Source organism: Pelodiscus sinensis, chromosome 4, assembly GCF_049634645.1.
Source record: "Pelodiscus sinensis isolate JC-2024 chromosome 4, ASM4963464v1, whole genome shotgun sequence".
Classification (NCBI taxonomy): Eukaryota; Metazoa; Chordata; order Testudines; family Trionychidae; genus Pelodiscus; species Pelodiscus sinensis.
In genome coordinates this window covers 70,575,127-70,822,904 of record NC_134714.1, presented here as the reverse complement: position 1 = coordinate 70,822,904, position 247,778 = coordinate 70,575,127, and the positions used below count along the sequence as shown (strand labels likewise).

General features: G+C 45.7%; 3 protein-coding genes and 1 long non-coding RNA gene across 14 annotated transcripts; 3 read left to right on the top strand and 1 right to left on the bottom strand.

The window, feature by feature from the left end:
• Nucleotides 1–11,647: 11,647 nt before the first annotated feature.
• PLEKHD1 (pleckstrin homology and coiled-coil domain containing D1) lies at nucleotides 11,648–57,753 on the top strand. Of its 4 annotated transcripts, none has more exons than XM_006130294.4 (13): nucleotides 11,648–12,026; nucleotides 28,862–28,955; nucleotides 29,862–29,951; nucleotides 30,274–30,350; nucleotides 36,555–36,646; nucleotides 40,787–40,839; nucleotides 43,940–44,034; nucleotides 44,737–44,830; nucleotides 47,069–47,247; nucleotides 48,692–48,824; nucleotides 50,283–50,427; nucleotides 54,480–54,629; nucleotides 55,157–57,753. In XM_006130294.4, the coding sequence occupies exons 1-13, from the start codon at nucleotides 11,878–11,880 to the stop codon at nucleotides 55,315–55,317; spliced, it is 1,512 nt and encodes a 503-aa protein (XP_006130356.1). In that variant the 5' UTR covers nucleotides 11,648–11,877; the 3' UTR covers nucleotides 55,318–57,753. The 4 variants fall into 4 exon arrangements, with proteins under 4 accessions (XP_006130356.1, XP_075783453.1, XP_075783452.1 ...); XM_075927338.1 differs by lacking the exon at nucleotides 11,648–12,026 and adding an exon at nucleotides 24,778–24,921; XM_075927337.1 differs by lacking the exon at nucleotides 11,648–12,026 and adding an exon at nucleotides 24,778–24,921 and having other exon boundaries at nucleotides 40,706–40,839; nucleotides 47,072–47,247.
• CCDC177 (coiled-coil domain containing 177) lies at nucleotides 57,602–102,920 on the bottom strand. 7 transcript variants are annotated; one of them, XM_075927330.1, is made up of 5 exons: nucleotides 102,771–102,873; nucleotides 99,017–99,214; nucleotides 94,318–94,473; nucleotides 91,739–93,601; nucleotides 72,542–72,957 (listed from the first exon to the last, which is right to left on the bottom strand). In XM_075927330.1, exons 4-5 carry the CDS (start codon nucleotides 93,580–93,582, stop codon nucleotides 72,771–72,773), a joined length of 2,031 nt encoding a protein of 676 aa, XP_075783445.1. In that variant the 5' UTR covers nucleotides 93,583–93,601; nucleotides 94,318–94,473; nucleotides 99,017–99,214; nucleotides 102,771–102,873; the 3' UTR covers nucleotides 72,542–72,770. The 7 variants fall into 7 exon arrangements, with proteins under 7 accessions (XP_075783447.1, XP_075783444.1, XP_075783445.1 ...); XM_075927332.1 differs by lacking the exons at nucleotides 72,542–72,957; nucleotides 99,017–99,214 and adding an exon at nucleotides 57,602–57,665 and having other exon boundaries at nucleotides 102,771–102,920; XM_075927329.1 differs by lacking the exon at nucleotides 99,017–99,214 and having other exon boundaries at nucleotides 72,540–72,957; nucleotides 94,313–94,473; nucleotides 102,771–102,920.
• Nucleotides 102,921–102,954: 34 nt separating this feature from the next.
• Nucleotides 102,955–110,499, top strand: LOC112546964 (uncharacterized). Of its 2 annotated transcripts, XR_012903477.1 has the most exons (5): nucleotides 102,955–103,057; nucleotides 105,970–106,063; nucleotides 108,190–108,282; nucleotides 108,508–108,575; nucleotides 110,122–110,499. It is a non-coding gene; the product is annotated as an uncharacterized LOC112546964 (long non-coding RNA). The 2 variants fall into 2 exon arrangements; XR_012903476.1 differs by lacking the exon at nucleotides 110,122–110,499 and having other exon boundaries at nucleotides 108,508–108,637.
• Nucleotides 110,500–121,843: 11,344 nt separating this feature from the next.
• SUSD6 (sushi domain containing 6) lies at nucleotides 121,844–246,530 on the top strand. Its single transcript, XM_006130295.4, has 6 exons — nucleotides 121,844–122,137; nucleotides 179,015–179,175; nucleotides 232,716–232,913; nucleotides 237,753–237,891; nucleotides 239,525–239,955; nucleotides 241,847–246,530. Exons 2-6 carry the CDS (start codon nucleotides 179,055–179,057, stop codon nucleotides 241,870–241,872), a joined length of 915 nt encoding a protein of 304 aa, XP_006130357.1. The 5' UTR covers nucleotides 121,844–122,137; nucleotides 179,015–179,054; the 3' UTR covers nucleotides 241,873–246,530.
• Nucleotides 246,531–247,778: the final 1,248 nt, after the last annotated feature.

Sequence of the window (247,778 nt, the reverse complement as noted above, 5' to 3'; positions counted from 1 at the left end):
GGCTCCCTGCCTGCCCCGCCCCTGCACACTGCTCAGAGCAGCTCTCTAAACACTGTGAGCATGGGGGGAGCGAAGCTCTGCATGCTGCCCCCATCCCCAGAACAATCTTGCAGCTCCCATTAGCTGGTTTCCAGCCAATGGGAACTCTGTGTTTTCAAGACAGGCAACTCACAAAGAACCTCTTCCCCAAGTTTGTAGTGTTTAGAACAGCACATGGCCCTCCCACCCAGCTGTCCTGAGTGGCCTTCAGGGGCATGGAAGGCAGGGTGCCTGGCTGAGGAACCTGCTGGACTGCTGGCTGGGAGTCACTCGGGTAAGCATTTCCCAGCCAGAGCCTGTCTCTGGCACTCCAGCCTCCCCCTTTTGCTCCTGCCTGCTTATGCCATGTAACCCAAACCCTTTGCACTCTCTCCTGCATCCCTTCCCCATGTAGCCCAAACCCTCTGCGTCCATGTCCAATCCCCAGGTTGCAACCCCCTCCTGCTGTAGGTTATAACCCAAACCCATGCACTTCAGTTCCCTGCCTCAGGTTACAATCCCCTCCTTCACCCAAACTCCCTCTCAAATCCCACACCCCTTCCTGCACCCAATCACTTACCCCTTCTGCACCCAACTGTGATGTAGTGGGGGTGCTGTCTGCTCTGTAATCCGGTGTTCCCCTGTGCTGTGATTTGTGATTCCCACTGTCTCACCTACATGTTGGGGTGTAGTGTCAGTACCTTGCTGGTTGGTATGCTGTGGGCTGTGGATGACCCCTACTGGCAACTGTCTGTGAGCACTGCCCAGCAGGTTTGCTGCCTAGGTCACGTAGACAAAGACCCAACCGGTCAGACTGGTTGAGGGCAGTAAGGGAACTAAGGAAGTGAGTGTTTGGGGAAAAGGGCAGTCTTGGGCTGGAACCATCAAGGAAACAGACTAAGGAGGGGGCTGGAATCTAGGGGCCCAGGGACCTCGTCTCAAGGGAGCTGAGGCATCCTGGCTCAGAATCCTGTAGACACATCACGTCTATGCTGTGCTGTATCCTGGAGAAGTAATAAACCCTCTCTATTCTACTGGTTGGTGGAGTCTGTTCTTGCTGCTACACGGCTGCAGGATTGGAGGAACCCCGAATCGCCATCACACGAACTTCACTGTAGCACCTCCATTAATATAAAAAATTGTCCACCTCTGGACTAGATGATCTTTTGGTCCCTTTTAGCATTCAATTCTGTTTCAATCTCTTCCCATAATGTTTATTTTATGTTTTTTAATAGATTTCTCTAACAAAAACTAAACTGAAGTTGGTGCCTTATGATTCTGCAATACATAGTGAAGAAAATCTGCAGGGGCTGGCAGTGATAACTCTGGTTTTGAACTAGAAATGTTTCAAATGTTTTGGGCGTTGTGTGTTTCTAAGCGAGGAAGAGTGAGCTAAGGTAGCTGTCAGAGGGAAGATATCCTAATCTTATGGGCCATGTCATACCCCCAAAAGATGGGTGGAACCACAGATTGCAGGTGGAGGTCAGCATGGTGTTCAGTATACTCAAGTTCTTCATTGCAATAGGTGACCATGCAGCCTTTCACTCCCTTTTTGTTGCTTTATGTTTAAAGAAGGTAAGAAGGGTTTTTTCCTTGTCTTAGGAATCTCATTCCTTGGATTCCATGCTTGTTCTCCCTCTTTCTGGAGGTCTTTTGGAGTCTCCAGAGATGTGCACTTGGTAGTAGTGTTTTCAGTGCTAACTAAAGGGGAAGGGAAACTTTAGTTAGGATTTTTTTTCTCCTGAGTGCCTGAGAGATGCTTATTCTAAATCAGCATGAATAGAGATAAAATATTTGAAACAGGGTCCCTCTCAATCAGATTTCAATTTGTAGTTGTGATGTCATTAACCTTCTAGTTCTCATCTTCCAGGAAAAACAGGATAGGTGAGAATAAAATATATTACTATAAAATGCAGTCAAGTACATTTAGACCTCGGTATTCAATAACATAGTTTTTGTTCTGTGTTTTAAAGCTCAAATTCAAATTTGTTTTTTGAAGGTCGCGCTAAAGAGCTAACAAGTCCCTCTGGCATTTCACTGTGTTAAGTGGAAATAATATGATCCTTGCCAGTCAGTCAGCTGAGTAGGCGGATTGCTGCCTCTGCCAAGCTGCAAGGTTTCTAGGAGCCATGTGAGGAGAGGGCTAGGCTAATCCTACTGACCCTTGTTCTTCTAACCCCTCTTTATAAGTCTTTCCCTTGCTTGTTTCTCAGGATCAGGCTACAAGGATGCAGCCAACTTAATGACTGCAGTGGTTTTATTTCCCCCTCTTCTTCCCTGCACTGTATAGTTCTTGGATAAAACATGTTACCTCCTGTAACCCTTTAATATGGCCATGCTCTGGTGAGAAGTGGCCGCTGAGCAATGAGCATTGCACTGAGAACTGCTGCTGTGCACAACAGCAAACCATATTTTGAAACTAAAGGGTTCTGTTAGTGCTGGGCAGGTGCCAAACTTCAGTGGTGATGAATTAGCCCAATTGCTAACTGCAAAGGAGGTTTGTGGTTTTGTGAATAGAACTTCCAGAACAGAGGAAATGGAGGGGTCAGAATGGGGTGCATGTGAGCAGGTACCTGAGCCGAGAGCCACGTCCTCTATTTTCTGCAGCCAGGGTGTGTCTGCACTGTGGCGCTAGCTTGAAATAAGCTACACAAATTGCATACTTTATTTCGATAGTCTATTTTGAAATTTTCGAGAGACCCCCGCTATTCCGACAAGTCCCTTAATACTCGTGGAACGAGGTTTACTGGGATGTCGGAACAGCGTGCCCGTTATTTCGAGTACATTTTGAAATAATGGGCACGCTGTCAAGAGGCGGAAAACACCATTTCGGGGTACTGGAAGTATCCTGAAATAGCGCCGCAGTGTAGACGTACCTTCAGACACAGTCTTTGCCTTCTCTTGGCAGAGCATTCTTCCTAGTGGATAGTGGATCTCACCATTGGCCTCTGGTAGATAAGGTTTGATTTTGGTGAGGCCTTTGCACCTAGTTAGATATCTGAAAGCTGAAAGAGGACAGACAGACTTTGGATGGGAAGTAACTCTTTCCAGTGCATGAAAAGTAGTTTGGTTTTGTTCCTATCCAATGTATCTGTAGTACAAAACCAGCATATGAGATGGTTATCGGAAAGGTGCATGCTGATCTGGGTAGCATGGGAGTGTGGAATCAAGATTCAAATACTAGGGACTGCTGTAGATCAAAACTGATGGATGTCAGAAAAGTTAAGAGGGCGGGAGTGGGTGGGTGGGGGGGAGAAGAATTGGAGAGAATGGGGTGTCCAGGACTTGAAATAGGAAAAAGTCAAGACATCCCAATCCTGACTGGCAGCATTCTCTGTTTAAGCCATTACGTTCAAGCATTCTAAAAGTGGACCCTTTAAAGGGATACTGTAAACTCAGTAATGTTTAATGCATTTTTACTAATGTTATTACTAGACCACTAATGACTCTTTTTAAAAAAAAATTACATTTTACTACTTTATGCTTTAGGTTTAACTCTAACTCTATAATGAAAATCCATGAAGTCACTTCCGCTATTTGTAGTCCATTTATTATTTATAGACTGTCAGATTCTATGATGCAAGGTTTGGGTTGCCAACAGTGTAGGGAAATGTTTTTGCAAAGGCAATTATTTATGTGTGAATTGTTCTGGGTGGAAAACGAAAGATTTCTTTGGAACTTGAAAAAGGAGGTTTTAACACACTACTTTTCCAGTCTCCATCTAGCAAGCATACACCAAGCATACGCCTATTTTCTGTCCATATAATGGAAGACTTTATTTCTCTGTCAGCACAAGAGGGAGACAATAGAAGGGAATTAGCTTTTACACTAATGAAAGCACTTCTGTTGTTTAACTGGTCTCCTGATTTGAAATCAGTGATTGACCAAGGTTTAGTAATTTAGAAACAGAACTCAATTCTTCTGATTCCAGCTATAAATGCTAACTAATTTTCCATCCCAGTTTCACAGGTTGGCTGTCATCTGTCCTCTCAAATTCTGCAAGACTGACTTGTCAGATATTTTTAAAAATCCAAGTGGAAACTGATGATCTATTTGTCACACTGTGATGTCATGTCATTATGAAATCATATTCTGTACCAAAAACTTCATAATCTAGCAGTTGTCTTGAAAGAAACTGTTGAAGGTGGAAGCCAGTATTTTGCAAATCAGACTGAGATAATCCAACACACTGATGGATTTATTCTCACAGCACGCCTGAAGACCGGGGGTATATTTTAATTCCAATTCTATAAATGGGGAATTGAGGCATCAAGAGATTAAGTAACTTACTCTAAGTTTCACACACATACCCTTTCTAGGGTAAAGCTGGGAATTGACCAGATTTACTGAGCCCTGCATTAGTGCCTTCAGTGCAAGGCCATCTGTCTTCTGAAAGGAAAGCTGGACTGGAAATGAACAACAGGCTTGAATCAGCAGTAGATGCCTCTAATTCTCATGGTCTTCTGAATAAATGGCTGCTATGAATAGCAAGCTTGCCGTTATGATTTATTCATTGGATCCTGGAGTGTTCTGGTCTCCAAGACAGCATGAGATATGAAAGCCTCTGGAAGTTCATTGCTGGGTTCCAGGTAGCTTTTGGAACCTTATGACTTATGTATCTTTCTGTAGAAAGCTTCTGCTGGTGTTTACTGAATTTCTTACCCCTGTGCTGTTTATCCTGTACTATCAGTTTCCATTTGTACCTGTTCCTGATGCTGCTGTAATGCTGCTCAGGTGGAATGACATTAACAGCAAGAATAATATTTAATTTGGGTAAAATTAAATGCTCTTGGAAAGAAAAAATATAATGCACATGTTGGGCTTGGCAGATAAAACACTTAACCACCATGATAATCATTTTAAAGATTTGTTCTTGGGCTTTCTTATTTTTTGCACACTGTTGTTCACTATTCATCCCCAAGATGGAGTGCTCTGATTACTGGAACACCCTGCATTGAATTGTGCATGATGCAGCAGACCCTTCACACAGAGATCTAATTTCCTCAGCAGCATCCTCCCCTACTGCCACTGAAGAGGGCTCTCCACTAGCCCAGTGTTAATGCTGAAGTGGAGAGATGAAGAATGGAGAAGCTGGAGGTGAAAATGGGGCTCCGGGCTGTCTTGTCATTTCTACAGTGTCCATCTGCCCCTCTCCCAGCCTGGGGAAGTTGCTGGTAGGGGTGTAGAGTGGTGTTTCCAGGGAGTGAGGGGAAAGCCTCTCCCACAGATCCTAGGGGATCAACCAAGTTTGGATGTGGCCAAACCTGACAGCCTTTTCCTTGAGGGTGGGGGAGAAGGAAGTGGTTTGCTAATGAGCAGGACAAGATGTGACTCTTAGGAGATTTTCACTGACACTGGCTATCAGTCCCCAGCTGCTGATTTGCTGTAGGAGAGGATGGCCTAGGCCTATCTATTGACCTTTGGTACACCATGTAATTTGGTAATGTAGGGCCTCCTGTAGCATCAGAGACAAAGGGACTGTAAGACAAAACTGAACAAATGCTATGGTAAGTGAGCCGTGAATAAGAGCCCCGTCAGTCACAAGCAAGGGGTCTAGTCTCTGGTTATTTTATAAATATACACTAAAGAAATGATTGTCAAGCATTGGTGCCCCAGCCTCCTATCACTGGAACTCTAGACTCCAGTACCTTACTCGTGACATGAAGAGAGAACAGTGAGTTAATCTGCTCACATTTTAGAACCTGTCTGTCCTTACGGGCAAAACCATGTTTAACAATGTGCTCCTTAGGAAGCCTGGTCCTCTAGATACAGGGTCCTTTTTGTCACATTTGAAATGGAATGAGAAAAAGCTTTTCATGAGAATTGGGGGTTTTCCACCGAGCAATTTTTTCCTTCATATAACAGTGCAATCTGGTACTTTCCATAGGCCAAACAATATTCTTATCAGAAGTGTTTTCATGAACTCCCTTTGGGTATGTCTACACTACCCCCCTAGTTCGAACTAGGGGGGTAATGTATGCATACCGAACTTGCTAATGAAGCCCGGGATTTGAATTTCCCGGGCTTCATTAGCATAAAGCCGGCACCGCCATTTTTAAAAGCTGGCTAGTGCGAACCCCGTGCCGCGCGGCTACACGTGGCACAGACTAGATAGTTCGGATTAGGCTTCCTAATCCGAACTATCTAGTCTGTGCCACGTGTAGCCGCGCGGCACGGGGTTCGCACTAGCCGGCTTTATGCTAATGAAGCCCGGGAAATTCAAATCCCGGGCTTCATTAGCAAGTTCGGTATGCATACATTACCCCCCTAGTTCGAACTAGGGGGGTAGTGTAGACATACCCTAAGTTAGCCAATCACTTCTGTAGGGTTTATTGAGCAGAATCCAGAAAGGGGAGAACTTCAGAGGCAGGCGAATTACCCAAATTAATCTTCAATTTGGCATCAGTGTCTTAACAAGATGCTCCCAAGTAAGTCACTTCTACCATTTAACTGACATAAGGGTGAGGGGTGGGTACTTGTCACTGTCACGTTACTGAAATTTGAGGGAAGCAGCCAGATCACTGATGCACCCATAGGTGGGGGTGTTGGCCCCAAAAATGGTATAAAAGGGGGCCACGTGAGGTGTTGAATAGAAGCTTACTGTCTGCTAATCCTATGTATGCTAGTCATGTGATTGTATAATGTCCGTGTGTAGAGTTAGGAATCTGTAATCTGTGTGGATACTGAATATTTCTCTGCATATGGTTGAGCATTGGGCAGAGCCCGGCCTATGGACATGCTAATTAGCGAGGCCCTGTGGGACAATGGCACTCAATGGGCCAAGGACACACCTAAAGAATGAGGGCTGACACATAAGGGCTGCCAGCAAGGAACACAGGGATAGGCTGCTGGCCAGGTGACCTGCTGCAGCCAAGAAGAGACCATGAAGGATGTATAAAGAGGCCTTGTGGTGGACTCCATCTTTTGTACTCAGCTCAGCACTTCATCCCAGAGGCAGTGTGAGGGGGTTCACTCACCACCGCAGCACCCCCTGGTGTCTGTCCTCGAAATTAGCTCCTTTGGCTGGCGGGGTACCTTCCCTCAGGTGGTGGTTCCCCTCTTTCCTCCAGGCCATGGCGTCCTCTTCAATACACTGCCCTCCGGCAGTGCCCAGGTCAGTCTCTGAGCCCCCCTTCCAGGGGTAGTTGTTTCTCCAGCAGGCTGTTATGCAGGTCCTGCAGTCTGGGGGTTTGTTTGGCTAGAGCTCGCCTCACCAGCCCTGCTCTAGCTCCAGGGAGCCTCCTGCTCCCCCAGCTGCCCATACTCTTATATAACTCCCAGCTGGGCCCTAATCCACTAATGCAGCCTCAGCTGGGGCTAAACTCCCAGGCCCTGCTCCAGGCTGGGGTTTGCCCTTAAAGGGCCAATGTAAGGCGAACACCCTGTCACCGGCAGCAATGCAGGGATCGAAGAGCAAGGAAGAACTGTGGATCCATCCTGATCCTAGGATGTGCAACAAAGATGTTTGAGCCAGCAGCAGTAACATCTCTGCTAGAGCCTGCATCGAGAACTGGGAGATTCGATGCATGTAATGTACTATCCTTTAACAACCTTACTCTCATGCTTTTCTTTATTGTAATAATAAACCTTTAGATGTTAGATGCTAAAGGATTGGCTCAGCGTGATTTGTGGGTAAGATCCAGAGGGTAAATTGACCAGGGATCTGTGGCTGGTTTCTTGGAACCGGACAGAACTTGTTCGGGGTAGGTGGGATTGGGTTCTAAGACCCCCCCACCGGTGTATGAGGCCCGGGGCCATCTGGGGCACGGATATTTCTGGGGTGTCAGAGGGGTTTTGCTCGTGAGGCTTCAGGCAGGCTGCTGAAGCGCTCTGTGTGACTGGTTTGTGGCCTGTTTGGAGAGGTCACTGGTCTGGGGACTGTAAGGAGCCCCGAAGTTGAGCAATTCACCCTGAGCGGACGCCCTCAGCTGTGCCTAGACTCGGCCCGGTCCGTCACAGTCACTTGATTGGGTACTTGCTGTAAAACACTTTTACATTAGCAAACAATATAGTGATATGTTTATTTACTTGATTCCTGTATGTTACATGAACAGGAGCCACATTCACAGTATAAACTCAGCTAATCATCAGACTGATGCAGCTCAAGGACCATCAGAGGTGAAGTTTCTTTGGTTTGAATGGCTTCACCTGGACCCTGTGAATCAGGCTATGTGCTCTCACCAGAGGAAGATGTGTGATGGGGCTGTAGATTTGCCAGTCTGCATCTGCTGGGTCCAGAATGCACTGCCAAAGGCTTCTTATTTTTATGACTCTCTTCTGAATAACCTTCTTCTGTAAGCTCTGCAGGACAGCTATTTTTTTTCCAATCCAATGTATTAAAAATTGCTAATGGCGTGCAGAACAAGCTCCATCTAGCCATGTGTCACATGGGAGTGGATAGGTTGGCAGCATGCTGCCTTCCCCCATTTTAAAGCTCCTTCTTCACAGAGCTAAACAGTTGAAAAGCTGGACAGAAAGAAATGGGCAACTTTAGCATCAAACGGACTGGACTACTGCAACTTCCATTATTTTTAAATATATTGGTAGCACCATGTGTATGGTAAGTGTCTCTGTTTATTTCATTCAGCTGATTTAGCAGCTAATGGTTCTGTAGTGTGGAAACAGCCACAATGTCCAGCTGATATCAGGAAGATGAATCCAAACTGACACACCAGTTCTGAAACCTTTTTGACTATGTGGCAGCTCGGATCCAATCCAAAGTTTGTGGCAGATCCAAAGATCAGTAGAATGCAGGTGCCTATGTTGGCAGAGCATCTTGCAACACTGGGCAGGACAACAGCCATACCCTGTCTTCTATAGAAAGTGCCATGGAATTTCTGCTGACTACAATAAAGATTTTAGCTTTATCTTTCACCTGAAGGACAGCCCCTCCAGCAGAAAACTGGTCCCACTAATCTGCTCTTAAACGTTTTGCCAGCATAGCTTTGGCAATTATAAGTGAAAGAGAGGGGGCCGAATCCGCTCCTAACTAATTTAGCTATGCCAGCAAAAGCCATAGTATAGACACAGTTGTGCTGTGAAAGTGGTTTAAGTTTTGTCCCCACTAGCAGGGTTTCCAGTGTAGACAAGGCCTCAGATAGAAGACTACACCTATTCAATTGCAAAATTAGGGTTGTTTCTCGCACTTGAAAAAGTTTGGTTAATGTTTTCAATTTTTCATTTTCACTGTGCTGACTCTTCTTCTAGGCACAGGGAGCAGAAATGTGGAAGCGCTAAATGACACAGGACTTTCAGGTTATTTCTGGCCTACAAAGGAACAGTGCCTACTGTTGACTTGAAAAACTATGTATCTATGACCACATGATAGCCTGCTAACTTCTCTCAGGATTGCTAGGAATTAAGAAAGGAAACAAGGAGGGCAGAGCTCTGTTCCAGAGAGGTCAGACAATAAGTTGAAAATGATAAAGTTCTCAGACCTCAGCTAACAATACAAGAAAAGACAGCCATTATGAAGAGTATTGTTATGCTTGGGAGCCTTACCATATAGAACAGGGGTGGGGAACCTAAGGCCTGGGGACCGGATGTGGCCCTTGGCTTACCTGGATCCAGCGGCCCTCAAGGCTCCGTGCTCCCCCCCCCCCAGCACGGGGGAGCCTGTGGGGCTGGAACACACAAAATCTACTAGCCTGGGCCCCATTAGGCTCTATGTGAGGGGAATGTGGGGAGTGTCTTTCTCCGTCTCAGTCTGAAAACACGTCAGTGAAGGATCTTTTTCTTTTTTTCCTTCTAACTTGCGTGCGACCCCTGGCTGATTTTTCTGTGGGTCAGCAGCCCCCAACCCAAAAAAGGTTTCCCACCCCGGATATAGAATCTCATCATAATCTATGTGTACAGGGAGATCTGGTATCCAAAATCACAGTGTGATCTAGACAGATTGGACAGACAGACCACCTGTCCCCGTATCTGTCTGGGATTTAGTGTGCACTTTCAGATACCTGGATTCTAGAATCCCGAGAAGACCAAAGGCGTGTGTAGATCATGTTTTGTTTTGTTTTGTTACACTATCTGGTTAGTAATAATCATGGATACACTTTGTAGCAAAGGAAAGTGTGTGATTATTTTCAAGTGCTTTTTACTAGCAAGAAGGCAACAGTCTAATTAATGTAACACAAATGACACAATACATTGCACCAGTCAAAATGCCGAATAGTTGATGGGTTTGGTAGCTGTTGCTACTTCAGATTGTCAAATGTCATACGTAATGCAAGCAGGATTGGGACTGGGCAAAACTTGTGAGGGGACCTCTAAAGGAAATGCCAATACTGATGATTTAGTTGGTAATATTCTCCCCTCTGACACGATAGTCAACCCCGAACTAAGCCAGGCTCCTTCCTTTTCTCCCTGCTCTAGGCCTGGTAGTGGTATAAACAGGTAAAATAGGGAGAACTAGCTGGGCCCAGAGGCTTTAACCCCTGGGGGGGGAGGGGTCAGGCCCTCCTTTCTCCACTCTCTCACAGAGAGATTTAACTCTGCATAATGTATAAAGTCCTGCTGAGGCTAAATTACAGAGTCTACCAGCAGGAAGGTGATCTGAGGTCTCCTAACCCATTACATATGCAGTCAGTGCTGTTGGATGTGCTCTCAGCTGATGCTGAAACATAAAGTCAAGGCCTTGAGTGCTTGTGGTCCTTAAATGATTCCAGGAACCATTTTTTTTTTTTTTAAGAATATAGTTTTAACTCCCATGTGCTGACCTCTTTCCCAGCACGAGTTAGAAAAAGTGGCTGTATGGATCCCAGTATCCCTCTTTGTCTTGCATGCAGTGTGAGTCCAGCTGAACTCCTCCCAGGCCCACACCCTGCCATAAGTATTTGCTTCTTTTCACAATTGCAGGTGCCATCAGCGTTGCAGTTCAGCAGAGCGATGGCCTCACCAGCCACACCCAGCAGAAGCAAAGGATATCCAGGAGGCAGGGCCTGCCTGAGTTTTCGGTCAGAGACAGACCAAGAAGGCAGGATGCAGGCAGGAGGCACTTGGAACAACATTATGCTGGGGTTTCTTGTGAGTGTTGTGGAAGAATTGTCTTTTGGACAGACTTGCCGTGGGGTGGGCAATGGAGTCAGAAGAGATGAGTGGAGGGCTGACGCTCACCTGGGGGCAGCAGAAGGGGTCGTGTCTCCCACACTGCTCAGGTGCAGAAATGTGCGGAGCTGAGATGGTCGGGTTGTATAATACGTGTGTTTATTGCTGGCAATGGCCCTTTAAGGAAGAATGAGACTGGTGTCACGGACAATACCCATTCAGGCCAGAGCAAGCACATGAATCCTACCCCCTGGCTTCCAGACTGGCTCGGAAAAGCAACTTCTCCAAATGGCTGAGCAAGTCTGATTGGAGCCCACTGATTCACACCCACTCTGCTCACCTTTCCCCACAAGCCAATCAGAAGAACTCCTACGCAGGCACAAGACTTTGGGGCATGTGTCACAGAAACCAGGCTGGCAATTTTCAGACTGCCCCCTCTGACTCCCATCTGGGGGCTCCTGAGTGTTCGGTGCAATAGCCATCCTCTCGCCCTGGCTCTCCCACAGATCATTCGGCTTGCTGCGCTATTCCTGAGTACGCTCGCTCTGTATAACCAGCTGGTCTGTGGCTCTTTTCAGCCCTCTGTCTCATGGGCTGGGACGTTTGCGCTCTCGGTAACGCATCATGCAGGCACTCTCATCATCTCTGCATCGGGGGGGAGTGATTGTCTGAGCACCGAGCAGTCCTGTTATTGATTTAAACCGTAGCCTCAGTCTCTGCTGGCGTGGCTGGTGATGTCCTTCTGGGTCGTTGCATTTAATTGGATTCTCTGAGCTGCCAGGCAAAGGGGAAGAGTTGGAATAAAATCCGACGACGATGTTCACTTCAAAATCCAACTCTGTCTCCCCTTCCCCATCCATGGAACAGGCAGACTCGGATGCCTTGGATATTAGCACCAAAGTGCAGCTGTATGGAGTGCTCTGGAAGAGACCCTTTGGGAGGCAGTCTGCCAAATGGTCCAGGAGGTAAGCTGCAGGATTTGGCTGTGATGAGATGCACTCTCTGCTGGACTCCCTGGCTAGTTAGGGGGAAATGCAAAGTTCAAGAGGGGGAGGGGAGGACTAGACAAGCACTAGACCCCCTAAGAGGGTGAGCCAAGCTGGGGCAGAGAGGATAAAACAGCAGCTGTTCAAACTAGGGATGTGAATGGTTAACCAGTAAGCCTCACCCTTAATGGACACTCAATAGCCGTGGGCAGGGGGCTATTCCAGCTCTGCAGGGCCTGCTGCAGGTGGGGGGTGCTCCAATCAGGGCAGAGCAGCCCCTGGCTATGGCAGATGCTCCAGCACCCCCGCATGCCCCTCTTTAATCAGTTAACTGGTTAATCATAAAGTTTAACTAATTAATCAGGATTTTACATCCTTAGTTCAAACTGAAGGGTTGGGTGGGCCTCTGAAGGTGTTGTAGGGTGAGTGAGAAAAGACATGAAGTCAAGTTGCAAGTGGTAAGTCAAGGACTCAAAGGCAGGTGTTAGGTTAGCCATGTGAACGTCTAGGCAAAGTTCCTCCATCCTGAGAGAGCTGTATATACAGGGCATCTAGCCTGTTTCCTTCCAGTTCTGCTTGACCTTTGTGCCATACGCACATCACTTCAATACAGGAACCAGTTCAGGATGTCATATTGTGATAATTGTCTGTCAGCTGCGGAGTTGCTTGTCTACCTTGTCCTGGTGTCATGAACCTTGATTCATTAGGATTTGTAAAACTCCTTGAGATACCTGGAGGCAAGATTATTGTAGTGAGCTGGCTAGGGTGTATGTATACTGCTGCCTTCTGGAGGGAGAAATCAGAACCGCTTCACTGTGTGTCATGGCATGGTGTGTTGCATAATAAGAACTGGGAAGTTTGTAGGTAGCAATACCTTTGTTGTTGTGTTATCTGGGTAACAGTGCATACTTTGCTACTGAAGAAAATGTGGTTCTTTGTCTATTTGTTTACAGCTGATGTTATTTCAGTGTAAGATTCACTACATTTTAATTTTTTTCCAGTGATCCTCAAAGAACAAAAGGTGACTCTTTACATATATATCTTTTTATATAACACTTCATACTTTTGTCAGACCTTCCCTGTAAGGCTCTCAATACGTTACACCTGTTAATAGATTCGCCTTGAAACATCCCCAAGAGAGGCAGGAAAGTACTACTATCAGTCCACATTGTGGTCTAATGGTTCAGATCTGGGCCTATCAATCAGGAGACCTGTATTTCTTTCCTGCTACTGTCAGTGGTTTGCTGTGTGGTCTTACGCAAGTGACTTAACCTCTTTAAGTTTCAGCTTGCCCTTCTGTAAAAAGAAGATAACAATTCTTCCCCTGGAAGGGGCTTTGCCACCCCCTGTTGAGAGCACTATAAAAGGCAGAGTTATTTATTTAGCCCTATTTTACAGCTAGGGAAACTGAGGGACATAGCAGTTAGGTCACTTGCAGAAGGCCACACAAGAAAACTGTGACAGAGCCAGCAACAGGATGCAGGTCTCCTGATTCCCAATTCTGTGCTGTAACTGCAAGTCCGCCTCATTATATAGAAATGTTATCAGAAAAATAATTTGGCATTGCCAGAGAGGTGATTGATTGAATGAATCAACAGTGATATTTTTCTCCCTTTGTATGTGCTGCAAGGGTTTTTTTTGTGCAAATGGTGGCACTATTTTCTGGGAGGCGATTTGTGATGAGTAACCACAGCTCAACTCACACATATTTGTTAAATGAATTATGTTTCAAAACAAATGTGATTCAGCTACTGAAAGGAGCCAAGGATTGGTGTTTTCCAGCAAGAGAGAAGAACCAAGGGCAAGATCTCCTGCAAGGTGCTCATTTCCTCTCAATCAGAATCTCTTGCTACCAAACTGTCCAGCTCTAGCTGACATTTGAGTCATTAATAATTTAACACATTTCTATTCCTAGAAGCCCCCTCTCCCCCGCAGAGAGCTGTAAATATTTTAGTACTAGCAGGTGGCAAGAAGTAGGGGAAACAATCACTAGATAGCGATGGGATGGGAAGTCCGCTACAACTGGAACAATCAGATGCCTTGGGAGAAATGAAGCCGGAAGGGAGTTGGACTTGGAAGGAGAGGAATTGGTAGCCCAGCATCAGGAGGTTGCGTAAATGGTGAATGGGAACAAGAATGAACCTGGCATCATGAATAGAATGGGGAGGTGTCTGGGGGAGGGTCGTCTTCACTGCAGTTAGTGTGGGTGATTGTCACGTAGATCTGAGCACCCAGATTAGCTTAATCCAAGGGTAAGAGCCCCCACTGCAAAGCCCTATGTGCCTTATTGTGTCCTCAGTGGGTCTGTACGTCCCCTTGTGAGTCTGTGGGTATAGCCCATGGTTCTTTGCAGTGAGATGCTCGAGGATTTTTTCCCAGCTAGTTACAGGAGAAACTGCAGGAGAAATTGTCTCTTCTGTGCAGGGAATTGTGGGAAGGCATTGGAGGACTGTCAGCACCTGGGTGGTGTTTGCCCACATTCTCACTGGGTGGGTTTCCAGGGAATAAAAGTGAAGCCCAGACACTTAACACCCCACTCCACCCAGTCGAGTAAGATAGCCCAGTCTGAAAGGAATACCGCACCTCGGTCAGACAGTTTGCTGTGTGATCAGGGACTGGAACCTGCATCAAACTGGGCTGATGGTGCAGTGAAGACATATCCTAGCCAGGAAGGGGAGAAGCCTGGAAGCAAAGCAAATGGATGTCTGTGGCACTGAAGCAAGAGGTCACAGGGGTCTTGAAAGCAAAGGGCCTGTAAGAAAAGCAAAAATGGACGACAAAGAGGTTTCTGAGCAGGGGAAGGGAAGTGAGATGAGTCACGGGAAGAAAATGGAACATAAACTTATTGAAGCTCTTAGGTTCTGCAGCATGTTTCTCACACTTTCCCATTGTAACTGTGGTCCCTGTGGGAGCTAGCTGTGGTCGTTCAATTAGGGTGAACTGTAAACAGAATAGGGCAGACAAACCCCTAAAGCTGGTGGATAGTCCAACAGTTAGATTTACCAAGCCAACACAAAACAGCTCCTGTACTACCTCACTGGTTACACAGATGTCCAAATTACACAGTTCCCTTGAAGTACCCAGCCTCAGGCCTCCATCCAGGTACTCAGGTCAAATATGGTAACAGTTAGTGAAAATCTTATTTCATTATAGAATCCTAGAATAATAGGACTGGAAGGGACCTCGAGAGGTCATCAAGTCCAGCCCCCCGCCCTCAAGGCAGGACCAAGCTCCGTCTACACCATCCCTGACAGATGTCTATCTAACCTGTTCTTAAATATCTCCAGAGAGGGAGATTCCACCACCTCCCTTGGCAATTTATTCCAATATTTGACCACCCTGACAGGAATTTTTTCCTAATGTCCAATCTAAACCTCCCCTGCTGCACTTTAAGCCCATTACTCCTTGTCCTGTCCTCAGTAACCAAGAGGAACAAATTTTCTCCTTCCTCCTTGTGACACCCTTTTAGATATTTGAAAACCGCTATCATGTCCCCCCTTAATCTTCTTTTTTCCAAACAAAACAAGCCCAGTTCATGAAGCCAGGCTTCATAGGTCATGTTCTCTAAACCTTTAATCATTCTTGTCGCTCTTCTCTGTACCCTTTCCAATTTCTCCACATCTTTCTTGAAATGTGGCGCCCAGAACTGGACACACTACTCCAGCTGAGGCCTAACTAGTGCAGAGTAGAGTGGCAGAATGACTTCACGAGTTTTGCTTACAACACACCTGTTGATACAACCTAGAATCATATTTGCTTTTTTTGCAACAGCATCACACTGTTGACTCATATTCAACTTGTGGTCCACTAGACCCCTAGATCCCTTTCCGCCATGCTCCTTCCTAGACAGTCGCTTCCCATCTTGTATGTATGGAACTGATTGTTCCTTCCTAAGTGGAGCACTTTGCATTTCTCTTTATTAAACCTCATCCTGTTTACCTCTGACCATTTCTCTAACTTGCTAAGGTCATTTTGAATTATGTCCCTATCCTCCAAAGAAGTTGCAACCCCACCCAGTTTGGTATCATCTGCAAACTTAATAAGCGTACTCTCTATCCCAATATCTACATCATTGATGAAGATATTGAACAGTACGGGTCCCAAAACAGACCCTTGCGGAACTCCACTTGTTATCCCTTTCCAGCAGGATTTAGCACCGTTAACAACAACTCTCTGACTACGGTTATCCAGCCAATTATGCACCCATCTTATCGTGGCCCTATCTAAGTTATATTTGCCTAGTTTATCAATAAGAATATCACGCGAGACCATATCAAATGCCTTACTGAAGTCTAGGTATATGACATCCACGCTTCTCCCTTATCCACAAGGCTCGTTATCCTATCAAAGAAAGCTATCAGATTAGTTTGGCATGACTTGTTCTTCACAAACCCGTGCTGGCTATTCCCTATCACTTTATTACCTTCCAAGTGTTTGCATACGATTTCCTTAATTACCTGCTCCATTATCTTCCCTGGGACAGACGTTAAACTGACCGGTCTGTAGTTTCCTGGGTTGTTCTTATTCCCCTTTTTATAGATGGGCACAATATTTGCCCTTTTCCAGTCTTCTGGAATCTCCCCTGTCTGCCATGATTTTTCAAAAATCATAGCTAAAGGCTCAGATACCACCTCTATCAGCTCCTTGAGTATCCTGGGATGCATTTCATCAGGACCTGGTGACTTGCTGACATCTAACTTTCCTGGTCTCCCTTCTACCTTTCCTTAAGATCATGAACTCTATTATTTCGTGATCACTGTCCCCTATACTGTCTTCCACTTTCAAGTTCTCAACTAGTTCCTCCCTATTTGTTAAAACCAAATCCAGAACAGCTTCTCCTCTGGTAGCTTTTTCAACCTTCTGAAACAGAAAGTTGTCTCCAATGCAGTCCAGAAACTTATTGGATAGCCTGTACCCCGCTGTGTTAGTTTCCCAACATATGTCTGGATAGTTGAAGTCCCCCATCACCACCAAATCTTGGGCTTTGGATAGTTTTGTTAATTGTTTAAAAAAGGCCTCATCCACCTCTTCCACCTGGCTAGGTGGCCTGTAGTAGACTCCTAGCATATCACCCTCGTTTTTTACCCCTTTTAGCTTAACCCAGAGACTCTCTACACAGCTATCTCCTAAGTTCATCTCCACTTCAGTCCAAGTGTGTACATTTTTAATATACAAGGCAACCCCTCCTCCCTTTTTTCCCTGTCTGTCCTTCCTGAGCAAGCCATACCCTTCCATACCAACATTCCAATCATGCGTCCCATCCCACCAGGTTTCTGTAATACCAATGATATCATAGTTGTATTTATTGGTTAGCAATTCCAGTTCTTCCTGCTTATTACCCATACTTCTTGCATTTGTATATAGGCATCTAAGATACTGATTTGATCTTGCCTCCATGTTGTGTCCTGACCCTTCTTTCTCCTTGCCATTATAGGCCATAGTCCCCCCCATTTCCAACCCATTTCCCAGTCCCACACATTCAGCACTTACCTGTGGGCTTTGCTCACCTGTCCCTGTCGAACCTAGTTTAAAGCCCTCCTCACAAGGTTAACCTTATGTAAAAGAAAAAGTTCTTCTGATAAAGCCACATATCCAGGTCAATAGATGTTAGATCTTACCTCAAATACACTCTTATTCTTATTAACTAAACTAACCTTCATTAAAAAAGAGAAGAGATTATTGGTTAAAAGATCAAAGTACATACAGAGATGAGTTCAGTTCCTGAGGGTCAGATTCAGAGTTGTTGAGCTTTGTGGTTGCAGGTCGATCTTTCCAGATCAGCTGAGTTATTAAGTCAGTGCCCCTTATAAAGGTACCAGGATCTCCTGGGCCTCATCCTTTATGGCTTACAGCTTTCCCCATGAGCATCCAAGGAGACACGAGATGACAAAGGATCCTGTCCAAAGGGACTTTATGCATTTGCCGCGGCCTCTTGGCCTGAGAGAACAATAGGCTTTTTGATGTAACTTTTTGTCTCCCAAACATCTTGGTAATTAGCACAAGGTAATTTATCCATTAAACTGCACACTGTTTACCACAACCTTCAAAGAGACATATAGACAGCAATACTACCTCAGTCAAGTTCCATCATAAATATTAATGTTCCCTTTTGATCTTGAATCAGAGCTAGAGTAGCAGACCAGGATTGTTTGTTCACATCACAAGACTTGAGCAAATACTTGCTATTCTACTGCTCTAACAATGCAAGTTTGCACGTCCAAGTTCTACTCTAACCTAAATGTCATAGCACAACTCTCATTTAAACTTCTTCACAACAAGCCTTTAAAGTCCAACCCTGGCTCAGTCAACCTCTGAGCTGGTTAATCCTTTCTGGCTATGTGTCAGACTTAACATAAAATGTAAAGCAATTCTAGAATAGTGGTAGCAACACTCCCATTATAAGCTGATAACGTCACACCTGTCCTGTGTTTCTGCTGGCCTCCCTCCAGCAAGCCTCACAGTTTGGGTGTGCATTTGCATCTGTGCATATTGCAGATGGCAACTCTCTGCTGACCTCCCAGGGCTTTTAACATGTGGAAGGCTGGATTTCAAAATGCTGTGTCACCAGTTTGTGCCTAAAGATGCTAGCTCTTGAAGTTCTCAGTAGAATTAACATTGCTTTCTGGAGCACAGAAGGGTTTTGCTGTGAAATCAAATCTCTCACATGCTTGTGTAAATAGATCATGGTGAGGCTCAAGAAATAATCGGTCCACCCCCATGTACAGAAACACATGGCTGTTCTGTTAGTCATGGCGTGTTAGTTCTCAGGGTATGGGGCCCAGACGTTTTTCATCTTAATTTAAATAAGTAGATATTATTGGCCAAGGCTGGAGACAGGACACTTGATGCATTAGTGGTCTGTTGATAATGACAAAGCATTTGTTGTTATGAAATTCTACTATTACTATTGTGTATTACTGGCTGTGTAACTTTGTCACTCAGAGGAGTCTGTTTTGTACCCCTGCGTATCATAAGTTTTCCCGACCAAAGTGCTAGTGTAGACCTAGCCTTAGACCAGTATTTCCCAACAGGGTTCCACGGAACCCTGTGGTTCCGCAGACCATCGTCAGGGGTTCCGTGAGAAATCGTGGAATAAATAAAAAAAACATTTTTTTCTTACAATGTAAGCTGACATATATATATATATAACAGCTCTTTACAAATAAATTTTCTTGACAATAATTTAGCAGTTATTGAATTGCACTCCCCACTGTCAACCTTTTCTGGCTAAGCAAACGTTTTCATAGGTAGGGGTTCCTCGGGATATGAAAAATTATTATAGGGGTTCCTCCATGGGGAAAAGGTTGGGATTCGCTGCCTTAGACAATAGTTCTGCGTGTACACCTACCCCGGGTGAATATCTGTGGGCTCAGTGTTGTTTTCAATAGGGGCTTGGCTAGGGGGACAAGGGCTCATAGACACTGAGGTTAGACAAGAACAGACAGAGAGGCGGCCTGAAAGAGCAGCTGAAAGCATTTGACTGACCCTGGAAAAAACCTGGGGAGAGATTTTGAGGCCAGGTTGCATGCTGAAAACAGTGCTCTTAGTGCTGTGAGCAAATGGAGCTGTTTCCCCACTATGTGATTCCTTTTGAGTTCAGAGATACTGGACTTTGATGGAAGTAGATTTACAAAGACCTGACAGAGAAATACCTGACTATCGCCCATTGCTGCTCCAACCAGCACACTCGTTAGGCCCCAAACTTTGACCAGATGCTTGGGCCAAACAGTGGCAGGAGGCATTTCTACAGCACGTTACCACAGTGGCTGACTGCCTTGCACACACTTGATTCATCCTCACAACCCCCTGTGTGAGGTAGGGGAATATTCTCGCCATGTCTATATTGTGTACTAGGTGCTGAAAAAACGGAGACGCCATGTGACTTGCTCAAGAACAACCAGGAAATTATATTGTGGCGCAAGGAACATCCATATCTCCCCAGTCTCCTTTTCTGGCAGCTAGTCCTTTATGGACCACACGTTGGGACATATGTCTGATTACTATGACCCTATTATGGGGGCAGGGCTGAGGAAATTCCTATTTAGTGATTCTAATCTGGCACACAATTCACCCTTTTGCCAGTTTGGAGAGGCATGAACTATCCCCAGGTGTCTCAATGGGTTACTAACTGCAAACCCCTGAGATCAGGTTTCTACACGAATACCCATTTCCTTTCTCCCTGCCACAAACGGCCCTCATCCGCAGGAGGATTTACTATTACAGAGAAGGAACACAGAACTGGTTTTATTATTAATTTTGTATCTGTCATTAAAATCTTCCATTTGAAATGTGAATGGAGCTGCCCCAGCGCTCCCAGCCTGCTGTGCCAGACAGCTACAGCACCCCAGGACTGTGCCCAAGAAAGTGGGTCTAACTGGCTACCGAGTGCATGGGAGTGTGGGGTTGGCCACGACTGGATGCAAGCCAGCTGGAAAAAACAAGTTTTCCTAGATGAGTTCCCTTCATTAGCATTTTATGCAGCCCTCCCATCCCTCTCCATATGTACATACACCACACTGCCCTCCCCACCTCCTATCTCTGCAGCAACAGTGGAAACCTTCCTTCCTGCCCTGGGACTATCAATGCCAGAGGCTGGAGTGGAGCAAATACAGATCAATAGTAGCTACCACTGTAAGGAGGATACAGCTTCTGACTCCTGAAGACACTTCATTGACAATACCCGGCTCTATCAGACAAAGTGCTTGTGACTGAATGAGTTTAGGGACAGGGTGGTGGCATGTGGACCAAATCCTGCAGTTCAGGCTAAACTCCTGTTAAAGTGAGTGGGCACTTTGCCTGTATAAAAATTGCAAGGTTTGGCTCCGCTTGCATAAAAGAGCAAGAACAACCCTGATTCTCCACTGCTCTGACCCGCCCCCTGGAATAGTCATTTACACAAGATTGGAACACTAGCAACTCACACTCATGTTGCACAGGTGTAAATAACTGCCAAGGTGCCAGGCAGTAAGAATCAGGTCCTGCAGGGATCAGAGGATGATGGGAAGAAACAGCAGTGATCAGGGCTGCCTCAGTTTACCAGCCTTTCCCCATATACCCAAGCGATTTCATTTAGCTGCTGTTTTGGTTACTGACCCAGAGTGCCTGGGAGAGGTCTAGTACTGGAACAAGCCTGACAGTCTGAGTGTATCTGCCCTTAATGTGACATGTGTGCTGTGCTTTGTATAAGCAATAATCTGAAGTGATATTGGCAGCATCCTCTCCAGCCAGGAGGCAAGGGAGAGATTAATGCCTCGGGCCATGCAAATCCTTTCACTGGAAAATAGTACCCTTGCCAGCAGCCCCTTGAGAGAGAAGCAGCAATCTGGCTTCCCTGACTGGACACTGCGGGTGTTCTGGCCGGGAAAGTCCATGGCGGGTGATGGACTGCTGGGCTACTGCTGCTCTGACTTGTGATTCCCCCCTCTTCCCCCTGCAACTGCTTATTCCTACCAGGATCTCTCAACTAGCAGCTCAACCCTTTCCCCACCTCAGGCACTACAATACAAATGCCAGTGGTGGGAGTGGAGCCAGAGCAAAATCATAATGCACCAGACCTATCGCTGCATTGGGGGGCACATCATCAGGGGAGCAGGGCAGAAGCGTGTCCTTTTCCGCCCCATCTCCAGTATTACGTGCATGCTCCCTGCAGCCCAACCGTCCTGCTGCCACCTGCTGAGCAACCAAACCCCTGCCCAGGACTGCAGGCTTCTCAGTACCTCCAACAAGTACGTGGTCCCTCTGTTGCTTGCTGACAGTGCCTGGACAGACCCAAGAAAGAGGCAGACAAGGTCCCGGGCTGTTGCTGAGCAAGGCACTGGAGCTAATACTGCCGAGGTTGCCGTGACCTGACTTTCCAGCAACATGGCCACAGCAGGCACTGAAGGTTCAGAAAAGACACTGGCTGTGGAAATGTTTATTCACAGGGGACTGAAGGGAGGCAAGCTGAGGAAGAGGCTTTCTCACTTTGTTGCCTGTCTAAATCCTGCCTCCGGTTCTGGGGTGCAGGTGGTAGCAGGTGGGCAGCCTGCTGTGCCCATGTGGGGCTCACTGCAATAGAGGAGGCTCTGTGTGGGTGACACAGCCAGTGTGCTCTCACAACTGCAGTAGGGAGGCCTAAGCTAGCAGAGCCTGCAAGCTGCTGCCTGCTCACAGCTATTTGGTGACCTACAAGGAACGAGATTTTGGTGGGGGTTGAGGGGGTCTCAATTCAACTCTGAATGGACAAATGTGAGTGCCCTGTTTCAAGCCCACTACTAGTGGTTGGTGCCATGTTGGCCATTTCAGCAGAGGTCAAAGTCGTTGATGGGCATTGGAGCGTGAGCTCCCTCCCCTCTCTTCATTGGATGTGATCCCTCTAGCTCAGGAGTCAGGTGTGAGTTGAAGAGGTGTTGAGAAGCTGCAGCTGTTCCTGTGCTTGCTCTGTGGTTAAACAGAGACTGTCACCTTCCAGAGCTTTTATCACCTCTGGAAATCCACTGGAAAGTTCCCTACGGATGGCCATAGGGGTGCATAATAAGGGTTGACTTTTACTGAAAAGGGCCCCCAGAGCTGGCTCCCTACCCTAGAGAGAGAGAAAAACCATTCTTGATCTGGACTTCTGTTACTCACGTTTTGGCCTTCCCCAAGGTCTCCTTCTCCAGCCGGAACTCTCTGGAATATAAGCCAGACAAGGAAAGCACAACTATTCCAAGTGGCAGAAGAAAAGACAGGCGCTTCTGTCACAGAGTTCACTTGTTTTTCATGTCAACACAGGGAATAAAAAATCATACTAGTCCAGCATCTGGAACTCGCTATATTTAATCCCGGACCGGTGCCAAAAAAGCCCTGCTAAAGTAAAGCCTCAGTGACCTTTTTAAACTCTGCTGATCCTCATACTGAGCGTGTGGCCCATTATCTCTTCAAAACACTTTGCAGATATTGACCAACCTCAAGAGCCATCTGTGCTACAAAAAAGTCACTTTGTCACCAGAGATGGGGGCCTTGACTTCTTTTGCTTTCTAACCCTACAAGAGCACAACACTGCTGACCTTCACCCAATTCAAATACTTCTGATGCCTATAATTTCATCTCCATCCCTACATTTAATTGCAACATCATTTCAGCAGCCATTAGCTTGAGATTGGCTAAAGCTAGACACAAATATGGCAGCTGGAACTTCTCTTGAGAGCTGGGCATGCAGCTTCCAAATGCCATAGAACAATTGGGTCAGATTCTCTTTTTTCTTCCTCCCCTCCATTTTTTTCCTCCCTCCCCCCCAACTTCCTCCCACCTTCCCTTATTTATTCTTGGATCTGGACATCCAACACTCCATTCATCTGAAGAAGTGGACTGTGCCCATGAAAGCTCATGATACCATCTATATATTTTGTTAGTCTTTAAGGTGCTACTAGACTATTTATTGTTTTTTAAGTTTTTCATGTTACAGACTAACTCAGCTACCCCTCTGAAGCTTTTGCTTTTTCAGAGACATTGATGTGCAAGGGGGAGCTGGCTCATTGTGCCTAATTCAAACCTGGTGTAACTGCTTATTCTGTGTGTCTCACCCACTGCTGTATTTGTGTTTCTCTTCTCCCCTCCCCCTTCTGTGAGCCTTATGCTTCCCTTTTCACACTGCCTTAACCATCTCCCCCTTCACGGTCTCTGAGTCCTTACACAGTGAGCTGATAACTTTGTCCTGGAAGTCAATGTTTATAAAATGTCAAGCCTAGGCTACTGACAATGGCCTTTCTTGTATGGAGAGATCCTGACATATGTGTGTAATATGTATGAGGTACCCATCAGTAACCCAGGTTTTAAATGGTTTTTCCCCTTTATTATTATTCACATGTGTTATTTATCATTGAATTCTGTTTCATTTTTGTATCATTCCAAATCTCCATGATTGTGCCAACCTCTCAGAGGTCAGGACTTTACCAAATGTCATTAATCCCCCAGAAGCACAGCACTGTCCAAAGCTCAACTCTCAGGAGCAAAATTTAAATCAGAGGGATTATTGTGAGCACTAAGTAACCAAAAAACTAATACCAAACTACAGAGCTTGGATTTATGAATTGCACATATTTAAAAAGAAGATGTTCTTACTTATGTTGAAAATAACATATGATGTTGAAATGGAAATCCTTTTTTTTTTTTTAAGTAATGTACTTTCACCATTTACAGTTTGCTGCTTTTATTTTTCTCAGTGCAATAGACTTTTGTATTTGTGGCTAGTCAGTTTCACATTCTGATTTCCATGTGCTAGCACAGAGCTGCAGTGTGTGCGATGCAAAGCCTGCAGAAGATTGGTTTTAAAACGCTATTTTTAAAAATTTGTTGCAGGAATGGTGCAAGATCCAAATCAGGCATCAAGTCCTCACTCTGCTAGAGACTTTAGAAACATGGAAGAGCTTACAATCTGAGTTAATGATTGTGACGGGGCAGCATTGCCCCGCACCGCAAATCCCGCCGAGCAGGCGCTGCTCGGCACCCGGGAGGAGGCAGCCCGGCGCTGCGTGGCGTGTTCACATGCCGCACCGGGGCTGACAGAGCCGGCCGACGCGTCGGCGGCACGCCCAGAGTGCGGCAGCAGAAGCAGGGCTAGCGCGGGGGCGTTCCCCTGCCCGGAGAGCCCCACGCGTCAGACAACCCGCGGCGGAGCCGGCCGGCCCCGCCTCGGCCAATGACGTCATGGAGGACGTAAGCAGCGGGACGTTTAAAACGCCACCGCCATGGCAAAAGGGGGGGGGGGAAAGAGGACGGGTAGCCGGGTGGAAGCCCTGGGGGTGGCACCACGAGTCGGCACCTAAGGGCCTGGGGGAGGCCCCAATCGGCAGGCGGGACCAACCCCCTGGTTGGGGGGTAGAGCGGCGCCGGCAGCCTGTCGGCCAAAGGCGAGGTAAACCCCCCGGCGTGGGAGAGCCGAGGGCGGGGAAAGGAAGCAGCCCAGGGCAGAGCCCAGCAGGGCTGGTAGGCTGGCGCGTTACGGCAGGACGCCCTGTCAGCCGGACCAGAGCTAGGCGGTTCCGCGTCCTTAGGGCTCTGGGCTGGGGCCTGTGAGTGAGGGTGGGCCCAGGCCCCCCTGGGAAGAAGTCGAAACTGGGAGAACACCTCAACGACCTGTAGCAAGGGCGCGCGGGTGGCAGTAAGGGGGGAGGGGTGGCGGGTACCGTCGGGCGAGACTGGTACAATGATCAAGGGTAACAAGTGGATGAAACAAACAAATAGCTAGGATACTGGCATGCAGCCAAGGGGAACAAAGGACTGGAGCAAAGTGCTTCAGAATCAAAACTAGCCAGTCAGCCAGTTTGGATATTTCTGATTCCTTGCCAGGGTACCACGACAGGGCACTTCTGATTTACTGAGGTAGAATGAATCCCTGGATCCCAGCAGGTCTGGAGCTGCCTCAGCAGTAAATGCTGATATATTTTCCATTAGTGTAAATGTATTGGAAAATCCCAACTCTTGTCACCCAGAGATGAAACCTAATGGAACCACTGTGTCAGGCACTGTCACACAGAGCCATAGTCAGCTTTGGGAAAATGAGCTTTGATCTTTTTTTGAAACTGTATTAGCAAAGAGTGCTAGAGGCATGGGGATGTCTCAGCCCCTTCCCTTCTCTGGATCCCTCAGTCCCTTCCCAAGCTGTCCCTAGGGTTTAGAGCAAACCCTGGTCCCGGACATGGGTTAGCAGGTAACTCATGGGGTACGTCTGAGGACAAGGTTTCTAGAGACACCTCTAGGGTGCAGTCAAGACCCACCCAAAGTACGGTGAACCAACAGGGAAGTGCAGCAGCTAGCACATATCTAATGCAATATTAATCATTATCAGGATAAGCCTGAGAATTTTAGAAACACTGAGGGAGAGAAAACATTGAGCCCTTGTGCTGTCAGCTTGGCAACTCTGAGGATATGCCAGTGGTGTGAAAGTATGGGACACCCACTCTCAGACCTAAGTGTCCTGCCCTCGGGACCATCAATCCACTAGTTAGTCTTTATTCTGTGTAATATTTTTAACTCATGGTCTCATTGGCTGAGTTTGGTGTCATTCAGTGTGTTTGTACTCTGACAAGCTACAAAAAAGGCACCGTGGGGCACCCATATTGTCATTTCTCTCAATAATTTCTATTCCAAAATAATGCTAAGAAGAAGAAAAATAGATTTGTCTAGTTCTTAGCCCTGCATCTGTAACCTGTGTCGATTGGGCTTTCCCTGTCCTTATGCTAATTGGCTGTTTGCTCCAGCTCTTTCTGCCTCTCTCTCTCTCTCTCTAGCACAGTCTCTTCTCCCCCTCACCTTAGTTTCCTTCCACACCTTCCCCTTTCACCCTCATCTTTCCTGCCCCATTCTCTCACCCCCTGCCCTTTTTTTCCCATTTAGTTGATCCGTTCCTAACAGCTCCCCTGTCAAATTCAATCAATCAGTCCTGGCACTAACATTTGCTGCCATCACACGGATCACTGTGAATCCTGACCCTTCCCCCAGCCTGTGTCTGTCCAGCCTATTGACTGTCAGCTCTTCATGGCAGGGATAATCTATTAGGATATGTTTACACTACAAAGAAAAGTCGGAAAAAGATTTGCAAAAAAGATGAGTCATTTTCTGCTTTTCTTTTGGAAAAACCTCCTCTTTCAACACATCCCTTCTTCCTTGTGAAACGAGGTTTACAGCGATAGCAAAAGAGTGCATCCACTTTTCTGAAATTTTTTTTAGAAAAGCGGGCGCATTGCTTGGATGCAGCATAGCTTTTCCAGGATACCTCCGGTGTCCCGGAAAAGTGCCTCAGTCTAGATGTAGCCTTACTCTCTGTTTGTACGGCACCTAGCACAATGGGGTCCTATCTGGTTTGGCCCTGAGGCATCACTATCATAAACATTATTAGTGATAATAAAAATAGTGATGGGTTTGGCCTGACAATGGGGGGAAGTTTCTCTCTGACCCCTCTTTTCTTAGTGGGTGGTTTATGTCCTGACACTCAACAGGAAATAGTGCTTCTATTTTATTTATCCTGTTTAACAGAACTTGGGAATATTTTCATTATTCACATAAACATTGAATTCTTTTTTGAATTTTACTAAGCTCTTAGCCTCCAGACTTTGGGATAGTGACTTCCCAAAGTGTGATAGGTGTGTTTTGTGTTGTGTAAAAATGTATTGCCTCTTACCAATTTTAAATGTGTTCCCTTTCATTTTCAACAAGGATCCCCTAGTTCTTGTGGAAAGAAAAGCTTTCCTTCTTTGTGCCACTAAATATATTTTTAACCTCTGTCATGTCCTCACTAAAGGAATGAATCTTGTGATCTGCTCTTTGCATGGCATTCTTTCCACGTGTTTCATCTCTGTACTCCTTCGATTGCTACCATGTCCTATTTGAGCTAGGGTGACTTGAAGCGAACTCGATGTACTGGAGAGAGTACCATTGCTTTAGAGAATGGCCTTCTGATACTGACAGCATTATCTATCTGTCTGTCTGTCTGTCTGTCTGTCTAAACAAAAAATGCTACAAGAAAATAAAATACATTTTAAAAAACAATTAAAGCCCTGTAACTAACAAATCAACTAACCCACAAAATAAAACAAACACACACCCAGTTAGAGGGAATTTTCCCCCCAAAAGGAGATGAGCTAGAGATTCCATTAAGTTCACAAGGGATTTTGCTATTCTTGTGTTTTGACTGTTGCTTCATATTGATCAGAAGATTTTGTTGAGCCATCCATAGTAACACCCCTGCCCACTCACCTCAGCCGGTCTTTTCCCTAAGTAGTTATGCTTTAAATTTGAACTGTTTATATGGAAATTCAATATTCCTTACAATGAGTATTGCTTACGATATTTTTCAACATTGGCTACCATCTGCTATAATGTTTGTCCTCTCACTTAACTTTGGTAGGTCCCTTGGAAATTCCTCAAAGTTTTCTCTGATTCAACTAATCTACATCATTTTGTGTGGCAATATTTGCCACTTCACTGTTCACCCCTTTTTTGCAGGCTATTGGTAAATACACTGAAGAACACCAATCCTAAAACCAGAATCTGGTACAAACTGTTATGACCCCATCGACTTCCCTGCCCATTATGCATGTCGGTCCCATATTCTACCATGTTGAAAACCGACCATTTTCATACTGCTCTTTGTTTTTTGTTTCTTAGCCAGCTTCTGTATACGACAGTACCTTATCTCTTCACTCATGAGTTCCTAAAGTGAGGAAGGGCTTTATCAATAGCATTTTGAAGGTGTAAAAAACTTTATTCACAATTTTGAGGCAATGCTCAAAGAATTCTAATGGAGCAGGGAGGCCAGAGTTTTCCTTTACAGAAGCTATGATGTTTTGTGCCTGCATATCCTATTCATCTGAGTATTGCTAAACCTAATCAAAGAGAACAAGAAAGAGTTAATATGGGAGAATTCTATTTCTGGATGACAAAGGATGACAACTTTGCCAGAATTGCTGCTTAGTAATTCCTGGAAAACTATCTTACAGTCTTTAGTGGAGTGAGCGCAGGACTGGGCACAAGGAACCTTGACATTCCAACCCCTCTTCTGAGACTGATTCACTGGGCCAGTTTCATCACTAGCACACACTACTACAAGTCTACTGTTCTGGACAGTGGTCTGCCCACTTATGTCAAGCATAAATTTGAATCGCCGAGTCACCTTGAGCAAGTCACTTAACTTCTCTGCCTAGTTTTTTCCATCTATAGAGTGGGAATAATAAAACTTCCCAGCTGCTGTAAGGATCAATTAGGGGATGTTTGTTCAGTGCTCTGATGAAGTAAGTGCTTTAGAAAGGATAAATATTAGTAGGAGTTTATTGCTTTCTCTCTCTGTCCCCTTTCAGGTTCTTCATCATCAAGGAGAGTTTTCTGCTGTACTATTCTGAGAGTGAGAAGAAGAACTTTGAAAGCAATAAGTACTTCAATATCCACCCCAAGGTGAGCACTCCCCAGGGATTTCCTCTCTGACTCCAGCTGGCCCCTCACAAGCACATGGAGAGCTGAAGAGGCAGCTTCTCTGACTCCAGCCTTGTAGTTAGATCCTGAGGAACCACCAAGGCACTTGGGGATGTGGATTAACCTCTCCTGAAAACTGACATGAATTCAGTTTCCCCACTAGCACACCACTTGAATGGTCTCTCTGATGCTAATCAGGGGGTTTATTGCTTTACTAATCACTAACTATAAATAATTCATAGTTACATGCATGAAGCCCACAAACCACCCACCTGCAGCATAGGAAACAGGACTCAGGCTCTTTCAGCTCCCTGGGCTTTGTCACGTGAGCTGAAGCAGAACATGCATTTCTCTTAGTGGGAACCATCAGTCTCTTATTCTCTAGGCCCTCCAGTCTCTTCAGGACAGAATAATCCCATGCACTTTAGCTGGTCTAATTCCATCAGGCCCTGGGTCACAGTGACACACGGGCCATGGATATGTTATGTGCCTGGGAAACAAAGCCCCACAGGGAAAAGAGGCTAGAGGGACAACAAGTGGAGACACCACCTCGTCATTTGAGCGCACTCCAGTAGAACTCCCCATTCCCTATCACCTGCGCATCCTGGCCACCTCCCTCCCTGTGCAGGTGGACAGGATGAGACTCCCTTAGAAGTCAGTTAATGCCTCTCTTTAATCCGCTGCAGGGAGCTCCCTGGGTGATGTGAAGCTTGCCTGCTTACTAGGACTCTGCCTAGTGCTTGTGTGATGCTTCCAGCACAGAGGACGGTCTGGCAGCCAAGTCCGGGGCTAGGAATCAGGGTCCAGTTCCTGATCACTTATGATTATGCCTGGCAGTTGCTCAGTGAAGTTTTACTGACTGAGTTAAATTCTCTGGTTCATCACCAGGGTGTCATACCTCTGGGGGGCTGCATTGTGGAAGCCAAAGAAGAACCCAACATGCCTTTTGCCATGAAGATCTCCCATGAGGACTTCCATGTGCGTGAACTTTTCTCTTTTTCAGGTCAATGAACATGGTGTGGGTGCAAGGTGCTGGACTGACCGCCCTGGGTATTATTCTGCAACCCTCCCTTCCATGGGCCATTGCCTGCCCAGTGTGCCTCAGCACTCCCCATGCTGTTTCCCTGGAGCTAAAGCAGCAGAATGGGCTAACAAGAGGGAACAATTAATACCAGGAACTGCAGTGGTGGCACTTTCTGTGGTACCTGGAACCTGACTAGGGACAGGGGTAGTTTGTGCGCGATGGCGGACGTGTGCATGTGCTCACACCAGCCTCTCTCATTTGATTCTTCTTTTCCAGGGTAACGTTGTGCTGGCAGCAGAGTCCGAATTTGAGCAGGCTCAGTGGCTGGAGATGCTGCAGGAGTCTGGAAAAGTGTAAGCGCGGGGGGCGGGGGAGGGGGAGAGGGGCGTTATTTCCATTATTTAATTCTCTTTGCAGTACTGTATTGTGGGAAGGTGCTGGGCATTTGAGGAGAACCAGGCCCAACAAGAGTGACAGTGTGGAAGAGCTGAGATGCTCCTCCCTAGCTAGGCAAATCCTTTTTACCTCGGCAATTTCTGCTCCCTACCAAAACCAAAGCGTTTTGAAGTTCAGACAAAGCATCCTCCATCATACTAAAGGTCTGGTTGCTAACACACCCCTGGCTATCCTCAGGACTGGAAGTGATGAAATGCCACATGGTCTCTGCTGTCCTGCTCCTTCTCCTCAGGTGTGGAGGTCCTTTCACAGACTCAGTGCAGTTCTGCTGTGTGAGGAGAGCAAGATCCTGCTCGAGGATCATGCTTCACAGAAGCTCCCTGCACCTCAGGGAGAAGGACTTTTGGGTGAGATGGGGGCAGGATGAAGGAGACCTAGGGCTGAAATCACGACTATGCCATGCACCAGTCAAGCTTCCCTGTGGAGACGGAGCACAAGTGTCACAAGGCTACTTCAACCCTGAGGCTTCAATAGTGGCTCTAGACCTGTGACCTTGGGGTCCTTTTGCCCAGATCCCAGCACACACGCTGTGCAAGGGCAAGGAGTATTTACTTCTGCAAAAGAGTCGGCATTTCCTGAAATCAGGACGTAAAGTAAATCCCCTGATAGCATCTGTTGGCTCAGGATTTTCAGCCCCCTTCTAGAGAGCCTCTGTGCTGTAGGCATCTGCATGTTTGGTTATGCATCTTGCTGGAACCTTGGAAAGATTTAAGGCTAGTCCAGCGCTAGTCCTAGCATGATCTCACTGCTAAGCACTTAGAGGATGGAAGCCACTGGCTCTAACACCAAAGCATGTTTCCCTTAGGTCTTGCCGTGACATCAAAAGGCAGGGGCTGGAGAGAGAAGTGAGTGATGGGGACTCTCCCAAAGCATATGGGAATTTTCAGAACCTCCCCAGCCTGGCTCAGCTCAGCTGCTTAAAGGAAATAGCACTTTGCAGCCTTTCCTCAAGGACCTAGTACACTGGACGTAGTCCCTTGGGCCCCATTAGAAAAAGGCTTCTTATTCAGCTGAGTTGATCTAAGGATATTAGCATGTGCAGATGGGACTGCTCATTTCTGTGAAGAGGGAAGTGTTCAGGGGATGGTGGGGTGTGGACGACATATCATAGTCAAGTGAAAAGTGCTCAGGGCTGCATGGAATATGTGCCCAGCTCAGCCCTGGTATCCCGGCACCCCACTCTGAGCTCAGCCCTGCCTATCATCCATGAGGTCTTGGGCACGAGACAACAAGAATTTATCTTTGTGTGAGTTTTTTTGTTTTGTTTTGTTCCACAGTCCCCACTCGGCCCTATCCTAGTGCAGCTCCCCTTATGCCAGCCACAGCTGGGATGTTAGTATAAATTGATTGGCCATTGGCGTTTTTTTCTCCTGAGTTTCTATCCCTGCTAAGCGCAGGTCCATAAGACTCTGTGGCTGGTATCCCTTGAGAGTAGCACTGGACAGGGACATGGGAGAGAGATTTAAACAAGAATGCTAGTGCAGGCAAAGGGTTTGATACCTTTATGCACTGACCAGAGATGGGCTGGGTTGGGCAGGACAAGGGACAAGATACACCAGACCTAAGACAGATCTCTCGGCTCGTCTAGACAGCATTCCTCTCTCGAAAGAGGAATGCAAATAAAGCAGATCGAAAATGTAAATGAAGCGTGGATTTGCAAATGTCATGGTTCATTTGCATAATCGCATGAGAGCATTTTTTCGAAAAAGAACCTGCACTCTAGACGGGGTTCTTTTGGGAAAAAACCCTCTTTCAAAAGAATCCATACTCCTGAAAAAATGAGGAGTATGGGTTCTTTTGAAAAAGGTGTGGGTTTTTTTGTTTTTTATTTTTTTGAATGAACCCCATCTAGACTGCGGGGGTTTTTTTCTGAAAAAGTGCTCTCACGCCATATTGAGTCAGACCAAAGGTCCATCTAGCCTGGTATCTTGTCTGCCAACAGTGGCCAATACCAGATGCCACAACAGATAATCCTCACATGATTTCTGCCCTCTCCCTTCCCCCTTCCCCGTCACCCACTTCCAGAGAAACAGAGGCTGGGGACACCATTCCTACCCATCCTGGCTGAGAGCCATTGATGGACCTAAGCTCCATGAATCTATCTAGCTCTTTTTTGAACCCTGTTAAATTTCTAGCCTTCACTGCATCCTCTGGCAAGGAGTTCCACAGATTGACTGTGCGCTGAGTGAAGAAAAACTTCCTTTTGTTTGTTTTAAACCTGGGGCTCTTCTTTCTGGGAGACAGGTAGCTTTACCTTTCAGAGTGTGGGTAAGGCAGAGTGACTGTGGGAGGGGCACTAACAAAGAGAGTGCACCAAAAGCACAAGGTCTTATGTGACTTCACTTGCATCTCATGCCTAGAACCACCTAGCCCCCGACTCTGTTCCTCCAACCCTGTGTGTTTGCAGGGGTTGAGAAGGCTGCTAGCACATTTCTAGCAGTGTGGCAGGGCAACCCACTGTGCTGGATGAAAACAGGCTTGCGGCATCCATCTTACCTCCCCGTGCACCATCACTGCAGGAATGATTTGGCGCCGACCTTCACCTAATCAGTTTTTGCATGTCTGTGTGTAAAGGGGAGCAGGGTAACGTGACTTGTTAGCCAGATCAGGAGCTGAGCTGAGCGACAGCCAGAAAAAGGACAGACTGTCCAGTAAATTGAGCAGTGAAGAAAGGGAAAGCCGAAAGAACATTACAGCCTACCTTTCCATAACAATAACATAAGGGAGCATAGAGAGACAAGGGTTACAGTAAATAAGGAAGGCAAATAGGAAAGAAAGAGACAGAAGGGGAGTAACAGCCTCTCTCCTGACCCCTTTGTTTGCATTCTGTGTAGATACTGGTACCATTTCTTTACATCTGGAGCAGGTGGAGTGTGCCAGTGTACTGGGGCATAGATCACTAGAATATCAGGAAGATGGGCTAGTCTAGGTTAGTCTAGTGGCTCAGTGAAAATATACTGCTACCCCGGGGGTGTTTGAACTGCTTCACGGTCCTGAGCTTTCATCCTCTAGCTTAGCAACTAAGCCCAAACCCCTCTGATCGATTAAGGACTAGAGTTTATGGCTTCTCAAAGGGAATCCCCCCTCCATTCTGCTGTGGCTAGAAGGACAGCAGCCACGGTGCACAGCAAGTCTTGAAAGCTTCTGAATGTGGAATGGTGCAAAGAGGATAGGGGTCTTCTAGCTCCGACAGGCATTCAGAGGACTCCCCCAATCTGGAAAATGGGTCCATATACCCAGGATAGGGTGCTGTATATTCACTTTTTAGCTGCTTTTTCTGTTTTCTATTGGATTGGTTTAGAAGTGGATCTGGTCCGAAAACAGAGAAAAGTCACAAAAATGTTCATGAATAAATATCTTTTTCAGCAAAAATGTACCAACCCCCCAACTGTGAACAGAATAGCCAGGCTAGTTCTAAAGGGGCTGACCTTACAGGCTGGGATCCTGAGTTCTCATCCTACATCAGGCAAACCTTCCTAAGATCAAATGATGACAAGTGACTGAAGGAAGAGATTGTCAAAAGCACGAGAAGTGGTCAAGCTCCCAACGGCTTTTGATTTTTGGTGGGGGCTGGGTACATTTTAGACCTTTGTGCCTTTGACTGTCTCTCCACGAATAACTTAGTCCTGCTGCAATTTAGTGTGGCCCCTGCAGTTTCTGATTGGCACAGAAAACTTTTAACTGTCATTCTGAAAATGAGCGGCAGCAGATTTTCACAGAACTATTCTGGGTTTCACCAAAGGTCATTGAGCATTTGCAGGGCAGCTAAAGAATCTGCCACTGGTATAACAGTAGGATAGTCCACTGCAGCAGGCAGGCAGGCATGTACCTATCACATCAATTCAGATGAATAAATAAGAGATGAATCGATAGGTAAAGATGATAACGTTGCATGTGGTTCCAATTTAGATGATCCCCTTTCATAGCTGGGTCCGGATCATTGGCCTTTTCCTAAACCTCTTCCTTTCAACTCTTTACCCTACCACTGCAATGCCCTTTTCTAACCTTTGCCCTCTCCTCTGTCTCCTTCCCCTTCTGGGAGTCATCCATATCCCTTCAGCCTCCTCTTTTTTTAGTTTTTTCCCCTTGAACATCCAGAAGTTGCTCTCTACCTAGGTTGAAAGCCAACAGGAACTAGGCTGAAAGCCCATAGGAACTATACAAGCCTGGATCCCTTGAATGATTGGTTGCTGAATAGCACCATCCCTAAAAATAGCAAAGGAATTCCACATTTGAACTGAAATACCTCACATGGATGATTTGAAAGTAAAAGGGATTATTATACAACAGTGTGATGCAAAAGAGGCACGTGCAGAGCCTCGTACAATAGAGCCATGATTTCACATCCGGATCCCTAGCTGCTATCACAGTAATAATCATTCTAAGTATTGCTCCACACCAAATTTAAATTCTATTATACATTGTATTCCCCCTGCCAGAAATAGGCTGATGCTCACAGGGCCAACCATCATTAGGGAAAGCATGCTGGTAAGCTGTCTGCACTGTAACTGATTTACAAATAAACAGCAAATGCTGGGGGAAGGGGAAGGAAACACTTGTAATGTTGCAAACATAAGAGTGTAGTTTGCAGATTGTTTATTATACACTCTTATAATTAATAGGGAAGTTATGCATGGTACTATTTTGTTACAAAATTAATGCAGTTCAGAATCATGGCACTGTTTCTCCTATCTAGCCCAAGAAAAAATGTACAGGCAGTCCCTGGGTTACATGGATCCGACTTACATCGGATCCCTAATTACAAACGGGCTGAGGCAACCCCGCACTAGCTGCTTCCCCCCAGCAGACCAGGGAGACGCGAAGCTAGCGCCCCCCACAGCAGACCAGGGAGACACGGAGCGGCTTTTCTCAGCAGACACCTCAGCTTGAGAATAAAGGACTGAGGGAAGTGAGGTGTGGGAGAATAAAACTGAGCTCTGGAGAAATGTTTGGGTAGAGTTTCCCCTACAATATGTACCAGTTCCGACTTACATACAAATTCAACTTAAGAACAAACCTACAGTCCCTATCTTGTACGTAACCCGGGGACTGCCTGTACTAATAATGCTTAGCTCTTACCGCCCTAAGGCTCACTAGGTTAAATAGTCTCAGATGGATAGCCATGTGAGCCCTGGTCTACACTAAGGAGTTATTTCAAAGTAACTCCCCTTATTTCAAAATAACAAGTGGAGCGTCCGTTCTATTTTGAAATAACTCCTGCTTTCCATGAGGAATAATGCTTATTTTGAAATAGTTATTTTGAAACAGTGGTAGTGTAGACGCTCCACTACTGCTATTTCAAAATAACTACTCCCCAGAGTCATTCAAAATAATTACTCCCTAGTACTTCCTTGGGCTCTAAGTCGAGATCGCATGTCCATATTAAGGGAACCTGCCTTGGACTAATTTCAAGGCTTCCCTGTAGTGTGGACATGCTATTTTGAAATAGGAAGCTTCAGGGGGTAGCTGAATTAGTCTGTACAAGATAAACTTAAAAAACAACAAATGGTCTGGTAGCACTTTATAGACTAACAAAACACGTAGATGGTATCATGAGCTTTCATGAGCATAGCCCACTTCTTCAGATGACCGGAGTTTTGAGTTTAGGATGTGCAGACCCAAAATAAATAGGGGAATGGCTCTCCCCTATTTATTTTGGGTCTGCACATCCTAAACTCAAAACGCAGTGTTTTACCAATCCATCGGCATCGATTTGACAGCCCAGTTCATGCTCTACTATCCCTGAGGAGGCTGGAGCCACCGTCAGAAGCTGCACATGTTCTGGACAGGTTTGGGGGACCGCTAAGATTAACTCTACTTAAGATTGCCTGAATAACAAAGGAAGCATTGATGGGAGGGCATCTCTAATGGGTGCCTTAGGTTCACATGTGATATCTGGAAAATCTCTTTCAATTGATTGTTTGTCAGGACATTTTCCAATGCATTTTAGGAGAAGTAATATTTTATTTTTAAAATGAGATAATCCATCAAAAACATGAGATTCCATTTGAAGTTGTAGGTAAAACAGAATCCCCTCACTCATTAACTCCCAGTCCTGCTTCCTTCTCAATTCTCTTTATTTCTGTTCATTCTCTCTTTAGGACCTGGAGGAATGCTCAACTGGGAGAAGCCATGATTGAGAGCCTGGAAGCTCAGGGGCTCCAGCTGGCCAAGGAGAAGCAGGAATATTTAGGTTGGCTTGAGCAGTTTTTTGTCCTGGGAAGTCTCTAGACTCAGAAGACCCTCGGGTGGTAGAATTTTAAACAGAACCCTTGTCTCTGCTTCCTGTAACTGCTGGTGAGGTCTAATCCCATCAGCTGCAAGTCTGTGTGCCTGATTAACTAAAAAAATCCGCAATTTCTATTCAGCAATCAAGGGAGATTAAAATATAAGCAAATACTAGGGGGTTGAGTTCAGGACACTTATTTTAGGTGCTTAAAAGTGTCCAGTCAGTTGTGATCCTCTGGCACCTGATCAATGGACAATGTGACCCTTGTTTTTGAAAAATTTGAGCTTCCTGACTCTGGAAATTAGCATCAGGTAGGGTGTGTCTAGACTACATGCCTCCGTCGACGGAGGCATGTAGATTAGCCAGATCGGCAGAGGGAAATGAAGCCACGATTAAAATAATCGCGGCTTCATTTAAATTTAAATGGCTGCCCCGCTCTGCCGATCAGCTGTTTGTCGGCAGATCGGGGCAGTCTGGACGCGACGCGCCGACAAAGAAGCCTTTCTTGATCGGCACAGGTATGCCTCGTGAAACCAGGTTTACCTGTGCCGATCAAGAAAGGCTTCTTTGTCGGCGCGTCGCGTCCAGACTGCCCCGATCTGCCGACAAACAGCTGATCGGCAGAGCGGGGCAGCCATTTAAATTTAAATGAAGCCGCGATTATTTTAATCGCGGCTTCATTTCCCTCTGCCGATCTGGCTAATCTACATGCCTCCGTCGACGGAGGCATGTAGTTTAGACGTACCCGTAGCTGCATTCTGGGCACACACAGGTGCTTGTGTGCCAGTTTTAATTTCTCAGGAGTGGCATTTCTTATGATGGCTACAGTTCTGGAGTTGGATTTTTTTTCATCAGGGTTTTTATTCTCACATTGCTGAATCCCCATCTAAAGTCACCCCTGCATTAGTGGTGACATTGTGGGTGATGGTAATTCTAGCCTGGCAGATTATCGGTTTGTGGGCAGGCAAATGGCTCAGTTCACACAAGTGAGATAATTAGTGGTTTCTCTGGGTAACTCCGAGTACTTACACCTTAAGCCAAGCCACCTGGTAAAATAATAATTAATAGGAATACTGGGAGCTATTCTCTGTCAGCCAGCTCCTGCTAATAACCCTTTCATATATTTAGTTATTAAGAAAAAACTTGTTCATTAGAAGGGTTGTTTAAGGTCTGGAATAGGCTTCCAAGGGAAGTTGTGGAACCCCCATCTTTGCTGGCTTCTAAGAATAGATTGGACAAATACTTGTAAAATAAGGTCTAGGGATACTTGGTTCTGCCTCAGTACAGGGGGACTGGACCTGATGACCTCTCAAGATCCCTTCCAGCCCTACATATGTCTACAGTTTTTCTATGGCAATCTGAATATCCAGAACCATTTCTGTTTTACAGTATGTGCCAAGGAAGAGCTCAGTAAATTGCCTGGGATTTAATAGTAGTAACAATAATTAAAGCTCTAAAGCATATGCAGTTTGAAGATTGTAAAGTCGTTTGTAAAGGTTAAAGAATGAATGGAGTGAGGTGGGAAAGTAATATCATCCCCATTTTCCAAAGGGATAAACACAGACCCTAGACAGAGGATAACTTATAGTGCTGGGCAAAATGTTTTGGAAGCAAAAGTTATTTAAAATTGGCTTGTGGGCTTTAAGAATTTTTTTCATGAAAAGCTGGTGCCTATTTCAAACCTTGTTGTTAAATTTTGGGGTGATATTTTTATCAACACCTTTATAGTAATTTTTATTTTAAAAGTTATGGAAATAGTTGCTGATCATTTTCACTTACATCACAGTTCAATAACATTTTCAGTTAAAATGTTGGTGCAAAATATTCCATTTGATGTTCTGCAATGTTGACAGGGTGTTATTAATTACTATAATTTTATTTTATTTTATTTTATTTTATTTTATTTTTCAAACCACTCAGATGACTTTGCTTTGCCCACAGCCACACAGTGTTAGTGTTAGTGTTTGTTAGTGTTAGTTAGAGCTGTGAATAGAACCTAGATCGCCGGATTCCTCTTTCCCTGCTCTAATCCTTGGACTTGTTTTCCAACCTTCCATGGACTGACCTGGGAATAAACTATGGGAGGATTCTCTCAAACAAACCCTCTTTCTCCAGGACATTTCCAGACACCTGCATCAGGGTCTCCCTGCCCAGTTTACTTCTTATGGTATAATGCCATTGCCAAATTCTGTCAGGAATGGAACCATAGAGGAATATGGTAGACATGAGAGAGATTCTGCCCATAAGAATATAAGGGGGCCTTAGTGGAAAGACTCATCCCTGAATGTCCTAGGTTAGCAGATTTTTGTGGTTCATGGCCAAACATTGCTTCCATAACCCTTGATCCATAACAGGGATGTTCAGGGTGACTATTCAGTACTGTCACGCTTGGCCATTTTTATTAGACAGCGTTTGTTTTATCTTGCTTTGTTCCCATATAACTGCTGAGGTTTCTGCCTTATTATTAGCATCCTGCTCAACGATCAGTGCCCCATCAATGGTTAGGGCTTTGAGGACAGGAGAGTTTCTGGCCACTGGGAAATCAGGTCAAGACTCGAGGAGGTGCTCATACTGCCTTGTCGCCCTTCCACTGCGACCACCTGTGCTCCTGGAGTGACCATCCATCCCTCACTTTTGGTGTCCAGTCCTCCCCTCAGGCTGGGAATCCACACATATTGGTGGATTGCATCAGGAAGCCAGACCATGCAAGACCTGATCCTCCCAAGACAAGGCAGGAGTTGTAAGAAAGAGGAGAATTGGCATATTGGCAGCAGTGAGGCACATGGGGCAGGAAGCATAAGCTCTTCAGCCTGTAGCATGATGGGGGTTTTGACAGCATCTCCAGCACTCACAGGGGAATAGTGGAAGGGGTTTGGTTTATGGGACAGGATCCAGGGAACAGGAGGGGGAGCAGAAGAGGCTCTCAGAAAGAACAGAGTAATGAGATGCTTATTCATTTGTACTGTCATAGCATCTAGGAGTGCCAGGTGTAGACCTGGACTCCACTGAGTCTAACAATAATAATACCTAGCTCTTAGCTAGTGCTTTTAAACTTTTGTTTATAAAATGCTTTCCATGGGAGACCTGTCTGACAGATGGGGCGACTGAGGCACATAGCGGTGATGTGACTTGCCCCATGGCCCCCAGTAGGTCAGTGACAGACTTAGAAATTGAACCCATTCTGTGGAATCCTAGTCCAGTCTCCTATCCAGTAATGCTTAAAGGTTAATCAGAGTGTGCAGGAAGTCTAGGGACTGACCTTGCTAATAAACCGGTAGGAGTCCAAAGTCCAGTGGAGACCTTAAGAAGGAGCAGGGCTGGGATACTTCATTCACCGCAGGAATATCTCTTAGACTTCAAGCTTTGCAAGAGAATTGAAGGGACATCATAATAGTGTGACCAAGTGTCTTCACAACGTTATGCCCCAGAGATGGAAATGGGACATAGGCGCTATTGTCATCACACTGGATGGCTGGTGGCATCCCTGCTAGTAGCTGATGGTCAGCACAACACAGATAAGGGCAACCTTGGAAAGAGCAAATTTTGCTGACTAGAGAGGTGAAGTGAGCTCAAGAGTGAGCATTAAAGGAAATGAGGGCTAGGCCAGGGTGGCTGGTAGCAGAGATCATGACTCAGGGTGTGGCAAGTGTGTGGCCTGCTAGTACGGGCAAGGGACAAGGAGTCAAGACAGCTGGGTTTTGTTTTGCCTCTGTAACTGACCTGTGTGAAACTTTGGGCAAGTGACTGAACCTGCCTTTGCTTGAGTTCCTCCAGCAAAGAATTCTTCCAGTTGTGACATGGAGAGAATATTTTCCTTCCCCACATGAGGGTCCCCGCCCTGACATGTGGTAAGAGTCTTAGCAGGAAGACGTCCGAGGGAGCGCCAAGTATTAGTGTTGTTACATATTTGGCAGGAGGAGGAGAATAGAAAATCCCATTAAAGTTGCCTTGGCCTTAGGAAACTCCCAGCTCAATGTGTGCAATGAATAGGGAAGTCTGCTTTCTCCATCTCTGTGTGATCAGGGCCTCGGGAACATCAACATCCCATCGCATTATCGATTGCTTTCCTGCCTGCGTTTGGCCTGTGTTTGTGTGTGTTTGCAGATAAACTGATGGAAGAGACAGAGGAGCTGTGCCTGCAGAGGGAGCAAAAGGAGGTGAGTTCCTGTTCAAAGCCAGTCAAATCATATCCCTTCCTATCCTTAGGCAATGTGTTGATTGGGGGGGGAGGGATTAGCGACATGTGAAGCCCAAAGGCTCCTAGATGCCCCTTGGACAAGTGAAGGGATGACAGTCCTGCTCTTCTCACTGCACCCTCTCACCCGCCTTCATGTTAGCATTTAGTCACACGTAGGAAAGGTTGAAAGTTGTTGTGACGGAGAATAAAAACATTCTCTGAAGAGCCTCTGCAGTCAGGACTCTCTTTCTAGTCCTTGCCTGTCATTAGCACTGCTGCTCTACCTCAGCCTTGACCAGCGGCAGTACCTGGCCCACATTCCTGTCGTGAGCAGAGGCAGGCAGCTATGGGTGAAATTCAAAAGAGATGGGGCAGTGGATTTTCAGTTCCAATAAATAATAATTCAAATGCTGATATGAAACCCAAATTATTGGAACCTTTTCAGCCCCTGATCTCTCACTATATCACCACAAAGACGTTCAAAGATCCCTCCTACTTCACTTTGTCTTCTTGAGGGGGAGAAGGATTCAGAAAGTTTCTGCTCCCTTCTGAAGTCTAAAGAAGTGGCTGGTCCCACTTCTCCCTCTTTTCGGGCTAACTTAGGCTCCCTTCTAGCTCCTTTGGAGCAGCTGCCTAGTAAACGTGCTGTACAGCAGTGGAGAGGGAGTAATCATGAGCACAGGGCTGGATCCCTACTCTTAGAAAGCTTGCCATGGGTGCTTTAACATTCACTGATAGCAGACAGGAGCAAGGGCAGTTTTGAGGGACTTTATTCCTAAAGTAGGTAGGAAAATATAGTCTACATGGAGCGTAATTGGTCTGACATTCTCCAGGCCTGAGGGGTGTCACAGAAATGGTTTGGAAGGGTGCACTTTGTTTGAACTGTTGGATCTGCCATATGGATGTACAGTCTTTATTATTAATTTATCTTGCCAGTTTCAGTCAATGGCTCTATAACACTAATGGAGCTGCTATAAGTACTTCACCGAGTGGCTAACTTTAGTACGTTTTGTGCTGGGACAAAAGTCCTTTGCTGTTCTGTGTGAGCCAGACTCTTCTCCCATGCAAGGTATAAAACTCTGGTGGTTTAAAAAAAAAAAATTGTCATTCTGATTGGGTAGCATAGGCTTGTGGAGACTGTGAAGGTGAGCTGTGTTTTAAAATATCTTACCTAAAGCATGTGAATTATCAGCCTTTTTAAACATCACTTCTCACCAAGTGTAGACAAGGCACTGATGATTAAAAACATAATCGCTGGTTATGGAGAGCAGCTAGCACAAATTTCAAACACTACTCAGTGCCAGTATTCAGAAGCATGCTAGGGAAATGTGGTCTAGACAGATTTACTATAAAGTGGGTGCACAACTGGTTGAAAAACTGGACTGAGAAAATAGCTATCAAGGGTTTGCTATCAAACAGGGAGGGTGTGTCTACACTGGCCGCTTGAATTTGCACAAGAGCACTGACTTTGTAATGTACAAAATCAGTGCTTCTTGCACAAATACTTTCATGCTCCCACTCGGAAAAAAGCCCTCTTGCGCAAGAATACTTGCTCAAAAGGGCCAATGTAGACAGGGAAGAACTGTTTTGCGCAAAAAAGCCCCGATGGCTAAAATGGCGATCGGGGATTTCTTGCGCAAAATCGCATCTAGACTGGCCACGGATGCTTTTGCGCAAAAGCACTTTTTGCGCAAAAGCATCTGTGCCAATCTAGATGCTCTTTTGCGGAAATATTTTTAACGGAAAAACTTTTTCGTTAAAAGTATTTCCGCAAAATCATGCCAGTCTAGATGTAGCCGGAGGGTATTTCAAGTGAAGTCCTACAGGGGTCAGTGCTGTGTTCAGTGCTATTCAGTGTTTTCGTTAAAGATTTGGATAATGGAGTGGAGAATATGCTTATAGCATTTGTGGATGGCACTAAGCCAGGAGGAGTTGCAAGCACTTTGGAGGGCAGGATTAGAATTCAAAATGACCTTGACAAAGTGGAGAATTGGTCTGGATTCAACAAAAACAAAATTCAAGAATGATAAATACAAAGCACTACATACAATTGGAAAGGAAAATCAAATGCATAACTTCAAAACAGGGACTAACTGGCTAGGTGTCAGAGAATACTGCTGAAAAGGATCATTCTAGGAGCTATAGTGGAACACACATAGAATATGAACAAGGGGTTGCAGTGTGTAATATCACTCTGGGGTGTACTGTGTCATATGTAAAATCTGGGAGGTAAATGACTCACTCTTCTCAGCCCTGGTGAGGCACCAGGGGGTATACTGTGTGCAGTGTTGGGCTTACTACTCTAGGAAAGATGTGAACAAATTGGAAAAAGCCCAGAGGAAAGCAACAAAAAACGATAAAAGGGTTAGAAAATCTGGCTTAACCTGGCAATTGTAGGACCTGTGTCAGTCTCCTTGCCTCTAACAACTACATTTTTATATCCAAAGCTAAGAATGAGACACTTCCAGCTCACTTAATTATCTTCCTTAGCACCAGTCCTACAATTAACAGGTGCTACTCCTCTACCCCTCCACGTTATAAATACTGTGGCTCTGATATTTCCGCTCCAGCTCATCTGATGAAGGGAGTTTTACCCAGAAAAGCTCATGATTCTATATATTCTTGCTAGTTTCTAAGGTGCCACAAGGCTACTTGATTTGAAAGTTACAGACTAACATGGCTACTGCTCTGAGCCTATAAGGAGAGTTAAGCTCTGGAGTAGGTTATCAAGGGAATTTGTGGAATCCCTGTTACTGATGGCTTTTAGCAACAGGTTAGGCAAACACCTGTCAGGGATCATCTAGGTTTACTGGGTCCAGCCTTATTTACTGGGATGGAGTAGATAATCTCTGGAGGTCCCTTCCATCCACACATTCCTATGATTCTGCGATTTCATAATTATGCATGATCACGTTTTTCCTGTGTTGGATTCAGAGGCAACACTAGTGTCTATGTGGGATGGTGAGGCGGCCAAGTGAAAAAAGGGTAATGTGACAATAAATTGAATTGAGTTACTGCAGGGGTCACCAGTTAGCCCTCTGAGCACTACAGTGCACTTATCTCCTCATGTGACTTTGCAGGAGCTGGAGCGTCTTAACCAGGTGCTAGAGGCAGAGAAACAGCAGTTTGAAGAAGTGGTGCAGGAGCTACGGCTGGAACAAGAGCAGATCAAACGGTAATGAAGCCGGGCTGGGAAGAAAACCAGGTGGGCGCCGAGACAGCTAGCACTCTCATGGCAGGAGAGAAGCAATCTCCATTTCGCTTACCAATCCGGACCCAAACAACCTTTTTAGAGCAGTGTAAATAGGATGGGAAGGTGATCACTCCATACGCTCCAAGGGCTTGGCAATAAGCACACAACTGGGTGCGTATTGCAGATTAGGGCAATTTTTCTGCCTCTCAGGTCCAAAAGCTTCTGGCCAGTTATGGTACGGGAGCATTTGTACGCTGTTGGCACACGTGTGCCACAATACCAGACACTAGCAGTCACTGTGCCACAATTGCACTGAAGTCAATGGAGTGACGCTGTGGATGGATTTGGACCCTCAGGGCCTAGAATTTGTGATGCACATATGCCCATGTGCAGCCATTAAAGTCGACTGAAAGAGGCTCTCGCCATACCAGCCAAGGTACCCAAGCCGGCCACCCAAGCCGAGGGGAAGGAATGCGTCCTCCGCTTTTTGTAAAGGAAGAGAGTTCTGAGCATCTCCCTCCAGCTCAGTCTTAAGTTAGCTTGTGCCTGGCATTTCTGATTCTTGACAGCTCCCCTTCCAAATCAGTACTGGAGCATCCTATGGTAATGGCCACCTCTACAGCCTCCGGTAGTGAGCGTGGGGTTACAATCCCCACCACAACATGCACTATTGTTGCCTTTTAGGGAGCTGGAACTGACAGCCCAGTCCCTCAAAGGAGTGGAGGAAGAAAAGAAGGAGCTGCAAAGCCTGACAAAGTCCTTACAAAAAACACTGGAGGTGAGTGACAGATTTTCCCCTTCGTGGTAACAACCTTTGGGGGAAAGTTCTATGGAACTAACCAGGGATTAAACCAATAATGCCCTGTAGAAATTACTTTAAAAGCCTATAGAGTTCGATGGAGAATCAGATCCATCCTAGAGAACTCTGTAGCTAGGATAAATGGGTAAAATCTCCTCCATGTTGAGATCTCTTCAGGACAGGGCTGGAGTTGTCAGGGTCCAGAAGTCAGATGTAGCTCCCTGATTTTCAAATGGCTACTTCCCTGGTCTAAATTACAACAACCTGGTGGCAGCTCTAATGTAAAACTGCATATGGTCCCTGAGGAATCTTACACCAGCAGAGAACGTGGCACAGGAACTCCATTCACCCCTCTTCCCTCCACTATTCCAATCCCCATGTCAGGGTGACTCTTCTAGCTTTATACCCTCTGAGAAATCCCTTGGTGCCTGGGTGCAGTAGCACCCAGAATATGGCCTATTATTTTCCATTGAACTCTGTAGGATAGTCCAAAAACCCCAGGGAAAGGCTCTCATTCTGTATTATTGTCTGTGGGTTCTTAGAGACATGAGCATAGAACCATGCTAGTTTAATTTCTTTTTTGTTCTGTAGAACTTTCCCATAATGCAGATCCTCTCTCATGCTCTTGTTCTTCAGTTTTGTTGTTTTTTTGCTAGGTGGTTTGAGCTTCTGTTTGAGCAGTGGGCAAAAACCAGGCATTGAAATTCCTGCCTGGTTCAGGCTTTTGTCAGGGCTGTTCCCCACTCTGGCACTAAAAGTGCAGGAGGTGGGGGCCCACAAGAGACCTTAAAAATACCTTGCTTTTATAGGCTTCTGCTTACAAAAACTCCCCAGAGTCACAGATTCACTGATATTGGGAGATAGGCTGCCACCACCAAGTGTTCAACTCCTTCTTTTAAAACCCAGGAAGACTCACTTGAACTTTTTCCAGAAGAGCACCCCAAGCTCTTTTACCACAAGAGAGCTTGAAAAAGAAAAAAAGCCCTGTAGTCTCTAGTAGCTGACCTCTCAGCCCAGGCAAGCATACACACAGACCCGTCACCTTCCAGGGCACAAGAATCAAATCATCACCTTTAAAAAGGTGATTTTATTAATAAAACAAAAAGATATACTTGAAAAAGCCTACTTGCTTGCTAGTGTTACAAAGCAACTAAGAAAAGAACTGATCAAAACTCAAAGAAACAGTCTCTTCAGGCTGCAACGTAGGTACGGTGAATGGGGGAGAGAGGCACATGGATTTCACACAGAGAAGTTTAACCAAAGAGCAAAATAAAGAAAAATACCCTGATAGCAACTGAACATACATTTCTCTAGCTACTCACGATCTGTGGTGATCTGTAATTCAAGGCCCAGTCCATTCCCATGCCCAGCATTTCTGGTAGGTATGGTAATTCCATTTGATTACTTCATCTTACTTCCTCTAGCTAACTTAGAACACTCACACAAAGAGAGCAGGCAGGTCACCTCAATTCAGATTTCAGCACTGTATCCCATTGGTTCTCCTGGCACCCTGCCAACCCCCTTAGCTACCAGTAGTTTAACCCTTTAGTTACCAAGTGCTGGCTAGCACCTCTCCTTGCATCACAGCTTCAAAGGAGGGTTTGAGCATCGGGCCATGGTTCAGGTCACTCATTATGCCTATCCTAGTCTGTTCTGCCATTGTTGCAGGTCCTGGTATGACAGCATTTGAGAGTGACAGTGTCAAGGAAGGAATGGTTCTGTCCTGGCCAGTCAGTGGGTTGAGCAGGACAGAGGAAAACTACATCATGTGTCCTCCCCCTGTAGCTGATAGCACCATAGGGATTCATCAGCAGGCAAAGGGAGACCTCTCTGGTACATAGGGGAAGCAGGGGTGCAGAGAGGCCTGAAAGGAAGAGGAGGAAGAGCCGTGAGATTGTACAGTATTAGAGGTGAAAGGAGGAAGCAAAGTTCCCCTTTCCTAGAGCACCCTCTGCTGATTGACCTTGTGCCAGCATTGGCAGATTCCTATAGAGAAGTCCCAGATGATGGCCCATCTGTCTACATAAAGAGAGAAGACAAAGGAGGCGATTGCTCCCAGGATTGCAGGAGGAAAGGGGGATCCAAGGTTTAAGTAGGTGGAGGAAAAGAGCGGCAATAAAGAGCCATCTAGGAAGATGCCTAGCCACAGGAACACCAATGTCAGATCATCGATGGCCTGGCTAGTAATGATGTGCTTTGTTCCTCCTCTGTCCCAAGGAGCTCTCAGAGGAAAAGCAGAGAACTCTGGAGATGCTGGAGGAGAATGAGAGCCAGCTTCAGCCCCTGGCCAATGCTAGCAAGCAGCCAAACCCCAGCGGGGGTCTGCACAGCAACCTGCAGCAGATTGAGGAGAAGATGCACCAGCTGCTGGAGGAGAAAGTCTTGGCAGAGAGAAGGTAAGATGGGGAAAGTAGTGTAGAGTCCCAGAGGAGGAAGGACGTAGTGTTACTCCTTGCAGAGAAAATGTGGTATTGGGAGGGAGCTACCATTACTCGGCAGGAAGGTCATGGTAAAGAGGCGACTGTCAGGGGTTACGCCCCAGACGGGGTTTGCGGCCCCCTTCTCCGGGCCCGTGTTTCCCTCCGGACCCTTTTCCCTGGGCATCTACAATATCCCAAAGTCCCCGAAAGTCTCGGCCCCTCTCTCAGGGCAACAAGTCCTGGCCCTTCGATCAGGGCAAATATGGTACCTGCGGCCTAGCTCTGGCCAAAGCCTCTCTCAACCGGTGTGTTTGCCCCGGTTGCGGAAAGGGGATGGTAGGGGGACCCGGGCCCTCCTCTCCACTGGGTCCCAGCCCAGGGCCCTGTAGTCAGGGGTTCCTACTCCTGCCTGCTCGGTGGGGGATCCAGCCGATACACACCGAGCAGGGTTTGCAAGTCCTTGCCCTGGGCTGCTTCCTACCACTCTGGCTCGGGCTCCAGCTGCAGCAGGAACACTGGGGCTGCAGCCTGGGCCCTCCTACTCTCAGGCTGCCCCCTCCCTTGCCGCACTCCCTCTTCCTTTATATACTGGCTTTGCTGGGAGCATGACCAGCAGGGCTGGAAGGGTGGGGCCCTCTCAGCCAGCTGGGCCTGGGCTACTCCCAGCCCTGCAGTGCGGGGCCTGCTCGCCCCGTCACAGCGACACTAAAATACCATCCCAGACTTAGAACTGTCAACATTTTTAAAGCATTTTCTCCGTTTTCATGAACACAGGCTAATTTTCTGGTGGCCAGCAGCCTTCCACAGAGTTGTTAGATCTCCCATCCTTTCCCCTCACAGATGTGGGCTGAGGAGGAGGACAGATGGTGCCGATTGCCAGGCAGATTCAAATTCATTCTGGTCAGTGTGACCATCTGTGGCTGTGCTGTCTGGATGCCAGTGTGAAATGAGCTACTTGGCCTTTCTAACTCCCTGTGTTCATCTGGCAGACACTTGACAGTCTGAGCAGAGAGGCCAAGGGTTGAATGGGCCATGGAAGATGAATTCTTTTCTGACTCCGTGCTGCTTTCTGGTCAGGAATGAGGCACATTAGCCCAACAATAGGCCTGGATCACATGCTGCTGATGGACTTGTTCTGTGGATAGAGAACTTCACCCTCCCTCCCACACGCTGCCACTCCAGGATCATTACAGTGACCTGTTTCAAAAATGGAGAGAAAGTGCCAGGGGAACTGCCCCCAGTGAATATGTGCAACTAAAACTGAGGCCAACTGGACTTGCAAGAGCAGCTCTGGTCTTTCTGACTCATCAAAGCAGCTTCCAGCCAAGGCCTGCTTTGCTTTGCTTTGCTTTGCTTTCTGAGAGTTACCATGGCCAGGGAGGGGCCTCTTTTAATGCTTCTTTGTTGTGCTGTGTGGCAGGATGAAGGAGAATGAGGAGCGCTCCCGAGCCTTGGAGGAGGAGCGGGAATTCTACTCTTCTCAGTCGCAGGCGCTGCAGAACTCACTCTCAGAGCTGACTGCAGAGAAACAGCAGACAGAGAGAGACCTCAAGGTACTGAGCACATTGCTTGCTCAATCCACCCTGGCTTTGGAGCCAGCAGCCTCTCTCCTCCTCCCCTCTCTGCTGCAGCTGGAGACTTCTTCAGGGACCTTAAAGTATGTTGTAGTTTTTCTTTGGAGGCCTGAGATGGGAATTGGGAAAGCTTTGGGGCCTGCACTTGGTCAGATAAATGCTTTAGGAACACTGTTAACCCAACTCAGTCTCTGGAGAACCACCAAATCTCCATGATCAGCCATTCTGCTTTAGAGGCAAAAAAGCATGAGTGGATAGAGTGGAGACTTTTACCACATCTTTAGATCAACAGGTTTAGGCTCTGATGGGGCACCCAGATAAAGTCCACTGAGTAGGGTCATCCTCTGAGAGATTGGCCTGCCGCTTCAACCAAATGTTCTTATCTAGGGATTCCTGGACACTCCAGATGTTCTCAGCTGTCATAGTGCTGCATAGAGAGATAGGGTCCTCAACCAGCCAAGACCCACATGTTGTAGGTATTTACAGATCAATACCAGAGCTGAATGGGATCAGTGAGGCTTATAGGACCTCACCTGCTGACATGACTGGGCTGCAGTCTGCACCAAATTATTCCTATGAAGAGTCTTGGCTGTCCCATGTCAAACTCACATCAATAAGTGGACTTACATGTTGCACACTGAGAACCTTTTGTCTGTTAGATCACTACACACTTCCACTCAGAAAAGCAGGATACACTCCCCTGATAGAGTGTCTGATTTTAGCCAAAGGGCAAAAGAAAATGGATTTCCACCTCTCTTCTCATGTGTGGTTCAGTCTGAATGTTTTTTACCTTTGAGTCAGTAATATTTAGCTAGAAATGTCTCAAGGACAGGGTTTTTTCCCTCCATGAGATTCTGTATATTTCTTAGTGGTAGAAATGTAACCGTGTTAGTCTGGTGCAGCTGAAACAAAAAACAGGACTGTGTAGCACTTTAAAGACTAACAAGATGGTTTAATAGGTGATGAGCTTTTGTGGGCCAGACCCACTTCCTCAGATCAAAGGAAGTGGGTCTGGCCCACGAAAGCTCATCACCTATTAAACCATCTTGTTAGTCTTTAAAGTGCTACACAGTCCTGTTTTTTGTTTCATATATTTCTTGTTTTTGTTCCACTATCAATACCTGCTCAACCCACCTTTCTTATGGACCTGAAATACCTCTGATTCCAAGCAGAACCTACAGTGGTGAGGGCAGCTGTGAAATGAGAAAGTTGGTAACAGAGTGTTACCCAAACACTGCTGATTCTCAAGGAGGGGTTCAATTTGAGGAGCTAACGAACAGCTTACATGGTTTCTATCTACACTGGCTCTCCCTGTCCTTATCTCTTCATATCCAATACCACTCTCAGCTTAGAATTCCTTATAACTCCTGCATCAGCAGCAGTATTACTGCTGTGTTGAATGGTTTCTCGGAGTGGCTGATTTCCTTCTATCCTCAGGCTGAGATGAAGGTGCGTATGGATCTGGAGAAAAGACTGAGGGAGGCTGAGGAAGCGCTACAGAGCTTGGAGCAAGGCTTAAATTCTCTGGATCGCAACCAAGAGAAGGAGGAGAAAATGAAAACCGATGTCAGCAATTTGAAAAGTAAGTCATCCGTGTTCCAACCCACTCTGCTGGTGAATACACTTCAGGGAAGTGACCATGTTCACTAAGCCCTGTGTCCCCAGACATTGAAGGCTAAGCAAGGTGGTGTGCAGTGAGCTCTCAAAAAGTTTGCACTCTGACAGCACCTGCCCCGTGCACTTTGCAAGCCTGGGTAAGCCTTACACTCGTGCGAGGAAGGACAATGTTATTCTTCCTCTTCCTCGTTTTGCAGATTTAAAAACCAAGGCATAGAGAGAGAAAGTCACTTGTCCTAGGTCATACAGGAAACCTGCAGCAGATCAGGGAACAAAACTGAATGGAACTCAGCATCTCAGGCCTGTGATTCCACCACCCTACAGTCCTTCCTCTGGTCCTTTTGTGTTTGGACAGCAGCCGCCGAAGGAGCAGTCAGGTTGCTGCCATCACAGTTTGGTTGGTGCTCAGTGTGGGACTCCGTATCGAATCAGTGTCTCAGTCTGGCATTACGGGGTGTTGTGCTGATGGAAGCACAATCTTTGAGATGAGACAGAAAGCCCAGTGCCTGAGCGTGTATCACGGAAGTTCCAATCATGCTTTCAACAAGAGCTAAGGGGATTGACTCTAGGGTCCTGGATGATTCAGCATTGGGTAACTATCCCTTCCTCAGATCCCTTGAAGCTCACATTGGATGCAGTATTCTTCACTTCCTGGCCTAAAATGTAGAATAGTGTTGCTGTGAGCTGTTAAAGACCTGCCAGGCTTCACTTGTGCTGGGGGCATGAAGTAGACCTGTGTAGAGACAGTGTAAAGTCCTTTGGGATCCCGAATGTGAGATGCACCATAGGAATATAAGTGATTTTCATTCCGTCCATTTTACCTGAACCCCCAGTAGATTCTAAAGTAGCGGCAAAACAAAGGGCAAGATTTTCCACTGCATTGCTCCAGCACACGGGCTGGCTGAACTGCACTGGAGACGGAAACAGGCCCTGGCTCACTGCACAGCTGGCTCCCCCACCACCTGTCTCCCATACTCCTCCTCTTCCTCCCTTGCTGTTCATGGCAGAGACCTGTGACTTGGGTTCCCCAGACATATCCACAGTGCTGTTGGGGATGGCGGTGGGCTCTCTGCTGGGGATGCCATGTAGTTCTTTGTAAAAACTGCAGGTCTGTGGCTTCACACCCAGTTGATTTTGTGCCAGCCTGGCCTTCTGATCTGATGCCTGCTGCAGCTCCTTGGCTGATAGGGGGCACTGCAGCTGATTGATCCCTTTAGTACCTGTTCTCCTACATCCCCTGAGCAATTTGCTCATAGATGTCCATGTTGTTATGGCTGGTTGGGATCTGTGCCTGCACAGCATCTTCTCCCCATAGGCCCAAGAGATCCAATATCTCCTATCTACTCGAGGCATAAGAAGAGCCATATGGGTCAGACCAAAGGTTCATCTAGCCCAGTAGACAGTGGCCAATGCCAGGTGCCCAAGAGGGAATGAACAGAACAGGTAACTATCAAGTGAACCATCTCGTGTCGCCCATTCCCAGATTCCAACAAACAGAGACTAAGGACACCATTCTTGCCCATTCCAGCTAATAGCCATCAATGAATCTGTCCTCCATGAATTTATCTAGCCCTTTTTTGAACCATGTTAATAGTCTTGGCCTTCACAACATCCTCTGACAAGGAGTTGACTGTGTGTGGTTTTAAGAAATACATCCTTTTGTTTGTTTTAAACTTACTACCTTAATTTCATTTGGTGACCCGTAGTCATTGTGGGCACATCTACACAGCAAGGCTTAAACTCAAAATAAGCTCTGCAACTTGAGCTACACTAATTGCATAGTTAAGTCGAAATAGCTTATTTCGACTTTTGGCGCTGTCTACACAGCGGTTATTTTGAAATAGAGCACTCTTCTCCCGACTTCCCTTACTCCTCATGAAATGAGGTTTACGGAAGTCAGTAAGAAGCCTGTTATTTCAAATGTATTTTGAAATAATGGGCTTGCTGTGTAGATGCGCATTACGTTATTCTGAAATAACGCTGCTGTGTAGATATAGCCAGTGTTATATGAAAGAGTAAACTTGGCAGCAATGTGTCTAGAGTGTGGAGACAGCATAGTCAGTTGGGCAGTTGCACACAACAATGGAGAACTGTTACAGTGCTCACCAAACTGGAAAAAGAATTTAAAACATTTGCCGGGCTTCAAAAGTAAACGGGGACTGCTGGTCTCTGGAATGCTGATCAGCAAAGTCCACAAAAGTGGCCAGCATGGTCAGTGTGGGACATTGTGGGTCAGCTGCTGGAGGACAGTTAACCGTTGACATAAGTAGCTCAGGGTCTCTACTTGCACAGTGTCAAGTGGAGTACATTGCCCACGGCTCTACATAGCTCAAGTAGGCAGTATTACTCCGTTGACAGTGGGAGGCCAACTGGAGTGTAGATTCATAAACAACCAGGTCAATATAAGCTGCCTTGTGTCATCCTAACTTTGTAGTGTAGACCAGGCCTTAGTAAATGGAAAATCAGGTCCACGATCTACATTGTCAGCACAGAATTTTACCTTGTGTTGAGTTATCTGAACAGAAACCTTTACTCTGGCACAGAGAAGGTGAGTAACTTTTTGCACAGGGGCTAGAACTCCCCCCCACCCCCGCAAAAAAATTAATTTTATGCCCTAGGCTTTACTGGGTCTCCTCTTGAAAGAAGAGTGTAGGTGAATTAAGGGCTTATAAAGGTGAGGGGCCAATAGGCCATACCTCAAGCCTGCCCTGCAACCTCCTTCTCACTCCTGTTCTTTCAGACCAGAATCAAGATGTGTTAGCAAAGATATCTGGGGGTCTGTGACTCACGGGGGAGTTGTAGGGGAGACTTGAGGCATGTTTGTGTGGATAGGGAAGGAGTGCTGGGCTGGAATGGCCAAAGATGTAGCTGGCGAGGGCAGAGGAGGTGCTCTGGCATATCCGAGGAAACTGAGTCTAGGGCTGGAACGGAAGGGTATGTGGCAGGTCAGGACATGGGTGCATTGGCAGAACTGGGTGGGCGGGACTGAGGCTGGGACAGCAGTAAATGCTGTAGGTCAGGAAAGAAATACACCAGCAGAACTGCTCAGAAATGTTTGCCTAGCAGGTGTCCACATTGCCATTGTTGTTAATCCCTTCCCTTTCCACAGCTCATCAGGAGAGAGACTTACACATTCTTCTTGTTTGGAAAAATATGGGAACATTTGCAGGACTTCCTCTTTTCCACTTGGGGAACCCCATTGCTGCAGAGCGTTTGAGAAACAAGTAATGCAGCGGCACAGTCCTGCTCTCTGCTTTCACTGAGCTGTGGAATATGGCTGTGCGCACTAGTGGCCACACCTTCCATCTGACTCCATTACTTTGCTGATGTCAGGCTCTGAACCTGACATGTCTAGTAGTGCTTCAAAGTGTCACATTTCTGGAGACATGTGAAGACAGACTTTCTCCTAACTATCGAGCAAAAAAAAGCTAGCTGGCTCCTGGCTATTGACTGTGATGCTGAAATATTCTTATGCAGCTGTAAGAATAACTGAGGGGGAGTAGATGGCTGATGTGGGACTGGTGATAGACTTTTGTGGCTTCATTTCACCCATCTGAATCCAGCACGGATCAACTGAGTCTAGAAGTTGCTGCCGCCCGACAGTGCTTAGAGTGAAAGGTGGGGCGTAAGGGCAGGGGTTGCTAGTGAGTGCAGACCTGGAAAAAGTTTGCTTGAAGTGCACAGGGTCACCAAGGGACACGGTTTAAGCGGTGTTTTACCAAAGCTGATGCTACTAGGTTAGGATGGATGCCCCATTTATTTTCAAACTGCTTTATGCACTGTCCCCTGGCTATGTGGGGGGGTGGTTTGCATGAAGGGCTCCAAGACCAGATCTGAGTGGTGCTACAGAAATGCAAGGTACCAGTATCTAGTCCATCTCCATGGGCAGTGTAGGACTGTTCTGAGCAGGACAATATACCTGGTATCTAGCCTGCCTAAGCGGGACAGGCCCGCTGGGGCCTGTGTTAATATGCAAAGTGCCTCCCTCACTTGGGACCTCTTTCCCCCTCCCCCCAGAGTTCTTTGAGGAGTGCATCCGGACTGCTGAGCTGGAAGCCAAGATGCCTGTGATCATGAAGAACTCTGTGTACCTCCACAAGGCTGCCACCCGCCGAATAAAGAGCTGCCGGCTTCACCGTAGGAGGTCCAGCGCTTCATGGAATGACTGTAAGTGATGGCGGCTGTTCCCCTACTATGCCCTGGGCAGTGGGGGCAGAGGTGGGAGGTTTGGTGGTGGAGCTGAGGAACACGTTCCATAAGGGCTCGGGGCTTCTTGCCCCTGCAGCATCCCCCGCCCCGGAGCTGCAGGCAGAGGAACATCAGGCACCAATTCTCCACCTGAATTCCCTGGCTTTTTGCATCCCTGGCAATGTGGGGGAACCCATCGGTGCCATCGGCTCTCTGGGTGCACACTGGGGCAGCGCACGACTGCCGCTGAGTTGCTTTGAGTGGTTCATCCACAGGAAGCCCCTTTCTGGCTTCCCTGTGCAGACTGGCAGCAGTAAAGCAGGGGAATGTCTTGCCCTCGTTCTTACCCTCTCGGAGGAGAGCAAGCTGGATTTATCCAAGTGCTCTCCCCCGGGTAATTGGGATTTCACTACTTGGCTCTAACTGCTTTGCATTGGTCCTCTGTTTGATCAGTGGTGTCTCCAGCATGGAAATGCTCAGCTGTTTTACTGCTGTTGTTGTTTCAGTGAAACAGTCCCAGTCGTTCATCTTCTCCCAGACAGAAGATGACAACATTGAGGAGCTGAAGGAGGCAGCCAAGAGGCTGAGCCGGGACCAGCACTTTCGGGAAACCCTCTATCAAATCATGATGTCACAAAAAAAATCCACATCTGGGGATGAAAAGTGAATCCTGATCCTTCCCATCATGAAGGGGCTTCAGATCTCCAGCTCATCAGAAGTTAACCCCCTGGGGGATTTGTTCCTGTGAGGGAAAAGGATGGATGCATGCAACAACTGCCCTCCCCTCCAGGGGTGTGGCTTTTAGCTTGCATTTCTGAGCAGTGCCAGTCTCTTTCCCTGCAATCCCCCCAAGTCACCTTGCTTTACTTCAGTCATTTCCATTCGGATGTGTTCTGCCAAAGTACCCCGGGCACTGTTAACATGGATCGCACACTTTTAGCTTAGAGAATGTCTGGTCATTTCTTTACAGTCTAGCTTTGCTGCCAAATGTAGGCATTGTGCATAAACCCCTTTCTTAGCCAATGTCCAGCTAGTTGGGAGGGGGAACAGTCCAATTGATCTGTCTCACCTTCTTTCTCTGCTGCTCCAATCCTTCCCTTGGGATCTGTGCTGTGAAGGGGGATATTCCTTATCATGTTTCCTAGACACTGCAGCTATACCAATGAAGCACGTGCAATGACGTCAAGCCCCGAACAGTCTCTTGATGTAGCTACCTTTAAGCAGGTAATATGCGAGGCTGAAAGTGCCTGCCATTGCCATCCATGCCCAAGACATCAGGGGATTGGGTGAGTCAGGAGAACTCAGCAACAGAGTCTACCACTCTTAATTAACACACAGACTGAGGAGCGTTTGCTTCCTCATTGCCCAGAATAACACCGCCATTGTCAGCTCAGCCATCTACCAGGTTTCAGTTCAGAAACTGGTTTGTATTAGCATCCAAAAACCCAGCTCACTACAGCTGTCCAGGTTGTCGCAGGATGGACACCAGGCATGGTTCACTCGTGTGTTATCAATGGAGGTGCCCGGTGGATAGATCAGGGCTTTCCCTTCCCTTCCCTTTCCAGCATGGCCCACAGAATACAGTAATAATAGTACTTAGCATTTGAATATCACTTGGCCTCTGAGGACAGGACAAGAAGCAATGGGCTTAAATTGCAGCAAGGGCGGGTTAGGTTGGACATTAGGAAAAACTTCCTAATTGTCAGGGTGGTCAAACACTGGAATAAATTGCCTAGGGAGGTTGTGGAATCTCCATCACTGGTGACATTTTAGAGCAGGTTAGACAGACCCGTCAGGGATGGTCTAGATGGTGCTTGGTCCTGCCGTGAGGGCTGGGGAATGGACTCAATGACCTCCTGAGGTCCCTTTCAGTTCTAGTGTTCTATGATTCTATGTGGTAGGTATAATTAATATTCCCATTGTAAAGATTGGGGAACTGAGGCACAGAAGAGTTAAGTGATTCACCGAGGACATGTCTACACAGCAAGGCTAAAGCCTAGATAAGCTATGCAACTTGAGCTACAGCAATTGCGTAGCTTAAATTGAAATAGCTTAATTTGGCTTTTGGTGCTGTCTACACAGCAGGAAGTCCGAGAAAAAGCACTCTTCCTTTGACTTCCCTTACTCCTCGTACAATGAGGGCTAGAGGAGTCAGAGTAAGCAGCCCTCCAGCTCGACATTATTTTGATATTATGTTGAAATAACTGCTTGTACTGTAGACGTGGACTATGTTATTTTGGAATAACATCAGTTATTCCGAACTAACACTGCTGGGTAGACAGAGGCCCAGGGTCTTAGCTTTAAAGTACCTGCTCGTTTGCTCTTTCTGGAAGGCCACTTTTTCTGTCTATGAAGTGTGATGAATAGGTAGGCAGCAGTAGTGAGGCTAGAACAAGCCTTGTACTGTCTCACTTAATATGGTGCTCGTTGAGCTCGAAGCGTAGTTTTGCATGTTACACAGAACTCTCCCCACGCTGCAGGGCCAAACAATGATCACCTGTGCAATAAGCAGAAAATGTATGGAGAGGTCATGGAGTTCCTGCCTCCTTGTATGTGTTTGTGCAGGCAGTGGCAGGCATCCTTCAGCCAGGCAATGGGCTCTGCCCAGTGATTTCACTGTCCAACATCAAAGGCATAAAATAGCATCATCAGATAGGTGACCTTGTCAAAATGCCTCCTTAACAGTTTTGATCCTTTTGTGTTTTCAGCTCCTATTTGCTCTGCAAAGCCAATCATGGGGGTTGGAACTCTGGTTGCTGGGGGGGGGAGGGCTACAGCACCCCCTGACTTGTAGTGGCTTCTATTGTACACAAAGTGTCCAGTTTGGTTCAATGGCTCTCAGCACCCAACCATCTGCCTGCCAATATAAAAATTGTTTCAGCACCGCCAGAGCCAATACAGCTATGGGAGAGCAAGCTGGAGTCTATTCTTCCTTGCACCTTCCTGACCAAAACACCGTTTAATTTTCAACTGTAGACTCTTTGTCGCTTGATGATGTAAGACACATCCAGATCCCTGTGAGGAAAAAAATCAGCTTTTGATTTGTTACCATGACACCTTTGTTCTGCAGCCATTTGGCAGCAATAAATATTGAAATCCACAATATCAGTTATACAGAGCTACTACTTTCAGGATACAGCACACTGGTTACATAAGAAATAATATAGCATCGTTAAAGAGGATGTTTGTATAGTCTTTATGTGAAATTGCAGTATTGATCATCACTTCTCCCATATGAAAAATCAATCAAATCGTTGTAGCAGTCTTCAGTAATTTCTAGAGTGAAGTGAGTGTGAGTTCTAAAATGCCTATTGTGGCTGGAGTCATTATCCCTGTCTGTGGTAATTGCTGCTCCTAGAAGTGGCTCATATGTCCCTGCAGCCCCCGAGAGAGACAGGGCAGGGTGTCTCTACACGCTGTCCTTACCTGCAGATACCACTCCTGCAGCTCCCGTTGATCAGTAATGGGGAACGATGGCCAGTAGAAGCTGTGGGCTCAATGCCTGTAGATGAGAGGCAGCACATGGTGCCATGGAGCCGTTGCTGTACATGCCAGCTGCTTACAGGAATGGTGCAGGGCCAGGGCAGGAGTAAGCCTGCCTTAACTCCACTGCTTCACCACCCAGGAGCCATCTCAGTTAAATGGTGCCCAGCCAGTGTCTGCTTCCTGAACCCCTGGCCCAGCCCTGAACCTCCTCCTGCTCCAGACATGACTCCCCCTACACACAAACTCCTTCCCAGAGCTTCTGTCCTGTACCCCACCCTGGGTTAAGCCCAGAGCTTCTCCCACACTCCAAATCCCTTGGCCCAAGACCAGAGCCTGCACCCCAACCTCCTATCCCAGCCTGGTGAAAGTGCTTGAGGAAGAGGAAGGAGGATAGAATGAGCAGGATGAGACCTTGGAGAAGGGGTGGACTAGGGGCGAAGCCTCAAAGAAGGGGTGGGAAGGAAGGGAAGGGTATTTGGGTTTTGAGGTAGATCTTACATTGTACTTAAATTAAAAAAGTGATCTTGTGGTTAAAAAGGTTGGAGACCACTGCCCTAGGGAGCTTGTATAGTGGTTACTCCTGAAAGCATGCAGCCACCTGCAGGCCAAAGTCAGTATTAGTACAACAATGCACTGGGCAGCATGCTAAGGCTCTCTCTTTCTAAGTCCCACTTAATAGCTACGTCTCACAGATGCCCTTGTTATTACAGCTGAGTTTTCAGATGCTGCACAGGACCACGAGAAGGCGGGAAAATTAGAAAAAGCAGGTGCAGACACCTAAAGCAGAGCCCTTGTGCAGCAAGGTTTAGGAGCAGATTATCTGAGGAGATGAAGTGTATTTCCAATGGGACGGCAAAGCATTTCATTTCAGAAAAAGCCACCACACTCAGCTTACCCTCCATCTCCCATAGCACGTTATTTCATGGCGAGAGAACACAATGCTGTGGCTTCATGCACTACGAATGATAACTAAAAGCATGAATAAGGCAAACTCCCTGATGCCCAAAGTGCCTCTGATTGTGAATTAGTGTGTCTGTTAAGGATACCCTATCTTGCCTCACACCACACATATATACTAATAGGCAAAAGAAAGATCTTGTGCTCTGCAAGCAAACTTGAGTGTTTCTTGGTCAGGGTGTTCTGAGAGAGCTGGATTTCTCAGCTATCAAATAAGAACATAAAGATTAAAACCCCAGTGTCCAATCCCAGTTGCTTAAGAAAAGGATATGAAACTGGATTACTAAATGGTTACATGACAGGAAACAAAGAGTAGGAATGAATGCCGGTTTTCAGAATGGAGAGCAGTAAATATTTGTGTCCCCTAGGGGGTCTTTTCAAGGACCAGTTCTGTTCAACATATTCATAAAATGGAGTTAACAGGGAAGTGCAAAGTTTGTAGATGATACAAAATTCCTCAGGATAGTTAAGTCCAAAGCAGACTGAGAAGAATTACTAAGGGACCTCACAAAAGTGGGAGATTGGGCAACAAAATCACTGATGAAATTCAATGTTGACAAATGGAAAGTAATGCATATTGGAAAACATAATCCCAAATATACATATAGGCTACGTCTAGACTGGCATGATTTTCCGCAAATGCTTTTAACAGAAAAGTTTTTCCGTTAAAAGCATTTGTGGAAAAGAGCATCTAGATTGGCATAGACGCTTTTCTGCAAAGCACTTTTTGAGGGAAAGCGTCCGTGCCAATATAGATGCGGTTTTGCGCAAGAAAGCCCCGATCACCATTTTCACGATCAGGGCTTTTTTGCGCAAAACAATACCACGTTGTCTACACTGGCCCTCTTGCGCAAAAGCATGTGCGCAAGAGGGCTTTTGCCCGAATGGGAGCAGCATAGTATTTCCGCAAGAACACTGACAATCTTACATGAGATCGTCAGTGTTCTTGCGGAAATTCAAGCAGCCAGTGTAGACAGCTGGCAAGTTTTTCCGCAAAAGCAGCTGCTTTTGCCGAAAAACTTGCCAGTCTAGACGCAGCCATAGAATGATGGGATCTAAATACGTTATCACTCAAAAAAAAGAGATCTTGGAGTCATTGTGGACAGCTTTCTGAAAACATCCACTCAATGCGCAGTGGTAATCAAACAAGTTAACAGAATTCTGAGAATCATTAGGAGAGGGATAGCTAATAAGACAGAACATATCATATTGTCTCTATATTAATCCATGGTACACCCACATTTTTAATACTGCACCTCATCTCAAAAAAGATCTATTGGAATTGGAAAAGGGCAACAAAAATGATTAGTTTCCATAGACAAAATTAATAAAACCAGGAATTTTCAGCTTCGAAAAGAAATGGCTAATAGGCGATATGATAGCGGTCTATAAAATCATGACTGATGTGGAGAAAATAAATAAGGAAGTGTTATTTACTCCTCATTACACAATAATTAGGGGGGGTCAGCAAATGAGATTAATAGGCAGCAGGTTTAAAACAAACAAAAGGAAGTACTTCTTCACACAACACTGTGTGAAGTCAACCCGTGGAACTCCTTGACCGAGGATGGAGTGAAAGCCAAGACTATAACAGGGTTCAAAAAAGAACTAGATATGCTCCTGGAGGATAGGCCCATCAATGGCTATTTGCCAGGATAGGAAGGGATGCAAACCCACACTCTAATGTGTCTCTAGACTGTTGCCAGAAGCTGGGAATGGGCCTCAGGGGAGGGATCACTGGATAATTATCTGTTCTGCTCACTGCCTCTGGGGCACCTGGCATTGGCCACTATTGGACAACTGGACACTAGGCTAGTGAGACCATCATTCTGACTCAGTTCGAACATTCTTATGAAACTGCTCCCGTTTCTCTCCTGCAGCTTCTATTGCTGAACAATAAGAGGGAGAGTGCCTCTACACAGCACCCTTGCCTCAAAATAAGCTGCACAATTTGCACTATGCAAATTGCACAGCTTGTTTCAATTTAATTTAGAAATAAACCGCTATTCCAAAATGTCCCTTAACCCTCGTGGAACAAGGGTTACAAGGACGCCAGAATAGCGCGCCCATTATTTCAAAAGCTATTTTGAAATAACGGGCATGCTCAAAAGACTCGGAATAACTATTTTGGGAGACTTCCGGTATCCTGAAATAACACCGCAGTCTAGCCATAGCTGGAGAAAAATGCCTCCCAACCCCGGCTAATTGAAGCCGGGAAGCATGGAAATGTGATGTGCTGTAAAATGGCTGCTGTGAGTCCCCCAGGTCTGGTTCTGTTTCAGTGGTAACTGATGGGTGCTAGAAAGGGAGGGAGAGAACATGTGGGTCTTGGTATATGGACTGTGGGTCAGAATCCTCATCCCCTGCAACTCCAGTGAAAGGGCTGCTCAGCAATTCTGAAAATCAGAGCGGAAGCTGAGAAAGTGCTATTAGATCCCTCTGGATGGGATCTACTGCAGCCACAGTGCTATGCTAGTCTATGCATGTGCTGTGATGCACTTTATGAAGGTGTGAGGGGTGACTCCCATTCTCTCCTCTTCCCACTTTTAACCTCCCTACACACTTGAGACTTGTAACCTGTGATCAACTGTGTCAGTGGAGAGAGTCACTGATAAAAACAGACCAAACTTGAGTGTAATAAAGAGGAGCATTGGAAAGATCTGTCCCATTCAACTTTTTCCTAAAGGGAGCAGTGCATTTGCATTTCCTTCTACACTCTGCTCTAGAGCAAGTGGGTTGCATGATACCCCTGTCCAGCTCTTGACTGCAGTGCTGAGGGACAATGTAACCCAGTCAGCTGTGGAACCTCAAGGGAACTGTCTCTGGCTATTGCTCTAGCACCCAGACCAGGACAGGGACTCATTGTTAGGCCTCAGGGGTAGTGATGGTCTATGGATCTTCCCATGGATTGGCTATGGAGAATGTACAGTCACCAGACAGCAGAAAAAAGAAATTGGAGGGGGGAGGGAACCTACAGAGAGGAGGAATGATGTCAGACTTTAGAGGAGAGGAGAGGCGGCAGAGTTGAGGCGTTGAGAAAGGGGAAAGGGCAAGGATAATGTACACAAGAGATGGGGGCTTTGAAGAGAAGAGGCAAGAAAGGGAATAAGTGCAACTTCATGGAAAAGAGGGTGAGGTCCAAGGAAGGAAGGGGGAGAGGAAAATGGGGCTTTTTAGATGCTCTGCAAAGGAGCAAAGTGGCCTTATGACATTTTTTAATGTTCATATTTCAGAGAGAAGGCCCAAAAGTGTGGCTTGGCTGTTGGTTTTTGTTTGTTTTTCAAGCTAGGAATGCTGAGCCTGCCTTTGCTGGAATTCTGTGGATGAAGGGAGAGCTGGCAGAACCATTCACTTGTAAGGAGCAAGGCAGCACCAGCTACAGTAAAACTGTGAGAAGGAAAATGATTTTCATTCAAGCCATTTAAAACTCTGGATTTCACATTTGTTAACATCCATTTAACACAGACAACTGGGAAATAGGCTGTCTGTTAAGAACCACAGTCCGCACCCTGTTCAATGAGGGCTGTTCAGAAAACATTTAGTGCATATCTGAGTCATCCTGACAACCCTCAAAGGCCTGGTCTATATAGTTTTTGTGCCAGTGTAACTATGTCAATTAGAGGGTTTGATTTTATTTAATTTATTTATTTATTACTTAAGAACTGCCATAGTTCAGACCAAGGGTCCTTCTAGCCCAATATCTTGTCTTCCAACAGTGGCCAATGCCACATGCCCCAGAGGAAATTAACAGAACAAAGACTCATCAAGTGATCCATCCCGTGTCACCCATTCTCCGCCCTGACGCACAGAGGCGAGGGACACCATTCCTACCATTCTGGCTAATAGCCATTGATGGACATATTCTCCATGAATGTATCTAGTTCTTATTTGAATCCTGTTAAAGTCTTGGCCTTTGTAACATCCTCTGGGAGGGAGTTCCATAGGTTACCAACATAGTTAGACTGGGACAACCCCTAGCGTGGATATAGTTACAGTCAGTCCCCGACTTACGCGGATCCGACTTACGTCGGATCCGCACTTACGAACGGGGCTTTCTCGCCCCGGAGGTCGAGGTAGCGGATTGCTACCTGCGAGCTCCGGGGCGAGAAAGCCCCGTTCGTAAGATGCTCCGGTGCCCCTGGTCTGCTGGAGACGTCTCCAGCAGACCAGGGGCACCGGGCGGGTTCCCGCGCTTCTGAGGCTTTGCCAGAGCAAAGCCTCAGAAGCGCGGGAACCCGCCGCTGCTGCCGCTTCAGTCCCGGTGCCTGTGGTCTGCTGGGGACCGTCCCCAGCAGACCACAGGCACCAGGACTGAAGCCGCAGCCGCGGGGGGGTCCCGCGCCTCTGAGGCTTTGCCAGAGCAAAGCTTCAGAGGCGTGGCACCCCGCTGCGGCTCTGCTCCCCGTGTCCCTGGTCTGCTGGGGGGGGGGGCGCGGCTAGTGTGCCCCCCCCCCCAGCAGACCAGGCTTTTGTTTTGGACCCTGGAGCAGAGCAGCTGGGGCGCTGCCGATTGGTCCTGCAGCGCCGCTCTGGGCACTACTGGACCAACCCGGCAGCACCCCAGCTGCTTTGCCCCAGGTCCTGATTCAGCCACTGCTGGTCAGTTTCAGCAGTGGCTGAATCAGGACGCCTGGAGCAGAGCAGCTGGGGTGCTGCTGAGTTGGTCCAGTAGCGCCGAGGAGCGGTGCTACTGGAGCAACCCAGCAGCACCCCAGCTGCTCTGCCCCAGGCGTCCCCAAGTCAGCCGCTGCTGAAACTGACCAGCGCTGACTACAGGAAGCCCGAGGCAGAGTTGATTCTGTATGTAAGTCAGAACTGGTGGTCAGTTTCAGCAGCGGCTGAATCTGGACGCCAGTTCCGACTTACATACAGATTCAACTTAAGAACAAACCTACAGTCCCTATCTTGTACGTAACCCGGGGACTGCCTGTATACTGGTATAAAAGCGCCTTATCCCAGTATAGCTTTAGGCCACTGCAGACTTCCGCTAGCACAACTATGTCCGTCAGGGCTGTGAAGAGGTATTGATCCATGACAAATATAGTGGTGTCAGCAGAAGACTCTAGTGTAGATGCAGTTACACCTACAAAATTGCATTGTACTGTTTACTTTTAGTTGTAGAGGTGTTTTGCTATATTGCTACAAGCACAACGTTGTTAGTTTAGCTATTTCTGGCCACTGTAGGAGTACTTTTCTGGTATTGTCTACGGGTATTTCTATACTAGTTAAAATAAATGTTCCTAATATAGACATAATTGTATTCCTCTTCCCATATAGGAATTGCTCCACTGGTTTAAAATTCTTTCTAATGGTTTCCACACTCATGGGATGTTCTGTTTTAACTATACTAGTTTTTTTAAAGTCATACTCCTTGTTTGTGTAGACAAAACCTAAGCAATAAAGGCAAGGCTTCACAATTCCCAGCATGTCTAGTCTTGCAGCTGATTAGGACAGCTGCTGCAAAATTAAAATTATCCATTTGTGAGAGTATCAGACATTAAAGTTCTGATTTTTTAAACAGCTGCTTGAAAGCCCATGATTATTTTCTTACTCATCCACATTTCAGGGTAAAAAGTAGAGGGGAGTTTTTATTTCTAGTTGGGGTGTGGGTGGGTAATGAAAGGATTTGCCAATATTGCTCTAAGAAATAGCTGGTCCCTCCCCCCTCCTCTCCCATGAATGGTGAAGATGAGTCAATGACAAATTGTTCCAGCTGTATCCATGCGCAGTGCGTGTGTAGGCCCCATATATACACCCACACATGGGTGTGACAAAGCAATTCAGTCTTCAATTCACAATACTACTGAAGGTCTAATCCCCTACAGGTCTGCTCCAGTACCTCTGTTCAGATGGAGAGCATCCCATCTCATTCCAATCCTAAATTGCCCTTTCCCCCATAGCTTTTCCAGTGCATGACCTCCAGCATTCTACCTCATGGGTGTGTCCTCACATTGTTCTGTCACACACATGACCTACAGTACCACTTGATGTTCATCGGTTGACAATGGCAGAGGATGTGCTAAGCCAGCCATATTCAGATTCTGTTTGTTAATTTTTGTGATTTTTATCAATTTGCTTTGCTTTGGGGAATTCTCTTTGGCAGTTTAATTATACTGCTTGAAGTAGAGGACTGATAATCATAGTAATAGCATACATCATTTGGAATCCATATCAACCACTCCTAGTGCTGTATTTTTCTATGTTATTTTTGGAATTGCTCTAACAAATCTCAGCTCTTCCTCAGCGGAAGCTGTTTTGCAACTGATTTAGCATAATGCCCTGAATATGCAAGCACATGGGAATCCCTGGGGAAACCACTTACATCAAAGGACTAGTCATGATTGACTTTACTTAGCTGTGTTGCTCTTCTTCATGTTTACTGGCTCACATCCATGCTCTGTAGCTCACTCTTCTAGCTTGTCTCGTTTGCTCCTGTGTATTGATCCCTGCATGTGATTCTCTCAGTTGCTATTCCTATTCTTATCTCCTAGCCACAAGCAAAAGCCTAACAGTAGAAATCAAACTGAAAGAAAGGTCATTGGAGCTTTGGGCTTCACACACAGGAAATTCTCTGCTGTACCAGGGCATCTACACAGGACTGTCTACAAAAGGCACAAGGTTCTTCCTGCCCTGCTGCCTGCACATAGCTGTGCCTCTCTCTAGGGACAGTGGATTATTATAGCTGATGGGGCTACATCCCACCAATCATACTCCACCTCTGAACTACATTTAGATTCTTAGCTAAACTAACTTTGAGGAATATCCCTACATGGAGGTCCCCATAGCCTTATCCCTGTGCTGTAATTCCATTCCTGCTCCCACTATGGCCCTGCCAAAGCTTGAGCTGGTGGTCACATGAGCCACCCACACCAGAGCCATCTATTGGACTATAGGAAAGGATTGTCACTGCTTTTCATCAGATTGACTACACTACAGCCTCCTTCATCCCTTTCTCACCACTTTCTGTCTTCAGGCAGACTAGGGTCTGTCCAGGATCCCCTTCAATCTCCATGTACCTCAGCAACAGTCTCCCTACCACCACCCAAAGGCAGAAGGTTCTCTTGCTCTTTCTTTTTTAGCCTCAGTAGGTGGGGTCCATGCAGATACCTACCCTAAGGTATTAATGTGGAGATCCTCCTTCCCTATTAGAGTACTATACAGGATGGTAGTCAGAACTGGAGCTCTACTGTATCTTGTTAATTCAGCTCTGCTTTTATGGAGTTTGTTTGCTGGCACACAAACAGAATAGACAGTACTTTAAGAAGTCACACCTATCCATCTAAGGACATGGGAAAATATCTGATATTGTATTGTTTTTTTAAAAATGTGTACTCATGCAGTTAGTCTAACTGTATTATTGTACGTGCACACAAGGGGCAGACTTAAGATTGCACATTCTATTTTTTATTTCTTGGCATTTGGATGCTTAGCTATCAAATATTTAATGCTCTCTAGCTTTTTAAGAGAAACGTTTTTCAAAGAAGGAAGATATTTCACAATGTGGAAATATTTGGCTGGCAAGAAATCATTCTGCTTTCTGTGTACTGAACCTTCAAGTATAGGGGAGGCAATACTGTCAGTACCAATCCAAGCATTTAAAAATCACAAGTCAGGCCCCAAAAATCCTGAAATGAATATAAAAGTCATGAGATTTTTAAAAAATGCATTTGGGGTTCTTTTTATTTGTCTTCAACCCTGCAGCTAGAAAACTGAGATTTCACTTTTAATCACATGACATTTTGTGTTTCAGATTCTGTCTTTCAGAGATTAAATAGCTTCTTCTGCTATAAGCAGAAGGAAAGTTCCCTTGCCTCTCTCTGGCTTGAATAAGGAGCAGTCCTACCCTAATTCCCCCTCCTTGTTAGTGTGGTGAAAGTGTCCCCTACTTTTTTAGCCACTTTAACCTTTGCTGTCTATAGAGATTCTTATACAGTATACAACACTGTTCAGATATAGACTGTGACAAGGCAAGCCATCATCTCTTCCTCCAGCTTGCTAGAGACTTTACATTAGTTCTTTCTCTGCTTGTTGTAATGTTTTCTTTAGGCTGAAATAAACATCACCTTGGCATGATTTGCTTTGTTTTGGTGTGTATGCGAAAACATGCTAGACATAAGAGGAAAGGTCAATTCCTAGGTGTGAGCCCGTTGCCTGTTGGTAAAAGCTAATCAGCTTTTATTTTGTTAGATGTAAAGGAGCTGAGGCAAAAATCTATAGAAAGCTGCTCATGCATTTTTAATGGTACAGATTGAACATCTCTAAACTGGGACTCTCTCTGTTCCGGCAGGACCATGGATGTTCCAGGACCAAAGAGTCCTGGTGGAGGGCTGGCAGCTGGGATTCCTACAGGCTGGCAACAAGGCTATGAAGGCAGTGGGGCCAGGGACTGGGGGAAGAGCCATTTGGGAGGCCAGCTGCTCAGCCAGGCCTGGGGGAGCCGGTAGTAGGAAGGCCAGAAATGACTTTCTCTGGTCCAGCAAAATCCCTCATCTGGAACTAGTCAGGTCTCGAAAATGCCGGACAAGAGCGATCCAAACTGTACCAGATTCCTGAATGTACTTAGCAAATAAAGCCTGCTGAATTTTGAACATTCTGTGCATGGAATTAGCAGCATTATCTACCCAATACAGTTCACAATTAACTGTTGAACCTTCATGAGAGCTTTTACAGCTCGTAACACACACATCATGTGACTTCATGCTTTGGGCTCAAAACTACAAGATGCTGCACATCTCCTGGAGCTGACGCTCTCAACACCTTCACAAGTTGCTCAGCACTTTGAAGAACTGGGATTTTATGAACTCAGTGAGAAAATTCAGTGTAAAATGTGTCGGGGATGCAATTTTCAAACCTTCATAATTTGGTTGAACCAACCTGCCATTTTCATCTGAACACTCAAAAGGACTTTTCTTCTCTGATTATTTCTCTGTCAAATGGTCCAGCTTGGTGAGAGCTCCTTTGGGTGGCCAGAGCCCACCCTGACACTGCTTTTTGTATAGCTGGGAGAAAACTCTAGGACAGGCCTGGATTTGTAGGATACATGCTCGCTCTGCTCAGGGCAGTGTTGGTACTAGTGGTCAGTGTGTCATGGAGCCTGACCTTTTCCCCATCCACTCACAGAGCTGGGCCCTGCATATTGGGATTATGCGCACTGGCAGCCAGCATGAAGGAATTGCAAACATCTGTTTTGCAGTGGTTACCCAGGTGCCACAAGGCTTTTCTGCGCATGCTCAAAGTTCTATAGCCCACAGAACTGGGGGAGGGAGGGACACATGGACCAATCACTTTCAAGCAGGAGTGCTGTGCCCAATCATTACAGCAGATGATGGAGTGGTCACAACACCCCCAAAATTTCACCCAGCTGTCTCTTTGTCCAGATTGAGGGGTGGCTGAGCCAACTAGCACTGTGACCTGATGCACAGAGAAACTGTTCCTGTACAGCAGGCTTCAGGGGAGACATCAAGAACTCAACTACTGGTGGCACCAGTTCATATGTGTGGCATAGTAAGAGAAAGAGGAAACATCGTAGCTGAGGGAGACTTGGCATCCCTCTCTGTGCATGGTGGAAGGGAATAGCATGAACTACAATATGGTCCCTGCTAGGGAGGGTGAGGGGAGGATCAGAATTTACTTCTCCACCCTGCTCAAGAAATATCTGAGTTGGTCCCCCTGCTATTTTGTGGATAAATACAACTTGAATCTCCAGGGCTGTCAAGCCAACATCTTTTGCCAGCAATAATTTCACATAAATAAGACAAGTAGAAAGACCTGGTGCTGGGATTTCCACTTTCAGTAACTGATTTCTTTTTTGTATACACATAGAGTTAAAAAATATCCCCTTCCTATGAAGAACACTGGGAAATTTTTGCCTCACACATGCATCAAGGGTGTTTTAACATCTTGGAGTGTCATTTGGAACAAAATACAAGATAATTGGTTCTCTTTAGAGTGAGTGTGAAGGGGTTGGAGACAAAGTGTGAATGGAGGAGGGGGAACTGTTGGGTTTCTATGGCAACAATGCTGAGGGGAACAGGAAGGAAGATTTCATGTTTTTCAGATGCTGAGTAGGCTGGGACTGTTTTGCAAAGATTTTGTTTTTGTCCTATTAAGGCTGTCGTGCAGAATCTACCAAAGTAAAACCAATGGCTTGTTCAGAAGGCAGAAAAGACATTATTTGGTGCATTCTGGTCCATTAACACAGACGGGCAGTAATGGGGAGGATCTATAGGACAATATGCTGCTTTTTACTATGGGCCCCAAATGTTTGCAAGCTGCAAATGAAGTGCACTTCTAATAAGCTGTGGGCCCCCAAGAGAGCAATATACTGAATCCTAAGGAGAAATGGGTCAGCTTTTGCCATGCCTATAGCCCTGGTCCATCCCCGTTCCTCACAACACACACTAAATATAGTGGCAGAGCTAATTTCATGTCCCTGCCTTTCCAGAATCAAGCATTTGATTCATTTCTATATGAAGCAGCACTAGATACTCAGCTGCGGGGTCCAGAAGGAGACAATAAGAAGGAAGCAGGGAGTGACTCAGCAAAGGAAGGAATGCTGTAGCTGAAGATGATTCAGATTCTGCTTTCATCTGAATCTATCAAATCTTTACTTTGATTTTTAAATAGAGTTTAAGGCCAGAAGCTACCACTAGATCACCTAGTCTGATCTCCTGCATAACACGGGCCATTAAATTTCACCCATGTATCGCTGCATTGAAACCCATACTTTTATACTGATGTATAGCTTGGTTCTTTAAAACCAATGGGATTGTGTGGATGGAACTGAGAGCAGGATTTGACTCTACTTTGGGGTGGCAGGAATGGTGCTCTGGTGGATTCTGCCCAGAGGATATGGAGGCTGAGAGTACTGCCTCTGCTGCCTTCTTCCCCTTTCACCCTGACCTTGTGAGGCCATGGCTCAGCTGGTCTGCAGGGAATGGGAACTATAACTTGGGAGAAGGTGGGCTAGGGGCTACACTCTCAGGAATTGTGAAATTGTCTCCTAGCCTCAGTGGAAGTCTTTTTGTAATTTAATGCTGACTGGACTGGCATGATCCTAGCCAGGTTCTGAGACAGTAGAACAAGGAGTGAATGAGGCATGTGACCCGGCCCTGGAAATAATTATGGGCTGATCTGTTTCTAGAGTGGTTACTTGCCACAGAACCTGGGATCAGGCCAGGGGAGTGGATAGGAACTGAGGTGAAGGGAGCAGCTACCCCAGTGAGAGAGCAAATGCTAACCCCACTTTCCAGCCTGGAGCTGGTTTTCCCCTCCCAATTCCATGTCTCAGTAGCTTCCCTCACTCTCCCCAGGGACAGTAGCAACCCTACTCCCTCTCTTAACTCTGACACCCTAACATCTCTTTTCTGCTCTGCTGCCCCGGCTCCTCCTGCTCCCCAGGCAGAATGCCTGCCCTGACACCCTTTCCTATTCCCAATACCCTGACCCTCTTCTGCTCCCAGTTGAGGAGTGGTTTGGTGGGCACAGGTTTGAGGAGTACACAGTGCAGAGTGGGATGTGTTGTATACAGAAGGAAAATGGGTCTTGACTGGCATACAGACTTGGTATCTTGGTAGAGTGCTTACTACATGTGGGCTACTTCTACACTGCAGGCTTCTTGCACAAGAACTGTTTTGTGCAAGAGTTGTGCAAAAATTCTTGCGCAAGAGCGCATCCACACTGCCATGTGCTTTTGTGGAAGAGATGTGCTTTTGCACAAGGGCACCCATGGCAGTGCAGATGCTCTCTTGCACAAGAAAACTCTGATGGCCATTTTAGCCATAGGGGTTTCTTGCACAAAAAAACCCTGTTGCTCATCCACACTGCCTTCTTGTGGAAGAGCTTTTGTGCAAGAGGGCTTATTCCTCATGGGGAGAGGAATAACTCTTGCACAAGAAGCCCTGTTTTCCGACGCTTTACTGTAAATTTATTTGCATAAGAACACGACTGTTCTTGCGCAAAAAGCCTGCAGTGTAGACGTAGCCCCTGGAGTTTAATCTGCAACAGGAACCCTCCCAGTAGGGGTTAAGAGCTGGCATTCAACCAAAGAACCCAGCGGTTTATCATTAGTAATTCATGAAGAATGTAGTGAGAAATGCTCTATGTAGACAGGTTAGAAGACACCATCCTGCCTCAAAGAGCTTACAAATTAAGCAAACAACACATTGACAGACACAAGATGCTGGAAAGTAATAAAAGCAAGCTATTCACTGCAGGTGTCCAAAACAGGTACCAGAAATGTTGTGGCTCTGCCCTTACTGAAAGTTTTAACACTGTTGGCCCTATGCATGGAGACAAGAAGGAAATGAACCATCTGTTTTCTGATTTGCATAAGTAGTGCATGGGCCACGCTCCTGATTTTCAGTGGCACTGTTGTTTTCACTTTGTAACTGGCTTGTTCAGCTCTAGGCTGTTATGGGCTATTTATTCAGAGAGAGCATATTCCTGTCCAGATTTGTCTGCTTAACACATTGAGGTCTGAAGGAGGGTGAAGCCCATCAGGTAGATGCCAACAAAAGAGATTTTGCTTTAAGATAGTCATAGACTTACTATATTGGGGAGTCAGTTCTTGTGGCAGGGATGCTGTCCTGAAAGAAATTAGCAGGAACTACCCTTAGGAGGAGCTAGAAAAGACCAGTTTTGTCCAGGGGCAAGTAGCCAAAATAGGCCAGACCTGCCTAATGAGATGGGGCCATGCTGGCCCCAATCTTGGCTGATCAGAGGTGGGATTCTCAGACTGGACAAAATTGCATCTCGCTCAGACCAGACCACTGCAGAGGAGAGACGAGCCATGTAGCCAAATCCCACTCCTGTCAGAGTGAATTACCCAGGGTTAGAGTGGGAACGCTGTCCAATTTCGAGGTGCGAAGCTCAGGTGTTACTGATTTATTTTGTTGCTGTACATATCCAAACAGGTGTGCCAAGGTAAGGAGGACAGTGAACAGTTTAGTGCCAGTGTTTTCACGTCGCTTCTGGAGCATGTGAGTGTTGTTTGGCTGTGAGTCTATAGCAATGGATTTCTGAGTGGCTTTCGAATAAAGGTCATTGTGTTTGCCTAAGGAGGGACTGACCAACTCAGACAAGTAGGAGAAATGGAGGAAAGGAAGTACAATAGAAACCTGGATGCCCACTCTCAAGGGGACAGGAATAAATGAGCAATTCCAGACCACAGGAGTTCATCCCCATGGAGGGCAATTCCAGCATGGCCTCAGGTCCTCCCCACAGAAACACATGGGAACCCAACCAGTTGAAGCACCATGCCAGTCAGGCAACTGTTTTGCATGAGGACAGCCAGGCCATGTCAGACAGAACTGTTCCTGTATGCTGTTACAGACAGCTCTGAAAAGCCAAATCCACAGCCCGCAAAAGAGGATCGAGGAGACTGGTGGTTCCAGTATAAGTTAATGGAATCAGAATTCAAGATTTAGTATACTTGGGCTGTAGTCAGACAGTGATCAGAGAACACCTGGCCAGGTGCAAGGGAAAACCTTTGACTGCAATATTCCTTCAGCATATCTAGGGGTATTTGTATCCCTACATCAAAAGGGAAGTCCAGCTAACCATGCAGAATCATACAAATGACTCATGGCCCTGAATTTAGCCTACCCTGTAATTGGGAGAGACTCAAAATTCTTCCAGGAACTGATGGGATTAAGAGGAGGAGGAGGAGACAGCTCCCTACAGAGAGGAAACACACAGCCCCAAGAGCTGGTTGGGTTTGGTGGCAATGATTATGACCCTAGGGAAAGGAACATCAATATCATCAGGTAATGGTCCCAACAGTAGTAACAACAACCTCAGGGAAGGAGTTTCCAAGTCCTCTGGCACAGCCACCATCTTGTCCTTCATGCACAGGAAGTCCCTTCTGGCAGGAAAAAAAACATGACACAACCATTACTGGCTATTTTAACATTCCACATAGAGCTGAACATTGAAGGAACTGCTCTTGTTACCTGCCCCTGACTGTAACCCTCAAGTATTTCTAGCAAATTACTTTTTATACCAAGTCTCCCTGCTTAGCTCAGCTCGGATCCACCCCTCAACACCAGGCATCAATTAACCACTTAGATACTTCAAACAAAGCACCAAGGGTCAGAGCCTTGTGTCTTTAGCTAAGAGGCTAGGGCCAAAGCCCAATCATGCAGCCTGTACGCAGAAAACAAACACTATCAAACAATCAACAGAAGATCAACATCTTCAGGTGAGTGGTCTGAGACTCACCTTTTTGAGGGATTTGTCAAGTTTTTACTTTGGTGAAAATATCTGAGGAGTTTAGGCTATGCAATTGCTGTGTGCACTGCAGAGGCCATGGCTGCAGGCACAGCAACTGTGCAAGGGATGTTGAATAGAAGAGTCATAAAGAATCTAGACAGGCTGAAAAGAAGACAGTCCTTGAACTTGAGCCCTGCTATTGTCCAGATTCACTTCAAGGAGGAGATAATTAGGACAAAAAATTTCTAAAGAACAATATTGAAATGTATTAAGTGCTTCTTATTTTCCCGAAAGGCAGAAAGAAAGGCTGTTGGGAAAAGGAGGGGAGTCAGGAGAGGAGTAGCCAAGCGGAAAACCTGAAGCTTTCAATTTTCTACTGTAGGGAGCTGTGGCTCTTTGTCCTCCTTGTAAAAAATCAGAGATCAGATACAGGCAGTCCCTGGGTTACGTACAAGATAGGGACTGTAGGTTTGTTCTTAAGTTGAATCTGTATGTAAGTCGGAACTGGCGTCCAGATTCAGACACTGCTGAAACTGACCGCCAGTTCTGACTTACATACAGAATCAACTTAAGAACCCCAGGCGTCCCCAAGTCAGCTGCTGCTGAAACTGATCAGCAGCTGATTCCAGGAAGCCCGGGGCAGAGCAACTCTGCCTGGGGCTTCCTGTAGTCAGCGCTGGTCAGTTTCAGCAGAAGCTGACTTGGGGACGCCTGGGGCAGAGCAGCTGGGGTGCTACTGGACCAACCCAGCAGCACCCCATCTGCTCTGCCCCAGACGTCCTGATTCAGCCACTGCTGAAACTGACCAGCAGCGGCTGAATCAGGACCTGGGGCAGAGCAGCTGGGGTGCTGCCGGGTTGGTCCAGTAGTGCCCACGGGCGCTGCAGGACCAATCGGCAGCGCCCCAGCTGCTCTGCCCCAGAGTCCAAAACAAAAGCCTGGTCTGCTGGGGGGGGGAGCACACTAGCTGCGCCCCCCCCCCCCCAGCACACCAGGGACACGGGGAGCAGAGCCGCAGCGGCAGTGGGGTGCCGCGCCTCTGAGGCTTTGCTCTGGCAAAGCCTCAGAGGCGAGGGACCCCGCCACGGCTGCGGCTTCAGTCTGGGTGCCTGTGGTCTGCTGGGGACGGTCCCCAGCAGACCACAGGCACCCGGACTGAAGCCGCAGCCGCGGGGGGGTCCCGCGCCTCTGAGGCTTTGCCAGAGCAAAGCCTCAGAGGCGCGGGGAACCGCTGCTGCTGCCGCTTCAGTCAAAGCGGCAGCAGAGGCGCGGGACCCCCCGCGGCTGCGGCTTCAGTCCGGGTGCCTGTGGTCTGCTGGGGACCGTCCCCAGCAGACCACAGGCACCGGGTCTCAAGGGGCAGCAGCAGCGGTTCCCGCGCTTCTGAGGCTTTGCTCTGGCAAAGCCTCAGAAGCGCGGGAACCCGCCCGGTGCCCCTGGTCTGCTGGAGACGGTCTCCAGCAGACCACGGGCACCGGAGCAGCTTACGAACGGGGCTTTCTCGCCCCGACTTCCGGGGCGAGAAAGCTCCGTTCGTAAGTGCGGATCCGACATAAGTCGGATCCACGTAAGTCGGGGACTGCCTGTAGAACTTTTGTTTGCAACAACCATGCCAATGCCATTCTGAGATCCGTACAGCCTGTTCAAGATGCCCAGCAATGTTCCCTCTAATTTTTTGTGTAAATACCTAAATCTTATTCCTATTGCTTAAAAGAGCTAAGGGGCAGATGCCTTAGACCTATGCTGTTTATAGAGCCCTGCTGTTTCAGGATCCCTTCTCCTCCCCACCCTACCACACACCAACAACATACTAACCAGAGAACCAGCCCCAATTCCCCATTTGCAATTCTATCTTCAGTGGACTATGTGACTTGAATTCCACAACTGTCTTTTCAGGCAACCTGCTTAGAAAGCTAGTCTTCCAAATCTTCTTGCTGGAATCCTGAGTCCATGTTTGAGCCTGGGGATGTGAGTGGCTTCAACTGAGGCCACTGGGAATGCACATTTGTGGGGTAAAGAGGCAACTGTTGCAATGAGGAAGCATCTAGTGGTGTTTCTGTAATCTACATGCTTACTGGGTGTGGTTCACTGTGCCATGTAGTAGCACTTAAGAGAAAGAATGAGTTTGCTCTACAGCAATATTTCTTAAACTGTGTTCTGTAGTACATCGGTATGCCACAAGGCAGTTGGAGGTGTGCCTCAGAGAACAACAGAGTTCAAAATGGCTGCCTTTTGGGGGGGGCTCAATAACTTCCCCCCGATTTTTTTCCCCCCTCAACCAAAAATCCTTGGTGTTCCTCATTAAAAAAAATTACTGTTTGTTGTTCCTCGTCTTAAAAAGTTTAAGAAACACTGCTCTACAGCCTTAGCTGCAAGCTAGCTGGCTTTACAGCTCAAGCCATAGAGCAGGGGTGGGCAAAAGGGCTTCTGCGGGCAAGATCTGGCCTGCCAAGCAGGTGGATCCAGCCTGTGGTGGCCCTGCTGCTCCTCCATCCCCAGCCCAATTAGAGCCTGGGGGCAGGGGAGCGCCTGAAGCCTTCTCCACTCTGCCCCCCGCCGTGCGAGCAGCGCACGGTGGGGACAGAGCGGCGAAGGCTTTGCGCACTCCCCCACCTCCAGACCTTAATTGGCCTGGGGGCAGGGGAGCATGTGGCACTTTAAAGTGTTATGGGCTCCTCACAGGGAAAGGGGGAGAGCGGAGGAGGCTTCATGCGCTTCCCCCACCCCCAGGCCAATCAGGGAGGAGGCTTCGCACAACTGTTGTATCTCCATCTCTGTTTGAGGTATTAATTGTAGCAGCAGTATAAAGAGGCAGGAAGGGAATCTAGTGATAGCACCTGTGATGTAGTGGGGGGCTGTCTGCTTTGTAACCCAGTGTCCCCACCTGTCTGTGCTGTGATTCCCACTGATTCACCTCACATGTGCATTGGCTCAGACACCTAGTCAGCCTGAGCAGTTAACAAGGCTCTTCCCAGCGTGGGAGACAAAGGAAGGGAGGCAGAGATGAACACCTGGCTGGGAGTCGGGGCCTGGGAGCTGGGCAGTCTGAGTGTGGGGAAGCATGGAGGAAGCAGACAAAAAACCAGTACAGGGAGTTCGGGGGGCTGTGAATCCCTTCCCCCCCCCCCCCCCCCCCCCCGGGAACTAGGGCTGTCGGCCTATCCTATGCCTACATTGAGTCTACATTGTGCTGTATCTTGGAGAAGCATTAAACCCATGTTTACTCTACTGGCTGGTGGAGAGTCACATCTGGCTGCGGACAGGGGTGCAGGGTCAGGGGGCTCCCCGACGTGCTGTCACAGCACCTCTGTACCCAAGACTGATTTGACTTTGCATTTAAAGCAGGGATTAAACCTCAGTTCATCTCCAAAATTATAGCACTTAGGAGCACTGTATGAATGCAAGATGAATTTACAAGTAGTTCTGTCAATGAGGTTCACTGGGAATAGTTTTTAAAGTGCCCTGTGAATTTAGAATTACAGAAACATTTGTAGTTGGTGTGAGGTGTTTGTTATGAGCATGATACATTGACTGTTGGTTTCTGCATGACGGGTTTGATGTACATTTAGGGTAAGGCTACACTGTGTGTCGGGAGGTGGGGTTTGGAAGAGGTATGCAAATAGTGCTCGCATTCGCATACCTTCTTCTTTTTTTTTTCCCGGGAGAGGCTTTTCCACCATTTGGCCCCATCTACACAGGCCAAATGTCAGAAAAAAACCCTCTTTTGAAAGCCCCCTTCTTCCTCGTAAAACAAGACTTACAAGGGCTTTCAAAAGAGGGTTTTTTTCTGACATTTGACCCCGTATAGATGGGGCCAAATGGTGGAAAAGCCTCTTCCAGGAAAAAAAACAGAAGAAGGTATGCAAATGAAAGCGCTATTTGCATACCTCTTCCGAAACACCCCCCCCCCCCCACACACACACAGTGCAGCCGTACCCTTAGGCTACGTCTACACTGGCCCCTTTTTCGAAAGGGGCATGCTAATTTTAAACTTCGGAATAGGGAAATCCGCGGGGGATTTAAATATCCCCCGCGGGATTTAAATAAAGATGTCCGCCGCTTTTTTCCGGCTTGGGGGAAAAGCCGGAAAAAAGCGTCTAGACTGGCCCGATCCTCCGGAATAAAGCCCTATTCCGGAGGATCTCTTATTCCTACTTTGAAGTATAGGGCTTTATTCCAGAGGATCGGGCCAGTCTAGATGCTTTTTTCCGGCTTTTCCCCCAAGCCGGAAAAAAGCGGCGGACATCTTTATTTAAATCCCCCGCGGATTTCCCTATTCCGAAGTTTAAAATTAGCATGCCCCTTTCAAAAAAGGGGCCAGTGTAGACGTAGCCTTAGTGTGGATTTGCTAGTTTTTTAAAGTTTGGTTGGTCATGGTGGGTATAACTGAACAACTGTTACACAGTTCAGGGCCAGGGCCCTTATTGTGCATTGTGCTTCTAGCGACAGTGATAAGCCTATAGATTGTTGGTTGACATTGAGAGTTTAGCTTTTCAAGAATGTTCCAAACACTGGCTGAGTTATTTGCTGAGAGATAAATCTGACCTCGAGGTCGAGGGATAAGCACTTTCTAAGTAATTAAGCCTCTGCCACTGCACTGGATAATGTAACATATTTTATCCCTCCAGTGTCTGTTTTCGGGGGGTTGCAAAAACCAAAGTCTCGTGATAGCTTTGTTACTCTGGAGGCTGCAGAGGCAATATTAACCCTTTGGAAGTGGTTACTATATGTGCTTATCCTCCTAAGCTCATTGGTTGCAGTCTGCAGTATCTAGGGCATTTTTTTTTGAGTGGATGTAGCCATATGGTGCAAAAATAATCAGTCCTTAGAAGGCTTAGGAACATCAGGAATCAAACAGTCCCTTTGTGCATTGATCCTCAGTGCTAGCTGGTATATGTAAAATGTGTTATGATTATCGTTCCTCTCTTTTATGTATGTACTAGAAGATTTGCCCAGCCCAGGGCAGGGAGGGCTATGCAGTTCTCCCACCAGTGTTCCCCAGGCTGAAGGCACGGGGAAGGAGGGGCCACATAGGTCTCCCCATCCAAAGCACTCCCTGTAGGCAAGGGGAAGGAAGGGCTGTGCCTCCTGTGGCAGTGTGCTCCACATTCATAGGTTCAAGCAAACCCCTTGTGCTCTCACTGTACTGAACCCCTTAAAGACCTGCAAAATGACACCTGCAACTTCATAACATGATACAACTTCTGCACTTCTATAGAATCTTCTAACCAATGGTCTTGGTGCATTTACCACACATCAGCTTCACAAAGCTTCTGAGAGCTAGAGAAGTATTACTACCAACCCCACTTTCTAGCAGGAGAAACTGGGTCACACCAATGTTAAATGACTTGCTCTTGGTAACAAAGGAATATATCAGAGCTGTAAAACAAAACCTCAGACACCCCACTTTAACCACTAGGCCATCATCCCTCCTGCAGGTGGGGGGGTTTTCACATCCAACAAGTCTCTGATGGAGGTAATACAAATATAACTTGTCATTGTCCAACTATTCACTTGTACACACATACACACACACACTAGGAATGTTTAATATCAGTTAATTAAATGTCGAGTAACCTCGTGAATTCTTATTGGTTAGTTGACTATTCTATAGCCCCAAGGGTGGGGCCGGCAGCTAGTGCGCTCTGGCCTCCCTCCCGAGACACTCCCCGCCACTCCATGCTGCTGCCTCTGTATTAAAGGCAGCAGTGCAGGGTGCCAGGCAGGAGCTGGTCTGCAAGGAGAGCCAGTTTAAAACCAGCTCCCCTCGCAGACTGTCTGCCGGTTGCCCTGCGCTGCTGCCTTTGATAAAGAGGCAGCAGCGCAGAGTGGCAGTAGCCCCTGTCTGGGGGTGAGGGGCGGTTCAGCTCCTGGACCCGGCCCGAGACAGAATTGAGCTGGGCTGCCTACCTGCCCAGCTCCTAACACACTTTAAATGCAGAGACACAGCAGGGGTAGGTCCTGGACCCATCGCAAGCCAGGTCTGAGCTGGGCTGCTGGCCATCCTGCTAACAAAATGTAGTGGCAATGGGAGGAGGGAGGAAAATGCATGTAGTCTATAGCATTAATGTATAAGCTTTTCCTTATCAGTTAATAGGTTAATCAACTACACTATTACATCCCTAGCACTCATACCTACCTGGATGTGTGTAACCAGTGCTGGACCGAGCCATACTTGCACCCCGGGCAGCGGGCGTGCAGCGCATGTACGGCCCCTCCCCTGGGCATGTGGCGCCTGATTGACATGGTAAGGGGCGCCGCACCCCTAGGCATGTGGCACATGCCCGGCCCCGCCCCCGGGCGCCAACCTAAGGGGGCACCTGATTGAAGTGGTAAGGGGAGCCGTGCACCTGGGCGCGCAGAGTATGCACAGCCCCGCCCCCGGGCGCGCGGCGGCCCTTACCACTTCAATCGGGTGCCCCCATAGGTTGGCACCCCGGGCAGCTGCCCCACTAGCCCCCCCCTTAATCCGGCCTTGTGTGTAACAAAGAAAGAAAGATTAGTGCAAGATTAGTGGATGGTCTGATATGCTGGTCCTAAAGACTCCTTTCTGAATTCCTTTGCCACTTCAAGATATTATAGATGATCATTCTTCTCAGAGACTTCTCTGCATAGATATGTATGCTCGAAGCTTTTGAGCCTGATCCTTCACCTTCTTTCTGTAATTCAGTGGCTCTTATTCTGGTGGCTCATTACAAGAGGTGGGCCCAACACAGCTCCAGACTGAACCTTGCAAATTCAAATCCAATGCTTGCAGCTCTCTTATGGGCCAGGATACCAACATTCCTGAACTTTGGGGCAATTGTGGTCCAAATTTGTATAGGTTGGGCCCACTTTCTTCACAGCCACCAGCAGTTCTCTTAGGATGCAGGTGACCTTTATCCTTTTCTATTCAAATGCCAGAAGCTCCTCATAAACCATAGGATCAGTTCCCACGGAGTACCCTTTGAAATGACAATAGAGCTGGTATAAACATGGCACGAATATGGCACTGAGACTGCACTGTTTAGTGAGGTGAACCAAAAACTGGATGTGTGGAGGTATGTAATGAGGGAAGGGGAAGCCAATCAAGGAAAAGTTGAAATTGATTTTAAAAATAAAATCCTAAACTAACAAGGCAAGCCTAGCAACAGCAGGATGCGCTGCACTCCCGAGGGCCTGGTAGTGAGGTGGAAGTCCTTTAATCAACAGAGCTGGGTGGTTCCAATGGCATTCTGTTAACTCTTACCTCATCCAAACAAAGCCCCAAGGGAACAATCACATACTGTAATAATTAAATAGAATTCGAATCTAATTACTGTCAAATGCAGAAGGGGCATGGAGTTCACTGCAATATTCAACACTGCCCTCCTTCTTTTAAATCCACCAGAGTTTTGTTCCAGGTAGCTAACCCAATGACTTTGTTTCCTTGTATTCCCACTTCCTGCTTCCATCACAACTCTTCAGTGTTAGGTATGTCTAGACTGCAAGGCTATTTCAGGATACCTCTGGTATCCCGAAATAGCGACCCCACGTCCAAGGAACTCATCTGCTATTTTGAAATAATTTTCAAAATAATGGACACACTATTTTGGCATCCTTGTAAACCTTGTTCCACAAGGAATAAGGGATGTCTCGAAATAGTGTTTTATTTTGAAATTTGGCATTGTGTAGATGCACCAATTTCAAATTAGCCTATTTTGAAATAAAATTGAAATAAGATATGCAATTTGTGTAGTGCAAATTGCGTATCTTATTTTGATTTTTAGAGTGCAGTGTAGATGTACCCTTAGGCTGTCTCTACATTGGCTCCCTTTTCCGGAAAAGGGATGCTAATGAGACCAGTCGGAATTGCAAATGCCGCGGGGGATTTAAATATCCCCCGCGGCATTTGCATGAACATGGCTGCCGCTTTTTTCCGGCTCGGGGTTTTGCCGGAGAAAAGCGCCAGTCTAGATGGGATCTTTTGGAAAATAAAGTCTTTTCCGGAAGATCCCTTATTCCTCTTAAAATCAGGAATAAGGGATCTTCCGGAAAAGGCTTTATTTTCCGAAAAATCCCGTCTAGACTGGCGCTTTTCTCCGGCAAAACCCCGAGCCGGAAAAAAGCGGCAGCCGTGTTCATGCAAATGCCGCGGGGGATATTTAAATCCCCCGCGGCATTTGCAATTCCGACTGGTCTCATTAGCATCCCTTTTCCGGAAAAGGGTGCCAATGTAGACACAGCCCCCGTGTGAGAGCTGCCTTCTCAGCAGCTGTCTCAAATAGCTTCTCTGCAGCTCTCCATTCCTTCTATCTGTTCACAAATCCCATCACAAAACATCTCTCCTCCACCACCCCACTTTGTAATTTCTCCCTTGGCTCTTCGTTTATTAATTCTGTGACATGTTGTGGGATATAAATTATATGAAAGACACTGTGGAGAGAGCTCATTCAGATCCTGCTTATAACACCGTGTGAAAGGAGCTGCTGCTTATTGGACAGGGATAGCTCAGGTAAAACATGCAACTTCCAGCCACTGTAATTTCAAGCCTATTCAAATCTCCCACTTCATGGCTTCTCATGCTTCTCTCAGATACTCAGCAATCCTTTTTCTTTTACTTGGAATGCATTTCATCACTTTGCACTTTCTGCCTCCGACTCCCTAGTGAAAAAAGGGCTGAGTCAAAACCATGCCCTGTATGTTCAACAGAGTGTTTTCCCAACAGAGCTCCACTGCACGCAGCATGCCACGCATCCTACACCTGGGACGTCACAACACTGTTGTCATGGAGAGGATTTAGAAAAGCAGTGATGGATCACGGGGTACTTTACACAGCAGGGACTGAGCAGCTTTCCAGGAACTCTATCAATCAGAATGACCTGAAAAGAAGCTGAGGGGCTTGTAGATACCATGAGACAATGTAGATGTGATTTGTGATCCCTTTCGGATCTGACAGATTTTGCCTTGTATCTATCTCCTTTGCAAGGCAATGTCCATACAGACAGCAGCTTACAGATTGGATGATATCCTGCACAAATTATCTGCATTATAAGTGCCTCTAGCATAGAGTGGATTTTTTTAATATTATGAGACTGAGGGCACTGCAAGAAATCTGTAATACAGTACATTATCCCTTAAAGAGAGGAGCTTGCAAATTCTATCATATTTGTAGGAAGGTTCTGTGTTACGACAGTGTCCCTGAACATGGACAGCTGTAGATTCTAGGAGGTTCTAGTGGAATCACAGCAAATCGGTATTATATTGCGGTACTAAGCAAAGACATAAAATATTAGCCTGAATTAATGCAGGTCAGAGAAGGACCTGAACAGTAAACTTTTAACTGGAGGCAGAGCATGAGCTCCCCTGAACTGACTCAATTCTACTGGCTGCTGTGAACAGGCTGTTTCCCCATGTTCACTCTGCACTACTGGTAAGTCTAGTACTTCTGGTTGTACTAGATCCCCAGTTCTTGGGCTCTGGGAGCACAAAGACTGAGACTGTGGCTGGCCCCTATCAAGACACAAAATAAGTGGAGGCTTTTGACAGTCCCCTTCTCAGGGCCAAGGTGTTGTAAACAAGTTCCAAATTGTGGGCTCACATTGTTTAGCACCACAAGGCAGATCTTTGTATGGGAATTCTTGCAGGATGGCTTCTGGGGCTATAGAGTGGAAGACACACATGGGAAGTTCAGTTAACATGGGTAATAAAACTAACAGCTTGCTACCCATTAAAAGCAAAGCCAAATGACAGCATTGTTCCTCCACTCTGCAGAACCTTACTGCTAATTAAGGTGCTAACTTGGAACATGGATGCCCACCAGATCTTTCACAGTAGCACTGCATTGTAAGAGCAGGGGATAGATGAGGATAAACTAGGTAGATATGGACCAGCTGATTGGGGCTCAGCTGCACCCTTTGTTGAGTTTGGCCATCTCCCCAGGTGCAGGGAACAATTCCTGGGGACATGCAGTGGAATTTTGTGACAGAGAAGCAGGTCTGCAGGATATAAAGAGCAGCCTGAGAACAGGGAGATCTGAAGGAGCAGAGAGACTCTCCTTAGTTCCTATGCAAAGCACCTGGGTAAGATTAAAGGATGTGGTTTATGTGGTAAACTGGTTTAAGATGGAGAAACAAATCTCACCCCTACCTCAAGGGATTTGAATCCCAAGGCTGCTGGGACAATCCGTTGGCCTTCGTGTTACCACGGCAAATGGCCGGTTCAGGTTGGGAATAAGGATTTTAAGATCCTTTTTTCCACTTTTTTTTCCCCACACAAAATTGTTGATTGGCAGTGGTGTGATATTGCTTGGAAATGGCTGGGTTTTTAATTGTGAATGTTCAAGAATTCACATTTTGCAGCTGCACGCACTCTGAATAGGCATTTTTAGCGTGAAACTTGCAAATCATAGTGGGCCCATCTTTCAGTATGCACAAAAGGCAACCATCCAACCCTGGCTACTCAGAATAATGCACCCACAATTTCTTTTGAGGGGTAGGGGGAAAGGAGAGTGTCTTGAAGCCAAAACCAGCTGTCAAATTCAAACCCTGGCCGCCTCTCAGAAACAAATCCTATACAAATTTTTGAAAAATCATGAGGCTGACATGGTGTTGATTAAGGCTATGGAGAAACCAATCCTCTATCCCTTCCCCTCCAAAAAGCCTACAACATTCCCATTTCTACTAGCATCTGACATAGTCCAATCTCTTATCCCGTATGGATTGTCTCTCTGCTGTGTAAGTCCACCCTCCCAGCTCAGCTGTATTGCAACTAGGGATGTAAATGGCTAACAGGTTGAGTGAGGCTTACCAGTTCCGGTTAACCAGTAGGGGCTGGAGCAGTTCCCTACCTGCCCCAGGATGGGAGCTCCAGCCCCTGCCTCAGCTTACATGCTGGCTCTCTGCTCCTGGGGAGTCGGCTGCAGAACCTGCAGCAAAGCCTCCTCCCCAGGAACAGGGCTGGCAGCCCTTGCTGTCACAGCACCCAGGGAAGCTTTGCTGTGGGCTCTGCAGTACAAAGCTTATTCAAGTTTTATACTGCAGAGCCTGCAGCACACGTAACCACTAGGATTTCTCGTGGTTCCGTGGCTAAGTTTTTAAATTAATTTTTACATCCCTAACTGTAGCTGTTCAGGCAGAAATGTCTACCTTCCGCAAACCGCTCGGAAAGCAGTGTGCAGCATGTAATACTGGCAAACTCACAGCTGTGCCTAAACAGAAAAGTAGATATGTGACCATCCTACCCTCCTCCATGGATACAGTGCAGAGGGTTGAGCAGGATGCCCCCTGGGGCTCCAGGAAATTCTATCGGACAAGAGAACGAAATCAATTATTCACAGCAATAATCACAAATATGTCAGAGGTTTGACTGTGTGAGTCACATTCATCCCTGGTATAATTCCACTGTTGTTGTTACTTCCAGGATGAATTGGGCCCTGCACATTTAACAATTTACTCCCTTCCCCCAAAACCAGTGTTACTACATCCATGAAAGTGGTGGTCTAATCACTCAGACAAGGGATGTGTGCAACTGGTCCTTCCCTTCTCCCTCCAAGCATTGCCAATGGCCTTCTATCCTGATCTGCTGCACCACTTCAGTCCATAGCCCATGCAGCATCCACACATTGCTAACTCATCTCATTCCTGACATGCAGTGGCCCTGCTCTTCAAGACCAGGGCTTCCCACAGGGCTTTGCCCATGCAACTACATCTTATGATTCTCCATATAACAGAAAAATCTTATACACCCCACAAGTGTTGCAGGACTTTGGCACACACAGGAGAGGGAAGGATGGGAGCTTCACTCTAAATCTTTGATTCTCCAAGCCAGTGCCACCTGGAAAGCAAAGTTCAGAAAAGATACTGTCATGAGACACCAGGTCCCCCACTTAACAATTCGGAAAGGTGTCAGTTAAAGCACTGGACTGGGGGCCAGGAGCTCCAGAGTGATAATCCCAGCTGTACCACTGACTTCTAATAAGGCCTTAGACAAATATAGTAATTTAATTCTCTGCCTCAATTTCCCCATCTGTAAAATGAGAACAATACATACATACATACCTCCCAGAAGGGTTGTGAGAGTTGCTCTAGGAAAGTCTGTAAAGTGCTATAAGAAAATATTATGCATAGTTCTGATATTATAACCTACTACAGTGACATTTACTACTGAAGGGAGACAGGAAGCATATGCAAAATTACATGGCAAATAGTTAGGATCCTTTTAGGCTCAAAGCCAGCATAAACATAATCATGTTGCACAGAAGAGCTGCTAATGTCTAAAAGGGTATCAGTTTACACAGGAATGGATTCAGGATACAAATGTGTATCCAAACCTGGATTTTTAATACCTCAGAGTTTAGGGGCATTTGGCATTTTAGGTTATCCTGTTATAAATGTTGAGAAATATCCTCACCTGGGCAAAAATCTCACTGACATCAACGGGAGTTATGCTGGAATAAGAGCTCAGTGGCTTGAACCAAAGAGGTCTAACTGTGAATTTCAAACATCTGAATTTGTTTGGAACATGCCCATAGGTTAGGTATGTCTGGGTCTGGGGTGCTGGTTGAGGCCTAATTTGATACAATTTTAAATAGGCCTGAGCGAACTAGTTCAAAGTAAAGTATAAACTTGCATATGCACACACTCACACATACCCTCTTTGGACTGATTCGCTGCCCACTTTCATCAGTTTTACATTGGTATCCATTTATTCCTGGACCTTAACCCAAACTCCAAGCAAACCTTGAACCTTTTTGGAAGGGTAAAATAGTCCTGTCAAATTTTTTCCTGGTGCTAATTTTTTTTCTGATGTGCTACCTTCACACTTGCAGGTTCTGGCTGGGACCAGAAGGGCAGGAGTAGCTCTATGGTTATTTTCTTGACATTTCCACTCTGATCAAAAGCAGGATGTGCTGCAAATGTCAAGAGCAAGCCTGTTCAGTCATGATTTGCAGCCTGCCTTTTCAGACTCCAGAAACTGGGCTACGCACCCAGTCCTTTGGGTATTCTCTGTACTAGCCCTGCTGGAGATTCTCTGTCGATGATTGCATGGCATGTTAGGCCATATCCTGCTTTAACTGAAATCAGTGGAAGCTTGGCTATTTATTTCTGTGGGAGCGGGTTTTGACCTTAAGTTCTTCCTTTTTTGTTGTCTAAAACATTTGGAAAAATTGGCTGCAAAATATAAGCAGTAACTTTACTGCCTAAATGTTTTGGGAACTTTCCAATACTGAGGACCCTTTTCTCTCTTCTCCCGTGTTCTCCCTTAGCACTCCTCCCCTTCAAAACCTCATGCCAGCGTAACCTGCTTGCAATCAAAAGAGATGGGGAGCTGCTGCCTGCCTCAGGAATTGCAGAATTATTCTAACTTTTTCATGATGACTCAACATGCTATAAGTGGCTTGCGCAACTTGCAAGGGGTTCAAGCATCCTGCAGCCAATTTTGATAGCCTACAAACAGAGCAGGCTGTAAGGCATGATATTTGCATGGAGGTAATGATGTTGCACTAAAGCATCATCAGGTTGTATTGTAACATGCCTGAGCAATATTGCAATATAACTACCACAGAAGTGATTTTCAAAGAAAAGCCCTTTGTGCTTATGAAAATCTCCCCCCTCTCCCAACTGTGACACAGCTGAGTTTGTTTCCAGCAGACTAGCTCCTAAAGTCCTCAGTTCAGCAAGTCGCTTAAGCATGTGCTTAAACTTACATGCTTTGTTGAGTTGCGGCCAAAGTTGGCAACAGTTTTCAGTCCTCTTCAGAACTTATCTGTGTGGCTCCTGGGTGGGTAAGCTCTATCAGCAATGTGGCTTGCTGCTAGTGCCCCATCAAGGGAGCACTGCCTGCCACCGCCACAGTATTTCCAGTCCGCGCAGACTTCTGAAACCAGTGACTGAGACATGCAGGTGAATCAGCCATACTAGAGAGAACTAGCCACGGGGGCCACAAAGTTGCATATTCTATATGGGGAAAAAATTGTCATGGTTATTAGCTCTAAACCCTGTAATGACATGATTCCTCACCCCCAGTTAGTCACAAGTATCCTCTCTGAAACTGCAAAGATGGACAGTTTATTCTTTTACTTTCTTCTTTCCATCCTTCTCTCTCTTTAAATCAAGGCTATTAAACACAGTATCACAAAATACTAAGTTACTTTCTGACAACCAAAACAAGCAAGAAAATTCATAGAAAGTGGAAACTATCAAAATCAAATCTCCATTGCTGCAGGGTTCAGGGAAGATGGTCTTTTCCTATGTACAGCACTGCATAATCAACTATACTCCTTATGAGGTTGGGGTGAGAGGAAATGTCATTTATCTTAAGCAGTAAGCGCAGGCAGCAGACAGAACTTGATGGGCTAATGGTCAGATCCAGGATAGAAACTCTGCCCTTAAATTTCCCAAAACAGACTAGGCCTCGTAGCACATAAGGGGGCAAATTTCTTCTCTTGAATCTACCGCATTCTTCCTTCATTTTAGCACGGAATGAAAGTGGAGATATGTATTGTTGACAATAGAGCCAACCCGTAGATTGAAAGAGAATTTTGGCCAGAATGAATTTATCTCATATTCATGCTGTGAAAAAAGCACACAAATATAAGAAACTTCATATTATTAAAAGGTCTTTTTCTAGCATGTCGATAGATATGCAATAATGTGACTAAATTTATTCTTCCAGGTCTACGAGCTTGATCATGTTATTTTAATCAGGTAATGTTCCCATTTATGTCAATGGGAGTTCTACCTGATTACACTTTCAGCTACTATTCTGTAAATATTCACTTTACTGTCACATTCAACATCACTTACTTCCCTCATTATGTCTGTTAACATGATCAGTGGATTTTAAAACTGACAAGCCCTCCATTCCCACCCCCTAGTGAGCTGAACAGGGGATAAAGGAGTTTCTACCCCTCAGTCATTGTTTCAGCACTTCTGCAGTCTCAAAAAGAACAACATTGCATTAGACTCGTGTCACATTTGGAAGGCTTTCTCCTCAGCCAAGAGAGCTAGAAACGGGGAAATCCTGGCACCACTGTAATAAATAGAAATTTTGTCATTGACATCAATGGGCCAGGATTTCACCTTTACTCTTTATTGAAATGAAAGTTTAGTTTGTGCCCAATACGTGTATGTCACTCAGTTTGTATCAGCACATTGAGTGGGCTGGATCTGGTTTATATGTATGAAACCTCTGCTTAGATTTTGCAGCTACTACACTATTGGCGGAGAACTTAAATGTAAGTTGAACCTCTCGAGTCTGGAACTCTCAGGGCCTGACCAGTTCCAAACAAAATAATTTTTTGGACCACAGGAGATCAATATTGTGTCTAGCAGCATTGCAAACACTTCCACTGCTTACTGGGCTGCTGGAGGACATTTAGGGGTAAATTAGAGCTAAATAACAGCACAGAACACTGAGAACTAGGAGTGGTAGCTATAAACAAACTTTATGGGACTGTGGGAAACTTGGTCAGACCCACGAAAAGTGGACATCTGGCTCACTAAAATCATTCTGGATGACGTATGTTTCTAGACAAGAGAGTTCTTGATTAGAGAGGTTCAACATGTACAAAAAATAGGACACCTTGCTTAGCTTTATACTCTACCACAGGAGAAATTTGTCTTGTTTTAATCTTCAAACAGACTAATGTACCAAACGGTGTGCCTGAGAGGAAAGAAACCTTTCTGAGCATGGCAATCTAGCAGTGTCCTCTCTAAGTTTTTGACTATTCTTGCCATTTGGTATAAGCTGGTGCTTTCCACAGGTAAAAGAAATTCCTGGCAAGTGTGTTTGATATTACTTAATTACCAAAATAAAGACATTAAATAAATATACATAAATAAATATTAGTAATACTTTGCACTTCTTTAGCACCTTTCATCTTAATATCTCAAAGTGATTTACAAAGTTTGGTGGCATTATCCCATTTTACAGATGGGTAAACTGAGGTATAGCAAGTTACAAGCCTGATTTTGCTTCCTTTTAAATCAGTGAGCATTTTGCCATTCACTTCCATGGCAACAAGATCAGGATCTAAGGATACATCGACACAACGGGGGGAAAAAACCCAAAATCATAGCAGTGAGTCTCAGAACTCAAGTCAACACTCTACAGAGTTACAAATAGCAGTGTAGACCTCAGGATTGTCCTCTGAAACCCAATGGGAGCAGGACCCTGGGCTTCAGCCAAAGCCTGAATGTCCATACTTGTATTTTTTAGCCCTGTAGTGAAAGATCTGCAAGCCCAAGTCAGCTGGGCTGGGGTAGCCTCAAATTTTTTGTTGCAGTGTAGACATACCACAAGCAACTTGCCCAGTGGTACATGTTTTTTTTTTTCCAGGTTTGCCACTGACTTGCTGTGTATCTCCTGGTTCCTAATCCCCTTTTGTTTATACTAGCCAATACTATCTGTCTTCCCAATGACCCAGCAGGAACAAATAACATAAGATTCAGTGTAAATCACCCACCTTCTTTACTTCCAACACTGGTTGATTTTTATACTATTTCCATGGTTACATACCCTGGAAATAGTGGTCTAACATTACCATTGCCATAACATTCTCTTTAGAATCTTTTGAAATCTTCTGCCATCTCAAGGAAAACTTTGAAGAGCATTCTGTTTAGAAATGAATCTAGAAAATGCAACATATATATTGTCTCTCGTGTCTTTTGTATTTTGTATTATTAGAGCCATTTATACAAACACAGAAGCTTTGCCACTCCTGCTGCTCTTTCATCTGACGGGATTGTGTTCTGTTTGTGACATCATCACAATTTCCACATCCTGAGATGCTGTCACAGACAGTGGACTATGCCTCCCAAGCTGCAGAACAAGCTGCTTGTGCACCATGAACTTGTAAGAAACATGGCAAAACTTTTTTGGTTTTGAGCAGCTATGTTTTCAGAGCAATACCTAAGGAGAAAATAAATGCAGAAAATCTGAGCAGAATGATCTCTCTATATAGAATGTTTTCCATGAGGTGTGAGCAGGCTTTTCACAGCCTCAGTTCCCTAACAGCAGTAGGGCTCATTCCACTGTACATGAAATCTAGTTAGAGTTGTGAAAATGCCACATTCCTGTACCGAATGAATGCACAGCAAAACATAATTTGTCCCAGAATGTGCATTTTTTTGTTTTACGTGCCATAAAGAACAGAATAATCATTAGCACCCATGGACAAATACATGTTGTAATGTATAGTAAGACAATTAGAGCTAGGTGAACTATTTGCTGCAAATAATTTACTTGACAAATTTAATCCCCTTTTCTTTTCACACGATTGTAAACAGGCAGATTTTCAGAAGTTTGTCCATTATTTAGTGAATGGTTTGTGCAAACATATTTCAGACTATGGATTGCTCATGAACCTTTCACTATCGCTATTGATACTAGTTATTCATAATTTGCTATTAAAGCTGTGGGTGATTGGTCATCTAAGTCACATGGTATTGTTTTCTGTTCCCTGATTGATAACTCCATAACACATATACAGAGCTTTCAAGAAGGCCACACGATCACTTCTGGTGCAAATTTCCCCGGGAATGCATATTTGCAGTATTTGTCATCATTTCCCTTTCTGCAAACATTTTTGCAAACAAAAATGATTTCGTGTGATTATCTGTGAAAACGAATACAAGGGGTTGTGAATAGGATTATCAAAAGGAACTTTGGGGATTTATTTGAGTAAATGTTTGTTAATAGCTTTTTGCAGTATCTGCCCAGCCTCTTGCATGGCATTAAAAATTCTTATTATAGGCACCTCTCTTTCCACATTTTACATCAGTAGTGGATAAAGTGCAATCCATGTGTCAAATGCACCCCATGAAGTTCTATAATGGGGTCATCCTCATCTTTAGTATGGAAGCATGACATGAGATGACAGTTCTCAGCTTGACCCAAACTGAAAGTTACTCAAAAATGAAGTATTACATGCTGAGATATGTAGTCCCTACTGATTTAACTTGTCATAATAAAGATGAGTGACTGCAATGTGCTCCATTTTAGGCAAATTTGACACGTTCCACAGGTTTCTGATAAGTTGCCATTACAACCCTAATTTGAGTAAATTTGTGTGCTTTTGCTTTAATCCTTGACCACATCTTTGTGTGAGATGGGGTAACTTCTCTTCTGGCAGAGATAACAAAGGTCAGTCTTGTAAAACAATCTCCAAAACAAAAGCATTTTTAAAAGGTATGTAAAATAGCTGCCATGGGGTTTGTGCTGTGCTCCCCAAAAAATAATAAATCAGGTTTAAAAACTAAAATTTTAGAATATGAAAGCTTTCTAATGTGTTCTTTTGGGTACCAGATGATGTATTTCTCTCTTATCCACAGGGAAAAAAAAAAAAAAAGACCTTTCACTTTTTATCCAAGCTGGCATGCAATTCTGCCTCAAAGACCATCTTGTCAAAGGTGCGCATGTTCGTTTCCTCCCGCACCTTTTCCCGGACATGGAAGGATGCCCGGGCGACTGACCTGGCATTTTCTAAGACAGTCTTCTTCTCCTTGAAGATCTGCTCGCTCCTCTCCAGCTTCTTCTCAATAGACAGAAGGATCTCCCGGCGTCGGAAGTCCTCATACTGCTCCACCTTCTGCTTGTTCACCTTCTGCATTTTCTCTTTCTCCAGCCGGCTGAGGACCACCTTGCGTGCTTTCTGTTGGACCACCTCCTCAGCCACCTGGGCAGCATGCTGGAGTTTCCTCTCTGTCGCTTTGGCCAGAGCCTCCAAGTGCTCCTTCTGCTCCCTCTCCTTCCTCTCTGCTGCCAGCTTGGCCCTTTGAATTTGCATTTCCTCCCGCTTAGCCTTCTCTCTTAGCTCTTGGTTCCTCTTCTCCATTAGCTGCTCATAGTTCTCCTGGGCTTTGTGCAGGTTAACCTCCAGGGAGGTCTTTAGCATCTCTTTCTCCTCTGCCTCTTGCCTGGCCAGTTCCTTGAGCAGAGTCTCATGCTTCAATTTCTCAGCTTGGTTGAGCAACTTCTTTTCCTTCTGCAACTGCACCTCCTTCTTCAGCTTCTTCTGTGCAGCTGAGGACAGCTTATCCTGCAAAAGCTGTTCTTCTCGTTCCAGGAACTCTTTCTTGTCTTCTTCCTTTACCTTCAAGTTGTGCTCTTGATGGAGCTTCTTCTGCTTGTCTTCCAGAATGGCCCGCTCCAGCTTATCCCTTTTCATTCTGTCTTGCTTCTCTGCCTGCTCCTTCCACCTCTCTTCATACATCAGGCACTGCCTCTGCTTTATCATGGCTGTCTCCTTCAGCCCTTTAGTTAGCTTCCCACGGCGCTTCTCAACCTTGGACTCCCACATTTTCTGGCACTGCAGCAGAGCCCTCTGCTTCTCTCTCTCTTCCTGCTCCTTCAGCTGCTCGGCCCGTCGCCGCTGGCTGTCCCACTGGAGGTGGGCAGCATACCTCTGCTCACTCAGGATGTTCTCCTCCTGGTGCTTGGCTATCATCAGGGCAGCTATTTTTCTGTCCCTCTGGGGCACCTCCTTGAGGCCTTTCTTCTTCTTCACCTCCTTGACGATCTTCTCCACTTTCTTCGTGGTCTGTGGGGAGTGGCTCAGATCCCCCAGGCTGAAGCTTCGGCCCACCAGGGAATTCATGGCAGCCACTGTCCTAGTCTGAGGGTTCCCTTTGGGCCATCTGTCCCTCAAGCTTTCTCCACTGTAGGATGAGGATGTGCCTGATTCAGAGGAGGTTTTGGCAGAGAATCCCTCTCTCCGTTTTTGCAGGGAGTCCAAAGAGTGGCTCTTGGTCTTGGTCCCGCCAGTAGGAGCCCCTGGCCCTGGGGTTAGGTCACAGCTCCCATTGGTGGTTTTGAAGGAGAGTCTGGCAGCAGGGGAGGAAGGGAGGCTGCTTATCATCAAGGGAGTGAAAATCCTTCTCTTCTCCGCTCGGATAATCCTTTCTCTTTCCTCCCGGCACTGCCGCAGCTTCCTCTGCCGGTCCATCTCGTAGACCTCGTACAGGCCCGCTGCCACCCGCATGGACCTTCCCGGGGCTTCCCTCACCAGCTCGCTCAGGGCCCTGGGCAGCAGCTCCACCGGCTTGACCGCGCAGCGGGCGCAGGCTTCCAGCGAGCGGGGGCTGGTGAGCACGTAGCGGCTGCCCTCGGCCTCCGGGCAGTCGAAGTTGAACAGGTCCAAGTGCAGCAGCGGGGACTGCTCGCGGCGCCTCCCCGGCTCTCCCGCGGGCGTTGGCGGCGGCGGCCGCGGGGCCCCTTCGCCCGCTGCCGGGGCTGCGGCCAGCGGCGCCCCATCTCCCGCTGCGCCGCCGGGGTCCGTGCATTTCTCCTCGCCCGGCTCCGCCGCCGGATCCACCATGCCGGGCCCGCCGGAGCCTCTGCAATGAAAAGGGGGATACGTCGTACAATAGCCTCGCCCGCCGATTAATCTGCGCGGGATTAGGCGGGCTCGGCTCCCGCACGCACGCAGCCCTGCTGCAGCCCCGGGCAGAGCCCACCCGCGCGCGCTCCTCGGCCCCGGGGGGCGCAGGGCGGGAGTTCGTGCCCCCTTCCCGCGGCCACGCTCCGGCTGGAAGTTGCAAAGTCATAACCAGCGGCGCGTGCAAGGTCTTTGCAGTGCTGCCCAGGTAGCATTTGGGGGCGGGCATCCTGCAGCGGGCGGGTCTGTCTGTGCGGGAGCCCAGGGGCTGCTTTCGCGTGTTTCCCGCCCGGACATGAGCCGTGGGGGGCAGCCAAGCTGAAGTCCAAGCCTCACCCTAACGGAGGGGGCGGCGGGCACAGGCAGCGTTCGCAGCAACCCGGCTTTCGCGTGCTCAGTGCAGCATTGGGGGGCTCTTCTTTCTGGAGCCGGCTGCCGCGCGGAGACCCCGACCCTGCCGAGCCAGCAAGGTGCAGAGCCCCTGCGTCTTTCCCCGCAGCATCCCTCCCCGGGCTCGGCAGCCTGAGATTCCAGGCTAACGCCCCTGGCTCCCCCCGCCCTAAAACCCCCAAACCAACGCGCATCTGCAGACAAGATGCTACGGCTGGACCGTCCTTCCCGAGCCCTTCGGGATGGAGTGAATGGGGGCGGGGGAGGATCATTCACTTACTGCACCTTGCTTTGGCTCTGCCGGCGGCAGCGAGGGCTTTTGTCCCCTTGCCGCCGCCTCGGGAGCTGTACCAATCTGTTCCGGGCTGCCTCAGGTTACTGGTGGCAACAGCAGCAGCTGCCCCTCCATGGCTCCCAGCAAACCCTGCGCAGACACTTCACCTAAACACAGGAGGAGGGGGGCAGCTCAGGAGACACAGAGTGACACCCCTGACCTCTTCTCTGCAGCCCCCGAAATCTTGCAATTTATCTCATTCCCCCTCCCCCCCCCCCTCCAGCGTCCCTTGGTAGAGGCTGGGATTTGGCGAGAGCCAGGGTTGGCTGAGGAAGAGGGCACCCACCAACCCAAACTGCGTCTCCTTTCATGACCGGTGGGCGGAGGGGAATCAGTAAGAAGGGAGTATGAATAAATGATGAGCCGTGCTCCAGTAGCGCTGGGGTGGGTCATCGCATCTGGCAGTTCGGAGGGGGGGCTGAGGTGGAGGGGACAGATTTCATGAGCAAATCCATTATCTTCCCAGGGTTCCCCTCCCTCCTTTTTAACTCTTCGCAGTGCGCTGAAGTAAAAGAGCCAGGGGAATGAGTGGAGAGAGTAATTGTGGTGTGAAGCAACAGCTGCTATCCTGCCAATTCCAGAGAGAGAGAGAGAGAGTGTACACCTATGAATGTATGTTAGTTTTTTAATTGTACTTTTGTAGTGCATACAGGTCCCAGTGGAGGCTTGAGCCCCAGTGTGCCAGGCTCTGTATATATACTTAATAAGAGACCATCCACACCCAGGGGAGATTATAGACTATACAGACACGGCAGAAGAAAATGTGGAGGAAAGGAAAGATTAACAACACCATTTTGCAGCTGGAGAATTGAGACACCAAGATTAAGTGATTTGCCTGAGATCTCAAAGGAAATCTGTGGCAAAACTGGGAATTAAACGAACATCTCCTGAGTCCCAGTCCAGTGCCTTGACTACAAGATGGTACTTTTCCTATTAAGAATGCCATCTACTGTTATTTTTATTCCATTTTTACTTGCTGGGATGAGGATGGAGGGAAAATAGCTCACTATGCAAATATATTGTAATAAATCTGCAGCCTCCTTGGATTTAATGATTATCACTATTCAGCTTGCCCTGGTCATTCCACACTTCACTGTCACCTCTGAGAGAAAGAGCTTCCTGCTCTACTGCACAGCTGAATTTAAAGGAAATCTCTACTAGCTGTCAGCCATATACTGTCTCAGACACATACTAAGCAGTTCTGATTCCACCCAATAAAAGACAGTAGTAAATGCATTAGCTAGTTCATTACATTAATGCTGTTAATCAACTTGCCATTTAATTGATATATTTACAGTTTAGAGTTACTTGAATAAGAACATGTGACCAGTCAAATGACTTCTAGGACAGCACCAATTTTAGGGTAAAGTATAGTTCAAGGGTCAAATATGGCCGAAAAAGGCTTCAAATTCAGTCCAAGACTTCCCTCTCCTTGTAAGAGCACGGTAATAAGGACTAGTGTGACCAACTGCAGCTTGCTATTGCTGGATCGCTCAGATAATGAACACATTTGACTTGTTTGTTTAGGGATTTCTAGCAGTGTTATATTGAGTAGCTAAATGACCAACTCTACCAGCAAACAATTCTGATTTATCCAATCTAATGGATTTATCATCATAATATCTAGGTGACAATTTTAAAGATCAACAACCAGCCTCATGCATCAACTGTGAATCTTTAGGACATGACAGTGTGTTCAATGCCTCACTTAGTGAGGATTTGGCCGCAGGTGCTGCCATAATGCAAATAACCAATAAAATAATAGTAGAAGTAGGTGCATTGTTGCTGCCTAACTGGGATTATATTTTCTGTCTTGTGGTAAACATTAGAGTTGTATGTATTTGTGTTTTGATATAAACATCATGCACATCTGTATGCAAATTTATACGTGGCCCTTTGAAAGTTGCTATTTCAGCTTTTGTTATTGCCTGGTTTGGACCTTGTTCCTTCTGATTTACTTATGGACATTCTTTACACAAGAAATACTAACAGCAGCCTTCTATGTCTTTGAGATAGCAATATGCACAGTCTGCTCACAGGGCCATATTAATGTCTGTCCCGAGGACTAATGCAGACCAGAGGCTGAATGTTGAAAGGTACTCTGGAGGGATTGAAGAGGCACATTTCTGTCATTGATCCTTTGTTTACAGAATCATAGGGCCTCTTTCTCTTTTGCCCTAAAACTTGCATAGCATGTACACAATAATCCAAATTAAAGTAAAATGCTACCAGTCTACTTTGGTAGCATTTTACAGCACCTTTGCACTGGTGTAAACCACAACTCAAGGTGCAAGGAAATGCAGAATCAGGCTCAGAGAAGCTAGCAATAGAAAAAAGATCATAGGATTATAGAACACTGGAATTAGAAGGGCCTTTGAGCAGCCATGAAGTCCAGGTCCCTACATTCACGGCAGGGCCAAGCACCATCTAGATCAGTGGTCTCCAACTCTTTTACACCCAAGATCACTTTTTAAATGACAGAACAAGCCAAGATCTACCACCCCATCCTTCCCCCAAGACCCCACCCCTTCCTTGAAGCCCCGCCCCACCCTCTCTATTCTCCTCCTTTCCATCACTTGCTATCCCCAACCCTTATACTGCTGCTTTTTTCCCCCAATTCTTCTGTAGGAAGAGGTTTTTCCAACATTTAGCCTGTCTAGACCGGACTAAATGTCAGAAAAAACCCTTCTTTTGGAAGCCCCCTTATTCCTTGTGGAACAAGGTATACAGGGGTTACCGAAAGAGCATGTTTGCTCTTCCACTAAAAAAAGCAGAAGAACAAACACATCCCTGGATGCAGAAGAGTTTTTCTGGGATATCTCTGGAATCCTGAAAAACTCCTGCAATCTAGCCTTACCCTCACTGGGTTGAGACAGGATGTGTAGGCTCTGGGGTGGGAAGGAGGGATTTGGGTGTGGGAAGGGGTGAGAGGTGCAAGTTCTGGGAGGAAATCTGGATGCAGGAGGAGATAGAGATGAAAACACTGGCTCGGGGAGGGGGTTCCAGGCCGGGCAGTGTTGAGGTCAGATGGAGGGTTGGGGTACTGAGCAAGTCACAGGCTTGTGGATGTGAGGGTGCAGAAATTGGGGTTGGAGTATGTGAATGGCTCAGGGCAGGGGGTTCCAGTGTATGATAGGCTCAGATCTAGGGTCAGGAATGTTATGATGCTGTGGCCAGATGGGGGCTTGGCCCCAATTGAGGGTGTGTTGGCCAGGCTTCATTTTTAAATAAAATACTATGTCAAACACACAAAGTTTCTGCATTGTCTTTATTCATGAGAAGAGCAGGGAACCTGTTTTGAGTCAGGGGTCACTGACCCACAGAAAAGTCAGTTGGGGCCACACAAGTGAGATGTGCAAAAAAAAAACCACCTGTAAAAACCCCCCAAGCCTCACTAATGTGGCCCCAACTGTGCTGGTGGGAGCAGGGGACATGGTACTGGGGAAGGGTAATAGTGGGTGGTGGGGCAGTGGACAGCGTGCCAGTGGGGGCAGGGTTCTGCCGCAGGGGCAAGGGAGAGGGAACAGGATGCTGGGAGGGCAGGGTGCCAGTGGGGGCAGAGAGTCCTCTGCAGATGCCTCCTCCTAGGACTCTCCCTTCCCCCTCCTACTCCGTTGTACGCCTCCTCTGGGGCTGGCGTGTACCTCCCGCAGAGCAGAGAAGCCCCCATCGCGTGCCGCCTCCAGGCCTGACTCCCCCCCTACTCCTGTGGAGCAGGGAAGCCCACACAGGCGCCCCCTCCAGGGCTGACCCCCCCACTTCCGTGGAGGAAGAAGTCCTGTCGCACACCTCCTCCAGGGCCGCTGTGAGCCTCCCTCAGAGCAGGGAAGCCCCCATCGCATGCCCCCTCCAGGCCCAACTCCCCACTCCTGCAGAGAAGGGAAGAAGCGTGTGTGCTTCTGGGGACTCCCCCGGTAAGTTCCTGGCACATCACAGACCTGGGGAAAAGAATCAACCAGCGCATTTCTGGAACCCCCGGAAATGATGTGCAGCTGCAGGACTTCTGTCCACCCTGCGGGAAGCTGCTACTACCTCCATTGTCGCTGGAGGTAGGTAATGGGACTTTTTGAGGGTGGGAGAAAATGGGGGGCCCGGAACGCCTCGTGATCGACTGGTGAAGGCATCGTGATCGACCAGTCAATTGCAATCGACGGGTTGGTGACCACAGATCTAAATCATCCCTGACAAACATTTGTCTAACCTGCTCTTAAAAATCTGTAGTGATGGAGATTCCACAACCTTCCTAGGCAGTTTATTCCAGTGTTTAACCAGTCTGACAGGAAGTTTCTCCTAATGTCCCACCTAAACCTCCCTTGCTGCAATTTAAGCCCATTCCTCCTTGTCCTATCATCAGAGGCCAAGGAGAATAATTTTTTTCACTCCTTCTTATAAGACCCTATAAAGTACTGGGAAACTGTTACTATGTCCCCTCTCAGTCTTCTCTTTTCCATACTAAACACACCCAATTCTTTCAATCTTCCTTCATAGTTCATATTTTCTAGACCTTGATTCATTTTTACTCTTCTCTGGCTCTTCTCCAGTTTCTCCACACCTTTCCTGAAATGTGGTGCCCAGAATTGGTCACAGTACTCTAGTGGAGGCCTATTCAGAACAGAGTAGAGCAGAAGAATGACTTCAAGTCTTGCTTACAGTACTCCTGTTGATGCATCCCAGAAAGATATTTGTCTTCTTTTTTTTTCTCAACAGTGTCACAAGGTTGAATTATATTTAGCTTGTGGTCACAGGTGATGGGTTAAGGTAGAGGTGGTGGAGGCAAGCTGTTCTCCCTCCTATCATTCCTTAGAACCATGAACTTATCAGATGTATTAACGCAGCTAGTCTGTTTTCCTGCCAACACAGAGATAGTCTTTATTGTACATTTTGTGATTATTTTGTCCAGTCTAGTTTAGGGATGTTAAATTTAGATTAATCAACTAATCAAATAGTTGATGCAATTTGCATTGACTATTCAATTAGTCGATAAGGGCGCCTCTGCCTTTAGAAATGTAGCAAGAGCCTGCCAACTCTTGCTACATTTCGAAGGTGGATGCACTGTAGGGTGCCTGGGGCCAGCAGGGGACTCTAGCAGGGCCCTGTTGGACCCGTGCTCCCTGCGCACTTTGCTTTTGAAAAGCAGGGAGTACTGGACCAGTGGGGGACTGTTAGAGTTCTCCATTGCCCCATGCTCCCCATGGCACTTCTGCCTTTGAAATATAGCAAGAGCCCCACTGAGCCCCTGGCCCTGCCTCAGAGACCGTGCTGGGGGGAAACCGGCTTTTAAGCCCGCTCTCCCCAGCACCAGCCCCTGCTCTCCCCTTGCTACCTCTCGCTGATAGAGACAGCAAGGTAGAGGAAGCAACTAGTCAAGTCATCGATAAGCATATGCTTATCAGATAGTCAACTAGTTGCTTACATCCCTAGTCTAGCTCTAAATTTACCCATGCTTGGGGCGTCCCCTATTTTCCCTAGGAAACCATTCCCCAGAGTTCACAGGATTTTTTTCCATTATATTCAACTTAAATTTACCCTTTCTTTTGTGGGCAGTCCTCTTAAATAAGTGCCACATTCCTTTTTATTATGTTCAAGTCAGTCCTCCCCTCTTTGGTGTTTACTCCTTTCAATTATTTGTAACTTGTTTTCATGTTCCTTCTTGGCTGGCCCTTAGCCATGTTAACCATGTCATGCTCATAAATCAATTCCTCGAGCATCACCATCATTTATCAGCGCTTTATCTGATCTCTCTCCAGTTTGTCAATATCTTTCTGATAATTAGATACCCAGAACTGAACGTGGTATTTCATGTGCTGTCATGCCCGTGCTATATTAAGAAGAACTGTTATCTCCCTACTCTGTGGCACGGTTCCTTTCAATGTACAGCTCACGATTGCATTGGCCTTTTTCTCTCTGACATCACACTGCAACTCCGATCTAATTTTCTCTGACTCCTAAAGTTTCTTTCAACACTACTGTCTCTCAAATCTCTCTCTTCCAGTGCATGTTTGGTTTGTGGTTATTTCCCCATTAATGTAGATACCTTGCATTTTCCAAGCCAAATCATATCTCAATATCACCTGCATTTTCTGCTCTCCCTAGGTCTCTTTGTACTGACCAGGGGTTCACAACGCCTCCATCTTCATCCCAGACTGTTCCTGTCCCCTTTATGGATATATGGTGGAGAAGCCTTCTTGCCTCCTTATGCAGTATCTAGCATGATTGCAGTCCCTGCAGACTTCTGAGTTCAGTCTTTTGTTTACCCCTCTCCTCCTCCCCCCACACCCCCAGGACTAGCCACCTCATGGGGGAAGCCAGTAAGCAGAGTAATTCCCTGTGCCTTTCTATGCCAGCCTGGGTCCTTGTAAGGGGTAGTAGAGTGTGCACAATCCAGCATAATCCCTCTTAGAGCTTTCCATGGGATGACACAGCTGCATCAAGATGGTCTATCAAACACGCATAGGTTCCCAAACTGGTATTCCTGTGATACCCTCCACTCTACAACTTCTTACTGTTCAATCGGTTGCTGCATCTCCTAATCTTTTGTTTACTGTTCTGCTGTCAATTTTCAGTGCACCTCAGTGGGTTTGTAGCTGCTTTGAGCTAATGTTGAGACTGAGATTAGGTCAGACACCATATACAATGCCTTTTCAGCCACAGAGAAGTGAAACTCAGCACACCACATGTGAACATTGGGCATAGCCCAACTACAGAAAGGACAGGGACGAGCTGCCAAGTTTCAGTTAGGGGGAATTTGGCTATTGTGTCTCCTTTTAATTTACTCCTTTGGTTTGCCCTTCATTTTTGTTTATTTCCATTTTGCATTCTGTCTCCAGTCCTGGCCATCTCTAGCATCCTCATTCAATGCTAGCAGTCTTGTGGCCACTCACTGACAGTATACACATCTCCCTCAGAAAGATATGCACAGAGCTGGTTAGTCCACTTTCCCTCCTCCCCCTTCCGCTTTGTCTGTTTCTTAATCCCCATGTCAGTTTTTCCTGTTCAGAAAGAGTTCATGCTATTGTGTCTGCCAGCCATGCCTGACTTCAAAGAGAAATTGACCAGCTATGGGAATTGCTCTCTATTCCTTTCCCCTCACAGCAGAGTGATTTCACAGAGCAGACCTAAGTTGCATGTGGGTAGGCCTAGAAGGGGCTCACTCTTTCAAATCTATCTGTCCAGCTCACCAGCTGTCCTTGTGTGTATACCAATCTTCAGGCAAAGCACTGACACTCATGAAACTTATGTCATAGGTGCTGGAACTAGAGATTCTGGGGAATAGCTGCATCCCCTGGCTTGAAGTGGCTTCCATTACATAGATAGGGTTAACAGTTTGGCTCAATGGCCTTGAGCACCTTCATTATGGAGATTGTTCCAGCCCCTCTGGCTGCCATGTTACTGGAAAATGTTGTTTTAAACAAAGGACCATTCCTCCTTAGTGCTGCTTGCAGTCTAACATGGCAGTAGTATATTACTGCATGAGAACCTGAATGCGAAACGAACAAAAGGCAATGATGACAACCTGTCTGGTTGTACCATTCAAAGTAAGTGAAATGCAAAATGTAACCAAGCAGAATAAATAGTGAGGTGGAGATTAAAGTGTTACGATTATTTTAGTTTTCACTAATTGAAAGTGAAGAAAGCAAGAGAGGAGGATTTTGATTGTTTCTTTCTGTATGATTTAACCTAATGTACCACTGATTTTTTTTCCCCATTAAAGGAACACTAAGAAACTATGAGGCTTTTGAAATTTCAAGAGGATACTTCCTTTCTGCCTTCTTCTGCAGCATATTTGTGAAGAACAGTACTAAAATGGCATTTCAAGGAGTCCCAGCCAGCAAGCCAGAATCCTTAGCCAGAGCCTTCAAATACTAACCTGCTCCTGGATAAGCAACACATGAGGTAGTATGTTAACACCGTAGTATAACTTCGCATTCATAAAAATAAAATAAACCACCTTCCTCCTGACACCCACATTTTCCATGGATGTAATCTAATGCTCCAGCCTAACTCAGAATTCCCCTTCATTTCTGAATTCTAATTGCTCTGTCCTACTTCATGCAGCTCCTCATGTGCATGGGGGAAGAAGGCAGATACATATCTCTGCTCATATTGGAGTGAGGTGTAGTGGGCAGGGAGAGGCAGCTGGTGACAGTGTGTGGCCTGCTTCTTCACAGCTTTATACTCACTTCCCTCTGTGTGCAGTGAGTGTAAAAATGCGTGTAAACACGACTATCAAAATGGCTGCATTTTGCATAGCTGCAGATTACTGCATGATGTGAAAGGCAATGAAGAATCAGGACCATGGTGCTTACCTCAGGGATTCATGGGAATTTGAAGAAAAAAAAAGTAAAACCACATTTCCATGATATAAATGATCCCCAGCAGGTATACTCACATCACACACACTCACCTCACACTGACACCAAAGGTCCGACCATACTGCTTAAACAGCTTGCTACTGGAGATGAGGTTAAAATATTTTCCTGTGAGTCTTCCTTTTTCTGTCCTGTCTAGCATGCCTAGGGACTAGAGAAGAATTGTGATGATTGGTTGAGTTACCCCTGCTGTCACAATGACACTATTTAGCAATGACTGACCTACTGGCTTGGCCTTGACTACAGGCATAATAACAATTACATACAACAACTATTCTTAATACCTTTGCTTACGCACAATATGTGTCTTCAAATGTAATCTGTAAGTAGTAATGATAGCAATACTTATTTTAATTCTGATAACACTCAGAGACCCTGAGTTTCAAATGATTTTTAACTATATCTAAAGCTTGAAGGGTGAGCATCAAAGCCATCTGCTAGCCTGGAGAAAAGAAAAAAAGAAATGAGTCTCAGAAAAATATTAAATAGCCCATTTTACATTATTTTAACTATAATTAGTGGCTTTACTTGTTAATTCCCAGAAAATTCATTCGATGTCCAGTGCAAGGATACACTTTGTTATTCATTTAAACAGACAGAATCCCTATTTTAAGTATAAAAGTCAACTAATCCTACATCATGGAGGTGCTACAAGTGCAGTGTAATGTAGAGTTAGTTTCCCTTTCATGCCACCATTTTCCCACAACTCTTTATGAACAGCGAAGCAATTCTACCTAAGCAATGAAAAGCTATGGCTACAGGAGATGCCAAATAGATGTGATATCTGATTTACACAGGCATCTGGGAATACTGCCAAATTGAAGATTACTGAAGGGAATTCTTCCTAATTCTGATAATACTTGGACTAAAACTCTATGCCAGATGTTGTCTCAGAAATCATAAAAGCTGCTGGATAGGGGTTTTTTAATAAGCTGCCCTTGCACTTAGCATGTGCTGAGTTCTTATTGAAAAACAGAAGACTGACTAATTCCTGGAGGCTCATGAAGTCACTACATGTAGCAGCTCAGTGCCAAAGGATTCAGCATTACATACATAGAAAAGACTAGGGATTTAATAGTGTAGTCAATTAATTGATTAACCGATAAGCAAAAGCATGATAGGTTAATGCTATAGACTACAGGCAGTCCCCGAGTTACGCGGATCCGACTTATGTCGGATCCGCAGTTACGAACGGGGCACTTCCTCTCCCTGGTCTCCAGCAGACCAGGGAGAGGAAGGAAAGCGGCGGAACGCGCGGCCAGCTGACAGCCCAGACGCATCTGGGCTGTCAGCTGGCCGCGTGCTCCGCTCTGCTCCCCCCACCCCCTGGTCTGCAGACCAGGGGGAGGGGGAGCAGAGCGGAGCAGAGCAGAGCGGCAGAACGCGCAGCCAGCTGACAGCCCAGACGCGTCTGGGCTGTCAGCTGGACGCGCGGTCTGCCGCTCTGCTCTGCTCCGCTCTGCTCCCCCTCCCCCTGGTCTGCAGACCGGGGGGGGGGAGGGGAGGAAGCAGAGTGGAGCACGCAGCCAGCTGACAGCCCAGACGCGTCTGGGCTGTCAGCTGGCCACGCGTTCCGCCGCTCTGCTCTGCTCTGCTCTGCTCTGCTCTGCTCCCCCTCCCCCTGGTCTGCAGACCTGGGGGACGGGGAGCAGAGCAGAGCAAAGCCGCGGAGCCCGAGGGCAGCAGGATAGCCACGGTGCGTCTGGGCTGTCCCGCTGCCCCCGTGCTCCGCGGCTTTGCTCCGGACGCCTGTGGTACAGCAGCTGGGGTGCTGCCGGTTGGTCCCGTAGCGCCGCTCTGGGCGCCACTGGACCAACCCAGCAGCACCCCAGCTGCTCTGCCCCAGGTGTCCCCAAGTCAGCAGCTGCTGAAAATGACCAGTGGCTGACTACAGGAAGCCCCTGCCCCGGGCTTCCTGGAATCAGCCGCTGATCAGATTCAGCAGCAGCTGACTTGGGGGTGCCTGGGGTTCTTAAGTTGAATCTGTATGTAAGTCAGAACTGGCATCCAGATTCAGCCACTGTTGAAACTGATCAGTTTCAGCAGCGGCTGAATCTGGACGCCAGTTCAGACTTACATACAGATTCAACTTAAGAACAAACCTACAGTCCCTATCTTGTACGTAACCCAGGGACTGCCTGTACACACATTTCCCCATCCCCTGCCAGTAAATTTTTTAGCAGGCTGGCCAGCAGCCCAGCTCAGTCCTGGCTCGTGCTGGGTCTGGGACTTACCCCGGCTGCGTCTCTGCATTTGAAGTGTATTAGAAGCCAGGTGGGCAGGCAGCCTGGCTCATTTCCAGCTTGTCCTTGGTCCAGGAGCTCAGCCCCACTCCCCGGACAGGGGCTGCTGCGACCTTGCACTGCTGCCTCTATATCAGAGACAGCAGTGCAGTGCAACAGGCAGCCAATCTGCAAGGGGAGCTGGTTTTTAAACTGGCTCCCCTCATAGACCAGCTCCCTCCTGGCACCCTGGTGAAGCAGCAGTGCAGCGTGGCAGGGAGCTCCTTGGGAGTGGGGCTGGCGTGCACTGGCTGCTGGCCCAGCTCCCCGGGGACTGTAGAATAGCTGATTAACCTATAAGAATTCATGAGGTTACTTGACTATACAATTAACCGATATTTAACATATCTAGAACACAATAGGTACCAAAAAGTTAACTGATGTAACCTAAAGAAAAACTGCTGTGTAATATAAAAAAAGATTCTAATAGCTACATTTCATTACAAAGTAGAGTAAATCAATACATATATGAGTTCCTTTAGTATCATTTTAAAATTTAATCACATAGGAAGCTGCAAGTTTGTCACTCTGTTGATGTAAAGTAGGCCAGAGGGAATAGAGCATAAGAGGAAGGGTAGTTCAGTGGTTAGGGTGCTAGCCTGGGTCTTGAGGGACTCAGGGTTAATTCCCAGCCCTTTGACAGCTTTTCTGTCACTGTGTAACCCTTGATGAGTCAGTTATGCCAAGATTTAGGTGCCTTGTTCTCATTGACTTCAGTGGGAGTTGGGTGCTTGAATACTTTGAGGGTAGACTATGAGCCTTGATGGCTTTGTGCCTCAGTTCCCCATTGCTAAAATGGGGCCTATCCCTGTAATGAGGAAAACTTTAAAGATTGTGAAATGCTCAGATACAATGGTGGTGGGGCCCATATAAGTACAGTAGATAAATTTGAATGCAGGAAACTCTGCATGGTTGGAAGGTAACATCTGCTATTTATTTCTATGTATTTAAGGAGAAAGAGTCCTTGCCTTCTAAGCTCTTTGAGAGCTGCCCTCGTAGACATAGGAGCCGCATATCCTGTACACCTTCAATCTAATGCCCATGTTGTGAGTATCAGAAAAATAGCAAGTTCCATAGCATAATGATCCAGCACTGTTCATAGTTATGTAGATCAGGGAGACTGACCAGGATTTCTAAGAACAGTTTTGTAGAATTCTATTTTAAGATATGTGCTTACATACAACACAGTTCAGCAACCCTGATTTGCTTACACAAATAATCACATTGGATTTGGGGGCCTTGACATTCTGTTCTGTGGCAGCCCCTCCCTACCAGCTCTACTCTCTGTTAAGACACCAAAGTGTCTTAACTTGGCCAGCTGAAAACTGGAGCACTAAAATTAGGGGATGCTTTTGAAAATGCAGGTGCAGGTAACTTGCTAGGGGTAATACTATCTGACTGAGGTTAGAACCCAGCTATCCTGACCCAAAGGTTCATGTTTTCACCACTAAAATACTATCCTATACTGACAAATGAACCAGACAGGACCACGGATAAAATGGTACTATCATCTACACTGGCGAACCCCATCTGGAGCAAGTTCTTTTTTCAGAACTTCTTAACTCCATTGACTGTTCAGATCAGCGTGGATGAGATCAGAGTTTGTCTACTGTGTGTAACTGGGTGGGTAGCTGTTTTATTGTTAGAAATTAAGTCACTAGATTTTTTTTTTAATTTTGCAATTCCAGGATTCAGGCCTTGATCCTGCATGGTGGCAATGAGCATTCCTAAAGCTGCTCAGTACCTTGCATAATCAAGCACTTTTTGAGCACATGGCAGGTGAACAAACTCTTTGAGGGCCTCAGGGTCACAGTTCCTCAATGGCCTGGTTTTCCTTATAAATCAGGCAATGCTTCTTTGCAAAGTGGGACCTAGGACCCAGAAGAATAGTTTTTAGTAGGAATGAAAGGGATAGGAAGCTGGAGCAGCTGGACCCAATTACTGGGAGGCAAAGGGGGCAAGGTGTGTAGAGAGCTGTTGGGACTCTGCAGCAGGGATGGGGAACCTAGGGGCAGGGGCCAGGGGCTAGGGGCTGGATGCAGCCCCTGGCTTGCCTGGATCAGGACCTCAGGGCTCCCTTCCTCCTCCCCACACTGGGGAACCTGCACTGCTGCTGCTTCTTCCTCTCCCTCCTTGATTTCCCCTCCCCCCTGTCTCCCTGCAGGGCTGGAGCTCACAAAATATAGTAGGTTGGGCTGTCCAGGCTCTGACGTGCAAGGGGAATGGAGTGTGTCTTTCTGCTTCTCCATCAAGGCCTATGTCAGTGAAGGTTTGGGGTTGTCTTTTTTTCTTTTGCTTCTCACTTGTGTGCAGCCCCTGACTGATTTTTCTGTGGCTCAGTGCCTCCCCCTTACCCTCCCCCACCAAAAAAGGTTCCCCACAGCAGCTCTAGAGAGAAATAACTCTTCACAGCTTGTGTGGGTTTCTCACTGTAGGCATTTTATCTGGTGCATTTATTTTCTGTTGTTGTCTTGTCCTTTGAGTAAGCAGCCCAAAAGGCTAAGGGTCTTTTTTGTGAAGTGCTGCCTGGGTATTGGCTTTCTGAGGTTAAACTGACCTTTTCTCAGAAGAGGGCTTTTTCCCAAGCAGGGTTCTTTCTGGGGCTCTGCATTAGGGCCTTATTTTAGAACAAGGGTACCTGCTTGATGGCTAGGTGCTATGAGGTTTTTGGGGGGTGGGTGCCCATACCTAACTAAGAGTTTCGTGTTCTCCCTTTCCTATGGATGACAGAGGCAGGGAGGGCCTCATGGCTAGCCTGGAGTTTCCAAGTAATTATCTAGAGGCAAAATATCTTTGTAAAAGGTGGGTAACCCTTCCACATTTTCTTTTCTTCCTCTTGAAACAGCATTAACTCCTGCTTAGCTTTCTGACTGGAATGCAAGTGTTCAGCAAGGAACAATTCCACAGATAGCTGGTGCCTCTCTGGTCATCAGTCTTGCCCCTACACCCTCATGGAACCCTGATCCTGTAGCATTTTGGGGGGAGGGCAGCTTCTATTGGGCCCCAGCCATGGTGGGAGAGAAGAGGGATGGTGGAAAATGGAGGAGCCATCCCTTCCTGCTCCTTGAGAGAGGTTCATTTTCCTCTGCTCGCAGAAACAGAGGGAAGGAGCTAGCCCTACATTTAGTCTCTTGATTACATACTGGGTCAAATTCTCCTCCTTTCCACCCAGGTGCACATACCACTCTCCACACCATCCTTTCTGGACACTGAGATGACAATGGAGTTGCACCTGGGTCACCGAAAGGGGAATTTGGTCCTCTGAGTAAGTTATGCAGTTTCACATGTGATATCTTTAGTTCCTACTTGATTGTGGTATATAACACTTGCTAAAATGCTGCCTATAACTGGGGGCTCATGTGGCTGTATTAACCTCATGACGTGCAGCACCATTAAGTATCATAGTCTTAGACTGTACTTTATAAATACAGGCTCTGAAGAAACTTGCTGCTATTAGAGCCCATGGTAGTTTTGTCATTGATTTCAACAGGAGGAAGGCCTGCAGATAAGTCCATGTTTCCTGCTCTGAACAGCGTACAGACTAGGTGAAGGTCTAAGGTGAAGCATAACTCAGGATGTTGCATTACAAGGCTCACATCCTGTATTACTGGAGTAAAAATCAAATTGCTATAACAATGGAAAAAAGAATTAAGATCCACATTGCTCCCAAGTACAGAGCCGGTCCAAGCTATGGGCTGACCGAGCTACCACCCAGGGCACCCCACTGTAGGGGGCACCGCACGGGGCTGCTGGACCGGGCGGGGGTGAGGCTGCACATGCACTGCGCTCCCAGGTCCCAGGGCACACAAGTGGCTTGGGCCAGCCCAGACCAGGTAGATGCGGCTTCTGTAGCTGATAGGAGACTGCAAGATTGTTCTGAGCTCCTTCGGATTATTCCTGCAGGGAATTTTGCCTATTCAAAACAAATGGCATTTAATCCCCCACCTGCTAATCCCATGAGTTTCAGTACTGTCCACAGGGTCCCGTGGTTCCCTTTGTACTTATGATAGCACAGTTCTTGCAGTGGCTGCCCTACAGCCACAGCAGGTGACTTCATATCATGGAAGAGGAAACGGACTATTAATGTAGGTAATGTGTCACTATTAATCTGGGAAGTGATTGCTCATGGATGTGGTGGATGATGCACGCAGCCTTGCACTTCTTCCTACCTGAGACCCTAGGGGTTGCTGCAGCCCTTGGCTTGAAGTAGTAACAGTAACTCAAATACATGGTTTCCACCTTCAGCACCCTCACTACAAAAACTGTTCCAGCACCCCTCCTTGCCCGTACCTTCCCTCCCTTAGCAGAGCCCCACCTCTTCAGCAGCAGGGCTGACAGACTCGCTGGGGCCCTGGGCAAAGTTGGGAGGGGCCTGGCTTGGTACTCCAGGAAAAGGCAGGGCTGGGGCAGCCAGCCCTCAGTGCTCCTGGAGTGCACCATGCAACACTCCAGCTGCCATGTAAAGGCTCAGGCCACCACCATTCCTGTGGTAGCAGTGGCAGCCTGGGGCCCTGCGCCCTTTTGAATCTCTGGGCAGTTGCCCTTTAGCCCCCAATCCCTGTCAGTGGGCCTGCTCTATAGAGAGACTATGAGGAGGTGAAGGGAGAAGAGGAGAATGTGGCTGCTGCTGCTGCAGAGGAAAGACTGTCCCCTGTGGCATTCCCTGGGTAGGACACCACAGGAAATTTAGCCTCTTTGCTTGTGTAACTATCTGGATGTTCTGGGCCTCACAAATTACCATTTAGGAAATGGTGCCAATTTTTCCTGAGTTACTTTATGTCAGGGCCCTTGGGGGGATGAGCCTTCATATTTACACCTTCCCTGAATAACCTTTAACGATGTATGAAACAAAATACAGGACAGTGTAGCACTTTAAAGACTAAGATGGTTTATTAGATGATGAGCTATCGTGGGCCAGATCCACTTTCTCAGATCAAATAGTGGAAGAAAATAGTCACAACCATCTTATTAGTCTTTAAAGTGCTACATAGTCCTGTATTTTGTTTCAGCTACACCAGAATAACACGGCTACATTTCTATCACTATTTAACGATGTATGGTTTCCGAGTAAATATGTAACAGCTCCCCATGTGCAAATTAATAGCTCAGAGTGCAACAGCAAGAATGCAGGGTGACAAGAACATGCTGGGAGAACTGGAAAGATTAGAGTGAAATGAAGAGAATGCGTAAGTACAGAAAGGTAGATGACCCAAGAAGCTAACTGAAAAAAGAAGAATTTGTTCAAGCAACAGGAAGAGAGGTCCCAGTTTGATTCAATGGCTCCCTGCACCCCTGCTATAAAAATTGTTCCAGCACCCTGAACCACAAAGCTCCTACTCCTAACATAGAAGGATGAGAACCAGAGCTTGCAGTTACAGGCTATCTTTTTATCTCGTGCACATTGAAAATATACACATTTGGGTTTTACACGCACTGTTAGGCCCATGTACCAGTTCTCATGTAAATAAAGCAGAAGAGCTTTGAAAATGCAACCCATTGGTGTGCCCACATAGTTTAGAATGAAAGGATTTTTATCTTATTGCCACCAGAGGGCACTCATTGATCAGCTAACGTTCAAATTTTCTTCCACTATTTGATCTGAGGAAGTGGGTCTGGCCCACGAAAGCTCATCACCTAATAAACCATCTTGTTTGTCTTTAAAGTGCTACATAGTCCTGTATTTGTTCTAACGTTCAAATGGCATCATTGATTTTACTGCATTCTCCAGCACTGATTTCTGTCTTGGTCCTGGGGTTTTGGAAGTGGGGAAGCAGGGCTCAGTGTCACGTTGCCTGCCTGAAACTGAGATGGAGATACTACAGTTGTGCTAAGTAAAGGAGCCATTCAGCCCCTGCTCCCACCCTTAGAAGAGAGATTCTTGTCCTTAGAGACTCTTGTCCAGGGCTGGGCAATAATTTTTGCCCGGGGGCCACTTCAAAAAATTTTGAAGTAGCCCCAGGCCACCCCAGAAGGGTTGGGGCTATCCCACCCCAGACCATGATTGGTCTGGGGGCAGCGGAGCGCCTTTGCCCCCCCCCTTTCCCACTAGGCACCCATGCCCTGGAAGAGGCTTGGCACGCTCCCTCACCCCAAGGCCAATCAGGACCTGGAGGCGGGGGAGCACGGGAAGCTTCCTCCGGCCCTGCGAGAAGCATGTGGCTCTTTTGAAGTGCCCCTGGCTCCTTGCAGGGCGAAGGAAGCTTCACGGAGCTCCCCTGCCTCCAGGCCCACTGCTCACAGGGTGGGGGCAGAGCGGAGAAGGATTTGGGTGCTTCTCCAGGCCCTAATTGGCCTGGGGGCAGAGGAGCAGCAGGGCCACCAGGTTGGCGGGCCGGATCCAGACTGCTGAGGCCCTTTTCTTGTCCATCGTTTTCCACCCTGGCCAGATTAGTTCTGAAGCTGCTGTCCTTGGGCAAGTAAAACTCCCATTGACTTCAGTGCTCACTGATCCTGGCCCAGCAAATGGAGGAGCCAAAGATTTGCCGCTCAGGGTGAGGGGATGGCAGGAGCTGGACTTGATGCTTTTGCCGCACGCCAGGGAATGAATATACTGTAGGGCTCAGTGAAAGTGAGCTTTGCTATTCCTAGCCCCTAATGAACATTTCCTTCCATAAAAAACTTATAAAACAACAAGGTAGCACTTTATAGACTAACAAAACATGTAAATGGTATCATGAGCTTTCGTGGGCACAGCCCACTTCTTCAAATGACTGGAGTGCTGGAAGTCCAGAACCAAGAATAAATAAGGGAAGGAGGTGGGGAGGAAAAAAATTGGATGGGGGAGAAAAGAGGACATTGGGTAGATAAGTTTCAGAGGGGTAGCCGAGCCAGTCTGTAACAGGAAAAGCTTAAAAAACAACAAATAGTCTATTAGCACCTCAAAGACTAAATAATTAAAAGAGGCTGATAAGAACCGTTAGTTTGCACTGTGAAACTTTATTTCCTTCCATAACACCCTCCATAACTCAGTCAGTGCAACTGGCAGACTCTACTTAGGAAAGGCCCAGGACCGATGTGACTGTACGTACTTCAGGCCAAGCTTGAGGTGCAGTAGTGCTCATGATACCATCTACATGTTTTGTTCGTCTATAAAGTGCTACCAGACCATTTGTTGTTTTTTTCTGTAACAGACTAACTCAGCTACCCCCTGAAGCTCCGTAGCAGAGCTGGGTAGGAGGTGAGTCAAATAGCAGAGCTGGAGAGACTCCAATCAGGAGTGAGGTAGCTAGCTCCTCAGTAATGCTGACTGAATTGTGTGGATGAAATTTGCAAAGCGCCTGGCTGTACCATGGTTGGCCCTAGGATGAAACCCTCACACCTACATGATCAGGGCTTGCCAAACCGCGGCGATCCCCACTCGCCAGCCGTGCGGTTTGGCACACTGCGCATGCGCAGACTGCACTGCACATGCGCTGACGGTGCTGCGCAGCTGTGCCGGCTTGTAATCTACTCGCCATGGGCGAGTAGATTACATTAATTGTTGAGCCCTGTACATGATGATGTGTGAAAGAAAGAGCATGTGAATGGAAAACATCATTGCTCTTGGTGTTGACTCTAATATGGCAGCTGTCACCAAATGCAGCAGTCTCTAAGCCCTGTCTTGGTAGCTTGACATCCCTTTGAATAAGAGGGTCCCAAGCTCATAAATGGGTCAAAAGGAAAACAGTTCCTGGCATAGCACCAAATGACAGACCTCACCACGTGAGAGATGACTCCAGCTCTAGGAGTAGGCTTCTCAGGGCACACCGCAAATAGCAGCGAAACATTACTTCCATGCATACTGGGCCTTCAGACAAGAGCATGATCAGATGCTCATACAAATCTCTGCCAAGAGATGAAAGAGTATATTGATAAAGTGGGACTGGCATAGTATGGTATCACTCGTATAGAGTAAAAACAAAGCACTGGATTATGAATTAATTTCTGAATCTGGTTCAGATGCAAAAATAATGTTCTTTGATCTTGTAGGACATGCAACTGGTGGTATCGTCCTGAAATATTTCAGTCATATAACAGCATGCACTGGAATTTTGCTAGAACTGATTAGAGAGCAACTATTTAATTTCAGAGCAACTTTCCAGGCTTTGAAATTTATTTTCATTCTGCATTGGAAGGAAACCAACATCTCTTGACTGTTTTTGCAAAAATTGAATGCTGTCTGTTTTTGTTGGACTGAAACCTGAGATTTTCAGCTTTTTGATTTGAGAAGAGATATGTGGGAGCTGAGGTTTCTTCCTCCCGCCCCGCCCCCCGTTCCCTATCGCTCTGAATCAGGCAAAGAAATGAAGTGACGGTACGTTTCCTGCTTTGCAGATCAGAACCCTAACCGCCAAGCTATAGTATGTTTCTTCAGCCACTTCCTTTAAGTTCAGAACTGGGGTATGGAGAGGGAAGCGAAAGCAGTGTGGTTCTATTACACTGTAATATAGAGCTCTAGTGTAATATCACTTTAAATAGTTGGTGACCCCTTTAGTAGCGCTCACTGTGTTTCATGTTTCCGAAGCCCATAGAAAGTGGTCAGAGTGGTAGTGTGCATGTAGCTGGGCCTTGCATGTTTGTCTCTATTAACTGAACATGGTAATTTGGGGCCCAACTGTGCCTGTGTCTTCTCAATATTGTTGTTCTTGTGAAAAAATAAAAAGATACTACAGACACAGAGAATCTGGAACAGTTAAGATCTTGGTTTTGTTTCTCAAAGCCAAAAAATGAGCTTAAATTCTGCATCCTCCTGCCTTAATGTGCTATTGACCTCATGCGTATCTGGAAACCACCAGGAATTGCACTGAAACTGGTTTGGCACCCTGAGATGACCTTTCTTGGGAAGGAAATCTAACTATTGAATAAAGTAGCCAGTTAATGATACGATATAGATGTGCTGAAAAATAGCAGGAGCTATATTGTATTGTTAATTAGAGCTATCTTAGAGGGAGTCTGGATAACTTTTTATAATGAGGTTTCAGAGAGGGTAGCCATGTCAGTCTGTTTTCAACAAAAACAACAAGTAGTCAGTTGGCACTTTTAAGATTAAGGCTATGTTTAGACTATGTTCTCTTTTGAAAATAGAATATTCAAAGTCGGCAGGAATTTGTGTATCTTCTTCCAATCTCACTTTCGAAAGCAGATCTTTCGAAAGTGAAAGTAGTCTGGATGTGTTTTTTTCGGAAAAAAACGCTCGTTCTTTAAAAATGAGATTTATGTGTTTTTTCAAAAAAGGGTTTTTTCCCCCCAAAAAACACATCCAGACTACTTTCACTTTTGAAAGCTCTGCTTTCACTTTCAAAAGTGAGATCAGAAGAAGATATGCAAATTCCTCTTTCAAAAATAGAACGTAGTTTAGACGTACCCTAAGAAATGTATTAGGGCACAAGATTTGTAAGATATAGCTCACTTCCTCATATGCTTGAAGAGAAAAGAAAAAAGGAAGGGATACGGAGATGGGCATCTGATATCAGTGCTAATTAAATCAGAGTGCATGAAGGGGAAATTACCTTATTGTAATGTGAGGGCCATTCAGTTGACCATGCTAACTAAAATGAGAATGTGGGCAATGAAATATCATGCATCACAGTATATAAACTGATTGCCACAGAGGGCAGGAAGGTATTTTCAAGCCCCATCCACATGTTATGTACAATTGGGCAATAGCATTAGGAGGAAATCTTTTTTTACACTGAAGGAACTAGTCAGTGCAGGAGGCAGGGTATTTTGCTAGACAGATCAGTGGTATGGAAATGGTATGGTATAATCTGGAATGGAAAATCCTAATAAAATATTTGTTAATGTCTGCCCAGTGTTTTGAACATGTAAAATTATATACAGGCAGTCCCCGGGTTACATGGATCCGACTTACATCGGATCCCTACTTACAAACGGGGTGAGGCAACCCCGCACTAGCTGCTTTCCCCCCAGCAGACCAGGGAGACACGAAGCTAGCGCCCTCCCCCTCCCCCCAGCAGACCAGGGAGACGCGGAGCGGCTTTTCTCAGCAGACACCTCAGCTTGAGAATAAAGGACTGAGGGAAGTGAGGTGTGGGAGAATAAAACTGAGCTCTGGAGAAATGTTTGGCTAGAGTTTCCCCTACAATATGTACCAGTTCCGACTTACATACAAATTCAACTTAAGAACAAACTTACAGTCCCTATCTTGTACGTAACCCGGGGACTGCCTGTAAATGCCAAGTGTTGTTCCACTGCAAAAAGGTGCAGTTAAATTTCAATGTCCAAGGCCTAGGCCCTTAAAGAATAACTGCAGAGGTTACTGTCTGAGATAACTACAGTGCAATTCCCTTAATTAGAATATGAGTGTTAAATACAAAATGTGAAATTAAAAATACCTGAAAATATTTCAGACATTTCAGTTGATTAAAATTGGGCACCTTTTTTGCCAGGACCCACACACAAAACATGCAGCCTCATAGTGTACCACAAAATTTGGGGCACCAAATTGCCCCAAATGCTATGGTGCTCTAGGCAGCCGCACACTATGGATAGGCTCCAGCCACCCCCAGTCCCATCCCCCAGCTGCTTGCCCCCAGCTCAGCACTGGTTTGGCTGTGCCCTGCCCCATCTTCTGGTTGCCCCCTTCCACCTCCTGGCTCAGCACAGGTCTGGCCATACCCAGCTGCCACTCAGCAGGTGAGTAGACAGTGAACTGCCCTTGCAGGCTGGAGGACTCAGCTGCAGCAGTAGAAGAGAAGCAGTGCTCCTTCCTTACAAATGCGTCTTCTCTCCAGCCAGCTGCCCAGCCACCTGCTGCTACTCTGGAGTCCTCCGGCCCAGGTCTCCCTCCTAGCCATGCTCCAGATTGCCAACTCTCTGAGACTGCAAGTCACTGAAGTTAATGGTATCCAGTCCAGGAGAGTTGTCAATCCTTTTTCCCCCGCAGCTTCAGACCCCCGGTGCTGCGTAGGCCACCAGCACTGGTAGGGACAGCCCTGTTTCCTGCAGGGGCTGCCTTTTTTCCAAGTATTATCACAGAAAATGAATCTCTGAAGTCAGGAAGATCAAAGCTGCAGCCAGAGACACAGGAAACAAGTAGATTTTTCACAGCTCTTTTTTCTGGTGTCTCAGGTTTTCTCTGATTTATTTTCTCTCTCTCTTTGATTCAGTGGAGATGTTCTCATTTAACAAAGAAAAGGTGATAGTGGAAGGGGGGAGAGAGTCAGAATCAAAATAAAATACAAAATTTGCTGCAGAGCAGCTGTAAAAATCACTTTGTGGCTCCCGCTTTGCCCTGCCTGTCTTGGTGCACGATTTCCATTTAGATGTTGTGGGTGTTTCCTGCTTTATTTTAAAGTGTCAGTAATGCTCTCTGTGTAAACCAGTGTTTGTCATAAGCCGTAGTCATGTTTTGCATTGGATCAAGTGATTGTAATTGGCTAAAAAAATAGTTTTCAGTCTGTCTTTATGTTGTGATCACTGTACTGCTGCAGTCAAGAGCTAAGGTTCAGTCAATTGATAATGATTTGTTGGGAAATAATCTGACCTGTCCTTGCCCTCCCATACCGGATACATCTGGAAATATTTTATTTTTCATATAGGGAAAAGAACCTTCTTGATTCATCATAGCCAATAACAAAATATGAACAAATAGCTTGGCAGGTTGGGGTAGTGATTGGGTGCAACAAGTAAGCAAATCTCAATTGGAGAAAGAAAGATGAAATCCTTCTTGGTACTGATGGCTAAGGAAGGGGATCGTATATTGGTGTCTGTGGAGAGGCAAGAGGCCAACGTACAGAAAAAGCAGGAGCTGTAGCTTAATATCTGGAACCTTGCCCCCGGGATGCTTCCTTACGTATGCTTCCTACTGCCTCAAATGTTGACTTGTCTCTGAAAATGTACAGGTGGTGGTATGGGGGAGAAGCAGGGGGTCTGGTTGAGCAGAGTGAACTTCTGACTGGAGATCCCCAGACAGGCCTGTAGAGTAGAGGGGCCTGCATGTCCAGTGAAAGGTAGTGTTGAGAGAGGTGAGGGTGGTACGGTGAGGGTGATGTAGTGGGACCTGTCAGCTGGTGGCTTGAGGAAGCTGATGAGATATTGACCCAGCTGGTGGCATTGCCAAAGATGACAGTTGTCCGGTACAATTGGTGCATTCAGCTCCATGTCTTGTGTTCACACTGGCATGCAGTGCACTGAGCCTGCACCCGAGTGGGCTACTCTGGTGGTTTCCTGTATAAAATACTGCCTCCCCAACAAACTGTTGAGGCCAGATCTACACTGTGGGTGCTATAGTGATACAGATGTGTTTCTGTTGTGTAGATGCTTCCCACCGCAATAGAAGGGGTTTTTCTGTTGCTGTAAGAACTCCACCTCTCTAAGGGGTGGTCTCTTAGTGGGTGACAGAAGCATTCTTCCATCAGCTTTGCTGCATCTACACCTTGCTGCAGCTCTGTGGAGTGTGGATTTTTCACAGCTTTGAAAGACATAGCTATGATGATCTAAATTTTAAATGTAGAACAAGCCTAACAGTGTGGACACGGGTATGTCTACATAGCATTTTGGAGTGAGTGGGAACAATCCTCTGAGGCTGGCTCAATAGATTGGGGGTAACAGGACTCTCACGCATGGTCTAAGAGTGTGTGCTATGAAGCCGCATCTCAGCCCAGAGCTTGGAGACTGAAGCATGGGAAAGGGGGGTTGACCCAGGCTGAGAGATTCCCCTGGGTCACTCCAAAATGTTGTGTACATGCATCCAAAGTGTTTTTCAGTTGGTTGACATAATTTCCTCCATTATAACTAATGGACAAGGCCTGAAAACCCAGAAAAGCTTCTGAAGTGCCCAGAGCCTCTATCACAGCCCTGCCTCCCAGCTGGGACTCCCCACCTGGTAGCACTCTGGGCACTTCCAAAGCCTTGTGAGGGCGGGGGGAGTGGCTGGGACTCCCAGCCACTCCCCCCACCCCGGCTAGGCTTCTGAAGCACCCAGAGTGGCGATCGCAGCCCCGCCTCCCAGCTGGGACTCCCATGCACATGTCCGGTATTCTCTGATTTTTTTACCAGACAAAGAGTGCAAATACCGGACTGTCCGGTAGAATACCGGACACATGGCAACCCTATATTGCCGGCCCCATCTCTTTTCTCTACTCCAGGTGCCTCCTAGTAGGACTTGAGGGGAACTCTAGGTGTTGGTGCCTTTCCCAGGCATTGCCCACTCAGCCACTCTCAGCTCAACTCTCACCATGGCAGAAATGGAGGGGGGAGGGCAGGTGACCTCATGTCGCCTCTGGGTGCCAGTGTAAATTAGCATAACTCTACTGAAGTTGATTTAGCTCAGCTAATGTATATCAGTTGAGCCTCTGGCTCTCTATTTTATTATTTTTTAAATTAGGCTGAAATTCTGCAGTATTGGACATGAAGCCCCAGTGTCATGACATACCAGAAATAATCAGACTGGCCTGTTCCTGACTAAGGTGCTGTTTGGAACAAACAGGTGAAAGACACTGGTGCTAGGATGGGGGCGGGGAATCTCTTATTTGAGCTACTGTAGTAGCCTGATGCTTGATTGATTGACTATTTGCTCTACAGGCAGCAGAAAGTCATGGGAAGATTGCCTGACTTGGTTTTTCATCCACAGGATATAAACAGCTGGTATCTGTGCTCATGGAAATCTTCCACTTTTCAAAAAAAGAAATTGAGGGTGGCAGCAGACAGCATGCTGCAGTGAGGTGCTTGTGTCGCTTCTTAAAGCGTTGTTTATTTGTGGGTGCTAACTTTTTGGATTAAGAACCAAAACAACTTTTAAGTAGGGAAAAATATGATCTGTTGCTGCCATCTGAGTCACTCAGCCAATTTCTAACCTGCTGGTACCTCTTGCTTAACTACATTGTTTGTTTGAGGCTGTTTACTGCTGCCACTTTCACTAACTGATGCTTACAATTCACCACCTTTTGCTTCTTTTCACTTTCCCTCTTTGCAAATTACTTATCCAGTGTCATTGTGTTCTCCATCTCTACACCATCTGTTATTCCTTTCTCTTCTCTGCCATTCCTTATTTCTGTCTTCTCTTCTGTTACCTTCTGAGCTCTCATCACAGTTTTACCATCTGCATCTATAACCCAGAGTTATGTTGTGACAGACAAACCAAATGAAAACAAAACTAGCAATGTTTATACAACTTAAAACCAAGTTATTAGAAGAAAAACAAACAATAACATAAACCAACCAGTTCCCCTCCTCCAATCACCCAGACTTAAAAAAACAAATGATGGGAACACAAAGATGTGTACAGGACAAGTGAGCTACACTAGTGCAGATTGTTTGAGCCGGATACAAAATTTGTATCTGCAGCCACATGTATCCACAAAAATGAGCCATGGATATCCACATTGATATCTGCAGATATAAAGTGGGTATCTGCAGATTTGCAGGACTCTTCACATTGTTCTAGTGACATTTGTATCACCTTAGAACCAAGGAACTCTACTCATAGACCAGAACCACATTTTGCTGAGTCCTGTACAAACAGGAAAAAAAAGATAGTCCCTGTTCTAAAGCAATTAGAATCTAAGGCCTGGTCTGCACTAAAATTTAGATCAAACTAGTTATGTTGCTCTGGGATGTGAAATTTAGACACCATTGAGAGACAATTAGATTGACCTAAGCCCGGGTTTAGAACCTTGCTATGTTGATAGAATTCTTATAGCTTATTATCTTAATATGTGGGCACCAAAGGTGGAAAAGACTGGTAGGTGTCTAAATGGGGATGAAAAAACCTTGGCGCAGCTCCCCTTTCCTGCTTTCAACTGCCATGGAAGTGACTTTTTTTAATGTAATTCTGTAATGTAGATCCCTTCAACTCGGGGAATGTATGTTTAACTTGGGGTTATATACACTACTCCTTCCTATTTGGGAAAAGGATGAAAGAAACCAAAATGATGAACCAAGGGGGGGATCTCTTAGGCCTGGAATCAAATTGCTGTTATGGTTTTTTTTTTTTTTTTTAACTAAAAAGAATGTTTCAGCTCTCCTGGTTGCAAAGAAAAGCATAAGTACACAAACTGAGTATACTATAAAGGCTTAATCCAAAACAATTTTTTAAAAACAATCTCAGATTTTTAAACCACTTATAAGAATTTTTTTTAAAAAAGAAGCTTAACTTCTGATGTTTGAATGTGTGGTGTTGACATTGCTGTGGGACATCTGCTCTTTTTTTCCTTAAGCCTAACCCTGTATTGAATTGTCTAGATTTAAAGCATGGTTCAAGAAGGTCTCATGGTTAAAGCACAGACGACAGAGGGATTCTACCATAATGATTCTGGGTTTTGGTTAGGATTTTGAAACAAAACTCTGAAGTTTTTTGAAGCTGAAACACTTGTTAAAGCTTCCTGTGGCTCTCTTTGGTTTCAAAGGACAAAACGGAGCCAATGGGGCTCCATGGCTGCGGTGCCGCTAAATAAATAGGGGCGGCCAGTTATTGTGTTTCTGAGAGTGATTCCATGGAACACTTTCAGAAATACTCGTCTATATCAGGGGTGGTCAACTCACAGCTCGTGAGCTGCATGCGGCTCTTTAAGGGGGGAAAGTGTGGCTGGCAAAGTCGCCCTTGCACTCCTAGAAATGGTCCCTGGCTCCTTGTGTTCACCGGGACAGGGGAGCCGTCACCAAGATGGCAGCAGCTGATGGGAGGCTGATGTGGCCAAAAAGCCTTGTCTTTTAAAGGGGCAGCCCCCCCCCCTTTTTTTGGCTGATCAAAAATTGCTCAAAAAATATTTCTGGTGGCTCTTCGTATTTTTTCCGCCTCTGTTTCGGCTCTCTTCAATTAATGGGATGGCCACCCCAATCTACATGGTGCTGAGGGCTGACTTCTCCCCTGCCCGCCCTGTCCCTTCCCCTGAGCCCACACCCCTTCCTGGAGTGTGGAGCCAGCTCCTCCCACCTTGGCCACGGGCCTAGTAAGTCTGTTGGCCCTCCTTCCAAAGAAATGCAACCCCTACCAAAGGGGGGAAAAAAGCATCCCGCATTTTCGCATAGATTTGATGCTTTACAGTGGCAGTGTAAGGCTGAATTCCTAGGGGGTATATCAAGGGTGGGGAACCAAAAGCCTGGGAGCTGGATGATGCCTTCGGCTTGCTTGGATCTGGCCCCCAAGGCTCAAGGCACTGGCACATCAGTGAGAATTTGTTTGGTTTTGCTTCTCATTTAAAAAGGTTCCCCAGCCCTCGGCTATATCTAGGCTCTAACTCAAGTTTTAGCCCAGATCCTAATTCTGTCCACACACAATCCAGTCTCGCTTGGGCCACCAAGTGCTCAGTCTTGGGGCCTCATGCAGCCTGTGAGGGTGATGGGGAAGAGCACAAGTCCCTGTGTGACTTGGCTCCACACCTTGCAGCATGGGGGCAGCTCCAGCCGTGGAGCAGTCAGATGGGCTGCGTAGGGCAGCGGGGATACGTTGCCCGGCTGCGAAGCTCAGGCACAGCCAGTGTGAGCCTGGCTGTAGCGTGCGGCTTGTGGGGGCCAGGCACTGCACAGGCCCGAGTCCCACCCAGCTGGCTTTGCAGCCCCACGCTCTGGGGACAGCGCCCTGCTCCCACCCTCCTCGGGGCAGCAGGGCCTGCCTGGGGCGCCCTGGGCGGGGGGCTAAGTCAAGGCTGGACAATGGCAGCTGTCACCCTTCTGAGCCTGGGGAGACCCCCCCCCTTGGCCGGGCCCTGGGGTGCCCCCGTCACTGCAGGGTGCGGGGGGGGGGGAGGACTCCCACGTGTCCGCCCCATGCGCTGTTGGGCCAGCCCCCGCCGGCCGGCTGACCCTTTCAAGGCCGGGCCTGCCCCTTTAAGGTTCAGCCCCTCCCCTCCCGGCCGGCGCTCGAGGTGAGCTAGCGCGAGAGCGCAGGCGGAGCCGAGCGGGCGCTGCCGGCGCGGGGAGGGCGGGGGCAGCAGGAGCCTGACGCTCTCGGCGGCTCGCGAGACGCTGGTGCGGACGGGACGTTCTGCGGCTACTTCGTCTGCGGCCGCGAATGTTCCATTCCCCGAACCCTGCGACAGGCTCCGCTCCCCGCCCCCGCGCCAGGGACCAAGGGCTCGCGGGCCTTGCCGCCGCCCAGCCTGCCAGCGCCGCCGAGGTGGGGGGGAGGCAGCGAGGGGAGCCGGCTGCCCGCGCCCGCTGACCTGCCACGGAGCTGCTGGGTGAGTTGCCGCCGGGGGCTCGCTGCCAGCCCCGGGCAGACACGTGCGGGGAGCTGGGGCGCGGGGCTCGCCGGGAAGCACTTTGTTAGAGACCGGGAGCCTCCCTGGGCGCCGGGACCTGTCCCTAGCCACTCGGGACCGCCCCGCAGCCCCTGCTGGGATGTGCCAGCTTCAGCTGTCATTGTACCGCGAGGGCTGTGGTCTGGAGGGGTGCCCGAGAAGCTGCGGCTTAAATGTGCCAAGGGGTGTAACTAGGATTTGGGCCAGGTGTGGGGGGTAGGTGACAGCAGGTTCTCTTCCTGAGTTCCTTGCGATGTGCGTGGCTATTACTGAGGATCATACTTGTTCCTTCGGCTATAGGGTAGGCTCCCAAGGAAAACGGGGAAATCCCATTGCTTGAGTCTTTTAAAACTAGCCTGGACAAAGCGTCTGACAGACCAATCCTACAGTGTCCCCTAGGAATAGACGAGATGACCTCATAGATCCCCTCTGTCTCTCTGACGTCTGTGATGGGGGGGAAAAAAAAGCTCCTCTTATTTGTTACAGTGGAAAATGGTAGAGTGAGGCAGAAAAAGCTCTCCTGACAAAACAAACTTTGTCGGTGCTGTTAGTGTTTAGTTCCTTTGTCGTCTTGCTTGGGTGATATTTCAGAAATGGTGGATTTCCTTTGAAAAGTTGAAACTCTCATCTCACTGTTGTCTCCTTGAAAATGGTTACTTTTATTTTTAAAAAATGGCTTTTTATCCTTTTTGACTTAATGGTCTTGCTACTTTCTGAAAACAAAACCAAATGCTTCTTTGGTACTAAAAATTAATTTTAGTTCTGTTTTGTCAGTTTCTCTGAGAGGCTAGATTTTAAATAATGTATTTGCTCAATAGAAAAGAGTCGGAGCAGCTAATGAAAAGAACATGTGAGCATAAAAGTTCATTACTCGAATAAAAAGGCCTGCATCTCTCTGCTGCAATTAACAACTCTTCCATGAAACTTGAGGTTGGAATTTTTTGTTACTCATGGAATGTAGATAACATGTTCATATTGATTTCTAACAAGTCAGTCTTCTAGTTGCTACTCTACACATTGGCTATGTCTACACTGGCACCTTTTTCTGGAAATGCTTAAAACGGAATACTATTCCGTTTTCAGTTTTTCAGGAAAAGGAGCGTCTACATTGACAGGCTGCTTTTCCAGAAAAGCCCTTTTTCCGGAAAAGCGTCTGTGGCCAATGTAGACGCGTTTTTCCGGAAAAGAGCCCCAAGCGTCATTTTCATGATCGGGGCTTTTTTTCGGAAAAGATTACTGGGCTGTCTACACTGGCCCTTTTCCGGAACAGTGTTCCGGAATAAGGACTTATGCCCGAGCGGGAGCAGAATAGTTTTTCCGGAATAGCGGCTGATTTTGTACAGTAGATCGTCGTTGCTTTTCCGGAAAAGCAAGCAGGCCAGTGTAGACAGCTCGCAGCTTATTCCGGAAAAGCGGCTGCTTTTCCAGAATAAGTGGCCCAGTGTAGACACAGCCATTCTGTAATTTACCATATACAACAGAAACCACTATTGCATTTTCCTGCAAAGAAGAACTTTACTACTGTTTGGTCTGACGACCCTGAAATTTTTATAGACATAATTTGGAGAGGAAGTCTGCAACTAGTGAGTAATAGAAGAAAATGATTAATGCATTTGATGGCTTTTTTTGACTTGTTCCATTATGTAATATTTTAAAAATGAACATAGCAGTTTAGGTTAAACAGTTCTTATATTTGCTATACTATATAAATAATTAATAATTTTCTTACTAGTCTTTTACAGTCTCTCTAAAGTTATTCTGTTCAGCCTTTCAGGCTCTCTTTTAGTGCAGAGGAGACCTTTTGAATACCTTATCTTGGGCTATAAGAGATTGGTTCATGTATATATCAATTTTAAATATTACTGTAAATTGGTATTCACTGTTTTGTCTTCTGTTGACATTATTGATGCAGATGCACTGAGATCTGCTGATGGGAAGTGCTATAGAGAGGCTGAGTTATTTATTCAGTTAGATAATTTTTCTGGGCAAACAGATTGGACAACTTCCACCTCCTTATGTGAAATTTGTGTTAAATTAGAGTGGATGCCCATTGCATTTCTCTAATGTTTATTTGTGTTGTAATAGTGCCTTAATAACAAACACATCACTATAAGTTTTTAGTTGGTTGTAAATATCCTTTAAAGAATTTGTAGCTTAAGGATTGCAAGGCTATGTTTGTGTATAAGACCCAGTAGGTGGGGGAGAGCTGTTTTAAAAAAAAAAAAAAAAAAAAAAAAGTGAAGCTGGTTCATCTATTTTCAGTATTCAGTATGAGAGAAACAGAGAAAAGTAAATAATGTAAGTAAACAATGAGATAAGAACTGAATCATCAATTGAAATATTTTAAAATATTTTTAATGACTATGTTCCTTTATATAGGACTCAGTACACATACATAGGTTTGAATGAGTTTATTCCTACGGAGGCTTAATTGTGAGTGGGTAGGTTTGGGCTTATTATAATGTAGCTTTTATTTAGTGCTGTCATAGGATGGAAGGCATCAGAAATGTAGGATGACAATGTTCTGAAGTGTTTAGAACTGCAAAGAATGGAGAAATGGAGAGAACTTAACACTTCTCTCATCATACTTCCTGGTAGCTTTTTGTGCGTCGTCTTATAAATGCTGTTGTGTAATGGTGCGTCGCCTGGCATCAGTGTCTTGTTTCAGTTTTTTTTGAGAGATGCAGTTTGTTCAGGAGAGTTATAGTAAGAATAGCAGGAAAAAGTTTTTTATTACCACTTAAGAGTTTTAACATTTAAATTTCTGGCTTAGTTCCAAGGCATCTTTACTCCCAGTTGTTAAGTTCTTTTCTCAGGCTGTGCTAAAGACATCAGACACCAGCTTGCTGCTTGTTTCCTGTTTAGTAAGAAAACCTTTCAATACTTGCTTCCTTTTTCCAGTGCGAAAGCAGAAGTGAAATGGTCAGTCTTACTGAACTTGGGAATTGCCCAGTCAGTGTACAGAAAGGGGAGGGTTTCTCCCCTCAGTTTGCGTCTGTAACTGGCACTTGTTATGTGTCCATCAAGAGGAGATAAAACCACTAAGCAGAGGATGATTTGCATGTTAAACTTTAGTTCTCTCAAGTTCAGAAGCATGGGCAGTGGGTAAAGGCCCAGCTGGGGAAGGCAAGCCGAAGTTCTGCCCAAAGCCCCACCCCTTTCCCGGAAACGATGCTCCTTCAACAGCTCCCGCCCCTCCCAGCTCTCGCCCCTTCAACAGCTCCCAGCCAGTCCCTGCCAAATTGCTGCTGAGGGCCGCGCTGCGGCCAGGTGAAGCCCCAGCCTTCCCTGGCGGCCTGGTAGCCAGGTGGCCGGGCAGTGTAGGCAGTTTGGAGAAGGCAATGCCTCCCTTGCCTACACTACCCGCTGCCCATGTTCAGAAGCCTATAATACAAGCATAAATGTGGTTTTGTGTTAGCAGTTGATGGCTATCCTTCATATGGCTAGTTTAGAAACAGATTTCTGCCCTTTTTCTTTCTCTCCCTCACCCACTGGTTCTTCCACTTATATCTGTGCAGAATTAAACATTCTTTGTGGCATCATAATTTATGGATATACAAAAAAGATTAGACACACAGCAACTTAATCACACTTTGATTTTTTTTTAAACCTGATATTACAGTTCACATCAAAGATGACTAACTGAAATAATTGCATTGTACAGCACTCTATTAAGCTGTTTTCCTTATTGTATTTGCCGGTTACACTGCAGTATAGGAAAGAACAACACTTTTTAAAAATTAGAAAATACCATTTTTAAATCTCCAGAAAATTGGCAGTGGGATTTTTTGGGGGAGGAGGTATACTGGAAATCAATTACAAAATGAGCTAAATTGTATAATACAGGGCATCCCCACAAGTCACCCGGATATATATCCATTCTGCACTAAAGTCATTGGTCGATGTTTGTAGGAACTGGTGCGTTTTAAGTCCTCCCATTCCATGCTCTTAAATTGTGCAAGACCCTGCCCCCAGTTTGTGCAAATGGAATTCCCCTCTTTAAGTTTTCTCTCTACATTCCAAAAAATTTGGACTTATCTTGGACTTACAGCGAGGATGGCCTGTAATGCTTCCAACTGAAAAAAAAACCCTGATTTATGACAAGTTAAATGAGGACTTTTATTTAAAAAGCCATTATCAAAATTAACCATCTTAAAAATATTTTTATATGAACACTTTTTTAATGAATTCAGTGTTGGTGAAAGGTACTGAGTCAGGGACAGAAGTCTTCTGACCACAGAACAGTTACAGCACAAAGTTCCACGGCCACCCCCATCTTCCTTGCATGTTTGTCCTTGTGACTCAGCTCTTGCCTGGATGGATCCTGTTGTGTTACGGGGGAGGGATAGCTCAGTGGTTTGAGCATTGGCCTGCTAAACTCAGGGTTGTGAGTTCAATCCTTGCAGAGGCCATTTGGGGCAAAAATTTGTCAGAGATGGTACTTGGTCCTGCTGTGAAGGCAGATAACTGGACTCAATGACCTTTCAAGGTCCCTTCCAGTTCTAGGAGATAGGCAATCGCCATTAATTTAAATTTATCTCTAGGGAAAGTCTCCATAAGCCATTCAGTTCTTTGTCTCTCTGCTGAGACTGACACAGATGTTGTTTAATGGCAGTTGTGGCATGTGGTGGTGGCGGCTCAGAACCCAGCCAAGACTGAGGCCTTTTTTCATGCAGGCCATTGAATAGCAAGATAATAGTAACTATTTTGGTCACTAACTGCTTGTCTTTGATTCAGCAGGGTGACCTGGAAATAAAAGGCTCTGACTCCCATGAGCAATCCAGTCCCAATGTTTAATCCTGGGGTGAGGAACCTTTTTTTGGGTGTGTGTGTGGGGGGGGGGGAAGGCGCCACAGACCCACAAAAAATCAGAGGCTGCGCACAAGTGAGAAGCAACTCGCTGCACCCCCCAAAAATAAACATAAAACCCCTCACTTTCCCCTCATACAGCAGAGCCTGGGGGGCACAGGGTAATAGATTTTATGGACCCTCTACGCTTTGAGGTGGGGCCAAAAATGAGTTCAGTGTGTGGGAGGGAGCTGTAGGGAAGCAGGTTTAGAGTGTGAGATTTGGACAGGAGGGAGGTTGCAGGATCATGCTGGTTGGGAGGTAGGGTACTAGGGTTTCCTCTAAGCTAGTGTTTCCCAATCTTATTTTGCCACAGAATCTTTTTTTTTTTTTTTTTTTTTTTTTTTAAAGGCTGGGGACAAAATAGTCAACACCCCCCTTTCCCCCCCCCCCAAAAGGTGGAAAAACTGTCAAGCAAAAAAAACCCCCACCGGCTGGGGAAAACTGGTTGACCTAAGACTGTGGTGGCCAGCGGCCCCTTGAAAATGGCGGCTCCCTCACCTGCCCCTAAGACCGGCTCGGGGTGGAGGGGAGTGGAGGGGGGGAGTGATTGGGTTCTTGTGGAACCCTTACTTTCACTTGGTGGAACCCTGGGGTTCAGCAGAGCACTATTTGGGAAACACTGCTCTAAGCTGTGCTACAGCACAGCTTCACAGGTGTTGCACAGGTCAGAGACTCAGGGCTTCATGTGTGGAACTGACTGACAGGGTAGGGCTGATGAATCACCTCTGAAGCTGTGCTGTGACCACTTAGAGGGAATACTGAGTGGAGGTGTGCAGGAAGTGACGGCCTCAGGTCTGAAGCGCCACCTCTCCAATGCTCCAGGGGAGCCCTGAGCCTCAGGGGCCAGATTCAGGCAAGTTGGGGGCCGGATTTGGCTCCATGCCGTACAAGTTCCTCACCCTGGTTTAACTGTTTTCCACAACAATGAGAGAATCTTTTCAACTCTCCAAAAAGTAGATCCTGTGCTATTAATAACTTGTTTTTCAGCTGAGCCATCCACCACCAGGAAACCCAGGGTTCTCTATGTGTTTGCAGTTGTTCGTATTGTACCATTCCTCCGTAATGTTTGTCTAGTCATCACTGTGGCTCTTGTGAGAAGGCAAGTGTAGGTTGCTGGCCTATTCCTTCAATCCAAAAAGGACTGACTCCACTTCCACAGTCTGCATCAGGCCTTTTTCCACAGGGTTGTGGCTTAATATTTTTCAGATACAACTGGAACAACACATCAGCTGTCTATTCCCGCATAACACAGGGTCTGCTGCAGGGGCCTTTCTATTCTCTGCAGGTATCTATAGGCCATTTAGAGTTAGGGCCAATGCATTTCTTGTAGCTCTTTTCCCCCTGCAGAAGAGCCTACTGCAGGAACTGTCCTATCCCCTCTATCTCTTGTAACTGGCTTACTTGCTGGCTTTTAAATATGTTTCTAGCTGATAAGTCTCAGCTGAGGAAGTAATTGATCCCTCACTGGTGAAGTTGGGCCCAAGTCCCCATAAATGACCAGGTACACTGTGATAGCAAGGCATGGACATTTTATTTACTTAAAAATCTGCATTTAAAGAAAAGCACATATGTCTCAATATGGGTGGAGGGTTAGGAGAGGGGGGATGATACAAGCATAATTAAGTGAAGGAAAATGATCTATATGGATGTTCCCATATCTAGCCTAATAACTCACCAGATCATGTTGATTGAGTTTTAGTGCATTTCCACTAAGATCTTTCACATCTTTCAAATCCATTTAAAAATTCATGGTTATTATCAAGGGTGGCTGTTTTAAATGTCAAGTTTTCCCCTTTAAATTATGTGGGGTTAAAGTCTAGTCTGTGTTGTATTCAAATCTGAAGTAATTCTGGATATAGATGGAATTATTTTGTATTTATATTGACTGGCAGCTGTACTAGAACTTGTGATGGGTGGTTTCTGTTTCAACAAAAACAAGAAGGAATCCGGTGGCTCCTTAAAAACTAACCATTTTATTTTTGGTAAGTATGTAAGGTGTCACAGGATTCCTTGTTGTGTTTGATAGGTAGGTAGCTCTTAAATATGGCAAGTGCTTTTTGTTAATTTCTCATTTTATCTGTTTTCAGAGCTTGTAGTATTGGGTTCTGATTTCTGTAGCAATTTCATAAGTAGAAGTTCCTTTGATTTCGGTGGGAGACTTGTGTGCAGAGCTGCTGCAGCATTGTTCTTAAGCTTTGTGAAGTTTACTCCTGTAGAAAGTAGACTTGCCAGTGCAGCAAGAAGTGGAGCCTGCTAACTTGGTTGCTGTTGGTCGCAATACGCGTGAGAGTAAAAACAGGAAGCCGTTGGTGTTCATCTGCCTTTGTGCTGCCGTCCTCAAACAGGATATTTTCACAGAACACACATAGTGCTGTAGTTTCAAAATTAACCTACACTGAAAGTAACAAAAATAGTTTGGTAATAACACTTTAAACATGCGTTTTACCTCTCTGCTCTGTGCCAACCCATTTGTCTTGATGTCCCACATTGTCTAAGAAATGTGTGTTTCTCTTAAGGAGCGCTTGATGGAAGTGAAGACCCAGCCAGCTTAGCTGTATTCAATAGGATTTGTTGTGGCAATACAGCAGTATTAACAAAGGGGCTCTCTGAAAATGTATTGTCAGAAGTTAGATGTGAAGTGACTCCTGTCTCTTAATCCTTCCCAATTTCCTCCTTGCCTGCACCTTTCACTTCACAGGTCTGAAAGGTGGGCAGGCTCTGGAAGCAGAGCACCCACTGAGAACTTTCTTGGCTGTAAAAAGAATCAGTGCTTTTCATGCCATGTTGCTTTCCCAAGGAGGATTTCTATCCTGGAAACCAGCCCACCCAGCAGAAAATCCGCTTTCCTAATGCAAGTGTGCATAATACTATTACATTCCGCTTACTTGGCTGTCGCCTCTCTGACCATAAACTTGTACAAACAACACAGCTGATGGGGCACAGTGAAATGACATTTGCCTCTGGAAGCCCTCCTACATGAGAGGACATCCACTGCAGTCTCCTCTCTTTAGTCTGAGTTCCCTATAAAGCTCTTTGCAACCAATGATAGTGTAAAATAACTTGGTAGGAAAAGTTCACTTTTTAAAGTGACAGCTGAATTTGTTAAACTTAAATGTGCCATGCACCATTTTAAGCCATTTCCCAGCAAACGAAGTAGAGGCTAACTGGTATTAACTCCCCATGTTAAGATTTTTATAAAATCATAATGCGTTTGAGCATCTAAACATTGTCACAGAATCACAAAAACAAAAGGAAAAGCGTATTTTTAATTGACAAAACTGCATGAAATCTGTGCAGGAGGATGAGGAAATAAAATTGAACATAAATAGGAAGTGAAAGTCACCAGATGTGTTCTTTGTGCCACTTCTGTTGTGGCTTAGGTAACTAGATGGTGAAAACTGAACTAGAATGGTCTTTGTTCTGCAGTACTTTAAGGCTGGGTGTATACTGGAAAGGTTTGGTGACTATGGTGTGAATGGTTAACCCCTAACTGTGGCAGGCCTGGGAAGGAGGGTTGAGCTCGGGGCCCCCAGAATGTACAGCTTGCGCTTATGTAGCAAGTGTGCGTGAAAACAATTTGTAGTAATTCTACGCTTGTCCTTAGGCTGCCATATCCCTGCTGACGGTTAGCAGGCAAAGCTGGGCTCCGTTTCTGCGTGCAAGCTGGGGGGATGGGGGCGCGTCCCACTCCTAATGCAGCCCAGCTTTGGGCACCTTGATTCTGGCAGCATAGTCTGAGGAATGGTTTGGGAGAGTGTCGCACCACAGCCATGGGGAAATGGCATCCCTGTTATAGAATCTCCATGAGAGCGCTTCAGGAGGTAGCTGAGTGTGGTTTTTTTTCCTATAACAGACTAATGGTCTGGTAGCACTTTATAGACTAACAAGACATGTAGATGGTATCCTGAGCTTTTGTGGGCACAGCCCACAAAGCTTCGACATCATCTCCCAACAAGAGTCTATTGATATCTCTGTGTACATCGATGTTCTTCTTGGACATAATGCAGACCCAGGCAGAGCTTAGCCAGCTCAAAGAAATACAGCCGCTATTCACACCTGTTCCCCTCCCCTCTTCCCCCCCATCACTTCCTCACTGCAGTACACAGCAAATTACCTCTCTGCATTGCCCACTCCCTTCCCTGGCTGCACTAGAGCTACTTAACGCTCCACATGAGCACTGCCCACACTCTGCCCTCTCCCCCTCTGCCCCCCATGCTCCATGTCCAGCTTCTGAGTCCTCATAAACATCAGGGCTTGAGAACTGTTCCTCGCTGATGGATTGAGCCCACCTTCTCGTCTCCTTCCATCTCCATCAATGACTTTGGTTTCCAGGCTAATTCCTGTTTCTGACTCTATGCTATGGATAGTATCCGCACTCTCCTTAGGTGTGAAAGTGAGGTTCCCCACCCAGGATTGCATTCAGTTCTTTATAAAAGTGGCATGTCTTGGGTTCCGCATCAGACCAGTTGTTTTCCTCCTTCACCTTCTGGTATACCTGCTGGAATTCTTTAATCTTCGTTCTACAGCGCGGGGGGGGTGTCCCTCTCATACACCTTCTCGCACAGGGCTCAAGAAATGTGACCATACATGTTCCTGTTCCTTCAGGTTACTCGCAGCTGTGATTACACTGATTCTTCATCCCACAAACTGATAAGATCCGAAAGTTCTATATTGCTCCAGGCAGGAGAGCATCTTGAAAGATAGGGAAATAGGAGTGGCTGAGAAGATACCATGAGGACCACTACACAATGAGAGAGACACCAAGAAATGGATTTTCAAGTCTCCAGGGTTTGCAGGTGCATGGGGGTTCACCTGTTTGTGCGGCTGCCGAGCAGCAGAATTCAAAGCACTGGCCAAAATGGCTAATTGGATATTGTGGAAAACATTCTGTAGTTCAGTAAACTCAGTGCAAAACTTACTGTAATACATTGCTGCATGATTGTCAACAGTAAAGAGAGAAGGAGAAACAAAAGTCCCCTGTGAAGGTGGAAGTTTTCTGTCGCTGAAGCTAGGCTCTTTTTGTGACTTTTGTTGCATTGCAATGTGAATGCTCTCTGGATTTTGTTGCCAAAAAGGGGTTTTGATGACAAAACTTGCCAGCGTAGACAAGCCTTAAGTAACAGAGGCATCAGGGTATGACTGCATTGCAGCTGGAAGATGCATATCCCATCTTGCGTGGTTGGACTTGTGCAAGTCCATCTGGAGCTAGCATGCAAAAAATAGCTTTATAGGGCTTGTGGCACTGACAGTGGTTTGGGTTGGCCACTTGAAATTTGACCCAGGGGTTTAGGCAGGCTTGGATTTGGGTAAGTAGCTTGAACCATTGCCAATTCTACCACAGCCATGGTGCAATTTTAGTGCACAAATTTGAGCTGAATCAACTGAGTCTATCAGTGTTGGGAACTCAACCTCCCAGCTACGGTGTAGGCCTAGCTTTTATTGTTTGATTGTATACAATTGTCCTGTGTATCAGGACTGCCCAGAGAGGTCCTGTTCTAAATAAAGTTTCTCTTTCAACAAGATAATTTGTGCTTTGTGGTGTGCTTTTTAGAGGGTTTTAAATAGTATGTTTCAACCTGGCTTGCCATGAAAGCTGTTTATCTACACATTTAAAATATTGCATACAAACTAAGAGTCTGAGCTTTGAGGTTTTTTTCAAAGTGTAGGGAATTTTTTTTTCTGGTTAGTGACTTGCATCTTAAAAGCCTTTGAAAAATAGGTATTAATTTAGAGCAAGCACTAATGCAATTATAGTGAAGGCTGTCAAATTCCATTACTGTAGAGCCCATTTAAAGAAAATACATGTTTTTTTTTTACAGAATGATTGTTGCAGATCACATTAGACAAGCACACCAGTACCCTGAAGCTTGCTTAAATGGAAACATTGGACAAAGAAATATGTGTTAGATGTGTCTGTCAAGTAACACAGAATGTAAAAAGCAAAAGAAAATGGATGTGCTATGAAAGGTGCTTAATTGGCTAATTAGCAATCCCTGCTGCTTTAAGGTATATTGTCTTTTTCCAAAGAAGAGAAACTGACTCAAAATTTAAAACACATAATCTTACCACACTATTTTATCATTTCAAGAGCAGCTCTTTGATATTCAAAAATACTCTTCTTTCTGCAAAGTAGATGGGAATTTTTTCTTTAAAAGCAGAGAACACAAAAATGCCCAGGCACTGCTCTGACTGTGGATAAGTACCACACTGTTCTATCTGCCAATGTACAGACCAGCTATGATCAGTCTGCCACATATAGGATCTTTTCACAAAAGGTATAAAACCAAATCAACCTCCGAGCAGCTGTTCTATTGGGGGTGAGAACGAGAGTGCACAGTGAAAACGGCAAGTCCTTTTGGGAAACTCTAGCACTGCTGCTTCAAACTATTGCCAGAACAGTACTGTAGAAAATCTGCATGCTTCTCTGTTGCCAAAAGTTAATTCTTGTGTAAGAGTACAAGGCTACAGTGTAGATTACTTCATGGGCTTTGCCCTAGTTTCACTTCAGCAGAGCCTATTAAAAATTTGCACAAGCCTTTTAAGTGAACCCTGAAGGATTTTTTTTAACAGATTAGGGGAAGGGGCTACTTCCTTTGTACTTGCTCTTGAAAGGAGACCCTGGTGGCCTTAATCTTAGTCGAATAAAGTCTGGTGTTCTTTGGTTTTGCTAGAGGGTCTTGTGTGCTTCAAAATGTACCAAAGACACGGGTTAAATGTGTAGTAACAAAAATAAGGGGGTTTAAACAGCTTGAGTAAAAATTCTTTCCTTCTCCATTGTTTACTTTTGTCTCAAGATATAACTGTTTCACTAGTTTCCCATTTGCCCTCAGATCTTTCAAGGAGGAGAAGACATATGTTTTGAATGCCAAGTTGTTGTGTTTTTTTTTTGGGGGGGGGGGAAGGTTGTGCTCTTCGGGCCTTTATCAATCTTAAAGAAATGAAAAAGGCACAAGCCTAACTGTTTTTTTTTTTTCCTCTCACAAGTTGCTGTTAAATATCTGTTCCTCTTATTCCTTTTTAAAGACTTAGATATTTTGGTTTCTGAAGTGTTCGAGGTTTTTTCTTTTTAAAGCAATTGAAATTAATGGAGGTAGAGCCCAGGAGTTTTGGGTTATGTTTTCAAGAGTAGGCCTTCAGTGCTCTTGAAAGTGTGTGTGTGTGTGGTTCTTTTTTTTTCCCCAATAGCTATTTTGGCAACAGACTGCAGTGATACGTTCCAAACCATTAGCCTGTAATCTTCCATTTTAATACTTATGATCTAAATATATCTGAAATATTCCACGTAACTGTGGATTTACTTTTTACCCCTCCAGAAGACTTGATGAGGGGATTGGAATACAAGGGCTGAGTTCTGTGACATAAGTCTTCATCTAAAATGTACCTCCATAGTGGATGTCTTCCACATACTTCAACAATTTCTTCTACTCATTCAGCATTAGATTACATTTTATGCACTGGGCACTTTTTGGTATTCACAGCATGTACTTACCCGCCTCTTGTATCTTCCTGATGTGTCAGTCTGCTTATTGCCTCTGAATCATCACTTTCATCCCACTTATTAATGTCTTCATCTTCTCTGGTGTTTCTAAAATTTCCTCTGGGGTTGGCAAGTCCTTTGTTCATTACCTTATCTGCCACCCAACTATTTTCAGGGCACACTGATTGTACTTTCTGAAAGAACAGTCTGTTGTACATGCTCTACCTAAATGACTCTCGACCTTTCCATACTACTTTCAAGAGTCTGATTTGTCTTGCATACCCCCGAGTTTCACCTCACTTAAGAACTACTTGCTTACAAAATCAGACATAAAAATACAAAAGTGTCACAGCACACTGCTGAAAAATGTCATCTTTTTATTTTTACCATATTATAAAATAACTGGAATACAAATACTGTACAGGTTGAACCTCTTAAGGCTAGGGATGTTAAGAGGCGGGTAGTTGATTAATCATGTAGTCTAGTGGTTCCCAATCTTTTTTATACGGCGGACTGGCAAACCCATTCACAAGTTTTTGGCAGACTGGTAACATTTTATTTGCATATTAATTATGCTAATAATGAATACCCAAATGTTACCAGTCTGCCAAAAACCCCGATCCCCAGGGCTACCACAAATAGTCGGCTTCAGCTCTGGCAGTTGCCATGTGGCGGGCAGCTGCTGCAACTGAAGTTGGCTGTTCAGCCCAGGCCCCAGAACCTCTGCGGAGTACACCCCAACCCCGTGAGCCCCCCAGTGCCATCCCTAACTCCTAGAGCCACCCACTATTCCCCAGCACCAGCCACTGACTCCAGAATCTCCTGCACCCAACTCCCCGAGTGCCAGCCTCCATCCCAAACACCTCACTGTCAGCCCCCTAGAGACTCATCACTAGACACCTCCCCCAGTGCCAGCCTCCTGTTTCCAGAGCCCTGCTGCACCCAACCCCCCAGTGCTAGCCCCCAGTTCCCAACATTAGGACTATCCCCAAAGCCCCCCAGTGCCAATCCTGTCCCCAGAGCCCCCTATTACTAGACCCACCCTTAGAGCCCCCCACCTCTTAGAGCTCCCCATCCCCAGAGCCCATCAGCACTAGTCCCACCCCCAATGCTTGCCCTGTCCTTCACACCTAGCCCTGCACTGCCTCCCAACTGCCAGCTGAATGCTGCTGCCTGGGTCACAACTGCTCTAAGGCTACTAAGTCGGGCTCCACACGGCCCTCCCACCATGCAGCAAACTGCTCTTCTGCATCCAGGAGGAGACCCTGCCCCATCCTAGTGCTCGTTGGCTGAGAGGTGGGGCAGGGCATGCCTCTCCCAACAGCCATGGCAGGATGGGAGGTGCTGGGTGGTGTGCCCCAGAGCCGCTGTGGCCTGGCAGCCAGCGGTTTGCGGCCCAGTACTGGTCCCCAGACGGGTGGTTGGGAACCTCTGGTGTAGTCAATACAATTTGTATCAACTACATAATTAGTCGATAAGCGAAGGTGCTCTGTCCCAGCTTGTGCTGGTTCAGGAGCTACCCCTACTACAGCACTGCAGTTTAAATGTAGTGAGAGTCAGGTGTGCAGGCAGCAGCATGGGGGCGGGGCGACAGGCAGCACCACAGAGATGGTGCTGGGGGGGAACTGGTTTTTAAGCCAGTTCCCCCAGCACTGGCTCATGTTTTCCCCTGGCCGGGGGAGGAGGGGAAGCAAGTAGTCGAGCACTCAGCTCAACTACCTGATAAGCTTAGGCTACTCGCTTACATCCCTACTCTAGGCTGGCACCCTCAGGGCCTGACTGGTGCCAAACCAGAGAATTTGCTGAATCATGGGAGGTAAACATTGTCTAGCAGCATTACCAACAGTTCCACTGCTCACTGGACTCTTAGGAGACATTTAGGGGTAAGTTAGAGCTACATAACAGCACAGAACACTGAGAGCCAGGACTGGTGACTGTGAAACCTTATGGGACCTTGGGAAGCTTGGATTCACCCGTGATAAGTGGGCATCTGGCTAACTAAAATCACGTCAGACCACGGATGTTGTTGGACTAGAGAGTCAGTCTAGAGAGGTTCAACCGCTACTTATATTTCAGTGTATAGTGTACTGAGCAATCTCAACAAGTCATTGTATGAAATTTTAATTTGTACTGCTGTTGCTAGTGCCTTTTTTAGCCTAGTTTTACAACAGGCGACACACCCAAATGAATTGATTTACTCCTTGGAAGACCTTTGCAGCATGCCTGCCCAAGCACGTGTACCCCTGGTTGAAAACAATACTTTGCTCGAACTTGCGCTTTTAGATCAGTGTTTCTCAACCAGTGGTATGAGTACCTTCAGGGAGAAGTCTGGGGGGGTACATCACAACTGAAATTTGGAGAAAACTGAATTTTTGTTAAGTTTTACGGCACTTTATTATTTTTCTACTTTTTACACCCCAAAATTTCATTGCCCGCTTGGCTACAATTAAGTTTTTTAAACAAATGTGTTGCAATGGTAGGGAAAAAATGTCAGAAAACTAGGTATTGGGGGTACTTTATAAAAAAAAAAAAAAAAGGTTGAGAGAGACTATTATAGATCTCTTGGATTCTCCATTATCTCTTCTGGTGAGATTTTTCAAAAGCACCTGTGACTTGAACACAGATCCATGGACTGTCAATGAGACTTGGGCTTTTAGGTCATATTGATGCTTTTTAAATTGTATAAAAATTTCAAAATATTTTGAAGGCAGCTATAATTAGACAAATATTAAGTGTAGAATTCACTGTAGTGACATTTCGTGCTGTGTTGGAACACGTAACTGAAAAATGTAGGTATGTGAGTAGATGAAACGCAAACAAAAGTAACTTCTTGTTCATCTCCCTCCCCCCTGCTGTTTGCTATGGTGAGAGTGACTAGCCAAATGTAGAATTCTGCACTTTTAATACCTGTTGATGCAGGGGTAGAGAACTTTTTTTGGGGCTGGAGCAGTTGACCCACAGGAAAAAATCAGTCAGGGGCCATACACCCCTTCCCCCCCCCCCAAAAAAAAACCCACCCCCAAAACACATCTCATTGATGTGGCTCTGGACTAAGGAGAAAGACCCTTTCCACATTGCCTTTGCACACGACAGCCTAAAACAGGGGTGGGGAATCTTTTTTTGGTTGGGGGCCACTGACGCACAGCAAAATCAGTCATGGGCTGCACACAAGTGAAAAGCAAAAAAAAAAAAGTCAACCCTCTCTGATACAGCCCCCCAACTCAGGAGGAAGACACCCCTCACATTCCCCTTAGCACTCCAGATCCTAGGGGGGCCCAACCTAGTAGATTTTGTGTGCTCCAGCCTTGCGGTGGGGCAGCAGGGAAGCTGGAATGTCAGCTTGGGCTCCCTAATGCTGGGGACACTCGGGGCCTTGTGGGCCGGACCCAGGCAGCCAGGGGCTGCATCTGGCCTCCGGGCTTGAGGTTCCCCACTCCTGGCTTAGAGCCTAAGGGAGCCCTGGCTAGTAGATTTTGAGGGCTTCCCCAAGGCTCTGGGATGGGGCCAGAAATGAAGGATTCAGTGTGTGAGGGGGGGCTGCCGAGAAGCAGGCTTGCGGTGTGGGTCTGAGTGGGAGGGGAGCCCTGAACCTTGTAGACTAGATCCAGGCAAGCTGCCTTAGGTTCCCCACCAATGCTTTAATGGGTCAGCATTCTTTCTGTGGTAAAAATTTTGAAGTAAATGGTAATTTTCAAAATATTAAATGACATAACCCCCGTAATGTCTATTACTTAGAACAGTAATTTTAAGTGTTCTTCATGCAACGTGGTGGTGAGACCCCTGCCCTTTAAAATATCACAATAAGGTAACTAGTCCTATGTGCTGTGGAAGCTTTTATTGTAATTCTTGGCTTTACACTACAGGATGTATGTGCACAAACACGATAGGACCTGTTGATGTTATAAAATGCTGCAATCGTTTTTTTTCTCTTCCCCGACACCAAGAGGAAATGTATAGCAGTCAACAGTGGAACCTGAAGCCTAGACATATGAGAAATTTAATTAGAATGTAATTTAAAGTCAACTAATCCACCCCTTACTTGTGAACACCTTCATTTTCAGTTTTACCAAACTATTCCAGTGTCACAATTATTTTTTTCTGTTTTTCACCCTACCTTTGTATCCTGCAAATATATAAAAAATAACTTGTTTTATTATGAAAATACAATACATTGCATGAGACACACACGCACAGACTAATTATTGTATGTAATAAATGTATTCACAGCTGCCTGTTGAAGTAGGCTGTGCATTCAGGCAGTCATTCAAGCTCTATAGTGCGCACACACACCTGAATTACCCATGAATCTCATGCCCATCACCTACAAACTTCTGGCTATCTAGCAGATAATGGTTTAAAGATCTGGCCTGCTAACATGGAAAGAAAATTAAAATCTGTACAAAATGCTTCCGAACACAAGGAAATATTTGAAAGTTGAAAATGGATCAAGTGGAGTGTATGCGCTGCAGATTAGGGATGTTAAGATTCATTTATTTTTATAAAATAACGTCTGAATTTTTTATACCTATGTGGGGGGCAGGGAGGAGCCAGTGTTCACTGGGAACCAGAGCCAGGGTGCTGCCTTTGTGGGAGGAAATAGGGGGTGGGGGTTGGTGGCTCCATGGGAGCTGGCATGTGCAGGGAGCTGACTTAAAGGGTAGAAGCAGTAGTATTGGGGTGTGGGAGTCAGCTTTTAAGCTGGCTCCATCAGCTTCCACACACACGCTGTTGCCTCTGTATCAGAGGCAGAAGCATGGAGGAGGAGGGCAGGTAGCTCTGTGGGACCCAGTGCTTGTCTCCGCCTTCCTCCTCTTGTGCTGCTGTGTCTGTGGGAGGCAGCTGGGGGTGGGGCGAAGGGGAAAGTAGTCAGCTCTGTGGGACCCAGTGCTCACAGGGAGCTAGCTTTTAATCCAGCTCCCCATGTACACAAGCTTGCACCTCAGTTTCTCTCCCCCTGCCCCTGATACAGAGGCAGCAGGAACAGGGCTGCATATAATCGTGAGGGTGAACCGATGAGCATAGGTTCATCGTATACACAGAGGCAGGTTCACATCCCTACTGCAAATGATGTGGCCCAATTATTACATGTAAATATGTATAGGCTAATAATTCTAAGTGTGTAATAATAAACTTTCCTCCTGTCTTTTTATCCACCAAAATACACCCTAGTATTTACTCAGAAAAATTAATATTTTTGCGCTGGTTTTCACCTGTTTCATTATAAAATTAGGCAGATGTCTAGTAAGAATGTGGAAGTGTAACATGCAGTCTCCCCCTCACTTCTGCACTGCTTCCTCTGACAATGTGGGAAGTTGGACTGTAGTGACGGCTAGACACTTAGCTGAATTGTCAAAACTAGTATGTATATATCTTGGAATGTGAGTAAAAAGTAGAGATGTTAATGGTTAACTGGTTGGGAGACTGCTACAGCCTGCCTTCCCACCCCCCTCGGTTAGTCAGTTAATTGGTTCAACTTAATGTTTAACCAGTTAACTAATTAAATGGGATTTTACATTCATAGTAAAAAGGCCAAGGGTTTGAGCAAGTTCTGCAAACTGACCTATTTTTCCCTAGAGATGGTTCCTTCCAGTGAGGATTGAAGCAAGTATGTGAGGAAGCCTGCATTGCTTGCTGTTCCTGTTTTGCCACAGTACTGTCTGTAAGACTGTCAATCTGATGCCTAATTAGCACTAAATTTACTGAGCCTTCCATGTGTTTGTGCATTCAGTAGGAAGTCCTATTGGTTTCAGAGGACTTTCTCTAGATTTACATCTGTGACTGAGATCAGAACATGATCCTCAGTTTTCAGTTTATGGAGAGCAGGTGCTTTGATACCTAAATAGAAGATGTGCTCATATAAAATCTTTCCAATGTGTTAGAAATTTGCAACTGTTCTAACTTCAAGAGGAATCTGATATTGATAAAATTATTTTGAAGGTGATCTGTAGTGCCAGAGAAAGGTGAGGTTGACAGCTTTGGAGACTGAGGTTCTCTGTGGGTATGTCTACACTTGCACCCTAGTTCGAACTAGGGATGCAAATGTAGGCATTCGAAATAGTCAATGAAGCGGGGATTTACATATCCTGCGCTTCATTAGCATGATCTCGCTGGCACATTACTCCAAATGCCAGCTTTTTCGAAAGTGAAAGTGAGTGCCAGGACGCGATAGTTTGAACCAAACCCATTGGTTAGAACTAATGTTACTCCTCAAAAAATGAGTAACGTTAGTTTGAACCAAGGGGTTTGATTCGAACTAATGCGTCCTGGCACGTACTTTCACTTTCGAAAGAGCTGGCATTCGGAGTAACGTGCCGGTGAGATCATGCTAATGAAGCACAGGATATTTAAATCCCCGCTTCATTGACTATTTCGAATGCCTACATTTGCATCCCTAGTTCGAACTAGGGTAGCAAGTGTAGACATATGTAGTGTGTGGGCACCACAAATACAAGCTTTGTTCAATGCAATGCTTATTTTATAATTACTTTGGCATTTGTTGCACTTTCCTATGGAGCATCTAGCGATGGTTGGAGAACACTGGACTAGATGGACTTTTAGTTTGATCTTGTATTGTAATTCATCTGCACTCACGTGGGTTCACGTGCTCCATCAGTGTACTTCCCCTTGAGCTGGAAAGATAGCCTTCAGGATTAAGAGGGTAGTTCAGTTTTCATGGTGCTTTGTTTGTATGGTAGCATCTGCCCCATGCTAACTGCTGTACACAAAAAGTGGCAGAAAAGATTTCCCACTAATAAGCCAGTAACATGATGGTTAAGAGTGGAGAAAAGGGTGGCTAGATGCAGCGGGGCAGGTGGAGTGGAGCGCAGCCCCAGCTGGGAGCAGAACCCACACCCAGGTAGGGAGCCTTGACTTCCCCTTGTTGGGTAAATTCTGTGGTTTGGGACCACTCAGGGTGCCGGACAAGGCAGGTTCAACTTCTTGTTCATGTCTACACCTGACACGGCCATGGACGTAAAGCTGAACAGCTGAGAAGCAAAAGAACTTTTAGTTGTGGAATTTGGGCAGGGGTTCTAGGCTGGCTCTTCTGGATGTGAAATGGCATTAGAAATCTTGTTGATAATCCTAATATAAAAATACTAGTGGGCTGCCCCCTGTGCTTGCTATGCTTGCCCAATATCCCCTTCTCCCCCCCCCCCCCCCCCCCGGCAGCTTTCGCAGCCAGAGAGCATGATGCTGTCATTCTGTCGCCCAGCAGGAAAAACTTTTTTATACGTAGAACTAATTTTGTAGCTATGAAAGGTAGGCCTAATTGAGGACTTTGCTCTTGGATGCCTGAAAGAATCAGCCAGTCAAGAATTAAGCATACCAAGTGGTTTTATTTGCTTTAGATTCTGTTAGAAGGGAATGAGAGTCTCAAAGTGGTCACAAAAGTGTATTGTATGTGGGTGGGGTGGCTTTTTTTGTATAGAGAAACTGAGCTATAACTAGACATAGAACTTTTCAGTTTAAAGATCAATCCAAAACAAAGGCCACAACAGGAATGCAGTATTGCTTCTCAGCTTTAAAACTCATAATTCAGAGTTGCTTGTAACTCTAGGAATACATTAAGGACGAGAGAGACCTCACTTTTCTTACTTAATTAAAAATTCTGTTAATCCAGTGAAGACCTCTGGAATGAACCATGTAATTGTTAAGGGTTTTTCAGGCTGTACAGGTACAGATTTTGCTATAGCAGATTAAAAAGTCAGTCTGCTTTACCTAAGATACAAGTGTGCAATGATGGTTTCCCTGAAATACAAGCTATGGGGTAAAAGGATATCTTGTTAGGTATGGTTTTTGAATTGTATACAAGACAATCCAAAGATGTGATCTAACTTCAAATCCAAGGATGAAAGCTCAGTGTGGACATCCATTCTCCCAAAATGAGAGAACAAGCCACATCCGCTCAAAGTTTATGCAGAACAGGGTTTCCTTTCATATGGCACAGAATTGGACATTTTGCAGGAGTGTGTAAATACTTTATGCTTGTATAATATTTGCCTTCTAAGGATTTCAAATAATTTTATGGGCACTCATATTACTTAAAGCAATAGGGCTCAGTCCCCGAGCCCCAATTTGACTCAAGTTTGGATCCGTTAGTTCTGCCGGATCTTGGAACCAATCACTGAGTGAGTGCAATTTCAGTGTAGGCAGAATGAGGGTTAGGCAGTTTCAAGCATAGGCTGATATTGCAGTGGAAACATACTGATAAAGGTCTCCCATCTAACTTTAGGCCTGTCTCAATCCTGTTTTGGGTTGAGGTCTGACAGCATTCAGTGCATGTCATTCTGGATGGAAGGGAAAAGTGTAAATTGTGGCCCAGGGAATGTGTGAAGGGCATTTAAGAGTTCAGCAAGATCATGTTGCTTGGTTGCCCCAGGTCCCATGCTGTGAAGTGCAGGCTTCCTATTTATTTCCCTGTAGCACCCTCCTCAGAGGGGAGTCATGAGCTCCCGGACCCAATACAAGCTGGGAGCAAGCCAGGCTTGCTCAGGGTCCAACAGCCACTGTCCGCAGGGGTCCCATTGGAGAGCTGGGACCCCCGTAGACAAGGGCTGCTCTGGCAGCAGCCTCTGTTCATAAGCTGGTCTGTGGGCTGCAGAGCAGTTGTGTCCCCTGTCTCTCCCCCCCCCCGTGCTGCTGGGCAGGTGGCACCAAGGAGACAGTGCTGGGGGAACCATCTTTTAAACTGGCTCTTGCTACTTCCCCCTTGCCTCTGATACAGAGTGGGTGGGGAGGGGAATGCAAGTAATCAAGTTGTTGACTTGACTACTCAACTACTTGCATACATCGATACTTCTGACACTATCACGTGTAGTAAACAATCTCTGTGTGTGAAAGATCTGAATTTCTTGAAAGCTTTACTTTTCAGAGCACTGGTAATTTTTGTTTGTGTCATGGGAGCTCCTGTATGGGGCTAACGATGTGCGCATGTGAACCTAGAATGGAAGTAGGCCAAAAGACTTCAAGTTGGGAGCTGTGGACCAATTTTCAGTTTCCATTGCGAGACTGCTGCCTCCACTCTGTTTCTGGTGGGGTGGCCTATTTATCTTTCTCTGCATTTCTGTCTGGGTCAGCATAGGTCTCCTCTAACTGATGCGTTGGTTGGAAATGGTAAGTGAAGCAGCAAAAAAATTCTGAAAACAAAACTTGTTTTTCATTTTTTTATAGGCAACATACCACATAAATGTGGCTTGTCACGAAAAGCTGGTTTCTTTAAAGCGTAAATGTAAAACGAGAACATTGACACCCACCTTCCTCAATAAATTCTTTTTGTGATTGATGAAGTTCTGATATCAGTTTTTTTGCATATTTGGGTCCCTCACTCCAAACGGTGTTGGGTTGTGATTGCCCCTAATCCTATGCAGTTGCTTTCTGTCTTTGGTGGGGCAGCCCTTCTCACTTCTTGCTGTACACATAGAAGCAGGAACAATCTTGGCAGCATCACAAGACCAAGTGTCTGGGCAGCACATAGGAAGGTGATCCAAATTAAAGCTGCACTTGGTACCCAGAAGTCCTTGTTTGTACCGCCTGTAAGCAAATGTCTGGCATTGCTGAAATAGTTCGTTGTTTACTCTTTTTGTATGTGGGTAAGGGGGTGGTTTGTTCCTTGTAGTTTGAAGCATTTGGGCTTCTTGCCCGATCTTTCTTCAAGTATAAAATTAATACAGGGCTGGAAGTGAATGTCCTGTGTACAAATCTGTCTTGAACGAATACAAGTTTTGTTAAATAGAGTAAACTTTAACAGGAAGAAAGAATGTTTTGGATTTTTGACTGCAGCTTTTTAAACGGGCTTTTATATTGAGGTGTGTGAGGGGCGTTAGGGAGATATAACACTCACAGCAGTCTCGTTGGCCAGTCCTCTTAATCACAACATCTGAAGTGACAGATTATTCCAAACAGGAATTCCCTCCCTCAGTTTGTACTGCTGTGAAATCCTACTAATCCTTGTCGCCATCACCCTACAGCCACGGAAAATCAAATTCATGGCTTAGAGCAAGTAGGAATGTAAGCTGTGAGGAAATAAAGAATGGACAAATACGGCAGGAAATTCAGGAAGGGTTGTTATGAAAGATGAATGGATTTTCATGTTAATTTTGATTGATTTATTTTTTTAGAAGCCTTCATAAGCATGAGGAGACTATCACTAACTGTTGGAGACTCTCTTCCCTGAGCAAATTGGATTCACTGATAAACACTCATAAAGAGAGAATAGTAGATGTTTTAACACCAGCAGGGATCATCCAGGAAGCCCTTCTGCATAACAGAGACCATAGAACTTGAATGCCTGAATCAAATGCAAACTTCACCAAAAGGGTGCATAGATGTTTCAGCATTTGATAGAAAACTTTGATTCTGCCCTTTTTGCTTCCTTTTAAATGATCAAGTTTGAATTCATTTCTAGATTTGCTGCACTGGTTCTGATTCTGTGTTGCTGTTTCAGGAATTGCAGACTGACTGGAGAGGGCTGCAACCATCCAGTTTGACACACTTTTTTTTAGGCACTGAACAGTTCTGCTGTAATTTGCTAGTAGCAAAAGTAGTCTTTCAGTGCAGCAGCATTAACGTTGCTGTGGGTAAAACAAACCTTGTGTTACTGCTAAGAAACATTTCTAAATGAGTATTCTAATCCATTTTACTCTTTCATCAATTCATGAAAAGAGCCCCTAGCTTTACTGCTGGCAACATCCGTTCTTAATCAAGCCAAATACTAATTCTGAGGTGGTGTTGCTGGGATCAGAGAAAAGGGGATTGACATTTCCTTTTATCTTTACAGAAGTGACCTCTTTTGCTTCTAAATTTGAATTGTCATTCTCAGCATGTACCATATGGCATTCCTGGTGAAACTAGCAGATGTTTCTCTAACTCTGTATGTATTTATTTATTTATTTTGCTTTGTTGAATGGGTCTTCTTTGTTTCCCTCCATGTCCTGTCTGCAGAGGGCTGTTGTGCAAAGGGGCTGTTTGCAGCAACAGCTCTGGTATTGTAAGTTATTGGCATGAATTTTTAAATGTATATTAAAATTCTTGTCCTATTGGATGAAGGCGCTGCTTGGGGTGTGGATCTGAAGTATCCTTTTGAGAGAGTGCAGTAACTGGATCATAGACTCTGGGTCCAGGCTCCCAATCAAAGATGCTCTTCTTTGAGTGACTGTTGGCCTTGGCAAACTTCGTTTTTTAACATACATCAAGTCTTCCATCCTCCCCCTGATTTCTGAGTGTGGTGAATTTAATTCATTTTCACAAATCTGCATCATTTTATATTCTGGAAGAATGTTATGAGGGGGTGGAAATGTTTGTGCACATAAGCAATTCTCTTTTGTATTCACTCGGCCAGTCAAATAGTTCATTCTGGTAAGAACCTATAAGATTTTGTTTTATAAAGTAGAACAGATATGTGGTGATAGACTGCATAAGAGCCCAGTGTAACCGCACCCCCCCCCCCTTCCTCCCTGGGCTGTTTGGGAGCAGGCCATGCTCACTTGTGTTCCTTAGTGCCAGATGTTTTTAACATAAAAGAAGATCGAGTACCCCAGTGGTGGTGATGTGTAGTTGGGGATTCCTTATGTAACTCCCTGCTCCTAAAGGAATATACAATGGTGGTGCCTCCACCTGGGTGGCCCTGTACACACTTAATGCTGTGCCTTGGGAGCCTCCAGGAATAAAATTATTCCAGTAATAATCCAGATCTAATTCCAAAACAACAATTATAAATAGTATACATCTGATTGATTAAATTAGAATTAACAAACCCTAACTTAAAGAAACAGGGTTTAACAGTCTATTAGTGAATAAAATCAATTAACAAAGTACACAGAACTAAAGGAAGCTTGTCTAACTGGCATTTACACTGCCACCCTTTAGCCCACCCCAGAATATGCACTCCTCTGGATCTCGCTTGCTTCCGTGGGCGTGCTTGAAAGTCTGCAGCTGAAGTAGACGTGTGTGTGTGTGTGTGTGTGTGTGTGTGTGTGTGTGTGTGTGTGTGTGTGTGTGTGTGTGTGTGTGAGAGAGAGAGAGAGAGTGTGAGTGAGTGGGGGGGGGGGGGGGAGGCAGGTGCAAAATCCCTCTGCCATAGGAGCAGGCCCCACCAAATGCCAGCAGCTCTGGTTCACTGGGCAGATCACACCGGATCTCATTGGACCCAGAGTCAGTTTTTCTTCTGTACTCCATCCCAGGCAGCACTTTCCCAAACAGCCACAGTTACACACAGTACCTTCTATGCAGGTTTATGCAGGCCCTTCACAGGCACAAGCCAAAGTCTCTCCCCTCCAGGGACAATCACCAACAGCCCCTAAAGCAGCCTGCTAGATCCATGTCCCAGCAAGCTCTCAGTAATGGGCTCTAGCTTTCAGCCGCAACTCCTGGGCTGGAAAAGGCTCCACACCAGCAATCTGCCTTCTCACCCCAAAATAGAGCCTACTGACCCTTTTTCTGCTTGCCTTTTTCCCTCCTTTTTCCGAAGGGCTTGTGGGAGTTGTAGTCTCTAGAGACTACATTGCAGCACAAAGGATCCTCCCAATAAAAGTCAGAGGCTCCTATAGCAAGGGGACTATACCAGGTACATGCTGTGGCATCACCTAGCAGTTTGGCATGCAGGAAATAAATGACTGCAACCATAAAAACGTGTGTGGTTGTTTTTTTTGTTTTTTGTTTTTTAATCTATACAGTATGTAGCGAAATTTAGGAGATGCTCACTGTCAGGAAGGACTCAGCCCTTCAGCTTTCTTAAGTACATAAACTTGAATTTCTTGCAGATTTTAGGAAACCCAGCGGTTAAGGGTATGTTGGGTTTTTTTAAGCAAGTGCTAGGGCTACATGTGTACAACCCTACCATGTGCAGATCAGAGATTTATGAGCATGCACCACACCAATAGCTTGTGCATAGTACCTGTTGTAGAAGTAGGTTGCATATACGCAGCTGGTAAACATAGGTCTAAGAATTTGTTGGCTAATCACAGACACTGGGGAACCCATGGCCTTTCCTGTAAATGTGAGATTTTTGGATAGTATCTTTGGTCAAAATCTTCCTCTCTTTCTCTGCTACATTGTTGATTGCTGCCTTCTACCCCAGGGTGGCTGCATTTCAGTGATTATGTGGAGTGCAGGAGGGAAATGTTACTATTGTACCACTTCGTATACCCATTAACTTCAGTGGGATTGCTCTGGTTTTAATAGGGTCATTTTAAAGTGCAAAGAATTCATGTGCAATAGACTGGTTTGATTATTGACTTTAATAATGTCAAACACAAATATTGCTCATTATACAAATACGTTACCAGAGCAAGGCAGCAGATGACCCTGAGGCCCTGACCCTGAGGAACAGGACAAGCATAACTATTTAAAAACAAAGGCAAGAATGTTGACTCATAATTTGCCTGGTACATACCATTGTGAGGTGATGCTTCCAAACCAGATATGCATCTAGACTGACAAATTATTTTATTTTGACAATTCACGGGAGAAGCTTCCTGTTTTTAATCCAGCATTCATTGTTAGTGTTGTGGAAGCTGCAGGTTTCATTCTTTTTGTTAACTTTTCTTCCAAACACTCTAAATGTATTTTCAAAATACCAGCTAGTGTGATCATAGAACAATATGAGGTTGGCGGCCTGCAGCTGTAATGGAGAAGCACAGCCTGCAGAGTGTGTATGTCTTGCATCTCTTCTTTTATCTAAATGATTTGAATGCCAGTTCTGGCTAGAACCAATCAAAGTCCAGTCCAAAAATATTAAATCAATAATGGCCTAATATTCTTAAGTAAGTCTAACCAATGATTCCCAGCCTGTGGTCTGTGAACCCCGGGTGGTCTGCAGTGGCACAGTAGGGGGTCTTCAGAAAGTTAGGAGGTGAGTGGTGGTACGTCCTTCAGCCCGTACCACTTCCTGAGCGGGCTGAGCAACGTGGCTTGGGAAGCAGCATGGGCTGAGGGACGTGCAGGCTGCAGGCACAGCTATATTGTTTGGGGGCCTGTACAATTTTAATGGATTGAAAAGGGATCTATATGCTGGAAAAGGTTGGGAGCCACTGGAAGGATGTGGAAAGGAACACTGACAGTACTGTTATGGTATTTATACTTTTTTTAGACTGTAGGAATCCCATCTTAAAATTGGTGTTCAGAATTCAGTCCTGAAACACTCCATCTTCTTACCTGCCCCAAAGTGTGGTGGTCTTTTATTGTGTCTAGAAAAAGAAGCTGCTGGTCTAATGACGTTTAATGTGATGTGCTTGGAATGGGATGAATGTGCCAGGGATTCTACCATATTTGTTTCTCATCTCTACATCCTCGACTTCCTCTATCTAGATGCCCCAGCCAACTTGGTTAGCCAATGATGTGTTCTAGCGTGCTCTTCTCTGACCCTGCCCATTGAAAAACATGTGCTGAGTATAAAAAGCTTGAAAATCATGTCCAGTAGAGTGCAGCAGCACCAGCCAAGATTTCACCTGTGCAAAAGGTGTTTTCTGTTGGTTGTTCCTGTCACTTGAGTTCTTTGTATGTGTGGTGGCATTGGGGGTAGGGGAAGAGTGATCAATCAAAACTCCCTCAAATGAGTAAACTTAAGTCAATCAATAATCTTTGGAAATGTAAGCATATAGCCACGCTGGGTCTGCATGGTGCCTACTTTTTCCTTCTCCTGCTGCAGCAGGGACTTTCCATGTGACTAGGTGTGTTTGCTTGGGAAAACTCCATAAAATACCATACAAAGAGTGTAGCCTCCATACAGAGGAACCAAATCAGTCTCCTTAAATTGTTAGCATAAAAATAAGTAGATTTTGTGTAAGTAGCCTAATACAGTAGATATAAATTGCTAGTTTTGTAATTGCGCAGTGTCTTGAAAATTGCAGAAGGCCCATAACCTGCAAGTCTTGTATGAGCCTTTGGGCAATTATTCAGCCCTAAGAAGGCTTGGAAACCTTGTTGATGAGCTGAGCTCAGCTTAGGAAGTGGATTTTCCAGAAGGATTTGGGGGAGATGAAGGGTTCTTTGTCATGTGCAAGAAGTGAAGCAGTACATTCAAAGAATGGGGTATTTAAGATAAGGTGAATGGAGTGGAGTTGACGGAATGTAAAAGGAAGTGAAAGCAGAAATGTATGTGCAGGCTCCACCTCTGAGTATTGAAGGTGAGGACAATGTGCTGAAAATTGAAGCAGAAGAAAAGCAAGTGAAGGGATTTACAGAGGAAAACTATAGAGGAAGATCTGTGTGGGTGTCAATAAATCTGTATAAAAATGGGATTAATGAGAGTGATTCTCATTTCATCAATGAAAAGCTGAGTCAAATATTTACTGAACATTAACCTCAAACTCTACTTTCTTTAACCTGTTTCTAAGCAGTCTCATGCTGTAACTTTTGCCTCTGTACCAAATACTTCGTGCTTTGGTGCAGAAGGAGCATGTGTCCAGTGCTGCTTTTCATTTCTCTGAATCCATATATTTAAAGTGATGTCACAATATAGCTATATTTTTTTAATAATTACACATTTTATTGCATGTTAGAACTATTTGGTATCTTCCTTGTCTTGAACTGCAAGAACCTTCTGAAGTAGAATCAGAGGAAGTGATTGCAAATCAGATTATACCTCTGAAATCAGGATTGTTCGCTTAGGTTTTATTTTCCTAAGCGTGTGCTAGTCTGCAATAAGAGTTCATCTTTTGGGACAAATCCAGTGCTTTCCACATTCAGTTTTCCCATTACACAGGCTTGCCTACCAAATTAGAAAAATTGGTCATAGAAGTATTGATGAGAATATTATGAAACTTGTGCCAGGGATGGAAAATGTGATAAATCTCATTTCTTCTGAGGTGCTTTCATTGGGATGGAGAAGGCTAAAGGCAACAGCAGAGGCTTCTAGTTTTTCTTACACAGCCTGAAAGATTCCATAGCTAAGAGGCCATTTCGTAGGCCTGACACATCATAGAAATTACGTAGACTTTATTTTATAGCTTTGTTTAAAGTAGTTATATAGATTTTTGTTTCATAAACTCTGTTTTATAGCAGCTGCTAGGTATTTAAATATATTTTGTACTGAATAGTACAAGTTAGTAAAAAATAGTTTATAGAATACATTTTTTTTTAACTTTGTAAGAAAACTTTCCTGGTCCTTTGTAAGAGAAATTGTTTTCTCTGAAATGAATGGTCCTTTGTGAAAAGTAATGATTGTGTGAAGACAAGAAACAGAGAACAGCACCAGATGATCAGAATAGCTAGCAAGGGGGTATGAACTCAGGCATCGGTCAAATTCAGGATGGCAGAAGAGGAGCAGAATTGATGACCATAAAGCAAAGTCATACACCTGTGAATGAGGTAAACCAGCTGCAGTCATTCCTAGAATCTGATGGAGCATGACAATGGAAGCAGCTTTGAGGTAACCACCGATTAACTATTAGATTACTCCAGTCTATGGCTTGACTTTGACTTTGCTGAAGGTGGGACATACAACTATAAAAGTGAGGCATATAGCAATGAAGCTTTGGGTTCAGTCATGTAATCAGTCTTGTAATTCCTCTTGATTGATAGAACCCGGCTGTGTTACCTGCACAAATTTCTCTAACCCTTCCACACTGGAGGCACACACCTTTACCCAGTTCCTAGGCTCACGGTGCAACCCTGTTAATTTACACACCCACCCTTCCCCAATTCCTAGGGCTCAGGGTGCATCTTCCTGCGGTTTTTGCAGGATCTTTTGCCTCTGAAAGAGCCTCACACAGTAATATCCTTATCCTCTATTTACTGACAATTCTCAAACAAGCAGAATAGACCTGCTAAGCACACAGTGTCATGCTCACCAATCCTGATAAAGGCAGGCAGACTTCCCCTTTTGGACAGGCACGGTCAGTCTCTCTGGATCTTAGCTGCTGCACGTTACGGTTGTGCAGGAGACTCCTGGCAGCTCTTATCTTAGGCTGGGTTTTGGAGGTGAGTTGTTCTTCTTGGGGTTCCTTGTCTCCCTTTGGTCTTCTTCTAGCCTTTTGCTTCCTTCTTTCTGCTTCGGTTACTTCCAATCATCTTCTTTCTGATCTTTCTTGGATCCCAGTTTATATAATGAAACCTGAGTCTTGCTTAGCTATACTGTAACCAATTATTTTAGTATAATTTTACTAACCAATCATAACAAAATTACCTAACCAATTATACCCCACCACCTTAATTGATTTACATCTAGCAAAATTAATTATACAACAGACAGAAACAGTTACAAACCACACAGAGATCACACAGACAAACAATAGGAAATTGTAATGACAGTGATCATAGAATGAGGATTCCACAATATTCTGTATTGCTAAGCAGTTTCTTGTTAGACAGAATGGTGTTACTTAAGTTTTCTTTACCCATCTTGAGATCTGTTTCTTTATCTGGTGACAGTGGGGAGGCTATCAAGTCAAAGTCCCCTTCTCACAGCCTGGTGTAACACTTTTTAATACAAAATAGATGGACTGTGAAAGTGTGACTCCAGGCCTTACATTTAATGGCTTCTGCTCTTCAGTCTGGCTGTAGAAGGTGGCTTTGGTTCAGGCCTAGCACAGGCCTTCCAGCATGGCTACAGAAAAGCCATATTGTTACAGTTGTTCCGTCATGTTCAATCTGACGGACCACTAGATTGACTCGGGCTCTACATGCTGGTAACTATCAGGGATGTAAGCAACTAATTGACTAGTCGACTATCCAGTGAGCAAAAGAGGCAGCAGAGGGGGCCTGGGAAGAGCCGGCTTAAGTCAGGATGGGACAGGGGCACGGCGGCCGTACTTCCTCTTTGAAATGTACAAGAGTCCCCACTGGGGTTCTTGTACATTTCAAAGCAGAAGCGCCTGCGTGGAGCCTGGGGTCAGCGGGGACTCCCTGCTGGCCCTAGACTCTGTGTCGTTTCAAACTTTGTACATTTCAAAGGCAGAATGAGTGCTAGTCCTTATCGACTAATCAAACAGTCAATGGGATTTCCATCAACTATCAATATTTACCATCCCTAGTAACTATAAAATCATCTGCAGTGTGTGTGTGTGTGTGTGTGTGTGTGAATGCATGTGCTGATTTCTGTGCTGTATTTGCAGTAAACGTGGTGTATTGCCTTTTCCCCCCGAAAAAGATCCAGTGTGCTGCTTATAAGATAACAATCTGTCCTCTTTTTTTTTTTCTGTCTTTAATAGCCAGCTTGTTCAGTGTAATGCAGACAAATAAATCCTTCTTGAAAGGAGTGAGGTCTTGGTTCCTCCAAGTTAATATACTTCAGAGGCCATGTGTAAGAAAATAGGGATAATTAACTAGTGACGACACCTACCTTTTATTGCCAATACAGTCAGTCCCCGAGTTACGAACGTGTTAGACCAAACACTTGGCCGTAACTCGGAATGGTTGTAACTCAGAATCCATTGAATTACATTGCGACCGCGCTGTTTGTAAGTGTGGATCGCGTTCGTGACTCTGAGCCCATATTTATGACCGCTTTGGTCGTAAGTGCAGATGGTTGTGAGTTGAGGTGGCTGTAAATTGGGCTGTATTACACTTCTAATAAACCTTTTAAAATTCAACACTTATGAAATGGTAGATTTACACAAAAGCCTGTTTGTTTGTGGGGGAGAATGGAAAGTCTGGACATTGCTACATATGGATTTTTTCCAAGATGTAATGTTACTAGTTTAAAGACAAACATGAAACTACTTCAGAAATGGCTTCCCTTAGAAGTCTAGGGGAACCTCATTGGCCAGATGAACATAATCTCTGTTTGAGTAATTTATCAGCATGTAGTTGCTATACACTTTTGAAACCACATCTAAACTATATCAACAGCTCTTTTGTTGTACTAGATGATACCACAGATCTTATCAGACCAAATAACATTGTTTATCAAAATTTAGAAAAGCACCTTTCCAAAATATTCCTTTACCTAGATCTAGTGTGTTAATCTGCTTCTTCTATGTGATCCATTGTAGCCCCCAGATCCTTTTTCAGCAGTATTATCACCTAGCCAATTATTCCACATTTTGTAGTTTTGCATTTGCTTTTTTCCTTCTAAAGTGTAGTGTTTTGCATTTATCTTTATTGAATTTCACTTTGTTGAATTCAGGCCAGTTCTCCAATTGGTTACGGTCATTTTGAAGTGTAATCCTTTCTTCTGAAGTGCTTTCAACCCCTCCCAGCATGGTGTCGTCTGTAATTTTCATAAGCATATTTTCTATTCCTTTATCTAATCAATGATGAAAATATTGTGTGCTAATTGACTCCTTCAGGATCCCACCAGATACATCAGCTTGGTGCAACAACAAATCATTGATAGCTATTCTTTGAGTGTGGTCTTGCAACTAATTGTGCACCCACTTCAAGATAATTTCCTTTAGCCTTTCTTTCTCCCCCTCCCCCTTGCAAAAGAGAGAGCAAGACTATGATGATGTTGTGATAATGCCCTAGATTTTTCTCTCCATTCCAACTGCAAACTCCAACACTGGAACAGTATTAGCATGCCCTAATTCTTAGCCATCTTAGTCCTTTGCTGACTCGTAGTATATCTGTAGGATACAATATCTTTTTTTTTCTCATACAGTATCTCATACAAACCTTTTGTTCAGCTCCATTCATTCTTTAATCCAATCTGTTCATTTTTGGTGGAGTCCTGAATAATGAATTTGTGTTTTCTTTGCTGAGACTACCCTGCATTTTGTCATTTGTAGTATCTGAGCTCCCATGTAAGTTGGCTTCAACCAGCTATGGCTAGGAGCTGGGGCAGGGGGAGTTGCATGTGTGGGGGCTATTGTGCTGTAGAGTGAGTGACTTGTCCCACAGAGCCATGCATCTGGCAAGTTGATTGAGTGGTAAGGTACATAGAAAGTTTCCAGATTTGGGCACTCTGTGCAGCTTAAAGCTGATTCTGCAGTCTCTTCTTACGGCAGGTTCAGTAATTTATCAACATGTAATTGCTATGTGCTTTTGAAACCACATCTTAACTATATCAACAGCATGCTCTTGTGTATTAGCTGACTCGGGTGCAGAGCATTTTGAATAGTTTATTAGGTTGTTTTTAATATCCTCTATGCTTTCAGCTTGCCCTTCAAACTCAAGTGTCTGATTCAAAAGCATGACTCTTTCAATGCTATTTCTCTTGAATTTGTGTCTCAGTAGTAAGTGATTGAGGAGGTATCGGGGAAAGGCTGTAGAAGCGTATTACCAAAGGCCATGGTTTTGCTATGAAAGAAATAGTTATTGATCAAAGGTGGAGACTTTGTTAAGTATGTGTGTAAAAAGACTATCTCTAGCACAGCTACATAGGCTTTTCTTCCTCCCCTTTAGTTACTGGGGCTGTTTGTTGTGCAATATTGCTCTAACTAAGGGGTCAAACCAAGTCTCCTGCATTGCTGAGAGTAAAATACAGAATACATGTCTTTTTTTTCTCTTGAACAGTGGACTTAAGTGGGAAGGACACAAGGAAGATATGTTGTTATCTGGAGAACATTTTGGTTCAAGTATGCACATTAAAGAGTAACATCTGTTTGCCAAGAATAAGCATTCTTATCAGGTTGGTGGGTATCAAGATGTTTTGGCTGTATGGTAAATAAAATCCTATCCAGCTTGAAAGGCACTCCAAGCTCGCATGATAACAGATGTTAAGTCCCTTGCCCTTGTTAAACTTTTTGTCATTAGTGTGGTGTGTTTTGAGTAGGCGCTTTCCAACTGCTGCCTACATTGCTTGAGAGTAAAGCTACAGATGGTAGCTGTTCTTCCATATTTTGTGTGTGTTTTAGATGACTTTTAAGAGGATGAGGGTAACTAGCCAGCAGTACTTTCAATAAAGACTCATAGGGTGTGGTTTCCTGAAGCTCTGCAGTAAAGTTGCCTTCAAATAGCAGGGATAGGAGGCCAAACTAGCTTTGTGTGTGAAACAAGCCTGTGTGCTGCTTTTTCTCTCTAGCAAATGCCAGTTTTTGCTTTGTGACCGTTCCATTTCTCCTGAGCATGGGACTAAATATTATTTCATGTCACTGCTCTACTATGGCATTAGTCTGCTTTTTTGCTTTCTCTTCCTCCCCACCTCTAGTATCTGTTATGCTGGATGTAGTTTAGGACTTGAGACCAAGGGGCTAGCCTTGCAAATGTGTTTGACTATTCTAGGCCAGTTGTTGTTTTTTCAGTACCTATATGAACTAGAAATCCTTCCGTTCATTATAATTCATTTTTAATTGCCTGAATTTGGAGAAATAACTATTGAGAATGTTGGAGGATTGAAGAGATTTAAAGAAATGGATTTGTCTTCCAGTAAATCACCTAGTCTATAGATGCATTAAGTTAGCTCTTTTGGTGAAATAGGTTTTTTTGTCTTTAATTTGTGAATTTAATATCTAACTGCAGGTTTATTTTTAAAGAGGAGAAAATTCATTCTATGTGCTGTAATAATGGAATTGGATAAGTGCCTTTTAAAGAACGGTGGGTTTTTTGCATAAGTCTCGAGTCATATAGCACTTCAGCAAACATTAACTGCCCATCTGGAATGGAACCTGTTTGTCAGAGTGAATTTTACAGTGCCTTATGACAGACTAAACAAAACCAACAAAACTCCACAGACCATTAGCAGCAGGCTCCACAAGAAAACAGACTGGACCATCTAGAATTATCTTGGTCAAAATTTGGTTAATGATGCTGTTTCATGTGTCTTGTTGGGGTGTGCAAATATTCATAGCTCCTCAGTGTAACTAGGTGGGATAAGCCTCGCCTGTAGCCTGCCTTTAATACAGGCAGTCCCCGGGTTACGTACAAGATAGGGACTATAGGTTTGTTCTTAAGTTGAATTTGTATATGAGTCGGAACTGGCTCCAGATTCAGCCGCTGCTGCTGAAACTGACCAGGGGCTGACTACAGGAAGCTGGAGGCAGAATTGCTCTGCCCCCAGCTTCCTGGAATCAGCCACTGATGAGTTTCAACAGCGGCTGAATCTCGAGCCTGGGACAGAACAGCTGGGCTGCCAGGTAGGTACCCGGCAGCACCCCAGCTGCGCAGACCAGGGACACGGGGAGCAAAGCCGTGGCGGGGTGCCGCGCCTCTGAGGCTTTGCTCTGGCAAAGCTTCAGAGGCGCGGCACCCCGCCATGGCTTTGCTCCCCATGTCCCTGGTCTGCTGGAGACAGTCCCCAGCAGACCAGGAACACCCGGAGCAAAGCCAGGGAGACGGAGGGGTCCCGCGCCTCTGAGGCTTTGCTCCCGGTGCCTCTGGTCTGCTGGGGACCGTCTCCAGCAGACCAGGGGCACCGGGAGCAAAGCCGCAGCGGCGGCGGAGTCCCGTGCCTCCCTGGCTTTGCTCCAGGTGTCCTTGGTCTGCTGGAGATGGTCCCCAGCAGACCAGGGACACGGGGAGCAGCTTTTCTCGCCCCGGAGGTCGAGGTGGCGGGACAGCTGCGCTCTGGGCGGTCCCGCTGCCTGTGAGCTCCGGGGCGAGAGAGCCCCGTTCGTAAGTGCGGATCCGACATAAGTCGGATCCGCGTAACGCGGGGACTGCCTGTACTTGAGTCAGCAGTAATGGTCACAATAATTTGTAACTCCATACTTGGTCTGTCCTACACACGCTGTTGCTTGGCATATAGTTTAGCCAGCTAGAGATGGGGATGCAAGATTTATTTAAAAAAAAATGAGCTAGCCTGCTGCATATAAGCAGTGATCTGATTTCAGTAGCGTTTGTGCAATTAATGATTGCACTGTGAGGAAAGAATCTTGTCTCTAAGGGCATGATTACATTGCAGCTGGGAGCAAATCTCCCAGACCCAGTAGACTAGAGGTAGGCAACCTTTTCAAACCAGAGAAATTCATCAAAATTCAGAACAAGTGGTAAACACAGAGCTATATAAGAATGCCCATTTGCATGACTGAAAATATGCAACTTAATATTATTGATAATTGACATGATTAATGATAGCACAGATGAAACATTGTACTCACAGACTTCATTTAATGGGACTTCTGCAGCTGCATCTATTCACACAGTTCTTTGACGTTTACATTGCAACTGGTCAAATCCAGCTTTATGCCCCCATTCAGGCTGTTTTCTGTCAGTCTTATGGCAGGGGGTTGGTGATATGGGGGTGCAGGAGCAGGGATGTAAGGGACTAGTCAACTATCCAATAAGCCAAAGTTTAACTTCAGTGATAGGAAAGATAATAGAGCAAGTAATTAAGGAATTCATCTGCAAATATCTGGAAGAAAATGAGGTGATAGGTAACAACCAGTGTGGATTTGTAAAGAAGAAATTGTCAAACCAGTCTGATAGCTTTCTTTGATAGGATAACAAGCCTTGTGGATAAGGGAGAAGTGGTGGACTTGGTATACCTAGACTTTAGTAAAGCATTTGATAGAGTCTCTCATAATCTTATCAATAAATCAGGCAAATACAACTTAGATGAGGCTACTATGAGGTAGGTGCATAACTGGCTGGATGACTGTACTCAGAGCAGTTATTAAAGGTTCACGATCATGCTGGAAGGGCATAACAAGGGGGGTACCGCTGGGGTCTGTTTTGGGACCATGTCTGTTCAATGTTTTCATCAATGATTTAGATATTGGCATAGAGAGTACGCTTATTAAGTTTGCAGATGATACCAAGCTGGGAAGGGTTGCAACTGCTTTGGAGGATAGAGTCGTAGTTCAAAAAGATCTGGACAAATTGGAGAAATGGTCTGAGGTAAATAGGATGAAGCTTAATAAGGACAAATGCGAAGTACTCCACTTAGAAAGCAACAATCAGTTTCACACACACAGAATGGGAAGTGACTGTCTAGGAAGGAGTACTGCAGAAAGGGATCTAGGGGTTATAGTGGACCACAAGCTAAATGAGTCAACAGTGTGACACTGTTACAGAAAAAGCAAACATGGTTCTGGGATGCATTAATGGGAGTGTTGTGAGCAAGACACGAGAAGTCATTCTTCCACTCTACTCTGCGCTAATTAGGCCTCAATTGGAGTATTCTCTAGTTCTGGGCACTATATTTTAAGAAAGATGAGGAGAAATTGGAGAAGGTCCAGAGAAGAGCAATAAGAGTGATTAAAAGTCTAGAGAACGTGAGCTATGAGGAAAGACTGAAAGAACTGGGCTGTTTAGTTTGGAAAGGAGAAGACTGAAAGGGGATATGATGAGGGTTTTCAAGTGTCTAAAAGTGTCACAAAGAGGAGGGAGACAAATTGTTCTCCTTGGCCCCTGAGAACAGAAAGAAGCAATAGCTTAAACTGCAGCAAGGGAGGTTTAAGTTGGACATTAGGAAAAACTTCCTAACTGTCAGGGTGGTTAAACACTGGAAAAAGTTGCCTGGAGAGGTTGTGGACTCTCCATCTCTGGAGATACTTAGATGTCAGTCTAACCTGCTCTTACCACGGATGGTCTAGACCAGTGGTCCCCAACACGGTGCCCGCGGGCGCCATCGCACCCGCGGGGGCATTTGTGTGCGCCCAGCAAGTGCTCAGGGCTGGCCAGGTCCCGGGCACGTGGCGCATGCATGGCGCTGGAGCCAGCCCCGGGCACACGGTAAGCGCCGGCCCCGGGAGTGCTGCGAATTGGCCATCCGCGCTCTGGGCGCGCGGTGCATGGGGGGAGCACCGGGCACGTGGCGCTTGGGGGAGGGGCACGCCGGCCCCTGGGCACGCGGCGCTTCGGGGGAGGCGCCGGCCCCTGGGCACGCAAGTGTCTCCGCCCTCTGGTGCCCGGCAGGCGTACGGCCACGCTCCCTGGTTCCTGGTAGCCTCTAATGGTTGGGGACCACTGGTCTAGACAGTGCTTGGTCCTGCCGTGACTGCAGGGGACTGGACTTGATGACCTCTCAAGGTCCCTTCCAGTTCTATGATTCTAAGGTTGGGGTATGTGGAGGTGCAGGAGTGTTGTGGCAAGAGGCTGCATGAGCGGATGTGGGGGGGGGGCAACGGAAGTCTGGCCAGGGGGCTGGGCATGAGGGAGTGGGGGAGGGGCTGGGCATGGGGGGGGGCACTTGTTTTTGTGCCGCACGACAACGGCAAGCAACGTGTAATGCACCTCCCTCTGCTCCCGTTCACCAGCAGGAAGCCTCTCGGAAGGGTTGGATGGGGAGGCTGCAGGAAGTGTTTTGAGGGAACAAATTAGCACTACGCAGGGAGCCATCTTTGGTTCCTGGTTTCCCCCATGCCAGAGGGGGAGGAAGGAAAATGCTGTAGACAGACTCTAAAATGCTAACGATAACTGTTTAGACATTGGGGCTCTGGGCAAGCCAGTTGAGGCCAATCCCACTTGATCTTGTACACCTAAGCTTGGGTATCTGATCAGAGTCTGCAACAGAGCTGCAGGATCCACACCTTTTTTTAAGCACTCCAATTCAAATGCCACCAACCATGAGTCTGGAAGGCTTGTTTCAGCTGCAGTGTAGGCATACACTCCTAAGTAGAAACAAAAAACAGGACTGTGTAGCACTTTAAAGACTAACAAGATGGTTTAATAGGTGAGCTTTCATGGGCCAGACCCACTTCCTCAGATCAAATAGTGGAAGAAAATTGTCACAACCATATATACCAAAGGATACAATTTTAAAAAATGAACACATATGAAAAGGACAAATCAAATTTCAGAACAGAAGAGGGATGGGGGGGAAGGGAGGGAGGTAAATGTCTGTGAGCTAATGATGTTAGAGGTGATAATTGGGGAAGCTATCTTTGTAATGGGTAAGATAATTAGCGTCTTTATTCAAATTTGCACGTAGCGTGTCGAATTTAAGCATGAATGACAGTTCAGAGGATTCTCTTTGAAGTGCAGTCTTAAAAGGTCTTTGAAGCAGGATGCAGGTAATTAAGTTGTTGAGACAATGTCCTTTCTGGTTGAAGTGGCAAGAAACTGTTTTTTCTTTGTGATCCTGTCTAATATCTGTTTTGTGGGCATTGATCCTTTGGCGAAGTGTCTGAGATGTTTGTCCAATGTACATAGCGGACGGACACTTTCGGCACATGATTACATAAATTATATTTCTGGATGTGCAGAATGTGTTCTTGATCTTATAACACACTTGGTTGGGTCCAATAATGGTATCAGCAGAGTGAATATGTGGACAAAGCTGGCAACGGGGTTTGTTGCAAGGGAAGGTACCAGGGTTGGTATTAGTGTGGTATGTCCTGTGGTTGTTGGTAAGAATCATCTTGAGGTTAGGTGGTTGTCTATAAGAGACTATGGGTCTGTCTCCCAGAGCCTCTCAGAGTTTAGTATCCTGTTCCAGTATAGGCTGTAGTTTATTGATAATGTGTTGGACAGGTTTAAGTTGGGGGCTGTAGGTGATGAGAAGTGGTGTTCTGTTGTTGTTTTTCTTGGGTCTGTCTTGAAGTAGTTGGTTTCTAGGTTTTCGTCTGGCTCTTTCAATTTGCTTTTTTATTTCTCTGGGTGTGTAGTTGAGGTTTATAAATGCTTGGTAGAGATCCTGAAGCTTCTGGTCTCTGTCAGTGGGATTAGAGCAGATGCGGTTGTATCGAAGGGCTTGGCTATAAATGATGGAGCGTATGGTTTGTTCTGGATGGGAGCTGGAAGCATGTAAGTAACTGTATGAGTCAATGGGTTTTCTGTAGAGTGGTGTCTAATTTTCCATTGCTGATTTGTACTGTGGTGTCCAGGAAATGGACTACATTTCTACCACTCCCAAGTAGGGGATTGCTTTAGGATATCTGCCTAAGGACTTGTCTGCATTTGCAAGATTGTTGCTAGAAAACCCTTTTTGATGATACAACCTGGAGAGCTTTCTCAGTGTGACTGAAAATCACCACAAACACTCAGTTTAAGGGACAAAAACCTTCAGCCTCTGCCTGAGGCTTAAGCAGGGAGCAAAGCATTATGCGCAAATTCCTTGCTTCAGTTCTTTTTGCCTCTTAATGAAAGTTGCAGGCTTTGTTCGCTTACTCCCAACTGTCAAATTTACCTGGTGACAGCCAGCTCCCTAGGTTACTCTGTGAGCTGGGGGAGAAGAGATTCTTGAGATACATTATAGATACAAATAACCAAGCTGCTAACATGGAGTATGAGAGCTATTGTGGTGCCACACAGTTCACAATGGTTTTTGCATTAGTGGAAAACACCCAAACCAAGTGAGGCCACTTTCCTCTCATTGTCAGTATTTCTCAGGTTCTATATTTCTGGCAAGTAACCTGGATGCTTGATAGTCAGCCTCCTAGGGAATGGGAGAATTGGTCTTGCTGAAGAAATGTGTACTGCCATAGAATATTACCACTTAAAGGAATGTTATCACATTCTGTTGCTATGGCACATAGCACTATAGAAACAGGGGGAATACCAGATGGATTGGGATGGACTTGCCCAAGTATGGTATGTGGAAGAGTTAAATGGCAAATGTACTGTACTCTGTAGGGATATAAGGGAGTAGTTGACTACCTGATAAGCAAATGCTTATTGGGTGATTGAGGCGACTACTCGCTTCCTTGTGTCAGAGGCAGCAAGGGGGGGGGGGGAACAGAAGCTGGTGCTGGGGGAGCTGCCTTAAAAGTTGGTTCCTGCCTGCACTGCAAAGATGCAGTGAAGAAACAGTGGTCTGAGACCGCACGAATCCGCAGCGCTTAGTCCAGGCTGGGAAGCTATCCCCCCTGTGGCTCTGCAGTTTAAATGTAGTAGGAGGTGGGCTGTTGTGCATTTAAAATACAAAGCCATAGTGGGGGTAGAGTGTGCTTCCCCCCCCATTGACTAATTGAGCAGTGGTTAGAAATTCCATTGACTACTCAATTAGCTGATTAACACAAATGACTCTGAAACAAGTGAAATGGTGTGCATACTAGGGATGAGAATGGTTAACCAGTAAGCATCACCCATACTAGGTGATGCTTCCAGGTTATGGTTGATTAGTGGGCTGGAGCAGCTCCTACCTACAGTGGGTCCACAGCAGCCCTTGTCCACCCTGTTCAGTGGATTTAACTGATTAACTGGGATTTGACATCCCTTATGCTAACACGAGCAGCATGTTCCACTGAAAAATGTGCCTTATTGGACCAGCTTTTTAATGTATAGGTTACAGGAAACCCCACCTTTTGCTGCTCTTAGCAGTATACAGGAAGTTTGGCCTATGCTATTCTCGTATACATTGTCTTGGTGCTTCTGCATTAAAAGGGAAATCTAATCTCATGTAATATTTCTGTGGAGGCTCAGGACAGCCAGAGTCAACCTGCTTAAGCAATCCCTTGAGAAAGCAAAATAGAAGTAGGAGCAGCTTCCGTAGCCCCTGCTCTCTGAACTCTCCTCTCTCCCTGATCATCTGAAAAACCTTTGGGACTGAAAAATTCAGAGGTTTTGGACTGCATGTGGAGTAACCTTTTGTGACTATAAAAAGGTGTGAAGCATACTTCTTGAATAAGTGACCTAGGTATAGCTCTTGATGAATGCATGTCTGAAAGAAATCATTTGGAAATGCTGCTGTTTCCTATAGTGTTATTGCTACTTATCCTCTTTGATGTCACCTGCTACATCCTTGCTATGTAATAATATTTTGGGGCACAGAGGAACAAACGAGTGATTTTGTGTCCATCTCTTCTTTGGCGAGGTCTGTTTCCTCTCAGTTTGTTCTGGGTTTGTCTCCTTTTCCTGTCCTGTTTGGAAAGTAGGGTCGTGAGAATTTGACCCAATTTACAGGCTCATCAGTTAACCTTCATGGTCACATGCAAGGCCCACCCCTGCGCTGTTGCCTCTGATGCAGTGGGGAGAGAAGAGGCAGGCAGTTCCATGGGAGCTGGTGCTCACAGGGAGCCGTCTTAAAAGCCAACTACCCCATGCCACCAGTTGGCACTGCCCAGGCTGCTGCAGCTACAATACTGTTTTTAACATGCTAGCTCAATGAAAGCTGGTGGCAACTGCCTCTGCAAGCTCAGAATCCCCCTCCTAATGCCTACACATAGCCACAGTTGCAGGTCTTTTTAGAGCAGAGTTTCAGGTTACTGTTTGCTACTTCACAGTGGGGCCTCTTAATTAATCCTGGACTTGAATTCTTCTAAGTCATTGTTTCTTGTCTTTCTGGAGGAGCAGTACTAGTTTTAACAAAGTGAGACCTGCCCTGGTTCATTCAGGGCCTGCTGGTCTCCCATTCAGCTCTCTTCTCCAACCTGCAGCAGTGGGTTGCCTGCCTTTAGACTAGATTTAGACTAGAGCAATGCGGGCCTCAGTCAGTATGCATGTGCTAATCCTCAATGGATTTGGGGGCACAAGAAGGCCAAGTGACCAAAGCCTGAAGTACCAGTACAGATATGCAAATCAGCAGGTAGGAACCTCTGGATTAACAGATGTTACCAACCAATGCACTTTTGGTGCCTGGAGCACCTTTTAAAATGCTTGCCTCCATGGTCAGTGTGTGGTTTTCTTTTTTAAATTACAGTATGTAATTCACATAAAGCCCAACAGCATTTTCATCTGGCTCCAAAAGAGTTGAAGATTGTCTCCCTTATGACTCTGTTTACACTGCAATTGTGGTGCGCACATGTTTTATGTTTGTTTTCTCCCCACCCTCTCCCATTAGGTATATGCCACCTTTTTGTTCAGTGTCTAAGGTTCATTCTGAAACTCTTCTTCCCACTAGCTTGACAATTAATCTTCCAGCAGAATAGTGTCTATGCAAGGATTTTCATTTTAAACTTTTACATAGCACCATAGCACAATTCTTCAAGTGGAAGGCGAGATTCAGTATAAAACTGCTGAGCTCGCTATTCAGATGCAAAATGAGGACATTGATTAAGGACTTTTGCCTATTGAACTCTTGTGATGCTTTTGTTTCTCTCTGGTGTGTTCTCTCTCTCCCCCCCCCCCCCTTTCTCCCCCCCCTTTTCCAATTTGAGTGGTGAAAACATGAGCCCATATGCTTTTGGTCACTGCTCTATGGCATGCAAAACCAACTTGGAATAATTAAAAATAGGTTTCTCTCTCTGGTTGCTTTTGGTTTCTGGACTTTCACTGTGTGCATGTATATGTGAACCTCTGTGGCCCGTGATTCTCTGGTCCAGCAACATCCGAGGTCCACTAGAGAGCTCCAGCCACAGAGGTTGCCAGCGACTGGGCGCTCAGATGGCAGGCAGCCTGCGAGGTCTGGGGGCAGCAGGGAGCCCAGCCAGCAGCCAAAGCAGTGCCAGGTGGAGAGCCCCACCAACCAAGAGTAGAGCCACCCTCAGCTGGAGTGGGGTGGCAGCCAGGAGTGGAGCCTCTCCAGCAATTGGGGGCAGCGCACTGGGTGGGTCAGTGACCGGGAAGGGAGCCCGAAACAATTCCCCTGGTCCGGCAAACTTGCTTCCTTGGGATCACTCTGGTCCTGAGAGTGCTGGACCAGGAAGGTCCAATCTGTAGAAATAATTCTTATTGATAAATGTGTCCTATCCTACCAAGGTTCTTGAAGTCTTGTGTTATCCAGTTCTGAATCAGTGCAAAGAAAAGGCTGGATGATGGGGGACAGAATATAAGAAATATGGAGCCATTAGTGGTGGTCATGAAAGTGTGGGGGAATGACAGATGGAAGTGGGATGGGGAAAGAGAAAGCAAGGAAGTTCCAAGCCTGATCAAAAGTAAGTTGGTTGTCTGTCTGATCTGAGACTAAATGGTGGCTTCTATGGTACCACCTGAGATCAGTGGAGACCCCTGAGCTGCATGTTCTTAATTTCTATGTGCCTAAAGCCTGAGAGTTCAATGGAAGACACTTTTTCTTTTGGAGCTTACTCCCTGCCTATCTAACAGAGGCACACTTGCCTCAGCTGAGTTGAGCAGAATGTTATTGATTGCAAGTATTAAGGTTGGTGGGAGGTTCTGGGTTTTTTATTACCGTAGTTGCAAATGCCTTGAATGACAAGGCAGAGTCTAGTTTTCCCTTTTAAATGCTACATGAGCAAAACCGCATACTGGCTATGTTCAGCAAAGCAAAATGTGCTAGGTACTGCTACTATCACTTTGACTGTAGCTTTTATAGAGATTTGTGCATTCCAATAAACTGAAATACTTTGAGACATGATTTCTATATGTACTAGCAGCAGCAAAGGAAGGACAGCACCAGGTAGTTTGTTACAAACAAGCTTTTATTAAACACTGTTTGTAGGTTTTTGTATCTATTTAAAAAATTTCAGTGAAAGTTTTCTTGGAAAAAATGCCACTCAATGTTAAAATTCTAAATCAAGCTGCATGATGTCATGCTTGAGAACCAGAAAGTGAAACTCTTCCCCCCCCCCCCCCCTTTGCAATTCATTTAACTTGGTCAATAAAACTAGATGTTTGAAAACTGCTTGTGCTGACAATTGAAGGTAATGAATGGATTCCTGTGCAAACTAGGACTATTAAATATTGGTTAACTGAATAGTCCAGTAACCACAAGAATTCTTAATGGTTAGTCAACTATTCTGTAGTCCCCAGGGACAGGGCTGGCAGCCAGTGTACTCCTGTCTCGCTCCTGAGGAGCCCCTTGCCTCTTCTGATAGAGACATAAGTGCAGAGTGGCAGCAGCCCCTGTGTAGGGTGAGTCTGAGCTCCTGAACCCAGTGCAAGCCAGAACTGAGATCGGCTGCCTACCCGCCTGGCTCCTAATACACTTTAAATGCAGAGCTGCAGCAGATGTAGGTCCTGGACTCGTTTCAAGCCAGGACTGAGCTAGATTGCTGGCCAGCTGCTAAAAAATTTACTGGCAAGGTGGGAGGAGGAATGCATGTAGTCTATAGCATTAACCTATAGCTTTTGCTTGTCGGTTAATTGATTATACTATTACATCCCTAGTGCAAATATTTCCCCTTTAATTGGATTTGAAATGCCTGATATTTGAATATACTGTAAGAACATTCCCTAAAAACTGTCGTCTCATAATAAATTCCATGCTCCTTGGGATGGGAGGGGGGAGGGCAATTCCCATCCTTTAAAAATGAAATTGTAGATGTTTTCATGTTTGGAAATCGGAACAGCCATCCTTTAAATTCACTTTGGACTTAAAAGATGTTGCTGTCACTTGTATCTTTACTGTATCTGTAAAGGAGTGCCCTCCTCTTTTCTGGGTATGACTGATGGCAAGCTAGTTGTATGGGAAGACTTCCCAGTCAGGCATCCTTTTCTAACTATAATGCTGCAATACTGTGAAAGTCTGTTCCAGCCAGATGAATAGCACGTGGATGCTTTTAGCCATGAAAGTTGAAACAGAAGTACAAAGTTTAGAGGGTGTGGAGGAGTGTATTTAACAGTTCATCTTATAAAGCCAGCCTTCATTGCGCACAGACCTTGTGGTTTTGTTTCCTGAAACTGAAATCAGCACAGCTGTATAAACTGGAAGAGCAGTCTGGGTAGGTGTGTAGGCAAATCATCGTGCCAATCCAGCATTGCTTCAGAATCCCTTTCCTGTTAGCAGTAAGTACCTTCTCACGCTTATATTGGCCTTCAAGAGGTTCTTTATCTCTTCTCATTGGCTTTCCCTTCCCTGAAGCCGTCTGTCAGATTGTGATCTTTTTGTTTTTTGTTGTTTTTTAGATATTATTTTTGGACAGTGCTTTGGAACATTTTGTGCATATGGCCCTCTGCAAATGTACTGTTGGATTGATTAAGCTGGATATATGAAACCTGGCTCTCTGTGATACAGGGTGGTAGTGGTGAAAACACTAAAACAGTTTCCAAAGGGAATTTTCTTCAAAATAAAGCATATTATAAAATCAAGTGGAAAGGACTGCAAGAATATTCTGTATTGCTTCTCCAATCCCTAAACTAAGCTCTCTCTCCTCCCCCTTCCCCCCCCCCCCCCGCCCGCTCTCCCATGATTTCATACTTTCACTTACATTGCTACTCAATATGTTCAAGAAGGTGATTCTTGGAAGCTTTTCTTAATTCCCAAAATTTGCTGATCATTGGTGGGTATAATGAGCCTTTAGTGTAATGTTCTTGTAATTGTTTGTAATTTTGCGGTGATTAGAGGTGTCTTAATGAATCAGGTCCTTTTTATCTCAGTACTGATTGCTCATAACAGTCTCAGACACTTCGCCAAAGAATCAATGCCCACAAAACAGACATTAGACAGGATCACAAAGAAAAAACAGTTTCTTGCCATTTCAACCAGAAAGGAGATAGAAATGTAGCCGTGTTAGTCTGGGGTAGTTGAAGCAAAATGCAGGACAATGTAGCACTTTAAAGACTAACAAGATGGTTTATTAGATGATGAGCTTTCGTGGGCCAGACCCACTATTTGATCTGAGGAAGTGGGTCTGGCCCACGAAAGCTCATCATCTAATAAACCATCTTGTTAGTCTTTAAAGTGCTACATTGTCCTGCATTTTGCTTCAACCAGAAAGGACACTGTCTTAATGACCTAATCACATGCATCCTACTTCAGAAGACTTTCAAATCTGCACTTGAAAGGGAATCCTCTGAACTGGCATTCATGCTAAAATTCGACACTCTTCGCAGGGGGCTGAACAAAGACCCCAACTACCTTACCCATTACCAAGATAGCTTCCCCAATTATCACCTCTAATACCATTAACTCAGACATTCACCTTCTCTTCCCTCCCCCCCCCCCCCCCCCCCCCGGCATCCTCCTTCTGTTCTGAAATGTGATTTGTCCTTTTCGTATGTGTTCACTTTTTTTAATTGTATCCTTTGGTATATATGGTTGTGACTATTTTCTTCCACTATTTGATCTGAGGAAGTGGATCTGGCCCACGAAAGCTCATCATCTAATAAACCATCTTGTTAGTCTTTAAAGTGCTACATAGTCCTGTATTTTGTTTCAGCTACACCAGACTAACACGGCTATATTTCTATCATTTCCCCTTACCACTGATCCTTGTAGGACCACTTGTCACAGGATTCTGTTGGCTGTAACGTGTCACTTATTTTCTGTAGTATAGATAAAGCTTTTCCTTTCTAGTGCAATGATTTACAAATGTTTGTCACTATTTCAGTAATAGCATTGAGTGATTAGGGAGGCTCTGGGTATGTTGACAGCCACTGTGGTTCCAATCATGTGTAGATGCTTCCAACATTGCTGGAAGCATTTTCCTTTGATGTAGGAGAGGTGATAATGAGGTGGATGGAAAAATCCTGTTCTAGCTCTGACTACTCTAGGGTTAGGTCACATACTTGTGGTGCTCAGGGTGTGAAATTTTTCAGTCCTGAGCAAAATAACTAGGAAAAACTTAAATCTAGTGGGCTGTGCCCATGAAAGCTCATAATACCATCTATGTATTTTGTTACGTCTATAAAGGGGTACCAAACTCTTTGTTTTTAAAGTTTTTCCTGTTTCAGTCTAACTTGGCTATCCCTCTGAAGCTTTTGAACATAACTAGGTTTACTTATGTTTGAGGCTTGTGTCTCAGTAGGGACTGCTTTCTGAACTGAAGTAACATTGTAGTTGGGGTTAGTATGTCTCATGGAGCAGCCTGGGATTTAGAGCAGTGGTCACTAACCAGTAGACTGAGATCTACCGGTAGATCTTGGAGCCTCTGACAGGGGACCCTGATTGGTTTGGCCAGGAAGCTCACAAGTGCTGGCACTTCAGTTGCCCCTCTGCCCACTGTCATGCTGTTCTTGTCCTCTTGCCTTGGAGCTGTCCCTTGGAAGCCTCCTGCTTGCTGTGCAGCATGTGGGAGGGAGAAGGGGGAGGTGCTGATGTCAGGGTTCCCTCCCCCCAATCTCATACCCCATCTCCACCCGGGGATGGAGGGAGCTCGGCAATGCAAATTTGTCATTCTCTCTCATACTGTGTGTTTCTGTCATTCTTACAAACATACACTGTTCTTCCCTCTCATCTCCTGACCCAAAATGTACAGGGGGGGTTGTTACTACTTTTACTGCTTGCAAAGTGTGTTAGTTTTAGTTTTTGACTGGTCTGTGCATTTCATAACCTTCATTTCTCTTACGCCTAAATTTAATTGAGTATTTAAAATACTTAACCTGTCATGTCTGCAGTAATTCTCCTTAGGGTTAGTTGTGCTCCTGGAGGTGGCTGGAATGTCCCTGTGGCCCCCTGAGAAGGTCAGAGCAGGGGTTCTCCACATGCTGTCCTTGCCAGCAGACACTACTCCTGCAGCTCCCAATGATCAATGATGGAGAACTGTGGCCAGTGGAGGCTGTGGGGTCTGTGCCTGTGGATGAGGGACAGCACTTGAAGCCATTGCTGTACATGCCAGCTGCTTTTGAGAGTGGGATGGGGCTGCGTTGGCTCTGCTGCTCCACCCCTGGGCCAGCTGTCCAGCTGCTCCCAGGGTGGCAGGACTTGAACCCACCACTCAGGGCAGTTATCTGGGGAGCACAATCTCCTAGTCCACTCTAAAGACCACCACACCCCACCCCACCCCACCTCCCTATCTTCAGAGGGTCCCTTGTCCTGTGTCTGGTCACTCCCAGAGTGGGCGGAGGGTGTGGCTTGAAGGTAGGGTGGTGGAGTGGGATCTCCAGTGAACTTGGGGATGGTCATTAGTCTTTGGAGCACAGAGTGGTGGGCTTGATCCCGCCCCCTCCCACCCACTCAGGCAATGGCTGGGCTGCCAACACAGTCTGCCTGAGGGATGGACCTGGCTCCTGTATTAGGAAAGCAGGATAAGGGACCTACTGAAGGTAAGATGGTGGGGCAAGTTCTGGAGTGGCTTAGGAAATAGGGCATTGGCCTGGGAAACACATTGTGGCAGGTTGAAGCCTTGTCCCCCCCTAGGCAGCCCTAGCTCCCCTACCTCCCCTACCCACTCTGGGAGCAACCAGCCAGAGGACAAGGGACCACCTAAAGGCAGGGAGGTGGAGTGGGTTCCTCAGTGGACTAGGACAGTGGTGGCGCGTGGCGCATGCGCGGTGCTGTTCCAGGCATGCTGCATTTGTGCAGCACTGGCCCAGAGTGCACACAGCAGGGGGAGCGCCGACCCTAGGCGTGCAGCTCTGGGGGGCGCCAGCCCCGGGCACGCAGCAAATTGGCGGCCGCCCAGGCACGTGGCGCATGGGGAGCGCGCGGAGAATTGGTCACCGAAGCGCCAGCCCTGGGCATGCGGAGAATTGGTCGCCCCGGGCACGTGGCAAATTGGTCACCCTGGCCCTGGGCACACAGCTATGGGGGGTGCCGGTCCCGGGCGTGCGGCAGATCATAGAATCATAGGACTGGAAGGGATCTCAAGAGGTCATCGAGTCCAGCCCCCCGCCCTCAAGGCAGGACCAAGCTCCGTCTACACCATCCCTGACAGATGTCTATCTAACCTGTTCTTAAATATCTCCAGAGAGGGAGATTCCACCACCTCCCTTGGCAATTTATTCCAATATTTGACCACCCTGACAGTTAGGAACTTTTTCCTAATGTCCAATCTAAACCTCCCCTGCTGCACTTTAAGCCCATTACTCCTTGTCCTGTCCTCAGAAACCAAGAGGAACAAATTTTCTCCTTCCTCCTTGTGACACCCTTTTAGATATTTGAAAACCGCCATCATGTCCCCCCTTAATCTTCTTTTTTCCAAACTAAACAAGCCCAGTTCATGAAGCCTGGCTTCATAGGTCATGTTCTCTAAACCTTTAATCATTCTTGTCGCTCTTCTCTGTACCCTTTCCAATTTCTCCACATCTTTCTTGAAATGTGGCACCCAGAACTGGACACACTACTCCATCTGAGGCCTAACTAGTGCAGAGTAGTGCGGCAGAATGACTTCACGAGTTTTGCTTACAACACACCTGTTGATACAACCTAGAATCATATTTGCTTTTTTTGCAACAGCATCACACTGTGGACTCATATTCAACTTGTGGTCCACTATGACCCCTAGATCTCTTTCCGCCATGCTCCTTCCTAGACAGTCGCTTCCCATCTTGTATGTATGGAACTGATTGTTCCTTCCTAAGTGGAGCACTTTGCATTTCTCTTTATTAAACCTCATCCTGTTTACCTCTGACCATTTCTCTAACTTGCTAAGGTCATTTTGAATTATGTCCCTATCCTCCAAAGAAGTTGCAACCCCACCCAGTTTGGTATCATCTGCAAACTTAATAAGCGTACTCTCTATCCCAATATCTACATCATTGATGAAGATATTGAACAGTACGGGTCCCAAAACAGACCCTTGCGGAACTCCACTTGTTATCCCTTTCCAGCAGGACTTAGCACCGTTAACAACAACTCTCTGACTACGGTTATCCAGCCAATTATGCACCCACTTTATCGTGGCCCTATCTAAGTTATATTTGCCTAGTTTATCAAGAAGAATATCATGCGAAACCGTATCAAATGCCTTACTGAAGTCTAGGTAGGTATATGACATCCATGCTTCTCCCTTATCCACAAGGCTCGTTATCCTATCAAAGAAAGCTATCAGATTAGTTTGGCATGACTTGTTCTTCACAAACCCATGCTGGCTATTCCCTATCACTTTATTACCTTCCAAGTGTTTGCATATGATTTCCTTAATTACCTGCTCCATTATCTTCCCTGGGACAGATGTTAAACTGACCGGTCTGTAGTTTCCTGGGTTGTTCTTATTCCCCTTTTTATAGATTGGCACAATTTGCCCTTTTCCAGTCTTCCGGAATCTCCCTTGTCTGCCATGATTTTTCAAAAATCATAGCTAAAGGCTCAGATACCACCTCTATCAGCTCCTTGAGTATCCTGGGATGCATTTCATCAGGACCTGGTGACTTGCTGACATCTAACTTTCCTAAGTGATTAACTTGTTCTTTGTGTATCCTATCTTCTAAACTTACCCTCTCTTTGCTTGTATTCACTACGTTAGGCACACCTCCAGACTTCTCGGTGAAGACCGAAACAAAGAAGTCCATTGAGCATCTCTGCCATTTCCAAGTTTCCTGTTACTGCTTCTCCCTCCTCACTAAGCAGTGGGCCTACCCTGTCCTTGGTCTTCCTCTTGCTTTTAATGGGCAGCCCTGTCCCCGGCCGCACGGTGCATAGGGTTGCTGGCCCCAGGCATGCAACTCATGGGGGACTCGCAGGCGAACGCCCCCACCCCCGTGCGCCCGGCAGCACCAAATGATTGGGGACCACTGGACTAGGAGATACAGCACTTGCCTGAGGAGGACAGGGTTGTGGGTTGTAGTTGCCACTCAGCAGCCCAAACCCTGCCCATGCTGGGAGCAATGAGACAGCCAACACAGGATACAGAACCCACCAAAGGTAAGGGAGGTGGGGGTGGGTTCAGCTCTGGAGTGGCCCAGGGGCCAGCACATTCACCTCGGGAGCACAGGGTGATGGGTTCAAGTCCTGGGAGTAGCTGGACAGCCAATGCAGGCTTCCCCAGAGATGGACCAGGCTCCTGCATTAGGAAGGCAGGATAAGGGACTCCTCAAGGGTGGGGGGGGACAGACTCTGGAGTGGCCTTGGGCAGTGTCCCTCAATCTCTGGAGGCACCCAAGAGAAGTCTGGGGGTACATCAACATAATTGAAATTTGGAGAAAACTGAATGTTTAAGTTTTACAGAGTTTGTAGTATTTTTGTGCTTTTTACACCCAAATATTTAATCACCCACCCAGCTACAATTAAGTTGTTTAAACAAATGTGTTGCAATGGTTTAAAAAAAAGTGTGTGTGTGAAAACTGTATGTACTGGGGGTACTTATAATTTTTTTTAAAGGAATTTTATACAAAAAAATTGAGAAACACTGGCCATGGGGATAGAGCATTTGCCACACACCCAAGACTAGAGCCTGCACCCCTACCCCAGCCTAGTGAAAGTGAATGAGATTTGGGGAGGAAGGGCAACAGAGCAAGCAGGGTGAGGCCTTAGAGAAGGGGTGGAGCAGGGGCAGGGCCCCAGGGAAGAGGGGGAAGGAAGTCAAGCAAGGGTATTTGGGTCTGAGGTGGATCTTACATTGCACTTAAATTGAAAACGTGATCTTGTGGTTAAAAAGGTTGGAGACCCCTGATCTAGAGAGTCCATTTTCTGTTACGAGCCAGTGAAAAATGAGATTACTGTATTTTAAAGCTGTTTTAAGGTAACTATTGGTTTTATTCTTGCTGTGGTTAATTGAACAGTTCTAAAGCAATTCAGTTATCTAAACTTTTAAAACTAGAATTGAGTTTAAAAGCTTTCAGTTGCATTAAATTGGTGCCAGCTTTTTTTTAGTTTTTGTGGTTAAATTCTCAAGCAGCTTTGAAACAAGCTTCCTCCCTCCCACCCCTCAGCACTCTGAAAACATTTCTCATGGGAGTTGCTTTTTTCCTTTAAGTCTATCTGCCTCATGAAGATGCTGAAATAACTCAAATTTGCTGTTAAATTCTTATTTTGGTCGCTATTTTTTAAAAATAGCTTGGTTCTTGTTCTTTTTAAACCACCACATCTAGTTATACTCTTCTGTGCCACATTTCAGTTTGCTCTAGGTGTGACCTGCTACATGGCCAGATGAAAAAAAGCCAGAGACACTTCTTGTCCTTAAGAAATGTTGTGCACACTCAGAATTCATATGTCAGAAACATGCTCTCCACTATGTACTTCAAGATATGATTACATTATAAATAGTCCTTTTGGGGAGGGAGGGATGGTCTAACTGGTTAAGTTAGAGAATTCTGATATGCATGAGGATGTTGGATAAAATGAACATGTGGGTCTCATATGTGGAATTGAAAAGTGGGCATTCCAGACATACCAAGTGCTTCTCCAAACAAACATTAAAATAGAATTAAGATTTAAGATTCAGTTCATTTCCAGTGTTCCAGAAACTGTGACATAATCAGGGATATAGTCTGACAATCCAATCAATCAGGAAGTCTCAAACTCCTCGTGGTACGCCAAGGACATGAAGAAAGAACTATTTACATCTGCTTCTGGTCCTTTTCTCATGACCTATGATCATATGGCAATTCAAAGAGCATTTCTGCAAGAGACCCAAGAGCACTGCCTTTGTGAAGGGGTGAGACTAGCAAATGATTCACAAAGCTGGGAAAAAGTATAAGGGAAATGACTGTTTAGGAGGTGAAGGATGGTGGTAGCTTCCAGAGCTTTGGAGGAGAAAGGCATAGGCCCAGAATGAATCAGCAATTATTTCAAAAAAGCTTTTGCCACAAGTAGATTATGTATGCCACTGGAAAGAGCTTAATATGTTTTTAAGAGCAGGAAATATATTTTACACAGTTTGAGTGGAGTTTAATCCCTGCACTAGGGGACTACTACTACTACTATACTTTGAGAGCAGCCGACTCATTCCCATTTAAGTTAATTTGCAAGTGTATGCATGTAAACACAGCTGAGAATTTAGTGCTGGCCAATGAGATGCTGCTGCTTGAAACTGAAATTTTAGGCTCCAGCATATTCAGCCATGCACTGCAAAAGATCATATGATGGTTGGTGTGGAGCTATACCAGGAAGTGGCTGAAATTTTTATTCTTCTATGTGCATAGCATTCCTTGAAAGGGTGTGTAGATGGTGATTTCATAATTCTGGAAGACAGACTCCTGTTTGTCCTTTTTCTGTAACTGTTTCTCTTTAAAATAGGCATATTAAGAAGTCTATGTAAAGAATAGTATTGTACACTTCAAATTTAAATGGCATATTAAAGAGGCACAGCCCACAGCTGTACACGTTACAGATTTAAAGTTTTTGTAAAATAACAGGCTAATTGTGAGCAGCAATAGCATTTAGAGTTGTTCAGTGGCTCAACAACCTTGAAATGTTTATTGGATGTTCAGGGTGTTGGCTTGTTTAGAGCCATTGTTTCATTTCCTGCTTATTTATTTTTTCTTACAACTCTCTCTCCGCCCATCAATTAAAATGTTACCAACATATTCATACAGTAAACATCTCAATAACCAGGTTAGCAATTGTGATGCTTCCCAAAGGTACCCAAGGTCGAGACATCTCACTACCTCCTGCCCTTAGAACAGGAGTTGGGAATCTTTTTCCTATTGGGGGGCCACTGAAATTTCCTGTTTCTCTGCTCCCAGTGAGACAAACCTGATTGTTAATAATGTCAGTCTGTGCGTTGTTGCGGAAGCTGTGTATATAGAAATCCAGATTGTAATTCTGACGGTCAGAATTACAATCTGGATTTCTATATACAAACCTGATTGTTAATATTCCCCTCAGGTCACCACGTCACACAGAACTTTGAATGGCACTAGAAATGTTTGGAAACAGCTAGGTAATGTAAAATCAAATCATAACATGCATATTAGAGCCCAGTTTTAGTTAAGACATTTTCCTGTTTAACGAAATTTGGTTTACCTAAAGTCTTTCTCCCAGTTCTTAACATCTAGGTTGACCAGGACCCTCTGTTCATAAATCAAGTAGGCTGGCAGCTTGTCCCTTCCATGAAGAATGCACTGTTTCTTTGCCTCCAGTTAAAGTTCCAGCATTCTGGTGTTTGTTCATAAACAGCCCACCCCCTGCTGCTTGTGTTTTCATGTGGCATATCTCCCTGTAGCATTCACAAGCTTTTGATGAGCATTTTGCTCCGTTTGTAAATTTTGCTCCCTTTGTGAAGCACACAATACTCACTTCACAAATAATTAGAGAAACATTCCTTCCTAAAAAACTTACTTATCATCTGTTAGAGACCAGCCTTTCAGCAGAGACCTTACTGCTGCCCTTTGGCAAACTAGTATACAGGCAGTCCCCGAGTTACGCGGATCCGACTCCGCAGTTACGAACGAGGTTTGCTCCGCGTCTCCCTGGTCTGCTGGTCTTCATGGAGCACGCGGGCAGCGTGACAGCCCAGACGCGCCGCTGCTGTCCCGCTGCCGGCGTCCTCAGAGGCTTTGCTCCGCGTCTCCCTGGTCTGCTGGTCTCCAGCAGACCAGGGAGATGCGGAGCAAAGCCATGGAGGACCCGGGCGGCAGGACCGCGGTGCATCTCGGTCCGCCGCCCGCGTCTCCCTGGTCTGCTGGGGGAGGGGGAGGCACGCAGCTAGTACGCCTGTGGTGGAGCAGCTGGGGCGCTGCCGGTTGGTCCCGCAGCGCCGCTCTGGGTGCTACTGGACCAACCCGGCAGCACCCCAGCTGCTCTGCCCCAGGCGTCCCCAAGTCAGCTGCTGCTGAAACTGACCAGCGCTGACTACAGGAAGCCGGAGGCAGAGTTGCTCTGCCCCGGGCTTCCTGTAGTCAGCTGCTGGTCAGTTTCAGCAGCGGCTGAATCTGGACGCCAGTTCCGACTTACATACAGATTCAACTTAAGAACAAACCTACAGTCCCTATATTGTACGTAACCCGGGGACTGCCTGTACAGGTACCAGATCCATGGTATTCCAGAAACCCTTATGCAGCTACCCCTGCCAAGTAAGCCTCAAGAGATTCCTAGGCCACATAGATACTTTCTCAAATTTTCATGAGACTTCTCATCAAAAAGAGACAAGGATAAACCATAGTGCCTGACCCTCGGGCAAAGGAGAAATGCAGCATTTTGCTGTGTAGAAGCTGGTCATCAGCTTACCAACAGGAAGTAACCAAACCCCCCCTCCCCCCCCCAAACCCAGGATTTTACTCCTTTGTGTCCATTCTTTAGGGCTTTCCGATAAGGAAGGTACATGCCCTTGAGGCAGGGGTTATGGTTTCTTAAAAACATTTTGGAAACATCTGTATAGCTCATGCCAGTAAAGAGTCGTTGAGTTGGAAAAAATTGCAGCACCTCATTTTAATGTAAGCAGAAAGGATACTTGGCTGAACATGCATGCTGGGGTCTGTTGATTAGCCCAAAACAACGGCTCATGAAAGAATAAAATTGACTGCAGGGCCATGGAAGGAAGTTCGCGTTCTTTAGTATAAATTTAAAACCCTGTGCAGTAGAGAAACACATTTGTTTGTCTGGTTTCTGTTCGTGTTTAGTGTGCGTCAGCTTTCTGTTAGAGTAAAAAATTTTCAATCTAAATGTGGTTGTCTCTTCAGTTTAAAAAAAATTAAGCGGTAACAATCCTTGCACTATGAAAAGAATGATTTGAGTGAACGAAGCCTCAAGTGCTCATCCTGGGAATGTCATAAACCCATTCTTATGCTGCAAATGTGACAGCGTGGCTACACCCCCACAAATTTATTTTTATGGTTCCTAGGGTACAAACAGTCTCAAGCTAGCAGCCTGCCCTACAGAGATCTCCAAGCCCCCTTGTTAATGTGGTGTAAATGCGGTCTTAAACCCATGCTTGAGCCATCTGACTGAAAGCTCAACTAATGTTCCTCCAGATTTCTCAACTGAGCTCCCTAGTTTATAATTTCCGTTTTATTTAACTTCTGGAGAATGTCGTCTGTGTCACAATTTAAAAATTGTAGACAGGATAAAATAAACTTCAGTTTCTGGCAGTGTTTATTGGCTCTGTTACGAACTTTAGCATAGATCTTAGACACAGCCAAATTTATTTATTGCCACATATGCATAACATCTCATTTTAAAAATCTAATACGTTATTTTCTTTCTTTCCTCAACCTGAAAATATTTTAAAAAGGGATTTTTCCTTTAATGAAGGCTAGTCAGTCTGAAAACTCCAGAATCTGATGCAGAGCCGTTTTTGCATCAGCAGAAATACCCCTCTAACAATGAGAACATCCACTGAATTAAAAAACTCATAGTAGAAAGGTTATTTTCTCAAATTTAAAAATTCCTCTGAGTTGAGACCAGGCATGGAAAAAGTCTTATCCCTGAAAGAGAATAAAGATTTAAGCATATGGAAGAATAGCCAGGTATCCAGCCACCTTGACTGGCGCATTCGCTTACCTGGCCAAAAACAAATATATATCTTTTAGTTAAATGATAACAAGGAATTATAATTCTGAGTTTCCCTTAAAGGGATTTTTAGAGATGATTGGAGTGGTGTCTTAACTCTAAATGTATGTAAATCTTGTGATCTGGCCGCATGCCTCTATAGAGTTTCCCTTCAAATAAATGGGGCTTTGACTTGTGCTTCCTTGGTTCCCTGCTGATCTCTTTTTGCTGTCAGGGTAGTTCTTGTTGATCTGGTTTGTTTGGAGTGTGGCAAAAGGTGACAAACTGTTAGTAAAATCACAGGTATGATGATGTCACATCCTTGAATTTAATTGGCTACACTCTGTAATCCACAGGTGTGATGTTTTGGCCTCAGTGTCTTTGACATTCCTCCTTAAAGTAATCGTGTGTGTGTGTGTGTGTGTGTGTGTGTGTGTGTGTGTGTGTGTGTGTGCGCGCGCGCGCTGCTACTTGTGGGCTAGCTGTCTCTGCAGGTAGCTAAAGAAGAATTTGATTTTATTCTAACTATCTAGGAGTCTGTTTCTTTGAGACATTTTTAAAATCAGCAGCTCTCTAGCAAAACTGGTTCCCTTAAATCTGTTTTAAGCAGCCTCTCCAGAGGCTGCATTCTATGCAGTTGTCTTAAAAGAAAGATAGAAAATGTAAGCGCTGGTTCTGTTGCCTTCATCTAATGTGTGGATTTGAGCCAAAAAAAAGCTTTGGCTTAGATGCACTAGCCTTTTGACACTTCCCATGCAAATCTCTCTGGGATCTCCACCTCCACTAAAATATTGACAGTCACATGGGGTTATTTTTAAACATTAAAACAAGCAGCAACTTTTCCTTGTTTCTCTTTGATTCCTTTCACCTCTAATTCTGTAGAGATTTTTCTTCCTCGCTTAAATTTTTTTCTGTTCTTGTTTTGTAGGTTTGCTCCCAGACGACCAGAACTATTTTGAGTGGATAAGATGAGCCATGGAATGGTAGCACCAAAGAGCAATACAGCATCACCACTTGCCTTGACTGGTTATGGATTATTTCTTCAATTCATTATCTTCAGTATTTTCATCGTGGAGGGACTGGCCTCAGGTAAGAAATCTTTACAGTACTTGCTTACTGTGTACACAAAATACACAAGTGGCAATTTTTCTTCTATGTAGTGTTAGACAAAACACAAAAGACCACTTTCTAGTATATATATATATATATATATATGAGATATTATAGGCTTCATTTCCATTGTGTTTGTGATAGCACCTTTGCTGCTGCCATAAGTGATCATATAGCACTGATTAACACTGTAGCAACTACTTCAACTGCTTACATGGAAAAAATACTATGGGGAAGGGCCTTAATGTATTTTTAGTGCTGCAAATGTGAGTATTTTAAAAACTTGGAAACAAACTAGCGCCCACAGCAGATGACCAACAAATGCTCTGCAGAAAGTGGTTTGCCATCTGTTGATTTCATGTTGGTTTTGTTTGGTAATTTCTGATTCGTCACTTGACCTTCTGTTAACCACTTTCTGGCTTTTTTTCCCTTTTATATCTTCTCGCTACAGTAGACTTCTGATAATCCAGCACCTTTGGGACCTAGGTAGTGGTGGTGCCGGATTATCGGATATGCCAGAGTGTCGGGAGGTACTCTGGTGGGGGGCTATGACGGGTCTGCCGGAACCCGCACTGCATCCGGAGGGTGGGCGGGGAACGGCAGAGTGAGGGGCGAACCCTCTGCCATTTTGCAGGAAGGCGGGAGAAGCCCCACGCCACTGCCGCCTAGAGTTTCCGGGAGGAGAGGGGAGTGGGCTCCCCAGCCCCCAGACTGCAGTAGTTATCGCTGGGGGTTGAGAAGCAGGGCTGCGGGACCAACCCAGCAGCACCTCAGCTGCTCTGCTCTGCAGCTTCCCCAAGTCTGCTGCTCGTCAGTTTCAGCAGCGGCGGACTTGGGGAAACGACGGGGCAGAGCAGCTAGGGTGCTGCCTGGTCGGTCCCGCAGTGCCGCCCCACACCCCCCAGCTCGGCGATAACATAAAGTTTCATTCTGAGTAATGAATAGATTCTTATCGAATAAATGGATATACAGTAAAACTCCAATTTTCTGGCATCCAGTGGTCCGGCACTCTGGATAGTCCTGCTGGCTGGAGCACTTCCGGGTTCCAGTTGGTGCCGGACTGTCGGGAGTGCCAGACCATTGGATGCTAGACAGTTGGAGTTTTACTGTACTTCTTGATGCACTTCTGACAGAAGTGTGGTGAGAAGTGCAAACATGAACAAAACTGGCTGATGGGGAGAGTGCCTAATAAAGGGTAGTATTTGTATAGGAAATGCACAAATAAGATATACTATATATTGCAGGGGTGGGGAACCTAAGGACTGGGGGAAAGATGTGGCCCTTGGCTTACCTGGATCTGGCCTCCCAGACTTAGGCTCCCCCCAGCATTGGATCCTGCACTGTCCCCCTATCTTCCTCCTGCGGGGCTGGAGCATACAAAATTGACTAGTCTGGAGCCCTCCTAGGCTCTGGTGTATGAGGGGAATGTGGGGAGTGTTTCTCCTTTGTAGTCAGAACCATGTCAGTGAGGGTTTTGGGGGGGTGTTGTTTTTTAGGGGGGAGCGTGGCACTTGTGTGTGGCCCCCAAGTGATTTTTATGTGAGTTATAGGCTCCCAACCCAAAAAAGTGTTCCACACCCCTGACCTGTTGATTTTAGGTATATATTTATGCAGTGTGTTGAAAGCTAATAACCTCCCCCCCCTCCCGGCCTCTCTCTCTTACTAGCCTTCTTGAGATGATTTTTTTTATATGTATACATGTATTTTTTCATGGTGACCACTAGAATGAAAAATATTGAGAAGAAAGGAGAGGAAGGCATTCTTCTCCCTGCACAGTGATCTAAATAAGACTTATTATAAACAAGAAAATGTTAACTTCTAGTAATTGCTGCTATGTATGGCAGTAGCTTGCTCCTGGAGACGAAATATACTTTCCAAATAAATCTTAACCCTATTTATTATTTTTATTAGAGTAGCATCCAGTGTGTGCTAGAAGCCAGACAGCCCCTGCTCTGAAAAGGTTACAGTGGTAAAGACTAAAAACATGGGTTTGTAAGTGGGGAAAGGGATGCAGCATACAAGCAAAGTAGTCAGTCAGTGGCTTCTGGTAGTCGTCTTAGTTCCTGTTTTTAAAAAGAGTGACTGTTTAGCTTCTTGGTTTGGGGGAAAGACATTGTGAAATAAAGGTTGGTACAAGGAGGGATTGAAAGTCAAAAGGAAAGGAGAAGAGGGGAGCAAGGAGGGTGAATGAGGTCTTGAATTCAGTAGCTGGGGATAGGAGGATAAAAGAATTGAAAGAAGTTAATTAGAAAAATATGAAGGGTTAGAATCTCAATTCTGAGGCAGGGACCATCTCTTCCTCTGTCTCTACAGTGACTAGCCTCTAGGGCAGTGTTTCTCAAAATATGTTGCACGGAACACTGGTGTTCCATGAACAACTCGCAGGTATGCCGTGACCTCTTCTTTGTTTTTGTCTTTTTTGTCTGACTTTTTCTTGGGGGAAAAAAAAAAAATGCATAGGTGTCCGCATAAAAAAAAGGTTATTGTTTAGTCTCAAAGTTTCTGTGTTCTGTGGTCTCAAAGTTTAAGAAACACTGCTCTAGGGGAAGCGTCTAGGTACTAGAGTACTAGAAATGCTAATAAGTGGGGGATTGGTTCACCCTGTTTGCTTTATGTTGTATGTGATTCCTACTGTCCTCTGCTGATCTGTAGTAACTCACTGGCTAGGTCTACATTATACCCCTCTGTCGACAGAGGGATGTAAATAAAGCACATTGAAAGGGCAAATGAAGCGGGGATATTTAAATCCCCGCTTCAATGTGCTTTATTTACATCCCTCTGCCAACAGGGGTGTAGTGTATAGCTAGCCTCTGTGTGTGCCTTAGTTTCCTGTGCACTGAACCCGTGCCCTGCTGGGCATGGGAGTTTTGGGTGTGACTCACTGTGGGGGAGGCTGCTCCATCTTACACAACAATAGCTCAGGCTCTCTTGTACCCTGAGCCTAGATTGGGGGAGCAACCAGGTGACATCCAGTGCCACCTTTTGCCTGGAAAGTTGGACAGAGGAGGAGGAAGGGCTGCCTGAAGCACTGGGACCTGTTGCTCCACGTGTGAGTGAGTCTCAGCTAGCTTAGTATTCAGGGAGGGGGCCTTGGCTCTGGGTCCCTAGGCTATCCCCAAGATGCATTGTACTAACTGCTTCTGGTTCCTGTGTTGACAAGTCTGTTCTATGCTGTGTCCCTGTGAACCAATAAACCTTCTATTCTGCCTGCTGCCTCATAGTCCTGTCTGGCTGCGGATGGGGTTGCAGGGTGATGGGAGTGACAAGGATGCCCAGTTGCTTCTGCAGGTGGGCTTCGATAGTAAAGTACATTGATGCTGGGAGTTAGTGGTAAATGAGGCGCCCTTGTTGGTGCACCTGGCCCTTTCTGGTAAGGAGGGAGCTGGTGAGATCCAGAGAGAGACAGACAAGAATGGGTGACCACTATCTAAGTTACAGTCTGCAGTTGGAGTTAGAAAAGGACCTTTTAAAATCATAGTCCATCTCTTTCCAGCTCCTACCCCTCGTAATAACCTATCATAGACTGTGTCAAGTACCCTTTGTGATCTGGGACCAAACTGCCACCATCCCTGAAACTCCAACTACATATTGAAACATCTGCAAGTGAGACTAATCTTTATGCAAATGACTACCTCTGTACAGGGCTGTTGAAAGAGAAAAGCCAACCATGACACTAGTAAGCTTTTACAGTGTTTTATTTTTCAGAGATATTGAGTTGGGTTTTGCACAGAATAGCGCTAGAAAACATTCAACTGCCATGTCTGAAAAGCCTAGAGTTGTTCTCAATTGTTTCTCTTCCCCAGGGCTCTGGTTTAGTCTTCAGCAATTACCTTCAGTGCAATTTGGATTAATTTTTGCCTAGATACGAAATAGGGAGAAAACAAACAGTGAGAAGAGCTTTTTGATCAAGATAAGTTTGTATTTCTTATGGGAGGGAAAGAACCTCCAGTTTGGGGAGGGAGTCTTTCCAAGTACAGATGCTTTGTTGCAGTAGCTCTTGGTTGAGATCTTGGTGTTGGATTGACAATAGTTGCTAGGAGGAGACTGTGGCACATAACCAAGGGGGTGCTCCTGCAGCAGCTTGTCAATTGTCAGTAACACCAGTGAGTCTGCCAGAGAATTGAGATCCAGAGGTATAAATGGTGTATACAGGCAGATGATCTAAAAAATCATCTCTTCCTCATCCTGCTTCATATAAACTCCTTTTGGTTCACTTAAATCGGGGGGGGGGGGGGAGGCAAAGGGCCCTTCGTAGGCTGGTCTGCCAAGCTGGTGGATCCAACCTGCAGCTGCCCTGCTGTTTCCCCAGGCCAATCAGGGCGAGGGGATGGGAGAGCATGCAAGGTCTCCTCGCTCCTGCAAGAGTGTGTGGTGGCTAGAGAGATACATCGGCTCTTTTACGACAGCCAGATTTTATTGCTAGCTGCCACATGCCTTTGGCGGGGGTAAAGGGGAGTGCAAAGTCTCTTGTGTCCTTTCCCTGACTGATTGGTTCACAGTGGCAAGAGAGAGACACTGGCTGTTTTAGAACAGCTGACACTTCTCTCTAGGGGGCAGGGGAGAGAGGGGGAAGACTTCTCACATTCCCCCATCCCAGGCCAGTCAGAAGGGGGTGAAGCACAAAGAATTTCTCAAAGAAGCCTCCTGGCTTCGCCCCTTCTGCCTGAGGCCCCTCCCCTTCTGGGGTGACCTGGGGCTACTTCAGAAATTTCTGAAGTGGCCCCCTTTTTTAAAATTATTGCCCACCTCTGACTTAAATGCTCTGGAGGGATGTGGGGGTGTGTCATGGTAGATGCTCTTGCTTTGTAAAGACTCCTATAATGATGCTGTGAATGCAGAGCCACAGCTATGTGTCACAGCTGACATACAGTACAAGAATCACCTTGGTAAAGCAATAGGTTCCCTTCTGGCTAGAGAGATTAAAGATAAAGGCTGAGGCAGAAGTATTCAATGTAACGTATATAGGACTGTGTAATGTGTATAATGTAGAGCTTTGCTTTCTGTGAGCTATAGCAGTGTTTCTCAACCTTTTTTTTTTTTTTTTTATAAAGTACCCCCTTTAAAAAAAAAAAAAAAAAGTACCCTCAGTGCCTACAGTTTTCAGACACACAATTTTTTTCCTATCTTTGCAACACATTTGTTTAAACAATGTAATAGTCTCTGTGCAGGCAATGGAATTTTTGGATGTAATAAGTACAAAAATAATAAAGCACTGTAAAACTTTAAAAAAAATCAGTTTTCTCCAAATTTCAGATGTCTGGGGGGTACATCAACACGTCTCTTGAGTACCCCCAAGGGTACTCGTACCACTGGTTAAGAAACACTGAACTATAGCATATATTACTTCAGCAGCTTATAGGCTCTATAGTCCTGTCTAGACAAGCACTCCATTTTCCCTGTCATGTAGGTGGATGCAGAGCACAGAGTCATTTCCAGTTAGCTGGTATCTGGTCTCTTCTTCACATGTTAAATAGATTTTATTCATGCTGGATTTTGAGAGAAACCCTTGTACTCTGTCTCAAGCAGTCTCTCCTAGTATCCCTGAAGTGCTTCAAGGAGAAGGTGCTAAATTGCTTGGTTGAACATGTTGCAGTTTTTGGGGAAAGCACCTTTGAACTTTGAAGGCTTTCATTCAAGTGAAATTCAGCTCCAGCCATTCCCTTACCATATAAAACAGTACAGTGGGGTGCTGACTGAATCTGGAGAGGCCCCCTCAGTCAGTCTATCTGAAGAGGAGGATGAGGAGGGGGGCTTCTGTTCTTCAGAAATACCGGTTCTATTTCACAGTGGGGATGTGAACATGTAGGTGGTTTAACAGTTGCACACAATTTGCACAGGGTGAGGAGGGTAAAGCAGGAGCCAGCTTCCCAAGAGCATCAGCCTCCCCCCATAAACTGTAAAGATGCAACTGTTCTGGAGCAGCTCTCTGCCTGCTGTGGGCAGGGGGCTGTTCCAGCCTGGCAGGGGGCCCATTGTGAATAGGGGCAGTTCTGGCTGGGCTCAAATAGCTCTTGCCTGCCCCTGCAGTGGGGAGAAGGGGAGCAGGGGCATTCCAGCCCAGTGGCAGGTGGGTGGAACCTCCCCACCCCCTTTAAACAGTTAACTAGTTAAACAATATGTTTAACTAGTTACCCAATTAAATGGGATTTTACATCCCTACTCTGAAGAATACTCCTTGGGTTTAACCGTCTCCTTTTCTCCCTCTTTCTGTATCTGCTGTCACACTAGTCATTTCTCAAAGTCTTAATGGGAGAAGATGGTAGAAGTTGGAGACAGAAATAGCATACTGCAAACGGGGCCAGAAATGCTCCAGTTGAATATCTGTCTTACCTGATTCCGTTTCCTTGTAGAGTGCATCTGGAGTGTGGCTAAGCTAGGGAGCTTTCTGGGGATGGAAAGTGTAAGTGTGTGTGTGCATGTTTAAGAACAATTATTTCTCTCTTCACCAGGAGAAGAAATTCCTCTTTTAAACATAGAGTCTCTCTGCCCTTTTTTAAGTTTCTTTCCATAAATATTTGTTTGTGGCTCCTTAGAATTGTTCCTGAATTCCCAAGTGTCTTCTGTTTGTATCTCAAGGGCAGAAATGGCTTGTTTGGTGGATCTATTTTTAGAAAGGCAACAATGGGCTGCAATGAAATGTTTAAGGTTGGGCGTTGCTCTCAAAGCTTTCTATCACACATGATCAGAACTACAAAGGCAAGACTGTCAATATGCAACCAGAGGTCTTGGTGGGTCACTCACTGTTAATGAGGAAAAAACTAGTAGTCCTGTAGCACCTTAGAGACTAACCAAAAATATATATATATAGTGTATGAGCTTTCATGGGCATAACCCACTTCCTCAGGTTAGTGAGATCTTTCAGTCTTCTGGCAATTAATGAAGTTCTGCTCTCCAGGGCAGTGTGTCATTTTTTTTTTTTAAGTCGCACTCCCATTTCTGTGAATATAATCTGCCTGTGCTTCCATGGCATCTGTGCTCAGGTGGTTGGGGCTCAGAGGAAGGGTGGAGTTGGGGTCAGAGCGAGGCTAGGTGCTACCCCCTCCCTGCCCTACAGGAGGAGCTGGCATACCCACCCCCATCCACTGAATGTTCTTCCATGCCTACCCTACAGGAGTGCACCTCACAGTGTGGGGACCACTGCTCTAGGGCAATTGGGACTACTGGTTTATGTATTAAGCAAATATCCATAACCATAAAGCAAGGATCTTAATGCTAAAGCTTAAAAAGCACATCAAGGCAAATTTGGAGAGCCCAAACTCCTTTTCATTTCAGTTAAAACCCTTAATGTTGGCTAGTCAGTTGTGAAATACACCATGGATAAAAAGCTACTTGTTTTCAAGATCAAATGTATGATTGCACATTCCAGCTCAAATATCTAAGAACTGAGGAGGTGCCATTCCTGTTCGGTGCTTCTGATGTTTGCTGTAATGCAGGGCTGCTCTAATGCAGGGCTACTTAACTTTGGAAGCCCCAGGGGCCACAATGATACTCACAGCACATGCCGAGGGCCGCAATGTAAGTGTGGTTGCGTATACATGCAAATATATATATGCACATAGCTTCTTTCACACTGACAGGCATGAATACTAAGATTAAGGCAAGAGTACACAACACACAGGCCCCATTTAAGTCCGTTCTTCCGATATTAATAAAATGCAATGTTTACCCGACCTCCACCCATATGACAGCACTTTTAATGAGCAGTGCCAGTCTAGGAATTTAACTATTAAAACACATATTAACAGAAGACCATTATGTTGACTAATTTTTGTTTTGGGTCCAATCCACGGGCCACATGTTGAGCCCTGCATAAATTCAAACTGCACCACGGTGCCACAAACAAATGGGCCGTAGACTGCATGTTGACTAGCCTTGCTCTAAGGCTTATTAAAGTTAGCCATGCAGAGGCTTGTGGATACAGGTGAGTGAAGTTTGCATCCCATAAGCCAGTGGTGCGCAACGTTTTTGCACTCGCAACCCTTGGGAAAATTTTGGTTGAGCAAAAAAAAAAAAAAGCCTTTAAATGCCGGTCCACTTGCCTGCTGTTTCCCCCCCGCCACGTGTACGTCAGGCGCCTGAGCCAGGAAAAGAAAATACTGGCTGGCCCGAATCACAGCTCTGCGACCCTCTTTCCCTCCCCGCCCCTTGGAAGATAGCTATGACCCCCAAGGGGGTCACGACCCCATGGGTTGCACACCACTGCCATAAACAGCTAGTTCGCTATTCCCACTCTGTCTTGTGAGAACACATCCATTGCACAGAGGGATTCTGCCTGCTTTGTATTCATTCCAGAGGAATAGCAAGCAGAGGATTGCTTTGCCTCTGTAAATATGCTAGATGAAAACGAAGTTCGTGCAGTTGAGTGAATTATTTTGTGGTCGTGATAGCTCAGGCTAGACAGACAAGATCAATGTGGGTGTAGGATTGAAGAGCATTTGTGCAGTTCCAACTTGCTTGTTTCATTTCAGGGCAAGAAAGTGACTCACCAGTCCTGCTACAACAGTGCCAATGAAAGAGTGATTGGACTGACATTGCTGTTAACTTGGAAAGAGAAGGAAAATTGGCAATGGGAAAAGCAGCAGCAGAAGTGGTGGTGGTGGGGTGGGGGAGCGTGGGGCATTGAGCAAAGGAGAGCGCACACAGTGGAAATATAAGGCAGAAGTTTAGAGTGTATAAAATGATTAGACAACCTTTCGCATGTCACACATCTGGATAATCTGCTGGCGGGCCCAAAGACATTTTGTTTGTCATGACCGTTCTGCCATTGGGAGCTGCATGAAGTGGCATAGGCTGCAGGGATGTGCTGGCTGCAGCTTCTGCAGCTCATATTGGCCAGGAATGGCAAACTCTGGCCACTGAGAATTGCAGGGGTCCATGCCTGCCATTGGTCAATGTAAACAAAATGTCTCATGGCCCACCAGCTGATTACCATAATGGGATGTGTGCTGAAGTTTGCCGACCCCTCAGATATAACAATAGATCCACTGATGCCAGTTTTTATGCTGACTTGGTTTATGTGGGAACTGGTCCATCTGGAACTAGAACTAGACCACTCAAACATACTTTTGATGATGAATCGACCAAGACTGTAACACAATTTCTGTAAAATCAATTGAACTGAACCAGTCACAAAATTTACCTGGTCTTAAAAATCAAATTGGAAGGCTTAATAAAACCATAATAGCAGTCCTTTATTAGGTTTCCCTGTGTCCTCTATGGGTTTGGCTAATGTATGTGAACTAATTTGTAATTCTTGCCCCATTTTGATGAGAAATGGGGAGTGGCTTTGCCAAGATATGTGACAGATTTTCTGTACAACCTTGAACAAGTCACTAACTCAGTATCTCATCTGTAAAATGACAGATGCTCCTTTTGCTTAATATGGGAAGTGAAACCAATGTACTTGGTTTGTGAAGCACTTGGAGATCCTCAGATGAAAACTGCTGTAGTAGTGTAGTATAAAATATTAACGTGAGTGACTCAGAACAGAGGAAAAATTATTGGTCTCCTCTTTTTCCCTTTTCCCCCCCTTTATGTACCCAGAATGCTCAGGCTGCTGCAACAAACTTCTGGTGGGACATTCTTCAAATTGGACAGGCAGCAGCCTGAACCTTCCTTAACATCAGTAAACAAGGTTGTCACTTGCTCCTCGCTTTGCCTGTTCAGGGAGAAGGAGGCCACAGTGATATCTCCCTGAGACTGACAGGCTGTACTTCCCAAGAGTATGTTGTATTAAGTGTGTGTGCAGCCGCTCCCCGAGTTGAGAACGGTCGAGTTACGACCGTTCGCTCTTGCGACCAAAGCTCCCATGGAGCAGTCGTGAAGGCAGTCCCTGACTTACGAACGCAACCTGCGCTTACGAACAGCGCGGTCACGTGTAACTCAATGGGGTCCGAGTTTCAAACGGATCGAGTTACATGTATGTAAATAAAACCCTAAAACCTTCAATAGGAAAACAAGAAATTCTACAAGTTGTGAAACTTGAACTGTATACACACCTAGTCTGTGGCAAGACCAATGTCAATAAGGAAACCTAATTTTAGATCAAGGAGAACTGGAGGAGGAGGATAAAATAGATAAGAAACCATAACTAAAAATTAGCCTTTAGACTAGAGCTAATTGTCCAGTTCTGACTCACTCCTGGGGAATCTACCATTGTCTTCTCAGTTGGAGTTTTGAGGCTTTGGCTTTTACCGTATAATATCTATTGTCTTGTTTAAAAATGAAAATTCTAAATTTAGATCAAACAATTAGGAATATTAGTGACAGGGTGTTTTTGTGCTGTGAATCAACCTCCCCCTCTGTCACAGGAGGGGGTGATCTTTACGGATTGTCGGAATGCAGCCACTTTTGGCTGAAGAAGGGAAAGCAGTGCAGTGAGGCTGTACAGAAGAAGGGGGTACATCGGGGTGGGCCATTCATACCAGACTTTCATTAAAACTTGAGTCACTCTATCTGAAATTTCTCTTGATTCTTCAAATGTAGGGTCCAAAAAGGTGACCTTATTGCCCACACCATGCCATGGTCTTCAGGGAAAAGGAGCGGGAGGGAAGGGAACGTGGGATGGGTGCCTCAGATTCTTGAGTCTGACTTAATAAGACACTGACAGAAGTATCTGGTATTGCTTGGATCTTTAGCAAAGATGTCCCTCACCACCTTGGCTAATAGACAAGACCTTGTGTTTAGGTGTTCCTAAGCCTCTGATTTTCAGACTGTGGGACAAGATGACAGGGAAATGGATAATTCCATTAAATTGCCTTGTTCTGTTCACTCCTTCTGAAGCATCCACCCCTGTCGGAAGGTGGGATACTAGCCTAGACGGACCAGTATGGCCATCCTTTGTGTGAGGAAAGGAGGGAAAGTGTGTTGGCGGCAGAAGTAAGGGAAGGCGAATAGAGAAGGTTTTGTCGCAGAGATAACTATGTTGCCAGCATTTCAGGAAGCTTTCATTTGTGCTCCTGTTTTTTCCAAATATGGGAGCTGCCAACAGGAAGTGCTTCAATGTTACATACTTGCGAGACTCACTTCTTTGCAGTTGAAGTGTTCATGGGAGCAAAAGACAAGGTTGCTTTTTGTTTGTAAGACAAAAACGCTCTGGAGGGAGTAGAAGCTAGGGAACGAAGCAGTACAGTAACCAAGTAGCCTTCTTAAATATTGCATGCACTGTCTTTCCTACACTCAGCAGGCTTCTTATTTCAGTGGGGGGGGGGGGGGGAGAATCTTTACTCCCTATTTGAGAACAGACTCGAGGACAGATCTCTGCAGCGTAGCTGCTGCTGCTTTGTGGCTGATCCTGGTTTTGTTCTTCCTTTAAAGGAAAAAGGGATCATCAGCCTGTTTATGCCCCAAAATTCTTTTTTTTTTTTCTTTAAAGAAGGTAAATGCCATCACTAGAGGACATGTTTGTGTCATCACAGCCCAAAGATAGGGCTGGGAATGTTGTGCTACTGGCACATATATGAGAGCCAGTCATTGGAAAACCATGAGTTGCTGCTGTGTCGGTTTGAAGCTGCATTTGCAGGATCCTGTGAAAAAAGGTTTGCATGAAGGCTATTCATTTTTCATTAGCACCAGTCTGTCTCCTCTCTGTCCTCCTCATGCCCCCTTTACTTCCTGTGCAAATGAAACAAACAAAGATTATAATACACAGTGGCAGTACTGAATCCATTATTTGGACAAATTTGCATTTTTCTCTTAAGCTTTCAGTCCCCTGGGAAAGGTGTCACATTACTTTAGCTACAGGTAAAATTTGTCAGTTACATGAATGCAGACTATTCAGAAAAGGGTCAAAAATAGGATCAAGAATAGAGCTGCCTGCCACAGTGGCTATAGAGATTAGCAGCTGTCATGTGGGCGAAGTGGTAAGAGTGGAGATATTTGGAGTTGCAGGGAAGAAAGAATGGAATGAAGTTGGAGGAGGGAAACTGGAAAGACAAGATGCTAGGATATGCAGAAGGAGAGGCAGGAATTATGTGGAGGGGGAATGTAAAAAGTTAAATCTAACATGGGGAACTGCAGATAGGACCCAGTGGCTTGACAAACTAATCAGTGGCTCAAAGGGTAGGTGTTGTGTGAAGTGAAATAAAGAGCGTGTTCAGGTATCCAAGCTGAGGGGTAGAGTCAGGACCACACCACCAGTCATGTGCAGCATACGCAGCTGCATAGTGCACCATCCATCCATTTGGGGGCACTCGGCTGTGTATGCCGAGGGCCCCTGCCAGCTGTGGGTGGTGCTGGACCCAGCAGCCCCAATCTCCTGGACCCAAACTCCCTGCTCAGCTTCCCAGCTGCCACTCTGGCTGAGTGTTCTGCTACTTGGTCTCTCTCAGCCTCCTTGCCCTGGTCCTGTCCTGTAAAGCTCCTGTCCTCGCAGCACTGAGCTTAGCTTCCCCTGCAGAGCACACCTTCCCCCTCCCCCCAGCAGTGGGGGATAGAGGGTTCACATGCTTAGGCTGCACAGTGCACCAAAAAATCATAAGACCAGTCCTGGGTAGTGTGGGAGGGTTAGGAATAACCTACTCTTGGAAGAACTTTAACACTAAGTTCTTTAATGGATACTGAAGCAAAATACAGGACTATGTAGCACTTTAAAGACTAACAAGATGGTTTATTAGATGATGAGCTTTCGTGGGCCAGACCCACTTCCTCAGATCAAATAGTGGAAGAAAATAGTCACAATCATATATACCAAAGGATACAATTAAAAAAAATGAACACATTTGAAAAGGACAAATCACATTTCAGAACAGAGGGGGGATGCGGGGGGGGGGGGGGGGGGAGGAAGGAAGGAAGGAAAGTAAGTGTCTGTGAATTAAATAGATTTCCACTATTTGATCTGAGGAAGTGGGTCTGGCCCACGAAAGCTCATCACCTAATAAACCATATTGTTAGTCTTTAAAGTGCTACATAGTCCTGTATTTTGCTTCAGCTACACCAGACTAACACGGCTACATTTCTATTACTATTCTTTAATGGATAGGTATGGTTGCCTTAATATGGGGCTGGAGGGGGATGCAGGATTACTGTTGGAGCTAGGGATGTGAACAACTAGTTAACTAGTCACTCTCCCCCTTTCTGCATCTATCAGAAAGAGGCAGCAAAGTGGGGGGGGGGGGGGAGAAGGCACTTTAAAGCAGCAGTGATGCGTGGCATTGGGGGCCAGACCTTGGGCTCCATGTGGTGCTGCCTCTTTGAAAAGAACTCTCTGCTTGTTGTCTCTGCTACAGCCCAGTTATCAACACCTCGTTCTTAGAGTATTGTAGGGTTTTTAAAAGTTGATTTGAGGCCTCAGAGGGTTCATAGCATGTTTGTGGAATTAAGGGAGACTTTTTTTTTTTTTGTATTAGAATTTTTGAAAACGACTTTGTTTTTGTTTTTGTTTTTTTTTGGCTCCCTTTTTCATTTGGCCACTGTTGGGGAGTTTTTCAAACTAAATAAGGAAATAAAATTAAATGCCCAATGGTCCAGTGGGAAATTAGTTTAGACAAATGAAATGTGTCAACGTGGTAGTCCGAAAACTCCAGCAACCACAGTAACCTTGTCAAAACTAAGGCTTTAGCTAACACTAAATTTTCCCACACTAGACACAATGGCCTCCATTCCTTCCTACCCCCTCCCCCCCCTTCAAAAGTGAAGACAGCCCAGGGTGCTGCTGTTCATGGCTCTTTTGGCACTGGATGGGTGTTGAATAGTATCCTAACAGATAAAGCCCAAGATGAAATACTAGTCGCTGTCTGTTACAGACCACCTAATCCCCAGTAGGGAACAGGATGACCAGCTCCATACACACCTGTCTACCACATGTAGGGAAAAATCTGCCAGATTGTGGGGGCTGGAGGGGACATCAGTTTGAGCGAGGTGTTGGAAGTTCCATGCTGCTGAAAAGGAAACATCCTTGGGATTTCTAATGTTATAGATGAAAATTCCCTAAGGGTACGTCTAGACTACATGCCTCTGGCAACAGAGGCATGTAGATTAGACTACCCAGCATAGGAAAATGAAGCAGCGATTTAAATCGCCGCTTCATTTAAATTTACATGGCTGCCGCGCTGAGCCAATCAGCTGTTTGTCGGCTCAGCGCGGTAGTCTGGACGTGCGAGGGTCGACATCAAAGGCGTTGTCGACCTCCTAGGTATACCTCATCCCAGGCCACCCAGGAGGCATACCTGGGGGGGGGGTCGACAAATGCCTTTGATGTCGACCCCCGCGCGTCCAGACTACCGCGCTGAGCCGACAAACAGCTGATCGGCTCAGCGCGGCAGCCATGTAAATTTAAATGAAGCGGCGATTATTTAAATCGCCGCTTCATTTTCCTATGCCGGGTAGTCTAATCTACATGCCTCTGTCGCCAGAGGCATGTAGTCTAGACGTACCCTAAGTCAGTGTAGCCTACCCAGGGAAATTCTTTTAGACATTGTTCTGAGACATAACAGAACTAAAAATTAATATTAACTCAAGCACAAAAGGTCACGACTGGATCATATTTACAATGTTCAAGCAGGATGAAGTCTGTACCAGTAATATGGACTTGGTGTTTGGATGAGGCTAGTTTCACAAAGCTGGCAATGGGGTATGAATAAAGGGTCAGTTTTCAAAATGGAGCGAGGTAAACGGCAGATTCCCTCCAAGCATCTGTGCTGGGACATATGAACTGTGAATAGCACTCCCCCTTCCATATCAATAATGGACTTTTGGAAGTGGCAAAGTTTGCGCACTTATACAGAATTATTCAAGATAGTGAAGTCCAAAGCTGACTACAAAGAGTTTGAGGGAAATCTCACAAAACTGGATGCTAGGGCAACAAAATGGCAGATGAAATTGCACATTCATAAGTGCAAAGGCAAACACAGTGGGGGGGTGAGGAGGGGAATCTGTTATGGATACATAATGTTGGGTTCTAAATTAGCTATTACCAGCCAAGAAGGAGATTTTGAAATCACTGGATAGTTCTTTGACAACTTGAGCTCAATATGCAGCAGTAGTCAAAAAGGCTAAGAAAATGTTAGGAACTAATTCAAAATGGGTAGAAAATAAGACAGAAAATATAATGCCACTACATAAATTCATGGTGGACCTACACTTTGAAACTATCTAGTTCTAGTCACCCCATCTCTAAAAAGATACAATGGACCTGGAAAAGCTTTTCAGAGAAGGACAACAAAGTTAAACAAGCATCATGAACAGCTTCCACATTAGGTGAGATTAAAAAAGATTAGGGCTCATTCCTCTTAGAAAAGAGCTAAAGGGGGCAGTATGATAGATCAATGTCTGTAAAATCATGAATAGTCTGGAAAATGGAATAGAAGTGTTTACTCTTTCCACAATACAAAAGGTCTCAGGGGTCACCCAGTTAAATAGGCAGAAGGTTTACTAAAACACCATATTTTTTTGCACAGTTTAACCTGTGGAACTGATTGCCCTATGATGTTGTGTTGGGCAAAAGTATTACTTGAAAGAACTAGATAAGTTCCTGGCAGAGGATCCATCCGTGGCAGCTGTTCCGTACACTTGGTATGTTTTGGTAGTGGCCATGGTGAGAGACCGGGTATTGGGCTGGATGGGGCACTGCTCTGACTCATTATAGCAGTTCTTATGCTCTTCATCATGAGCCAAATCAGCTGCAAGGAAGAATGGAGCCAGGAAAATATGAATGATACATTATTTCCAATTAAGAATACCTGACTAGTGTCTGCAAAGCTACAATTGAGGAAGAAAACTGTGCTGATTATGAAACCAAACTGGTTTAGAGGGGAAGTGGAGGCAGGTGTAATACAAATATAAAATTTTTAAAAAATAGGAAAAGGGGAAGTTGCTAGTAATGAATATAAATCCAAAAGTTAGGAATTTTATAAAAATAACAGGGAAAGCAAAGGGGAGAAGAAATCAGTGGTCAGCAGAGATCAGGCCAATGAGGAGCCATTTTAAAAAATATATTAACAGCAAGAATTCTGACAATGGTATTAGTCTGTTAGTAGATGGAAATGCTAGAATCATCCATAATCAGAAAAAGCAGAAGTGTTCAATGATTAAATCCATTCCGTATTTGGGGGAGAGGGGGACGGACATGACATCATCTTATCACATGGTGACATAGGTTGTACTTCCCTTAACCAGGACACTTTGGTCCAGCAACATCCAGACCACGGATGTTCCTGGACAACAGAGCCCAGGTATGGGGAGGTCAGGTTGTGGGGCAGGAGCAGCAGAGGGGGCCGCCAATTCATGGCGTGGAGGAGCAGCAGGGAGTTCTGGCGCCTATGGCTGGATAGTAGCAAGGGGCAGGCGGCAGCAGCAGCCACGAAGCTCTGGCTGCGGAGCTCGGGGGCTGGCGGTGGCAGCCATGGAGCTCCAGCCTGGGGAGCCATGGCTGGGCAGGCAGCCGCGGGGCCAGGTTGGTGGCCCATGCTGCCCTCAGCTGAGGCATGTTGGGAAGGATCTTCCCTAGTCTGGCAAATCCCCTTGTTCGGGACCAGTCAGGTCCCAAGGGTACCATACAAGGGAGGTACAACCTGAAGCACTGTTTTCCATCCCACTAATATCTCAGGAGGATGTTAAACAGAAGCTACTTGAGTTAAATTAGTTTTAAATCATAAGGTCCAGATAACTTGCATCCAAAGTATTGAAGGAACTGACCGTAGACTCAAGAGTTTGCTGAACCATGAATGTTGATTTTCCGTAAGTCTTGGAACACTGGGGAAGACTAGAAGAAAACTAATGCTGTGCCAGTTTTAAAAAAGGAAATGGGATGACTGGGGTAATTATAGTTCTGTCAGCCTGAGATCTATTGCAGGCAAGATAATGGAGCAGCTGATACAAGACCTGATTAATGAAGAATTAAAGGAGGGTAATGTAATTAATGCAAATCAACATAGTTTTATGGAAAATAGATCCTGTCAAGTTAACTTGATGTCTTTTTGTGATGATTATAAGTTTGGTTGATAAAAGTAATAGTGTTGATGAAATAGACTTAGACTCCTGTAAAGCATTTAACTTGACACCACACAACATTTTGGTTTAAAATAAAAAAAAAAACTAGAACAATATGTAATTAACATTACACTCATTAAATGGATTAAAGGCGTGCAAACTGATAGGTCTCAGTATGGAACCGTAAACACTGAAATCATTATCAAGTGGGTATGTTTCCAGCTCCACAGGATGGTAGTTGGCACTATACTGTTAAACATTGTGTGTGAGCTGGAAGAAAACCCAAAATCATCAGTGGCAAAGGTTGGAGGTGACTCCCAAATTGGGGAAGAGTAGTAAGTAATGAAGAGGATGGGTCGCTGATTCAGAGTGAACTGGGTACAATTAAACATGCATTTTAATGAGGAATCCTGAGGCACCTTAAAGACTAATATTTATTTGGGCATAAGCTTTTGTGGGCAAAAATCCACTTGGTCAGATGCATTCTAATGCAGCTAAATGTAAATGTGTACACCTGGGAATAACTAATATAGGCCATACTTACAAAATGAAGGATTCCATCCTACAGTGATTTTTGGAAAAGATTTGGGGATTGACAGATAATCAGCTGAATATGTGCTCCGAACGTCTAAAATAGCTTATGCAATTCTGAGAGGCATAAAGGGAATCTCAGGTAGGAGCAGAGAGGTTATTTTACCTCTCTATTTGGCACTGGTGTTACTGTTGCTGGAATCCTGTGTGGAATCCTGGAATCTGGAGCCCACAATTCAAGGAGGAAGTTGAGGCTGAAGATCTTGTACATTTCAAAGGAGGAATGCGGAACTCTGCATACAGCCCATGGCCAGTGGGAAGTCCCATTGACTCTGGGCTGCACGCAGGTGCCAGCTTTGAAATGTACAAGAGTCCCCAGCATTTCAGAGCAGCAGCGCAGCATGGAGCCCAGAGTCAGTGGAGGACTCAATCTCCCGCTGAACCCAGGCTCCATGATGCGCTGCTGCTGCGAAATGCAGTGTGGAGCCAGGGTTCTGTGGAAGTGCTGCACTGGAGCCTGGGATCAGCTGGGGAGTGCTCATCTGACCCTGGGCTCCATGCGTGCAGCACCACACAGCTGAGCCAGGGATCAGCTGCGTGGCACTACCCCTTTGAACGCCGCCTCGGCATTTCAAAGAGGCAGTGCCGCACATCTGATCCCCGACTCAGCTGTGTGGTTCTGCTTTCAACAGAATCCCCTTTTCCCCCCTTTGCTTCCTCTCATAGTGGCAGCAAAGGAGGGGAATCAACTAGTTGATTACCCGATAAGCAGGGCTCGACAAATAATGCTGTCTACTCGCTCATGGTGAGTAGATTGCAACCCGGAAGAGGCGAGTTCAGGCGATTGGCGTATGCACAGTTCGGCAAGCCCTGCCGATAAGTAAATGCTTATTGGATAGTCAGTCGACTAGTCTTTAACATATCTACTTGTGACCATGGAATAAATCCCTTGGTGAGGTTTGAAGGACTGTCTTCTGGGCAGAGCCCTTGTTGTAGTCTGGGGATGATCTTTGTAAGCTTGTTAGCATGTACATAGCAATCAATTTAGCAAGGCTTTACTAGACCCGTTAAATTAAATGCTGGAAGATCAATCACTGCAGTGTCGGTCTTCCTACAAATATAGATGTGGCCTGAGAGAACTATTTTAACACTTACCTTGGGCTACCTGTCACTCCTGATTGACAGCATTTATTGTCACAGAAAGGTCCAGGAGGAGGAATGTGGATATTTGCCCTCCATCTGCCAACGCCAGGAGAGTATCCGTCATTGACACCAAAGTAGTTTTCATCCATTGAACTTTAATTGGCTGCTCTCAAATGTTGGAGTTCTGTTCCTAACTCTTTAAAAAGCATAGTTCTGATGGCAGGTACCTGGAGAGTAAAGCTCTGTTTAAAAAAGGGAGGGGGGGAGTATAGAATAGGAAGCAGCAGTTCAGAGATTCCTGCTAGTATCTCATTTTACTAAATTGTACCCAATGTCGCTTGCATTTTCTAGGGGCCAGGCGCCTCCCTCTGTATGGGATGGTAATACAGAGTGGCCTCCTCTCTCATTATGTGCAGATACTGCCTTGTTGAATGGGTAGGAATTAAAGGACTGCTCAGGCAGCAAGAAGTGCTGCCGTGATCAAGCTTTTGTCTAATGTTAAATGTCCCCTTTTTATGAGTCCTCTGTTTACAGCTGCTGCTCTAGTAAGAAGATATTTTCGCTATCTGATAGTTACGGCCAATCTGTGACAATAAAATGGAAAACACAATGAGGACAGGCAGGACTATTCATGAACTGGATATAATAGCTTGACCTGGATGGCACTCTTCCAGTTAATGTGTCTTCCCCCCCCCCCCCCCCCCCCGTTAAATGTGTAAAACCTTAGCCAGTTTACACTTCAAGCTGAACTGAACCATGGTGTGTGTGGTTTCACTTGTTTTATTCAGAGAGATTTTGAAAAATAACTGTGAATGATAAGCAGCTGGAAACATATTACAGAAAATCTTTAAATGTATTTGGTACAGTGATAGTTGTTACAAAGTAGTTATTTGCCATCAGCTGCCTCACCTAATCCCTAGAAGAGCTTCAACCTGCAGCAGCTAGTAACAATTGGTAGATATTACATAGGGATATGGCAATTGCCATATTACATTAGACCTGCGATCTGTACACTCCAGTTGTCCTGTTTCTATCATTGGCAAGCACCAGCTGCTTTACAAAAAGGTGGAAGAAACTCCATACTGTAGGTAATAAGGAAATATCTCCCGTCCAGAATTCTTGATTTTTATCCTTGTTGTTCTTTGTCGGATTCTTTTATGCTGACTTCTCCAAGGGCTTGCCACAGCTCTGTAACTGTGTTCTGCTTCCACATTAGCAAGAGACCATGGGGAAGCTTTTTTTGTGTTTGTTTTTGTCTTCTGAAACATTTCCCCCCCCCCCCCCCCCCACTCCCATTCTGAGCCTGGCTGTTTTGAAAGAACAATATCTGTGCCTACCACTGCCTTTCCCTAGCTGCTCACCAGACATGTATTCATCACCTTGGAAAAAGCTTCTCCCCCCTCCCCCAATTTATCGGAAGAGTTGGATAGCAGCTGCTGATCCTGTTGAGCGTGATGCCAGAGAAATGGCTGGGGGGGAGGGGAGGAGAGTCACAAAAGGCCCTGCCTGCTTAAATCATCTGTGTAGGGGCACAGCTGGAGCTTCTGTCTCCTTGTTCCTTGCCATTTGTCCTCTAGTGCGATGGTTGTAATGATATTAGCATTTCAAAAGGGGGATTACCGCAGCCGCCAAGTTCAAAGAGGGAGGTATTTTGACTGCTAATAGAAGAGCTGATTCATGGCTATCAATTAGGGATATTAAGTAGTATGTAATTAATCGAGTAGTCGATGGAATTTCCATCAACTACTGGATTAGTCGATGGGGGAGTGGGGTAGGGGAGATGTTCACTACCCCCGCTGCGGCTTTGCAGCTTAAATTTAGTAGTAACTAGGTATGCAGGCAGACTGGTTCCTATTACATTTAAATCATTTAAACTGCAGAGCTGTAGGGGGCGTTAGCTACTGGGGGCAGCAGGGGCCGGTACTGAGCAGACTCTGGGGCTGCTGCACCGCTGCTTTTTAATAGTAGTCAGAGACGCTAGGCTCTTACTACATTTAAAAGGCAGAGCTGCAGCAGGGGACCCAGCACAAGCTGGGATGCAGTGAGAGCTACCTGGCGGTTCTTACTACATTTAAAAGGTAGAGCCGCAGCAGTCGAGGACCCAGCTTGTGCTAGGTCCCACACTGCACCTCTGCTCTCCCCTGTGGAGAGGTTGCTGTGGGGAATCAAAGCTGGCTACTCCCCCTTGCTGCCTGTGATACAGAGGCAGCAAGGGTATGGAAGCGAGTAGTACTAGGCTTATCAGGTAGTCGACTGCTCGACTAGTTGCTTACCTCCCTATTATCAATAGTGCTAATTTACGTACCTAGCACATCTAGAGCACAGGTAGAGGAGGCCACATTATGGTGAAAACAGATTCTTTTGTTGAGGGAGAAAATAATGTTTTTATTTATAAGACTAAGTGTAAACAGTTGAACAAAGTAAAGACAATGTGGCAAGAATCATGGTGTAACAAAAAGTGGAGCTGATATGTAATAAAGGTTTGATGTAGGAGCTGCTATGGAAGCATCTTAGAACATAGATATATAATCTAATTACGGAGAGAGACTGTGTAACTTTTACTGGGGTAGTGCAATCTGTAATCTATTCCATACTGCTTGTTGAATTGAGTGTGTGAGGAGGACACAAAGGGAAGCAATACACTGGTTGTCCACATAGGCAACTGCTGCCTACAGGGAAAGGAGTGCGGGGTAGGCCACCCACAGGAACAAGGAGGGAACACCTTGTTTAGCAATTAAACTTTTCGTGGGGGCACAGCAAGGCAGTGCACCTCTTAAGTGCAGCCTGGAGTCACCTGTGGCTGTCAGATAACATACAGGAGAATGAACAAAATACAGGACTAACAAGATGGTTTATTAGATGATGAGCTTTCGTGGGCCAGACCCACTGCCTCAGATCAAATAGTGGAAGAAAATAGTCACAGCCATATATACCAAAGGATACAATTTTTAAAAAAAAGTGAACACATATGAAAAGGACAAATCACATTTCAGAACAGAGGGGGGATGTAGGGGAGGGGGGGTTGAAAGGAAGGTGAATGCCTGTGAGTTAATAGAGGTGGGGAAGGGTAGATGTCTGTGAGTTAATAGTGTTAGAGGTGATAATTAGGGAAGCTATCTTTGTAATGGGTAAGATGGCTGGAGTCTTTGTTCAGGCCTCCGCGGAGAGTGTCGAATTTTAGCATGAATGCCAGTTACTGAACTGGCATTCATGCTAAAATTCGACACTCTCCGCGGAGGCCTGAACAAAGACTCCAGCTATCTTACCCATTACAAAGATAGCTTCCCTAATTATCACCTCTAACACTATTAACTCAGACATCTACCCTTCCCCGCCTCTAATATCATTAACTCACAGGCATTCACCTTCCTTTCACCCCCCCCCCCCCCCCCCCACATCTCCCCACTGTTCTGAAATGTGATTTGTCCTTTTCATATGTGTTGACTTTTTTTTAATTGTATCCTTTGGTATATATGGCTGTGACTATTTTCTTCCACTATTTGATCTGAGGAAGTGGGTCTGGCCCACGAAAGCTCATCTAATAAACCATCTTGTTAGTCTTTAAAGTGCTACATAGTCCTGTATTTTGTTTTAGCTACACCAGACTAACACTGCTACATTTCTATCACTATACAGGAGAATGCTGTCTCCAAAAGTTTGCAGAACTTGTTTCACTGGATCTTAAAGCCTAGAGATCAAAGAGAAACTAACAAGTTAAAAATCTTTTGGGGATATAGGAGAAGAGGGGGCAGACTGGTCAACAGCTGTCTAGGATGACAGGCTGAGTCAGGCTCCCTGGAGGAGTCTGGGGGAACTGAGCCTTCCCAAATCCAGGGAACAGCCTTAGGGAAGAATGAGATGCATATAAATCTGTGTTTATTGCTGTTTTCTCTGAAATACTTTTGTTCTATACCACTTTGTTCTATACCACTTTAAGGAGGATGCTTTATAACCGTATTAAACACTCACTATCTCAGAGGGGATACAAATGCGCAGACCTACTAATGGACACACGCACACAGGACTGCAACTCAGTGCTCAGTTTCAGAATGGGAAAACTGAGTGATTCAATCCCAAAGGGAGATAGACGATGACCTGAAATTTAGAGGGTCAAAAGTGTGATTTGTCCAGTAACGGAGACACCTGGTGAAATGCTAAGGCAGAAGTGTTCTCGAAGATATCTGCTACCTGTAAAAGAGAATTCACCAGAGAGCGGAGTTGCAGGAAGAGTGGCATTGCTAAAAAGATGTGTAGTAGAACTTCCATAACTCTGAAATGTTTAGTCTGAACAAGATATTATGGACTCCAGCCGTGTGTTTGTGTTGGGGCTGCAGCCACTGGGTGGGGAGGATTTGGGGACTTCTGATGCCAGGAAACACTGGGCTTAAGATTTGGAAGGGGGAGAAGACTGGTGCTCGCTCCACTCCTGATTTCAGTGTGAAGCTTGAGGGTTCAGCCCCATAGCTCCATACCCAGTTTCTGCCTCGTGGGGGGGCTCTGGGGTGCCTCATAGCCCCTCTCCTGGTTTCAGCTAGAGGGTGAAGAGGAAATGATGGAGCTACTGGGGGAGTGCTAGGGCTGAAACTTGTGCGGTCCTTGTAGTTAGTGTGTGTGACACACCCCCACCCACCCACCCCCTTGGCCTGGAGCCATTACCCCTCTCACCTTGTGGCTGCAGCTCTAAACCCCCACCCCATCCCAGAAGCCCTGAGCCCTAGGGTAAAGCCTCCAGGCAGTAAAGTATTTACTTTTTGTTGTGCATAAGCATGGGTGTGTGTCTGCACTGCTGCTTGATTTCTTCCAGTACAAAGGTCTGGTTGACCAGTAAGTCCAAAATTCTGGTGTTTGTGACTGTGAGTTTCTACTGTATGTGCTTACTCAGAAGATATTATGGGGCTATATCTACTAATCGTGTGAAGCATTTAATTTTCTGTAAGTGTTCTCATTTATTTTATAGTCATGTTTATGGATTGTAAAATATTGTGACAGGACAGGGTTGGCATCAGCTTCATACTCACAAATTGAACTGGATTGAAGACTGGATTTTACATGCTATAGTTAGTGGAAAACTCAGCTGCCTTCGGTTGCTTGTTTTTTGCTCCCAGCTTTCTACAGAGCTGTGATTGATGAGGAACTCTGGATGCAAAATCTGCATGTCACTCTGCTCTCATTGTTTGCCCTTTCTTGATTTTGTTTTTGTCTCTTATGCAGCAAGTGCCAGCTGAGACTCCTATGGTAATTTGGCTGCTGTCTCGCCAAGTAGCTAAGGCTGAAATAGTCTGTTTGCTACTGTGCCCAAATTAGGTTTCTGGAAAGCAAACACACAATTCACTGGAGTTCTGTTTTTCCTACCTGTTTTTGGTGGCAAAGGTGAAACATGAGGAAATATTAAACTCTACTAGTGGGGAAGAATGTTGGGGGAAATGCTAAAACCGTAAACAAGGTGCAATGGATTTCATTTGTGGGAAGTGAAAAATGCAAGAAACAAGAAGCAGTCATTGTGGCTCCTGAGAGTTTTGCTCAAAGTTGAGTTTAAAAAAAAAATCTTGTTTGGTTGTCTCCTTTTCTACATCCAGGACACTGATATGCATTTAATATTTGTAGGGGCAGGAGAAAGGTAGCATGAAGTAGAATGAATTTCCTATATCTTCATACAGCTAAAACTCTCATGCAGGCAGTTGTCATCTCACATCTCAATTACTGCAGCATTCTTTCCTCTGGCCTTGCCAAATACAGTCTTTGTTCCACTTGTATCCATTCAGAATGCTGCTGTGAAGATGGTTTGTCCCTGTCACTTTGACCACAGTAACCTCTCTCCTTGCATTTCTGCATAGGCTGCTACTCCCGTGTGGCATCAAACATAAGCTACTTGTCTTCACAGTCAATTCCCCCTTCTGCATAGCACCTCTTGTTCATTATCCATGTCCACTCTTACTTCTGATTGCCCCCTGATGCCAACCCTCAGGGCCTACTTGTTAAATTTTAAAACAGGTCATTGTACTTTCCCCCTGCTATCTCTCAGGCTTGGGAGAAACTCCCTGTAAACATCTGCAAAATCAATACACTGTCCTACTTAAAAGCCCTCCTTAAAATTCTCCTTTGTATGGCTACAAAACACTTACCAGTTAAGTGGCAGTCTCAACAGCCAGCAGCCTATCATGCTAATTGTTTTTTGTGCTACCTTGTCAATCCATATCCATCTGTTATCTCTTTTTACACTTAAGCTAAGCCTATACTTGGGAAGTTTGGCAACAAAAGTGCTGTCAACATGCAAAAGTCACCAAAAGAGAAAAATGGTCAGACTGGTTTTTCTGCCTCCCATTGTCAACATTTCATGACCACTTTGCTAGCACCTTGCCAACAGAGCAAAGCAATGTGGGTAAGCATCCCACAGTACAGTGTTGTAGGAAGGCAGAGCTGATCTCTGCGCTTCTTGGGCTCTGGGAGCTCTCCGTGCTGAGAAATGTCAAAACCACATAGCAGTCTTTCCAGCTCTCCCATTGTAGCAGCAGTCTGCCTGCTGCAGTGTTCCTAGCAGGGCAGAATAATTGTCAGATACTTCCCAGAGCTTTGAAAGGGGCAGGGGTGCATAACTGCAGTGCAGCAGAGATCCTAGAACACTGAGCAGTGCCATCAGGGCAGGCATTGTGGGATACTGGCTTGTGCTGAGACACCCACGGGACCAGCTGCTGCTGCTCTGTCGTTTTTAGAATGCAGAGTGGCAGTGGGTGTGCGGGGGCGGGAGGGGGACTTGTGCCACAAACCCTTGCTAGTAGACTGTCTTTATACTCACTTGAAGCTTTATTGTAGCAAGGATTAATATGTCCCATTCCTCCTCCTGTGTGTGTTGGTTTGGTTCCTTAGAATACAGCACTATGGAAAATGCCTTTCCTGCTTTCTTTATCTAGACTGTAAACCTGTTGAGGTGTAATAGCATGCTGGGATAATAGCCATAGTTCAAGGGTCCCCAGAGTGCATGTCCACAGCCCATGCAGTGTTGACAGGTCATGTGGTGTTAATAGCACCTCCTCATTTTAGGCTGCTGGATAGCTTTAAAAGTGCCTAAAAATAAACTGCTTTCACTTTCCCAAAGGAAGCGGTTCTTAAAGTAGCCACTGGTTTATGATGGCAAAAAGGGGAGCCCAAACTCTGTATGATCCACGAGACTCTTTCTTAAGGTACCTGGGAACTGAAGTCTTTTGATACCTCTGAAAATAAGGCCCATTATGTTTGGGACTGGGGGAGAGAGAAGGAGGAAGTGTAATATTCAGAGCACTGATCAAGGAAGAATGAGCGTGGTATGTTCAGGTGATTGATTTTATTTTACAGTTACAGAGTAAAACAGAGAATGAAGTAAAGTGACATCCTAGTAGTGACTGCAGCTGTACTTCATGCTGCTTCTGAAGGTCACTGCTCTTTTGTGTTTGAAAGTGTGTCATGGAGGTGATCCATTTGAAGGATGGAGTAAAGAAGGCGAAGAATCAGAGTGGCAGTGGCTGCTTTGGAATGATTTGTTGAAGTAAAGTCCTTGGGAATTTGCTTAATCTCTGCTCTTTTGTGGGTAATAGGAATGTAGCTCATCTACTTTATATAAAACAACCCCTCTTCACATCTGTAAAAAAACCCTTCAGATGTACTGACCTTTTTTAAGAAAAGTTCAGCAGCATAACTCTAGTATTCTTTTCTCATTCTCTGGAGGTCTTTGCCCTCTGTTTTCAGAGGATGCCAACAAAAGGGCAAGGAGGAGGGTGTTACAGAAGAGTGGGTCTAGCACTCATAAAGAATAGAGGGCTTTGTTATCTGAAGACTCGCTTGTTAATTACTGAAGTGTGGCTTGTTTCGCCATTCTGAGTGAGCGGCCTTTTTATTTGGCAGGGAGAGGGGCAGATGATATTTTGATTCAACTGTTTGCTGCTTTCATTAACCCATGTACACAAAGATTGGAGCTTTTCTTCTGTCACCTCAGACTTCTCTTGTGACCCTAAAGATTCGTCATGAAATGGGTTGTTTACCACAGATGTCCGCAGTCAAACCATCATGATGACAATAGAATGGTGGAGGACCTTCCTGTAACTTCCCATTTCAAGTTTTCGAAGTTTGGTAATGGAAAGGGATTCAGAGGAATGAACCACCTATGTAACTAATGGGGATGTTGGTGTGAGGCAGAGTGGGAGGGAACAGGTGGGAGCTGGTACATGCGGGGTAACAAGCTTAAAAGCTGCCTATGAGCACCAGCTCCTGTGGATCACTCTCCTCCCTCCCACCTCAGCTGCCTCCCACAGAGGCAGCAGGAGGGAGGGGACAGGTGGAAGCCGGTTGAAAGATGGTTCCCTACAAGCCCCGCCACCCCCCGCATGTAAACATGTAACCATTGGTTACACATTTAAAACAATAAATGTTTAATGTCCCTAGTAACTAGACTACATGCCAGCTTTGCTCTTTAACTGTCCTTATCGGAATGCAGCAGTTTGTTTGGATTTTCCCTTTTGACTTGATGCTTAAATTCAACAATTATTTATTCCTTCACTAATATCTGGAATGTTATTTCAAAGGCAATAATAATTTGCTTACATTTTAAATCTTTACTTGGGTGTCCAGCTTTCTTTCAAAAGGAAAAGGGGTTTGCATATTACTATGAGGTGTATAAAGCAGGGAAAAGGTGTCTGTCAGGCGGCGAATGCTTGGGTTTTGGTCTCAGGAAGCCTGATCTGTAGATCTGGTACTAATTCTGACCACAAGCAACCCCCCTTCAGTAAAATGGGGATGATCTACTGCATGAAGGTGCTAAGGCATAAGGATGCTAAAATACCTTGAAATCCTTGTGTAGTGTCATCTTAGTTTGAGGATGTGGGATTGAATTTCACTTGGTAGTGATCTAATTGGTGGACTGTGGCTGAGGACAAAATGACTGAGTTTAAATTAGGTCTGTAGTACTCCACTAATATTTTCCATTTCTGTTTTTTATCAGAGGGTCTAAAGTGCTTTGGAAATAGATTCACAGTCGTGTGTCCCGTCCCCGTCCCCCCCCCTCTCACTTATTCACTTTTCAGGTCGGGGAACTGGAAATGGGTTAAATGATGTGCCTGAGGTGGTGCTACCAGCGGTAGAAACCCTGATTAGAGCTGGGCTCATGACTGACTTGGTTTGAACTAGGAGTCAGGGGACTGATATTTTCCTCCTAGTTTTTCTTGTTGAAATGAAAACCAAAATAATTTTATTTGGCTTGACCAAAATGCTTTGAAATTTATTTTTGAAATAAAACCAGTTTCTTTTGAAACACAAGATTAAAATTGTTCCTTTTTGTTTTTAAAATTAGTCAAAACTTCACTTTTTATTTGGCCAAACCTATTCACCAAATTGGACCCAAAGTCATATAAATATTTTGTTGCCTTTAAACTGTGTTTTTCTGCAAACTCACTACTCAACTGAAATAAACTAGCTCTATTTCCAACACCTAATTCTGTGCTTTTCAAATAGAGGTGGGGTTTTTGTTGAATCCATCCACTTTTTTAAACAGCCTTTTCTTGTATAGAGTTTGAAGTGGCCCCTCCAAAGAGATTCTTCTGGTTGTGTCTGAGAACAGGAGAGAAGCAGAGTAAAAGGTGGCAGCAGCTATCTAATATGATCTCCACTGTAACACTGATAGTAATGTTCTGTGAATGCCGGCATCAGCTGTAAGAGCTGGCAGTCAGCGGGGAGGTGAAAGGTTAACCAATTCTGCTTAAGTGGTGGGGGCTGGTGCAGCACCCCATCCCCTGCAGTCAGGGGCCTGCTTCAACCCCGCAGGGCCTGCTGTGGACAGGAGCTGCTCTGGTGGTTCAGAGAAGCCCCTGCCGGTGGCAGGTCCAGGGATGTTGGAGGCAGAGGTTGCTCTAAGATGAAGCAGTTCCCCTGCCTTGGCTGGGGGGGCACGGCTCCAGATCCGTTGCAGTCGGCAGGGAGCGCTGAGCTAGAGCAGCCCCCTGCCCAGCCCCCCTCTAGGCAGTTAACTGGTTAAACAGGATTTTACGTCCCTTGTAGTCAGGTAGCTGTGCCAAGGATGCCTGGAGAAAATTCTAGTCTCCGTTCTTAGAGGGCATATCTACTTAAGGAGATTGTCTCTCATGAGCAAGTACACAATGCTGAAATGTATGCAACTTGTCAGGTACTGTAATGAAAGGTGGCGGTGCAAGTCCTGTCTTCTGTGGTGTTATCACATGTAGTCCCTTCCAAAGGAGATTGCACAGTGTCCTGCTATTGCCCTTTGGAAAGCCCATTTAAGCATCTATTACTAGTGTCCTGTGCAGATAAAAAATTTGTATCCACACTGCATCTGTATCTGCAAAAATAAGCTGTGGACATCTGCATTGAGATCTGCAGGTGCAGATACCACATATATCCACAAATTTGCAGGGTTCTAGACTCAAAATTTTATCTGCATCTACATTCATATCAACAAAAATGAGCTGTGCATATAAAGTTGATTTGCAGGGCTCTGTTACTACTGTTTTTCTATAAGGGACTCCTGGCAAGACTCTTATGGCTTTTTTAAAGTTTGTACAATAAGAATGAGTAAAGCAATCCCCTTTGCTACAGAGAAGATATGGCTCATGTCCCTTGGAACCTGATGAATGAAGTGTCTACTGTTGACCTGCATGACTTCTAGCTTCTTACACTGGACAGTCAGTTCATATATATTTTTAATAAACTTGACCCATCTCTACAGAGTAACCTTTGGGCGCATTGGAGCTTTATACCTTTGTATATCCATCCCAGTAAAACCTGTTGTTCTATCAGATAACATGTACCTATTATTCTTTGAGATCAGTTTTATGGGAGTGGAAAAAGGGATTATTTCACAGGCTGGTGTGATAAATATCTCTGGGACAGTGTCTTAACCTCTAGAGAGGTTAACTTGGTGACAGTGCAAATTACTAAACCTCTTTCGAAATAGTCTCATTAGATGTGAGAAGCATGTCCATCACGCTATTTAAATGCTGTTCTCAAATACATTCTATAAGTATGCTATAATATTCCCAAGTGCATATCCCTGGAGAGGTGTCATTCCACTAGTTATTACCTGGTTCCTCTGTGTCTTGTGCTTTTCTTAGCATGAGAAGTTTAGGTAACTGGGATAAGAATCTAAAATGTGTTGAGCAAGTCAAATTGGTCGGGAAAGCTCTAGAGAAATCTTCATCCCCTTCCCAGGAAACTGATAAGAGGTGTGTCAGGCATTGCTACTGACCCAATCGAACGGATGGTCCTGCCCACAGTGAAATAGGGACTGCAATACAAACAGAGAGGTTATGAGCCTGAAGAGATAATCTAGTGGGTCTAGATCCAGTCTCAGTAGTTCTAGGCAACATAAATCACTAGTGGTGTTCCTTGTAAGCTGTGTGCTTGTGCGGTCACTCGGGAGAGAATCAAATGCCTCCGCTTGGGAGAGAATCAAATGCCTAGCTAAAACAGCTAGGTTTTAGTTTCTGCTGGTGGTGTACATTTGCACATGCATTTGTGCACATAGAAAAATGTATTCTGCATATGGACTGAAAAGATTAGAGGGAGCATGAGCCATGCTACTGATCAGGGTTCATTGCTGTGGCCTGAGACAGGTGGTGACTAGAAAATGCCAAGGGAACAAAGTACACAAGCCGTCTCCCCTTTCCTTAAAAACCTTTTCTGATGTAGACCATTTCTATGGGGGTGGTGGCGTGGGATATTGTTTCAATGTCAGTTGAGTGAATATAATGGTAACAAGTGAGAGTACTAGCATACACACAGCTCAGGCAAATGAATCAATTTTTATTGCTGTGTCATTTAGTCTTGTTTTCAGAAAACTTCACTGACCTGGTGATCAGATAGGCCTAGCTGCTGGATCCTACATGAAAGCTCCCACCGGTGTTAACAGCAATTCTGCTGAACTGGCCTTAAAACTGGTAGGAACTAAGGAACTCTCTTGTATGCATCAGGGATAGGCACACACACATTTAGGGTATGTCTGCACTGCACGGCTATTTTGGGAGGTATCCCGAAATAACTACCCCATGTCTACACAAGCCGCCCGTTATTTCGAAATATTTTTCAAAATAATGGCATACTATTTTGCCATCCTGGCAAACCTCATTGCATGAGGGATAAGGGATGGCTCAAAATAGTACGTTATTTTGAAATTTGATTCTGTATAGACGCGCTGTATTTCAAAATAAGCCATTTCAGAAAAGATTGAAAATTGTAGTGCAAATTGTGTATCTTATTTCGTGTTTCGGGTGCTGTGTAGATGCAGCCTTAGAGATCATTTCCTTTGGCATTCAGGCATACTGATGCTGTCTGTTTTTATAAAAGGCTTTTTTCCCTTCACATATTCTTGAACGTTAGCTAAAGCAATGTTTATACCTCTCTCATACTCCTGGCTGCTGTTGCTAAATGTTTCCCCTAAAAGTTTGAGTCAGAAGATGATTATGAAATCTATTGTCTGCCTGAATGTCAGCGGCTGCAGTACTGAGATGTCTGTCTGTGCGCCAACTGGGAGTGGGAGGCAATTGTCATATTCTAGGAAATAGCCAAGCTGGAAAAACAATCCCTTCCTTTGTAAAATAATAACATATTGCCTCTTGAAAGTCTCCATCAGTCCATATCTGTCTCTCCCTCTTTCCCCAGTTCTCAGAATACCATAGAATCAGATTTTTATAAAGGCATCTTTCATGCTCAGGAGTTCTTGAAAATAAGCATGTGAGCCTGATAGCACTGGTAACATGAAACTCCCATGGAAGCTTATCATAGCTGAAAAGGATCAGAACTTCTCAGGAGCAGGCTGTCAATGAGTTATAGTAATACTAGTAGTACGATAACTGCTGATGCAGATGTGGTAGCCATTATGCTATCGTGTTAGCATGGGGAGTGGAAAAACCTGTAGTGATAAGGAAAGACTATCTCTACATGTATACTTTATGCACCCAAAACCCAGTTGAGCATTACTGTTTTGTCTCAGTAATATTAGTTGTACATTGCCCAGAATAATGTTCTTGCTCTGTTGTTTAGAACTGTAATCACATGAGCAATGTTGATACGTAAATAAGAGTAAACAAGGGAGACACAAGAGAGCCTGGCAGAGAAAGATATGATAGTAAGTAATAAACAAAATTTAGTGAAATATTACAGCTAGTGTATAAAACCAGTTCCTGACCTTGTATCATGTTAAAACTTCGGTTGTAGCACTTAGATGTTAACCCAACCATGCTCACCTTTTCCTCTGAAGTTCTACTGGTACTAATGAAACTGAGTCCCAGAACTGGAAAAACCAACATAAACAGGAATAACAAAACAGAGGTCTCCTTTTAGTTGCACTTTCCATTTTACGGGGGTGGAAGGAGGAAGAACAAAACACTTAAGTGGCAAAATTAGTCTCTCATATTCAGTCATTTGATGACAGTGAAATTATTAATGTTGTGATTTCAGTCTCTTGTGTAAAGGACAAGCCCACTGAACAATGGACAGATCCTCACCTGGTGTAAATTGTCAGCGCTTCATTAGCAATTTGTGCTAGCTGAGGTTCTGTCCTACACAAGTTTCATAGTGCTAGTCACACTCCAGAAGGTACAGGGGGGGAAAAGCAGAAGCAGGCATACAGAGGCAACTTGCTCAAATTGTTAATTTATTTTGGTATCTTCTTTGGTTAAAACAAAGAAACATTTCTGGTGGTGCTGAAGAGTATAAATATTTGACATATACAATGCATGCTTGTATCTTTTCTTGTGTAAAAGCATTAAGGTATGAATCTGAGAATTTGAGCTTAGGATTCTTGTGGGATTCTGGTTCTTTTCTGTGGACTTTGTTTTGAAAATAATAGTGTACACTGTTTTTTAAAAAATCCTCTTCCTGATGAACAGAAGGAATAACAGTCCATCTGTTGTCACTGTTTCTTGAGATTTAGATGCGATTACATACAAGTCTCTGATTGCAGGTCACATCACTCCCAATATGTTTATTCTATGCTTTACAATGAGGTATTTTAACTTTATCTCAGTCTCAGACCATGCTTACCATAAATATGTCCAAAAACAAGTGAAGTTTTAAATAAAAATAAACCAGCAGTGTGCTAAGACTTTGCTAACATTGACCTTTGCACATGTACATTTACTTACTTCAAGAAAATGTAATGTGGGGGGGGGGGGGAGCAAAAAAAAGTAATGGTAATTGTCCCAACCATCACACTATCTGGTAGGAATGCACACCCAAAATGCACATATCAGTAGTGTGGCAGACAGATCTACAGGCAAAAAGGAAAGCAAGCTTAATCAACTCACAGTTGGGTCATGTGAGCTCATGACCCAACATGATGAACACATTACAGGTATCCTTTTGGATCCCAGTGTGGCCTCATCCACCTCCTTTGATATGGCAAGGGAAGTTATTAGCATGGTTCAGATTCTCTCCATCCCTTCCCCCCCTTTGCTCTGTGGAGATGGGGTACAGGGTGGAGGGAGAGGCACCCTGACATCATCATCCTCTCTTCTTCCTGTGCCCTGCACAGCAAGCAGGAGACTCCCAGGGCTGAGGGGAACCCCCAAGGCAGAGGGCAGGAGCAGCACAGCAGTAACTTGGGCTCTGAAACCCTCCCTCCTTGTTGGGCCTCAGGACCCAAGCCTGGACACCTAACCCACCTTTTATAGCTCTGCCAAGCCCCAAAGTGAACTGATCCAGGCTAGCTACAGCTATGCCAGAGCTTTTGTTGCAATGTAAACATACCCTTTATGGCTGATTTAACTGCTTTTCCCAGCAATACTCCTCAGCTCATTCTAGGCCCTGGGTGACTAAAGGAATTCAACTTATTTCATTGAGTACCTGTTGAATTCTCTATTTGATTAAAGTACACTACATCAGAGTCAATTCCATCACCCATAAATTTAGCCACTTGTTCTTAAAAGGCCAAGTAAATGCTGCTAAACACATGCTTCTAAATCACCCAGCACTGTAATTAGACTTTCTCAGTATACTGCTTACAAGAGCCTAGCTGTTCAATCACCCTCATCAGAAAAGGATTTGAAGTGGATTCAGCATCACCTTGCCCAGTTATGAAAACGCCTGTCCAAAGAGTCACGACTTGAAACATAACCTGAAGATAAGGAAAGTCAGTCTCAGCCTCTCTTGTGGGATCAGGTCTATAAGCTTATGAGTGGTAAGGAGAATGTCAGCTAGACTTGGCAGCGATCCCTAAGGATATTAAATTGCGTTTAATCAGTTGTCTTGGCTCTCACCCAATCTCCTGCTGCGCCTCTGTTTTTTAAATGTAGTAAGAACCATCAGGCTCTTACCACCATACTGAAGTGTGGTATGTGGGACCGGGCGTGAGCCAGGACAGCTGAGTCTTGGCTCATGCCCGGTCCCCTGCTGCACCTCTGCCTCTCGTGGCCCCCCGCAGAGGCAGTGCTGGGGGGAACCTGCTTTTAAGCTGGCTCCCACCAGCACTGGCTCCTGCTTTCCATCCCCCTTGCATAGAGGCAGCAAGTGGGGGAGGGGGAGAAGCAACTAGCCAAGTAGTGACTTGACTACCTGATAAGCCTAAGCTTGACCACTAGTTGCTTACATTCCAGACTGAATGCAGATTTCATCAGACTACATGAAGAGGTAGTTTGAACTGGGGGGGACTCCAAAAACCTTTGGGAAGATGGCACAGAAGTGATTGGCTATATCAGACTTTGGCCTTTGGCTCCAAAAGATCTTAATTTTATTGGTTACATTCTATTGCTTTAAGGCGCTTCCAGTCCCGTTAATGGTTGAACATGTGCATGGGCAAGTCTCCTGATAAGTCTTTTTTTTAAATAAAGGAGAGAAATCTATCCAGCAGTTAAATTGTCTGTCTTGTGAGCTAAGACAAATACCAGAAAATAAATAGAATGTCTGAATAATAAGGTTTTTCCCACTGCTGGTAAGTACTACTGAGGGCAGGGGAGGCATCAAGATTACCGGGCTTCTTCTATTTGCCTCCTTCGGTGGAAACTGTCATTAAGCCAACTGCACAGAAAAATGTCTATAATCAGGGGCTTTGACTTCTCCAGGTGGTGTCTCAGGATAGATGGAAAATAAAGACATTGGAGCAGACTGCAAACACCATATTGTAAATGCCATTGCTACTGTTGGCCCAGACAGTTTCCAAATTACTACTTTTCATGTAGGCTGAGTCAGCATCACCAACAGCTGCTGTTGCAGAGGGGATGAAAAATGATTTGTCTCAAATTCTCTGCAAAAGGCCATTAGTAAATGCAAGTTCTATGGCAAGTCTTAAAATTACTTTGTGCACAAGAAAACTTACCAACCAATATGAAAGATCAATTTGGTTTCTCTCAACTTGGGTGCCCTAAAATAGTTAATACCCTGCATATGTTAATTAATCCATATAACCTCTCTGAGAGATAGGTATCGCCTTCTTTCTATAGGTGCAGCAACAAAGACTTAGAGATGTTAAGTAACTTGTACAGAGTCATATAACAACTCAGAAGTAGAGCTGGGATTAGAACTGATGAGCAAGGTGGACTCTCATTTAGCAAGGATTCAGAATTTCATGGTTCAGTGGCAATGGTTTGAATTACATCTCTCCCTTTGCTGCCAAATGTAAGTGTCCAATTAGTATAATGTCCATGCTGCTTTTAAAGTTACCAAGCAAGCATCCTGCACCAGCCAAAGCTGGAGTGAACTTCACAAGTAGCACCATGTAGTTACCTAGTCTGGAGTTGACAGGTCCCAGAACAATTGTGGAGAGGTCGGCAGTAGAGAGCAATGTTTACCACCACCAGACTGAACATAAGTGCTAGGGACAGGCCCCTGAAAAGCATGAGCAGCCAAGCATCCAAATTGTGTATGTCCTTCAGTCAGTGATAGAGGCAGGTGTCACCTCACCATCCTCTGAGGATGCTTTCCTTCAGTTGGCCAATCTTAACTTACTACTTTTACCTATAGTGAGTCTTGGCCACCTCCTGCTCATCCAAATCCTATCCATCGGACTCTCGGGGAACAGATTGCGATACCTGGTATGTAAGAGAAGATGGTTGCTTGTCCTCTAGGTTATGGCCTCCGTGTGAGCAGGAGTGGTTACTGAGTAGAGCCTCTGGTAACCCTGTATCCAGCAGAAGTGCACTAGTCCCCACATCAGTTTGGGGAGCTTCCTAAAGTAGAGACCAGAACCAGTGGAACAATAGATTTTATTCCAGCTGGGATATAGACTGGTCAGCATAACCTTGTGTCAGCAGTCTTTTTGTATCTGTTGGCAAATTTTGATGATCAGTACAGTCCCCTGGTCTTTCTTTGTTGATAGATCATCAGTATTCATTATTGCTTCTGCATGTTTGTCTTGAACAAGCAACTAGCTGCCTCCAGCGGGAGCCCCCATGTGCATGAACGTTAGGCCTCGTGGATACTTGGAGTTAAGAGACTCATGTTCAGTCCAAGCACAGTAACAACACATCAACCTGGAAAAAGATAAAGGGAATGGTGTGACTAAATGGCAAGTAATCTGTGAATTAGGTGTGCAGGGAATTCTTCACAGGAAGAAATATGCCAGAGGGAAAATATGAAGTTCAAAATCAGTGGGGAGGAGGGGACATGGAACTTTGGCAGGCATGTGCTCTGCTCAGGCCTTCCCCACAGAATTGAACCCACACTCCTGAGAGTTCCTGGTTCATCTGTTCTCACATAGGGATAAGGGGGCTCAGCAGGTGCTGACAATAGCGAGGTTGCCAATGGAGAAAGCACAAATAGTTCAGCGCACTTCTTTTAATGACAATACAAAGTTACCGCAGGCCTTAGTCATGCTTTTTGTGTGGTATGCTCTGGCAGCCAAACTATTTACAGTATCTGCTGGGCAAGGAGTTGGGTGGTTTGTTTCCTACAGCCATAGGCAGCAAATAGATCATTTTCCATTATATAGCAGATTCTTAGAGTCCAAAGAGCTCCACTTTGCTTTCAGTAGAGTCTTCTAGACTAGAATAGGAATAGCTGTGAGCTTCCTTTACTAGATACCCAGCCCTTGCATAGCAAAGGGAACTGTCCATGAAGCCAAAGTCACCTTGCTAGGAACTAGGGATGCTAAGGACTAGTTGATTCTCTCCCCCCCTCCCCCTTGCTGCCTCTATCGGAGGCAGCAAGGGGCATGGAGCAGGTACTTCAAAGGGGCAGCGCTGCACAGCTGATCCCCGGCTCAGCTGTGTAGCACTGTCCCTTCAAAATGCCACCTCAGCATTCCCCTGGATTCTGGGGAAATGCCGCACAGGACCCATGGTCAGCTGTGGAGTCACCAGCTGATCCCGGGTTCTGCTGAAATTCTGCATCGAGCCGGGATCAGCTGGGGAGTCCCCAGCTGACTCTGGCTCCGCATGGCATTTCAAAGTGTCAGCACAGCATGGAGCCTGGGATCATCAGGGGACTCTTGAGTCCCCCGCTGACCACGAGCTCCATGCTGCGCTGCTGCTTTGAAATGCACAAGAGCCCCAGCAGGCTGTAGGCAGAGTTCCACATTCCTCCTTTGAAATGTACAAGAGCCCCAGCAGGAGCTCTTGTACATTTCGAAGGAGGAACGCGGAAGTGCCTATCGACTAGCCGATGGAAATTCCATCAACTACTCGACTAGTAAAATAACCGTTACTTAACATCCTTACTAGGAACTGGGGAGAGGCTCTGGGTGCTCTTTTAAGGACTTTGGCTGTGCAAATATGACCAAGGCAGAGTCTTGTGATAAACTGATGCTAACAGCTGTGTGTAGAAGTTTCGTCCATTGCATTTCTTTTACACACTGCCTTGCTCACAAAGTGAGAGTATGTCACATGACTAAGCCACTAACTTTCATATCTTTGCACATAATAGCAGCATTCATCTGAAAATCTCCCAACCCTTTGCCAGACATTAATGTGACTGAAAACAGAGGCTTCGATCAGGATCGGGGCCCAGTTGTACTAAAACTCTACAAGCACAAACAGGGTTTCTGCCCCAGAAAGCCTAGTCCAACAGTCATGGCAATTGTTTGATTGGGGCCTGTGAACTCAAGCAAATTGTGACTTTTGGGGGAAGGGAATTGTGGTATAATACCTTAATCACATAAAAACCATGTTCTGGGCATGGATGTAAACATGTTCCCAAACATGATTATAAAAATGTTTGTTTTCCTGCACAGAGGCAAGACAAAGGAGTAATCTGTTACTGCTTGGATCACTGCTTTATGATAATATACTTCATTATACAGCCCTTGCCTTTGCAGACTGGTTCTTCCATCAGCTCTGGAAACTCCTGAGGATTATATTCAGTTGTATTATTTTTTTTTCTTGTAATGAAAAGGAGTGTTTTGGGAGCTGTTTGTTTTTATAATATACTGTTCCTTCCCTTTCCACATGGGGGAGTGGGAGGGGGACTTTCCAAAGACAAGCATAACTTCCATTGACAGCCCAGTGAGAGAGGTGGCCAGCTGCCATTTGTATTTCTGAAAACTTTACCCCATACTCTGTAAAACTTCATTGTAAATAAAGTGTGTAGCAATCCAGAAGCACAGCTAGCCACCTGCATGGGACTGTGAAGCATTCTGACATCTTAAGAATGGAATTAAAATTCCGTTTTAGAAAAAAAGAATCTGGTGCCGTAGGACTGACTGAAGCCACTTTGCTTTTTTTGCTTCAGGAGAGAAATAAACCACTTGAAAAAATCGTTTCCAATGGGAAAGAAAACAATATCCATAATTATAGCACCAATAGCAGGCTTCCTCCATGGTTGGCTAATCATGGCAGAGAGTTAATAAGCATAGTTGGGTTTTTTTCTTGTGTTGCAGCATGTTAATTAAGTTAATTTAACTTGGTGCTTCTACTGAATCACCAGCTGGTGACTGTATTGAGGGAAGGTTGTAATTTGTCTTCATTTCTTCCTTTTTTTCTGTCTCTTGAAAAATTCTTTGTGTATAGAAAAGTCTGGAAGTGGGTCCATTACTGTATACAGCATAAGTACTTGTGTCTAATTATATAAATGCACAGCTATATGATTATATATACAAATCTCCTTTCTTTGGTTTCATCTCATTTACCCACATAAGTGCATGAAAAATTAAGCTCCCCTCTTTAAAATGTTTTCTTGGTAGGGAAACGGTAAAGTTCCCAGTAAAGTTTCCAGTCTTGCTCCTATTGATTTTAAGGTGCTGTTGACTTCACTGGGAGCAGGACGTGGCTCAAAGACAAAGAACTGGTTTCCATTGGACTTTGTCTTCATGCACTACATTGTAGTTCACAGGAGGTTAGATTGTGGGATATTTTTAAGGCCCCCTCTGTTTTATGGGTAGAGTATGTTGGAATTTTGTTCACATTTTAGTCTTTTTTTTTTTTTTTTATTTTGTCATTTGCATCTTGCAAATAAAATGTAAAGAGATTTAATCTCTATTGTGGGGACTGGCACTTGGTAGCAGTTGTTGTCTGTGGCTTGCCCTTCTGTGAGATGAGCCATCTGCTCGTGTACTAGGGAAATCTGCACTGCCAAAGAGAAGATGGCCGGAGTTTCACCCTGCCCCACAAAACAATCTTACTGTAGTAAAGCTGAGGAAGATCTGGACTTCAGATGATTCACTGCTACCATGTGAACTCTGGCTTCAACTAAAAGCTTTTACATAACATGCTCAGGCAGCTTGCTGCTGTTGGAAACAAATGGTCAGTCATCAGCAGGGGGTAGCTGATGCAGTTTAACTCCATAGACATTTTAGATGCTGCCGCGTCTTTTCTGTTTTTCATTTAAAATAACCGAGGTTAGCACAGCTGGAGGCAATATATTTTATCCGAAGGGGCAGTGAAGGTTATATGCAGTATATTTTATTCTCTCTAGCCAGAGTGCATTTTGCTGGAGACAGCTGTGTTGAGGAGTAGAGGACAGTACAATTCACCACCACCTTGTGGAATTGCGTGGGTCAGAGCCAGCCCTTCTGGGGAAAGAGGATAAACTTCAGTTCTGATGTGACTACTGGAGAAGCCTTTGCCTGGTGGGCTATAATCACATCAGCCAAAAATGTCTTTAAAATGTTGGGTGCCAACATGTACACCCCCTAAGAGCCAGTGAGTGTCTGACCCTTACCTCTGACATCATGAGTCTTAAACAAAAGACGGGACTATGCAGCACTTTTAAAGACTAACAGGATGGTTTATTAGGTGATGAGCTTTTGTGGGCCAGACCCACTTCCTGCATAGTCCTGTCTTTTGTTTCACGAGACCAGACTAACACGGCTACATCTCTATTTACTATTCATGAGTCTTAAGGTATATGACCCTTTATTAGTTTAGGGCCATTCTCTTTTGAATATTTAATACTAGGCATTTGCAAAATAGGGCTGACGTGCACCTCTCTTCTCCCTCCTCCTATCCCCCCCCCCCCAAAAACCGGTTGTAGTGGGAAGCCACCATACTAGAAAGCTACGGGCGGGAAAGGGGGCATCGGTTGCTAGGAGTCATAAGCTATTAAGACCCTAAAAAACAGCTATGGGACTATCTGACCTGCTGTGGCCATTTCTGTGCCTATCAAGTCGTTTTCCTAGCCCTACCCCTTCTCATTGCTTTGAGTCAGATGGATAGGAAGGGGATGGGATCCAACCAGGTGCCATTTCTCTGCAACCCATCAGCATGAGGAGTGGTTTCCTATGAGGATGTGGGAAGTGCCTTTGTTCGGTACAACAGGCAGAAGGGTGTCTGAAATCAGCAGATCTACTCACCCTCTTCAGAATCAAACAGCTTTCTGAGGGATGTTTTCCTGAGGCGGCAGCTTTGCTTGGCTCGTCGTAGGGGAGGGGGAGTGTTGTAGGTGTGGAGTGAGGCATGCAATTGTTCAACAGTGAGGAGAGAGATCTTGTCCTCTTTGTGCATAATCTACCCCTCTGCTAAAGAACTTTGTAACCAAATACAAGCATTGCCTGAGGAAGGAAGGAAATGTGTGGGTTAGGGAAGGCCCTGTATTATGGAGTCAGGACTCTGCTTAAACAATCTTTGATTTTTTTAAAAAAAAATTTGTTCTGTATCACTGTTTTAGATAGCTAGAACAGTGTTTCTCAACCTTTTTTTTTGTAAAGTACCCCCTTTCAAAAAAAAAAAAGTACCCTCAGTGCCTACAGTTTTTCAGACACAATTTTTTTCTACCATTGCAGCACATTTGTTTAAACAACGTAATCGTAGCTGGGTGGGCGATGAAATTTTGGGTTGTAAAAAAGTACAAAAAAAAATAAAGGACAGTAAAACTTAAAACAAATTCTGTTTTCTCCAAATTTCAGTTGTATTGATGTTCCCCCTAAGGGTACTCGTACCACTGATTGAGAAACACTGACCTAGAGTGATGATAGCCATAGTCATTGACTTTTTTTTTTTGTGTTGTTACTGCCTGGTACGCAGTACCGGCACCTCCTATCAGAGCTCAACGACTTTTCCCTGGAGTACCGGCACCTTTTTTGTAAACAGAAAAACCACTGGCCATAGTGCTGGCCTTTCTGCAGACACATGTCAGTGGTTTAGTAGAAGGCTTTGATTGGAGGAGCCCTTTGAGACAGAGATATAGCAATTGGAGACTATATCTTTACCAAGATAGCTGACTGGCCAAACCCTTTGAGCATGTCAGGTTCTTGTGAGAAAAGGAGGTAGGCTAGACAATGGATTTCCTGGCAGCCAGCTGGGAAGGTTTATATAATAAAAGCTTTCAGTGCTGAAAATATAATTTGCATTTGTTCATTCATTCTTTACCAGTGTGTTAGCTTCCTTTGTTGTGAGCCTACAGCAAGAGAGGAGAGTTTTCCCTTGTGAATGTGGGTCTAAGCAATCAGTTTCTGCCCAGCTTAAACTATTCTAGCCTTTATGAGAAGTCCTCCACAAATGTGATCTCAAATGTACACTACTGCCATGTTGCCTGGCTGCAGGCTCAAGGAGACCTTTCTGGTGTCTTTGCTGCTGCTCAGAGCTTTGCCAAGCAGCACAGAGTGAAATCAATGTTCTAGTTGGTTGCCCTGCTGCTATTCAGAATCCAAAGGGTAGTTGTGATGCAGTTAAATGATCCTGTGAAGTTTATGCTGTTCTGCCTCAGAGGCCTCTGGCAGGCACTGGAATATATGCAGTAAGGAATAGGGACCCTAAAATGAAATTGAGGTAGGGGTAAAGCAAACAAAGCCATCTTGTTCTCTTAGCTACACTCTCAGAACAACCTAGAGATGAGGGAAGGGGGTGTAAGATAAGGGATGTTAAATTTAGTTTAATCAACTAATTGACTAGTTGATGGAATTTTCATCAACTAGTCGATAAGTAGGAGAGCCACAGCAGGATTAGCTGCAGCTCTTAATAAATTTAAAAGGCTGGTGTGCAGCACAGGGGATCTGGTGTGAGCTGGGAATCAGCTGTCCTGGCTTGTGCTGGGTCCCTCCTGCTGTGCTTCTGCATTTTAAAAGTATTAAGAGCCAGTTGGGGGGCCAGTCCTGGGACTGGGTGTGAGCTGGGAATCAACTGATTCCTGGCTTGTGCACAGTCCCTGCTTACCCCTCTGCCCCCCATGGAGATGGTGCTGGGGGGAGCTAGCTTTTAAACTGGCTCCCTCCCCTTGCTGCCTCTGTCAAAGGGAGGGGGGAGCAATTAGTTGAGGGACTAGTCAGTTATCTGATGAGCTTTTGCTTATCAGATAGTTGAGGGACTAGTCGCTTACCTACATCCCTAGTGTAAGAGCGGAGTCCTGCCCCAACTGTAGATAGATCTTTGGAGGAGAGAGAAGACACACACGCTCCTTCACCTTCTGTTCCTTCCTCCAGCCGCTAACCAGATATGTCACTTGCTGACAATCTGGCAGATAACTTTTGGGAAATCTTCAAGAATTTCTACTTCTTGAAACAGAATGTGTAAAAGGCTGCAAAGTTCCCTCCTATGTAAAACACCAGGTACAGAATGGCAGCCTCTCTGCTTAGACCCTGAATATGGCTAACAGTTAGGCTCCGTTGTTCTCAGTGTGTTCATTGTGGGCTGAAGGCTGAGCATCACAGAACCACCCCACCCAGCACTCTCCCACTGTTTCCTATGCCAGTTCCCCTAGCTCAGAGACCCCTCCACAGAGGGAGGCCAGAAACGGAGCCTTGGATGCGGGGGCAGGAAGTCAGGGGTGTGGCAGCTGGGATCCCATGTAGCACCCAGTTCCCAGTGCCCCCCAAAGCTGCCCAGAGACCTGCTTTCCCACCACGTGTTCCCCTCCTGCACTCACCAGTCCTCTGCTGGCAGGAGCACTACTGCTGGCTGCCTTGTGCCCTCTTCCCCCTCTGCCACCCCTTCCCTTCCCCCCCCCCTCCCCCCCCAGATCAGAGTGGCAAATTGATATATTTTTTTAGCACACATTGGCTGTATCTGTATGCTAATTGGGTTGCATTCAGCTGGCAGGCCACAGGTTGAGAACTGCTGACTTAGCTGAACCAGTGTTAGTAATGGTGGGAAACATCTCAAAAATGTGTCTAGCTTAGAGGAGGGGTGAAATTCTCAAGTTCTAGGATCCTAGGGTTCAATGTTACTGAAGACCAGTGTAAGCTTCCACTGTGTCCTTTTGCCTCATGCAAGTGGCCATAATAAGGACAGACTCATTGTCCTGTTTTCTTCTTTAACAAAGGTCAGAAAGCCACAGGGGTTAGGGACAAGCCATTGAAAGATGTCTCCAGTTGTCACATTATCTTGAATATTTTTTAGATCTTTTATATTTCTCACCAGGGCTGTGGCCAGCAACATAAGCATAAGTGGCCACTAGGAGGCTGTGCCCTGTGCTCGCTACGCTCACCAACCCCATTCTCTCTCCAATAGTGGTTGAGACTTAATGTAAAAGGGAGTAGTAACTATATTGCAAGGATTAATACTCTTGCAGAGGCTATTCCACAGGCATTTGCAGTAAAAAAGAGATGGTACAGCAGAAGAAAATTAAATGGATCAAGGAGGTATTTCTCCAGAGGTGATGTTTCCAAGAGATCTATTCCCACCACAGAACAGACATATGACCTCTATTACATCTAGCTGGAAACCATCTCAGCTGAGTGGTAGAGTGTACTCCTTTGTAAAGAAATGGTTGCCCACCAGGCTGAGCTAATGGCTTAGTGTGATATCTACTCAGTAGCTCTATACCAGAATAATACAGACCTTTGGATAAAACTTGGTCCTGCCATGAGTGTAGAGGACAGGACTAGATGACCTCTCAAAGCCCCTTCTAGTCCTATGAATACACAAGACTAGCTATGTCTTGTAAAGCAGTACTACTGTATTTTTCATGCTGATACAGGCAGTTCTTAAGACAAATCCTGAATTTGTCCCCCAGTCAATTTCCAGTCCTCTAAATCAGGAGAACAAGTCACACTACAGTCTTGCTGTCTCAAACTATCATGACCAATGGAAAAACTACAATAGACTTGCAATGTCCACCGGGGAGAAAATATATTTTCTAAACAAAACGGAGGCATTCCACAGATCATCCTCACTATTTGTGCACGGTCACCAGGCTGTGAAGGAACAAAGTCTTCAGCATCTTCACCGTGTAGGTGAATTAGATGGTGTGTATCTAGGCCATGCAAGGAACAAAGTTTGTCAACTTCTGTCATGCCATGTTCCCGAAGAACAGGAGCTGTCTGTTGGGTGGAGGCATGCACATCCTTAAAATAGCCACCTGCTCTTCATGCCATTAGTACTTCAAAGCTGATTTGCAAGTCTCATTTGAAGCGGTCTTTGTGAGGATGCTATTGCATACAGGAGTGTATCAGTCATTCAGGAAGCTTCCTGTGGCCCCAATCCAGCTCTGATAAACAAGGACACCATTTCAGATTTTGGTAGGAGGAACCGTGATTCCAGGAGGCACCTGTTAGGCACCTGAAAACTCTAGGATTTTTTGAAATAACTTGGGGGAGGGGGGAAGACAAATTGTAACTTATAGGAGGGGCTTAGCGCACAAAGTGTGAAAACATCTCGGGGCAGACCAGGGATAGCTAGAGGTTGTGTTCCAGGAGGGGTGTACCTTAGGAGAGAGTGGAGGGGTTGTTGCTGCTGCAAGGCCAGCCATGTGCTCAGTCTCTAGTTGGCACAGTGTGGGGAGCTCTAGTTCTTGTGACTGTCTGTATGCCAGAGATGTTAAATTTCAACTAATCAGCTAATTGAGTAGTGGATGGATTTTCCATCGACTAGGGATGTGAACAACTAGTCGTCGTCCCCGTCCCTCCCGGTGCATCTATCAGAAAGAGGCAGCAAGGGAGAGGGGGGTGCTTCAAAGAGACACATGGAACCTGAAGCCAGACCCCCAGGCTTCATGCAGCACTGCTGCTTTGAAACATCATGTGCAGGCCGGGGCCACCTGTGGTATCCATAGGCTGCATACGGCATTTCAAAATGGCAGCTCCGCAGGAGGCCCGGGATCAGCTGGAGAGTTCCGAGCCGACACCGGACTCCCTGTGGCACTGCCACTTTGAAACGCCACAGGGAGCACAGGGCCAGCAAGGGACTGCTTGGGTCATCCCGCTGGCCCTGTGCTCCCCACAGCACTTTTGCCTTTGAAGGGTAGCACCTAGGGCTGTTGCTACACTTGAAAGGCAGAGGCACCCTATCGACTAATCAAATAGTTGATGTAAATTGCATCAACTAAATTAATCGAAATTTTAATATCCCTGCCATCAACTATTTGATTAGTCAACAAGGGGGGGCGGGTTGTATGCTCACTATCCCAACTGCACCTCTGCCTTTTAAAAGGCTGAGGCGCAGCAGTCAAACCTGGCATGAGCGGGGACTGCTGGAGTCCCTCTCGCGCCGTTTCCCCTCTGCCTCTCCTGCCCCACCACAGAGATGGTGCTGGGGGGAAATGGCTTTTAAGCCGGCTCCCTCCAGCACTGGCTCCTGCTCCCACCCATTGCTGCCTCCGATATGACTAGTCGAGGAAGCAAGCAGTCGAGTAGTGACTTGACTACCCAATAAGCCTAGGTGACCATGGCCGCTGGTACCTAGTCATTCATGGGCACCAAGGACTACACCTACCAGAACCAGCATTGCACAGCCACCATTACCTGCCCACAAAGGGAAACTGATCTGGCTGCAACGAGGCCCTGGAAGTCCTGCCTGCCTGCCTAAATGTTCCTCCATGCCCCAAGTGGGCTCTGGCCAACCGAGCCTCCTTGGGGACATGGGGCTGGCGCTGCATAGTGGGACTCAGGATGGGAGGAAGGCCAAATGGAAGGCAGAAATCTGTAGAGCCCTGCAGATCCAGAGAGATCCGTTTTGTATTGGTGGATGCAGATACCCGCAGCTCATATATTTTTGTGGCTACACATGCAAATACCAATTTTTTTATTTAGAACCCTGCAAATCTGCGGTTATCCACTTTATATTGAAGGTTATTCACAGCCATGGATCATTTTTTGCCTATATGGATACAAATTTTGTATCGTCTCAGGGCTCTAGAAATCTAGGTACCTTCCCCCTCATCTGCGATGTATTGCCTCTGGGACACATCCAGTATGGTGGGCAACATCTCCCCGTACTCCCACAATCTTTGCCCTTGGTGGGGGGGAGATACCCTCTCCCACTCTTCCTAAATAGCACCCTGGCTCATAACAGTTACTGAAAGTTGGGGCTGGACCAGATAACTAATTATTTTGATTAGGCTAAACTATGTTTTCTCCCAGTCTACAAACTTGCTGTGCTGAAGCATAGGAAAATGTAATTGTGATTACCCCAAAAATGTCTGTCTTCTAAGCAGTATGTAAGCCAGCCTAGCTGAGAAGTGTTTGTAGTTCGATAGGCAAGGGAATAACACATTGCACTTGCTCAACAAGAAGCATAATTAGCTATTCATGTTTTGCTTCTAAGAATGTATTTGGTTAGAGGGGGACACAGTTTCCTCCATACCTGTGGAAGTGCTAAACTGTATCTCTGAGCCAGCAACTGATAGAACTGAGTTCTACATCCAGTGCTTCAACAAGCAGGCTGTAGGATCTGTGCACCTGGTTACCCGAAGAAAGGAAACTTTAATTTTTTTCCGAATACACATTGCGAGAGGAACGTAAGACTTTGACCTAAGTGCCTTTCTAGCATCACTTACAGCATCACTACTGAGCAATAAGAAGGTAAATGCCTATGGGTTTTATAATCCTTAGACAAGGTGCTAATATTAGCTTTCATCTAGTTATGTGGATTTAAGTGTGATCTTTCATCCTTCATGTAAGTGGATTGTGCTACACTCATTCATTGCCACAGCAGATTCCTTAACTGTTTGTATTATGACTCAGTGGTTAATTGTGGAGATTATTTGTCAGTTTTTGGTTATGATCCTAAAACCTGTGCTTTACATACATTCAGATAGCGGCAGGAGACTGCTTTTTCCCATTTGTTCTGTGGTATTTAAGGGTATTGGAGAATCCAGTCTTTTGGGAGTTGTTCTTCTGTTGTGGAAGGGGAAGTCTTAAGTTTTGCTACCCTATGTGCTTGTGTGGGTTTCCTGGCTTGTTTCTGATGGCCAACAGTCTAGGCTTATGTAATGTGGCTTTACCACTTTGTGGGATGATCTGCATTCACCAGAAAAATAAAGGGAAACTGCACTTCATACTCCTGTAAGGAGTGACTGGGTTTGTAATGTTTTATTCGTTGGCGGCTCCAGAGTTCACTCTCCAGACTGAAGACCCAGATGGGTAAGAAGTTATGAAATTCTCTAATTGCCAGCCATAGCTACAATCTCTCCAATAAACCTAAACCATGCTGCTTCATAAAGGTACACCTAAAATATGGAAGAATTGCCTCACTCACTGTGGAAAGCTTGCTAAGAGGTGGAACAAGGTATCTGCTGTAGGTAGGCATCCCACCGAAACCGAAGGTGCCGTGGGATCTCAAAAGACCACACAGTCTAGGCTTATGTTTTGCAACTCATCAAAAACTCTTTACAGCACCATCTTTGATCAGGGTTCAGAAATTGAGCATATCCCAAGACTAGCAAAAGGGAAGTAATGCCTGTATAACACTTAGGTAACCACACTGTCTGCGTTGGACACATATTTGATCAGCTCTAGTGGGAACCATGTCTCCCCCCTCTTAGCTGGAAGGATGTCTAGCTAGATGCTTGGGTAAAGAAATAAATGGAGAAGACAATATCAGACTTTCTGGGGGCTGAGGGTCTAGAAGGGTCATTTTTGTGGTAGTTTTTCCTGTCTGCATGATAGAAGAATATTCCTTACCATTTTGTCTCATTTCTAGCTATTTATAGGGCAATTAAAAAGTATTCAAAGAACATTGCAACCTGTACGTGAAAGTGGTTAGTTCTCCTCTAAGAAGAGCAGAGTTCTCTTGAGGACATCTACTGATAACAGGATTAGCAGCAGTTTCCTGTGTCCCATACATTGGTTATTGAGTAGGGGAAATGTAGTGTAAAGCAAAGAGACTTTTGTCACTTTGGTTTTTTACAGCGTAAAACCAATTTCCTATTTGTTTTGCATTTTGATTTGACAATGAAGAAAAATACCTGGCACCTTGGCCACTGCCCTTCTAGAAATCCTGATACCTAGATTAAACGTGTCCATCCATGCGGAGATGGCAATTCTCTCCTGCTGGGCTGATTTTAATGATGCTCAAATACTTGGCTTTCCTACCTTATGATTCCTCCCTCTCCGCTCCTCCCTGCAGCTGAGAACAACCTGTCTGAGGAGACATGAAAATGTGAATAACTGATTTTGGCCCCTCACACCAGTACAGTGTTCAAAACTGATGCTTATACTAATAAGATAATCTTTTTAAAAAGCTGTGCCAAAGGGCTAAGCATAGCTTTCTAAACAGCTTTTACTCACCTTTGGGAAGCTTGAAATTATGATTACCTGGATTTATTTTATTTCCCTCCATTGCTTGGCACAATGCTATGAAGGGTCTCATCAGCATGGAGCGATGTGCACTGTTCCCAATGGTTTAACTCTTGTTCTTAGAAGTGTGAAGAAGAGGCAAGAAATACATAGGGATTCTACTGAGATTTCAAAGGCATAAAAACACCAGTGAAAACGTAACCATGTATCTCAGAGAAAGGGCTCCCAGTTCCCTCTCGTTTTAGGTTCTTAACACTTTGCCTTATAAAGAATTCTTGTGATGTTTTTAAGACAGTAGTGTGCAGCAAGCCTTTGAAATTTGGCAGAAAGGGCCTTTTCTTTGATGAAATTCTCTTCAGGTTTGACTGAGAGAAAGAACTTTGGAAAATCGTCATTTCCCTTCCGTAGGTGGTGTTCCTGGGGAACATATTGACAACATGCCAAATTGAAGGTGCACATTAGGGGTATAAGTGAGTTGAGTACTCGACTGTCACTTCCCCTCCCCTGTCTGCCTCTCCTTAAAAGCCGGTTTCCCCCAAGTACTGTCTGCTCTGTGCCGCCTCCCCTCGCTACTGTCTCTAATAGAGACAGCAACGGGGGGATGGAGGGGTAGGGAAGGCAGCTTCGTCTCTGCAGAGCCATAGCAGGGGTAGCTCCTGGACTGGTGCGAGCTGGAACTTTAAGCGCCTTCCCTCGTTGACTAATTGTGTAGTCAATACAAATTGTACCGACTACACGATTAATCATTTACCTGCCTCTTAACACCCTTGGGGTATGTCTACACTAGCTCGTTAATTCGAGCTAGGTAGGCAAATGGGGTGACCGGAGTTGCAAATGAAGCCCGGGATTTAAATATCCCGGGCTTTATTTGCATGTTCCCGTCTGGTCACCATTTTGAAATTTCACTAGCCCGAACTCACTGCTGGGCTCTCTCTCAACCAAGTGATCTTGCTGGGTTCAGCACATGGTCCCAGTGGCCCACCTGGAAACTCATCCGTTTGTGGTGCCATCAGAGGGGTGTAAAGGCTCCCTAGCTATTCAGGGGAGGAGTGGGGAGAAACTGGGATGGATTCCCTTAGTCCTGTAGCTCAAGGTGTAATATGGTGCTGAATAGCCAGGGTTCAAACCTTGCTCCTGATATAAGCTAAGGGTGGTGTTACAGCTGCACAAAATATTTTCCCCTTCTCTAAAAGATCTTAATTTACATACAGAAATCATAAACATTAATTAAGTTGCAAAATAACGTGCTCACATGCCAGGAAATTGCAGAGCTTAGCAGATGCTAAGTCATTAAACAAAGTTTGGCTTGTAGCCATGTGTTCATTTTCTGGGTACCCATCTTGAGACACCCAGTTCCTGCTTGGCAGAGGTTTGGGAAACTCAACTGCCATTAAAGTCAGTGGGAGCTGTGGATGCTCAACCTCTGTGGCCTTAAGGCTGTGTGGGCTGGGGGTATAAAATGGAGAGGGCAATATTCTTTCTTCAGTGGAGATGAATTATTAATATTTGTGAAGCACTCCGATCCCCTGGCAATAAGTGCCCTAGAAAAGTCAATGAGGAAATGACTAATTCTGCGATCATTGCATTATATGCAGAAAACAAGGCAGGGATCACTAAGTGATGAAAATGGCAATATTCAGCTGCTTCATTCCGTGAGCATCGCCCATCCTGTGTACTGAATGAGGCAAGGGATTTGTGGAGGGAAAACAGTATGTGACCATGTAATTCAAGACTGTTCATTCTGATTCATACACACAAGGAGGCTGAATTAAGGTTGCCTGGGTAACCTAAATTTTGGTATTTCTGAGCTTTCAAGTGCTTGACTGTAACCTAACATTTTTTAAGTCAAGCTTTTTGTATATAATGTATATGGCCCTTTACAATAGAGCGCACACCACACAAAGAAAGAAATACAACCCTGCTCACTAAGGCTCCTGATTTAAAAGGCACGTGTGGATACAATGCAAGAAATGGAGATTAGAAGGAAAAACTCTTAGGTGCTTGTGTCGCCAGAGTACCTGTGTATTGGAATAAAAGACCTCTGGAACATCTGGCCTGGCCTGGGTCAATTGACTTGAGTTCAAATAGACTCTGAAGCTAAAAATTGCAATGTAGATATTCGAGCTTGGATTCTGGTCTCTGGGACTCTCCACCATCATGGTGTCCCAGAGCTCACGTTTCAGCCTGAACCCAAATATGTACACAGCAATTTTTCAGCCCGGCTGGCCAAGGGTATTTAGTCCCCATGTAGATGTACCCTTCTTGGCAAGGGATGCAAATGACTAGTCAACTATCCGATAAGCATAAGCTTATCAGATAGTCAAATAGTCACATGACTAATCACTCTCTTCTCTCCTCTCCTCCCCTCTCTCCCCCAGCTGCCTCTATCAGAGAGAGGCAGTAAAGGGGGGAAAGCAGGAGCCGGTTCTGGGGGAAGCTAGCTCAAAAGCTGGTTTCCCCCCAGCGCTGTCTCCAGAGGGCAGGGGAGGCCATTTCTGCTGCTTGTGCCCCTCTTTGAAATGTACAAGAGCCGCCCATGAAGAGGTGGGTGGGATAGCTGTGTGCCTCCCTTATCAACTAATTGAGTAGTCGAAATTCCATCGACTAGTTGATTCATTGAAATTTAACATCCCTATTTGTGGCTAGAATCCATATGAAAACTGCTTAAAGATACCTTACCTCTGTCACCAGAGAGCATATTGAGCTGATTGCTTCTCAACAATATGTTCCAATAGCAGGTTTCTGGACCCATCATTTAAACACTTTCATTATACTGACAGGCATGGCTTTTAACAGAAGTGTCTTCAGTTTTCCATGAGGCCTTAATGTGCATTTGCCCCTTAAATAGCAATATTACCATGCTGATAGTTTGCTGCCCATTGTGCACCTTCTTGTGGTGAGGCACAGTCCTCCAACTGCTTGTCCCCAGTTTTCCCCAATAAGGTTTTCAGGCAGCTTCCAACATAGCCCCCTCATCTGGGTGAGCAGGGTCCAAAGTCAGCACCAAAGCAAACACAAAATAAGTGTTTCTGCTAGTTGGGCTTAGCTGAGCCCCTGTGAAGCTATTTTACCTGTATGACACCCCCCTCCTCCGCCCCCCTTTCTCCAAGCTCTGCTCTCAGACCCTACCTTTCCCTCAAATGGAGCAGCTGGTCTGAGACATAGGTCCTGAACTGTGGCATTACTCAGGCCAAGTTAGAGGTCTTCAAATTACCAGGGTCTCGTGAAATGCCTCCTAGAATGCTCAAGAAGCTGACTGAAGAGGTATGAGCCATTAGCAACTCTCTTTTGAAAGTCTTGGACGATGGGAGCGATTCCAGAGGACTAAAAAAAGTTTTGGGTTCGGTTCTGTCTGGTATCTTCATGAGTGAGTTAGAATGATGATTGCATACAGAGTACACTTACGAAGTTTGCCTACTGTACCAAACTGGGAACGGGTGGCAAGTGATCTGGAGGTTGACTAAAATTCAACATGATCAGGAGAAATGGTCAGAATAAATAGTATGAAATTCAATAAGGACAAATGCAAAGTACATCACTTAAGAAGGAACAAATCAGTTGCACACCCATAGAATGGGAAATGACTGCCTAAGGAGTACTGTGGAAAGGGATCTTGGGGTCATAGTGGATGACAAGTTAAATGAGTCAATAATGTAACATACTCTCACAAAAAGCAAACATCATTGTGGGCTGCATTAATAAAAACATTGAGCAGAGTAATTCTGCTCTGCTCTGATAAGGCCTCAACTGGAATATTGTGTCCAGTTCAGGAAGAATGTGGACAAACTGGAAAAAGTCCAGAAAAGTGCAACAAAAAAGATTGGTCTAGAAAACATGATCTGTGAGGGAAAATTAATTAAAAGAATTGGGTTTATTTAAACTGGAGAAGAAACAGCTGAAGAGGACATAACGACTGATTACACCTGCCTAAACCAGCCCTCTCTGGTCTGGCAACATCTGTGGTCTGGCAGGACCATGGATGTTCCCAGGCCAGAGAGCTCCGGAGGTTGGGAGCTGGGCAGCAGATGGGCCGGTAGCCAGCCCAGTAGGAGAGCCGGAGTCACCACAGTTCAGCAGGGGTTGGGGCCATGGGAGCCCAACAGCCCAGCAAGGAAGCCAGGACTGAGGCAGCGGCATCCCAGCTGGGGACCTTGGGCCATGGCAACTAGCCAAGCCTGGGCCAGTGGCAGGCAGCCTGGCTGGGGCTGGAAAATGAGCTAGCAGCAGGCTGGGGAGCCAGTTGCAGGGGACCTCCTCTGGCCTGGCAAATACCCTCGTGTGGGGCCCGTCAGGTCCTGAGGATGCTGGATCAGGGAAGAAAAGCCAGTTGCCCCGGCACTGTCTCGGCGGGGGCAGGGGAAGCAGAGGCGCTACATCCCTAGTTCTCTCTCCATATCAAGTTGTTCAGGCTGACTAAGCAGTCTGGACCTTAGAGAGAAGACACCCAATTAACAGTGTGACCACATGGCGAGACACAGAACTGTGGACTTCCTGGGACAGTCTGGAGAGGAGTCCACTCTTGAAGTCATTTGCAAGTGGCATGGCTATGGATGTCTCTTATGAAAGGATAGGATATGTCTGTGCTGTGCTGTAGAGACAGGGAAAAAAAACAACCCTGTGACAGTCTTGAACCCAAGTTGTTGTGTAGATATTTCCTCTTGGACTGGAGCTCAGGCTGTGAAACTCAGTAAGGAGGGTGTGGGTCTGAGACCAGGATTCAGCCTGAATGGGAAAATATATACTGTTTTTAGCCCTGTAACACGAGTCCTGAGATCCTAAGTCATTTGGCCACTAGGTTTGGGGTGGCAGGGTTTGTCTATATAGATATGCTCTACTTACCTTGGGTTTAAGTATATTTCTTTGACCCTTCCTCTGCTTGGGAACTAGCTTAGAGTATTGGAAGAGAACCTAGCGTTCAGCCACTGCACCAGATTTGATGGGGGCGAAACCCAGGTAGTGGATCTTCATTATTGTATTATGCTGTTTCTTCCCATTTCTAGTAAGCCTGCAGGAGGAACTATGAGCATGTGCCACATTTTCAGTTACGGTAACTGTTGCTGTACTTGCACAGTTTGAGTCTTCCCTATGCAACATCTTCATGATGGCTTTTCTCCTTCTCTTCCTCCAGTTTGCCCCCGTCCACCGGAGCCTGAGAATGGAGGCTACAAATGCCATCCAACGCCTTGCAGTGACCCTCTGACATCCGACAGCGTCATAGAGTATGTGTGTGATGAAGGCTACATGCTAAAGGGAGATTACAAATACTTGACATGCAAGAATGGAGAATGGAATCCAGCCATGGAAATTAGCTGTAGGCTAAGCCAAGGTAAGTAATGCATTACAGCAAGTAGGGAGGGTAAGACAGTATTGGCTTCCATTTTAGACTGTCTTCTTTATAATGTGTATTTTCAGTATTTGATATCTATATTGCAGTAGTTCCCAAAGAACACACTAAGGTTGGGCCCATTGTGCTAGGTGCTGTAGAAACAATCAATGGCAATCTCAGCTCACAGTGTAAAAGACACAACTCCCCTTCCTCTCCTAATTCCTATTTGTCAAAGTCCAGCCCATGTTCCTCAGCACAGCAACATGGCCTATAAAGATCAGGGATGTGAAAGGTTAACCAGTTAACTGGTAAGCATCACCCTTAACGGGTGAGGCTTACTGGTTCCAGTTAAATGGTGGGAGCTGGGACGGCTCCCCACCCACCATGGGGCCCTCTGCCTGCCCCCTCTCTCAATTGGTTAACCAATTAAACATGATTGTACATCCTTGTCCTGGATGCAGTTCTTCATCAAGGTTTGAGTGGAGGTTCCCATGTTAGCCTGCTGAGACGATAAATTCCATCTTGCCTCATTAAAGGTAAAGGGGCAGTAAGCAGCTGTATCGTGTACGCTTCCAATGCTGCCCCTCTGTCCCCTGGCAAGTTGACAAGACATCACCCTCTTTCTCTCTCTAATATCTTGGAAACGGACTGGGCTACAGGAACACTGAATACAGTACCTTCCTCATCTGAGCAAACTGTGTTCCTCATCTCCGTGTGTGTTTTCCTTCACCAGTGCTTTCTACACCCCTTTGGTCGAAGAGCTGATTTATTTGTTTTTGAACACTGCAGCCTGCAGCAGTGCAGAGCTCCATGGTGCTGTTCATCTTTGGCTTGGCCTGATGGATGGTGCTGATAGATTGTAGATGTTTTCTTTTTTTCCAAATGGAAACTAACAGCTTTTGTTATGTGCAGCTTTCCCAAGCTGGACAGGAAAGTAAAGCAGTCTGAAGAAAAATGTTATACAGCTGTGATTTAATTGTCCATGGGATTTCTAGTTTTAAAACACATATATACCCAGTAAAAGCTGGTGGGGGTGGAGCCCTTGTGAGCACATATACTGGTGGAATGACTCAGCAACAACAGATCGGATTCAAATCTTTTCTGCAGGGATTAGTGTTTATAAACCAGAAAGCAAAATGTTAATTTAATCAGAAAGCAAACAGAAAACACTTGAAGTTCACCTGAGCTCTGTGGCCTTTAGAACCTCCTATATTATTCCCAAAGATGTCCTTTTCCCTTCTGGCCACTCTTATAGCTCTTAACTCTGAGCAACAGTGCAAGGAGAGGGAACCAGAACCTGAAAATGTTCTTTCAATTCAGTGTGTAGAATTCAGTGTAAGAATTTCTCTCCCTCCCTCAGTCCCAGACCATGCAAGAAAACCCTTCACCATGGTAACTAGCCATGCTTGGACAGCATCCTTCCATTCCAGGACTGGTAATAACAGTGCCTGTTTCTCTAGTGTCACTGAGGATGGGTTAATTCATGACCTTAGTTGATGAACAATGTAGGGCCTCAAAACATTAGTGGAAGGGTAGTAAAAAAACCTATGAGAAATGAGGAGACTTCAGATCATGGGCTTCAACGCACAGTCACATCTCAATCCACCTCTGATTGTCACACTACTTCACACCTGCCAGACCATATCACAGAAAATGCAGCCATTCAGGAACATGGCGTGAAAACCTTGTCTACACAAAATGCCTGTTGCTCACAAGAGGTGCAGCAGAGCTGCTGCTGAACACAGTCTCTCCTTGGCTGTGCTTGCATTCAGGTATGCTCCACGCTAATGTGCCACACCTGCTGCTGACACTCATCTGTGAGCTTTTTTGGAATGCACGTGAGGCTTACTTGGCCAGTTACTTCTCTAGAGATAAAGGAGCAAAATGGGGAGGGGGGGGGGGGAGATGACAGAGAAAAGCAGTAGTTCAACACTTACCTTGTTAATGTGGCAAAAACTTCCTCCCACCCAAAACAAATCAAAGGAAAGAGCTGGCAGATGTCATTGGGGAGGGGAACTATTCTGTACTGCTCTGCCTCCAGCCCATTTGGCTGTCCCACATTCATGCAGACCTTCCATGCTTTCTTATAGACCTATGTAAAATCTCATTTAATTAGCTCGCAGTTGGCAGGAAGCTGCTGCAGCCTCCACCAGTTCAGGGTAACCTGTGAGCCTCATCCATTAAGGGGGAGGCTTACTGGTTAACCATTCACATCCCTATTCTCATTCCAGCCAGGAGAGGTGTTCCAGTCTCTGGAAACTGCACATGCTGGCGTGCCAAAACACCCAGAACGACGGGCTCTTTTGCAGTATTGCGTATCGACGCAGAGAAATTAATGCTATCGTATGTCCATTCTCGAGAGCAGGGACAGGCAAGATCTAGCAGGGATGGGCTGCACTGCCAGACCCCTCAGGCACAGAGCAGCCAGCCGCTTGAGAGCAGCAGTGTTGGGGGAAGGCGGAGGCTAATAGGAGCAGAGAATTTTGCTGTGGGTGGGTGCAGTGTCTGAAGCTTCTCCCACCACTCTCACCCCCCTGGGCCAAGCAGAGCCACAGGGAGCAGCCAGACATTTTGAGCAGCCTGGGAGGGTCCTGTAGGACTGCTGGCAGGGAGCTGCCTATAGAAGTGTTTCCTGACCAGAGCCTGTCTTTGGTACCCCACCCCCTCCTGCACCCCAACTTCCTGCTCCAGGTCACAACACCCTCCTTCACTCAAACATCCTCTTAGATCCCACACGCTCTCCTGCATCCCATTACCCTGAACTCCCTTTTGCACTCAGCCCTCGCCCCAGACTCCACACCCTCTCTGTAGAAAAGTTTGGCCCTTGATTACTCTTGGAATGGCGCCTCATCAAAAATTATTGCCCGCCCTTGCACAAGAGTCAGTCGTCTAAACCACCCCAAACATCTCTAGAACTTGAATGCTAGAGGAGTTTATTTGCACATATGGCTGTGTAGAATATAGTACAACCTGAAGGTTATCTGAGGTTTCTGCCTATATCTGAAATATTTTAGCTTAATGACATGTCTAATGAAGACAAAGACAGTCCCCACGTGGTGAAGAGAATACTAGGTGGATGATTTTCTGACTAGGTAGCTAGTCTGGGAGATTCTGACTAGTCTGGGAGAGTCCTGGATATGACCCTAGAGCCGTGGTCCCCAACACGGTGCCCGCGGGCGCCATGGCACCCGCGGGGGCATTTCTCTGCGCCCGCCAAGTGCTCAGGGCTGGCCTGGCCCCGAGCACGTGGTGCATGCACGGTGCCGGAGCCGGCCCCGGGCGCGTGGTGCACGGTGAGCGCCGCCCCGGGGGCGCTGCGGATTGACCCCCCGCGGTGCATGGGGCGGAGGGAGAGAGCGCCAGCGCCTGCCCCGGGCGCGCGGCGCTTGGGGAAGGGGGAGGGGGTCAGAGCGCCAGCACCGGCCCCGGGAATGCGGCTATGGGGGGGGCCCTGCTTGGGGGGCCCCGGCACCCAGCGGGCGAACAGCCACACCCCCTGGCGCCCAGCAACCCCAAATGGTTGGGGACCACTGCCCTAGAGCAATGGTTCTCAAAGTGTGGTCTAGACCATCTTGCAGGTGAGCCATGGGCATGGGGCTTACACCCACACCCGTAGCAGGGAGCCTGCACCAGCTCTGCAGCCCCGCCCCCCTTCCCATGAGGTTGGAGCTCTAGTACTGGGTTCCCACTGCAGGGGGCAAGAGGAGTCCTGAGCCTTGCAGGCTGGATCTGGCTTGCAGGGGAAGGAAGCGGCTCCGCACACTGCCGCTTCCCCACCATGTGGGGGAACAGCAGCACAGGAAACTGCTTGCCTGGAGGCTTTCCCTGCTGCTCCCATTGGCTGGGATCATGGCCAGTGGGAACAGCAGGGGGTAGTGTCTGGGAGCGGCAGGAGGCACGGAACCAGGTAAGTGCCCCTCACGCCTAGACCCCGTATTTCCATCATCCTCACACACCCTCTCTCTTCTGCCCAGACCCCTGTATGCCCCGCTCACTCCTGTACCCTACCTCCCACCCTCAGCCTGCTCCTGCACCCATTTTGTCATGAGTGGTTGGCTGATGGTCCACAGAAATGTCTGTGTTGAGTGGGGTGGGCCAAAACATCTGAGAACCGCTGCAGTACAGGATTACTCACCAGTACATGTTTGTTAGGCTATGTCTGCACAAACACGGATCGTGGGACCAATCTAAGTGCTGGTATAGATTCTATGGCCACTTCTGCTCAGCTCTTCGTGTCACGTTTTACCCGTGCCAAGCCATGGGGATTCCGATACTTTCCTTGGGGCGGACTGGTCCTTTGGCTGAGAATTCTATTAACAGGAGCTTTTTCAGCTATTCAGCCTAAAACACCCTTCTGTTGCACTAAACTGTTCTTTTCCTCCCGTATTGTTATCAAGCCTTTTGGTAGCTGGCATTTAGCCAAACTATGTGTAGAGCCCTGCACCTGCAAAAATGAGCCACGGATATTCTCATCCACAGATGCAGATACTGGCAGATCTAAAATGGATATCTGCAGGTTTGCAGGGCTCTAACTGTATGTTTGGTAGTGATAGAGATGTAGCCGTGTTAGTCTCGTCTAGCTGAAACAAAAGACAGAACTATGTAGCACTTTAAAGACTAACAAGATGGTTTATTAGATGATGAGCTTTCGTGGGCCAGACCCACTTCCTCAGGGTAACTCGTTCTCTCCTAAATCTGCTCCTTTAGCCCTCCGACTTCTACTGGTCTTCCCTGAGACTCAGCTCCCTCTTTCAGAGGAGCCTTGTCCATAGCTTGTTCACATGATGTCTGTTCTGGGGCATGAGCCATTTACCTTCTGGTTTTTTTTGTTTTTTGTAGATAAAGATTCTACCCCGACAATCGGGGTGCCCACCCTCTCCATAGTGGCCTCCACAGCAAGTTCAGTAGCTCTGATCCTTCTCTTAGTTGTGTTGTTTGTTTTGCTGCAGCCAAAGCTAAAGTCTTTTCATCACAGCAGGTGAGTTCAATGGGAGAAAACTTTGACCAGAAGGTAGAGGCTGGGGGTATGGAATTTATCTACATGTGCAGGCCACAAGCGTGTTAGCTTTGTCTTGTTTTTGTCGTCTTAATCCCATCACTCTTCTTTCCTTTCTCTGTCCTGTTCTTCTGCTGTTCTCATATTTTTTTCATCCTTTTCTGCTTTTCATCACCACTCTCTTCAAGTCTGTTGCTTTGTTGGTCTGATGGGTTTTTTTTATTTTTATTTTTATTTTTTTAAATAAAATCTTGTGTCTTGATGAGCAGGGTCTGGTTTTAATAGCCATAAACATCTCATCCCTTTGCTTTAATAAATTTGTTGCTGGCAAGTTGATGAGTGAAGAACAGAGCCTCTTTTTATCTACAGAATAGATCTGCTACTGGCAGTCTTACCACAGGCTTCGCTTGCCCACTGCTCTGCCAACGTACCTTAACCCTTACCTGGAGAGGTTTAGTCTCCAGCCTCTGCCTGTCTTTGAGATCATTAAGACTGCCAACCATAGTCAGCACTAACAGGTGCTAGTGGTTGTGTGATATGAATGGAGTCTATTGGAATCTGGGCCTAACTCCCCGAATTCTCTTCTTGTGGGGCAGTGCACTGAATGGAGCGGAGGAAAGGGCTATCCCCTTCCCCTGTTTAAACCATGGGCCTCACAAAGTCAGGGCATAGTGGAGCTGTCACTTCCCCCCCTTGGTGCACCCATTATTACTTCTAGCTGCCCCCACTTGTGTCTTCAGTGGTGAGGCCCAGGAATTACTGGGGGTGGAAAAGTTCTGTGGTTGGCACAGTGTCCATGGGCTGCAGGGAGCAAAGAGAAGCAGTCTGCCCCGCAGATCCCCTGAACTCAAGTACAGCTCTGGGTTTGGGTGGTGCTTTGCTTCTCCGTTCTGATGGCTACTGTTTTCCCCTGCCAGCCATTTGCTCTTCTGTCTCTGCTTCTAACTGTTTAATGTAAGAAGATACCCACACCCTGTTGGGCTGTCCTGTAGTCAGCCACCTTCCTTTGCCAGTGTTGAATGATTACCAAGGTCAGAGTCTGTGTATTGACATCTGCCCCATCCCCTGCCAATGCCCAGCTCAACATACAAGAGATCCCTCAGTTGCTTCTGTGGCAGTGAATTGTGCTGATTCCACTAAACAAAGGTACTCACCGGGCAAAGTAAAACTGATTATTCAGGAGTTTGTGCTGTAAGCGCACGTACTTGATTATCCCTGCTAGGGGAAAGTTTAAAAAAAAAAAAAGCAGGACATTTGCCTTCCTGACCTGGGAAAAGACAGCTGTACGTGGAGGTGGGGAGGGAGCCATATTTCAACTGCTGCCATTGCTGGAGGTCTACTCTGCTGTGCTGCCCTTCTATGGTTGGGTACAGGCTTGTCTTCTGAACCAGTCACTGCTGCACCTTAAGCACATGGTGTGGTGGGCTGATGAGCAGCCAGGAGGGCATTGCCTCATTGCATGGCAGCACAAGGAAGTGGGTGACTTGTTTTTATTGGGATCTGGGTAAAATCCAGTCCCTGTTGAGCTGTGTGATTGGGATAAGGAAGGGTTCCCTCCTGGCGTGGTGGGGGCTCAGATGCAGTAATACACTCAATTTTCTTCTGTTCTTTCAAGACGTGATCAAGGTGTATCTGGGGATCAGGTCTCCATGATGGTGGATGGTGTCCAGGTGGCCTTGCCGTCCTATGAAGAAGCAGTGTATGGCAGCGCAGGGAACTGCATTCCGCCCTCGGATTCGCGGGTACAGATTGTGCTGTCAGAGGGAGCCGGGCAGACTGGAACAAGCGAGATGCAGCAGCAACAGCAGCAGGACCTAGGGGCTCGTGACTGCTTTGTTGGCGAGGATGAGACCCCAGGACACTCTGGACTGTGTGAAGCCAGTGGCTCCCAGCGCTCTGAAACTGTTCTCGTGCACCAGGCCACCACGTCTTCCTGGGTAGCTGGCATGGCTAGCAGCAGACCGGTGCACAGAGATGCTCAAGACTCAGAAAGCAGTGATATACAAAGCCTTTTATCACTCACTTCCTCTGAGGAGTACACAGACGGTAGGTGATACGAACCGAGAACACTGAATGAAACCCTGTGAATAAGAATAGCTGCTGCAGTGCAGCTAGCTAGGATGAGAATTAGAAGGGCCATTGAGTTTTGTGCTTCAGGGCACAGGCTGGTCACCAGCTGAGGGTTAAGAAATTTCCCTGCCTCCACTGTACAATATTTTGTAATTAGAGGCAGACTGGGGATGCTACATCTTCCTCCAAAGCATTCCGCATTGGCCAGCATTGAAGGCAAGATGCCTGACTAGAAGGGCCAAAGGTCTGTTCTGACGTGGTGCTGCGTCTGTTCTCGAGTTAGTCAATTACAAAGAACTTTTGCCCCTGCAGTACAATGAAAATGCAGTGCAGTTCTATTCAGCGGCAACTGCTGTTCAGAGGGCGGGGAGAGAGAGGGACGGCACTCATTTGAAAATGAGCTCTTTACACTTCTGAGGCTCCTCCGTTTGGGGAACTGTAACTGACAAGGCAAGAGACTGGCTGGCATAGTGCAGAAAGCAGTACAGACCCAGAGCACAAGCCTAGTTTGAAGTCCTAAGAGGAAAGAGATGTGATGGTCTTGTGCCTCATCCCATAATGGATGGGATTCCACATACCAGCCTTCTGGATTCTCAGGGCTCTGTGGAAGGAAAAGCTTTAGATGGACAGGGCTGATATAGAGACACAACAAAGCTCAGTTAGACCCACAAGGTCAAGACGTGTAACTGGCTTGTAGCTAGCACAAAGCAGAAGTTTGTTTTCTATTGCCGCAAGCCCAGTAGCCATCAGTAACATGACTTGGAACCCTGCTCAACAATAAAACCTCAAAGGTTATTTCCCCTTCAGGGAGGGAAATAGAAAAATGCACAGATATGGGTGAAAAACCTCAACCCTAGGTAAGAGAGTGGGGGGATAGTGTTGCCAATAGCTGATCCAGTCGGCCTTTCACACTGGTAGAATAGGCAGACAGTCCATGTGTTCCATGGTGACTAGCACTGCTTTTAAGTCGCTGTTTAAGGCACCTCTTAGCAGGGCAGATTGCTATAAGCTGGGAATGGGTGTCGGGATGGCTCAATTAATGATTACTTGTTCTGTTCACTCCCTGGGGGGCACCTGGCATTGGCCACTGTCAGCAGACAGGATACTGGGTTAGATGGATCTTTGGTCTGGGACTCAGTATGGCCGTTCTTATGTTCCAAGGTAGACTAACCAAAAGGTTAGCTTACTGTGTCAGATTGTGCTGTATTGCCAGTGCAACCTCCTCTGCTTAGGAACTTGCTTGGCTGTAGTTAAAGGTTAACTTGCCACAGGCCTGTTTGCAGTCATCCTTGTTGCTAAGCTAAGACAATACAACTGCTGATCTCAAGCCTGCTGAGAGAGCAGGCGTGGGAAGAAGTGCTGCCTGGTGTTGGAGGGGCGATTCTGCACTACCCACAGACAGGAAGTCCCCAGCTTACGAATGGGTTGTGTTCTGAAAGTTCGTTTGTGAGTTGGTTAGTTTGGAACTGGGAACACATTTTGCCATAGACTCAATGTTATAAATGGTGGTTAGGTTCCCAGGTGAGCTCACAAAAGCCTATTTAACCCATAATGTAGCTGAAATACTGTACACTTGCAATGAAAAATAGTAGAAATGGGGTGTGTGTTTTTAAATTTAACTTTGAATGCTGGTGCTTGAGGAAAGGCAGGTTTAATTAGAGGAGGATGAGGAGGTAGGTGGAGATTCTGAAGGGGACTCCTGGGCGCGCAGATGTAAGTGGAATGCTTGTAACTCGGAGAGTGTCTCTACAGCTGTGGGAAAGGCCGTAACTTACACCCTGTCTGTGCACTTTGCTGCCACCTGCTAGAAGTTCCAGGGAGTTACTCATGTAAAGTCTGACCTCTCTTTTTTTCTTTTTCTTCCCAGATATTCCATTGTTGAAGGAAGCATGAGACCTGCTGCACTTGTTTAGCCTTCTCCCTCTTGATTTCTCCTTCTTCCTTGGGCTGCAAGCGTTCTGTGCAGCCTTCCCCACCTTCACCAGCTGGGCCCTGGATACCTCCAAGCAGAGAACCTTCAGCTGAAGATCTAAGGGATGTCACCAGGTTGTCTCCTCCTTGCACCGGTTGGGTTGGTGTGGTGTCAGCCTCCCCATCCCATTTGCATTAGGGGCTTGAGTAATGTAATGGGTTTGAGCTCCTCCCTCTTCTTCCCTCCCTGTGCCAGATGTTTGACAGCAGCTGCTGGAGAGCTGCTATTTACTTGTGCCTTTCTCCTCACACCGGCTTGTTGCAGCTTCTCACAGGCCTCACTAGCTCTTTAGCAGCCCCGAGAGCAGGGGCCAAGAACTGCTTGCTCATTGGGTGCAGACATCGCTTATGTTAAAGGCCTTTCTTCCAGTATCCTCTCGGCGTCTAGGGCAGGACAGCACTCCCAAGAGGGCCAGACCTGGTCTTGGGGAGAAGTTCCGATATGGGTGATTTACACTATCCAGCAGTGCTCATAGTTTTTAAAATAAAGTGGTATGTTCTGTAATTTAGTTGCATATTAACAGTTCGGCATCAATGACTATTGTAAAGGCAGAGAAGTCTTGACATCTTCCACAAGATTTTTGGAAACACTTGAAGATTGTTTCTTCCTTCTCTTTTCTTTCTTTGTTGTCCCCCATCTCCCTCGCCCCCCTCCCCCAAATTTACATACACCCTTGATATAGGAGAGTGATGGTCCCTCTGCAAGATTCCACTCCAGAAAATCCCACTGTCGTACTTTCATTGGCCTCACAATCTACTTTGTTTTCTGAAGCCTGGGTCTGGGGCTACTCTGAGAAATGTTAGTACTTCCTCCCAGTGCTGCTCTAGCACAGTCCTGATGCTAGACTCTAGGAGAATTTCTGAAAAAAAGCTAGCTGTAGACAAGGCCTAGAAGCAAGAAGACTCGTGGTACAACCCTGAGTACCTGATCTCCAGTTAAAAGGCCTGTGTTAGCTGCAGGTTAGTCACGTTGCCCTGACAGTGTGCCAGGATTATGCCCAGTGTATCCAAAGGCCTGCCCTTTTGCAGGTATCAGGTGACTGACATTTTTTAAAAAAAATTATGGCTATTCCGCAGGACTGCTTGGGTTTGCCAGACACCAGCAACTTTAACTTGGACAGTAAAAATGGACATGTAATTTAGACACATTGTCCCTTTCTCTCTCTGTGTTCCAGGATCATTAGGTCTTTTTGATATGTAATCTGGATTTGCTGGCCATTACGTTTGGTCATAAGAACATAATATCTCTGGTCAGCAGAGATATTAACATCGTCAGCTAATGTTGGGGTTTGTGCTTAGCATCCCCAATTACCTGGCAAGAGATACCATAACACAAAGTACTCAAGTACTGAATAGCTTCGTTACCTTACAGGGAAAGAGTTGTGCTGCTGTTTTATCTTAATGGGACCTCTTTGTGCATGTGGAGCTGCTCCAACATGCGGGCTTCTTTTCATGGGGTGGGAGAACACTGTACTTGCTGAACCCCTTCTGACAAGTGCATTTGATACAGCTTGGTTGTGTGGCCAGTATGGAGAGAGCAGAGCAATTTTTAAACAGAGACTTGGAGTAGGCCTCTACCTAGACCAGAGCATGCATTTCAATGACTCTTTTGACAGAGCCTTTGTAAAATATGCCTAGGAACGCACTACTCTCGCCTTGTACATAGGGCCTGGTGTGATGTACTGGAGGTCGTCACTTGAGTAACTTCCTGCCTGAATGATGCTGCATAGGGAGAGTTGTGTCTCATGGCCACATTAGTGTTTGGGGCTTGGTGTTGCATTTAAAGGAGGTAAGCAGAGAGGACAAGAGAACAGCTCTCTGGCAGTTAGTCCCAGCAGCTATGCTCTGCCTCTCAAAGTTTTGTGCAGTTCACGAGCCAGACTAAGACGCAAAGGTCCGGGGATGGAGGTGTGTGTGCTCTCCACAGCACCCTGGCGGGGGATCAACCTGCAGTTGCCACAAAGGGAAACCAGTGAATTTGTATTTGAAATGGAGGGAGCAATGAGATGGGACTTTACTCAGCAAGTGGTGGCATCTGGGTGAATACCTCAGCCCCCCATTTCCCTGTCCTTCATAATTCTACTCCCTATCCAGAGCAGTGACTGTCTTAGAATACTTAAGTGTTACATAACACTTTAAAATGGATTATTGCTGCAGTAAAGCTCCAGCTACAACTGGCAGGGATTGGCTGCAGTATATAGCCAGCAAACTGTCTCCTCTGCTCATTAAATTCCCTGCTGCACTTGCCTGTTAATTCCCAGGACAGCTGTACCAGTGCTGTGTATATGGGGAATAGCTCTATTCCCCCATGCTGTGTAGCTCTTAAATTAAATCGCAAGAATTGTTTTAAAGAGACACTGTCAAGTTAAAAGTATTAGATTTTAAACTTCACTAGGTCTGTCAAGCGATTGCACGATTAATCACAATTAATTATTTTAATCAAATAGTAAGACTCCAGCTGGCCCCTGGCTCCAGGTTGCACGGCCCCTTTGAAACTGCCGCAGCATTTCAAAGGGGCAACGACGCAGAAGCCCAGGATCAGCTGTGCGGCACGGCCTCTTTGAAATGCTGCCCTGGCATTTCAAAGGGGCTGCGCAACACGGAGCCTGGGATCAGCTGGAGTCCCCAGCTGACCCCAGGCTATGTGCAGTGCCAGCACCGGGGCATTCAACGGGGCAGCACCACGGGAGCCCAGGATCAGCTGGTGTCCCCAGCTAATCCTGGGCTCTGCTCATGCTGACGCTTTGAAACGCAGCAGTGGCATTTTAAAGGGGCAGCGTTACAGGAAGCCTGGGGCCATCTGGGGACTCCAGATGATCCCAGGCTCCCTCTGTGCTGCCCCTTTGACACACCATCGTGGTGTGTCAAAGGGGCAGCTCCGTGAAAATGCCTGCGATTAATGCACGTTAAAAAAAAATGCGTTAATTGTGCTCTGCGTTAATTGCAGGCGTTAACGCATGTTAATTGACAGCACTATTCTTTACCTGTTATAACACTGTAGGTTAGTGCAAGAATTTGACAAATCTGACTTTCACTGTCCTTGGTGGTTTTGTTTCTGGCTCACTTTGGACAATAAAAATCAAATTTGTTTCATTTCCCGTTTACTGGTGCTGCAGCATTTGACCTTCAGACAGTGCAGATATAAGTGTACTACTCTGTAAACTTGTATCTACTGCAATTTTAAAAAAATCAATGTTTTGAAACTGTCTTAATTTTAAAATTATTCTTCTACAAAATCAAATTTTTGTAAGTGTCCCTATAACCTGCTCTCTCACTTCTTACCAAAGTGCAAAGACTGTCCATGTTTTCTTCTCTTCAAACAAATTCGAAAGAGAATGAAAAAGCTCTTTAACTTACGCTTGCCTGGTAAAGCAGCTGGGTGCAAAGGCCGAGTGCCACGCTAACAGGGTTTTCAGCGAACAGAAGAGCAGCATTTCCTTAATGAAGCTGGAATTTGATCCCAGGGCCAGACCTTGTTCTGAATGCCAAAACTGAGAGTCATGCACCTTATAGAGTGGCTGTGCCCACTAATCTCCACCCACAATAGAGTGGTTAGCCCCAGTCTGAGCACTAATCAACTGGGAAAAAACAGCAGAAGGAAGTATAGATTCCCCAGAGTTTCTTTCCTGGATGGCAGAGTGGAGGGGAAGAGGGAAAAGATGTGGCTGTAGTCTCCATAATCAGCAGACCTAGACAGTGAATGTATCTTTGACTAAGGAGCCTAAAAGAGCTGCTACTGATAATGGAGCATGGCCTATGGTGGGGAGATCTAGATGTAGGATGCTGGCTTCCTAGTAATCTTCAGTGCCCATAGAGGCCTGTGTGGTGGCAGAAAACCAGCGTGCCACTTTCCTCTGTGGAAACATCCATGCAGACTGGAGCCATTAGATCCAATGAAAGCCAGAAGAAATAGGGACAGTATTTAAATTGTCTTGCCTTCCCAAGCATACAGCTTCTGAATTTACTTACCTATACAATGAGAGAGAATAAGGAGGGGAAGAAACTGTTTGAATACTTACCTGCTTAATTAAGAGAAACTCCTTTTTCTTTCCCCTTACTGAGTAATATGTGAACTGTTACCTGCATACCTTTAAAGTCTAAAGGAGGCTTGAAAGTACAGGAATCAATGTCTGGGGAGGGAAGAAAGCTAGAATCAGTGAGAGGCTACACACTCAGGACTCCCATTTTAGTCAATGGGAGTAAGGATTGCAGGACTTGACCTTAAGGAACCTTTGGTTATGAGCTCTCCCATAACATGTTAGCGTTAAGTTGGAGTGAAGAATTGGAGTGGAATTGCTTGCTGTTCTCATAGAAGAGAGTATTCAAAAGAAGACAGTCCCGCATAACAATCCCAACAGGATGCAGTTTTGTGTTGTCTTCTACATGCTGTACCCTGAAATTCTTAACAGAAACATTCAAATGATTTAATTATATGCAAAAATTAAAAACAGCTAGCACGTATTAAAATAATGAGGTACAAAACTTAAAGGGACACTGTCAGGAGAAATGTACACTCTTACTATGTGCAATAGAAACTCTTCCATGATTTCCTTTCTATTCTAATTGAAAGGTTTTCTTTTTTTAAAAGAGAGAAGATTCCTCTGCTGTGTTTGCAATTCAGATATTACAGCAGCAGGCTAGTGTGGGAGATACAAAAAGTGAAACTGATCACAAGTGAAAGAACGGGATTCATCTCTTTTCAGTGCCCAGATTATGAAGTGCAAAATTGATTAAAAGCCAACTTTAATCATACCAGTGTTGGAATAGTTGAAAGGGCTTAGTAACAGGTAAGGGCACTGTGGTGGGTAAGGGCCTCGCTCCACTGCACGTGGAAGGAGCAGTGTTCCACAGCGTTCTCCTTTGTGGGAATGCTGCAAAATTCGAGCTCTGTGGATCTGGGACTGAGCAGTGCCAGAGGATTCCCATCCTTTCAAACCACAGGAAACTTGCAACGTAACATTACACTGTGAGCATCATCTTTCATGTTTCCGATTGGACGTGCACATTCTCAGGGTTTCCCCATTTAACAATTCATCATCTGTATTGCAGGAATTTTGTGCATTTGTAACTGTGACTTGGCCTCACAGCACATGGAGTAATTTGGGAGGATGAGAAGTATTAACATTATTCCAGAAGGCTTCAGTGTGGAGAATTTGGGTCAATTTGAACCGGGACTCAGTGAGCACCACATGTTCTGCTGTAAGATATAAGCTGGGCTGGGTGATCATTGCTGAGAGTACAGATGAGAGAGAGCCTAAGAGAACCTGGGTGAGCCAATAGGCACTGTTAAAAGCTGTGAGCAACCCTGCAGGTGATTGGAACTGGGCCCAAATACATATAATGAAGAGTCCACAACTCCTCCATGAAAAATGTGGAGACACAGCAAGACAGAAATGTTCAGATGTCCTTGCTGATTTGTTTACATCATCTCACATTTAAAAATTAATCTGAAAAATTAGGGTTTTATTTTTGGATAGCAATTGTTTTATTAATATTCTTCACACAGCTGAGACACCAGAACTAGTATAATCAGTTTCACTTCCTGGCTCTCAGACACCAACACAATAAATTTCATCTGCAAAAAAGGAATTGCAGCTTAAACTGGATGAAAACAAGCTTCACAAGAAACTTGTACTTAAACATCAAGTTCTCTCTGTAAAAGGCTTTGGAAGTTCAGAGAGGCTGCCTAATGCTGGCTTCATTTCAGGGAATGGTTTTTGTACTGGAAATGAACCCTCTCCCAACATTTCAGAACCTTATTTTTAAAAAACCCAAATGTCTAGAATCACTGTCCTACTCTCACCCCTCCTGGGACAAAGCATGTAAGT

What these genes read in the sequence shown, in the direction of transcription:
- SUSD6 (XM_006130295.4), top strand. Translation starts at nt 179,055, where the DNA reads ATGAGCCATGGAATGGTAGCACCAAAGAGCAATACAGCATCACCACTT. An exon ending in CGTGGAGGGACTGGCCTCAG is followed by an intron (nt 179,176 to 232,715) that starts GTAAGAAATCTT and finishes CTCTTCCTCCAG; the next exon opens with TTTGCCCCCGTCCACCGGAG. An exon ending in CTCTGAGGAGTACACAGACG is followed by an intron (nt 239,956 to 241,846) that starts GTAGGTGATACG and finishes TTTTCTTCCCAG; the next exon opens with ATATTCCATTGTTGAAGGAA.
- PLEKHD1 (XM_006130294.4), top strand. Translation starts at nt 11,878, where the DNA reads ATGTTCACTTCAAAATCCAACTCTGTCTCCCCTTCCCCATCCATGGAA. An exon ending in CGATGTCAGCAATTTGAAAA is followed by an intron (nt 50,428 to 54,479) that starts GTAAGTCATCCG and finishes CCCTCCCCCCAG; the next exon opens with AGTTCTTTGAGGAGTGCATC. An exon ending in CAGCGCTTCATGGAATGACT is followed by an intron (nt 54,630 to 55,156) that starts GTAAGTGATGGC and finishes TTGTTGTTTCAG; the next exon opens with TGAAACAGTCCCAGTCGTTC.
- CCDC177 (XM_075927329.1), bottom strand. Translation starts at nt 93,582, where the DNA reads ATGGTGGATCCGGCGGCGGAGCCGGGCGAGGAGAAATGCACGGACCCC. An exon ending in ACTGTCTTAGAAAATGCCAG is followed by an intron (nt 72,958 to 91,738) that starts GTCAGTCGCCCG and finishes TTTTCCTGCCAG; the next exon opens with AAGGGACTTCCTGTGCATGA.